This window comes from Bactrocera neohumeralis, chromosome 2 (genome assembly GCF_024586455.1).
Source record: "Bactrocera neohumeralis isolate Rockhampton chromosome 2, APGP_CSIRO_Bneo_wtdbg2-racon-allhic-juicebox.fasta_v2, whole genome shotgun sequence".
Lineage (NCBI taxonomy): Eukaryota > Metazoa > Arthropoda > Insecta > Diptera > Tephritidae > Bactrocera > Bactrocera neohumeralis.
The window spans coordinates 6,227,071-6,437,974 of NC_065919.1; the positions used below are offsets into that span (position 1 = coordinate 6,227,071).

Here is a 210,904-nt window from a genome sequence, read left to right on the forward strand (position 1 = left end):
AAATACTTGTGTCGCAAATTGTGCGTTAAAAATAACAAAAATCACAAAAATAGATAGTTTCATGATTTCAAAATCATTCGAATATACATATGTATGTATATATGTATTTCGTATAGCTTGATTTTTCATATAAATTATAAGTATTAAATAATTGCTTATTTAAGCTGCATTTGCATAAAAAAGTGGTTTTGAGATTTTTAAAATAATTTACAATTTGTTTCAAAAACACTTTTTGGAGCGGTAAACGGTTCAACAATTACAGTTTTATGGCATACATATCTGTTGTTGTAGGCGCATTTGGGTTGCAAAAAAAACTAGAATTTTTAATAATTTATTATTTTATTTTCAGTAAGTTTAAAATTTTAATTTTCAAAATTATCTTGTTTTTACTTGAAATCTATTGAATTCACAACCATGCACTATTTTTTGGTTAAAGCAAAAAAAAAATCATTTTAAGGTAATTTTCGGCGTTTTTCTGACATTTATATTTTTGGAATAAATATTGTTTTTGACACTTCTTACATAAGACTTTACTTGTTATTACTGTAAGTTATGTAATTTTATAGATTTGTTAGAATTTTAAAACACACTCGAATAAACCTGCTAAAACGTCATTACTAATTAAATAATCTGCATAAAAAGTTTTAATTGAAGTTTTTGCTATTGTTTATTGGATTTTATATTATTATTATTATTATTATTTTTTTATTATTATTATTATTATTATTATTATTATTATTATATTATTTTATTATTATTATTAATTAATTTTATTATTATTACTTATTTTTATCATTATAATTTTTGTTAAAATTTTTTAAGAGAAACAGAAAATTAAAATTTTACGTTTATCTTGATTTTAGTTGGATTAATTATTGATTCTTAATAAAAGTTAAGCCATTTTTTATTTATTTTATTATTTTTAATAATTCATTTATTTATTTATCTTTATTATTTATATTTTATAAACAGTACAAAACTTTTAATTTAAATGTTAAATTATTGTTGTATTTTTATTAATTATTTTTATTTTTTTCTTCTTTTTTTAATTTTTTTTTTTTTTCTATTAATTGTAACTATTTTCACACTGGCAATAAAGCAAGTAAGCAGTCCTTTAAAACGATTTTATATATTTGGGGTACTCACAATGTGTCATAAAGCATCGTAAAATCATAAAATCATAAATTTTTATACTAGTTTAAAAAATTTGTTTTTGGATTGCATACTAAAATAAGTTTACGCAAATACAACTCTGAACGCTATGTTTTCGGATCGTTATAACTTATAACTTTATAAGACTATGTGAAACCCCTAATTATATAAAGTTCATTCGGCAAGAAAAATGGTAATAGAAACGATATAAATTATTTTTAGAAATTTTAACACAAAAGATCTTTAATGTTTGTATTTTTGTATATAAGTAAGCTATAAATTTTTCTTATTTCAAATTTTCGGTACTCAAATTTATATTTTAATTTTAATTATTATTATTATTTTAATATTATAATTTCAAAAAAGACAAATTCCAGTATTTACAACCGATTTCACCAGCAATTTCATTCGAAAAATAAAAACTCTTAAATCAGTTTTCAAAAGTTTTTCACTTAAATTGCATGCTCCTAACGACAAAACTGAAATATGTTGTTATAAACAAAGTTTAGCTAAATAATTGCTTGTAAATAGGTTTGAAACTAACGGCAGTTGTATGGTTTAAGGTTAAGTTTGTGTTTTCGTATACTTGCATATGTTAAACGTACATATGTATGTGCTTAAGGTTACAAACAGGTTTTATTTATTAAAAAGTTTCATTTAAATTCGAAAAATGCAGAAACAAGAGGAATATTTAGTATTTCATAAAGAAATAACAGAAAATTAGAGGTTACTTTCGGTCAACGTTCACAGTAGTATTACTAAGAAAGTACAGTTATGCATTTAATATAATTTAATATAAAATAGAACACACTTTGGAAGGGTATTATCTTAATATTACTGAAACCAATTAATTTTTGTTGTTGTATTGGCTTAATTATGCTTGTTATACTTATTTTAGTGGCATGAGACTTTTAGCTATATACTGAACCGAAACTGGGTTGATGCTAATTTTCAAGCTTTACTTTATGAAGAAAATTAAACTTAAGGTCACAACTGTTGTTATTGTAATTATAGTTAAATTGTAAAATATTGCTTAAAAACGTAAACAAAGTCGCTTTACTTGCATGTTGCAAGTATGTTTATATAGATGTATGTATGTATGTACATTAGACTGGAATAAATATTATATTCTGTTTTGAGTTCTCTTATGACTGCAGTACATTGCCTTATCAATATAAATTTGTGTAACATAAAATCTGTCTAAACTGTATGTAGACGGTTTTTTATACAAATTCACCTGGAGGTACTACAAACAGGGAAAGTTTGCCATTGTCATGTTATCACAAAAACAAAATAAAAATAAATTTGCAAAAATTTTCTTTCCAACTTAATTAAAAAATAATTTAATGATAACCAATTTAACAAATTGATGACTAAAAATAAAGCATTGCATTTTAATTTCTTTTTATTTAACAAGTTCATATATACATATGTATGTACCTCTGTACATATGTACATATATACAAAATCAAATTTTCGAAAACAGTACTTACATATTTTATTTATTATTATTTATATTTCGGCAAGATCGTGTATATGAATTTTTTAATTATGTGAAAATAAATAGTCAATAATATATAAAACAATAAAATGTTTGAAAATAAAATTGAATGTTTATAATGCTGTATATTGAATAGTTGGCAAAAAAATTTTAACTTCTTTAGTTTTATTATAAACCAAAATATTTTGTTGTAAAGGTTTGAGATTCAAAAATCTAAAAGTAAAAAACAAATTGCCTCGACTTTTGTTGCTTTTATATATTGCTATATGTACAATATACAAAAAACCTTTTCTTAACCAAAATTAAGCGCAATGATTTTCTAATAATTAAATACACATACGAGCGTAATTGTTTAGCTATGAGGAATTTTCTGGTTAACATAATTTTCGTAGTGGCTTTTTGACTTTCTTACAACACTGCCAAATTTTAGTTTTAGTTGCAAGCATTGAGTAGCAATATTTTCGCCCAACATAAAGATTGATTTCGACTTTCAAAGCGAAGCTATTTTTGAGCAGCGTATTTTTCATATCTACAAAAGCATATTTGTGTGTATTTTTTTGTAAAAATGCCTATGTAATATTTATTGACTTAACTTTTACGTTTGCTTTGCGTAGGAATTTCAGTTTCGTTTTGCTTTCGTGCACGTCAGTTGCATATTTGTGCTATTTTACATATTTAGTAAAGTAATTATTTATTTTTAATTAACAATAGATAATTATTATTCTCCATGAATGTAGTTTATTTATTGCTTACTTTTTCATATGTCAATGTTGCTGTAATCCAAGCGCTATTTCTTATGTACACATATAATTTGTATCAATTTCGTTTTAAATTTGAATCTAATTTCAATTTAACAATGCATAATACATATATGTATGTATGTATGCATGACATTTTTGTCGATACGAATAACTAACTTACTGGCTAAATACTATGATATCAAGCTTCAAGCCACAAAAAATGAGATTTTATCGTGCTGTAATAGTGTGTAAAAAGCATTGCTTAGTCAGTGGTAATGTCCTAAAACTATAAAGGCTTTGCCTTAAGTGCTAGCATCGAATCGTACATACAAATTCAATTTTATTTATTTATATGCTATATAAAGAAAATATGTTAACACTAAATGTATATATGTATGAGTAGGTTCGTGTATGTTTCTGTAAATTTTGCAACCAAAATGAATCAAACAGTCTAATTTTTTTAATATTTAGTGTAATATTTAATGATTTTTCATTTAGAACAAGAGGAGTGCCCAGCAGGTCCATACTCTACTCTTTCCTGGGTGGGTCTAGTAACTTTTGGCGCCGTAGTGGTGTTTAGTGAATTATTAGTTAAAGTATTTTATATCTGGAAGTAGTTGCAGTATCATTTCGGTGTTTCAGGTGGTGCAGTGGCGGAGCCGAAAAGTTCTTCATAAGATGGTGCTGGAAAAATATTGGAAAATAATTTTCTATATTACATATAATATACTAATTAAGAAAATTTGAAATAGAATTCATATTTGCATTACATTGTGTTTCATCAGCTATAAAAACTGTAAATAAAATCAAGTCTAATCTCTGTACTTACGCAGTTCATGCGCTCCTGGTGGCTGCATTCCATGCAAAAACGACGAACGCGCTGCTGCCGTTGTGGCTGATGTAGAAGATTCCTGGCGCGCTAATGTGCCCACTGTCGACCCTGAGGGCGGTGTGATGGGCGGTGGAGGTAATACGTCTTCGGCTAAACGCATCAGCGAATAACCAGGTGATTCCGATAATGACGGATATGTTGGTACTTGTGCTGGCGGATAAGAGTTGATCATGAGTGGACTACTACTCGGTGGATACATAACATAGGGCACCGTTGAACTGCGCAGACTAGCACGCGCCGAAGGACTATTAAATTGTGGCGATGCGCAAGATTCATATGAAAGATCACCAGCCAAAGCCGGACTTAATGTCGTCGTAGAGGAGTTGGAGGATATGCCAGAGACATATGAAATATCTCCCGCTAAGGCGGGACTTGCCGCAGAAGAATCGGAATTAACTGAACGTAATGAACTGTATTCGCTATATTGTGAGGAGTGCGATGGCGAGCCGATGGATGAATCAAGTGAAGGATAAGTTGCAATACTCAATGGTGTAGCGCTATTCTCAAATGGATTGCCCGCACCGTTCATTGTGACATTCGCTACCATGCCAATGTTAACACTATTACGATTGCCATATCGAGGTGGCGGTCTTGGTGGACCACCAGATAAATTATTAAGTACAGCGGTCGCCCCACTCGAATACATCTTAAAGGGTAAATTAAGTATGAGATTCTTAAAAAAGCCACGTAGCACCGCTTCCACACGCAACTCATATGATATATTTATAACACCGCTTAGCTCATCATCGGACGGTTGGGTCGTAGGCGGTATCATTAGCTCATGTGCAAAGGAACGTTCACTCTTCTTATGCACTGCACCAGTCTCTTTATTGACTAGTGGTACGCATTCCATTTTTTGCACACGTAACGGTACATGACTGTAATACCAGATATACTGTAGCACACTGAATCGTAGTTTCTCCACATTTGTCGTACTGTTATTGGTGACAGTGACACAAATACGCAAAGGTTCACCACGTACCGCTGAATCTTCCGGCAACAATGCCAGCATTGTTATGGGACGTGTACCAAATAGACTAATTGTTTTGGTAATTTGTTTTTCCAATGAGGTGGGATTCGAACGATAACACGGTGAAAGCGGCATATGCTTCAGCACAGTTAGCGGTATAATGTGACGTTCGTCGAAAGTCCATGGCCTTTGGATGACTATACGCAATTTATACTTTATGGAACCGTAACTACCTTTAAAACTAGATGGTAGATTGTACTCGAGTGGTACAGTAAATTCGAAATTATGTTCACCGGGATTCAATTCAATGCCGCGCGGCTCAAAGACGGGCAGTGTGTGCTCATTGTGTGCGTAAATTTCTTTGCTGGAGTAGAAGAGACTTCGCGCTGATTCATTGTTGGAATTTTTACGTAATATTTCTATCCATTTGCATTTGCCTTTGCCAGTAATTTGCACTTTTATAGCTAAAAGTAAAGAAAAAATAAAGATACGCATGTACCATGTATGTACTATATATTTATTAAACAATTAACCGCAATTGTACTAAATATTTTCTCGATATGTAAAAAATAAATAAACAATGCTGATAAATACTTTTAATACAAATTCATAAAAGAAATAATAATACAGAAATTTATTAAGTTTAACTTATGTAGTTAGAACATAAAACAAATAAAAATCACATTTCACTTAAAGTATGTACATATATGACGTATTGATGATAAAATTAAATATACATATATTACTGTTAGTGCATTGCATTCGAAAATAACTTGCTCATCCAAAGTTATTTAAAAAATATGCTATTTTCTTCTGGCACTTCAAATTCAATTGAATTTTCATTGACTTCCAATGCGTCTGTAACAATATCCTCGTCGGGCATGGTTCCAAAGTAGACAAGTTCATTGTCGCAATGAATGTATTCGTTATCAAGTTGGCACCATTCATAGTTTTCACCTTCAATAGCCGCAATCTCATCTGTATCTCGAATTTTGTCAATGGCTACGTAAAATGAACAATTTTACTTTTAACTTGCAGCAACTTGAAATGAAATCTACCTTTTTGAAACAATTACTAATTTTTTGCTGCTTAATTGGAAAATTTGCTTAAACCCGATTAAAATTTGTGGGTAACGGTTTTAACTTTGTTGAAAATTGTTTGCATAAATGCGGTATTTGTCTATAAACGCCAGAATTTGCATAAAAAAATGTAAACACATTCATGTTATGTGTTTCAATATATTCATCACACATATTTTACAGCCATTGCAAATAATTTTCTGCGTGTGTTTGTTGTTGTGTCGGTGCACCAAGAGGAAATATATGCAATTCTTGCACCATGCAAGGGTTTCGCAAGAGCAAGAGAATACCCCTCCTATGTATATTTGCATGCAATGTCACGTAAAAATATAATTGCAACCCTGTTTTAGCTGTCATTTTACATAAAGACATATTACGTCGTTAAATTGTTGAGCAAGGTAAGTTTTAAATAGATTTTATTATTTCTATTTAAAATATAAAGATTTGTTACAGTTTTTTTTGTTAAAAATGTATGCATAAGGTGCGCCAATTCACAATAGCCATGCTTAATAGTCATTCATCACAAATTGACCAAATTAGCCATTCAAATGTCACTAGATTCTGGAATGGGTGCTCTCGTGCCCTTGTATATTTCGGTACAGTATTTTTGCAATCTGCAATCTTGCAAGAGCGAGCGAATACCCCTAATATTTACAAATGAATTTTACCCATCGTAACAGCTATGCGAGCGGTGAACGAAGAAAATCTAACCGAACAATGTTCACATGCACTTTATTCGTTCGCCATGAATCAGATTCATTACATTTTTCATTCACAATAACACACTACTGTGACGCATCGCTTTGCAAGCTGCTGTCATTTTTCTCACAGCCGCACCAAGTAAAAAATATTTCTTTCAATTTTTTGTGATAAACGAGGTTAAGATAGATTTTATAAACGTTCGGTGTATTGTAAGTAGATTCCGCTACTTAATAGAGCCTTTAATCAACCAATATTTATCCAAAAATTTCAATTTATTGTGGTATATACTGGCGAGGTAAAAACGATTGCCCACAGCTATACTCAAAGGAGTGGGCAGGCAAAAGTGGAAGAGAATAAATTAACCATTCGATTTTTTTCAACGCGTCATTTAACAAATAGGAACCGGCCAACCCCACATCGTTATTATTATAATTTTAATTTGATATTACAGTTACCGATATCCCTATCCCTATGTTAATTTAATGGATACTCTTTATCTGTACACTTGTACGTATAGAGGCCAAAATAAACCTTAACGCGTCTTTTCACTTCGTGCAATTTCAATTGTGGAATTTTTACTTGTTTAAAATAAGTTTTATTTAAAGTGAAGTATTGGATAATAAGAAAAATCGTGAACAAAATGAATACGAATTATATTATGCGTGCTTTGAGTTTCCACGGTCAACCCATGCAAAAAATTTGGGATGACGAACGCGGGGCAGGGGACATACAAAAGTGCGGTATACCTGCTTATCCCGACTACTCCATCTACCAGGAAAGGCAGAAATATTTTACATTTCAAGATCGTGCGAAGCGTTTAAAGCTGCATCAATTTTTTGCTCGTAAAGCGCTAGATTTATACGATTCGGAGCTGACTAGTACGGAGGTGGAACCAAATAAAATTATTGAAAGTAAGTTTACGCTTTATGTTGCAAAATAACTTAAATTATCTAGCAACTGCGTACAAAGTATTGATTGTCTTTCTAAATTTGCATTTTTCTTCCGATTCCTAAATTGAACAATTAAATTTATATATGTGTCTTGAGAAAATAGATACAACAATTAATATAAATATAAAATCGATCAACTTGTATCGATTTATTTATTACAGTTTTTAAAAACGTTAATTCACTCATCTTTTGATTTCATTTGCAGATGAACAATACATAGCATCGCTGCCACCATACGAACTCTTCGTCAATAGAAATAAGGATAAGCAAAAACGGTGCCGTTGTATAATGAAAAATATTAATCCAGGTGATATTATATATTGCATGGTAACAAAACCTAATATTACTATGGTCAAAACTCTGTGCATGGGCGAGCCTATGGTACGCTACTTGAATGACCTACCTATCAAGGTAAATCGCTTTCGTCTGTACATATATAGATAGATTTCCACTAAATAGATGGTTTTCATATATAATTTTTCAAACATCAAGGCTTATTTAACAAAAACCGAATTGGATGGTAATGATAAACCGCGTGTTTTCAATAAAAACGATTACCTTCGATGTGAAGTATTGGAAACATCTGTAGATGCTGAGCGCCTTTACTTGACTTTGGAAAGCATGAATGAAAAAAATAAAAATATCCCACTTGGTGTAATAACGTTTGCAGATTTGCCAAAATACTATCGGTATGTACAATATATATGTAAGTAGAAGTAAAAAAGGAATAGCAGATTATAGAACAAATTACAAAAATAATGAAAAAAAAACAATTCGCTTCAAAAAAAATTTGCTATTTCTATTGAACTTCTAAACGAAACGAAAACTAATTTTTAATAAGATTTTTCGCCATCTGATTAATGTTAAAGACATATTGATTATAATAACTTGGAAAAATTTGAGGATTACATGCTTAAATCTAAGGAATTTCTGAATCCGAACTATGATATGCTTTATGAAATCAATGGCTTAGATGTGAATGAAACTTACACATTCATGTCTTCATTGAAACATCCATTTCCGCGAGATGAATATGCCAAGGAATTGCGCCGCACACAAGCGAGCAAATGGGCTTTCCGGTGAGTGCTTTATGTTTACCACATTAATTAATATTTTCTTTTTCATTGTAGCCTTATGATACAAATTTAATACAAATAAAGCAAACATATTAATAACAATCTCATCAAACAAACATAACAGCTCGGTTGCCGAAGGTATTGAACATTTCAAGAATGGAAATCACGTTGAAGCTTTTCAGTGTCTTAACAAAGCTCTCACCATTGACCCGCGTAATGTAGAAGGCCTGGTCGCGCGTGGTGCACTCTACGCGAACAAGGGCTCATTTCTCAAAGCCGTAGATGATTTCGAGAAAGCTCTTAAACTTAATACTTATCATGTAAACGCGCGTAAATATATGGGCGAAACTCTTGTGGCGCTAGGTCGTCGCTATGAGGATGAAAATCGCATAAAAGATGCAACCAAAGCATACCAAGATTGTTTAAATATTATACCGAATCATGAACAAGCGCGTTTATCGCTCGAAGCAATTCAACAGCGCTCCGGTAGTCAATATTTTGAGAATTTAGCACATCTACAAGGTAGCGAAATCACTTTTAATTTTCTACTAATTCGGAAAATGTATATAATGTATAAGCGTGTTTGATTTGTTTGTTGTGTATGTAAAGGTGAAGAAGAAGACACTTTAGAAAAGGAAAAAATGTCAGTACGAAATTCTTCAAGTGACGATGGCTCAACGTCCAGTGATAGCGGTTCGGAAACTGAGCATACAGGTAGGATTATTAATTGGGCAAAATTTAAGTAACCGTTTTTTATTTCTCTTTTATTTAGCCGCTTATTTAATGTTGAAATATTTTTGGATGTATTCTAAAGGACAAAACTGTGTTAAAAAAAAAAATATTTAGCCATTTTATAAAAGTACGCTGCGCTCACTTTTCAGATAACGAGGATATTGGAAAGGAGGGATCATTGTCACCGCTTAGTAAACGCATGGCTTTGCATGTGGCCAGCCTACAAAAGGAGGAAGAGTCCAAGAAACAACTGAATCAACCATTTTACATGACAGCATATAATGTACCGTCCGCCACAACGCATATTAATGAATTTCGGGTAAGGCAACACATTTCGTCATCAATCGTAACGCTTTTTTACAAGGGCTTTCATATTTTCAGCTGGATGACGACGATACAGGCTCTCGTGTGCGGAAATTATTGCAGGAAGCATCGAAACACAAGAAGGAAAAAAAGAAAATAAAAAAGAAAAAGAATAAAAAGACGAAAAAAGTTAGTCGTAAAGAAAAAAATGCAGCCAATATATTGAGCAAAATTAATTTCCAGGAAGCTTACAAGTAAGTTTTATTATATTTCGTTAACTATGTCATTTATTTATCTGTGACACAAATAACCAGAGCAATCAGCAGCATGAACATCGAAAATAAACTCACCGAAAATTTGCAAAAATATGAAAAAACTATAGCCGATATTAAAAAGCGTCAGGAGGAGTTAGTGCAATCCATAGAAGCTGGCATGACCGACCGCAAACGTTCTGAAACGCCGCCGCATGTATCCTCAAAGCGTTCATCAAAGCACTCCGCATCCAACTATCCCGCTTCTTCATCCTATTATGCATCTTATCCAAGTACTTCGGCCGCCGCTGCAGCTGCTAGTGCAGCCTCATCTAACGAGCGCACAAAATTTTCATTTCAAATCAAACGGCCCGTTAAGGTGGATAAATTTGGATTGTTTCGCGTGGCTACACCATTGGCACATCGAAGTCCTTCATCGCGTTCTCGTTCACGTTCACTTACACCATCACGAGAACGTCGTCAATTTACTCGAACTCGCAGCCGCAGTCTTAGTCGCGGCCGTTACCGTTCACGTTCGGGTGGTCGTTGGAATCGTCGACGTTCACGTTCACACTCCATTACGTATGATGGGGGGCGCCGACGTGGTTCACGTAGCAGACGCTCATCACGCTCCTTGTCACCTCACCGTCGTTCTCGCTCATCACGCTCCTTGTCACCTTACCGCCGTTCCCGCTCTCGTACTCCAAGTCGCACACGTTCTCGTTCGCGTACGTTGCATAGCCGGCGTGAATCGTCTTACGGAAAACATACTTATGAGCGTACTATTAGTAGAGGTGTTAGACCTTCACCACCCCAACAGGTTAACTCCAAGCCAGCTAAGCCATGGCCAAGGCGTGGTGGAAGAGGAGCAGCACGCGGTGGTGGTTTTGGAAATCGTGTATGGCGTCGTGAAAACGCTGTCGAAGATCGAGATTCTAATGGACGTTGGCTACACGACAAATATGAAGGGGGAAGTCAAGCAAGCAAAGTGGATGATGGCCCGTCAATAGAGGAAATTGACGAGATTATCAATAAAGCGCAAAAGGAGCGAAAACAGGAAATCATACAACGCGATAAGGATATATTAAAGAAGCCCACAGCAGGCCACTTTTAATTAAGCATTCTTATAATATAAATGTAACATTTAATAAAGAAATATACACATATAATACATACATAAATACATAGGAACATATGTAAAATGCATGTTCGTAGTTTCCTATCATACAATTAGCTTAAATTTCACACGCGTTCCTTTCCTCTTCTTATTTCATACCATATTTCATTATAAAAAGTCTTTTCGAACTAACAAAAGCTGAATAAAATAAAGTTTAAAAAAATCTATAATCAATAAAGATATGGCGTATTCTTTATAATCTAGTTTATATTCCCTAATTGCTGTAAGAAAGTCTAGAGAGTATGGAATTTTGTCCTCCAAGCATTAAACGAGACTGCAAAAGTTGTTCCCACGACAGTCGGGTCCAAGTAACCGGAACGGGCCAAAGTTTTTTTTTATCCGGCCAAAGCCTACAACAACAACTGTAAATGTTCCCGCGACAGTTCGGTCGGAGTAACCGGTACGGAGCACGAATTTTTATCCGCCCAAGGACTGTCTACTTGGCACGACTCCTCGAAATTACTTCAGGAAAGTTTTCGTCATTAAACAACTGTAAATCTTTCATTTCCTACGAATTGGATCAAAGCATGGTTTGAATTCCCACCTGTGCCATCCACTCTAGGTTTGAAAAAGTACTTCAATCAGCAGGAGAATTATTCTAACTTTATAAAAATTTGTTTCGAGGATTTTGTTCCATTTCCTTCTAACGAGGCACTCGACGTGTAAAAGATTTGTTAACTAACGTAAAATTACATTTTTTTTATCGACCATATGGGAATTAAAAATAATAACAAAACCCAGTATGTTCCTTCCCTCGCAACTGTTAGAAAATTCACATTATAACATTCATATTTATAGAATGTGAATATTTACCTCAAATATTCAAATTTTTTTTTCCCGCGGAAAAAATGGCAAAATGTGCTAAAATTGCCACACTTCCCACAGTAAGTTTCTTATATATGTGTTAACTAATCTCAATAATCAGCTAATTAGTTCCAAAGCGTTATATATACACCAAGCGTGTCGATTTAACAAATAAATATTTTGTTTTTCATGCATTTCAATGTGAGTTACCCAAAAACCAATATTGTTTGTTGACGAAGACCTTTCGTTACTTTTGTTGTTGTTACAAGTTAAAAAATATTTGCTTAAATGGTTATTGTGGGATACAGCTGTAGCTTATTGGCAAGGATTGGCATTGGAGCAATCTCTATTTCTTCTTTGATCTGTATAAAATTTATTTTTCAATAAACCCTAATGTTCACAAAGAAAGAAACTGTGATTTCATTCAATACTTCCGAATTCGCTGTAAAAATATTTAGCAAGCTTTATCTTAAGAGTACTATGTCTCGTTCCATCCAAAAACCTTATTTGACTTTTTAATATCAAGCATAAAAAGAGATGACAAAAATATATTTAAACCGTTTTATAAGGATTTCTCCCATTCTACCCATATATCGGAACATTGCAGCTTTTGTCCACCGGCCGATTGTAGCCCAAATACAAACATCGAAATCACATACATATGTAAATATTTGGCCGAACTTCTGCTTTTTGTTTAGCCGCGAACTTTTAACGAAGAATCAGGGGTAGTAAGAATTTTAGGCCGCTTTTGGATGGACGATATATTTTTACGAATATCAATACCAATTAAACACTCAAAGTTCTTTAAATTAATATTTTTTGCATAACCAACCTTTATGCAATTGCAATTTTTGACAGTTGAGCTTCAAGCGGAAGTCGCCCATTAAGCTAACTGTCAATTAGGATTTTGTGTTAGCGGCGAAAAGTTTTCGAAGAAACAAGGGTTTAAAACTTTTAAGCAGCTTATAGATGAACGATACATATTTACGATAATTTTTTTAAGAAAATTAAGGACAACCGTTAAACTCACGAAAACAATGCTAATTAAATCCCATGATAGTCGAGTCTAAGCAACCGGAACGGTTCTGGATTTTTATCCAGCTAAGAGCTGTCAACTCGCCACCATTCCTGGAAATTACTTCAAAATATTCTTGCCGCTACAACAACAACAAACAGCACGATGTGTTTATGATGTAAAATAATTTTTGTAGAACCAAGTTAAAGTTCCTTAAATATTTTTTGCATAACTAACTTTTACTCAATGCCAATATTTCCAAGCGGAAGTCGTTCATTAAGCTAACTATCGATTACGAACCGGTAATGAAGACAGATTTTGCTTAAGGAAAAATGGACATAGCATAAATTTAAAAAAATCCATATATGTAAAAAAAATATACAAATTTGCGAAAACCATATGAATTGCCCTATGACCTCTGCTAATAAAATAACACCATGCGATAGCGAGATATTGACCAACTCTGTCGTTCACAATAAGCACCTGGAAAGAGGTGCATTAAGTGTACGAAGAGAGAAACCTACGCATTTGCGAGTAAACACAAGTTATCAAAGTACAATAACTATGTCAACAGAGAGACACGAGCCCCAATAATGCGGGTGACAAGCAACAAACTAACGTATGTACATACATACAAACACATCTATTGACAAATGCCAAATCCCTTACTAACTAGAGCAACCCAATTGCCTGGCTGCCTACAACGCTATAATCAGTCATTGCCCGGCCGCTGGATGTGCGAGGAAGCAAATCGACACGACGCTCTTGGTGGATTGGAAAAATAAGTTAGCGAGAAATTAAGGCGTGCAGAAAAAGGAATTGTACAACAAAGTGACAAAAGCGTAGAAGAGCGTGTAGCTAAAGTACGTGCATTTCAGAATGTAAATATGTAATTGTGAAGTTCATAAACAAACAATAGCTGTAATTAGTTTGTAGGAAATTCAAAACGAGCGGAGCTTTAAATATGAAGAAATCACGAAAACTAAGGAAATTGTTTGTATTCTTCAATATTATGAAATCTAAGAAGAATTCGTGTGTGTCTGTGAAAGTGCAGCAACTAAACAAAAATTGTGAATAATTGCGAAATTTATATAAGCGCAGTGTATATGAGCGCATCGCAACATTCCCCTGCTTGCATGTAAATTTGCACAGTGTGAGCGTTATAAATATAAATATAACAATTTAATTACGTGAAAGAACGTATGCCAATTGCGAACTATTAATATGAATTGATATTGAATGCGCAGTGGCGCTTATAAAGTTGTGGAGCACACATTTCCCATCACTACTAAACAGTACGACCAGTGGCTGTTGACGGTGGTTCTGGTTGTAGTGCCTTTGCCGTTCTGAATGCTTCAAGTTCAGGCTGAACTTGTTTTTACAAAGCCGTTTGGACTTTGAGCGTGTGGACGTGTGCGGTGTCAGCATTAATTTAGTTTATAATTTATGCAGATATAAGTACGCGCTTTGAGTTCTATACTACAATTCCGGTGGCTGAACACATTCAGTTGTGTGTATGTATATGCGCATTTTTTTTATTAAATTACATATGAATACAAAAATTTTAATTTATATACACTATGATGTACTCAACTTGTGTACCTGTGTAAAACTTTATGCTAAATGGAACAAATATAAAAAGTTATTTTATCAAAATCGCCAAAATGCTAGCAAAACGCGTTGATCAAAAAAAAAAAAAAAAAGAATGATAAGAGTGACAGCAAAGCTTGACTAGTAAACAATAAAAATTTACAGTGGTAAAATTGAACAACTATAGAGTTAAAATTTCGGGTTTTAACAGCTTAATGAATATTTTTATTTAATTTTTTTTTTTGGGAAATAGTATACAAACAAGGAATGATTTAAATCAGTGTCCCGAATTTCGAAAAATTAATTTGGGAAGTAAATCGCTTGCATGTTTGCTACCCTTTCATGAATGTATTCTGAGGATTAAATGAAATTGAATCCCAACAGATACGAAACGTTATGTATACATACATCATGAGTTCCACGATTTTTTAAGGACATTTTAAATTTAATTTCATATATTAGCTTTAACATGCTAAGATGGTTTTTACTCCATTAAATTTGGCAATTACCACACCTTAAAACTAAACTTTTAAAATATTTGTTGGACTTGTCAATCCAGAGTTTAGTATACAAATCCTTCTGGATTAAATATTTACATTAGTGTACATTCTAATACTTTATGTGTCAATAGTGCGTTATTCTCGATAATATGTTCGGAGGTTTATGAGTTAGGAGTTTTCTCAGGCCGTGAAGGCCACGAATGATTTAGCTTTACCCAGCACGCAACGCGTGGAGTCGAAATGCAAAAAGATTTAGAAGTTTTAGATTGAAGATACATACATATATGCTATAGTTCGAATCATTGCTGGAAAAGCTGAAATCCCAAAATCTTTCATAATATACATAGGTATTTAGTCTGTCTGTAACACACACTGTGCGAAAACGACTGCGCGTGGCAAGTGAATTTTTATAAATTGTTCTTACTATTTTATAAAAAAAAAAAGTATTTTATCTATGGAAGAAAGTTAAATCTTAAGATAGAAGCTATAATTTAAACCTACAATTGACTTTTCTTATTAGTTTAAGCTAAGTTGGAATAAGTGATAAATAAATAAATAATAAGGTTTACGACTAAAGATGAACATGCATGAGCACATATGTGTGCGCCTGTTCACCCACTTAGCGCTGCTCAAAACATTCAAATGTATTGGAACACACAGGAGTATAAATATACATTTACAAACATACCAACAAAGCTTAGAATATATTTTGCGAACCGCTTATCAGTTATAATTACTTTGGTATTTTCACTTCACTTTCAGTTGCTCTCGGTGCGGCAATCCAAACACAGTATCATTTGGACAGGCGATCGGCGTGGTCACGCACAAACTAACCAAATAAAACATTAACAAGCACAAATCAAATATGCTGACTAAAGTCTTCCGTATGGTGATGCTGGGTGCGCCCGCCTCAGGTAAGGGTACAATCTCGAAACGCATTGTCGAAAAGTTCGGTTTCGTACACATTTCACCCGGCGACATGTTGCGATTGAATGTGGTGCACAATACCGAGTTGGGCAAGAAGGCGAAAAAATTCATGAACGAGGGCAAACTGGTGCCAGATGATATTGTAATGAAATGTGTGCTCAGCCGCATTACCGAGGTGGGCAACAAATCGTGGATGCTCGATGGCTTTCCACGTACATTGGCACAAGCTGAACGTTTGAGCGCTAGTGAACCATTACATGCGGTTATTAATTTAGAAGTGCCACATGATGTGATCATTGAACGTGTGAAGGGACGTTGGATTCATTTGCCGTCCGGACGTGTTTATAATGTGGGCTTCAATGATCCCAAAGTGCCGGGTAAAGACGATGTGACCGGTGAGGATTTGGTGCAACGCGATGACGATAAGCCCGAAGTGGTGGCGCGTCGCTTGCAAGTGTACGAGGAGATGTTGCGACCAGTGTTTGACTATTATCAGAAACAAGAGCTGATCACTAACTTCAAGGGACGCACTACCGCTGAAATATGGCCGCAGGTGGAGAAATTCCTATTGGAGAAGACAAGGTCGGCAGTTGCCAAGAGGGTTTAAGGCTGTGAGACGTTACCAAAAAACGTTAAGGATATGTTTATGCGAGTATTGTAGTTGTGCGCTTGTGGGGAATACACAAAGCCCACTTTACTTCAACGTGTTGGAACCAAGAACAATAATTGTAAACGTTAATTAACGATATATACATTCATTAATACAAATGTACAATATACATATATAAGCATATGTATTTAATAGTTATGTGCTGCTCTTTAGGTCCCGATTACTAGTGTAGTTTTACATATTTACATATGTATTATTACAAATATATTGATTTAATTTGTATATAATTTTTTTATAAACTAATTTGTATGAGTATACCTTTTTCGTGTGAGTAGAAATTATAAATGCTAACGAAACAATAATTTGAAAAAAAAACGAATGTATCAGTAGTTTTAAAGAAAATAAATGTTTATATGCCATACAAATTGTATTTGCTTGAACAATTATCTGTCATGCTTTAACTGGCACATAACGGTTGTTAAAGAAATGAATTTTCTGGTTGTCAGCTGTTAACAGCTGTTACAATACACTTTTTAACTTACGAAGGTGGACCGATAAGTACCCAGCCTCACCAACCGATGCCGCAATAGTGCAACAGTACAGTGGAAGAAGTTGACTTTATCCTGCCACGGAGAAGGCGAATAGTACCCTATCGATCGGAAAGTTGATATACACCGCTTTTTGTAATATACAAGGGGAGATCATCGTCTACCTGGTGAAGCGCAATAGGTCATAGCACTCTACGAATTGGGATGATTCGACGCCGAATTAGAGAAAAAATGGTCAAAAATATTTGCAAAGAAAAACGTGCTCTTCCATAATGACATTACACTGGCCCACAGCTAGACTGTGGGTATGAACTGCTGTCCTATCCAGCGTATTCTCCAGTTTTGACCCTTTGCGACATCCTTTTGTTTCCAAACTATTCAGACTGCCCTCGTATATTAAAGCATTTCTTATAGCATAAAGCAACAAAAGGCATTGGCAGCAAAATTCCAATAACATCTGTTTGATAATTTTAGCTTAGACGTTGATAAGGCTTCAGCTGCTGCAATCACGACCGTTGTGTTTAACGCAAGTGGTGTTATTTGTTGTTTTTAGTTATTTTTTGCTATTTCGCACATATTATATTAACTAGGCATATTATAAATAATTTGTAGATTTTCTGATAACTAAATGCTATACATTTGTGTTGAAATGGGTTTATATACGATTTGGCTTAAAGGTGATAACAAAGTTAAAGCAATATATGACACAAAAAACAAATATGTACATATACCTATGTGTGTACTGTACATACATATGTATGTACATATCGTCACCTAAAATGCAAAATAACGAATCATCAAAAAACTCGAAATTGAGTATCTTATTGATTACGACTCACTACTTCAAATTATATACATAATATTACATATGTCCAAAATTTTTATATTCTGTGCTCACGTATAAACCAGTTTTAACCAATATTAAAAATGTTTTTCAATCTTGCTCCATTTTATTGCGTGTTTCATTCACGTCACTGTAAATTTTCGAAAATGTTGTTACGTTATTTTGCATTTTAGGTGACGATATGAATATGTATAGCACTGTAAACAGTTGATATCACCGGCTTTTGCTTCTATTAATGCAATTGCAAAAAGATCATAATGCCATATAAGCATACTAAGTACAGTGGTGGAAGAAATGATAGCAGCATAAGCTTAATGTTCACTTTCGTAACATAGATTCGTTTTGCGTAGGAGAAAATGCTGTTGAAATAATCTCATATTAAAAATAGTGTGTTTTTAGGCGCACTTACGTACATATGGGCATATAGACATCAACAAAAAATTAATGGTATTTTTATAAGACATATAAATAGTACTGGAAGCTAAATATCTTATATTTAAGTTATTTTATTTATTAAAAAATACAATATTTAAAATATTTGCCACTATTTCAGAAATTGCTTGCTTCATCGATTTTGCTTTTATTTATTTTATTTTATTTTTTAATTTTCCAAATTTTTTAAAAGTATACTAAGCATTAAAAATTTATTCTCTTATATGCATCTAATTACAGAAAAAAACTATGAAAAAGACACAAAACAAGAAAATATAAATATATGTATGTACATCTTATAGTTTTTATTATTTTTCCAACACTGCACATATAAACTGGCAAACATTAACTAACCTTCATACTGAATAAATATTTGAAGAGAAAACATCTTTGAAATTCCCAAAAAAAAAAAAAAATAACTGAATAATGTGGACAAACTTTTGTTGGTCCATGGGATAAATTTTTTATGTGCCCTTAGGCCAATTAGAAACAATCATATGTTATAACATACTATTTTGCGAGACTATAAACGATATAAGCGATGTCCGTAAAGAATAAGATCTTATTTATGCCGAAAAAGTAGGCTCATTCACCGCGACACTTTGCATTTTGTATCATTTTCGTAAAATAAAATATTTATATGTTAACATGAGTTTTTGAAGAGAGTATTGTACATACATATATAATAGTTGCTACACAATTTGTGTTATCTTCAGTAGATTAATTTTCAAGAGCAAACGAATATCATTGATAGAATGCGTGTATATTTATTTATAGTCAATTTCAATTAAATGCATAGTAGATTATTAAAGGACAAGAACAACTTATAAATAATTTATTATTACCTCAGCTAAACAAATTGACGTAAACTGATAACACATTGAAACAAAAAAAAAAAAACAATGCGAGTAGAGTGTTGGAATAGATTTGTCGCTCTAGTATATTAGAGATTTAGATTAGATATAATCTCGTTTTTATGTGAAATACTTTGAAATTATTAGACGCGTGATTAAGAGGGAATTTCCTAAGCATTAAAACATTTGATGAAGTGGTATTAAAACAATAAACTTTCGTTCATTATATCATATGAAATTTTAGACGAACACTTTCATTGTTCGTGCATATCACATGATATCAGCTGATAGAGAATTGCGATTTTTTAACCATCAGATTTTGGACAAATCAGAACTATGGTAGTGTAAATCACTATCAATGGGATAGATTAGCATTCGAATCGACAATTATAGGAAACCGAAGATAGATTCAGTAATAGATACAACAGCTGACAATCTACACATTATGTAGGTCTGAACTTTAACCGATCGTTGGTATTAATTATTATTGGAGCTACAATTCATATTTGCAAGTAAAAAATTATGAATAGCACGTTAAGCTGCATGAAGATTTAATAAAATATATTACTATATACATACATTAAAAATTCTAAAGTCAGCTCAGAAGAATTAATTATTATTATGTAGCTGTTAATCTGTTTATTATCGCCTATGCAGGAAAAAATACTTGAATATATACTTAACCCACATTTTTAGTTCCGTTTCCTGTTCGAAAAGTTCAAGAGTGCCTACATTACATATCTGACAAATGTAGGGTGTTGGTTGGCTATTGCAAAGCAACAAAAACAAACACCTGCTAAATGCTTCTTCTTAGCCGCAGCGCTCATTCACGGTGAAATCAAAACAAAAAATAGTAGTATACGAAGCTGAGAGAGTTATGAATGACGTTTCTAATGAGAACAAAACAAAAAAAATAACAAATCTAATAAATATATATATGTACATACATATGTGCAATACCAATAAATTCAAGCAGATTAGTTTAAAAAATAGGTTCAAATATCTTTTCATGTTTGTTTCTAAATTAAATAAGGAACTAAAAATGTAATTAAAAATTTCCAGTCATAATAGCTTCACTTGATAAGTAGGCAATTAACTCCAGAAAATACAAAGCATTCATGGCTTAAACAAAAGAATCTTTAAAGTAAATGTTTAAGTACTCTGAGTCAAATACATAATGGTATATAAATGCTGATGATTCAGGTTTTCGTAGAGAGCTTGGACCATTGCAGTAAAGTTCTTTTGTTTGAAAAACGTATGTGTTGATATTTATGCATATGCATGTGCGTATGTGTAGCGCTATGTAATTCTATGTGAAATGCAAAATAATCACAGAAATTAATTCAAAAACTTATTGGGGCTCTATAGAAAAATATGTGAATGCATACAAATGTACATAGGCATTTAGAAGTGTGGCATAATAAATAAATAATATTTTACAATCATCTACATACCACGTATTTTTGTGCGCTTGGTTAGATTTAAAGAGATTTCGCCTTTTATTGTTTCGCCCGCAGAATATACTTTTTCCGGGTTGTTTAATGTTATGCGTAACTTCTCCGTTGCCATTGCAGATTCACCACTTCCTTTTACACTTGAGAGAGCCTTATCTTTCTTTCAGAAAAATGCCAATTTATATATCACGAAACTCACTAAATTTCGATTGTGATATTTGTTGGTTGAGTTCACTTCATAAGTTCGTTGCCTTATGTTTCTCCTTTACTAGCTAAATTTCAGGCAAGGCTAAGTTAATGCTTTCGGTATTTGGCATTTTCGTTTCTTTTTTATATTTATATTTTATCCAAAAATAAACACTTTGACACTAACACTACACAAAAACAATGGTACGTGCACCCGCTCCACCGCCACTTTCTCCACATACGCACACTAGATTGAGTTCTCGTACCCCTTGACCATAGAAGATTTCATCTGCTTACAATCGGCAATCTTTATATTTCTTTTGTATTTTTATAAAGACTTGTTCGCATGCAATTTAACGATTAAACTTCCTTCTGCTACGCAAGCTACCGAATGCACTTTGTGCAATTTTTATTGTTCTTCCAGCGCAAGAGTTTTGAAAGCAAAATGCGAAAGTCTTTGCCAATGTAGGAATTTTTGCTCTGTTCTTTTCGGCGCTCATTCAATTCTGCTCCACACCTTTTTATCGCATCAATTACTCTTTCATGCTACCTTATTTCATACAATACTTTCAGTTTGCCAGGTATTGCACTGAGGCCGCCTGCTACAAGAACTTATCCACTCATCCACGAAAAGAAAAATTCCCGCATTCATAATTTTCTCTGCAAATATAAAACAATACCATTCCTCTTACTATGTGTTACCGCTATCCAAAGTGTGTGCATGAAAGAGATGAATAATATTTGGAAATTGCTAATTGGAACAGCTGTCGAACAGTGTTGCCGTGTCTCAGTGTATATTCCAACGAATGCGAAATATAAATGAGTGAAGAACATAGGCAAAATATATTTTCATATATATAATAATGAATATTGACATTTTTTATATGAATTATTTCTTATTCTTGTTCCACTTATATAAAAAGCTAACAAATTTATTGGAGTCAACGATCGTTTTAACATTTTGAGTGAATATTTTAAAGCAGACACTGCATATATTTAGAATACTATTGTGAACTGATTTACTAGCAACAGAAGTAAGTGCAGCGTTCCTAATAAATAATTGGGGTCTTCACCCAAAAATCATTTTGTCTTAACATCAAGCGTATCGTTAATAGACAAAGGAAAACGAAAGAGGACCAAACTATGTACAAACCGCTTTTTATAATTGTTTTCTGTTATTTAAAAAAAAATTTAAAGTTCGTTAAATTTTTCCGCTCGCTTGCCACTAAATTAATAACTACATATGTATATTGCTGCTTTCTCACGGATTATATTCTGTTAGCAGAACACTCAGCTGCAATTTGAGTTCCAATTATCGTTATAACCTTGAAAAAATACGTTATATTTGCCGTATGATTAACGGTTACATATAATCATCTGCTGCTCTAAATCAAATTCAAAAATATTTGGTGAAACCAGAAATATTGCCAGAGGATAGGAGTTGGTGTAATGATAATTTGGCATTTTAAATATGTACGACTCTCTAATTCACTCCATGTACTTCTACTATTTACTCATACATAGATACACATGTAACATATGTTAGTCTACTTTTGCCTTGAAGAAAAAAAAACATTTAAAAAGTATAATAGTAATAGTTACTCATAAAAAGCCTAAACTTTTATTATTTCACGTAGCAAACTTCAAAATTTGTGTTTGGTTTTAATTTTAAATATATCCACACATTTACATATAAAGCCAGAGACACATGGTGGGCTTAAATATTATTAATCACATTTGCAGCATTATGCAGATTGTTGTCTTCTATAAAACTGGATTTAGCGTGTGAGATCATTTACGATATACTCTCAAGAGCCGCAAACTACTTACTTTATGGCTATCACCGGTAATCCAACACTACTAACTACATAAACATATAAACTTTAAAAGCTGTTCAACAACAAAAAACCGTGTGCGTATTTGTCATTAAGACGTGAGTCTAGTCTTAAACGAAAACTTGTCTTCAAGCGTTTCTCAAATCTCCGACCCAAACGCAAATAATACTATTGAACGAACCCCTGTAGAAAAATTTTGTAAGAATGAACTATTTCTGAGAAATATTGTAAATACAACTGAAGAGAGACTTGAGACTGAAGAGAGAGAGAGAGAGATTTTGGCCCTCAATTCGTATATTTTTTTCTTGGAGATGCACCACGGACGATGTAATCCATTTAAAGAATCCACTACAAGTTGAAAGCAAGACTATGGAATGGAACAGAATATGCAGTACAGAAAACACTGATAATTTAGGTGTGTAAGTATTTTTGAGGCTCCACCTGTTCACTCTTTTTAGTTATAATTACAGTAAACTTAATTGAATTCAACTAAAAGAGATTAAAAGGTATGCATACGTCACCATATAGATGCGACCGCCTTAATTTACGCCGTTTTCCATCTTATGCAGAATGCCCAGCTATCTTCAAAAATGGTAGCTCTCGACAGGCATTGTGAAACCCTCAAGTGCTTTTCATTAAGCTTGTTAATCGTTCGGAAAACCACAGGAAACCTTCGTCAAACGAGAACGATCGTTAATTTGATGCAAGTAACAGAATGATTTTCCAGCAGGGTATACGAGGTACATTTATATACACACAAAAGTACATTGGTATCTTTGTTCAGTTCTTATGCGCAGGGCTCCACCGGCAACGCATATTTATGTAAGGAAAAGTTGAGTATTTCCGTTGAGTCTGTGAACGTCTGTGCGTCTTTGTTATATTTATTTATTTAATTCAGTTTGGAATTGAAGTTGCTAACGAATAGACGCGTTTAATGGAGCACAGTTCCACATACTCAGCCAAGGGATAGTTTCAAACGAGAGAAAATGTTGAACGAGCAATTCCATCATTAGCTGTGTGTATTTCTGTGTGAGGCCGCTTCCAATGATGATTTGTATCGCTTCCGCGTATAGCAATAAATAAGCGGGAATAGTTTAAAACGTTGTTGGGTGCTGGGTCGGTCGGTCGTTCGGTCGCGTGCGTGCAAAATTATGTCATACTGACTGAGAGCTATAAATATCTGCCAAAACAAAAAGAAATAATAGTAATTGTATGCGTTTATTTGAGCCAACAGGAACACAGTGTACTGTGGAGTGAGTTCGGACAAGAGACAAGTTTATAGATACATATACATATATGTATGTATGTTTGTGTATAGGTAGGCAAACTATAGCGCAACACAGAGACACACCGGTAAATGCCGGCATGTAACCTTGAAACACGCAACAACTAACAACGTTTGTACCACATTGCACCCAAAGTACGAGTGTCAACTTTGCATGCGAAACTGAATCGGCAGCGCAGTTGTTGGGGCGTGTGTTTGAAACTCCAATCGCCGTGTGGTCGTGATTCACGACACTTCAATTGATACATACTCCCGAGCGTAGCTGGAGCAACAATATTTGTGTCAGCATAATTTTTTGCGTCATTTCAAATTCGTTCAATACCTCACTGCCGCATTTTTGGTGGAGTGACACCGAGAGCAACAGTGTTGAATATTAAATACCCGTACACAACAAAACGCGAGCCGATCACTAAACAAAGCATTTGTGCGAATTGAAAACGACAACAATAAAATGGCTAGCAAGTGCACCATAACATTTGACAATAACCCGATGGGTGTTTACTATGCCGGCCAAACGGTTTCCGGCGTGGCGGAGTTAATAACAACAAGGCCGAAAACGATTAGATGTGCGTATAAATAATTTTTACGATTTAATTATATTTTGAATTTTTCAACCAAAAGAAATCTCAATTATAGTTGGTGTGAATAATTTGATTGATTGCATTATTATATATTTGTTGCAAAATATTAAATTAATTTTTTTTTCATCTGTTATATATGTATGTATGTACTTAGAATATACATACATACATATGTACTTAAAAAATAGTAATACTTGGTTCATAATTTTAAAATTCTTAATATGTTTTCTTCTTTATTGGCGTAGACGCCGCTTACGCGATTATAGCTGAGTTAACAACAGCACGCCAGTCGTTTCTTCTTTTCGCTACGTGGCGCCAATTGGATATTCCAAGCGAAGCCAGATCCTTCTCCACCTGGTCATTCCAACGGAGTGGAGGTCTTCCTCTTCCTCTGCTTCCCCCATTCTTAATATGTACATACTTCAAAATGTATGTCGTCCCCCTCAAAGTAAACCCCCTTGGCCCCAATACACTTGTGTCAACATTTTCTCCAATCCTTGAAACAGCTGTTAAAGTCAATTTCCTGTAGCAATTCCTGTAGTAATTCACGTTTAATGTCGTCAATTGACTCAAAACGTTTTCCCCGGAGCGGTCTTTTGAGTTTGCTGAATAGCCAGAAGTCATACGGAGCTAAATCAGGTGAATACGGTGGTTGCGACACAATATTGGTTGGAAATTTGGCGAAAAACTCACCAAGAATCAATGCAGTTTGCGATGGTGTATTATCGTTGTGCAAAAACCAAGAGTTGTCGGCCCATAATCCCGGTCTTACGAATAGCTTCGCGCACACGATGCATAACACTTAAGGTACTACCTTGTTGACAGTTTAGCTGATCGAAAGGAATTCGGATTACACCTCACCTCGATAATCGAAAAACATTGTCAAAATAAACTTTATTTTTGACCAGCTTTGAAGTGTTTTTTACGGCTCAAACGGTCTGTTTCCGGTCGTAAGTATAGCTCCAAGACTCATGGCCAGTAATAATACGTTTCCTAGTAGTCGGAGAGCATTGTTTTACATCCGTTAATCCAACGCTGTTTTCCGAAAAAAAATTTAGTGATTTTGTTACCAATCGTGCTTTCACTTATTTTAAGCCCAAATGATGTTTCTAAATGGTTTTCACTGATCTTTCTGATATTCCAACGATGTCAGTATGGTTTTTAGCTGTTAATCGCCGATTCTCAAGCACCATTTTCTTCATTTTACTGACGTGTTGCTCATCCGTTGATTTTGTTGGCCGTCCTGGACGTGGTTCGTCGTCAACACGTTCCCGACCCTCTTACAATAATTTGTACGAAGCAAAAACACTCACTCGCGACGAAGTTTAACGGGACTTCTTTGTTGAATAATTTCACTCATCGCAAAAATCGCCGAATGCACTTTATGTGTTTCAGAAAGACAAGCGTATGCTAAACATGTGACTTTTGGCACATATGCCGTTGATAGTAAGCACCAGCCAAGAAACAAAAAAATTTCGAGGTTTTCGCGAGAGATTTAAATTAAAAAGTTTTACTATTTTTTGCTCACAATAGTACATAGTTATAATTGTACAAAAGATTTCCGGATTTTCACTTGGCCCTTCCCATCTGAAAACGGTTTTTATTAACAACTAATGAAAACTACGAAAAAATTTAGTCCAATTTTCGGACCGCTAATTTTTTCCTGGTAAGAATGTTCAAAGCTTGGTTGGGTTATTCTTCTTGATGTTGAGTTATTTATTGGAAAGATAAATAAGCAAAATTCAAAATAAATTTATAAAGAGTTGTTAAATGAGAAATAGGCGTGATTGTGGTCCAATTTTCATCGGTTTTCAAGCTCTGTCCAGCGATTATTTTTTGTGCAAAATGTAGCAGAAATCGTTAGAGTTGTTTGTAAGAAATGAAATGTCACTTCATAGTTGCTCGAACCTTTAATCCGAATGGAGACCGATTATAAAGCATCTATTTCAAACGGATTGCAATACCGATCCAGCTGAGTACCAAAGTCTTAAGTAAGATATTTCAATTTATATTCCAGACCACTGACTAGGCAGAGAAAAACCTTCAAAACTGAATCACTGCAAAATCATTATTTTAGCGAGTTCAAAAGAAGAACGAATAAATTATTTTTTTAACCGAGTTATCCAAAAACTTTTTGCCTCTTATACAGGTCACTCTACTAAAATCAAAAGTTGCGCAACTCCAAGTCCATGCCCCGTACGTATTATTTTTAAAGTCAAAAGTGAAAAATTCTTTCCTTATGAAACCTTAAGTTTTCCAATACGCCGCGCTTAACACACCCTTAAAGCCAATCAACCGCATACCTATTTCCCTATGTAAAGATGTACTGATAAAAAAATTCATACGCACTGAAAAATAGTGGATAGAAGATTAAATGACCACCTCTATACAAACTTATGTATATTTAAACCATTATGCTTTCATCATTTAAACTCCCTGCTGAAATTACAAAATATTTTACCAATAATTTACGTGTGTATGTATACTTATACTTAAGTATGTATCTAGTAAAGTGAAGTCATTCTTCTTCAATACTGGGGTTATTATGTTATATGCTTTTACATTGTCATACACATACAAAAGTACATATGCCAAAGAATATCTATCTGTAATGCTGGATTACGTCACCGGAAACTCGTTGAAACACTACCAGAGGTGTACAACAGACATAGATATACATATGTATATATATATTATGTATTAGTTACTAATAATGAACTCAAAAACGATGAAGCCGGCATTATATAACACGCCGCTATTGAAACAATAGAGGTAACAACAAAGCGAAATAAATAATTGGCATACATACATACATTTAATTCAAATTTATATTGACCACGTTCACACACACATTAATATGGCAGATACATTAAACCTGTTTTGAAATTTTATAATTATTTCTGTTTTTCAACTCTCAAATTACACTTTGCCTCTGATAGCAGACAAGCCTTATGTGATTACTGACATATTGAATCACTGTAGGTTGTAATTTTTACATGAGATTACATGTTAATGTTTATATGTATGTAGATACATATACATATGGATACATATACAAATGTTAATAGCTGTACAATTGCTGATAATTGCACTATTTTTAAAACATTGATATTCATAACTAATAAAACCAAACATACATATGTACATTAGAGTGGGTTGATTTACAGGGATTCAAAAAAAAAACAGAAAAATCGCATAAGCGGGAAATATTATACCGACCATTCTGAATAATTTTGCCTAAGAGAATATGGATCTAAAACAGGTTCTAAGCCAGCGATTTTTAAGGCGAAGTTCATCGTTAGGGGATTATAAAAGTTTCTTCGACAGTTTTTGAGATATGCGAACGAGTTCAGAGAATCATCCAGATCGGACAACGTACAGAGTATTTCCGGAAAGTAATAGGACTGACTCGATTTAAAAATTTATTGAACCAATCGTTACAATTCTTTAAATACTTTCAAAATAGGCTCCTTCTGCATCGCTGCCAGCGCGATTTCCAAGCATTGAAGACATCACGGAAGGCATTCTCCGGAATAGCCTTGAGAGCCGATGTGCATGCTGCTTGGATCCCCTTCTGTTGTCTCAAAATGCTTGCCTTTCATCGGTCTTTTCAGGCAAGGAAACAAAAAAGTCCGGGGGGCTACATCTGGGCTGTAGGGCGGCTGCGGAAGCGTTGGGATGTCGGCTTTGATTAGGGAGCTGTTCACAAGAAAGGCGGTCGGACCCGATTGGCCATTCGTTTGAGTCTCTTGAGGACTTCTACGTAAAACTTGGCGTTGACGGTTCGTCCAGGAGGAACAAATTCATGGTGAACGAAGCCTTTGATGTCAAAAAAGACAATGATCATCGTTTTCACTTTGGATTTGCTCATTCTTCCGGTCTTCACCAGCGATCTCTTCCCGACCCTCCAAAAATGCCTCGTGTCACCGAAACACACCATTTCTTGTTAAAGCAATGTCTGGGTAAGCCTGCTTGATCATATCAAACTGACTCTTCAGGTGCTCGGAAACAACTGACAGGTAGAAGTGCCCTCTACCGAATCAAGTCGGTGCGCGCACGCTCCGAAATACAGTTGGCTACTTTCAGTACAGGGTTCCGGACAAACCCTGTATCTCCCATATCAAATATCTCACATTATTTAGATTTTCTGATATCCTGCTTTTAATTAAAAAGCTTACTGCTCGTAATTTTACAGAATTGTCCTCCAGTACATACTTAATACTGACAGTGCAAATAAAGAAGATCAAACGACTATAGCATATTCTATATTTAACCCTTTAATAAGGGATAATTAAATTCTGCAGACCTAAGACTTTACGTACCAAGACCAGGTCTTGCTAATTTATTTACTCATTTAAATAGTTAGTTGTTAGGACGGTGGTGAGAAGCGGGCGACTGAACGGTTTTTGTACTTAAACTGTTTAGTAGACCCAACTTCCAGCCCTACAGGGTCCAAGCATATACTGAATTATCATTAGAAAGCTCTCTTCAACAACAAAATTTTCAGTCGGCTGATGATGGATGGTCAATCTAAATTACTCACCTCAGCAAACAAACGCAACAATTTATCATAATATACCGCAAACTAAAAAGAAGAACTATCAATTACTACCATTTGACCTGTGAGGCAAACATTTCGTTACCCAACAATTTAGTATTTACAAAAAGAAACGCTATTCACCAGCCACAAAAGAATAACTCATGATCTAATAGGAAGACAAATTGCACGATACAATGTCGAAGTATAAATACGACACAAAAGACCTCATGGACAGATGCTCCATTAGTGACATACATCCACACATCCGACGTACAATAACAAATATGACTTATTAGGCAGCGGAGAATTAGAGCAAAGTAATTCAATTTAGACAATTAATTTGTGGATTAAGTAATGCTACACAGTTATATACTGTCATACATACATATGTACATAGTTTGAAGTTATTATTATTTTTTAATTCACAGCTATCTACATAAGCGTCTGTGGTCACGCCGAAACCCGCTGGACGGAGAATGTAACCAAACAAGACACTGAGGGTAAACCGCAGAAGACCATCGAAACGTTTTCCGGTTCCGAATTGTATTACAGCAGTGAGAATCATGTTTATGGACAAAGTGGTGGCGTGCAAATCGAATTGCCGCCCGGCAAGTATGCATTTCCCTTTCAGGCGACCATACCACCGAATGCACCTACATCGTTTAACGGTTCATGGGGTCAGGTACAGCATGAGGTCGCTTTGGTGATCGATCGAGTCATGCGTTATGACAATAAATTCAAGCAGGGCTATACGGTGATATCACCATATGATTTGAACCTGAATCCAGACCATATGGTGTGTGTTTGATATATGTATTTTGTTTACTAAATTGAATTTCTAATGATTGTTACCTTTTTGACTTGATTTAGAAACCATTTCAAAAGATCGAAGAGAAGACATTCTGTTGGAGTTTTTGTTGTGGCAACAAAGGACCAATGGTTATGCATGTAATGGTGCCGTTTTCCGCTTACGCACCTGGACAGAAGATACGCTTCAACGTTGTGCTGGACAATCAGTCAGATGTGCATTGCTCCGATGTAAAGGTGCGGTTAATGAAGAAGGTCAACTTCACCAGCCGCAATCCGGAAGCTAAACGGCAAGTTGTTGAAGTTAAAGTAGCAGATAATCACTGTGGTGAAGTGGTTAAAAACAACAAAGCGGAATTTAATGAATATTTGCAAATTCCCTCAACCACGCCCACTTCACTGGAGAACTGTAGTCTCATTAAAGTGAGTTATACTCTGAAGTTCATAGCCAAAGTTTCACGCATCCACGGAGATTTGATAATCGAATTTCCATTGACCATCGGCACTGTGCCGTTATATGCTAGCGCAAACGACCAAGGTCCGGTTACAACGCAACCTGGCTCAGGGCCGGTCTACAAGCCACTACGTATGTTTGCACTATTTCATAAATATACACCATATTTCTTAAATAAAAATAATTTTTAATTTGTGCCCCTAGCACCACCCATGTTCGAGGAGGATGTGCGTAGCGAACAATTTGAAGATAACACATTCCGCCCACGTTATCCCGTGTTTCTCAGCGATGCTGGGTTACCAGTTGGTAATGCTGGGCCAAATAATCAACCGTTACCACCATCAAATGGTATTTATCCTTCGAATATTGCTCCGGCGCCAGCACCTGCAGCGCCAATGCCTTCTACACCGCAACATAACAATTCTATACCAGCTCACAATTATACACCCTCACCAGCTGCTGCATCTTCGCCAGCACCACCTACACCATCTGCACCATCCCTTAATAATGCTACTGCGCGCCCCACAACAACCCCGGCTACTGGTGGTGGCAATGTAGAAGTTCTAGGATTCAGCTTGCCGCCGGACTATGAACCCACTCCGGCCCCAGCGCCAGGCTCCAAGCCTGGTATTGGTTGGAAATGAGTTTTGGAATTTATTTTGAAGAATAATTTTTTGGTATTACGTAAACAGACAGGCATATATGCATATGTACATACATATACGTATGTATAAAGACTCCTAATCGATTTTTAAAAGTTTTAAATGTTTATATTTATATAGATGCATGCGTATGCAGCAAAACTATTGCATTTTACAACAAATACATATTTATGTTTAAATATATTTACAAACATACATACACATATGAATATTTTTGTATAATTTTATATAAATTATTAAAAGACGGAAAAATAAAAAATAAACACTTTTTATTACTTCCTACTACTACCTTGCCTACAATGTACAATGTATGTATGTCAATATGTAGCTTACATTGAAAGTCGAAGGAACATCTGCTGCAAGTCTCGCGATTTTGATGCGCTCCCTATTATTAAATTTTGAAAGTATAAAAAGGTGGTAGATATGATCTACTTTCTAGTCGCTGCTGATTTTCATAACAATATTATTTGTTTAGTTAAAATTTTAAGAAGAATATTAGAATTACTGCTGCTCTGATCTAGCTGATCGTTTGTCTTGCAAACGTTGTCGCTTTTTCAGTTTCACGTAAACTTACGAACAATAATACTATTTCACTTTATCAGCTTAATAAATGTAAAGATCAAGTTTGAATAATACATATTTATCACAGACTTTTAATTTTTAAGTATATACTCACATATGTACTATGTACTTCCGTTGCATCTCCGCCGGATGCGCATATCTAGAAGACTGCTGTTGCATCGTTTCTTTTTATTACATCCATATCAATCATTAATAGGTGCTAATTTATACCGCTTCAACTTTGTTATTTCCACAATTTTAGGGGGTAAAAGTGCAATAAATAATTTGATGAACTTTATTTAGCGCATTTCTATGCTAAAACACTGTTAAAGATTTATCTAAATATAAGATCGTAACCAACCAAGGTTGCCGTATTTCTCAGGCACTTAAGCTGACAGCTTCACAAAAGTGCGCGTTACCGATTATAAGTTAAGTTTGGAACTACCAACACAGAGTAATATTATCAGCAGATTTTTAAATGCTTATTAAATTTTTTTAAATAAAAGTATTCTAAATACAATTTTGTAGTCCACATACTTTTATATTCTAAAATGGCAATATCATCCGTGTTAATTCCGAAGTGCTGCCAATTTATATTAAGTGAGTTAGTTTTGCCGAAGGATATCTATTTGAAACGAAATTGTTATAATTAAATATTTCTAATGCACACAATTTAGCTAATTATCTTACCTTTGTAGCTTATTTCTTCATAACATGAATACATTTATTTTTTTTTTCTCAAAAGTAATTTTATTCGAAAACCAAAACAGGCCCAACATTACAACTAAATTCAAAGCAACTCTGTCAACAGAGTGCGACCAAGTTTTAGTGCTCAGAATAGAAGAAAATTCATTTATTGAATAAAACTGAGTAATACAAGATGGACGTAATTTTGTCGTCGTCCAATTACAATTTTTACTTTATTTTTTGTTTGTGAAAGCTATCTGAAATCAATAACATACAACACAATACAAGTAAAAGTTCTAGTAAAAAATTTATAAGTTGAAAATTTGTTGGAAACATATACAGATATACAAAAGCGTGTTTTTCTTGATTAAATTTTTGCATTGCTACGCCTCTGCGGTTTTTTCCAATAGTGTGTACATAGGTGCGCGCGTGTGTGTATTGCAGAAAACGACAGTTTTTTGTTTGGTGAAAAATCGAAGTGTGTTACGCCGCTGCATCTGCATTGGTTCAACGGTTCGCGTTATATATTCCCGTTGTTGAAACGGTGAGTTAACATCCTGCTTTTTCTATATTTTTTTTATTTCAACAATCTTTCTGATAATAATTTTGTCTCATTTATATTATGCATCCTTTTGCATTCTTCAGTTCGTTCTAATTTTCCCCATATCGGTCCATTTTTTAAAGTTGTAACATGTTTTTTTTTTGCCTTAACCGAGCTACCTAGCTACAAAGTCGCAGATGTTTACTTTCTCACCGCCGCTCTCATAAAAAATGCAACAAAAACAATACCAATAAACAATAAATGGCAATAATAGCATGTTGAAATTTATAAATTATTCAATTGTAAGCTATATTAATAAAATTGTGCATGGAGTATAACACTCCTATTCAAAGTAATTAGTGTACTCGGGGGGGGGGTATGTTAAAGGTCAATCTCATACAGCAGTTTCTTCATGCACGGATTGAACTAAAGTTTCAACACCATAGCAGAAAATTTGTAAATCCCATTGCTTCATAAGATTTCTTCCCATTTCTTTCTGATTCCTCTATCTTTCCTTTTCAACACTCAAGTTATAATATTTTAGAAATATTACGAATCTTTTTGAATTCCTATTCCTTTCTTATTGTCCTCGGTATCTTAATTTGTTGTGCATAGGTAGCAGAATAGTGAATTCCCTTAGAGCGCTATGGTCGGCGCTCCTCTCATAAAAAAGAAAACAAAAACAATGCCAGCATTCCGTTAATTCGAAATATAAGAAAAATATTGTGAGAGCGAATTCAGAAAGGGAGCGCAAAATAAAGCCAGGGTTGTCTGCGTCACGGTTAAAAGTGCTGCCAAATTAACATTTGATTATATGCAAAAAAGTCTTGCGGTATTTTCGCTAGTTGGCGCTGAAAGCGCGTAGTTCTAGTTTTATTTGTCGCATCGGGTCATCTATATCTTTTTGGAAAGCTCATTTCATGCGCTAACACGTATTTGATTGATTGTCGTTTCTTTTACGTCGTTCGTGAGTTATAGCGTCGCAAACATGGAGCAAAATAAAGAGAAAATACGGCATATTTTACAGTACTACTACGATAAAGGCAAAAATGCATCTCAAGCCGCCAATGAAATTTATGCAGTTTATGGACCCGATACAGTTTCCATTTCCACCGTACAACGATGGTTTCAACGATTTCGTTCTGGTGTAGAGGTGGTCGAAGATGCGCCACGCTCCGGAAGGCCTGTCGTCGAAAATTGCGATAAAATCGCTGAATTGGTCGAAAGAGACCGGCATAGTAGCAGCCGTAGCATCGGTCAAGAGCTGGGCATGAGTCATCAAACCGTTTTAAACCATTTGAAGAAGCTTGGAGTCACTAAGAAGCTCGATGTATGGGTGCCACAAGAATTGACGCAAAAAAACATCTTTGACCGTATCGACGCATGCGAATCGCTTCTGAATCGCAACAAAATCGACCCGTTTTTGAAGCGTATGGTGATTGGCGATGAAAAGTGGATCACTTACGATAACGTAAGGCGCAAACGGTCGTGGTCGAAAAGCGGTGAAGCGGCCCAGACGGTGGCCAAGCCTGGATTGACGGCCAGGAAGGTTCTTCTGTGTGTTTGGTGGGATTGGCAGGGAATAATCCACTATGAGCTGCTCCCCTATGGCCAAACGCTCAATCCGGACCTGTACTGCCAACAACTGGACCGCTTGAAGGCAGCACTCATGCAGAAGAGGCCATCTTTGATCAACGGAGGCCGAATTGTCTTCCATCATGACAACGCCAGGCCACACACATCTTTAGTGACGCGCCAGAAGCTCCGGGAGCTCGGATGGGAGGTTCTTTTGCATCCACCGTATAGTCCGGATCTCGCACCAAGTGATTACCACCTGTTTCTGTCCATGGCGAACGCGCTTGGTAGTCTGAAGTTGGCCACAAGAGAGTCCTGTGAAAATTGGCTCCCCGAGTTTTTTGCCAATAGGGAAGCGAGCTTCTATGAGAAGGGCATTATGGAGTTGGCATCTCGTTGGGAACGCGTCATCGAACAAAACGGCGCATATTTGACTTGAATCGAATTATTGTAACCAATTTTATGAAAAATTGAAAATTCAATAAAAAAAACTGCAAGACTTTTTTGACAACCTATTGTATAAAAACATCCTTAATAATTTTAAAACATAACAGCATTATGATTAAAATTTACACTTCCGAATAATTTTGATTTTTAGCTAGGAAAGCGGGTATCCATTCCATACTTCTTTAACATTTAAGTTGCGTCAATTTCAATTAAATTTAATACTAAATATTTGTGCGCCCAATTTAAGACCCTCGTTTATTTATTAGTTCAAGGTGTATGAATACTAACCCATTCTTACATTTCCCTATTGCTTTCCGTGGGCTGAATGATTTCATTCAGCAAAATATAAATAAATATGAATAGAGGTCTACCTCTATAGGTACACACACCTTCATACATCATTAATGAGTCAAAGTTTATGTATTTATTATCATACATACGTCATCTTGTGGATTTTATCCGTTTGTATTCATGTTTGTAAACTGTGCTCTTTCTTATTATTTATTTACAGTTTGTGTCTCTTAGGTATGTTTAAAGTAGTCACATCATTTTATTATAGAAATACATTGTATGTATATTTAAATTTTGGTATGTGGCGTTCCTATGACATTTTTATGTGACAGTACGAGAATGGGCGAACTCGGTCCCAATCGGAAATCAATACTTCCTTTAGCCATAATATAATGATTATGAAACTGCCGGGTAACTTTATAGCTCATATTTCGTCCAATATATGTATGAGTTACCTTAATCAAATTGAGAGACAAAAAAATTCACATATTCTGCATCATATCAAATGTACATCTAACTTTTGAATAGTTAAGAGAACGAGAGGGAGAAATAAAATGCATGATCGCATGAAATCGTGCAAAAGGTAAATGACCAGACGAACAGCGCTATATTTACTGCAGACATTTTTATTATAGTGCTTTTTTTCTTTTAAAAGCTAATTTTTAATTGCTTTCGTTGTTTTTGTTTGCTGCCGTTGTTGTCGTAGTGATGGAAGTGGATTTAACCAAAAATTGATAAAACTGTATACAATATTAAATACATATGTATGAATGTTTAGGTATACATTTATGTATATGTAGAATACTAGTTCAGAGGGGAGCTCCATGTATATGAAAAATCGATTTGAACTAAGCATTTTTGGCTCTCGTGACAAAGCGGAAATCTATCAAAATTTACAAATAAATATCGTTGCTATTTTATTAATTTGCTACTGGCATTTTATGACTTATAAGGTAGCAATGACGTGTCAAGCGATGACCAAAGCAATAAACCTACGCCGTGTCATTATTCTATGTTTTACAAAAATCTCTTCGGCTCACTCTACTGCTGCAATATAAATCAATTTCGAAACAAACAAATGTACACTCATACTATTATATCGTAGTGGCCTAATCAGTTGAGTGCCCACATAAGGTAGGACGCCGCTCCCCATACCCTTTGCAGATGTATGTATATATGTATGTATAAGTAAAAAATAAAACAGTTAGTTGGAATATTGAACCTCATAGAGTAGTAGTTGCGGTTCTAATGGTTTTTTTTTTTTTTTTGTTTTTGTCTATCTGCTTGTTTGTTGACTTGTTTGTCGGGTGTGTTGTGGGTGTTGCTTTGAAATGGGACCTTTGGCACAAAATGATAATTATTTGTTTTGCTTTGCTTTGTAATTTCTCTACATTTTTTGATGCACTCGTGTGATTAAAAACATGTTCCCTACCCCTTCATTTCCCTTCTGCGCTTGTTCGCTTGTCAAAACCGCAAAAGACCATAGTATTGCATGCGCCAATCGATGACCATTATGAAGCCAGTAAACTTTCATAACATTTCAGAATGAGAGTAAACCGATTGCCAACGACATTTTTTCACTATTTTGCTGCACAGTTAACTATTTACTCTTATGTATTGGCATTTTTTGTACTCATTGTTGACTACTGTATGGTATCTTTGTATATTGGAAAGAAGTCATCAGAAACAGATTTCTTTTTGATTTTCTGTGTTATGTGAGCTTTATTTGACATAATCAGTAGGAATAATATTGTAATGAGCTCTGTTCTCCTGTCCTGTCCAAGTTTCTGTCTAGAGCTGGCTATTAGAAAAGCATTGTTCCACTGTCTAGTATTATAAATATTATTAATATATAGAATTTGGCACATGAATACTCGACTTATATTATTAAAAAAAAAATTTAATTAAATAAAACCTTATGTAATTCATGCAAAAAATTAAAAGCTGTTACTTTAGCTTTTATTTTTGCTATTTTTTTAATGAATTTTATTTAAGAAAACCTGTTGGTTTTATTATGTACTTGTCTCTTTAGTACTCGCCACTTGTTTGTTTATTGCAACACTCAAGTGTGCTTGCAACACAAAAATTCCACTCCATAAAATACGACACATTCATGTTTAGTTTAAACTATTTTAAAAGCGATTTCAGTGAACTGCTGCACCGGTGCGCTATTTGTGGTTTTTAGCGCTTGTAAAGCCTCAGAATTCCGATTTCTCATTTTGATATTTTAGTTATTTTTACGACACTGCATTCAAATTGAATTAAATTTGGATTCTTGGCAGTCGCAACTTCAGTAACGCGCTCATAGCCTCAGATACACATTTGTGCTGCTACCGTGCAGATACCTTGCAGGGAAAATCAATCTTTCCTATGTGAATTTAACGATTTTGAACTGGAGCATTTTAATTAAACGTACCGTTCGTCGTATAAGACAATTTGTGATTATTTTAGTGCTTCGTATTAACTTTTAATTATTGAAAATATAAATATATCGAGTTGGTTTTATTTTCGAGGATACCCAAGGGTTATGTTATACAGAGCTGAACCAGTTCCGAAGTAGCGCTCTTCTCTGCAGGGTGTGTTTGAAAATGTGTCTGCATTGGTGTTCCATTTACACTTCGCGAGCCTATTTTTTAGTGTTTTTTCTGCTTTTAGCCGATGCTATGGCTATACCTCTTTATGTATGCAACATATGTACATATATATGCTGTTGCAATTGCATTTTCCCAGATATTTGAAGTTGATGAGGCGTCGTCGTTCTATAATATCTTGAAATGCTTTTAAAAAGCCTGTAAGAAGCATAAATGCATAGAATTTCTGCAAAAACCTACATACATATATACATACATATACATATGTAAGTATATGTACTATATTAACATGTAAACAAATGCATAGGAAAGTTCTTTGACGCTGCTTAACGGAAAAACTGCAGTATTTGATTATTTTTATTTTTTCTCTTCATGTGAAGAAAATATGAATAGAGATAAAATTATTGGTAAACAACGTTGCCGATTGGATGTATGAAGTTAAAATATTTAATTCAAACGTTACATTTTGTATGTCTTGATTTTAAGTAAAATATGGAAGACAGTTAAAACAAGAAAATAAAAAGCAAGATTTTTACAAAGATATAAGTTTATTATAACACAATAAATAGGCTGACAAATTATCCGCTTTATTTTAGAATAACATCTTCGTAATTCGATGCCGTTATAATAGACGCCTCATTTTTGGAAAAGGAAGATTACTGAACTTTCTTCTGTATATTATAGCAAACTAAACTTAAATATATACACGCCAAACCCTGTTATTTTCAAAATATACTCAAGATAAAATTTAACCGGTTAGGTTCAAATAAACTATGCGCACAAACTGAATCGATAAAAAAGAAGATTGGTACAACTTTTTTTATGTTCGTGCAATGTTTGATCGCCATATGTAAAATATTGTGCGTTTGGACATGTTTGTTTACGACGTTAAAAGTTTTTCTGGCGATTTTATATATTGGATCAATGGACTCTTTGAAACGAAATTTTCAGTTTCGAAAGCAGAAAAAAGTCGATGCGACAAATCTTGGAAATAAGGTGGCCCGTTTCGTGTTAAGCAAAAAGTCGGCAAGTCAAACACAATAGACCAATATATTTTTTATTATTTCTCCAAAATATAATGGACAATTTGTACGGCGTAGTGCTAACGTTTTAACCAACATTTTTTATTTCCAAGGATGTTTGAAGCTTTACGGGTACGTAGACCGGAATTTCGTCTTAACCCGACAACTTTTAATCATTTAAGTTGGTTTAAACACAATTTCAGTACATTTCCCTTTATTCAAATTCTTTGACTCAAATAAACCATTGAATATTTTGCATTTGAAATGACCTTAAAATTTATTTATACGTGTAATTAAGCAACCATAACTATTTATATACTACATGCAACAAAAACATGCACGTATTTTTATTAAATACATATATTATATCATCAGATACCGCTTTGGGCAGCCGCTGCATTTATTTATTATAATGCTTCCTTCTTTTTCTACACCTTTACAATTTTCATTTCGTCATTTTCATGCCCGTAACTCCGCTGAACCATGAAGGTAATCAATTTCCCAGCGAGGCAGGCCGTTTGGCCGGTCGCAATAACACCCAAATTTGACAGACAACCAATTTAAACGGCAAATACAATGATTCGTGCTAAGATTGGCACATACTCATGCCACACGGTGCACTAAAAGGCAAGACAGCTATCATGCTTCAATGATTTTCAAGTCTTTATTTTGGATTACATTTTTCCTCACTTATTTTCTCATGCTTTTTTATTGGACACTCGACAACTACTCGTTCAATTGAAATTCAACTAGTAAAAAGTACGCAAAGTTTAATTTTCATCTTCGTTTTCTATTCCCAATTTTCAATGTACTTCAATTGATTTTTGATTTTTCCATTTAGCAGATTTCTACTAATTTGCTGCTCTCATTCGCATTTCAGACGTTGCAACCGAAGCTACAGCGACACTAACAGCGCAACAGAAGACGCTTGAAAACTGCAGAAGCATACACAACAACACAACAAGATTAAGTCACATATCTACTACGCCAACGAAATTCAAAAGAAAAAGTATAAGCTAAATAGCTAACGGCTGAAGTAAAACTACTGAGCCTTGCTCACATCCTTTCATCATTTTTCACCTACATACCTACAAATATATATCACACTTTCATTTCGATCGTGAATCAAATTATTTTCATTGAATAATTAGCAAAATGACTGAGGATACAGAATACAAGAAATTACCTGTGGATGAACGTTGTGTGCACAAATTGTGGAAGGCACGCGTGGATGGTTACGAGGAAGCGGCGAAAATTTTTCGTGAAATTGACGATGAGAAGTCACCGGAATGGATGAAATTTTTGGGTCTCATTAAGAAGATGGTCGTCGATTCAAATGTGGTCGCACAGGAGAAAGGTCTTGAAGCGGCGTTAATATTCGTTGAGAATTGCAGTCAAGCTGGTAAAACGGTGGGTGATGTCATGGCCGGCATTGTGCAAAAATGCATTGCCGCACCGAAAGCGAAAACCAAAGATTTGGCTGTGCAAGTGACGCTCATGTATATTGAGATTGAAAAACATGAGGCCGTCATTGAGGAACTCGTCAAGGGCATGGAACATAAAAATCCAAAAATTGTTGCCGCTTGTGTTGCGGCCACAACATTGGCGCTGCGCGATTTCGGCAACAAAGTAGTGAGCGTAAAGCCGCTAATTAAGAAACTAGCACCGCTAATGAGCGATCGTGACAAAACTGTCCGCGACGAGGGCAAACAACTGGCCGTCGAAATATATCGGTGAGTGTGGCAAGTCGCACACTTTTAATTTTGGCTTTTTCATTTAACTACGATTTTAAATTTTCAGCTGGATTGGCGCCGCAATGAAACCACAAATCACCACATTGCCGCAGGTCACGCTTAAAGAACTCGAAGATGAATTCGACAAACTCAAGGGAGAAAAGGCTGAACCGTCAAGGTATTATTACACGCGTTGGTATTTTTCTCTTGTAGTTATGTAATTTGTATTTATTTTCTTGCAGATATTTGAAGTCACAACAAGAGAAACAACAGCAAATATCTGCTGCTGCTGCCGAGCAGGAGGAAGCAGGAGATGGTAAATATTAATATTTTAGTTAGAAATTTGGGGCTATTCTCTTATTTATTCGAAATCGATGCCTCTTCCATACATTCATTAGGTTCAAGGGTGCAGAGAAGGGCATGTAGAGTTATTTATCACTTATATAGTATATGTTCTCCATTGTTATGGATAATATTCCAGGTGGAGTAAGATTAGTAAACAAAGTAGTGATATTCATATATCTCTCAGGGAACAAATCAAAGATAGATAGGTGACCAACGTGGTCTAGAGATTTTTCGTAAACGAATTAAAAAAATACATTAAACTTTTCTGAGGAAGATTCCTAATGTGGCAGTTCTTTGCCGGATAAAAATTCAGTCAGTCTCCGTTCAGTAGGCCAGGCCAACTTTTATTTTAACACCGACAGCAGTTATGTGCTGAATAAGGCAGTTTTATCTTCTCTAATATTAAATTGCCTATAGGGTTAACAGCATCAAGGTATTTTTTGTCAACCATCATGGTAATTAATTTTATCTTAATTTTATTTATTTTTTAATTTCTTATATAAAACAATAATAAAAAAAGTTTGTTTCCAACTGTTTCCATCTCCAAGTCTCTAATATATGTATAAAATATAAATGACAATCAAGAATGAAAATTTACAAATTTATTTCCATTTTCTAGTGTTATTTTGCTTTGGATTACATAGAATTTGGTATTTGAGAAAATGTAATACTTTTGCAGGAATATTTGTATATTCTTTTAGCCAAAAATTTGCATTTCCTTGATGTTATATTTTATAGAAGATAATGAAGAGAAAAACAAATTAATTTAATGATAATTCACACCATATATTTACATCTATAAATATTTCGAAAATACCCCTATAACTTTTCAGGTAATTACTTTTTTGTGTTACATACCAAAAATATAGTAATTGATGGAAATTTTTTTTCTGGATCATTAGCCCTCTATTCACACATACACCATTTCCCATAAGAAATTCTTGAGTCTTTATATTCTTCCGCTTTTCGCGCACCCACCCAAATGAGCTCAGCATTAAGAATAATATTAGGCAAAGTGATTTAGGAAATTCGATATTTGCGTTTATCGCAATTATTGAGATCTAACGTTGTTTTTGTTTTGATATTCCTATGCGATAAATATGCACCGCTTTTAATGCTTTTGGATTGTTTTAATTGCCACTTTGTCACGCCACATTGGGTATGACGGCGATTTCGTATGCTAAAGAAAATCATATACGTGCTCCAGACACACCCTCTAACCGTCATTTTCACACCTTTATTTATTGCTTTGCGTTTTTGACTAATTTCATAAGACATATTTTGCTAAACTTTGTTTTTGTTGTTTTTTTTTGTTTTATTTATAGATGAAGATGGTGAGGGTGAAGAATGCATTGATCCAATGGACCTCATCGATCCTGTTGATATACTCTCGAAGATGCCCAAAGATTTCTATGAAAAGTTGGAGGAGAAGAAATGGACTTTACGTAAGGAGTCATTGGAAGCGCTCGAAAAACTTTTGACCGAGAATCCCAAATTGGAGAGTGGCGAGTACGGAGTGTTAGTGAACACACTCAAAAAGGTCATCACCAAGGATAGCAATGTTGTCTTGGTGGCAATGGCCGGCAAGAGCTTAGCGATGTTAGCCAATGGATTGGGCAAACGTTTCGGAACCTATGCTATGGTAAGTCACGTTGTATAAAATATGTGTATGAATTCGGAGAATGTTAAATGTTAATTATATTTGAAACATTGCTTAGGCCTGCGTTCCGTCACTTTTGGAAAAGTTCAAAGAGAAGAAAGCCAACGTTGTCGCCGCACTACGTGAGTCCATGGATGCGATCTATCCCTCCACGAATCTGGAAGCGATGCAGGAATGCATTGTAGAATCGTTGGGAAATAAAAATCCCAGCGTTAAATCTGAAACGGCTTTCTTCCTAGCACGTGCCTTTGCACGCACGCAACCAACCGCAATCAACAAGAAACTACTAAAATTGCTTGTTACCACACTGATTAAGACACTAAATGAACCTGATCCTACAGTACGTGACGCCTCAGCCGAAGCACTGGGCACACTTCTTAAGCTGATGGGTGATAAGTCCGTTGGGCCCTTCTTAGTAGAGGTGGATGCGCTGAAGATGGCCAAAATCAAAGAATGTCAGGAGAAAGCTGAGATTAAAGTGAAGGTGGTGGGCGTCAAAAAGGAGCGCCCCGCTTCAGCGCCGGCATCGAAAACTTCAGTTGCAGCGGCATCGTCAGCTGGTAATGTGGCTTCCGGGGCATCTTCGCGTAGTGGCTCTACCGAACCGAAACCAGTGTCACGTCCCGCCACCGCAGGCAACAAAAAGCCAGTAGCTAAACGCGCTGCAGGAGGTGGCGGTGCAGGTGGTGGCGCACCTCTTGCCAAATCCGCCAGTAGCGCTAAAGTGCTGACCACTGAGCGTGAAATGTCACTAGAGGAAGTTCAAGCTAAGGCTGAGGAATTGTTACCGGCCGATGTGCTAGCCGGTTTGATTGACTCAAACTGGAAGAACCGTTTGGCAGCGTGCGAGAATGTATTGCAAATTATTGGAGATTTCGACGCTAAGCAATCGGGCGTATCACAGGTACTCGTGCGTACGATTAGCGCACGCAAACCGGGCTTGAAGGTAATATTGAAATTTTATAATCATTATTTTTACAGTTAGTAATGTCATCTGTTTGTCTTGCAGGAGATGAACTTCCAAGTGCTAAAGCATAAACTTGACATTATACGCATTGTGGCCGAAACCTATCCTCTAACAACAATCACAATCGATTTGGTTGTTAATGAAGTGACAGAGAAATTGGCTGACATTAAAAATGGCTCCACCGCGGCTGATGTGTTGACCGCCTTTGCTGAAGCTACCAAACTGGAGCATATAGTTGGACGTGTACTAACTTTCGCTTTCGAGCAGAAATCGCCGAAAGTGCAGTCCGAAGCATTGAATTGGGTGAGCAAAGCCATACTGGAGTTTGGTTTTCAAATACAACCCAAACTGCTGCTGGATGACGTACGTAAGGCGGTGCAAAGCACAAATCCTACAGTGCGCAGTGCCGCTATCGGTCTACTCGGCACGATGTCCATGTACATGGGTAGCACGCTAATGATGTTCTTCGAAAGTGAGAAACCTGCATTGAAGTCACAAATACAAACCGAGATGGACAAAAATGCTGGTGAAAAGCCACCGAAACCGGTGCGGGGCGTTAAGAAGGCGGCTGCCAGCGCCAGCAGTGCCGCTGGCTCCGGTTATGCGGACGATGACGCAGGCGAAGAAGATGAGCCGCAAGAGCAAATTAATTTGGCTGATATGTTACCACGCATCGACATTGCACCACAAATCACGGAGACACTGCTGAAAGAGATGTCCGACAAGGACTGGAAGACACGCAATGAGGGTCTCAATAAACTACAAACTATTATAAGCGAAGCCAGGTTGATTAAACCAACAATTGGTGATTTAGCGCCAGCACTGGCGTTACGCCTTGTCGACTCGAATGCAAAAATCGCACAAACCGCCATGTCCATCTGTGAACAGCTCGCTAATGCCATGGGTCCGAGTTGTAAGAGTCATGTGCGCACACTTTTCCCCGGTTTCTTACATGCACTCGGCGATAATAAGGCCGCCGTACGCGCTGCCGCTTTGAATTGCATCAACAGTTTTGGCGAAAAAGGTGGCTACAAAGAATTCTTCGAAAGTGAAATGATTGCCGATGCGCTGAAAACCGGCTCACCGGCTCTTAAATCCGAACTGTGGGGTTGGTTAGCCGAGCGTTTGCCACAAATGCCTCCCAAATCCATACCGAAAGAGGAGTTAACCTCGATGGTACCGCATTTGTATGCGCACATCTGTGATCGCAATGTGGATGTGCGCAAGAATGCCAATGAGGCGGTGTTGGGCATAATGATACATTTAGGTTTCGAGAATATGGTAAAAGCGTTGGATAAACAGAAACCGGCATCTAAAAAGGATATACAAGCAGCATTAGACAAAGCACGTCCAAATTTGCCGGTGAAACCGTTACCTAAGGGCAAACAGCAGGCACCGATTGAAGAGCCAGCAAAGAAGACAGTACGCGGCGGTGGCGCGCAGAAAAATGCTGCTACCAAGGGTGGCGCAGCAGGTGCGGGGGATAAGGCTGGCGGTTCGTCGCGTAAGAAAGACGAAGACGTCGACACGTCACCACTATTGGCGGTGAATAATTCTAAAAATCAACGTTTGATTGACGAGCAGAAAATGCGGGTATTGAAGTGGACATTCACAACACCACGAGAGGAATTTATTGAGCTGCTGCGCGAGCAAATGACCACGGCCAATGTTAACAAAGGACTAATGGCCAACATGTTTCACGACGACTTTAGGTGAGTATCCAAGCGATAGAAGACGATAAATGTTAAAGATAACGAAAATAAGATATTAAAAACTATATGTACATATAATTTTAAAAAATAATATTGAGGTTATGTTTATATACAAGTATCTAAAAATTCGAATTTTATTAATACTACCATTTCCTTAATATTTAATACGTTATTAACTTTGGTGTTGAATGTTCTCATTTCACTAATTCGTTGTTTCAATAAGATATTTTTAACCAGCAATTCATTTATTCAGGTACCATTTGAAAGTTATCGAGGCTTTGAACGAAGATTTGCCCAACAACAGCAAAGCATTAGTCTGTAATCTGGATTTAATACTGAAATGGCTGTCCTTGCGTTTTTACGATACAAATCCTTCAGTTTTGCTGAAGGGCCTCGAGTATCTTAACCAAGTTTTCCAGACATTGGTCGATATGGAGTATATACTGGCAGAGAATGAGGGCAGCGCATTCATACCACATTTGCTCCTGAAGGTAAACACTAAATTTTTAATATTAATTTTTCTTATAATTCTTATATAACATAATCTGTAGCTCGGCGATCCCAAAGACGCTGTACGCGTTGGTGTACGCTCCCTGCTACGCCAAATCCTGCTCGTCTATCCCTACACAAAAGTATTTGCCTACGTTATGGATGGTCTCAAGTCTAAGAATGCGCGTCAGCGTACCGAATGCTTGGATGAGCTCGGCTATTTGATTGAAAACTATGGGCTAACCGTATGCCAGCCATCGCAACAGGTGGCATTGAAAGAGATAGCACGACACATTTCCGATCGTGATAATTCGGTGCGTAATGCAGCATTGAATTCAGTTGTACAAGCATATTTCTTAGCTGGCGAAAAAGTATACAAACTGATTGGACAACTAAATGAGAAAGACCTGTCCATGTTGGATGAACGTATAAAGCGCGCCAAAAAGACGCGCAAGCCCACAACAGTTGCAGCAGATACGACGACAGCGGTGGGGGCCGGCGGTGCAGGTGGCGTCGGTGGTGGTGCTAAATCGAGCGCACACGTGGTGCAACAGGATAGCATTGAAATCGAGGAGCCCACAACAAATGGCGACTACGATGAGCTACCGCCACCCGACGAGCAGCCAATGCCGGCAGCAAGGTGAGTGCTGTGGCTGTGAAGTGTATTTAAATGACAGTACGTCTCTGCTACAATTTCGCCGAGAAGAGGTGTAGTGAACATAACCTAAAAAGTGAAAAACAAATTAATTAACGACCGTGCAAATGTGTATATTTGTGTGTGTAGTCTTACATGTAAATAGTAGCAACGTTGTTTGGCTTATGTGAACGTCTGAACAATGCAGACGCAGTCCAAATTAATGCATTGACATTGTTCGTTATTAATATTTTTCACTTTTGTACAAAATTCTACTTGAAAATTCGATATAATACTCGAAACGTTTGCCTATAATTTTATATTTGGACAATTAAATGCTTAATGTATAACTACTAAATCTAAACCGAATCATTGTACGAAAAACGAAATTGTTTACTAAATTGTATATTTCTCTTAATTATTGTAGTGCAGATCTTCTTCCTCGTTTTGCTAATCCCCATATGTTTTTTGAACATTTTTTAATTTCTTCACATTTTATTGCTCTGCTGCTCTCTAACATAACTGAGAAAACAAAACAAGCCAACTAAGAAAAGAAAGCATAACAATAGCAATAACAAGGATTAATCTTTTAATTTTCACCTCCTTAGTGTGCAATTGCAAACGAATGCGTATGAAGCAAATGCCAGTACGGATGAAAAAGACAAGCGCGCCTCTTCGCTCATAAGACAAGCGTAATTTCCCTTTTTAACATTTTCTACTTTTATTATTTATTTTTTAACTATTTTTATTTTAAGTTGCTTTTTTTATTCCTATCCGCTGCTTTTTATTTTCTTTGCATTTTCATACTAAAATGTTTGTGTGTGGCATTTAGTGGATTTTTATTTTCGGAATCTTATGCAAATTAACCGTCACCCATTACAGTAACAAAATTGTGTTTGTGTGTGTGTTATTAAATGTTTGACTCTCGAATACATGTACATATGTATGTATATATAATAAGCCATTCATAATTAAAAGAAAAAATATATTTTCATATTCTAATTTTTCATAGGCTTTATTTTAATAAAAATAATTGCAAAAGAGTGCGTAATGTGCGAGCCTATTGTATTAATTTGTTCCAAGCCTTATAATCTGTTGCCACCATTGTCCCAAATATTTGATGTTCATATTTAAATGTTGATTTTTTTTTATTAAATTATATAGTATATGTATATTAAAAAACATATTTAAATAAGTTTTAAATTTAAATTTCGCCAGTGTAACTACTGCAGCTGTTTTCTTTCACTTCTCTTTTAAAAGTACCTCGAGAAACATAATTCTTAAATAAAAACAAATTACAAAATCGTAAAATTTAAATTGTAAGGTTTTAATAACTTTTAACTTTTTATTATATTTATGTATGAGTATAAACAATTTACTAATCGACTCATTTAAAAGTTGAAATGTTGCAACAGCAATTAAGAACTTCTTTCATTATCCAAAAATATAAATGCTTTTGCAATGAATAGAAACTAAACTTGATTTTGCAGCTTCAAACCGTTTTTTTTTCGTCTTCTAAGGTCAATAATTTCGATCGCTGCACCTTAACTTGATTTAGGTTGCCATGGTTTGTGACTATATAATTTTATCGATTATAAAAATTCACTGTTATTTCCATTACAAAGTTAAGGTTATCGTCCTTATTGATGTACATACATTTATACAGATGCTTAAGCCTGCAAGTCGAAAAATTGTTTTTAGATTGAAAAACTTGGCTTTTTTATTTATGCATTTTTTCTTTTAATTTAATTTTTTTGTTTTTTAATTTTTTTTATTGTTTTTTAATTTTTTTTATTGTTTTTTAATTTTTTTTTATTGTTTTTTAATTTTTTTTTATTGTTTTAAGATTTTTTCTTAATATTTTTATTTTTTGATATTTTTAATTTTATTTATTTGTTTTGGATTTTATTTTATTTTTATTATAATATTTTTAGCTCCTTGTAATTTTTTTTATTGAACTCTCTTAATATAAATATTCAGTTGCTTCTTGTTATTGTCGCCATACCTCACCACGTATGTAGATATTGATATGACAGCTGCAATTTATTTAATATGTTTCGCTTATTATATTAATTTAGTCACACTTTAATTCATTTACATATATAGATAAGTGTTTTATTGATATTTCAGTAAAATCTTTTTATTAGTAATTGTTAATTTTTATGTCCAATTTCTTATCATTTATATTTTGTTTTTCTAATATTATTTTTATTTTTTTTTTCTAATATTATTTTTATTTTTTTTTCTAATATTATTTTTATTTTTTTTTTCTAATATTATTTTTATTTTTTTTTCTAATATTATTTTTATTTTTTTTTCTAATATTATTTTTATTTTTTTTTCTAATATTATTTTTATTTTTTTTTTTCTAATATTATTTCACGTTTTTAGTTGTTTTGCTTATTTAATTTATGTTTTCTTTTTTTCATCTTTTGCTTCATCATAAATCACATATTTGTATTTAGTTTCATTGTTTGTTACTGTCGATCGTTGTCCGCTTGTATTTTTGGCGTCTTTCGCGTTTTCGTTTGTTCCGCTTGCATTACACTCATCAAATATTTACTAAAAAAAAAAAAAATCATAACAGCAAAGTCTTGGCACTAAAAAATAAATATTGAAATTTGAAAGAAAATATTGAAATGTTTTTCAAAAGCTGTTTCATGTTTTCATTGTAAAGTAAGACGTAATCTAATTCCTTAAATGCATAAGAAAGCATTAATATAAAAATAAAATAGCACATAAACTGGTCGCATAACATATTTGCCATTATTGTAATAAAATACTTTCGTAAATAAAAATAATAATTTCTGCTCGATATTAGTTAGTTTGGTTAAAACTTAATAACAAAAAAGAATAGAAAAATAAAATGTTGCATTATTTAGCTAAACGGAATTTATAATCTGTTCAAAATTGAAAGCATGAAATAGTTGAACAATATTTTTCAGATATTAAGTTTTTGTGTGTTTTCAGAACTTCATTCGATTTTTCTCCACCGTTTTGTTAAGTCTTGCGAACAAAATGCTAATATTTAGTTATTCAAATTAATTTAAACCAGTTTTTCGTTTCATAGTTTTTCGAAAATATTATAAGAATTAAAAAACAAACAATCAAAAATCAAGCTTAATTAATCAACTATACATTTTTGAAAATCTGTGTCATACTACTTTCGAAAAACATTTCAATATCCGCATTAAATCACAATTCCACGTGTAAATATACATTTACATATGTACATATGCAACTGCATACACAATCAGCGGTCGTCTGTACACGCCCCTCCTTCGCTCTTCTGTCCGTCCAATGCATTACACCCAACAAAAATTGCATTTGCTGGTATTTAACGCACTTAGTTCTTAATGAATATATAAAATATTAAACAATTAACTGTAATTACATATTATCTTCTGTTTATCACCTCTTCAACAACGCCTGTAGGACATTCGATCAACCGCCATCAACCCAGTATCTATATCAACAGCCCAAAACGAGTGGTCCTTTTGGTTTGGATCCCGATGTAATAGCGGAAATCGAAAAAGGTTGGGTGCGCGTCGATCAAATGCAGCTGGTGGTGCTGCCACCAGTCGATGTGTCACTACTGCATGAGCCCATCAAAGTAATACCGACACGTGACAATGTAAAATATCCAGAGGAGAAATTCCAGCAATTAATTTCGCGTTCGCATTATATGCAACAGGGTGTCCTTAGTACACCGCCGCCAGCGTCAGCGATTGCAGCCAGTGGCGGTTGTGCATCGCCGTATATGAGCCCTCAGCAGCATATTCATCACCAACAGCAACTGAATGCAACTGGTTATGGTGGCGGTGGCCTCGGTTGTGGCAGTAGTGGCAGTATGCATCCAACGGCTAAGTAAGTGTTTTTTGCTCGGCAGAATTGCCAGCATCTCATGTTTAGTTTAGGGTTTGTATTTATTTCCTCTGAGCAGTGCATACTAAGTTTGCCACGATGGTTTTTACACCCAGAAGGAAACGTCGGATAGCTCTAATTGATCAGCATGAAGACCTGAGTCCGTTTGTTTGTCCGTCCGTCTATCCATCTGTTTTTCTGTACGTAAGCGAACTAGTCCCTCGGTTTTTGAGATATCGATCTGAAATTTGCACGCGTTCTGTTCTCTCCAAAGAAACTGCTCATTAGTCGGCACCGCCAATATCGGACCACTATAGCATATAGCTGTCATACAAACTCAACGAACGGAATCAAGTGCTTGTATGGAAAACATTTTATTTGAAATTTTTCGAGAAACTTTGCATGGGATATTTCCCAAGGTAAACTGTCCCATCCGATCATGTTCTTGTAAAGAATCTTTTGTATTTGTGAAGGGTATTATAGCTTCGGTGCAAACGAAGTTTTGAAGAAAAACTTAGTTATCTTTGTTTATTCATTATTTATCTAATTTTCGCAGCCTTGTTGATGTCCTCCCCAAGCATGATCCTCAACTAATCAAAATGATCAAGTCAATAAGCAGCGTGGATACCCTTAAAGCACGCGCTGCCATCAGTGAACTTGCCGAGATTATCGACTCACCAGAAAAGCAGGCTGTACTCCGCGACTATGAAGAAATTTTCATACAAAATGTATTGGCACAGTTCAAAGTATGTCGTAAATTTCATAATTCATATTCCATAAGCTAACCATTTCTGTTTTCCATGCAGAATCTTTCGCAGGTGCCGATCACCGAGTCTTTGGTTGTGTACCAACCGTTACTATCCATACTCTACTCGTTTTTCCACTCCAAAACGTTGGGTAAAACGCTGAGTGTTGCCTGCATCAAGAATTTAATGTCAGCGCTGCTAAATCTCATGGCCGATCAGAAGCTGAATACCGGCGATGATGGTCAATATAATAAAGTTATCAACGGCATTTGCTTGAAGGTGTTGGATAAAGCGAATTTCACGAATTTAAACTGGTATGTTAAAATGTTATTTGCTATGGAAAGTTTATCACTAATCTCTCAACTTTTTCAGCGCATTAATCCGTCTGTTGCGCGAAACCTGCCCGGTAGCTGGCTTGCCGAAATTCACCGATCTGCTGATGAAATGTATTTGGCGAAATGTGAAAATGTTACCCGAACGCACCAATGAACTGAATTATGATGCCGTTATATTGGAGGTGCACGAATTTATGTTGGCTTTGCCAAGCAGCTGGTGGCAAACTCGTCCATCCGACACACCGTTGCGCACGGTCAAGACGATCATTCACAATATGGCCAAAGTGAAAGGCAATGCCATATTGAATCATCTCAATCAGATACCTACCCACTCAGAGCTACATACCTATTTGATAAAAATATTGAAGGTGCCTAACGTTGAACAAATAAAGAAATTATCGTTTATTTGAATCGTCTGTTTTCTCTTTTAGAATTTGGCTAAGGAGGGTCACATACCGAGCGCCTCACCACAACGTTCCGCCTCGGCTAAGGATATGCATGGCAAACGCATCTCGAATCAAACGCATGAGACAATGTCACAGATTTTCAAACTAATCTCAGATAAGGAAACAAAACAACAAGGACTACTAAAGCTCTACGAGTTTAAGGTGGGTTTAAAAAGCTTTATCATATATTGTAGCTTATCTGCACTTAAGTATGTAGGCTTCTATTTGAGTAATTTTTTTGGGAATGAAAAAAAAGCTCAATTGTTTTTAAACAAATTATTATGAGGCTACCATCAGTTTGGAAAATTTTATTTATAAAAAGAAAAAAATTAACTTCGGCTGCACCGTAGCTAAATTATCCTTCACATGTGCATTTCTTATAACAACCTGAAAACGTCCGCCCAACGGTTTGCATCCAACAAAATCAGTTAGCGTTTTAGCCACATTATGTATTTTATGACGATCTTTGTTTGGGTTTTGATCGGCACTTGAAGTTTCTTGAGGAAAAAACCAAAAAAATCATATTTCATATTTAATTTTCTTGTAGGTACAAAATTCCGAAATTGACTTGACAACGTTCCTCAAAGGCGCCAGTCCCAGCTTTCAAAAGTACATTGAAGATGGTTTGGCCGACATCGAACGCGCTGTTGCACAGTCTGGTGGTGCGGGTGACGGCTTACAGCGTGCACAAAATGGGGATAATCGTGTAGGTAAGTAAAAAGCCGCAAAGATACGAAAATATTCGAATTACAGCTGAATTAAAAAAGTTGGGCAATGGTATTTGGCTGCTATTTTATGTTTAAAATTTGCCTTTCTTCTATAATTTAACTCTACTAACAACCTGGAGCTTCTATTATATTCAAATAAAGCGACAAAATTTGTTCACATAACACTTTTGTAATTTTTGCATATACCACACACAACCACAAAACCACCACGAAATAAAAATAAAAACGTATATAATGAAAAAAAAATTCCAACAATTATCACATGCGACACAATACTTTCCACCACCAACACATTCCACGCTAAAAAATTGTGTTGATTTGCGCAGCCTCATCACGTTATTCTTATCTGACAGATGCCAATTTCCAGTACCAAACAACAACGGCTAGCGGTTTGGGCAACAGTAGTGGTGGCAGCGCGGCCGGTGCCAGAACCGCGGATCCAGACTTTTGGATGGATCGCTTGAATCACCTCATCTCGAAGGCGAATCTCGGTCGCAACGCAGACGGCATGAGCGGCACGCACACAATGCTCATGGACAATAAAGAGGCAGATGAAAATCTCAATTTGAACTCTATGAATGCGCAGCAAAAGATGTCTTCACTCATACGAAGAGATGTGAGTGTAAGTGCAATTCCCTTTTTATAATTTTTCACTGGAAGGAATTCTGTATTTTATCTGACCAATTGTTTACTTTCATAGAAGCCAGAATTATCGCAGAATCGCCTGCAGCACCTACAAGCCAAACTAGCGGCGTTCAAGAAGGAAAACCACGCATAGATTAACATGACATCATGAATGTGGAACTCAACTGCAGGTATACGTGGGCTTTCATAGCTTAGTGTGATGGACGGAGGAACTAACTTAATTTTGATAGAGGTGAAAATATATACTAAATAATAATCGAACAACAACAAGCTTTGTAGTATTGTAGCGCCGAAAATATACAACAACAACAAAAAACAAACGCCGAAAGAAGTAGGCAACGCGTTGCCTGTGTAAAACTTAAAAACCGAAAGAAATGCGCTAAAACATATTTGAATGAACCAATAACTCACTACAAGCGTGGCAGCAACATATATACAAAAGCAAAAACAAAAAAGAAGGTATAAGTTAAATTTTCATAAGATTTAGCATTATATATGTATATCTATATATATACTTAACATAATCGTAAGTGAGTTTGGCTGCAAGGCGTAAATTACAACAAAATAGCAGTGTGAAACAACAAAAACAAGAAAGCAAGACAAATGAGCAAAAATTAAGTATGGCTGCAACAAAAGTACTAATAATTATATACTACTAACAAACCATTACCTTTAATTACAACACAGCCACACACACAAAGACACTCATACACATACATACATACATCAAAACACACTCATACACCTGGTATTTATGCTAAATATACATTTTACTATATATTCTTAAATTATTACCAAAACTGATATAAAAAACTAAAAAACAAAAACCAATGAAGTTGAAACTGCAAAATAAAATCAATTTTGAATCGGTTAATATATACATAAAATACCAATAAAAAGAATGAATTTATGCATGTCGATCGGATAATGTTAGTTTAATAACAGTAAAGCAAATGCAAAGAAATTGAATTTACATTTGAAACCGAAAGTAAACAGAAAAGTGCGTAAAGAAATTGAAAAGCATGTATTTGCTGTGTGTGAAGCCTCCCTAATGACTGCGGTTTTCCCTAAATTATGGAGTATTAATAAATAAGTTATTCAGATAGTGTTAGGCAAAGGACTTTAGACTGCAAGTTATTTGAAACAATACAACAACAAATGAAGTGAGGAAAGAGCAAATCAAATATTTGCGTGAGAGGTCATGTGAGCACAGCAAGTATGTGCACATGTGCTATGATTTTTTTTTGTTGTTTTAGTAAAAAGCAGTTGTTATTGTATTAAGCGGCCTAATTAACGTGTGCTAAGGAAATGCAATTAGTTTCAATATTTCACTTCATTACTGCAGTTACTTTTATTTTGCTGTTCTGAAAGTTTTCGCTACTCGCGCAAAGTGTGTTCTAGAACGCACTTATGTAATATTGCTAAAGTCTTTTGAATTCGTTTAGCGGATTTGTAAACCCAAATCGAATGTGCTAAAATTAAAAAGGTATGGATCTTCTGTAATTTCAATTGGAACCATGAGTCGTACAAAGCTAGATTTTGTTTGCATTGAAGTGCTGAAATCAATTATAAACCTTTGGCACGAACAACGATACGCAAGATGAAGAAAGCAATTTGTCAAGAGTTTAAAAACAATATTGGTTTACTTGAAAACGCACATAATTGCGAATGATAAAAACCTATAAAATCCTACTTCTGAAAAAATATTTAATAAAATGCAATCTCATAATGATTTTTGTAGATAAAATGTTTTATTTAAGTATAAATATAAAATACGTATATACTCTTTCGGCTTAATAACTAGTGTTGAAACATTAATTTCAAAAAAAAAAAATGTTAACACAATATGTACTTTTTTTAGTTCCTTAAGCAAGTTGACTTTCTGAACTAGAAAACTTACGGTTATAGCAGTATAAATAAATTACGATATGATATCTTTTGAATGGAGTTAAAAGAAATGGAAAAAAATATATTTATATTTTTTTTTAAAGTATCGTCATAGATCATTTTCCTTTTTATTGTTTATAAAATATGCAAAGTAATTTGTGAGTGTTTTTAGGCTTATAAATATCTATTGAAAAGAAAACTAATTTTCATTTTATGCCTAAACTGTAAGGTAAACCAAATTGCGCATACTCATAACTCCAAGAAAGCCAATCTAAAATGACATCTACAAAAAAATAAAATAAATACAAAAATTAAATAATTGGAAAATACTTTTCGGTGGCAAACCTACATAAGCGAGATTAAAACTAGTATTATAATTTTATATAGCATTTCTCCGCTTATATCTCCAACTAAATTTATATAACAGCAATTCATATTGTGCTTATGTTTAGAAAAACTAATTTTAAAGCTATTTTTGCTTAAATACATAGTTAGCAATTATAATTGTAAATATGTTATCGCCATTTCAGTCATCTCGAATTAACGTTCCGCTCATTCGCTCATTGTTCTACGCTAATTTTAAGTCATACTTTGTTGAAACTTACTTTTTGTTCACTAAAAAGCTGCGATTTCTGCAGAAAATTAAAACGAAATGGAAAAAACTATTTCTAATATACACATACATACATAATTCTTAGATATGTTTAATTGTTAAACTTATAAGCTACTAAGTTTCTATTTTAATATAAATATTTTCATGTTACCTTAATTTTTAATTTATTAATGATAAACGCATTAAAAATATTTAAATATACATATATAAAAGGAAATATATCAAATATTCGTTTAAGTTGAAGCACACAAACAAAACAAACACACATCTACACATAAATAACACGTTAATACAATGAAATGAAGCGCTTAGTCGTCTTCACCTAATGTTACTAAATTATTATTATTTTTTTATATTCATTGTTCTTTATATTGTTTTGTATTAAAGTCGGGTCTTTTTGTTGCACTGCAAAAAAAAAAACATCTAAAAAAATAAATTCTTATTTATTATTATATTTTTATTTTTCTAACGTTCGCAGCTAAAAATAGTGTTTAGCTATTTACAATTTTCTTTTCATTTGTCACTCAAATACTGCTCATTTGCTTCTTTCTTTTCATTTCTTTTATAAACTTCGTTCAGTTTCTAACATTTTTTCTAATAATAATTTTATTAATTAATATTAATACATTTATCATTAATTTTAAGTTAACCAGTTGGAGAGCATATTTTTATATATACATATATACATAAACGAAAAATAATTTTTAATTTCTTAACTATGCAAAAAGTATGAAAAATAAATGCGATCACATGTTTTAAATAACAAATATAAAAAGAAATTTCATTTGCTGTTAGAAAGGATTTTTTTTAACTTTTTTAACTCTTATTTTTATTTTTTCTTATAAACTTGAAATTTTATTTAATATATTTTTTTTTTAATTTTTTAATTTTTCTTTTCATTTTTGTAAATTTTTTTAATTTTTAATTTTATTAATTTTAATTTTTAATATTTTTAATTTTTATTTTTGGTTTACTATTTTTTTAAATATTTTTGTTTTTAATTTTTTTAATGTTTCGCCGTTATTGGTATCGTTGAAAAGTAGTAAAAAATTGTCCAAAACCAATTTGGCGATAGTTATTCGCCGCACAGTGTTGCGAAACCGGAATTTTTTGGAAATCATATTGCCTAAACTGTAATTTTAATTGTATCGATGAGAAACTTCTACAGATTGGTCAGAATGAAACCCAAACAGAATGAGTGAAAAAAAATTTACACCGAAAAAAATTGTTGGGTCAAATTTTCAACAAAAGTAAAAAAAAAAAGTTGTTCCAAAAATTTACAAAAAAAATGTATTTTAATTCTTCTTTTTTTCTGATAAATACCCCATGATTAGTTTTTTAAATAAAGTAAAGGGTGGTCCGAACAAGAATTATAAACGTCAAATTTTCATGATTTCTAAAATCGCTATAACTCCCAGGAGGGCAGGTATGGACAGCTGATTTTTTCACAGTTCGTTGAAAACAAATTATGTAACATTTCTGTAGTGGTTTGGAACTGGGACTCTCTGGGACTTTTTAGATATTGATTACCTAACCTAAATTTAAAGGAAAAATGGACCTTTAGTCGGGCTTTCGCTCTAAAAAAGGTGCATAAGAAAATGTCTCAAACAACATTCCTTTGTTTTACAGAAGATACTTGTCCGAAGGCAGATTTTTTTTCCGAATCAAAATATCTGTCACCAAAATCAAATGAGATCATTTTGAATACAGCCCTGAAATCCCCTCTTTTCGTGAAAATTTTGTATATTTGACTTCTAAAATCAATTAAAAATCAACGGGCCAACATAAAAATAAGCTTTATGTGTTTTTTGTTTACTTGGAATGTCTGTGACAAAATTGCATCATTAAAAACACTGAAAAAAACAATCGGAGAAAAGTTACTTTTCCACTAGCCGCAACACAGTACGCCGTTGTGGTTTCTGCTTTGAAAATTCAATAGTCTGGGAAACGATTTTGACCCTGTTTTATTCGACATTCAAAGTTGTAATGCTTTTCGTGCGATGGTACACGAATTTGGTAATGTTTTCTGGTTATGCAGATTTCTGTGTTAAAATTTGGTACAATTTTTAAGACACTGTGATCATTTCTTCAGGCTTTTGCGATAAACATTGAGGATAATACGGATTTAACAAAAATTGGTTTGACAGTCAATATGTTAAAGTAATAAATACGAAGTGTTCCAATAACAAAATCATTGCTATTTGAAATGGACCAATTCAATTAAGGTACTCGATGCAACATTCAATTGTATTCACAAGTCTTGCAGATATAGTCTGAACAAATCTTTCGGAAAAGATTGTAGTTGTTGTAACATCAATTGCCCAATAGTTTTGACAATATCATCATTGAATGGTTATCATTGTAACGCAACTCACACTTTTAACTAATATTAAGACAAGTTGTTGAGTGAACCATTTTTTAATATTGCCCACAACTACAAAACTACAAATGTTTCCAATAGTAAATAAATATATACACAGTTTTTTTAATTCATAGCAAGCTTTTTATTTACTTATATTTGTATATTTTTTCAACTTTCTTTTTTCGATAAATAATATCACTTCAGCTTTAACAAAACCACTTTGTACATTCCTTGCATATTGCCTATAAAGCGTTTAAAGCAGCTAACGCTATGTAATATATGTATATGTAGATGTAAATAAGTATGTTTTCTAGTAATACTACGACGAAAGCAAAACCTCCTTTAAACTACTCCCCAGCTGCAATCTCCACAGGATTACCCTCTTCATCCAATTCACCTGCTTCGCCATCGGCGCCTTGAGCGTTTTTATTGCTTTTATCGAAACGCGATGAAATCGTTGCCACACGTATGGCTGCCTTGAAGCCGACACGCGCCTTTTGCTTAGCCAATTTGGCCTTCCAGTTTTCATCGCGCGACGGCAATTGGTTCAAATACTCGAACATTTCCTCCTTTTGTGGATCGACAATGGCCAGCACGGACATACAGCCATCCACAGTGCCCAACACAATGCACCGACCATCCTTGCTGCTTTTAATCGCTGTCAACTCGGCTTGTAAGCGATAGTTGGCGATCATTTCGGTGTCTGACGAACGGAAGACGCGTATAGTTTTGCGGCCACTGTGATAATAGCAAACATATTCATCATTTTCGGTGAAAAGACAAATTACGGAGAATACACCTTCGGCCACTTTAGGTATGAATGTTTTGACTGTGGTGCCCTTACGTAGTTCGAGCATCTCAAGGCCACCTCTAATATGACGAAATGTTAAAACCATTATTTGTTGTTGCTTTGTTAGATGTATCAATTCTTACCTAGTGGGCGCATAGAGTCCACTTTTACCATCTTTTGTTATGGAACCACCCCATTTGGGTATGGAACGCACATGCTTCTTACTCTTTATATCCATTATGCTACCCTTTTCGCTGCTGATAACAGCCACTTGATTTGCCTTGTGTGGCATTGGCACTAATGAAATCACCTCCTGGAAAGAAAGACGTAAATGGTTCAAGTTAATATGTCTATACATATTACACATGCATAGAGCAACCGGCGTGGCACAGGATGTCGCCACAATTTCAAGAGTCATAGTTACAAATAACATCGAGGAAAAAGTTGAATTTTTTTTTCTTTTCGTAGAGACCATCCACATATATATATTTTTCATAAAAGTTATTAAGACATTTGGAGACGGTAGAACCACTGGAGTGACACAAAAATTGTATGCTTTCGATGTTTAAATTCAAGTGTTTTAGCGTTCAGAAGGTTTAAGTATGCCTTCTCTTGAAAAAAAGCGGCCGTAAAGATAGCTGACGTCCTGTATTTCCAATTTACGCACGTCGGTCGCTTACTTCATTCGCCCCATTATTGGCCGACAAATCTTTCATACTTATACTCACCTTAATTGCACAGCCCTTTAGTAGAATTTTCGAAACAAATGTCCCGTTAGTAGCGCTATAGACCGCCAAACAATCCTTGTTCGCCTTATCCACGGTACAAACGATTACATAAGCCAAATCAGCCGAAATGACCGATTGCCTAAATGGCAAGCCAGGCACCATGCGTATTGTATACTCAAAACGGAACAGTATATTGCCCTCTGTTTAACAAAGCAGAGTAAAGTTTTATATAATATTCAACACATTGCGATAGAACGTTTACCTGGCACGGAACGCACAGTTGTTATTGCCGTTAGACGATTAGTTTCCTCACCAGCTGCAGCAGCTGCCTCAGCTGCCGCCGCTGCTGCTTTGTTATTGATATTCGGGCATGATACCGTTAATACTTTATAACCGTAATCCATAAGCGTTATCTGCTGAATACCCGGTTGATCGTCACGATAGATCACCTGTTCAGAGATGCGATTCCATATTAGAAACTTGCCAGTCTCCGAAGAAATAATATAACGGCCGTCGGGTGTAATTTCAGCGTGTGTGACAATGGCGCCCAAAGGACTATCGGCCAGTTTGGCAAGCAGTCGTCCCGAACGTGTATCCCAAACCCCAACACAGCTGCGCGTAACTGTGACGCCCAAATCGACTTCGGATAAACTGTTCAAAAAAGCATACTTACGAGGCATAAATAGGAGATTACTATTTTCGAACTCACCTGATATTATCGATCTGTAGTTCATGTCGATCAATCACATGCACCTTCTCGAAAATGTTATTTATATTCCAAACTTTAACCGAACGATCTATGGACGACGTCACTAGATTATTCCAATTGCCGATAGTGAGCGCTTCCAGCTGAATAATGCGCCCAAAATGTGCGTCGAGCACCTTTGCCAGTTGGCGTGTGTGTAAACACCAGACGTAGAGATTTTTACGTACGCCCGCCACAGCATAATCCATTTTCGAGCTCACCATAATCGAATTGGATTGCATAATGCGTGTTGTGATGTTGCGCACACCATGAGGTAGCGCGAAGTACATAGCATCCTCGCTGAGACGTTCGCCATCCTTGCCAAAGTCCCATATAACGAAACCTTTGCCAGCAGTGCCGAGTAACATGCGATCATCTTGATCCAAACGCAGCTGCAACAACATTTCCTTTTCGTCATTCTCAAAGCGTGGCAACTGCTCCTCGAGTATCCAGCCGATGTACTTTGCAGAGTCACTCTCTTCGTAACGAAAGACACTAACCTACAGGGAGGTGCATATAAGGACATATTATTGTTTTTTAAATCAACATGATTAAACAGCTCTGCATTAGTGGGATATTTCTGTAAAATTTTTTACGCACCTGATAATTCTCTTCATTCGCGCATGCGTAAATCTTAGTACCGGATTTGTTCATCACCAGAGCGCTGAAAAGCAACAACGGCTCAGAGAAGACTTCATTGCGACATGAATCCAAGCGAAGCCGTGTCTCATTAATTGAACCGGACCAGAAAATTACATTGTAGTCAGTTGGACGTAGAAATTCCATACCTATGAAGAAGATACGAAAAGTACGTAAAAAAAATGCCAATAAATTTTGATGACCAGAAGTCTTACTCAAAATTTCCCAATTGGCAACATCGCCTTGAATATCATATACACCAACCAAATTTCCACGCATGTCAAACTGAGACCAACGCAACTTGCAAGTTAAGAAGAGGCTGCAATGAGTAGTAAGAGGAATGACTTAATCGCCACTAAAAAGCAAGAATCAGTACCTCTGATTTAGCAAATATAGACCACTGACTGGTCCATCATCTGCCTCAAACGGACTGTCGATGACAACGAATTCGCTCGACAGCATATTCAGCAAGACGGTCTGATTGTTATTGGAGTACGCCGCAGCCCATTTATTGTCTGGGCTCAATACTAGTTGTTGCATGATACCTTCAATACCGGGATTCACATCACGTGTAAGATCCGATGTTGAGAGATCGAACGTTATGAAATGTGTGGAGATTGAAACCATATAACGAAGATCGCTGGTAAGACAAAAAGCGAAAACGGCAAACTGATGACCCTCCAGTGAGTACTGTATGTAAATAAAGACTAAGTCAGACGAAAAAAATTTAAGGCAATAGCAGCAACTAACTTTCAGTGGACCACCTGGCGTATGTAGACAATGATTTACGGGTATGAGTGAGCAGTCTTTCGGTCCCGAGCGATCGCAGGCACGCAACAGCATTTTTATATTATTATTTCCACCGATTTCGGGCAACAAACGTCCTATCAACTGTGGCGCCAACATGTTCGGATAAACTGCGAGAATAGCGCCACCAAGACGCAGAGCATCGGCCACTAGCATCAGCTCACGTTTTGCTTCTTTATTATCTGTATTCGCTGAGGCGTCTTCGAAATCAGCCAGTACGGCTTGTAGTGGGCAACTTGAAAGTTTGGCATGTAACCAGTCGTAATTGAACAGCACGTGTTCGAAGAGATCCTTGAAGCGACGTGAGCGTACGAAATGGAAAGGTAGCTCGCCGAACTAGAAATGAGGATGTGTTTAGATAGAGTATAAATGTATAAGCAATAAAGCTTGTTTAAGTATTTAAGAGTTCAAGTGTCTTAAAGACATTGCTCGGAAAACTATATTTTATTTTTGATTCGTGAAAGAAACCCCTTCGATGAATAACTAACCTATCACAAGCTACGCTTCTACAACAAGCTTCACATATTATTTCTTACCTTTCGCAAATTATACCGTTTTGAACTACCGTCCTTGCTGGTAAAGACCAATGGTTGTATAGGCACTTTTCTGTCCGCCGAGCCCTCTTTCTCCGTCAAACCGAAACGATGTCTTTGTATCTCCGTATATCTAAAGGGTTTCGGCACACCACCACCCCAAATACCCAGATAATAATCAGCAATCATCGAATGAAAATACATCGCCATATTCATGTTCTTGAAGTAGCGCTCCTTAGCGGTATCCCTGAATTGCCTATGATACCAGTTCATCACATTCACACCGTCCGCTTCGCGTTCGCTCAGATAATTCGGCAAATCATTACGTATGCGTGTCCACAAAAGTGGTGGTATACGACGTACTGGCGGCATATGATACTGATACACATCGTCCAGCACTTTATCATCCAACGAAATGAGATCTTCCAATTCGCTCTCCGACAAACCCGACTTAGCGGCGGTGATATAAGCCAATGCATGAAAAACCAAAATGCGACCATGCTGTTTTTCTATACGTTCGAACAGCATCATAATCGAATCCATAACGGTATTGGCGAGATGCGTCTCTTGCGGTTTGGTGTAGCTACGCCAGCGACAGATCTCAGCAAAGACCAGCTTCACGAAGATCGGTAAGGAACATTTGCTTATGGCATTCGCAACCAAACGCCACTGATAATTATTCAAATCACGACAAGCCGTCTTCATCCACATTTTTATAACATTCATAGCAAGATCTTCTCCCAACGCGGTAACTTCAATGAAATTCTCCTCGATATCGATCATTTTGCGTAGCACGTAATACTCCTGCGAGACGGTCGGATTGGACTCTTCGTTGGCGCATGAAATAATGATCTACGGTGGTTGGGGGAGGAAGTTCAGGTTTAAGTGGGAGAAAATGAAAGATTTGATATTATTTTTTCCTTTGGCTCTGGGTATATAAAATGTGCGTGCTTACCATGCTTTAATAAAGGAGAAGTTTGAAGAGAGTGAGGGGCGGTTGTGGTACATACATATATGTAAATTCTTTTGTGCTTTATATTTACAAATTTTAGCATTTCGAATTTTTAATGAAATATTTTGTTGCACTTTGCTACATTGCTTTAGCAGCCCAGGTCAAGCAATTTGGAAAACTTATACAGTTAGAACCAATATCAGATGACCATGCATTTATAAACTACATATGTACATACATACATATATCTATATAAGGTATAGCTTTTTTCGTAAATTACTAAGCAATGTTATACTTAAGTGTCTACGTAGGTTGTATTATATAATAAATCTATAAATCTCATGCAAATTAGTAAACTATTTTTAAAGAGAGAGATAGAGGTAAATCACATGCTTTGGAGTTAAGTGAAGCGATTTAAACGGGAGCGACATGCCATTAGAATAGTCAACTTGTCGTAGCTCCCACTCACCTTACAGTGTGGTGGTAAACGTGTCGGTATCCACGACACTTTATTCGAATCTTGTGTACCTGTTAGCTGATCGACTGAGTCAAGATACAACGTTAGCGGTTGGTTCGTGCTTGCATAAGTTAGTAATTGCTTAAAATGTGCCGTTAAAGGTACCAAATCGTCGGGTATATTCTCGAACGGTAGCATATAGTTGTAGGAGATCTGCATCAGAGGCATATTAGTAAGTATATTTACAAAAGTAAAATAGAATATGAAATAAAACAACAATAAAAAATATACATTTTGTTTCAAAAACCACTGGTATTTGGATACGCGGGCAGTTTCGATGACAATTTTTATGTATAAAAGTAATGTGCGTAAACATTTAGCTAGATATATTTTCTAAAAGGTTCTGAAAATTAGGTTTCTACAATCAAGATTTCTGAAATGATTGCGCCTGGCCCACAGATGTATTATGGTGAATCCATGATTAGACTGAAGTTACTAAAACATATCCAAAATCTTGGAATCTACGAATCAACGAAATTTTGGTTTAGTCGAGTTTTCAAGCATTACTTAGGTTCCGACTTAAACTTTGCAGGTGCGTACAGTATGACCAACGTGTTCCAATACACCTTTGTTTAGGCACTGATATTGTGCTTGTTGCAGCGTGAAAAATTCTCAAATTATCTTCGAGCAATACTTCCGTCGCAATAATCCTTGGTCGCATATGAATCAGGTTCGTTACGAATACTTGCATAGATTCAATTGTCGTGAACATGCTGCTTAAAGACACTCGATTTTTATTCCACTCTTAGACTGAACAAACTGCCCACGTTTTTAATTTAGTTCAATAGATAATACGAATAATAATAATTACGCTTAGTTGGAACACAAGTTACCTGTTGACAAATCGAAATTAGAGTCGGTGTTAAAGCACTTGAATCGGGTGTGGTGCCGAGGAACCGTATAACATTAATTGGTCGCTGACTGGCAAACCATTCACCGGCCACCAGCGAAGCACTTTTCGCAAGCATCGATGTCTTTCCACAACCTCCTTCGCCATAAAGGACAAGTGGTTTATCTGAATCCCCCAGCATATAGCGCTTGATATGTTCTAAATTATCTTCACGTCCATAAAATACCTTTACCGAATTATTACAAGCGTGCAAATGCTGTAGGATTTCAGTCACTATCTGCCCCTGTGCACTGGAGTCTTCTTTGCGCATGGCGCGATCCACCAATTTCACAATATTTTTGTAAAAATGTGAGATGAAATGATTGAGATATTCTTCATGCGTTTCGATGTCCAAACCCTCGCGACCGATCCACTCGACTGTGTACCTTAATGTTGGAAAATAAAAATAGCAATAGTTTAATTTGAGAAATTTTAGACCTTCACTGCATGAGACCTACTTTTGCATATTACTCGATTCAATCTTGTTCGGTAAGCGCACATCACGCAAATCGCCTAGCAATTTAGCCGATTCTGTGTCCAAACTGCGATTTATAATATCCACAAAGAGTGATGCCTTCTTGAGATTTTGCAAATTTATATTATTGATGTAGCGCACATAAGCCAGACAATGATTTTTTGTATTCTTCACGTTCAATATGCCATTAATGACTTCGCGCTCAGTAACTGAATAATGAGTAGAGAGATCGTTTTAGAATATTGATGTATGATGTATGTATATGTATTTGTATGACTGGTTTCTAAAATTAACATAAAAAAGTTTGCTAGGTCATCATGTGGAATACCGAACTACAAGTACAACCCTGTTTTCCTCAGGCTTTGTCGTTTGGTGTGCCAGAACCATGGAAAAGCCTTTTTTAAATGCTAGACTTAGAAAATGCAAAGCGAAGGGTGTACAAACTCCACGCTTTAATAAAAAGTTCGAAGAAGATATATGTGACCTTGGTGTTTACCCAACTATGCTAAGGAGTTTTACATGAATATTGGCTCCACAACAAAATGTCTCAATTGATTCAAAAAGAATTTTAATTACGTTCAATTGCAATACCAATCTATTCTCAAATCCTTTTTCACGTTAATAAATATCCATAAAAATTCAACAGAAGCCAATATTTAGGCAAAATAGTTGATTGCAAAGACCTAAAAAGTGTTAACGTGGCTCAATCCATTAACAAGACCACAAAAAACATTTCGGAAGAAATCTAAAACGATCAATTGCGAATATAGTAGAATTGCGAGTATAGAATAAATTGCGAAATTAGTAGATTTGATTCCAAGAGGGAATGATTGAAATGAAGGGGATTTTAAAGAAAATCTTTAAAACGACTGGCCTTTCAAAGTGTTCTAGTATTATAGATATTTTTCGAATACAAACGCGAATTTTGAAGTTCCACTACAAAGAGCCAACTTACCGGACATAAAATAATTATGGACACACTCCTTGTCCATCTTTTCACTGGCACCCAAAGAAGCTGCAGCCTTTCGTAATAGTTTTTGCATTTTATTAAGGGTATCCCACCAAACAGCTTGATCCTCGGCCTGTAACTTGGGAACGCGCTGTAAAAGAAGTGGAAGAAATTTAAGCAAATCGCTATCGGTGGATATTATAAGCTAAGCAGTGTGATACATTTGCAATTTTTAGATTGCAATGCTTGGCAATTCCAAACAGACAATATTGAATATTTACCTTGTTATTAAAGTTAATCAAAATCGATGAGATGGGCTGCAGTACCGACATTGGTGGCACGGCATTACTATCCTTTTTGTACCACAAATCGAGCAAGGCACGATCCACACCCATTGATGTCAGTTCCTCACAGATAAGTTGCAATTCTGATGACACTATATATGTTGGTATAGGGCGGTAACCATATTTCTGACCCAAAAACACAATGAAATTCGGACCCATCGAAAGACGTTGGCAATTTTGAATTTCGCGCATACACAATTCTGTCGTCATGTGATCATCGGTGGCTTCGTCACGAACACCCCATCGCATATCTACTACCTGTAGAGGAGGCATAAATGAAATAAAAAAATTTAATATACTATATACATATGTACATATTTCTTGAAAACCAAATCTATTGTTCCGTTTTTAATCAGAAATATTTAGCTCACGTATACCCGATTTACGAATAAATTATTTTAAACTCATTAAATAGAGGCATATCTGACATGAGTTAAGCATACTACAATTTCGACCTATATGAAGATGTAACTTTTTGGATCCCCTCGTGATCTCGTCTACATTTAGTTTCAACAAGGCGGCGCCAATTCCCACATATCAAATGAATAAATGGATTTATTGAGAGAGCACTTCGGTGAGCAGATAATTTTACGTTTTGGGCCGGTCGATTGGTCACCAAGATCGTGTGATATCACACTGTTAGACTTATTCCTGTGAGGATATGTAAAATCTAAAGTATATGCGGACAATACCGCTACGATTCAGGCCTTGGAGTAAAACATCACGCGTGTCATTCGCCAGTTACCTGTCAAAATACTCGAACGCGTCATCAAAAATTAGACTCAACGGGTGGACCATCTGAGAAGTAGCCGCGACCAAAAATTAAAAGAGATGATCTTCAAAAAAAAAAAACATGCCAAAGAATGTTCTTTCGAATGAGAATAAACATTCCCGATTAAATTTGAAGTTTCTGGGTTTTTCGCTAAAAAAGTAGGGACCTCGAAATGGATCACTCTTTACAATTTCGACCTATATAAAGATGTAACATTTTGGATCCCCAACACCATTCGCTGGTTGAAGGTTGACAAAGGTATCTGTTAACTCCATGCGAACATGTACATGTGTTCGGATTGCATATTATTGGTTAAGACATGCAAATTTCTGGAGCGTTACGTCTCCGGACTTATAGATCATTTCGATACTCAAATCTAACATAGATTGATAAGAATCCAGAAGTTGCCTGAATTATCTATTCATAACTGGCTAAGCCGATTTAAAACACGCGCTACCATACACCAATGAAAGAAGTTTACGTAATATCTGTTAAAAAAATCATTATGTAAGCCTCTTCAGCCTCTTCAGTCCCATACATAACTAGAATAGGTTTTTGAGTTATTTATTTTCGGTTGTTACGTCGAACAACGAAAAAAATAAATAAAATGTAATTAAATTCGAATAAGTTCAACCTTTCATAAAGTCCACTTCTTCATATTTTCAGCGTGACGGAATTTTGTTTGAACAACGAAAAAAATAAATAAAATTTAATTAAATTCGAATAAGTTCAACCTTTCATAAAGTCCACTTCTTCATATTTTCAGCGTGACGGAATTTTGTTGCGAAAAACAATTTCGTAACAGTCGATCGATTTTATTATACCTAAAGAACTATTCCAGCAAGTTATTTTAAATAACTATGGAATCATGAATTATTATTTTCGAATTTACTAGTAATCGATTTTATTTTGAAACTTTTAGGAAATTGCCTACAGTATGCTCACCTGAAACTCCAGTCCATGTTTTTCGCGACAATAGTCCTTAATACGTGGATAACACTTGGCCATCAGCGTATTGCGCTCCATTGTGGTATCTAAACATAGTTTAAATTTCAAGGTCAACAAGCAAATTCAACAAACTTATGCAATCAATTGGCCAGCAATTTCAAAAAGCACACACCTGTGAAAGTGGAACTGGTGAAAATGCGCACAATTTTCGAACTAACTGGCGGCAGGGACTCCAGCGAGCCCGCGAAAATCGAGTCAATCGTGCGATCATCCATTTTTTGGAGTGTAAATATTCAACTTCTTAGCTTTTTAAATATTTCCTAATAAAAATTTCACCAGCACCAGGCGCTTGAGAGCCTGCAACTAGGCAAATTGAAGACGCGTTTTACTTTTAACTTGTTTTGCGACCACTTTTGCTGAAACTCAATACGCGACTGCGATGAAAATTTGTGCATGAAAACATTAAATCCCCATTGACAGCCCAATAAATTGGCCGAAAATATCACAAATGCGACTTTTGTTGTTTGATCGATAACGCTTTCTGATTGTAGCAGTCAATCACTGAGGCGCAAGAGCGCAGGCGAGCAGTGGCGGACCATATAGCTGGGTCAATATGGCAGCGGGAGAAAGTGTTTGCGGGGTGTAGTTGAGCGTATGGCAGCACCTGACAGGACGAGATTTTGTAGGGAAAATCTGCACATACATACATACATAATTGAGTTCAAATGGCAGTCGCGTTTCCTTTAAACGATTTGTGTCGCTTATGAGACCCATATTTACATATCAGCATAATATTGCCATTAAAGCGATGGCATGCAACATCACTTATGGTTGCCGTTAATTATATAAATTATGCTATTACATTTGTGTGAACTAAATATTATATGTATATATGTAAATATATTTATGTATGTTTGTAAGACTATGTAATGGCTTAACATGTATTTAACGGCATTGCGCTGCACATTAAATTAATGGTAGTGTTCCAAATAATTTATGAACTCCGTTGGTTCTTTTAATACTTGCTCATATGGGCATATATACATATGTATACTTATAAATATGTGTACATATTTTTGTATGAAGTGTAATATAGATAAAAGCAAAGAAGTTAATTTCCATTGATATTATTTTTTGTTTTTATTGCTCTTCGAATGAGACAAGAGAAATATTTATTTTTCTGTTTATTACTCTCATTAAAGGACCTGTTGCTTTTTGTCAATACACTCGTATATGTATGTATACGTACATATGTATTTATAGACACATATAAACAAATAAGTATGTCTGCTTTAACAATAACAACTGCAACAGGTGCGTGTTAAGTGGTTTTCTCTCTCCTCCTGTGTCTATATCTATATCTTTGCATTTGTTCGCTTTCTGTAGCACGTGACCTTTGTGGGCGTTTCTTACTTACGTTCATTGTCCTTGCGTGTTTGCGGTTGCTTTTGAGTTGCGTTGCACCTTTGATTGCTTCGCAAAATGGTTTTGTTGTTGCCTGTAATTTTCATTGCTATTTCAACGTCATGACGGCAAATTTTATTGGCGCGCGCACACTTTAATCAGTCATCTGCAAGCAAGACGGTCGTCCGATAAGTGGACGAGAAATTTTTCGATGAGAAGTTTTTCTTTCGCGATCGCAAAGTTCTATGAATTAAGATCTAATATATACAAAAAATACTCAAAAGTACTAATATACCGTCTGGGGGCACAATATACCCCAGGTCGCGGTGCAAACCTCATCTAATTTCTATACCGCCTAACTCGATCGAAAACTTTGTGCACAACGAACTTTTTGAAATTCTTCAAGAGAAAAGGATTGCGACGGATTTCGACGGTTTCTGGGATGAATGCGAAAGAATCTACAACATCATTTCTGGTTGCTGTTATTGTTGCACTCCCAAAATATTTGTAGGGACTCATACTATGTAAGGTTCACCAACTATGTCGACTCATTTAGATGAGACGTAAGCTCAGCAATAAACTATATCAAGAAGGATCTGTGCTCTGCGTCCCTTTAAAACTTGCTGATGTTTGACTGAGCAGCTGCTAAGTGTTCTCTGTGAAAAAAAAAATAATTCTTTCAGTTTTAACTCACTGGCGTGTGTGTGTTGGATTCATATTTCACACTGAACTATGTCGATTAATTTATCTAGGAAAATATTTCAGTCCAGCTATACTTTCAACATTGCCGTGAATTTCTGCTTAACCAGTGAATTAAAAAGCGCTAAAATCTTATTTGTTTCTAAAGCCTTATGCGTGACCGTCAAAAGTTCACACACTCATCAAGTAGTCCTCGTACTAAATACACCTATACATATGTACGATATTTAAAGGTAGTCTGTAACACATCATCCGTCATTCATGACTTCGACATGACTTTCATGAAATAACTTTGAATGGCAATAAGAAATTTTCAAAGTCGGCTTGTCGTAAGTGAAAGTTTTGCAATTCTTCGTTTTCAAAGTACGAGTACAGAAACACAAGCTTTCGTTTAGTTTCGTTTTGTAATCAAAGAAATTTATGTGAGTATTTATGCACTCGCAAAGTTCTCTAGTAAAAGTTGTGTCAAAGTTGTTGATTGCTTCTCAGCTGACAGCTAGCTGCTTACGGGACATGTGTATACAAGTAGGTATACGTACTTATAAAACTATGATAGGTAGAGCAACATTTACGAGGGTGTGAAATATCCCGTTATCCTTAGTGCGGTAATGTGATTTTTTTTTTTGAATTTGAATTGCAATTTTTTTAACTATTCTCAAGCAAAGTAGCTTTAGTCTTTTATCAGTGTGTATACCTTACCCGACACCGGGACTAAAGTGCCGACACTCTATTGGTTCCTCTCGATTCCTCTCTGAACCATCTTGTGAAGTTCATCAACGTAAAAAGTTTTATCTGAGCAAAGTCGGAGACGTTCTCAAAAAACCTTCGACCGATAGTTGCGATTCTTTTCCTATATAGTGCTTTACAATCACATCGGAAGATGTTTGATAGTCTCCTCTTCTACCTCCTGACACTTTCTACAATAGTCTTTATAATGCGTCCCTAATCTACTGACATGGCTGCCTTTTAGACAGTGACCTACTTGTATTAGTACTATTCCTTGTGTTTTTATATTCTTCTGCTTTACTGGCGTAGATACCGCTTATGCGGTTATAGCCGAGTTAACAATAGCGCACCAGTCGTTTCTTCTTTTCGCAATTTGGCGCCAATTCGAGATACCAAGTGCAGCCAGATCCTTCTCCATCTTTCCAACGGAGAGGAAGTCTTCCTCTGCTTCCCCCGGCGGGTACTTTGTCGAATACTTTCAGAGCTGGAGTGTTTTCGTCCATTCGGACGACATGACCTAGCCAGCGTAGCCGCTGTCTCTTAATTCGCTGAACAATGGCAATGTCATCATTTGCTCGTATAGCTCATTGTTCCATCGAATGCGATATTCATAGTTGTCAATGTGCAAGGGACCATAAATCTTGTGCAGATAATGAGTGACTTATAGAGTTTGGTTTTTGCTCGTCGAAAGGAGTTTACTTATCAATTGCCTACTTAGTCCGAAGTAGCACCTGTTGGCAAGAGTTATTCTGCGTTGGATTTCGAGGCTGACATTGTTGTTGGTGTTAATACTGGTTCCAAGATAGACGAAATTATCTACGACTTCGAAGTTATAACTGTCAACAGTGGCGTGGGAGTCAAGTCGCGAGTGCGACAACTGTTTGTTTAATGATCATATCATCGGCGTACGCCACTATAAGATCTTTCACAAACATAGAAGACACCATAAGAAACTTTAGTGATATCAAAGCCACCTGACTATCTGTATGTGGTATATAGATATATTTCTTGTTGTGAGTGCACTCCTTGTCAGAAAAAGAGGGCTTTGCTGTGATCGCCTCTTGGAAAACAGTACAGTGGTGGCGATTTTGGTATCTTGTTTAGCAGACACTCGGTTATGTAGATTAGAGCCATCTGTATTTATGCTTAATCTTACGCCCCTTTCCACTCTTCTATGGAAGGGAAGGCAATATAGGGAATCGGATTTATGTATATTCAACTCTGCAAGATTTCGAAAATCCGTGATAATGGAAAGAAACCGGAAATTTTAAAGATTAATAGAATAACCTTTGTTGCTGGTGTCTAAAAAGGAAAATTACCTCAGTCTAAGTAATCTGATTTCGCTGCCATTTGCTTACAAAACAAATCTATTGGCAGTAAGTGTAAAATTACGTTAAGTGCCTGATAAATAATGTTCCATATATAAGAATCCAAACCTTTTCGCTCTCGGAAAAGTATTTTTTATTTCGAATATCTATTGATGATGCTGATTCCTGTTCCTATTATGCTTTAAAAAAATAGCGTTTAATAAAAATAACAACTAACAAATTTTAGCTTTAAATAACAATATAATTCGCTTTATTAATTTTTGTATTAAATATTTTTATAATACTTGTATTATTACATTAAAGTATTTAATATAAGTACGCATTTTTGTTTGTTAGATTACATAAATATAAATATATATGGTCCCACATCATATGCATGGCATCAAGAGTGTGTTTGGTAGTTTAAGAGGGGAAATTAAAACCTTCCTTATCGAATAAAGTCATTAAATATAATGCTTAGTTAAGCTCACGAACCAACATGAGACTTGAGAGGGTTAAGGATAGAACATAACTGATGCAAGGTATTCAATAAATTATTGAAGTTAATAACTAGGTGTTTCAGGGAACTAATAACAAAGGGAAATAAAGAAATGTACCATAAGATCGATCACCAGAACCGGATTACTAGGATGGAGTCTAACGCACTCGTTGCACTAGGATCAAGAAGAAAAATGCGTTACGTGCACGCAGTGTACGAGTATGTGTGTATATATGTTTGTATAAGTGTGTGTGGGAAGGCCATATTAATTATTGAAGCTTTTACTGAGCTTTTATGCAAAGTTAATTTGGTTTTTATTTTCCAGCGGTTAGGTTAAAATTTTGGTTGGAAACTTGGTTTTGTTGACATTTACAGTGATGTTAAAACTTTTGACTGCAGGAAATTGGAATATATAGGGTTTTGCTATTTATTTTTTGCTTAAAAATTAGGTGTACATACATATGTATCATATTCACTATTAATTTTCTATGCATTAGAAAAGTTCTTTGAAATTCGACATCTTGTTCTAATATTTTCAAATATTAATTATAATATATGTGTCAGTGTTTCTGTTTAAAATTGTACTAAATAAGAATTTTTATTTTGTATTTTGTATTGAAATATTATTTTAGTTATATTTATATTTTAATAATTTAAAGAATCAGAAACAAAAAAAAGTATAAAATAAATAAATACATTCAAAAATAAAATAAATTCATTATTAAATTTAAAGCTAAGGTAAACATACTTTAATATAATAACAAATTATTTTCGAAGCACCTACAATTTCAATTTATCTACGTAATAATAAAAATAAAGGAGCATATAGGTAGGTCTAGATCTATGACCGCGGAAGAACGGTGAACTCGCTAGCAAATAATTGGGGAAAGTTTATGCCATAACAGAAACGGATTTGAGTATCAATTAAAGCAGACCTTTAACAAAATAATGAAAGCAAAAAATATTTCCTTTAGAATTAAACAAGAGGGCCGGCTATTGATGTTAGAAGTGAACATAAACGTGGATTAGACCATCTTTTAGACTGTTTGTTCGATTCACCACTCTCTTAATACTGACATATCGAAGACAACAGAGCAGTTTTCCTCATTTACCTTCCCGATTTACACGTAGAACTATATAAGGAAAATGTGAAGATGAAAATAAAACCGTTATTTCAATTGTATAATTTTCATATATTTTATTTAATTGTATATGTATGTAAATGGTATAGAAATTAATTACATACATTATTCATTCATAATTAAAAATTAAAAAAAACATGCCTAAATGTTATTTAAATAATATTTAAACATAATCAGAGGACAGCATAGAATAACGGTATATATAAGTGAATACAAACGTATAAACAATATATGTATGTATATATGTAGATATATAGAAAAGTATAAAATAAAAAATTGTGTAAGCAAAGAAACAGATGTGAAATATTAAAAAGAAAACTTAACATGAAGAAGTGTCCAAGCGCTGGCAACATTAGAACGGATATAACAATTACCTTTAAACTAACTAAAAAGCTTGGTGTATGATATGGGTAGCTAATTTGTTTTATCCAAATAGCTGCAGCTACTTCAACACCTCTAATTACTTAAATATATGCAATTAACATTTCGTTGTTTCTTTTAAAAATAAATTATTACATAAATACAAATTGTGCAAATACAACATATTTACTGTATTTGCAATGATTCTTTTTTTCACATATTGATTTTTATTTCTTTTAAACTTCATTTTTGTGATTTTGATTTGCAGTGTTGCTTTTGTAAAGAAATAATTGCGACGAAAAAGGCGAGTGCTTTGCTAAGTTGACTGAAAAGCATATGCCGTTATCTGGCTTTGGTCTAAAAGATCCGCAAAAGGATGACACTTTCAGCTGCACATAGCAAAGCCTCTAAATCATAGTTGGTTTTGTTTTCGTAATAGTAGTATGTATGTATGTAGTACCCTCCATCATTTGGCTAACTCAATATTGCTAATCAGCTATTATATGTATGTATGTAAATGTGTGTGTATGTATATTTGTTGGTATGCATTTAAAATGTGCTTGTTTTGCTTTGACTAAGAGTTTGTTGGACTAATAATTGTTATTAATTTAAATTTTCCATTAAATATTTGTAATATTTTTAGTAGCAATAGTAGTTGTTGTAGTTGTGTTTGTTTCGATTTTTACCACAAAATTTCTATGTATCAAAATATTAAAATATTTTTTTTTTTATAAAAATTTGCATTTTTTATAAATTTATGATTTATGCAATTTTGGTGTTTTTTCTTTGATGCTTCCCTTTGGAGACTTTTGTTTTAAATCTATTTTTATTTAGATTATATACCTTTTACAAAACAGAAATGTTGCTCAGACTCTGCGTGTCAATGGATTGCCATTTTAAAAGTTTCGCTTTCGCTCGCTCACTGCATTCACGTTTATACCGCTTGGTTACTATGCCTTTGTTGTTGCTCACTTCGCAATTTTGCATAAAATTCTTATTCTCAAATACACAATTGAAACGAATTTCTTCCCAAATTATTTGCTGACTAAGTAAGCTTTTGGATTATTTTGCAATTTTTGTTAAGTTTCTTAAAACCCTCTTTTTTAGTTTACTGTTATCTTTTACATTTTTCGCTTCCTTGCTATGTTTTTCTGCTAAACTAGTATTAAAATTAAGTGAAATTCAGCAACACACCAACTTGCACTCAGCAGCATACAGCGCACGTCCCTTCGCTCTCATGAATGTATGTGTGCCTTGAAGTTGCGCTTTCACTTACGTTTTTTCTTCTTCTTGCGTTATTGCTCAAGCCTATGGAGTTGCATCGCCATTCTTCAAGCCTTCGCTACTTCGCTCCGTGCTAATACTATTCGTTGCCGTCGTGGTTGTTGCCTTTTTGTCAACGTCATTCGACGTTACATCCGACGATGCTTTGGCATCCTCTGCCCTCGCCAGCCGCGCCATTTTATGTATATGCGGTGATGATGGTGAGGTCAATGTGATTCTACAATAAGAAAAAGCTTTTGTTTTTGTATACACACAAAACGTATATCGGAAAGCGGATCACGAAAAAAGTGGTGGGCAGGAAGAAGTGTGAGTTTTGCAAACGAATGTGTGAAACAAGATGAATGATGCAAATAAAATATGTGAAACAAAATCATGTTGCATATAAATAAAATAATATAGCAAAATTAAAGCGAAAGGGGAATATAGTAGAAGAAGTGTGCCAGGATGTGAATGAATGGGTGACAATTATATTTTAATTTTTTTTAATATACCAAAAGCCGATTAGTAGTGATGGAGTTGGTGTTGGTGATAGTGATGATAGTGAGGCAGTTGCAGGAATGTGGAGTATTTGGTTGTTTAGGTGTCGAGGTGATGGTGTATAAGTGGAATACTTGATTAGAATCAAATAATATATATAAAATCTAAAATATATATATATATATATAGATAGAAAAATGAATGCATTTACTTGCACCTAATATTATATTGTAAAGCTGTTCTTAATAAAAGTAATATTTATAGAGCTCTTTAAGTGTTAGTACGTACTTGGCATAACTGTTAATTATGTCTGTCACAAATCTCGTCTAAAGTTGCTAAAGTGCTTTAATTTTTGAGTTTATTATAGAGACAATAGAATATACCGTATTATAGTATATAGAGGGTTTCTCATATAAAATAAGTCAATAATGACCGGATTTTGAGACTACTTCGCCATTGTGTTCGAAAGTGGGCTGAAGTAGTCAAATCTGGCATATTATCGACTCGAAATGAACACAACATTTCGCTAATTTCGATTTGGATAATTATGACGTTGACCCAAACATATATGATACATGGTCTGCGCGGTTCGAACCACAATTTTATGCAAAACTATTTTACAGACAACGTAAATGATCAAATTGATACTCGTATGCAAATTCGTAGTTGTTAAAGGTTGAAAGGTTAAATGGACCAATTATGAAGCTTAAGCTACAATCACAACACTCTTCTATTCGTACTCCATTTCATCAAAAAAAAAAAATAAAAATAAAAACTTAAAGTAACTGGTTCGCGTAGCTTACAGTTATGTCAACTAAGCCTCTTCCTATCCAATAATTTATGGCTTAACTTATCATAAATATATTTTAACAATTAATATACATGACAATGAGACCGCTTACCTCGGACTATTGTCATCCTTTTCATGCACCAGCGTTTTAGTTGAGCTCGGGCTCATCAATTCGCCGTTTGTGGTGCGCTTCACTTTGATGGGGCGCAAACGCTCCTCTAAATCACTAAGCGAACCATCTGTGCTGTGTGAGTCCTCACTAAAAGTTTAAGTTAACAAAATATAAGACTTAAATATGCTTTGCCAACAATTGATTTACAAACCTGTCGCTCACGTCATCATCGCCCTCCTCCATAGCCTGCTGCAGATCGGCAATGCGTTGCAGCGCCAAACGCAAATCATTCTTTAGCGCCGACGACTCCGACTCCACTTGTTCCAGTTTCTTTTCGAGATCTTTGCGTTTCGTCATCGACTCTTGTTCGCGTGACGCCGCCACATGATACTCTTCGCGCATGTCACGCAAACTCTTTTGTGATTTCTTGAGCGCATCTTGCGCTTGCATTTCACGTGCCTTCGCTTGCGCTACATCGTTCTGTACCTTCTCGAGTGTCTCTTTGAGTCGCGACACTTGCACTTCGAGTCGTGTGCGTGTAGCTTGTTCGAGGTCTAAGCGGGATTCTAGCTCTTTGGTGCGCAATTCTAAGCTGTAATATGGAAATGACAAAAGCAAGCATATTCCACTTCAGAAACTATTTCGAATGTGACTTCTATCCTAGAACTTACCGTTTTGATAGCATCGCTGTAGAAGGATCAGCCATACTCTCCACATTTTCCAAGCGTTGCTGTAGCTCGCTCACCTGCTCCTTTAGATTATTGCGCTCTGCTTCCAATTCGGATAACTTGAACTCATACTCGGAAGCAGCGATCTGCTCGGTATTTAACTGCTTAACAGCTGCGCTGTATTTCTTCATTAACTCTGCGAGTTCCTCTTCGTTCTCTTCGATTTGCGCCTGCAATTCGGCGCGATCGCGATGCGCTGCATTAGCACGATCTTCGGCATCATTACGTCCCTTTTGTGACTCTTCGAACATGGCTTGCACTTCGGCGAGCTCAGCTTCGGCCGCTTGTCGCGCCTTCATCACGAGCGTACGCGCCGATTCGGCGTCTTCGAGCTGGTTGCGTAGCTGTCGTATGAGTGCCTTGCCTGGCGTTTCCGCCTTTGAACGCTCCAATTGCGCTTGCGCGTCCTTTAACAGCGCCTTATATTTGCGTAGATCACGTTTTAGTTTTTGTGTGGCTGCCTCCTCGGCCTGACGATCCATACGATCTTGATCCTCCATCGATGAGAGTCGTCGCTCTAGTTCGTGCTTTTCGCGTAATAACAAAGTGCGCTCTTCGTGTTCAGTCTCGAGTTGGCATTCCAAAGCTGTTTGATATTTATTTGAAAATTTGAAAACAGTACTGGTAAAAATAATTTCAAGTCATATATGTATACCTTTAATTTTTTTGTAAGAGTTGTTGCGCGCTTCCTCCAATTCGTCGTCGCGTTGTTGCGCCTCACGTCGCGCTTCTTTACGCATGGTTTCGAGCGACATTTCTAGTCGCAGTTTGGCCTGTTCCAATAATTGCACCTGCCCGGCCATCTCATCCAGTTCTTCTTCTTGTTCTTTGACACGCCGATCCAATTCATTCTTTGAACGACGTAGCTGTGCGATTTCCTCTTCGGTGCTGCCACCGAAAGTCATCTCCTCCAATTCACGTTGTAGCGACGCCAACTTCTCTTCCTTGAGTTCGAGCTCAAGACGAGTGTCCTGAAAAAAGGAAAGCATATGCCGTTAATACACCATAGAGTGTGAAAATAGTTTCGTGGTCCAAATTGGAAAATTCCAATGAAATAAATTCAGAAATCATACTTATAAGATGTGGAGAAGATAATATACACGGAATTACTAAGGTATGTAGTTAGGTCTAGAAAGTCGGCATAAGAGGAAAGGATCGGCATTTATATTCGGTCAAGATCTGTGACCATTAAGAAATGAAAAATATAGAACCGAGCTTCGATAGATATAGGTACAAGGAACAACTTATAGAACTATAGAGAAAAGTTCCGCAAGAGTTTCGATTATTTGTATGTCAATTACAAAGGACCAGGGCCTGTACCCCTTCGATCTGATGTCAATTTAATATTATATATAAAAACTCGAACTATACATAAAATCTCTACATTTTATTGCCGCCCTGTATCAACGTTCTCGGTTATGTTTTGTATGATGTAAATATGAATTATTTACCTAAGCGAGCACGTAATGAGCTCCATTAAATAAACCGTTATTATGCTTAGCAAAACATCGGCGAAACCGTAGCATGGAATAAGCATTTAACGCAACAATCCACGCCGGCGATTCAGCGAAAAATCTTGTGCAATAATTAGAACAAGAATTTTCCAAGTAAAAGAAAGAAAGAACTACTCTCATAAGTACATACAGACATAGGAAATGGTGGCATGTCGTTAGTCTACTTAAAAGAAGACATCAAAATGAACCGGTTGACCGGTTTCTAGCGGCAAACGCGTGCCCAACTTTATCACAGATGGATAAAAGCAATTACGGCGGAGGGCTGGCGGGAGCCGGGCTCTACAATGTTGCAATATCCAAAGTACTGCATTCAACGTGTCTGTCTGTCTAACAGTGCAATCGATCAGGCGGCCGACTACGGTCATGACTGCGACTGCTACTGGCGGCGCTTCGACTCACTGACTTACTGGCCCCACGGGCACAAGCGTGCATGAACTCTGTTTTGTTGTAATTTACGGTTTAAAATTGTATCGTTTTCCTCATTCTAATACATACAGACGCATATATGAATGTATGTATTGCGTGTATTGTGGGCCAGTGGGCCGCCTTAGAAGACAGCTAAAAAATTAACCTAACGGTCTGTCTAATTGTCGTCACAACGGCGTGTTGTTGCTTCGGGCGGTGTTGTCTTTATTGCTTTCTGCTCGGTTTGCTTTAAAATGCTTAGGTAATTAAGCGCGTTCAAGCGCAATCCAAATGTCAAAGTGCCACAAACACATTAGCGCCGCGCAGTGCAGAGCGTTTAATACTGATAGACTCTCCGCAGCCGGTTTCCGCTTTTTTCCGCTCGATCGCAACAAGCGTTTAATAGCTGAGAAATCTTTTACCGTAAAAAAAACGGTTAAACTAATTTCAATTGACCACGGAATATTTTTTAATCACTTTAATTAAATTATGAGAGCAGACAAACAGCAATTGAGAAAGCGACCTCAAGACAAAACGCACAAAGGAAGGCGGATTTAACAAGGACCAGTTGAGTGAAGAACGCCCACAATTGAACTCGATGATACTTCACTCATTACAGCTTTTATTACGACAAATATTCCACTAATTTATTAAAATTACTCTTAATCTTCTCAGTTCGATGTCATTAGTCAGAGAATTCTTATTTTTTTATGTACAAGGTGAGTTCCAAAGTAAACAGGACTTAAAAAAACAGAACAAATGGTTTTTCGGCAAAATCAATTTATTTTATTCAAAATAGTCTCCTTCGGCTTCAATACAGCTTTTTGCATGGTCCAAACGCATGTCGAACGAGTGTTTTAGCTCGTTGACCGGTACGGCCGCCAGTATGCCGGTGCAAGCCTTTTGAATGGCCTCTACGACTGCATAACGCTTTCCTTTTATGGGCAACTGCATTTTTCCGAAAAGGAAGAAGTCGCACGGTGGCATATCAGATGAATACGGGGAGTGATTAATGGTTAAAATGTGATTTTTGGTCAAATAACCGGTCCCAAGCGTCGAATCAAATGTTGGATTCTGAGCAATTTTTGGACGTCAGTCAATTTGTGTTGAACAAACCGTGGACGCACCTTTCGTAAGCCCAAATGTTTGATCTAAATGCGATAAATGGATATTTTGTAGATGTTCAATTCCATTTCCATGAATTTCAATGATCATTTCGGCTAATTTTTTATGAATTCACGCACAGTTTCGATGGAATTTCCGGTGATCACAGATTTTGATTGGCCCACATGTCGATCGTTATTTATGTCCTCACGATCACTTTGAAAACGTTGAAACCACTCGTGCATTCTGCTACGGGATAGGCAATCATCGCCATAAACTTGTTTCATCAATTGAAACGTTTCGGTAAAAGTTTTACCAATTTTAAAACAAAATTTAATGTTGGCTCTTTGTTCGAAGCTCATTTTCGCACCGATAATACAAACATACTGACACTTAAAACGCAATAACTTCACTTCCAATCAATGAAATGTCATGAAATTCATTATCACTAGACAATCGATAAAGATAGCAGATTCTAACGCATCAGTCGACATATAGATTCAAAAAGTTCTGTTCACTTTGGAACACACCTTGTATTCAAAGAATTATTTTGAGCTCGTCAATGAAAAATGTATTTCTTCAGTGCAGATCTCTTAATTCATCAAATCCATCCGGTTAATTATTACATTAATTATATCCGTGTCTGTTTTGTTTCAGTTTTGTCTACATAGGTCGAAGGCTTGAAGACTGTTCAGCCCTCCAATAACATAATAAACTTAAATTGTTAATTTTTAACACCCTATTCCCCGAGCAAAAGCCATCAAAAGTACAATACCAATACTATAAGAAAAAATTTGGTTTGCATAAAATAATGTTAAATTTCGGAATAAATACATACAAAACAATGATTCAAAAGTACTTTTAAGAAAGTGTAATGTTTGAGCTGCATACTACCAAACAAAGATGGACTTGGCACTTTGCGGCCCTGTGAGCTCGGACAACTACAAAAAGAAACTATTGAATGCCAATAGTTTCCTGGCAATTATCATCTTAATATAGCGAATAACACAAAACTTGATAACGATATTATTTGAGATCGAAACCAATTTGCAATATCTTCGCACGGAATTTCAAAATTAAATTTATTAATGAAAATTAAGTTTTAAATAAATAAATATAAAATATGTTCAATAATTATTTCGGGCATAGCACAAAATTATAAATACACAGTTCCATTTCATTTGAATTCCATTAGCCCTACACGGAAACCCTTTAGCTTAAACATACTATATAAACAAAAACTCAGTTTCTGTTCAACATTTTGTAAGTATTAAAAAATTTTCGAAAAGTGGTTATGTAATCTACATATGTTAGTGGTTATTTTTCTTTCTTCAGTTGCTTTTGATAAAAACAAATATTAAGAAGCCGGAAACCCAAATACTGATAACAACGTCGAGATAGTAGACGCGTATCGTTTCATACGAAGTTTCTTCGATAATTAGCATTCTTTGAAGCAATTTGCTTGCACTAAATTAATTTTGTTGGATAAATATAAAATAGAAGGAAGTATCAAAATTAATTAGCTGAGGCAAAATTAAATTGAATTTAGCGCGGTTTGGTTTCGAAGTCGTCAACTTCGTATGGGACAGCGATATTTTTTAAACATTCTCAATTATATTGTGGTTTATCCTGTACGGTTTCTCAAGAATGGTGAGTAATATCGTAGCTGTTTAGAGCTTTTGAAAGTGTTAGTTATATCGAATCCGACAAATACATTTTTTTATAAGAGCATACGACTGTTATGAATAAAGATGACATCGAAACAAGCGACCAGAAATCAATGACTTCAGACTCATCAGATCAGAAAACTAAACCAGGCCTTTTTGGAGGGCCGGGAAGAGGTCGCTGTTGAAGACCGTGATGGGAGACCTGCGACTTCGACAAACACTGACAATGTGACTCGTGTGCGCAAAGTTTTATAACTCAGACCGACGACTAAGTATTCGTTTAATTGCCCAGATGTTAAATTTATCAAAATCTGTGATTCATCACATTGTGACGGAGCACTTGAACATACGCAAGGTGTGCGAAAAATGGTCCCAAAAGTGCTCAATGACGATCAGAAATTGCGGCGAGTGAAAGTGTGCCAAGAAAATTTGAACATGTGTGAAAGTGGCCTCCAATTTTTGGATAACGTAATCACAAGTGACGAGTCATGGATCTTTGATTATGATCCCGAGACAAAGAGGCATTTGAGACCTCAGAGGGGATCCAAGCAGCATGAACCTCAGCTCTCAAGGCTATTCCGGATAATGTCTTCCGTCACGCATTCAATGCTTGAAAATCGCGCTGGCAGCAATGCATCGACGCAGAAGAAGCCTGAAAACAACTGATTACTTTCCGGACGAACCCTATCAGACCTTAAGAAAATAAAAATAAAAATAAAAAACAAGATTGTAGGACTTGGTAATATAAATTTGAAAACAATGAGCTACCCGAAAATCAGATTGTAGGTGGTATAACACTTCATTATTTTTTCATCAAACATTGAATATTTTACCCCTTCGAACGAATTCGAAACTATGGAAAAGCTATGTTGAGGAGCAAAGTTACGAACATTATAGTTTTAAATTCGGCTGTGGTTCATATGAAGCGCGATGTTGAGTAGATGAGTGTTGAATGAACCGAACCGGTTCGTAACCAGTGCGTTTTCCTACAGGGTAAGGTTTAACTATATTTTATGTGAGTATGTAAACATATAAACGGAAGTGCATATCTTGTACAATATTATGTATTCAGTCATAAACATATATCCCTACATATGTTTATAAATAGCACAATTATGCAGTTTTTGACAAAAATATTGGTAATGACTTAAGCAAAATGAATGTAACCTACTTGCAGCAGCGAAGTAAAACGCAGACGACTCATCCTTTATGGTGGTAATATGTGTTATCGTGTTTTATTTGTATGTATTGAATGCACAATTGTATGATTTCGTTTTAAGTGGCGGCATATATGCAAAACATACGTATATTTGTGTACATATGTATGTACGTATGTTTGAATATAACACTACACGAATTAAAGTAAAGCGCAAGAAATTTGGCAATAAAAATACTGTGCCTTAAAAAATATGTTACAACTTTGATAAAACTTGTAAAAACACCTAAAGTTCTCGTATTTTAAATCGCAGTGACGCCCATTAACTAGGAGTTGAAATTATTACGTTGGCGTTTTTTTAATTGTATAACGCATACTACATACATATGTATGTTGCAACTGCACGACAATAACAAGAGGCACAACAAACATGAACAGTTTCACTTGCACTTGTAGTAAATAATAGTGCTACAGACAAGACGCGTTTAAAAATTACAGTTAAATAATTATAATGCAACAAACACTAAAGTTGTAAAACTACCACAACAAAATTTAACAAAACAGTTTTTAGCACCACCTTTTAATTTTTTTGAATTTTTTAATTTTAAAGTTTTCGAGTTAAAAGTTGTTTTTTGTTATTGTGTGGCATTAATGATTGTTATTAGTGTTGTTGGCATAAAAAATAATCGTCGGAAAGTGAATTGTTTGCTGTATTTTTTTTTTATTTCGTCACCCTGTAAAGGCACAATATTTGTTTTGTTTTTTTTTTTGGTTGACAGCTGTGTTGAGTTAGCTGTAATTACTCAGGTGGCGCTACACATAATTTCATTTAAAGAAATATTTGTATTGTCATCAAAGTCTGTATTCTTTTATCGCGCTAATGAGTTATTTATATTTTAATGCTTTTTAACGCCACATAATTTGTACCAAATCAATTATCGCTTATCAATTTACTGTAGTTATTTTCACTTTTTCACACATGCATTTTCGTTATTTTCGTTAAGCAGACAAAAAAGGATTCAAATTACAAAATTAAATAATTCTTGTATAGCCACATTTTTCTAAATATTTGACAGTTTTTGCATCATATTATATGCACAAAAACAACAAATAACGAAACACAAATAAAGCGTTCCAATATATTGTGCAAAGAAAAAGAATAGACCGCGTCGAAAAAACGTGCGTGGAAATGAAGCGTACACAACCTACTGATAGCCGGTTAGTTGGACAGGCTGGTTGACTGCTTGATTGTCTGATAGTTTCCAACGCAGTTGTTTGTTTGTTTCACAATGCAGACAAAGTTAAGGCACAAACAAAGTGGAAATAAATAAAGAAGTCAGTAAAAAAAAAGAAACGAAAACCAGAAGAAGTGCAAGCGGAACACAGTGCTACGCTATCGCAAGGGAGTGGTGGTGAGAAGTTATCAAAGCGTAGCTAATAACTAAACGAACGGCATGGGAAAATATATGTTCATACTACACAGATACATACATATGTACATATGTAATTCTTTGAAAGAAATGCATTGCTCCAGAGTTTTGTGATTCCACTGACTACAGTCATACCACACTATAGGTATGAAATAGTTGCTCCAGCAGTAAAGAGAAGCAACAATGCCGCAAACAAAAAGATATACAGCAAGAGCACTACAATGTTTGCTACCTAAGCGATAGTGACTGACCGAATAATGAATGTTTCGGTTATCGAATTTGTATGGCAGAGTGCGAGGAACTTTTAATGCATGTTAGCTTAACCCGTTGTGCTTCTAAGTCCCATTATTTAAATTTTTTTGATGGTGTTTTCTGTAAGCTTACAGTGAATTGTTCTATTGTAAGCTATGCAAGGGTTCATTCAGTAGTGATTCCATTCCATAAAGTGAAATTGTCAAAATCGCGAACTGTCAAGATTGCGAAAAAAGGTGTTTACGCAAAAAGTGTTTGAAAGGATTAAAGTAGTTGTTTTATTGTAAAACCAAGGGAACAACATAAATAAATAAAGGTAAGATAGTTATTAAAAAAAAAATAAGTCATTGGAAAAGTGTTGTTGCCTATAGGCAACACCTGTGACTAACGAACCACGACACTAAGGACTTTGAAATTTTTATCACTTCATTCTTGAGTTAAAACTAACATATATATATCTGTCCTAAAAAATGTTTTAGCCCATTTTAATTCGGGCATGAGAGGGTTAAGCCTTCGAAAATCTCGAGCTGAAAAATGCACCAAAGCAAACGAACCCTGATTTAATTTTCCTAATTTGATCGTGGTATTTCACTTGCGATATCTTAAATCTTATCATATCGTATATTTTTATACGGGTATTTGAGCTTTTTTAGGTCTTCGATATTATAGTTTATACATACATACATATATCCAAATAAAATTCCCAGATTCAATTAAAATGTTAATATTGGTTTTATGATTTGTGAAAATAATAAAAATTATAAGGTTGCAAAACGATTTCAAAATTGTATTTTATTATTTATTTAATTCTATAACAACTTAAGAATATTGTCCTGAATTCTCAAGTTGATCCAAGTAATAGTTTTGGAGATACAGCTTTGAGAAGTTACGCGCTCGAGTTTCACTTAAAGCTTTCAACTCGTTTTTCTCGAAAATGTCTTTGCAAAGTCGGTTGAACTGCTCTGTAAGAAGTTTTGCTTTCAACGCGAAGACACTTTATTGTAAGGGCGAGTTTTTAATACTTTCCATTGAAAATTTTACATAATCTTTGGAAAGTATGTATTTTTGGAATAATGAAAATAAAAATTAAATATAAGCCTTTTTTGCGCGAGGAAGAATATGTAACCCCTTAAAATGAATCAATGTGTGTGTTTACACAACTTATACCATTTTGCCAAATTTGAAAAAATAAATATATAAAATAATAACTCAGATTCTTTGTTAATTCAACATAAACCATACACCATACATATATTTTATATTTCTAGAAATTAGTTTTTTATTAATTTATTTTTCAATAAACCTATGTATGTATATATTTTAATTCATTTAGCCACCACTGTAGCGCCGACAGTTGACGAACTGAACAAGTTTGAATGTTCGATACACTGGTTTGAAGCGAACCAATATCGAGTTAACATATGCTCCACGAATTTCAAATTAACAACAAAATACAACAATGGCAATATGTTAATGAAATGTTCAACAAGGGCATTTGTAGAAAAAAAATAAACAAATAGTGTACGACAGTGATTGACTATTTTATCAGCATTGAAATAAAGCATGTAAGCACAGTAGAGAGACACGTTGGGTAGTACACTGAAAAAAGGCCCTATTTGAAGCAAATGTTTGGTGAAGTATATACGAATTAATGTAAAATATGCATAACTCAATATATGTATATAAAATACGAGAATATCTAGATATTAAGAAAAGAATTCGAAGAAAATAAATATTTTATCAATAGATTCAATTTAAAAAGATAGTTAAAGCATTGCCGATATTTCCCTTACTTCATAAACTTCATTTTTGAATTAGAACTTCTTTTGGTTGGTAACATATTTTTTGAAATTTTGCAGGCATTAAGATGCTCTTTGTAGAAAGTGGATATGTGCAAGGGGATCAATATTTTCCAAAACAATAATTATTAGGAATTTAATACGTTTGAATTAACATAAAATATTTCCAAAAAAGTATTTAAAGGATACTAATTTCGCAAAGCATGGTCTGATGTAAATATCGGCACCAAGTTTCTCAACGAGCACATTTTCGAAGATTAAGATTTTTAAGTTAATATTTTCGCCGGTAAAGAAACGCAATGAATATAACGAGTTTTAAAAAATAAATATTTAAGAATTCAGATTCCTTAAAGATTCATCTCAAAACTATAATAATAATAACGAATGCTCAGATTGGTGTAAAAGAGAATGGGTTCTGATAAAAGATTTAATGCAACATATTATAAATGCTGGGACAATAATCAAAATCTCTCATGGCAATTCGATTCAATTTGTTTATTACAAGTGGAAGTGTAAATATTTAAAGGCTTTTTTGGTCAACTAACGTTTGGGGAACAATACAAACCAAGGAGTGATCACCAACACTATTAAAAAATACTTTTCGACAATTATGGGTATTACTTATGACATTAATTCTACGACTGTACATACTACACATATGTACATGACACATTATTGCCCCATTTTAATATTGTCAATTTTAAAAAAGTTGACTCACCGCTAAGTTTTGCTCCAATGTGAATTTCTCTGCGATGAGTACGTCCTTTTCGCGTGATAGCCTATCCTTGGTTACTCTTTCTTGACGAGCAGCATCCTATGAATATGCAAAATATGTTAATATATAACTATAAATGGCAAAGAGCATGCTGTCTACAACTAACCTGCAACGACTGACATTCCGCATCGAATTTACGTTGTTTCTTCTCCAACAAATTATTGCGACCATTCTGCTCTTCGAGCAACATGCGCAAATCATTCATTTCGTTGGTCATCTTTTGCGCTTTGCGCTTCCATTGACCGACAACTTGACGTTGCTCCTCGACTTCTTCGTAAGCATCGGAGAGCTAGAGATAAAAATAATAACAGTATATATTACATAATTAATTGAAATTGCAAGGATTTGGCATACGCACTTTCTTCTCCAGCTGTTTTTTCAGTCCCACTAACTGCTCCAAATCGTGTTCGTGTTGCGTCTGCAAACGTCGCTTAGTGAACTCGAGTTCGCGCGCCACACGTTCATACTTCAACTTGTAAACACCGTTGCCGCCTTCCTCATTCTCGGGATCCTCATCTTCAGATATGCCATTCAAATCGGATTTGGCGCAAATTAGCTCCATTTCCAGCTTCTCGCTGTTCTCTTGCAAATTTTTCACCTTATTTTGTTGCTCGCTGAGTTCCTTTTCGAGTTTCAAACGTTCGGCAGTTTCCGCTTCAAGACGTTCGGTGGCGATATTGGCAGTGGAACGCTCCTCGGCAAGATCCACTGTCATTTCGGATAACTGAAAGTTTGGAAAAATATAAATTTTATCAAAATAACGTTGTTTATCAATATTGAAGTTGAAAATGAGTAAATAAGACGGCGTAATATGTCAGCTTTTATAATGGAATAAAAACATATTTGTAGATTTTCTAAAAATATACAACCTATTAAGTTATTTTAGTTCTGCGAACAAATTTTTCAAACTTTATTGCAAACTAATTTTATTTTGTGTGGGCCGTAATATTGTCTTCGAAAAATTTAACACCTGCCCAATAAAAAATAATTTGAAAAAAAAATATGAAAAAATTAGTCACACATTGTTTTTGTTGCTCCGGTGTTTGAACAACCACTTATAAATGTATGGCAAATAAATATATATGTATATACATATAGATAAAGATATATGTATGTATATATAGATTATAGTACACTAAGATCCTAATGTGTCACAGTACTACTCATGGACGCATGGACACATTTAAACGCATACATTTGTACACTTTGACGCAACTTTGTTGACGCGGCTGTCAATGTCAAAAACCACTCATTAATATAAATAAAAACAACAAGAATTTTGTGCTCTCATATTGCTTTCGGGAAACCCAAAAAACATGAACAAATACAAAATAGTTTCATTTCCCACTTGATTTTTGATCTTAGAAAGAAAAGAAAAGAAGAGAAAAAAAACATTTTGGAAATTTTATGATTGGCATGGCAGCCGTCCAAAATTATTTGCTTTTTATTGTGATTTTCATGAAACATACCGAAAATTTGAACAATGGTGACAAAATAGCCCACAAAATTGGCAATGTATAGCCTTAGAATGTAAGATTTACTGTTAGGTACGCAGATATGTCTGTCCATTAGGGTGAGCAATATTTACTTCTTCCTACATGCAAAGAAATTTTGGAGGAATGAAAAGCATCTGTCCAGAGGAGATTTTCTTCTGATGCCTTAATATATTACTAAAGCACGCGAAATGTACGGTCTCACATGCGATATTGGAAGAGTGAGGAATTTGCAATAGATCAAAATGGTACACATGATAGAGCAATAACAAGATTCGAGAATGTATCCAGTTCATTAAGCACGTATCAAGATCACACTAAAGTTGCATCAACATTTTTTTTCCTATATTTGAAAGAAAAAAAAACCATTGCTTCTAATAGGAGGTCATAAGGCAATTTAACACCTTTTATGTACCCGAATACAAATGAATATAAAAGAAAAAAGTTTACAAATAAGAAACACCCAAAAACACACATATGTATGTAAGTACGTATACTCCATAAAAATTAAGCGCCCATTAAACATAGCAAAACAAAGAACGCTGAGTATATGTACATATGTACATACATATATACATATATATATATACTTATATCAATAAATAATTTGATGAGAAAAAATGTGGAAATTATGTTCAGCATTTTTTAATGACCTAGACCGATAAATAGGAAAAGAAAATATTTGCCTTGGTCTTAACAATAGACAATAAAGAATGTCTAAATTAAGACATTGACAATGAAAAATTCTTTCAAGTTTTTTAAAAATACAACAATTTTGTAAAATCGAATAATTTAATTTGGATTTGGTTTTTCCTTATTTCGAAAAGTCGGTTCCCCTAAGAAAGTACTACTCTCTAGCTCATAATTTCTATCAAGGGTATTGTTAAATCTTCGCCAAAAACTCGACTTACAGCCAATTGGAGTTTTTGAACATTAGTCATAAGCATGGATATTGTTCGTTATTTTGCTAGAATGTTAATTGATTCGACTCGTAGCTCGCATTTGAGGTATATCGTGGTCAGAAACAAACACTTAACATGTTTTTAATAGAGAAATTGTGTAGAAAGCTATAGTTCGGAGCACAGAACGATATACGCACATTAGCTATTGCCTAAAAGGTATTCTTTCTATTGAACGCACCCGCACACATTACGAATCAGAACTCTTTTCCTACCTCATCGAAATTGTTATCGTCTTCCTCTTGTATGGTGCGATCATCATCATCATCATCATCATCGGCGACCGATTGTTCACGTGCCACCGAATTTGAGCGCGAAGTCGGTGTGTGCGGCAATGTTTTGCTCAGTTGAAATGCTTTCGTGAGTATGTTTTGCGAGGAACGAGTACGTCCTACCGATGAGCTGCGCTCCATACTATTACGTTCACGTTGACGCTCAATCAAACTAATTGTATCGTAATCATCATAAACCGAATTGGTTGGTGTGGTGCGACCACTGTCCAAACTACCGGTCACACTGCCTGTAGGACCCACCGAGCCTACACGACGCGAGCGTCTGCCTAACGCAGTCCATTCTTCTTGCACATGATCGGTGCGACGCAAAAAATTCTGTATCTTCTCCGAAAGATATGCTGAGGTGGTGCGTGGATCCTCATATGAAGGTGATGGGCGAAGCGTTTGGTGCACCGGTTGCTTCTTGCAACCCAACACGAAAGAGAGATTTGCATCGAATACAACTGGCGATTGTTCGAGGTTGTGCATTTGATAGACATCAAGTGGATCGCCGCGTGTGTATGTTTGTGGGAAGACGCGTCTTGGCGGTGTCGTAAGACGTGATGGTGTAGAACGACCATTTGTCGCGCTAGTTGCACGCGATGTGCTGAGTGATGAACAACGTGAAGACGTCGACAAAGCCGGACTGGGTGAACGTTGCGACAGCGTGCGTAAACGCTCTGATCCGTTGCAGCGTAGAGCATTTCCACTCGAACCGGTTGTAGAGAGATAATCTGTTTTGGGAAGAGGTAGTTTCAATGATACCTCAACGGCTGTTTCGTTGGCAGAAGTCGAGATATTTTTATTACCACTAATCCTTGAAGAGAACGACGACGACGACGCCGACGAAACAGACGATGAAACACCGTTACTACCATAACCATTACTGAGGGAAGTGTTGCCGGAATAGGTGTTGCTGGTAGAGTTGAGAGAAGAGGCAGCGTTAGCTAAGGATTTGGCAAGTCGGTATTGGTAAGAGGATTGACTTTTAGCATCGTTCAATATGAGGCCATCTTCCGAATCGTAACTTTCTTGTGTACGCCGCGAGCTCCGTGTTATCGTGGTTGTGGAACTGGTGACGTTGCTGCTGCCGACGCGTTCGCGTTGCTTCGACAACAACTCCACTTGTTTGCGTGCACGTTGTTGCTGAGCTTGTGGCGGTACGGGTGGGCGTGAGGAAGCATTGGTACTAACCGAGGTGTTCGAGGACAGCGAAGACGTGCTGCCGCCGCCCTTACTTAGTGGATTGGGGTGATCGCCGCCATTGGTGGTTGGCGGTGGTGATAGTGGACCATTGGTGGCGCTTGTATTGGCTGTATTCGTGTTTGTTTTAGACGACAATACAAAGGTGCTAGGTTTTAGAAGACCGGTTGAACTTTGCGGTTTGGAACTGCGCATAGCTTCAAGGACACGCTCTAAAAATTTAGAATTATCTAAGGACTTCTCACTGGTATTTTGTGTAGTATTACATGTTGAGGTTTGCTTGGTTTTGACATTTACTATTGATGGTTCAGGTGTTTGGGTCTTAGACACGGACTCTGATTGTGTGGTAGTCGAAGTTGTTGTGTGTGTGACAGTGTTGGCATTTAACTGTTTCTTATGTGTGGTCGTTGATTTAGTATTTATTTTACTTTGTAATTGAGTTGTTAGAGTGGTTGTATGGGTTTTGGTCAGCTCTTCGGTAGTATGTGTATCTGTAATGGTAGGGACTTTCGTCGTCTTTTTTAATGGCGTAAGGCAGCCATTAGTTATGCTAGTATTCGTAGTGAGTTTGCTCTTGCTTATGGTTTTGGTAGCGGCAGTTTTGGTTGACTTAACAGCAATATCGCCGGATTGAGTTGATTGTTCTTCCTTAACAGTGGATACTTGCTGCGATTGAAGCTTTGCTGCTAAGCCAGTACGTCCGACGTTTCTCTTTATGGTATCACATTTAGTACCATTTGCATTCTTTTCGGCTGTAGTAACTTTGGAATTTGACGGTGTTTCTGCTGCGGATGAGCTGGTCGGTTCAGTGTGGTTATCTTCAGTCACTTTATTGCCGCTATTGCCATTGTTCGAGCTTTCCGCAACCAAATCAAGTGCGGGTTGTAATGGTGCCATTTTTTTGGGCGTTGGATTTGTGGGGGTCAGGTTTACTTGTGTATTAGTAACGTGTGGCATGCTGTGATTTGCTCATTACGAATTAACGATTCTGAGCTCGCAAACATACATAAGATTAAAAGAAAAATCACTTTAACAAAGGGTTAAGGCATTCACTCTGAATAGGTGGAATAAAGACGGCTTCGGCTTTTGGTGATGATGAATGATGAGGGATGTTCTGCCAATATTTGAGTATCATCAATAATCAGTTGATCAGGATTTTTTGACTACTTTTTTATCTGCTATGAGTATGCAATCTTCCGGTGTAGCTGGTATGTAAAGCTTCTGTCGTAAGCAAATGATTTGGTTCGTTGTGTGTTTTCAATTTCGTTGGTTTCGTTGAATTTTCTTGTAAGGCGTATCGATTAATTTAGTGTATTTTTATACATATTTATTATTAAAAAAATTGTTATATATTTTTTTTGCAAAATGTTTGCGCACCCAAAAAAGTGTTATTGTTTTTCGAAAATTTTGTAATCTGCAGTTTCCGAATATTTGAAACAAAAAATTTTGATTAACCACAATTTTAAATTTATTTTTGCATTATTTCTGTTTAAACAATTTATACGACTTTTTACAAAAATTTTTAAGCACGCTAAATATTTGTTGCCTTTTATTTTGTTCTATTTTTATTAATATTGAAATTAAGTGAGTTTATTTAAAGTTAAATGTTCATATTTTTTTATTACTGTCATGCTAAAATGTAATTCTGGATTATTTTAAATTATGTTTTACTCATTTATTTATCAAATCCGGGTAATATTCATACTTTTTATTAAACTTTTTTCAAAAAATATTTTTTTTTATTTTTTAGTTAAAACATAATTTCTTATTTATTTAGAATTAAATTCGACTATTTTATACACTAATTATATTTTGTTATTCCATTATATATGTATGAGTTCTCATTAAATAGTTATATTTGTATGTATGTATTTTTATTTTATTTTTTATGTGTATTAAGAATTTATATTATATTTTATTATATTAGTTAAATGACAATTATATAATTTATAGTCAATAAAAATATTTAAATAATTAATTTCTGTATCTTTTTAATATTAATTTTATTTTAAAGTTTTTAATTGATTTATTTTAAATATTTAAAAAAGGGTATTTACTATTTCATGTATATCTGTGCATATTTTATGCTATTTTACTCATTATTAGTTCATAATGTATTTTTTTTAATTTTTATTTTATTTTATGAGTGTCTTTTTTTTGTTTTTGCTTTTACATTACGTATTTTTTATTTTTATTTTATTTTGTTCAATTTTTATTTTTTTTTTTAATTTTTCTTTGCAAAATTTTTTTTATCTATATTATTTTATTTTTATTTTTTCATTTGTATTTTTAGAACTTATTTTATTATATTATTTCTTTCTTTCTTTGTATTTCATTTTATTTTTATTTTTTACTTTTTTTACTTAATTTACTTTGTTTTTTCTTACTTTTACTTTATTTTATTTTTATTTTTTACTTTTTTATTTAATTTACTGCTGTTTTTTCTTTCTCTCTGATGTTCATTTTTTTCAGTTATTTGAATGATTTTCAAATTATTTCCAATTTTATATCATATTATGTTGCATCATACTGTTATATACTACAAACACATTAAAAATTACATGTAGTGATCATGTATGTGACTATATATGTATATGAATGTATGTACTATATATAGACATATACATATATGAAACAAAAACAAATTATTTTGCAATAGATTTTGTAATTCCTCTTTGTCAACTTGGCCACTTTATTTTCCTTGGCAGGTGCTTAAATTTTACTTAATAGAAATGTCCATTTGTACAAAGAGAGTTTATCATTGTCTCAGTTAATGTTTAAACCTGTATGAAATTGCACTAAGAAATCTTCGCACTTTTTCCAATTTAACTTAATAAATATGTTCCACTTTTCCAAGGCTTTTTTTTCAAATTTTTATTCAATAAATATATCCGATTTTCGGGCACAGCGCTTTTTTCATTTATTTCCGAGTAACACGAGCCGCGCGACCGTTTTCTTGCGAACGGATGTTCTTAGTTCTCAGTTTAGCGCAACCCATTAGCTATTTTCGATAATTTCGGAAAGCGTCTGGCGAAATTTATGCAAAATTTCAAGCACTCAGCGGTTCACTGCGCGTTCGGTTCGCCACTGCTACTCGGTACTGACTGACTGCGGCGACTGGCTGATGGACGAACGCTGCTGATCGCTTTTCAGGCAGCGCGCTGGGAATAGCACAGTACACCAAAACGCTCAGTGATTATTTGGCAGGCAATTGGATTCTCGCTGCTCACTGGCCGGTACCTAGCCAATTGCTTACCAGAACATATCCGTCACTAATGTGGTATACGCAATAGACTAGAGATCGCCACCAAAAAGCAATAAAAAAACGCAACACAACTAACGGTTAGTGAGTGTGCCAAAGCGTTGCGAAAATAAATTCGACAAAAGTAAGGCAAACAATGAAAAAAAAACACAAAGAAATTAAGCATATTATGCAAATGCTGTGCTTTCCATAGCCTATTTCCTGCGTCTATCGCTGCTGTTGAGCGCTGACAACCGTAGCTCCCATCCAATTAGTTGTTTTGCCGGTGGCAACAATTGGACGCACAAAAGGCAGATGCCGCAAACTCATTCGGATTTTTGTGATCTATGATTCTCGCACTGAATTTTCAAATCATCGACTTGCTGGGTCGCTAGGCCAAGCTGTTAGCGTGCGCCTGCAGCGCTCATTTAACGGATTTTCGCACTAATTCGCTGCTATTCCGGGGGCTTTGGTTTACTTAGCGCGCAGTCATATTTCTTGCTATATGTATCTTCTGTACAGTTATGCTGCAAATTGTTCTCTTCAATTTTTTCGTCTGTCCAATCTGCCACTCAATTTGTTTATTTGGTTGTCCCAGTAGCACCGATTTTCGAAAACTTAAAATGTTGTGTCTATATGCATTTGCACACATCTACTAGCTTATTGTAATAATAAATTTTGATCTTCAAAACTTTTGCCAAATGCTCGACACATCGCGCCTGAGATTGAACAGAGCCGATGCGTGGCTACTTAGTTGAGCACTCATACATATATACGCTTGTATGTGACTATTTAATTGCAAAAGTGCGCCAAGCAAAAAGTTGTTTGAACTGCGAACAATTTTCATTAAGCGCTCTTTTTTCTTATTTTTTGTGTGTGGAATTGCTTGTTTATTTTGCAGAGTGCGTAAAATGTTTATTGCTTTAGCGGCAACAAAATCACAAGCAAGTGAGTGGATAAGGTGGAAAGTTGATTAAAGGAAATCGATTGAACATAATTATACGGTACAAGTATTCGGTAAGTGCAAAATTTAGGAATGATCATGGAAGTCACCTATAGATATGCTTGTTTAGACGCTGTCAAATCCAAACGAATTACATAAAAAAGAAAGTCATCATCAATCTCATCTTTTATAAGACGGTCGAAATTCTCTGGTTACTTGAACGAGCAATTATTTGCACTCGAATGCATTTTTGTAGGAATTTTCAAGAACACAATTCTGTCAAAATAGAGAGACAAGCTATCACATCAATGGAGATAAAGACAGTCTATATGTGTACACATAAGTCTTTCAAAACGTAATCAGAAGATATAAACCAAAATTATAGTTCCGATGCTAATATCAAGACACTCCGCGATGAAAAAGAGACACTAGGTACATAACCACAAATATTATGTGACATTGACCCGCAATATAGTTGCCAATGCATTATAATTCCACATAAAAGACAAACAATAAATATTTATTATACTTATGTAATGAAAAAAAAACAACGAACAGGAAAAAGAAATATGAAAATACGATTGAGTTTCGTAATTATTCATACCAACAAATACAGTAACTCATACAGGCAAGTACCTCTATCATAGACAACAAGAAAATAGTATATGTACACTTGTACACTAAGGCCGTGAAAAACCAAATCAGAAAACAGCTGTTTGCTGCTCTGCTTGGATCTGAAATAAAAAACACTCAAGGCAATACGATATGCCGTGTGTGGCCTATTTTTAGAATTGAAAAGGCAAATACATAAATTGTAAAATATTCTCATATTGTATAAGTGGCAGAAATACAGGGTGTCGCAAAATTATTTACATTTACAGCCATTTCAATTAATCTTCACAGTTCACGAAGTTAAAACACTGTTCCGATCATATTTTGTATGAAATTTTCGAACTGCGACCACCAAGCTTTAAGTGTTTTTATGAAAATTGTTTAATACTGAAGATACGTTGTTCTATCGTGTAACACTCCACATTTACTACGCTTAAACTGTCTGCTTTCGATTTGTTTTTGTTTTCGAAGGTTCTCAATACTTTACTGCATAAATGGCGGCAAATTTAAAACTGGCGTTGATTTTGGAACAACCTGTTTTTAATTCCAACATTGCGTTAATTTTAGAACATCCCTTATATAACTATTTGCATAGAAGAGTGCATAAACAAATATATATTTCATCGTATGCGAAATGTTACACAACACTGTATTAATTCAGTTGAGGACAAGCTGATCGTAAATATTTATTTGAAAAATAAAGACGGTATCTTAACTTATTTTCACCCCTGACAGGCTCAAATGGTTGGGCCAAAGCAATTTTTTCGGGACATTGAGTCATTAGCAGAAGTACAATTTCTGTTTTTTTTTTTAAGTTAGCGTCTATTTATTTCAAACATCATTATTAATTATAGTATTTGTAAGAAAGCACAAACTTGACTTAATCCACATTTTCTTCTTATTTTCATGGTGTTTAACATTTTACGATCAAGCTTATATGAGAGATGCTATAGTAGGCCAAAGTTGGATCTCTTCAAAAAATCCAAAAATCAAATATCCCCAATTCCCAGTTACTTTTGCCGTAAAGTGTTATATTTTTGTATATCTAAAAGTTTCTAGCAAAAATGTATTTATTTATTTATTAAAATATGACCTGTAAATAAATTTACTGACAGACTAGGAAACTAAGGGAACTCCTCTCGTCCCAAAATTTACATTTCTGATTACATACGAATTGCATTTAAAAGCATATTTACCTAATGTTTGCGAAAGGCGCAGGGCAGACACACAAAAACAGATTGTATTGGTCACCATGAAACGCACATAATTTTGAAATCGACGAAATGAAAGTGTAAACTTGTCGAAAGTAAAATGATTTTTTCTGGGTTCGTCTTGTAAATAGAAAATTACATTAATTTATGATATCCGTGCTAAGTGAAAAGCCAACAAATGTAAAAAAAAATAAAATAAATAAAAAAGCAAAAAACGAAAAGCACACATTGCAAACAATCAAATGCCTCTGCAAATTGCTTAGATAAACAGGAAGAGGTTTAATTAAGAAGAAATGCGAATGGGTGTAAATTTTGGATACAGGGTGATCAAAAATGTAACTTTATAGTTTATTATAATCAAGGGCGACATTATGTTAATGAAAGTACTTTCAGGAAGGATTCAATATCTTCTTCTTTATTTGCGTAGACAACGCTTACGAGACTATAGCCGAGATTAGAAAAGCACGCCAGTCGTTTTTCCTTTTCGCTGTTTGGCGCCAATTGGAGATTGCAATGTAGCCAGGTTCTTCTCCACTTGATCTTTCCAGCGGAGTGGAGGTTTTATTCTGTCGAATACTCCCTCATCCAAGGCTGTTTTCTTCTTTTCATTGGTAGTGTTTTTTTACGTGGCGGGTCCCAAACCCAGCGTACAAAGCTGGGGAGAGGTGACGGGTCTCGTCTTCAAACTCATGTTTTTTGGCAAAACCAGAGGATATTTGGTCTAAGACCGGAAGTCGTGAACTGCTTGAGCCGAAACGAAAAAAGCTTAAAGAGCCCAGTTAAAGAAAGCATTCCCAGTTTGCAACGCATTAGCGAGGTGTACTTTATCACTGGAGAATAAAGGTGCTCTCAACACTCGAACTTGCTTTGAGCGTCCACTCTCCGGGCATCTTAAGAGTCAAAGCAATGTAGGCATAAGAAATAAACCAAAGTAACAAGGAAATGTGTCTATCTACTGAAAGTATTGAGCTAAAGATAACACGAATAATCAACTATCAACTGAATGAGATTGAGAACATAAACACACATTGAAATAGTTTACAATTAATTTGTTTGTATTTTTCATTCATTAATTATCAATTGAAATGGATTCATATTTGTTTTGATAAAGTAGCAGCTGTAAAATTTCAAAACAAGGCAATATTGCAAAAATATATAGACGGTGATATGCTGAAATAGCTTAAGTCGCCTTCAGCCAAGGTAACTATTTACGAGGTTTTTATTTATTTATTCATGAATATCTATTTTATTGCCTTCAAAGTATTCGCCTCCAGATATATAAGGCACTTCTGTCAGAGCTTTTTCAATCTTCAAAGCGTTTAAAACATAAATTTTTTGTCATCGTGTTTCGCTTCAGCTTCGATGCAATTTTTATCTGTTCAATCATATCGTAACGTCGCCCTTTCATAGCCCTCTTCAGTTTTGGAAACGGAAAATTAAGTCTGGGGAATACGACGGCTGCGGTAACGTGAACATGTTGTTTTTGGCCACAAGCAGCGATGCTTAAGCAGGGGCTTTATCATGGTACAGAAACCAAAAAACGCACAACTTCTCGACCCTCTGAACCTGATTTTGTACCAGCAATAAACATTGCTTTTCCCCAAGGTAACTTCACCATTACCACAGTGAACATTTGGAATCCATCCGTTTAAGATCATCAATTACCCTCTTAATTAAAGCGGACTTAAGCTACTTTAATATGTTGCCGCAAATAAAATATATGTAAAAGAAAAACTAAACTTTTTTCAAACATTTAATTCACATTTTCTTAATCTATATTTAATTTTCGCTAATCTATTGTTTATTTTAAGGTTCTTAAGTTTTGTTAGATTTTTATACGCATACCACCGATTTCCCATTGTCTATCTTCCAACAAGTTGTTTGTGAATTCACGAGTACAATGACGCTTTGCGTCAATACGCGTCGTATACTCAGCGAACAGTTTGACTCATTCGATAAATACGAGCCATAAATACTTGCGCATCCTTTTTTTTAATTCTTCAACGGAATTGTATTTGAAATATGTACTGTCACTGTGGCATGTCGACGAATGCGTATTTTTAGTTGGCCTTTGTAATGCTGACCGATAGAGCATCGAACGAATGCGTACGAGCAAATGTGATTGAGTTATGTACCCGTTCGATTTTCGGCATATCATGTAAGTACGTAAAATTCTGTGATGATTGTCCTCAGCAGAACTTCGTATTTGGCAACTATTGGCAGTCGACGTCCAACTCATTTGATATATTTAATAGTCGACTGCTAAACATAATTAGATATTAGTTTGTCAAATATCTTCCTCCCGCTTTTTTGCTCTTTATTCAATGCTTTATTAAAAGTGTTACAGTGAGAGGGATTTAGTTCAAATATGCGGCGTTTCGTTTGATAATCTGTTTCCATCTAGATGGCAACTTCATAATACCCCTCTCCTTATTTGCGAAGAACTCGGACAGCCACTTTTCACAAGCCTCTTTTGAGTTCAACTTTACCGCCAGGCAGTCACCATCCGCTTTAAAAATGGGTCAGTTCGTTCCGTTTTAGTAGAATATCGCAGGCGTTGATTCGGTCCAGAAGGTTGTTTTGCGTCAAATTATGCGGCACCTAAACATCAAGCTCTTTTGTGTATCCAGCCTTCTGCAGATGGTTTAAAATCGATTGGTGACTAACTCCCATCATCAGGGCGATGTCACGAGATGCCATATTTCGGTCTACCTCGATGTTTTCCATGATTTGATCGGTCGTTTTCACACACTCTAAATCGTCGAAACCATTGATAGAGTATCATCCGGAAATACAGAAAGATTTCGCAATACTATTGATTTTTTTGTTTATTTCAAGGAATTGTTGGTTTGGTAGTGTTACTTAAGGAGTATTTAAGTGTTATGGAACTCTTCTAGCCGTTTTTATTTTCTCGAAAAATTTAATTAGATATGGTTTTTATTTCTTCAGCGAAAAGTGTATCAGTGCGGTTTGTCATCGTTCTATTTCAAAATCATTAAACCGCTGCTTTGAAATGTATAGTAGCATACCATAAAGTCGTTTTAGAAAGTTTAGAAAGCAAATCTCCACAGCAGTATTGCTTTATGAAAGTATGGACTTCCCAAGGGATCTTTATAAACAATCTTCATTTTACTCGTTTATGATGCAGAACTACGCTGATTATAGTTAAAATCCCTTACATTAGAGCATTGTGTTCTCATTTTCGGTTGTTTGTACCATATTTAAGATCTTTTACTACTGAATCCTACAATGTCGCTCTCTCTAGTAAGATCTAGTGTTAGATAAACATCTGAATGTGTAACTTAAGTAATATTAATTTGCAGTTAACATTTTAGTAGAAACCAAAAGTTGGTTTGGATGTCAAATACTTTCGGTTAATTGTATAAAAATATTCTATGGCATTTCTGTATGAAAAACCAAATAACGCCACTGTTTACTTAGAAATAATGCCAGAGCGGGAGATGAATAGAAAAATCGTGTGCTGTGCTATGCTATGCCAAGCTATGTTATGAAAAATATGTTTTTTTTGCATTTTCAAGCAAAAAATTTTAATTGTTTGCTTATTCGAAAAATGTACATTTCCACTTATTTATTAAGTAACAACATTTTCAAGTTTTAAATATACATAAACAAAAACCCAATACATACTACAAATATATATACATATATTAGTGCATTGTTATTCAGTATTTGTCTGAAATTAGTTCATGGTTGTTCGCACAATTTTTTTAAAGACCTTAAATGCAGAATCCGTGTATATTTGCAAAGTAATAATATTCAGTATACATTTTTTAAAGATTTGATTTATTGCGCTTTTTTGCCAAAAACACAACAACAAATAAAAAGTAAAAAAGTAAAATTTGTCTACCAAAAAAAATTATATTTCAATTTGAGCTTAATTGTTGATGGCGTTAGCAGGGAGCAGCTGTTATTGCATAATTGTTTTAAATTTTGAAAATTTAGAGTTTTTCGCAACTTAATTTTGTCACCGACGAAAATATAAATACTACAGTTATTAAAAAATAAAACTAATTATGTAACTTGCCAACGATTTTGTGACTAAACATTGCATAAATAAAAAGGTAAATATGGATTAAATGAAATAAGAACAATAATAAATTAAGAATAAAATTCTTGAAATATAAGAAAATAAAAAAATTGTGTTAGACATGCGCAGACAGACCACATTACATCAAAATAATATATTAAAATTATAAAGTAATATACATAAGTACTATGTATTTGTAAAATAGTTCAAATAAACGAAATAACAAAAATATGACATGTTAACCAAAAAATAAAATAATAAAATTTTTCTATTCACCGAACATTGAGCACATTGTAGCAGCTATTTATTAAACTTTTTCTGTTTTGGCTCTGCGTCTGGAATTTTTGAAACGCAAAAATGCATTATTTTTGCTTGCGAATTCATAAACCAAATATACTATTGCGTGTAACTGTAATCATAACAGAGTGGCAAATGCCCGCAAGTTCATTTCACACATTTCTCATTCGACAATTTATTTATTTCATTTTCACTTATTTTTGCACATATTTTATTCATTTTGATTAGCCGCCATAACAAACTGCGAACGGCATGGCATAAAGTGAAAGGCCCGCAAAAGAATTTGCATTGGCATAACAACAAAACCAACATCTTTAGCATAGTATTGCGTGAATTTTAACACATTCGCAATAAAACTGAAAGTGCGAAGATTTATAAAATCTAAAAATAAATGTTTTTATTATTGTAAAAAAAATTGTAACATTAAATTTTCGCACAAATTAAAAAAAAATTGCAAATAGCATTACACAAATATTCACATAAAAATACAAAAAAAAGTAACAAAAATATTTCAAAAGATTGCATAAAAAAAATATTAAATTCAGATAAAAATTTAAATGCAAAGAAATGCATAATATTTTTTTACTGCCACATTGTTCGATGAAGCTATGAAGCAAGCGCTCAGCAATATTTATGACTTCGTTATTATCGCGTGGCTTAACTGCATTCTTTTTGTTCTCGTATAAATATGTGTATATGTATTCTTCAATAATAGAATTTATAGCGACAACAATAACAATTAATTAAATTGTGGTATTATGTGCAAATTTATGCAACCGAGTAATCCATTTGGCGTTCTGAACATGCAATCTGCACACAAGTATGCAGAAATAAAATTATGTGCAATTAAAAAAAAAATATTGTCTTTTTACTGATATTTATCTCTTTTTGTTTATGATTTGCGAAAACAATTTAAATATTTTTAAAACAGGGTTTTCATCCAGAAAAAGCATTGTTTTTACTTCTTGGCGTTGATCCGATATCATTTCGATTACCGGTACTCATTAAATGTATCAAAGCGCGCTCCACAAAGAATTTACTGTAGCTTAATACACCCGATACCTATTTAGGATTTGCATATGGTCATAGAAGCATAACAGATTGTCCGTAAGATGTACTCGAGTATTTACTGCCAAATACAGACAACGAAACAGCACTACTCATTTGAGCAATAAAAACAATACAGACAGATAAAAGGTGTTAAGCAGTCTCCACCACAGAATATTGAGTTATCATACATGTACAAGGTGCTTTCCAAAGTAAACAGGACTTAAAAAAAACAGAACAAATGGTTTTTTCGGCAAAAACGATTTATTTTATTCAAAATAGTTTCCTTCCGCTTCAATGCAGCTTTTTGCACGGTCCAGAAGTCGCACGGTGCCGAATAAGGTGAATACAGGGAGTGGTTAATGGTTAAAATGTGATTTTTGGTCAAATATTCGGTCACAAGCGTCGATCGAATGTTGGAGTCTGAGTAATTTTTGGTCGTCAGACAATTTGTGCAGAACAAACCGTGCACACACCTTTCGTAAGCCCAAATGTTCGGTCAAAATGCGCTAAATCGATATTTTGGAGATGTTCAATTCCATTTGCATGAATATCTATGATGATTTCGGCCGATTTTTTATGAATTCACGCACAGTTTCGATGGAATTTCCGGTGATCACGGATTTTGATTGGCCCACATGTTGATCGTCATTTATGTCCTCACGTTTCGATAAAAGTTTTACCAATTTTAAAACAAAATTTAATGTTGGTTCTTTGTTCGAAGCTCATTTTCGCACCGATAACACAAACATACTGACACTTAAAACGCAATAACTTCACTTCCAATCCATGAAATGTCATGAAATTCTCACTGGACAATCGATAAAGATAGCAGATTCTAACGCACCAGTTGACATATAGATGGCGCCACCAGGGGGCGCTAGATTCAAAAAGTCCTGTTTACTTTGGAACGCAGCTTGTAGGTATAAAGGCGATTAAACAGACCTTAAGCTAATTATTTAACTAAATATGGTTATGAAATAACTTGGTAAGCCTGTCTAGCCTTGGAATTAATTTGATGCTTTTTAATTAGCTCGGTTATTTGAAATCAAGTTCAGCTATTTAGAAAAGCAGAAACTATTTTAAGACTTAGAATACTTGGCACACAGAATGGATACAAATTGAATCATTACAAAATCAGTTTGTATCAATTTTAGTATCTATATAAATCACATGTACTATATACAGATGTACATATGTATATATTTATTATCATCGCTTAATCGAAACCAATGAACACTCCTTTCACTCACCTTCGCTTCCAATTTCTGATTTTCAGTCTTCAATTCGTTGCGATCGTTTTCGATTTTCTCCAATTTGGCGCGCAGCATTGCCAATTCCTCGTTCGCCGATTTCAATTGCTCCTCGGTACGGTGGACATTTAGCAGAGGCGTAACACGCACCAAGAGGCGCCACCAAGGCCAATCACGAACGGCGAGAAACGCTTTGACGTTACGTTGTATGCAACGTACGGCCAACTCCTAGTAAAAAACAAAATGCCAACAACAATAATAACGTAAATGCATAAAAATTAATGTACTTAATGATAATGGAAATATTACAATAACAATAAAGTTGCAAGTGATTTCAAAAATATTTTAGATTGCAAAAATTGCTATAAAAATTCGCAAGCGTATGGAAAAGCGATTATAAAATGCATAACTATAAAAAATGTGGCAATGGACATAGTTTAAAACAGGAAATGTAAGTATGTATGCTTATTTACGTGCATATATGTATAGTAGGTATGCATTGATATGGCATGTACATCGCTAGATTTATGACAGAGTGTCAGCAATGTATTCGCCAAAGCTGACAACTAACAAACTGCCAAGTATCACTAACTAGTTTGATGACTGTTGTTTTTGTTGCACATTTTTTACCTATAACATACAGTATTTGTTACTGTTGTGCCATATTAACAAGTGGCTGTTGCATGCGCGCACGAGTATCGCCAACAAATCAATAAGCAGCAACATGCAACGCGGAATGCATTTTAATTAATATTAATGCCCAGCAACAACAATTACTTGGAGGAAGGGCCTAAACGATGTATAAAGTACATATGTACATTTGTGCCCGTGTTCATCTAATTCAAGATAACTCAATCGATAAAAGTGATATTAAGCTTATTATTTTTATTGAATTCGTTTTCGTCTGTAAAGGATTTAGCGATAAAAAGTGTTCTCTGCAGGATTATGTAAATTCTTAAATAAAAAGAGAATTATTGGCTGTCGGTTCTCTGTAAACAGAACGCAGATTTACATCCAGCCTTAGGTTGTTAACTCCACATCTTTCCCAAAAACGATTAGTTGAAAGATTTATACTCCCGAAATAACAACAACAAAATGAAGTTGACATTAATAAGAGGTCCAAATGGAAGGATAAAAATTACAAGAAATTGTGCATGTCCATTACTTACAGATTTATAAGGATATCACAAAGGCAAATAACAAGGCACTTTATTATATAACAAAATTTGGTTGCATAAAATGCGCAACATCCACATTTTGGTCATGCAATAGCGTCTCATAAATCTCAATTAGATTTTTGCTACCACAAACATGACATGCATGCTTATTAGCGCTAGAAGAGTAAAATATTAGTATCATTACACATCAAAATTTGATTCCTATTTCAGCATTTCACTGTAAAGCGTCACAGTTTCGACGCTTTACTTCGGATTGAGCAGCTTTATTTTTAGAATTGCACTGTATTAATATATTCAAAAGATGTTGCCTAGTAAATGTCAAAGTAGTTTCTGCTCACATTTGGAGAAGATAGCGCACCCGGTATTATGTAAAGGAAAATTGTACCAACAGTGTGAAAAAAATATTTTCTTTACAAAATACATTGTAAAATAGTTGAAAGCGCATATAAACTGAGAAAATAATTGCAACATACTCGTACAAACACCATACGAATGTGTTTGAGTGTAAACTGCAACAATTAAATTTCATCATAACGACCACACCCACCTGTACACGTCGGCGTGCCACCTGTTTACGTGCCAAATAGCCGCGGCAATAAGCCTGCAACTGTATGATGCGATCCGACAACAGTTCATCACGTTTCGCCTCCAATTCGCTCAAAACACCAGAACGGAATAAAATCTGCAACGAAGAAAAAAAAAGAAAAATTACAAATTTATACGAGGAATAATAAATAATATAGCATATGTGTAGATGTGAAAGGTGGAAACAAATTCAAAGCATGTAATTGCAAATGCACATCAGGAAAGTGTTTCATTCGAATTTCATTGGAAATGATCATAAAAACTATGCGATGATGCAATAAAAATGGGGCTGCAACATTTTCGCATGGACATTTTACGATTCGAATGACTTTATACGAATTATTCATTTTACACAATGTGAATTGTTAGTGTAAATATGTGAATGCGCTCAAAAATTTTCTTTCCGAAATTTGAAAAATTAAAAATTGATATTTGGATAGTATTTACCCTCGCCGAAAATTGTTATAAGGAAGAAAGGGGATAGAAATAAGAAACAAATAGAATATATGTGTATGTTTATTAAAACCTGTGTTGCCAATTTCATAAATTCACCGTTTCTTTTAAATGAACCATATGTAATAATAAACTCAGATATTCCCCATTAAGGTCTTTTGCATGCGTTTGAAACACTTTTCGAAGCACTTTTAACACTCCGATTGAAGTTATCTCCAAAGCATGCGTTCTGAACCCATCAACCACCTCTTGGAGGTGTCGAAAAACGTGGACCTGTTAGTTTATCTTTTACGCATGGGAATAAAAAGAAGTCATTCGGTCCCAAGTCAAGACTATGCGTTGGATGACTTATCAAAATGAAGGTTTGAGTGCTCAAAAACGCAATTGTTTCAGTCGATGTTTGAGAGCCCGCATTACCGTGATGAAGAGTGATGCGTCTTCGAAGGTTGGTTTTCCTAATTTCTTGAAAGAAAGTTGTTCCAAAAAATAGGCATACATTTGTTTGCAAGTGCTTCGTGCGTAAACAACTTTTGTTGGATGCGACTCATCGTGAAAACACCCATGCAGTCGTTTGCTCTTTACTTTCGGGCGCATACGCATAAATCCACGTTTCATCATGCGTCACGACTTCATAGACGTGTGTCTAATGCTGCTATTTTTTAACACCTCTTCCGAACAATCGACACGAGCACTTTTTTTTTTGGCGATCGACAAATTGTGTGGGCTCCACAATGAACAAATATTTTTTACACTCAAATCTCCAATTAATATTGAATTTATGCTGGTCTCCCTTATAGCTTTGCTTGTGTCTATATCATATATGTATATATAATATATATTTCATGAAATTCCATTTTCGAGCAAATGCAATTGGTTATTTTCAAACGGTTTTGAAAATAAAAATCTCACTCTCTTCGATTGGCCAAAACTGGGCGGTTGACGAAACGAACAAACGACTCCTATAACTTATACATACATATATACAGGCATAACCAATTAGAGATCGAGTAGAAAAGAACTAAATTCAACTGGTTAACTTTATTATTATTATTATTTTTTCGACAAGAGAGCAAAGCTTTAAGTGGATCGAAAAGAAGTGGCGGATCGTAGATGACTACATACTTTATGATTATACTCGTCTATATACTAATTATTTCAGGGTGTTTGATACATCAGACTTAGAACACACTTTACTAGAGACTAGAGCATTAAACAACTATTTAGAACTGTGTCAAAAACATTTTCCTTAAGTGCTCAAAACGATAACATACAGAATTAAGTAAATAAAAAGGCGATTTAAGAAAAGGTTTACTACCGGTAACAATTAGGGACAATAAATATATTCATTAACATAATTCAATGTTAACTTTACCCCAAATACGCTAAACCGCCATGTGATGCTCACTTATATGATCAGGTGCAAAGCCAATTGGCTTGTAATAGTGAAAAAAAAACACAACGAATTTCATGGCACAAAAGGTAAACAAACAAATATTTCATCCCAAGTTTTCACTGAATGCAGGGTATTCAGCGTAAACACTCGTATGCACCTAACAGAAGGTTCGTGCAGGTGTCGATCGCAGGGCGCCAATGATGTAACAGCTTACAACCGAAAACGAAGAGACAAAAAAAATGAAAATAAAACAAATAAACAACATAATTAAAAGTGTATACATATAATTTAAATAAATAACACACCCAATAATGGGTGATGTAATGTGGCAAGCATGAAAATATGCACACAAACATACATACATACATACATACATGTGCATAATATATGCTGGCGGGCATGCGTGTCTGCCGGCATGTTCGTATGTAAATATATGGTTGTTGGCAACGCTGCCAAAAGCGGCATGAGAAAGTTGGCCGGATTTGATCGATGGGTCGATCAAACGGTAAGACCAAAGTGGCCACAAATAAATATGTATCTGCGCTCATTATACGCGAAACACTCAAATGCCAATCAAAATTTATACGAAAGAGCAGGAAATTAAAACAACAAAAGCAACACATACAAATGGAAAGCCAAACAATCGTGTAATTAAAATACCTGCGAATTAATAAAAATTATAAGTGTCTATATATGCATATATAAGCATGTGTGTCGTATATTTGTATACATATATATGTGTGTGTTGCACGTGTGTACGCACATAGTTAACTAACAATAGATTTGAAGAAGCCCTAAACGACAAATCCGCATTTATCATCAAAGGCAGCGCGAAAGGCGCAAAGGCAGGCATTAAAACTCACAAACCCATATACATACACATACATACTAAGCATACTCGCATGTTTTATGTAAATAATTAAAAAATAAATTTATAGTGAAAATGCAACGAGTTATTAAGTAATAAACGCGTAGGGCATAAATACATGCAAGCACATAAACGAGTCAACCAACCCGCCAACCGGCTAAGCAATCGATCGCCCGATCGTCAGTGCAGTCAACGAGCCTTACTCGCCACATAACGACTTAAAGCGATGATTTTATGTTGATGCTGCGATAATAACAAATAAGGATGTGATGGCGAAGTTCAGCAACTTGCATACATATCTACATATGTATTTATTAACATTTTGTTGTAGTGTCTCAAAAGCCAATTGTATAATCTTAAGTGCAGCAATAACAAACAGTGCGGATTCAGTGGAAATTTAAGCTTTTACGAGGGTAGTATGATGGGTTTGAAACTCTAAATGCAACGCTGCAACTTCAAGTTCTCAGTTACTGTTTCTACACTCCATTATAAGTTATTGCAATCTCTGCTGCGCAAACGTCTAGTAAATAATAATGGCAGAAGGGAACAAAGAAGCGTAGTAAGGAGAGAGCTGACTTACATACGAAACCAACAGTGAAACTATTCACTTGAAATCGATAGAAAAAGAGAATTTGAATACCTAAATAAAGTTCTATAACCGCTTACATGCTATCTATATTGGACTATGCCGGGTATTTGTTCTATTCACCACTCTTCAATGTTTTGACAATAAAAAAAAACTTTTATTCGCTAATTTCCACTAGCCTCCGTTTTCTGACTTTATAGTTTTGCTCTTTGTGAGAGTAGAAAGTGCATTGCAAGATCAAGGCTTTTTCTTAAAGTGTGTGTTTTTGGATAGGCTGGTTTTACCGCCAGAACTTAAAAAACAAAAAAGGTTAATCGAAACCAGAGAAGGTAGAAATTATATGCTCCAAAAGTGTTTCCAACAACTTTTGTGTGTGATTGAATAACGATTTCCTCTAAAGCAGATCGGTACGTCAGAAATAACTGATCTATTAATCGAATGTGATACTATGTGTGGGAAAATCATAAGCAAACTGATATTGAGCCTCTCTTAGATAAATATATCGTATCTTGACGATAACTTGTAACCGGAAATATCCCTCTAGATACAGGGTTTGTACGGAAAGTACTAGGACTGAGTCCATTTAAAAAAATAGATTGAACCAATCGTTCCAATTCTTTAAAAACTTACAAAATGGCCTCCTTCTGCGTTGATGCAGCGCTGCCAGCGCGCCAAGCATTGAAGGCGTCACGGAAGACATTCTCCGGAATAGGCTTGAGAGTCGAGGTGTATGCCTCAAAATGTCAAAATGTATGCCTTTCATCGGCCTTTTCAGGCAAGGAAACAAAAAAAATCCGGGCGGGCCACATCTGGGCTGTAGGAAGCGTTGGGATGCCGGCCTTGGTTAGGTAGCTGTTCGCAAGAAAGGTGTTGTGAGCCGGGACGTTGTCGTGATGCAACTTCCCATCGGTTGCGATGTCTGGTCGGACCTGATTGACCCTTCCTTTGAGTCTCTTGAGGTATTCCAAGTAAAACTCGGCGTTGACGGTTTGTCCAGGAGGAACAAATTCATGGTCGACATCTGGTTAAGCCTGCTTGATCATATCAAACGTCTCTGTCGCAGATTTACCAAGTTTCACACAGAATTTAATCGCGTACCTCTGCTCTAACGAACGCTGTATTTTCGTTGTTTGTCCTGACTCTCCAGTTGCTCGGAGACAACTGACCAGCCGCTCGTTCATTAGCTAGGAACGTCTTTTCTACCGAATCCAGTGGTTGCGCGCACGGTCCGAAGTACAGTCGCAGCGGAAGAAAATCAGTCCTATTACTTTCGGGACAAACCCTGTCAGTGAATCTGAACACTTAAACTCTGTTCACTGTTTTGATTGTTGCTTTATCTCTACATAATAATGGATCCATATTTCATTCAGTGTTGTAAAAAACTATATTATCTTATTATTATATTAAAAGACGCTAAAAAATGGTTTAAAAGTTTAAAGTTTTTCGTAGAGATACGACGAAATATAGGATGCAAAAGAGCAACGGCCATATCTACTTAAAACCACTGCAGAATTTCAACATTGTTATAAAACAAAAAAGCAAGACAGATTTTCCCAGAAAAATCAATTAAAAAATTCTATGGTTTCGAGCACGGTATTTTGCCGAATCTGAAAGCATGCCTAGGCGGCAAGAGATTTGAGCTATTGTAAAAACAATACTAAGAGCAACGTCTATATTGATCTGAACGTCTGAAGGATCTTTCACAGATCTCGTAAAAAAGGGAGCATAAGCAGTTTTGGGACAAAAACAGCTCTCCAATCAAAATTTTATTATTTTTCAAAACATCACTGATTCAACCAACTTCCCTTGTCGTCACATACATATGTATGTCTGCAAGTAGAAGTATTTGCAATATGTATGGTATTACTGATAGATGGACTATTTTATTGTCAGCTAGTAAGCTATTATCGCTGATACCAGCAGGCATTACACATGTTTGACATAACTACGCACAACAACTACAGCAGAATAGTTAAAGGGAAAAGTGCAAATTTATAAGACAACTCCCTTGCGGCTCCTACGTGGATGCCACCACACTGCTCTGCTTTGTTTTGCATTAATTATCGCTTGTCTATCGTTGAATGTCATTACCCCGGCGGTGTAATCGGAAACCTGTTTATGGTTTAATAATAAAAGGGCGCATAAGCTGGCAGCGGTACACCATACATGCTCACGCCCTCTATGCACGAGTCTTGCTGCACTTTTTATTGCGGATGGATGGACATTTTATGAGAAACCTATAATATTTATTTCCACTTAAGCAGATTCATTTTCCTTTTCCTTTTCATTCGCCGTTTGATTTACAATCGCTTTGCTTGCTACGGGTCAAATCTGGCCATTTCAGAGACTTTATTATCATACAATTATTTATAATAGTCCAATTGGAATTGCAATGATGATAGCAGGCGGATTTCGTTAATTGCAAGTTGAATTCTTTGAAAGAAGAATCTGTTTAGTGAAGGCCAGACTTGCATATTTAGCTGCTGAGAGACTACAGTGTCATATCGTATGTACATATTTAGCTGAAAAAAAATAACAGATTACTTCATCTATGGTGCTTGTCTTCCATGAGCTTTTGCTGCAGCCGAGCACAGAATACCCCAAAAAATTTTAAAGAAATTTTGATTAAAAAAGAGTTCACGAGTTTATGAACTTTAAGGGCCCTCTGGTCTAACATCTATCATTATGGCTTTGGAACTGACTAGAGAACCACTAAATATTTACAGACAAATATCTAATGCAACTGTAACATAAGGTCTTTTGAGGATGAAAACGAACGAACACTTCATAGGATCCTTATTTATATACGATAAACTCGTTGGCTTTAAGAGCAAAGAACAAATACCAAATACACGAAAATAACCAAGCGAAGAATTGCATTAAGCATACAAGGTGGGATCTTCTTTTGTAGTTTTGTGCTATATCTCATTAATTATTATTTTTTAATTATTTTTTTCTCCCCAGTTCAAACATTCATGCACTACGTCCGGCTTAAATAAACTATTCACACGTTCCAGAGCCACCATTTGTCACGACAAAAATGGAAATTTTCTTACATTACTGCGAGCTACAAATTTACAAAGACAGTTTACCCTCATAACACGACACAATGTCGTCATAAGAAGCAAATTTTAAATACATGGAATAAAATATAGCAAAACGAAGCAAAAAGAGAAACTGCAACTAAAACCAATTTGAACACCTGTGGTGGGCAAACTTAAAGCAAGTCTTCACTCAGCATTACCAAAACAAATGCGGGTTCCAGAAAAGATCACAGGGCAGTAGCGATCACGAGGGTATGAAAAGTGAAAGAGAATGGAAACACGTTAAGGGTAGACGATGATGTTGGCCTAAGTAATCCAAATCCATATTTGTAAGCAAGTAAATTCGTCTCAAGATAATCAAAGCGGCGTAGAAGTAGAGCAAAAGGCGTAAACACCGATTGCACACATGTCACGTACCGTTGCGCTTTCAGGCAGAAAAAATACTGTGAATTAAAATATAGTTTTTTTCGATTTTTATTTGAGGCCATACGAGCAAGCGCGCACAGGTCTGAGCTTGAATGGTTATTTCGTAATCAGTTAGGGAAGGATTTCAAGTGCAACATCTATGGAGGAACGTGACAAGACAAAAGATGATAATAAGGAAGATACTATACACTCGTATCCATATACGTATATATGGATGTATGCAAGAATATGTAGAGCAAAATTGCAGGTGGCTGGGTGAGTAGTGTCAACTACGAGATCGCGTAGAGTGCGGCGCCTTTTGTGGATACACATTTACATATATATTATCATATATATTTATAGTGTACACTCACATATAAATTAAAAATAATATTATTATATATCAACGAAAAGTATGTATATATATATAATATATATATATGTATATTACAAATTTATTCAATTATTTTAATAAATTTATTTATAGCTATTTCCTGGGTTCGAAAAATCATTAAAAACAAATAATGGTAAATGAACCATTGCCTACATTTTGGCGCTCTGCCTTAAAGACTGGTATAGCAATTGGTCAGCTTCACTAAGTAATGAACAATATAACCATGTTTCTCCATCGGTTAGTTGAGGCTATACTTACATATGTATATTGGATTAAAAAACTCTCCTCTCAAGTAGAAGCGCCAAAAGATAAAAAAGTTCCAAAAACTTTAGTAGAAGACTGTATACGATCCCAAGACGCTAAGACGCACCAAGGTGTTATTATGGTAACAAGAAAAAAAAGGAGACAACGCTTTTCAAGACCTTTCATGATCTTAATTTTCTTGGAAAATATGTGAAGTTATTATTCTTACTTGACTAGAACGTTAAGCTACATACATCGTCTAATGATATAAGAAATTCTTCCGAATTATTTGCAGATGTTTTACTATAGAGAACAGTAGTGTATTAAAGGAGGTTTAAAACGTACAGCAACCAACATTTTCCCATGAACGTGATTAAAGCTCAAAATGCTTTAAATTTTTGAGATTTGAAACCCTTACATTCGCCTCAGTTTTTAAATCATAAAAATAAAATAAAAACAACACTCTGAAATACAACACTTTTCTAATGCTTTCACAGTCATCTACCTTCATGAGCGGATATACAAAATAATTAAAAGAAAGAAAATATTAATTTATCAGCAAATTAGAAACTAAATTGCGGCAATATGCTTAATACGCTCGATTTCAGGTCACAGCCACTTGTATTGTCGATATGCTAATTACAACAATGCATATCACGTACAATTATGCATACATATGCACATACATACACATATAGATACAACGCATTTACGAGTGTTATGCGGGCATATACAGCATTTTAATAAAGATATGAAGCGATATGAAATGAAAGTTACTTTGTTTTTGAGCAATTTTTTCCAGCGCTTTGCTAGTGAAAATTCAATTGCTTCACAAGTTGTCAGCGTAGAACAGCGAATACAATAAAAACACTAACAAAAAACATAAATAAGCAGCCGCCTCACTGACAATCGTGGCAAAAATCACACAACGCACAGCACACCTGTGTAAGCATACGCTGGCGTATCAACGCATGTCGCGCATGCGCATAGCGGCGCGTAATGAAAGTAGCTAGAAAACAACAAAGACACCATACAAACAGAGAAGTTAGCTAGTGTAGACAGTCTAAGCCAAGCTCAAACAATGTTGTGCTAAAACAATGCGGCTCAATAGCTGTAAAATGACAACAAAAACAACAGTTTTAGTGTTTTCGATTGCAGTGCACAACGTATGTTTGTCTAAGTATACTCACATACACATTGTAAGTTCATATGTACACACTATTGTCTGTTTTATTTTTCTACTCCACCCCACCCACATACCGACGGTTGCCGCTTTACGACAAATTCGGCGGTAAAAGTAAGCGATTAGGTCAAACAAATTCATTTTGGGTGCTGCAATGTGCATTTCAAGCGAGTGGCATGAGCCAACAACAGCAGCAACAATACAATTTGTCAAATTTGTCATTAACAATGCATTTACCGTAAACTTTTGGGTTGTTTTGATTTTATGATGAGCACTATGTAGCAATAGCTTGCGGAGTTAGGGTAGGTCCAAAGTCGTATGTGGATTTCTAATGCAAATCACGCTTTGTTTGGCGATGTGTGTGCAAGCTTTATGCTGTTCAGCGAGCCTTTTGCAATAGCGGGAAAAAAGTTGCCATTTTATTTTTGGTGCCAGTGGTCCGTTGTAGAACGGACTTCGTATTATGCTACTTTGCTTTTCAAATAAATACATACATATGTAAATGGAAACAGCTACAATTTAGAAGACACTTGTCGATTGATGGTCACTGTGGCACGGTTTTTTCCAGAAAACCCTCCGGTTGTTTGACATTACCTATCGAGGTCCGGCCACTATAGAAAACACTTATGCGTACCTCTAATCAGCATTCTGCGGTCTATGAACTGTAAACGGCACCTTTACTACCGCTTGGGATGAAAGAGACCCATTCTATATACTCGTACGTCCTCAGATTAAGCAACCCAACAAGTTTTATGTTTTTTTTTTTATTTTTGAGATCGAAGAATTCACAGAAGATCGAGGAAACACTCATTATTAATACTATAGATCTGAAAGCGACTTAGTATTCTTGAATTTTTTCCGAAAACCTTCAATTGGTTATTTTTCTTCAGAGAAGGCGAAATTTTCGATAAGAATCAAAATATGGTTGGAGAAACTATAAGATTCAAAGATTTTTAATTTTTCTGAAACTGCATTCCCAAAATTGAGGCAATTCTCATGATGGGTCTACGTTACCGAAACGAATTGAACATTTTTTATTTAGCAAATGATTGCCTACTTGACTTTCTGCCGCTCTAAGGACAACAAAACAAAAACAAATAAAAGCTTTCGCACGAAAACTTTTTGCATCGATTGCGCCTGGAACTATTCAGGATACTGGACCTTGGTAACCATATGTGATATAGGAGAGGGCACAATAGATCCAGACAAATAGAAATGTAATACAGATGCTCGGAAAGCGATCGGCCTTTAGACAAGATCATTTCTTTTATGTGTAAGCTAATTTTATGTATTTGTAGAGTTGTTTGTAATCTTTGTATAAAAAAAAAATAAATTTTTAGTTGAGTTACGACGAATTGTTTCTAGTTTATTGGGTATTTATAAAATAGGAAGAGAATTAAAGGGATTTGCGCTAGTTAAGGGAACCATAACGAGAACTTTGGTAGTTGGTTTTATAAAAATTTACTCTAAACTACCAATAGAATAACCAAAAGACTACCCATAAAACAAACCAGGTAAAAATTATATTAAAGAGATTTTTGTGAAACGAACAAATGGAATAAAAACAACAAAATTTTCAACTAATAACCAAGTAAATATTACAATATTGTACTACAAGTACTAATAATCCAGAAATAGGAGGGAAAACTGAGAGAAAGTACAACTAAGAGCAGCTACGTTGGAGGTGAAAGAAAACAATTTACGGTTTATTATTTATTACAGTATTTTATTAAAGCAAAAGAAATTAAAAAAAGAAACAATAATTTGTGACAGTTTACTTATAAAGTAAATACAAATATAAAATATTATATATCATATAGCGATTAACAAATGCTTTAGCAATAAAAATTTATGTAAGAAAGTTAAGAGTAATAAGAATGCAAAAACTACAGGATTCGGACCATTACTTAGCCAAAACCAAAAACGATATAGAAAAATATAAAAATATACTTATATTTAATATTTAAATGCACCAATTTTACCAGAAGAGTAGAGCTTAACTACTGTTGGGTTAAAGGATGTGACGGATGTTTGGTTGTTGGTTGGAATATTCGGTTATTACAAAATTTCGTTCGTTTGCTGCGCTTCATTGCAGGAATTTGCTTCACAGAATTCAATTGCTGCACTAAAGCAGGCGGATAGTTACCTCTTTGCTGTAGGTCGGATAAAACTCCACTTGAGTTTGTATGCATTGTACGGCCTCGAGTTGAGCGACGCGTGTAGCAGTGCACACCTTACTAGGGTTGCTGTTAGTCGCACGTACGACTGGCTTGCCGAAAGTCATATGCGCAGAAGCTTGTGATTGCTGTTCGAACTTCTGAAGGAGCTCCGAAACTTTGGTAGTTTTGGTTTGCATAGCGGTCGGAGTTGCAACGGAGTTGTATGCATTGTTGTCAGGCGACACTGCCTGGAATGTGGAACGCTCCTCCTCAATAATATCGGATTCACAGAGGCTCACGCTGGAGGTGGTGGAAGTGGATAAGGTGTGAATGGTTGTATCATTCTCATTCGAAATGTGTCCTGAGTCATCGGAGTCTGATTCGTTGTTGTGATGCGATGTATCTGCGTTGATTAGCTTTTCGATGGGCGCACTTGAAGGCAACGTTGGTTTGTAGGCGTCTGCTATTTCAAACGCTTGCTGTTCTCGCGTATTACTAGCCGCTGTCTGCTGTTGTTTCGACAGCTGTTGTGTGGCAGTAGGCGCATTCAACTTTGCCTGCACCACATTAACCAATAATTCGGTGTGCTTATCGGATGTCTCACCCAATACGGGTGGTATTATTTTGCAGAACTCCAGCTGCGGTTGCGGCACTTTCTCCTCATTCGCATATTTCAACTGTTTCGTGGAAGTCACCGCTGGAGGAGCGGTAGCGGTGTTGTTGGTAGTTGTGCGGCGCAAAGTGCCATCACACGCATCTTTCGTAATTTTACCTGTCAACGCTGCACTACCGCTGGCAGCTGTTTTCACTTTCGTACGTGCGCTAGCCAACGCGGCTGTCGCCGACGTTGTAGCAGCACGTTTGGTTTGCCCGGTTGTCGGCGCCTTCGCAGCCGTTGCTTTGCCGGCATTCGACTTGAGTGTCGTCGCAATTGGTGTCTTACGCACGCTAACTTTCGTGTTTATCGATTCCACTTTGCGCAAAATTTCATGACCCTTCTCCAGGCACTTGTCCAATAGCTCATCGCGACTACGCTGCATCTTGCGTGCCGCCGTTGTGCTACCGTTGGCGACACGCGACACACTTCCGCTGCTCTGACTGCTGTTCAAGCTGCTGCTGGAGGGTGTACGCCTTGGACTCGCGTTTGTGCCAAGTGTGCTGGAGTTAAAGCCAATTGAAGATTTGGTTCTCTCCATTTGTAGGCGTGAATTGCTGCGCGTCAACTTTTCTCCAGACAATGATTTGCGTTTGGTACGTTGACCAGATATCGGTTGGTTTTGCGTTGGCAATTGTGGTGTTGACTGCAACGGCTGCTGTGTACGATTTGTAGAAAGCGAGCGCGAACGTGATTTACTTGACAACGAAAGCGCGGATGCAGAACGGGCGTCCTTAGTCAGTTGACGTCTTTGGTTGGTTGACGTAACTGTGGAATCTTTACTTTTTTGAGTCACAACATGCTTCACAGCTGTTAAATTCTTGTTATCGACCAGCGTCTGCTTGCCAATCATTTCCGTTAAGGAAGCGCTGCAGAAGCTTTTACTACGTTTTTGTAACGGTAATGCTATAAAAACCGGAATTTTGCTATTGGTCGCAGCCGCTGCCGTGGTGGGTGTCAACTCCCACACGGATTTGGAGCGTACACGCGTAGCTAACGCATAACGTATATTGCGTAGCGTCGGAGTGTCTGGAGACTGATAGACATTGCGTCTGGGCAGAGCCAGGGATGACTTGGATTTTTCCAAGCGCTTGGGACGCACAGGCGGTTGTGGTGGTGTTATGGGATCCTCAGTAACTTGCGCAGCGACAGTGGTGCTGCAAACGCTGTTTCCATTGATGGATGTCGTTCTTAATGAGTTGTCGGCGCTGTTCGTAGCTGCGACTCTGCTCTCAGCTGTGGCATCCTTCATATCTTTAGCAGGATATAAATCTTTGGACTCCTGCCTTGTGGTCGAATATTGCATTAAGAGTGGGCTTTTGTTCACCTCAGACTGTTTAGTAGTTTCCAGCGTAGTCGACACTTCAACTGCGTCTACCTTAGTTTCAATAGAATCAGCGAATGTTTCATCAAGTTTTACATTTGGCTCAACTTCTTTCTTTTCAGCAACGGGCTCAAGCAGACCCACCTTGTCCACTAATACATTCGCTTCACTCCGCTTCTCGGCCCCATTATCGGCGAAAGCAACTGGCGGCTCTAGTGCCAAAAGCTCTAGTTGCGCTGCGGCTGCCGCCTCCACCACCGCTACATCGCATTCCACACGTGGCCCTGTCTCTGGCACTGCGCTTACAGTTGGATTCTCATTGTAGTCGATTATTAAACGATCAAAGTTCTTTAAAACCGCATTTAATTTTGTTTCATCGTGTGCGGCCTTCTCGAGCTCTTCGAAGATTTCATCTTCCAACGATTGTTTCGTCAAATTCAAGCTTAACTGCTGATATTCTTCATCGCTATCCACATAGCCAGCACTATCAGTGGGTGAACCAGCAAGCGTTCTAAGGTCCTGCGCGTGACCACCGTCCACCAAACCACCCTTTTCAAGTAGTGCTGGACAAATTATGCCCGAATTAGTCGTAACCTCACCGATCGGCGCTGAAATTTCACGCTTACTGAGCGTCTTCGTTGATTTTGTGATGCGTTGGCGTTGATGCTTCAACATGCCGGTGAGACGTCGGTGTGCAGAAGTGGTACCTGTTTGCTGTTGTTCCGTCCTTGGAGGAAGGGAAGGCAAAGTCGACTGTTTACTGATGTTCGTATACTTGCCGCTAGTTGAGTCCCCAATACTGAGCGAGCTCATCGATATGGAATGCTTCTGCGATTTGTAGAGTTTACCTGTCAGACGCGGCGCTATATTATCTTCGATTTTATGGCGGATTTTTGAACAGAACTTCTGCACACCATGCGTCTTGTGACCGCTGCCAATTGAAGCGACGGATGAAGCATGGGAAGCGGTAGGCGAGCCAGGTTTTGGAGGTATTGCCGTATCGGTATGTGGTTTATCCATATCTTGTTCTTTAAGTAGGGTTTACGGATAAGGGTCTTACAGTTCAAGTTATAGAAAATCGCACGACAAGAGTTCAAGCGTAAGGGGCGATTATTTGCACATTATTACTTGCTTTCAGTTGCAGTTCCTTGGTGTGCAGGCGCAACACTTTTTCACTTTTACTTTTACTATACTCTTTCACTTATTCGCTTGGAAAATGTCAAGCTGGCGCCTGTCGGCTATTGACATCTGAAAAAAGCGGCGTACTCGTGATATCAGTGACTGTCTGCCACTTCTGCGTTCATTGTATGCGTAGACATTAAAAGTCCATTTGCGCTAATCAACGCTTGCGCTTGTTGCATCTATAACTGTTTTGTTTTATAATTTTTATATTTTCTTTTTTTATTCACTTCGTTTCGTTTAGTTTTGCTTTCTTTTTTGTGTGTTATTTTTTTGTTTTTCCTAATTGAATCCGCGTCCGTTTAACCGTCGATCGTTTTCGTTCGCGTTCAGCGCGCAACTAAATTTCTTCACCGTGCCGCGTAACTGATGAGCCACCACCACTAAACGAGCGACCAACCAACAACGAAACGAACGAACATCAACCAATTACAACAACAATAAATAAATAAACAGAAGCTCCAACGCAAAGACGACTGCAATTAAGTTTGTCTTCGTCGTTGTTGGTAGCTAAATTGTCATTATCGTCAACACCATCAACGCAAGTCAGCGAGTTGGTGAGTCTTCAACACTTTCCTTCTTGAGCTTACTTACAACAGCAGCAACAACCGCTCGTTGAGTCACAACAATTGTGGAGTCGTCACAGCAAGTGCCAGCAATAAGTATGATTGTCGAACTATCGTTGCTAGTTTGGTATCGTTTTCAATGTTGCTCTGCCGTGTCTTCACATGTCCGGCGTCGTCCGTCTGTTAGCGCAAGCTCGACTTAAACATGCGCAACGCGCCGAACCGTGCCGTTGACGATGCGTAAAAGCGAGAAATGCTTATTGGCTGTGTATAAAATGAAAATGATATATCCGTGCTCACACTTAGCCACACACAAATGGAAAAAATACGAATTTTAGTTTATAAGCAACATGTTTTGCTGTTGCAGCTGGGTTTGATTCGAACCTGAAGCCAGCATGGCAGTGTTGTCGTCGCGCGAAACGAAAGTAAATGTAGGTTGCATTGCTGCAGTGATTGTGAGCTGTCAACACAGTGGACAATTATGCAGCACAACAAAGGAGGTGCAGACGACTTACTTAACCCTTGTTTTGTGCATAAAAAATAATTGTTTTTAAAGCTTTTTTTGGTTTTTTGACGTTCTTCTGCCCAGGAATTGCTCACCAAAACTTCATAAACTCTTTTTTAGACATATGTACGTAAAAAGTTTTGAGAACTTTGACAAGTCCATCGAAAATCTATATAAAATATTGGGTAGTCTTTTCGTATTTTGTCAATAGATGTCGTTGTAGTCGTATATCTCCGGTGCTACCAATCAGATTGTTTCAAACCATATAGTGTTGGAAAAGTGAGATTTCAAGCTTAATTTAACCAAAAAAAATTAAATTCGGAGAAGTTGAAAAAAAAGTTACAGCTGTTCAAAAATGACTGAAACTAATAAAGAAATTCGCTAAATTTTAACATTTTTGTATAAAAACGGGAAGAATGCCACGCAAGCCACCAACGAAATTTGTAAAGTTTACGGAGACGATCGTATCAGTTCGTGTAGCACATTAATGGTTCGCTCGCTTCCGTACTGGAAATTTCGATGTGAAAGATGCAACTCGCTCTGGTCGGCCTATCTTTGAAAAAGTATGGAAAAGATTGACCAGGACCGCCGCATAAGCAGCCATGACATCGCTAAGGAACTAACATTCATCATCAAACGTTTTTGAACCACTTAAAAAAGGCTGGCTACAAAAAGAAGCTCGATGTCCGGGTACCATATGAATTGTCTGTGAACAATTTTATGAACCGAATTAACATCTGCAATTCTTTGCTGAAACGAAATGAAATCGAACCATTTCTGAAGTGAGTGGTAACAGGAGACGAAAAGTAGATCAAATATCACAATAATGTGCGAAAAAGATCATGGTCCAAGCGTGGTGAAGCTCAACAAATGGTCGCAAAACCAGGATTAACGCCTCGAAAGGTTATGCTGAGTGTTTGGTGGAATTGGAAAGGAATCATCCATTAAGAGCTGCTCCAGCCTGGTCGAACGATTGATTCTACATTTTACTGTCAACAACTGATGAGCTTAAAGCAAGCAATCCAAAAAAAAAACGGCTATAACCGATCAACAGAACTGATCAACAGGGCAACGCTAGGCCACACACATCTTTGATGACTCGGCAAAATCTGGGAGAGTTTGGCTGGCAGTATTAATGCATCCACCATATAGCCCTGACCTTGCACCATCGGACTACCATTTGTTTCGGTCAATGCAGAACTCCCTTAATGGAGTAAAGTTGGCTTCAAGAGAAAGCCTGAGAAAATTACCTGTCGCCGTTTTTTGCCGAAAAACCAGAAAAGTTTTACGTTGATGGGATAATGTTTTTTTTTTTACTTTTGATGATCCTTTAGGAAGTTCTGCAGTCAACGTTGAGGCACCTTTTTTTAGGGACTGCCGGAAATGACGCCGGAAGGGCCAAGTTTTGAATATGTTGATTTGAAAATTCCACAAAAGTTTGATATATTATTAAAATAGATCGTTTTTTGCTCGAGTAAACGCATATGAACCCCTTAAGCCATGGCAAAAAAGCCATTCAAAAATTACCTTCATCACATGCTAACGTTCGATTGATTTAAACTCAAGTAAGCAAGAAGCAAAGGTCACTGTAATTGACACATTTCTAATTACTCCAAATATCGAAAATGAAAACAAATCTATTTCAAAAATGACAATAAAGACCCAGTAAAAGGCAGTAAAACTAATAGAAGAAAGATCAGAGCAATTTGTAGAAAACAAAAGCACTTATTAACTTCAATAAGAGTATAAATGGATGACGAGTATATATGTATGTATGTAAGTGCCATTCACATATTTACAACAAATCTGTGTAACACAAAATGAAAGAAAACCTGTAGCTAATAATAAGCGACAGGAAAAGTGTCATGTCATTGCACCTTTTTCACACTTTTTCTAGCCACCGATGAGCTGCACACATCCACTCTGTATGCATCTTTGAGTATGGCTAGTTGCATGCCACCTATGCATAACTATGTACTCGGTATAAGCAACAGCGAGTAAGTGGCTGCCACAAAGTGAAATTAAAAGCAAAAACATGCAATTAAATGCAACTCATGCGCCCATTTGGCGGCCGACGGATGGTGGAGCGCGGTAGCGACACACAAAAGTCCCACCGAAGATCCAACAAACGCGAAACAAACTAACAGACGCCCAAACAATAAACAATGCAAGTCCAGAGTCGCGTTGAGGCAAAGCCATGTTAAGTCGTCGAGTCAAGTTGAGGCGAGTCAAGTTAAGTGGTAAATTGCTTTGTCATCACATAAAATTGCCCGATGAGATTAATGGCGCATTTGAGGTAACCACGTTGCATGAACGTTAACTGCTCACATCAACGATGGTATATTTAATGCCCTGTAGAAAAAGGAGAGTGGTGCGAACTTACTATACTATGGGAAGTATCAATTATAATATAAAAGTTTGAGGGGATAACTAGAATACTGAGAATGAAAGTATACTAAGTACTTTCTGATATTGAGTATGAAATGCCACTTATTTTTTTTCCCAACTATTAGGATTGGAAAATCGAAATCTATTGTAAAACAAGAGAAAACGTTAACTTCGACTGCACCGGAGCTAAAATACTTTTCATAAATAAAGCAATTTTCATACAAGAACTTAATTATGATCGGTCAGTTTGTATGACAGCTAAATGTTATAGTGATCTGATCTTGAAAATATGTTCGGAGATTATCATAGAGTGAGGCCTTTACAAAAAACATGCCAAATTTCATGAAGATATCTCATCAAATAAAAAAGTTTTCTACACAAGGACGTGGATTTGATCGTTTAGTTTTTATAGCAGCAGTATCTTTGCCATAGTTGTACGATCTAAATAATGTGATGAGTTAGTCGTTTTTTAACTGGAAAAGCAACTGAAATAGAGTTAAACATCTTTCCGACTACGAACTCTTACCAATTTAGTTCCTACAGGGAATATATGTTTGCAACGATTACCGATTGAAGCTTCTACAAAACAAATACATACTTATGTAAGTATTTAGGTAGTAATTGCGGCAACAGCAAATTGTTGCAACAGACAATGTCACGATGACACCGGCGTGAACTGTGCACTCATTTTTGTTTTTGTATCGATTGACACCAGTTAACTTACAGATGTTTATATTGTTAGAAACATACCTAAATGTTTACCTTGATGTCTGTTTTGTTGACTGAAGGTAGTTATTTGTGTTTCCACTGTTTCTGTTGGTTAGGCTCCTAAGGATTGTAAACAATACTGCTAATTTGTTGTTACACAAAAGTTTACATGTATTTAATACATGGTGGTTAAATAACGTAAAATAATTAAGCCGATTTTTAAAAATAGCAAAGGCTTTTTTCTATAATTGGACCACATTGCATACTTGGTGCAAATCGTAATCGGTTCGTAATCGAAAGCGTTAGAATTTAATTAGTTCTAGGTGAAGGCAGTAATGATGGCTTGAGTGGGGACAGCTACGAATCCATTTAATCTCTTAGCCACACTAAAAACTTTTGTGTGATATTGGGAGATATTTCAGAACGTATAGAAAACCCCTTGATAGACCCTTTTTTTGAAAGTCAGACACTGAAAACATTTTCATTGGGAACATTAAACCAAATAGAAGGACCTAAAGTCTTTGAAGTAAAAGTGTAGTGGAGTCATACTCCTAGGTAAGCAGTTACAGTCGTAAGGCTATATCCAATTCTTATTCTTGCGCCCTTTCCGCACACCCTGAAAACGTGAGGAACCCTTGCGAAAGATGCGGTAGGTTGTCTACCTGTGGGTGGAGCCTGGGGTCGCGGCTAAAAGAGAGGAAGCTTCAGCGGAGACATTCTGACTTACATATAATGATAATTTTGCCTATCTAGGAAACAGCATCAACACCAATAACAACATTAACCTTAAAATCCATCGCAGAATCGCTCTTGCCAACAGGTGCTACTTTGGGCTGAGTAGGCAAACAAAGACCAAACTGTATAAGTCACTCTTTATTCTGATGAGTCGGCGTTACGAGTTTTGAGAGAAAGGTTCTGCGGACGATTTATGTTGCTTTGCGCTTTGGCAACGGCGAATACCATAGTCGATGGAACGATGAGCTGTACGAAATATACGACGACATAGTTCTTCCAGATGGAAGATAACACTCCAGCTTTGAAGGTTTTCGATTCAGTACCCGCCGGCGGAAGTAGAGGAAGAGGAAGACCTCCAATCCGTTGGAGAAATCAGGTGGAAAAAGACCTGGCTGCACTTGGTATCTCGAATTGGCGCCCAATAGTGAAAAGAAGAAACGACTGGCGTGCTATTGTAAACTATGGCTGTAACCGCTAGTAAATAATAATAACAAGAATAAAGTCTTTCATCACTATATGCATACACCCATCTCCTTCTTGGTTCCTACATGCATTTTTTAAATTTGTTCAAAATTATAAATGTTTTCTTTCCCATTTTTCTCTCGGACCTGCACTTTTCTTTGTCATTTAAGAGCACCCACAGCATGTGTGTACTGCTTTTGCCCTTTATACATACATATGTATGAAATTTTGTATGTGAGCAGGTCAGCCAACCCATTAAGCGTGAGTCCAAAGCTAATTATTATCATTGGTCAGAGTATACTTCAAAGTATCGTGTTGCAGTAGGCAACTACTCAAGTAATCGGAAATTTCATGCCGCCGGCTTGAGAAGCTCGAAACAAGCGCTTAACAATTACCAGAGGTAACCGACTGTAACTGCTGGTACAGAAGTGCATATTTATGTAGCAACAACAACAAGCAAGAAGGTACAATAATGTTGTACATAACGTGGCATTTAATGAAGGTTGCGTATACGTCACGGTGAACTTTTCATGTGACACCTTCAACCAAGCAAATTGTTTAAATACCAGTGAGCATAAAAAATACAAAAACAACATTAGTAACATTTTAAGCGTGTTAGCGTGTTAAAAGCACACGCAAACATAGTGGTATACAAAAAGTGGTAAAAAGAAATACTTATACACTTGCAACATACTTATATACAAGAAATATTTTTATATTGTACATTTTACATTTTTTACAAATACAACAATAAACATAATTAGTCAGTACAACAATCAATCACCGCTGACATTTAGTCCAAAAGTACATTTTTACATCCATTACATTTTTTATGCGCATAGGGTGAGCCCTACATGCCGCACAACGTGGCACCAATCATATTTTCAATTTTTAGAGAAAAGAAGCACCCTATTGTGGAATACAACACTGTTTAATAGTGAGATTTTTTATTTTTCGAAAACTAGTCACCGAGTTGAGGTAACAAGTTGTCCGCCACAAAACATTTCCAATCCCGGGCGGTTTGGAATATTAGTTTGTTCTGGTTAAATGAACAATTCTGCTGTGGAAACAAGCTGTATTCGCCTTTCGATAATTTTTCTAATAATATCTGTATCAATACAGATCTGATACACTGTGTCAGTAGAGTGCATTTTAATAAAAGTGACTGTGGCAGCGAGCCACTAAAAAGCAACAGAAAACGAACTAGAAGCAAAATGCAGGCAGCAAGCGGTCATCGCCAGCGAAGCCATCACAACATTTCCACTCTCAATTGCTTGGCTGTCGCGTCTGATGGCTAATTTCACACTTATGTATGCTGTTGCATGATATAATTGTTGTTGTTGTTGCTTTTGTGGTTTTTTCTCACACTCAGCTCAAGCCATTACTATATAATTATTGAGACTCGCTGCGTTAGTGCAAGTGTTGGCCGCTTGGCGCTTCAATTGTATACCTGTCAATTAAACGCTTTGTTATTACTGTTGTTGTATTTAATATTGCAGCTGCATCTGAACAACATAGTAAACGTGATATTTGTGTAGGCAAACACTGCTGAAGAAGCTAAGAAAATAATAGTATACGTGATATATAATAAGTTACCCAATGAGCTTTTACAGTGAGTATGAATAACTTCTAATAACGGTTGATACGAATGAGTGCTTCAGCAGCTCCATTTTAACTTCATTCCCCTTAAAAAAATCGGGAGACAGTTTCTTTAGTCTATACTTACTATTAGAATTTCCATTGCATAACTTTAGGCGGGACTGTGAATACGTGAAGATTATAGAGATAAAGTTCCAAGCCAAACTTGAAACTAAACTTTCTCATAACATACAAAAATAATTATGATGGAGTACTACAACAATTACAACATTTTAATCGACCAGTGCTTGACCCTAGAGACATCTATTTTAAAACAGCGGAAGCAAAGTTGTAGACCTAATAGTTAAAGAGCTGATTAAGCATCAGAAAATAAATTATAAGGAAATTGAGGTTAAACTCTAAGATTGAACTAGCGGTATAAACAAGCTAACCACAATCTGATGCAGCCTGAGAAAAGTTATAATAACAATAAGATCCCTTGAATACCTGATAGTGAGTTGGGTAAAATTTGCCTCCTTTCCAGGCAGAATCATATTTCTTGTGCACCAAGGCCAATAATTGCTCTTGATGTCTACTCCTTAGACTATCGCAAAGATTTTACAATTACCGTTAGAAAAAGGTTAAACTGATTAACCGCGAAGATTACTCTTACATTTTATTGAAATTATATTTGATGGATAGAAACCTTTAAACTTATTTTAGGGAGAGAGATACCCGCACTGCTCTCTCATATTTTTCTGCATTGGAGAAAATTTATTAAAATTTATGGAAATTTAGATTTCAGCCAGACAGCTCCCTGTAATCAGTTATGAACCTGATTGTCGCTCTATAACTAACAACACTAAGAATGCTACCCGACTTTGAAAACCCTAAAACTGAGAGACAAAACTACATAGTCACAGATTCTCATATAACTGAGCACATGAAATTAAAAGTCAAACCGAACACTCTTCAAATGCACACAAGCAACAACGAACAGCATGACATACACATTATCTATTGTCCACCCAATGCATTCCGTGTCCACCCACTTTACCGTTAACACTGAAGTGCGTGTAACTGTTAGCGATCCGGACTGTCATTATCAATTTCTATATTATTTATATTTTGCTTTCTTTTCACACTCACTACATATGTACATATAAATACTTTCTCATGTGTTGTTGTTTTTTTTTTTTGTGTAATTGCAACATTTGATTTTTGTGTAGTTTTATTGATGGGCAACAATTTTATGGTTTCACTGATGACGGTGTCGCAAAGCAACAAGTTGCTCGGTTGTTCTCGCGCTCTCCCTTCTCCTCACTAGTCGCTGTCAAGTTGGCTTGTCCGTCCGTCGCTTGGTGCGTGTTGTGTCTTCTGCGTTGGATCGAATGACATTTTCGGGTGAAAGTCACTGGCACATAACTCAAAACATCGATAATTGATATATATGTGCTTATATGTATGTTTGTATGTATATGTGTGTGTTTACAAAGCTTAATCACGCATTAAGGCATTACATACACACACATACTTATGGCTGACGTATGACAAATGTAAATGCAAGGGGCGGAGAATTTGTAAAAACTCTTGTCCGTTTATTTACTTATTTCTCTTGTAATTTTAAGTGCGTTCGAAAGTTAAAGAAAGTAGTACCCAATAATTAGTATATTTTGTGAAAAACTTGGTGAAAATTAATGAAGCGCATGAAATTGTTGAAGAAAGTATGTATAATTTAGATAACTTCACTTTGCAACATCGATCAATCGATCATCGATCGTGATTTATAAGAACTTGGAACTGGAACTTATCTGTCTTCAAAAGGAATACCACGAGACTTTCAAATTTGAACAAATCATTTAGATTGGGAAGAAAGTGTATGCGGATTGACCCTATCGGAACGTATGAGAACGCTTTAGAAGTTTTAAAGATCCTCTTAGAACGGATCGTTCTGCAAAGAGATCCCCTATTGGAACTTATAAAACACTTTAGAAATGTTTAAAGATCTTCTTGGAAATGATCGCTCTGCAAAGAGATCCTCCGGTGAGTTTTGACCAACTGTATTCGAAAAAGTATCACTTTTCGAGTAAAAAAAAGTTGTGACAAGCAGCTTCTTATGATTTCTTTCGAAGATTTTATTGCCTGGAATGTATTTCTAGAGGTTATATGTAATAACCATTAGTAGAATTAAAAAAGCATTGTCTTTCTTGTGCTACAAACTCTGAAGCTTGATTTTTTAATATTTTTCCTTTAGCAAAGATCTTCTAATCTGATCTTTATGTACAATTTAAGGCTCTAATAGATCAGTTAATGCGTATTTGCTCATACCAGGAATTTAATTAACAACGCGATCGAGAGGTCGGCTTCGCAAAGTCTTAAATGTGTTTTGTATAATTATGTTATTTGAAGATGTCTCCGTGTGAGTTCTTTGTGCCATAAAAAGGCTATAATAACTGAGATATCACGTATCTAAAAGTTAAGTAATAATGTGGACGCTGTTTCGAAATTGGATTCCAAGAAATTTACTGCCAGTGAACAAGGAACTTCAGAAAAGTTAATCATCATATCATTAGAATCAAAAATAGTGCAGCAGTCATATAGTCATTACGTCGGCTCAAGAATGTTAGAAATTGTCACCAGACAATCGCAGAAGCAATAAAAACCAGCCTAATCGGACTGAGTTCGTGTCCCCAAAATTTCCAAAAGTGGAAACAGAGCAATATTGGTAGGTGTTTCGGTTTTTATTTTTGGAAAGGAAAGCGCGCTGTGATGCTATGTACGACTGTATTCTCCGGAAAACGTATTTTTCAGGCATGTCAAAAAAGTGGGATATAATTTTCAAAAATTTGCGTATTTCTATTGCAGATTAAATAATTACACTACTCAACAAATCTGAACGAAAAATTTGCGACTGATGTGCTAAGAGATCTGTGGAGTAATTGAGGTGTCCTGATTACGAATTTGAGTTTAAAAATGTTCCATCACGTAGACTACTATTTGTGATTTTAGTAAGTGGTTACAACACAAAAAATCAGAAACCAGAAACCAGAATTAGCAAGATTCAACCTCTAACATCAAAATCGCAAAATGACCGTAAACTTGTGTTATTGGATTACCCTCGTACATTTATAATTAACACTTTTTCTGGAATTCAGCACACTGCATTCCAGAACATGCAACAACCACAATTGTTTCACTTTTATCTACAATTTAAAATAACATTTGCGTTGTTACCTACATGCTTACTCATCAGCAAGACGCTTATCAAGCCATAGAGCAATAGCAGCAAATGCCACACCTCGCGTGCCACATCACGGTGCGCGCACAATTGCAAGAAAATGTTGAAAAACTCTCGGCCCAACATGAAATCGAAATGTGTGTCATTCGTGTCGGCGGCACAAGTATGCGCGGCGGCAAAGATAAACTCATCATTGGCAATAACAGCTGCAGAGGCGCGTTCCAGTCCAACTCCATCACCGCCCAAACGTCCAGCAATCACACACACATCACTTGCTTGCGCCACAGTGTCACTGCGACGGCTATGCGCGCGCATTTCTAGTGCATATATTGCTGTACAACAACCATTGATAGCAGATGGAAGACATTTTTACACACAAAAAAAAGGGCGCAAAAGCTTGCGCCGAGATGGAAATTCAGTAAGGAGCACAACAGCTGCAATAGCAACATGTAAGCGGCTGACAAATGTTCGACGCCGTTTATCATTCAAGTGTCTCTTTTAATTAAATGGCAATTAATTTTTAATAATATTTAATTTACAACACAAATAATAGTTGCCAAGAGAAGACGACGGCGCGATAGCAAATCAATGCGGAATTTCTTTACTTTTTTGCTTTTTTTTTCAAAGTATATTGCACGTTTTGTTTTTGTAACCAAAAATACTGCAACTAATAAACGCACACGCAACAGGTGGCCTACACGTTGCCGCCCAGCTTGTTACACAGCGAAACATTTGTATTTGGCTCAATCAGCTAAAGCGCAAACGCGCGCACTCGCTTTATGTGCCGCCTATCAATAATTGGCTTTAACATAATCACTTTCAATTAAAACATCAACTTTTGCAAAGAAAGCTCGCAAAGCCATTGCGAAACGCGGCCAGAGGAAATAACGCTACAACAGTTTGAGCGCGCACGCTTCACAACGAAATGGAAAGCGGACTTAAGCGATTTACTTTCGTTGCGGCATCTGGTAATGTGAGTGCACAGGAAAACTCACGCCGGACGCTTGCTCAAGCACAGCACCGGCACGTTGGTTGTTGTTGAGCAGGAAAAGCAAGACTAAAGTTTAGTGGAACACTTGAGCTGGGTGGCCACGGTCACCGGCTAATTATGTTGTTCGACAATGGAAAATATATGGCTCAGCTTATGCTTTGTTGTTGCTTGCGTGCGAGCGCTGTTGCTGACGATGCTGGAGATCATGTTGCAAAAAACAACATCAGTGACGCATTTGTAGTTAAATATTTTTGTATGCAATTGCACAGGGTATTCGGGTTTTGTTTAATGGGAGTGTGTGTGTGCCGTCAATGCTGCAAAGTTACATCTAGCTCTACACAAAACTAGAGCAGATCATGTGGAAGATGCGATAAGCAACCCGTATGAAAGCCATGAAAGCCTAAGCAAGGGGGGACGACTTGTTTAGTTGAAGGTTGCTTTCGGAACATCGGAGCGGGGTTTTGTGTTCCTTTTCCATCGTTAAACTAAAGGGTGGGCCATATAAAATTTTAAATTTAAAAAGTCAATAAAAAAAACGGCTAGATATTTTTCAAAGGTCTAACATTTATTTAAAAGGTTGTTTTATGAAACTTATTTGTGGAAAACAATTTCGGACAAATGACCACCACGGCTGAGTTTACAGTAGCTTATCCGATCCACCCAATTTTGGAGTACTTTCTCGATGGTTTCAGGCCTTATGGCAGCTACAGCAGCTTGAATCTCGTACTTTAGATCTTGAATTGTTTCTGGATGGTTGGCGTAACATTTATCTTTAACAGCTCCCCACAGAAAATAGTCCAACGGAGTTAAATCGCAGCTTCTGGGAGGCCAATTCACATCACCTCTTTTGCCGATTATGCGATTATCGAAGATAGGGCGTAAAAGATTGAGTGTAGTGTTTGCTGTATGGCACGTAGCGCCGTCCTGCTGGAACCAAATGTTGTCCAAGTCTTCCTCTTCAATTTGCTTGAAGAAAAATTCGGTTAACATTGCACGATATCGCTCACCATTGATGGTTACGGCGGTTCCTTCTTCATTTTCGAAGAAAAATGGGCCGATGATTCCACCAGACCAAAATCCGCACCATACAGTGATTCGTGCTGGGTGCATTGGCTTCTCGACGATTACGTGCGGGTTTTCTGTGCCCCAAATGCGACAATTCTGCTTGTTAACGTAACCATCGAGGTGGAAATGAACCTCGTCCGAAAAGGTGATTTTTCGTTAAAATTGACCATCCTCGGTCAAACGATCTTCTGCCCAATCTGCGAACTGTAGACAGCTCGGTTGGTCAAGTGGTACGTAAAAGTCGTAAATTTAGACTTTTTACTGAATATCTGGCGTTTCCAATGTCGAAATATAGATAATTCAAATTTAAAACGTTAGATGTCCCCCCTGTAGATTATGGATGGCTCAAGAGTTAAATAAATGCAATAGAACCTGATGAAATGGAATATCCTGAGTATTTTCTGCTCACTTTCTGATGAATCCTAAAAATCAAATTCAAATTTGGACAGAACTTAACTTTAATATGCGCGATGAGAAATAATATGTACTTCAAATATAAAATAAAAATACTTCTACAACTTTTTCGATAAGCAGCGATCTTAGCAAGCAAATATAATGTTTCAAATTAATGTGTGTTTTGTTTTTCTTTTTCAATATCAACTTATTATATTTAATATCTACTCTTATTACCCAAAATATTGCATCAGTACTTTTATTACTTTAACGAACGTGATATCACATTTCCTTGTTTTATAACACGCTCCCAAAAATAATGCTGACATTGAATAAATTTGCACGTAATCTTATCAACAAGCTTAAACGAGCGAAAACGAAGTTGACATTAATGCTTAAAGCATTCGACCATATCAACCAATCTGAGTTTAAGATAAGTGATTTTGCTAAAAATAATGACCCACAAAATTTTATTTCTTTGTATAAGTATGCCCCAATTACGGGAAGTATATTTGATAACGAAAATACAACTCTGCTGCTGTCAAAGTTAGAGTGACTGTCTGTTGGTTACACAATATCACCATAGGTCACTTCAGATAATATTAATTATAGAAAAGAGAAGAAGTTAATAATAATAAAACTTCCTTTTGAAGAAACTAAGATCTTAAAAAGTGTTTCGTAATTACATCACATTGTGAACTTGGAATGAAACGAGGATTATGCATGCTTTTTCTCTAAGTTACAACAAGTTAGCTACAAAATCGGTTGAACCGAATTCAGTACTAATTTGGTTCACTAGAGCACAAGAGAAGCGCACCTTTGATCGCTGTTTATTGGGATTGAAAAATGAAGAAGTGATGATCTTAACCCTTCTGCAGTATTACTTATTTCTGCAAAATGGATCCTCTGTATAATCGATACAAACAAAGATTGCGAGCTTCTTTCAAGCGAATCGGTTGAATGGAATATTAAAGAGACACAAATGGTTCAGATTTCCCAAAAGAAGTCGTCGCAAGGAAAAGTTTCGCTACAATCATGGCTTGCGGCATACGACGACAACAATGTCAGCCTCGAAATCCAACGCAGAATAACTCGTGCCAACAGGTGCTACTTTGGACTGATTAATTGTTGTTAACTCGGCTATAATCGCGTAAGCGGTGTCTACGGCAGTAAAGAAAGAAAGGAAGGCATAAGGCGCTACGAAATTTAACCAATCTGAATGAACGTCAGAAAAATAAGAGAAGTACCACAAGCTGATATGGACAATTTTTTTTTCAAGAAACTCGCGAGACTTTCTTTAGAAACTTTCACGGAAAAAAGAGAAAGAAGATGCGCCTGAACTTAACTTAAAAAATTTTCTTAATAAATAATTTGAGTGTGAACGGAACCTTATTATTCACGAAGTCACCAGTACATAACTTAGGCTACTCATGGAATGGTTGCAACAAAAACAATTTTAATAACGTGCAAATTTGTTGCAATTAAAATCATTAAAAAACGCATATTTCCATGTTTCATGTTTGCGTTAAGTATTTTGATTATCTCCTGTACACTTTGTGGCAGCAACCAAATGTCGCACAGTGCAAAGTGAATGTCCACAAGTTTACCGAAGACACGAACAGTTTTGTATCCCCTTGGCAATGCTTGAATCGAATGAATCAAGCACAAGCGCTTCTTGTCTTGCCGCGGTGTCTTCAGCAATGGATGCTGATCAGTGAATGTGAAGTTGTAATCTCATATTCACAAGATGTAGTCAGTGATTTGCAGCGAATAATTGTTGGTATTGTTGTTACACGTATTGTGATTGTGAACTTGACCGTGAAAGTTGTTGGCAACGGGTTGTCTGTTTGTCTGTCCGACCGACTGAATGGTTGGCACACGCCGATCGTGCTCGGCCGAATGAAAACACAAAGCGAAGGAGTGAGAGTGGGGAAGAGAGAGATGAAGAACTGCGACATGTGCGGCATGCGAGTGTTCAACTAGTGGAACGGTAAATATGACGTCAAAAAGGTATTGTAAGTACAAAAACAAGAAATGCTTGGACGAGCTACTTACTTAGCAATGATCTCTTAAAACTTTTCAGACAGGAAGTGAACAGTTTCATTGCATTACTGAGCAACTCAATTATGGTGGTTGGTTCAGTTAATTATAGAATATTTTATGCGCTTAATTCAATAAGGATGAGTAAACCCCAAATGGGTAATGTCGGGAAAGGAAAACATACTTGACTTTATTATAGCGAAACAGGCTGAAAAAGTCAGCAACAAAATGCGAAATTGAACTCTTAGATTTCTCTTCCAAGTTAAGTTTATAAAATAAGTTTATTACATTAATTGTTAGCTTTGGTGAAAGTTGAAGTTTTACTTGTAAATCATACAAAAGCGTATAAGTCGATTAAATCAAATAAAGGAATACCTAAGAGACAAGAGAAAGATATAAATAAAACAAAAGGATTATAAATATGGTACAAAAGTACCTGAAGTGCTTATAATTCTACAATAAAGTAAGGTCTTTTTAATTCACACGTAACCGGAAAAGTTTTCCGGCGAAAGCGAAACCAAGTTACGACAAAATTCTCGACGATCATTTGTCGACGTTCTTAAAAGTTTGTGAAAGTCCTTAAAAGTGTTATAATTGAATTCACAAATTGAATTCACAAAGCATAAGTTGTTATAAATTTAATGCACTTCAGTGAGGAGAGCAATTATCCACAAAAAAAGGAGGGAACCTTTATTTGCGGCGACCGCTGTTTTCTCATGTTGAAAAAAAACTATTTGGACCGAATTTTTTTTCTCGTACGATTGAAGAAATAATATTTCATTGAAGATACCTATAACACGCTGAGCCGCGTATTTGCGACGGTTGTAAAAAGTAAATCCACTTTGTGCCTCCAGTAAGTAGATCGCCATCGTCATGGCACACCGTCAAATGTCACGAAAATAACACAGCTACTCAATGAGCAACTGCTCACCGCTAAACAGTAGCTACGTGTTAGATCTAAGATTCTGTTGTCCAGATGGGCAACTTTAACAGAAGTGTAACCAATGATGACAAATGAAGCAAAATCTAATGAAGCAAATAAGGCAAACACCTTCAATGGGGCATGCAAGGCCAAATTTTATGCGAGTCATGCCATTGTAACAAGAGTAAGCGGTGGTACACGCAAAAAAATCGCTTCGGTATAATATTTCGACAAACATTTATAATAAGATTCCTTAAACTCACAGAGTTCTGGTTTTTCATCAGGTACACATCTCTCGAACTGTTGAATGTTGAAGAGCTTCGTTTTGCTTGTGACATGGAAATCTTTCGCTCAAAATCCTATTCAGACATCAACTTCTACGCCAATGTTCATGGCCTCTGAACTTGTTCTCTTCTCTATATTCAACATTGTCCGATACGCAGTGTCAACATTTTTGGTTTTTCAATTATAACTTCACTTTTCCCTCGACGCGTGATCACTGTAGAAGTGTTTCTTTACTAGTATAACGAGAAAAAAAGGAATAGCAAGCATAGAGAACGAAAACTTAACCCCGAGTAAAGACGAATTAAATTGCGCGATAGTCTTAAAGCCAGTTATTCAAGGCTGCTAACATTGTTGGCGAACTGCAACCTGAAGCCATGCGAGGATCGTGGTTTGAAACTTGACTAAACATTAAACTTGCGAAGTATACTCGTAAATAATACTTTTGCAATATTAAGAATTTTCAGTATGTTGGAATTCAGTTATATAATCAATTATTTTCTCACGATGTTGGCCATTAATGGCGTCTCTGCATTGGCCAATAACGAAGTGGCTGTCAGTCAGCAATAAATGTAGCTGGTTGCCATAAATTGCTCGTTCAGCGACACTTCTTTGAAAAATTTTGCTGGCACAGATGGACAATGGCACAGACAAATAATGTATGGAATTTACAATGCTTAGATATGTGTACATAATAATTAGTTATGTGTATATGTGTGTATATACTATATGTTGGTGGACATGTAAATTGAAGACATGCAATAAAATCGATTGCAATTCTTAGCCATCCATTAAAAAAGAAATCTGCGATACAAGAAGGTTGTGGCTGGTCTTCGCTTTAACGATCAGTTAATAAAATAGCAATTCAAAACAAACGCTCGCATGCATACGTATGTACACGAAATAACAAGAAAAATGTTTACCGCAGTTGCAACGAAGTTATTATACCCTCCACAAATACACAAGATTCCTTAAAAGAACTTGATTTTGATGGACCAGTTTGCGTGACAGCTATAAGCTATATTACTAATTCGATCTGAACTGATTCTTCGGAGATTGTATCGTTGCTTTCGAAAAACAAATCTAAGCCAAATTTCATGAAGATATCTTGTCAAATACAAACGTTTGCCATACAAGGTCTGGATGCTGATCGATCAGCTTGAATGACAGCTATATGGTATAGTGGTCTGATCTGAACGATTTGTTTGGAAATTGTGCCGTTGTCTTGGAAAATAATCCATGCCAAATTTCATGAAGATATCTCGTCAAATACAAACGTTTATCACACAAGAACATGATTTTGATCAGACGAGCAGACGGACCTGATTAAATCGACTCGGCTCATCATGCTGGTCATTTATATAAATATTTTATTGCGTCTCTGAAGTTTCTTTCGTTGTTGCAAAATTCGTAGCAATTCCCTGTTCAGGGTATAAAAATGTTAAGATTATGTTTCGTAAAAAAGTGACGGGAACTGACTTAGAATGGTTAATTGTGATGCCAGATTTTATAATAATAAAATGAGAGCTCTAAAAAATCAGAATTTAGTCAGTTGCTCTTTAAACAGTTATTATTTGATTTGGAAAAAGTTTTGTATCCCAAACTATGTTTTTAATACTCTAATTTTTACTTTCGATTATTTTTTATTGTTATATTATCTTTTCAATTTTTAATTTGTTTTCTATTATTTATATTTTTTATTTATTCTTCTAATTATAAGTTATATTTTAAATTTTTAATTGATACTTCCATTACAAATTTTAATTAATTGTTTTTATTTTTTTTTATTTTTTATTATAATTTATTTTTCCGAATATTTAAATATTTTTTTTTGTAATTTTTTCATAAATTTTAAAAATTATTTCTTTAGTTTCTGGTTTACTATATTTTTTGTTTTACTATATTTTTATATTTTACTATTTTCTTTATTTCTTTATTAACATTTATTTTTAGTTTATTTTTTAATATTTAACTGTTTCAATAATTTATTACATTGTTTCGCTTATTTAGTATTTTTACTGTTATTTTTTTCAATTCATGTTTCATTTATACCTTTAGCCGTATTTATATAATTTAATTTTGATTTAATATATTTACAGAGAAATAGTAAACTGCAATCTTGAAGAGGGCATAATTTTTAAAAGCAATCGTGTTTAGCTATTTCAGAAATTTCCACGCTCGGTTTCAAGTACTCAAGAATTATGCACAGAATATTAAATGCTCAATAAATGATAGAGAATTGAAGTGGAGCCTTGAGGTGAATAATTCAAAAACAGTGCTTAAAAAAAAAATAAAAATAAATAAATAAAAAATAATATAAATAAAAATATAAGAGATTTGTTGAAAATATAGTGGGAAGTAGCAACGTCATCAAATTTTGGCACAAAATCACATTATACTCAAGAATATTTATTTTCATTAAAACTTGTTGCATTTGAAGAATATACATATGTAAATAGTATAGTCAATTGAAGATTCTCTTATTAAATTTCTTCATAATCGGATATTTTCCGCCTATTCGTGTCTTGGAACTAGAAGTAAAGCCACTCCGAAAGTCTGGTGAATTTTATGAGAAGCTTTTTCATGTCAACAATGCATTGGCGTTCCATAGTTTGTCGAGAAGCGACCTTTTTTGGAGAATTCAATATACTTGTATATGTACAGTATTTAGTATAGGTATTAATATTCGAAAATATTTGGAATGTTTTTGAAAGCTATGATAATTTGAATACCCTAGGGCAATTGAATGAATTCGATTATGAGCATATCTTAGTTCTGCTATAATGCATTAATTTATTTTTACAAATTAAAAATAATATATTAATAATTTAAAATTTTTATATTTGGCGAACGAAAGAAAGAACTCTAAACAACTCGTGATGGCAGCGAATGCTTATCATCGGATTGCATGCTAGAGAAAGTTATGGATCGATTTCACTCAATTTCGGCGGACAGTGACAACATAAACCTTTGTATCTAAAATGAATTAATAAAAAATAATAAATATAACATATAACATATGAATAAAAGAACTTCTAATTAGATGTGATGAATTTATCAAATTTCTTCCCGGTTACAATTTATTCAATTTTTGAAAAATTACTTTATAACAAAAACAAAAAAACTAGTTTAATGAAAACTGGAAAGAAACAAAATACAAGATTTTATGATTATCACAAGAAAAAAGAATAAACTTGATTGTGCCTAAACTCAAAAGATAGTTGCTGGAATTTATGCGGTGTCACAAGCAACAACAACATATCATCTGCTCATATCATCTCACAATTTTTATACAAAAATGCCAAATATTGCGAAACACTACATTTTAATGAGATCAAAGATGAATACAACACTGGTACAGTAACTTAATTATAAATTCAGTTAAGATATGTGAGGTACAGAAACTAGGTTATAAAATAAAGTAAACAAATGACATAGAAACAAACTTTGAAGTTCGTCAGATTTCGGGACAAAGGTAGGTAAGTTCTAAATTGCTTGCGACAAATGAAAAGAGACAATAAATATAGAAACAACATAGAACGCTAGGTATAAAGGCAATTTGAGCTTTGGAATTACTCTAAATATTTTTTCATATTTCATTTAGTATTTTCTCCTTAAAAGTTGGGGTTAATTTCAAAGATAATTTCTTCTTAAGGACCAAATAGAAGTATATAATTTTTTAGGCCGGCTTATTTAGTAACTGTACTACGCAAAGTACTTAAACGATATGAAACAATATACACACTAGGTAATCAATTATACCCAAAACACCACTAACTCTCATTGCGCTAAAAAAAATATCAAATGAGATGAGGCCTTCTACATATTTGTTGGATCTCAAGAAAGCAATCAGCTCTCTCTCGTCAATAGTTAACCGAAGAACATTGCCTGTTTCAGCCTTTCTACTTCCACTTCTACTCTTGAGTCTTGAGTAGCCGGAGCTACCCATTCAGCAACTCATCGTCACGAAAATACCCATATATCAGTAAGCGAAGAGGTTCTGGACGTTCAAAAATTGGTTTATATTAATATTATAATATAAAAAACAACTTCAGCAGAACCAAAAAGTTAACCAGGTGAATTGTTAGAAAAGCTGAAAATAAGTTATTCTGTTGAAATGTAGCGCTGTTCTTACGTTTAGGTATAAAAACTCGCGTGTCACTGCCTTTACGACCTCCAAAGCGTCGCAGCCGTCTTGTCACACACTACCAGTTTTTTGTGATTTTTCGCGCCAGCAAAACGAATTAATTGGCAATCTTACAGTCAGAAGAAAAATAAAAAAAACAATCGCCGAAATGAAACAACGTTCTGAAACGTGAAAAAGCAACATACTGAGTTGACGAAGTTGTAAGTCAGCCGAGCGCCAGCTGGCAGCAGTGTTCTTTAAACTGAGCCTGCGTCCGTTATCGCGCTGCATTTAGCGTCAGAACGTGTGACGAAGTGGTTGCCTGCTTTCGACTTTTGGCCGCTTGAATGGCTTGAACGCTGCTTTGCTAAACTCGTTGCTATAAATCGTAATAGCGCACAATCAATTAGCTCTTACGTAAATCAGGCAGGAACACAAGGGCCAGCCTGATGTGCTGACAAAAAGATTTATGTGGACTAACAGTGCATTTAGCTTTATGTGATGAGAGTTATTTAGTGCTTAAAAAGATAAACAAATAATTGTTGAAAGCAAAGTACTACACTGGCTTTCAAACTGTGTTAATTTTATTTATTTTTTTAATTAGAAAAAAAAAATAAACCAAAATGTCACCAAATTTAACAGTGTTTACATTTGTGTTCACGATCCTTTGCGGTGAGCATTAGAAATAGTAAAAAAGGAAGAGCAAATAATACATGGTTATTATAAATTTCACTTTCACATCTTTTCTACAGCACTGGCGAATTCGAAATTCTCCTATGAGCGCGGCAATTGTGATATTTTAGTATCGAGCGCTATACGCGAGATTTTAATGAATGAAATGCGCGCACAGCTGGATCCTTCGTGGCGAGCGTCGCGCATCAAACGCGTACGTTACGAGCTCTACACGCCACAGAATCCTTATAAGGCGCAAGTTTTGCAGCCAGGCGATGCTAATGTGCTGCGTGCGTCGTTCTTCAATGCAAAATTGCCGGTTAGGTAGGTAAATTGTGTTGATTTATTAATTTGGTTTTCAAAATCAATACTTTTTGAAAGTGTATAAAAAATAGTGTATAGAGCGAACATAAATAAGAAAAACTTAAGTGAGAACAAGTAAGGGCTAAGTGCGGGTGCGACCGAACATCTTATACATACTCCTCCAACTTGAAGGCATCAAAGTGGTTGTAAGCGTCAACCGGAGTATCGGAATCCAAGCAATTTTATATATACCTACATATACTATACATAACTCATAAACTGATCGACATAAGGTTTGCTAGAGAAACGAAAACCATTATTTGTAGTATTTGGAAGTTGGGTTAGTATCGACCACATACTAAGAACATGTTCCCTGTTCATTAAGGTACCCAACATACAATAAAGAATCATACATATATGGTAAAGTCAGCTGGATGTTCGAAAATACTGACATTTTTTTCTCATTTCCATTGTAATAACTCACATATTGGCCGATATATGCAGTATAAAGTCACTAGGAAGTTCGAAAATCGTTATATTAGTATCATCTTCTAAAAGTATTGACCTGATTCAACCCATTTTTTATACACAGATATACTATTATCAAGAAAAAATTATCTATACATTTTTATTGTATTGACCGATATTTTCAGTCAAAATTCAACTATAGGTACTGGGATCCATATATTCGGTACCTAGTGGCTTGAACGCTTTTTGTTGTATTTCGACAATTTTTGGTCATAAAGTGGCATACTCTAAAGGCATTATTCGTGCAAAGTTGTATTCCGTTAGAACTATCAAGAAACAGATTTGTAAACTAGAAAGTGAAAGAATCAAATGGAATTTAAATTCGCCCATTGTCACAGTGTGATATAGGAATGTAAGAAGAATGCCACAGACTAAATTTACTCTGAATCGGAATATATGTGATTTCACCTAGAAGAAGGCGCTGCCACGCCCATCGTCCAATTTTTACCCCGGTTCCCATAAGCCCTCTCATATCATCTCGGTTGCAAAATTGTATGTCCCTGGAATATTTTGCTATTGATTTACCGCACTTTTAGAAGTTTTTAACAGTACCGTTATATGGGGAGTGGACGATGCTTAAGATTCGTTCTGAGCAAATTTGGTTACTGTGGTGGTAGTGGTTCAGGATATATATATTAAACCAATTTGAGGCAGCGGTCACACCAACTTCTTCAAAATTGTTAGCTGGCAGGTACCCCTTGCTACTGCGATCCTCTGTGCCGAAGTGCAGTTTTATATCTTAATTTGATGCTTAGCTATGGCTCTTTATAAGTTTTCTTTTAATGCCGTTGGTGGGCGTGGTAGTGGTACGATTTCGTCTATTTGCGAACTCATTTTCCATTTTTTGTTCCAAGGAGTACGTGTACTATTCATTACGATCTCTCAATTTTTACCCAAGTTACAAGTCGAACAGACAAACGGACGGACGAACAGTCACATGGATCATAGTGATCATTTATAATCCATAACCTTATATCTATCTCGATTAGTTTTAGATGATACAAACAACCGTTGGGTGAACAAAATTATTATACCCTGTAGCAACAAGTTGCAAGAGTATAAAAACGTTGTAATACTCTATACAAATAAAAACATTTAAATTTATACATTATAGGATTAACGATATGGATTAATTATATGGATTATATAAAAAAGCCTGTAGTTTGGATAAATAAAAAACAGCGTGGCAAACTTTTTCAAAAAGCTCTCCTACAGAAATTGTTCATATACCACTTAGTTTAGTTTGATACCCAAATTGTTATATATCATTTAGTTAATAAATTTAATTTTATTAAAAAGTTAAGCAGAAGGCAGCCATTCTCAAAAGTATATTCCACTCAATTATTTTTGCCTGTTAGTGGTTAGCTCTCTTAATTATTCCTATTAGATATGTAATTTTATAAGCAAATGTATGTACATGCTTATATAATTTCTAAAATAGACACACTGTGCATAGATACATGCTACCTTCCGTCTAATTAAGTGCCTCAATATAACCAAATAGTTTTCCTTTCAGAATCTCCATACACGGTTGGACCGGCAAGAGCACCTCCTGTTCGAATGCAGCCATCAAGGATGCCTACTTAGCGGCGGGCAAGTTCAATGTAATAATGCTGGATTGGAGTGCCATATCGATGGATATTAGCTATGGACGCATTAGTCGTCAATTGTATGAAATCGCCACAAATTTGCTAGAATTCACACAATTTTTGCATCTAGTAAGTGGCGTCCCCTACGAAAGCATTTATTTGGTGGGTCATAGCGCCGGCGCGCATATAGCTGGCCTAGCGGGTAAACAATTGCGACCGCAACGTTACGGTGCCATCTATGCGCTCGACCCGGCCGGCCTTGTGCAGTTGCCGCTCGGCGAAGATAAACGTTTGGCACCGAACGATGCCATCTACACGGAATCCATACACACGGACATCGCGCTGCTGGGCAATCCGAGCACGAAACTAACACAGGCGGCATTCTTTGTCAATTGGGGTCTAGGCCAGCCACACTGTCCGAATGCGACGGCGGCTGAATTTGATTTCGCATGCGATCATTTTGCGGCCTTGTATTACTTTGCGGAATCGTTGCGACAGCCACGCGCCTTCGGTGCCACACAGTGCAGACGATGCAATGGCTGCAGTCTGTTCAGCAATAGTCGTATTCTGCTGGACGAATGGGATTGTGGCTGCACAAATGCCGCCAAGACAGGTGAATGCCCGATGACCGTATTTATGGGAGGTGAACCGGCTGTGCCAAAAAACGGCACCTTCTATCTGAGCACGCGTTCTAAGCCGCAGCCATTTGGCTACGGCGAAACGGTGCGCATTAAACGCGCTGGCCCGGCCAAATACTTGCACAGCAGCTTTTTGAGTAATAAATTCGTCGGCAATCTGTTGACGAAATGGCACAACTGAGCGTAACGGCGGGCAATTAGTAAGCAAAATCAGCGGCAGGCAATAGATTGCTAGTGATATGAATGCAAAAGGTGTTTGTGTGTTAGTGTGAAGTTGTCAGTTAATGGAGTTAAGATTGCGTGCAAAAGAATCATAGGTACACATATATTAAGTTGTTTACAAGAATAAAAACAAATAACTGTAAAAATTGCTTTTGTGAATGGCACTTAATATACCGAATTAAATTGTTTATTTATAAATGATAACAGATTTTAATTGCTACCACTTTTAATTTGGTATAATTATGTAAGTTGCATTTCCATATAATTGAGGTTAGGCGCATACATATATACGTATTTTATAAACCTTTTGCCGCATGAGTTCAGGAATAACTTTCAATATATAAAACGCTTTCAAAGCGAAATATCTGGCATACAGATGTTGTTGTAAATATGTATAAAAATGTTGCAATACATATGTATGTAACTTGCTCCATAAATAATATATTAATAGATTTTAGGAATATAATATTGTGTATTGTTAAGAAAGACAATAAATTTAAATAATATAACTAAACATTTATAAACAATTGTTTCTGGTCTTAGTTCGCATTGGGTCTAAACAATCGGGCTTACTAGCTGCGTTAGCGTTCTTGGGAGCTTTGTGAGATTGTTCAGATAGTAATAATGAATGCGAATAATACAAATTTCAAAATACGGGTGTAAAAAAATCGATTTTTTACTGTCTTATTAAGAACTACAATATCTTTAGAATATTGCCCAAAAATTTCAAGTTGATCCGAGTAATAGTTTCGGAGATACAGCCTTGAAAGATTGTGCGCTCGAGACTAGCTAGGCTAAGTGCGCCGTCTTAAAACGCGTTATTCTTGAAAATGTTTTTTTTTGAAGTCGGTAAACAAGATTTTTGGAGAACTACTCAACCGATTTTCATGAAATTTTACACAGGTCTTTAGGATACAATTCTTAAAGACTTGAACGAAGGAAAAAATGTTCACTTCATTTTAATTTTTTGGGTAAAAATGTCTGCCAAAAATACAATTTTCAGTTTTTTTCCTTCGTCCAAGTTCTAAGTTAAGGTTTTAACTAAATTTTTTTCATTTTAGATGATCCTGTAAGGAGTTATCTTGCCAACGCGGGCGCACTTTTTTTCTCCGAGGGCTAGTGGCCGAATTTAAAATATTTTTTTCCGAAAATTGCAGCATTTCTTTGTTAATGGTGTATGTTTGTAACAATAAAAAATTCTAATAAAATATTTAATTTTTTATACGAGAAAAAAAATGTTGAAAAAGGCTGTTTTTTACCCGAGAAAACCCAAGTAACCCCTTAAATATTTAGGAAGAAAAAACTTTTAATTTAAAAAGATAAAAGTTTTGATTCAAGTTTTCTACCCACATTTATCTCGTTTTTGATAAAAATATTTTTAAATTTTCAAATATATTTAACTAAACAAACTTTATGAAGATGGTTAATGAAAACTAAAACAACTTCTATTTGTATTATGTGCATTATTCACTTCTATCCGAATTTTAAATTAACCTTGTTGATTACATGCAAAAATAGTTTTCATATCACGACTACATACTCAACGCCTAAAAGCATGCTAAAGTTATATATCGTCAAGGGTTTCTGAATGTGAAACATTTTTAGGAGCCTTAGCAGATAATAATAATAAAACAATACAAAATTATGTAAAGACTTCAGCACATGGTTGAAAAGAGAAAGGTAAATAAGGCTAAGACAGTGAGATGGAATAATACATATCAAAAAATAAAAAATATCGATCAATCGATGCAAAAGAAACTAACGGCATGGTATTATAAATTGTAGCATATTATTCTATCTCAAAAAAATGCTTTCCATCAACCGTTTCCTTATGTAACTCAATGAAAACATAAAAAAATATGGACTTACTTGACTAGGTCCGATACGGTATGTAGCTGTATCTACTTCATTAGCGGCTAAAATTTGTTCGACCGTTATGTCCTTGGCATTGGCAGAATCAACGGCAGCCAGTAAACCAAAACGACGTACAAACTCGACCAAAGGAACTGATTCCGGGAAGCCCAAACGATGTAAGCGTGCCGCCTCAAGCACTTGCGAACCACGCAACTGCAGCAAAGCAAATAAATTTAAGCAAAAGTAAAACAACAAACGGACATACGCGCACACTCACCTGACTACGTAACAAAGGAATATTCACCATGTCCTCGCAGCTCGACTGCAATGCAGCGGCGTTTGGCGAACCGCTCGACGAGTAGCTACTATGTTGACCGGCATTGTGCTGCAACATGTAACAGTGTACGAAGTGAGTGCCTGTGCGGCGCAACGTATCGATGATGCCATCGACAGTGAATTTCACTTGTAACATTATGGAATTACGTTTTACACCGGCAGAGGTGAACGAACGGCGTATGCTCGAGACGCGACGTAGCGATTGTGTGCCTTCGAGGCCGGCAATAGAGCCGCAAAATACAATACCACCCGCGCCACGTGTTAGCGAACCAATATACAGACGACTTATCTCGTCACGTGAGCTATCCTGCAGCAGTGTGACAGCATTGCGTATGGCAGGGTGCTCACGGCTATGCCGCACCCAACCGTCGACAGTGTACAACACCGGATTGGTGCCCTGCAGATGTTGCAACACAAACTGTTTGGGGCCGGCACATTTGCGCAACAAAGTCTGATGTTCACGATCGCCATAATGCGTAAATAGGCGTTCCAGGAATGTATCATCATTGCAGTTGGGGTACATGGACTCCTCATCGAGCAGCCAGAGCAGACCGCGACGATCATGCTCACGCAAATCACGTTGTGAGGAACGCACAACATGATTTTGTGGCGACTTATCGATGAGCGATACTAACGGACCCGGATTTGTTTCCGACATGCCTTCCGTATCGATCTCGACTAGCTCCTGCGCATAGCGGTCACGCGGCGCCACCAACGTGGTATGATGAAAAAGCAACTGTAAACGCTCTTGTAGGTAATTGTGACGTAAATCAGAGAGAGTGGCACCCGTTTGCAAACCACAACTGGCGGGATTCTGAAAGCCCGGTGTGTCCACGAGCATTATGGAAGCTATAGTATGCGCCGAAGTGCAGATTGCTTTATTTATAAGCGCCACCACAGCGGCCAATGCCTCGGAATAGAGACCGACGGCAAGCGCTTCAAGTGATTCCCAAGCCTGCTCACTACTATCATTAGGCGATTTAGAAGGGCTTGTGCCACCACCACCACCAGATGATGTTGCATTGAAAGCAGCAGCTGTTAAATCCTCCATAGAAACGCCGAGTAGGCTAGCAGTTCTACGTGCGGCTGAAGGATTTGCAAACTGTACGCGTGAAGCTGGTCCAGCGTTGACTGCAAGTAAAAAGGTGTTATATCACTTGCATAAAATGTAGCAGTTTAAATTCCACACTTACGCCTTGTGACGCCTGCCAATCCTAAATGATAAATAGCCGCCAATATGCTCCAAATGCCACGTACCGCTTTCGCTTCGATATTTAACGTTTCCAACGCTTGCGTCGTGCGCATGAATTCAGCGGCGGCGCGGTGACGCTCTTCCAATTTTTGCGAGAGCGAAACGAAGGGATGATTATCCGCTGCTGAAATGTTGTCCAGATGTAGCTCCTTCTGCAGCAATCCTTCGGCGCCAGCAAGCAGACGCCCCATTATGTGGAAACTATGATCGTTGGGTTGACGTCGGCCAGCGCGTTGTCGCTCAGGCAGCAGCACCTGTTTGGGGAAAAAGCGAATTAGTTTATAATGGAGCTTCGATTATTTATTCAACAATATATTTCTTACCTGCACCGAAGCGGAGGCGATTTGCCCACTTTGATCGAAATCTAAACTCAACAGCTGTGTAAAACGCGTTGCATTCGCATTGAGGCAGGTCTTTGTATTGCCAAATGCTTCCAATATGATGTTGATAGAGTTGACTTTCTCGGCATTGAGAAAGTTATTATAGGAGCCTAGAAGAAGATATGAATACCATATGTATATAAATAAAATACAATTTTCATCGATCTCAGCATTCAATTATATATTAATGGTCAACTGGCCTGTAGTTTAAAAATAAGTAATTTTATATATACATATACTCTATATAACTCATACACTGACCGACATATTTGGCATACGATTTGTCAGAAAAACCAAAATTATTATATATAGTGTATCGCAGTACACCATACTAAAAAATGTTCCCCGGAAATCACATGAAGTAAAGTCATAGATATTAGTTATATGGCAGGGAGGTAAAGTTTTCGTCCAATTGTTATTTATTTTAGACACAATGATACACTGTTATAAGTAAAACACGTATTGTAATTTTCATTGAGATAACTCAAATATTGGACGATGTATGCTGTATAAAGTCACCCGGAAGTTCGAAAATCTTTATATTAGGTATATGGGGCTCATTGAAGTATTGACCGGATTCAACACATTTTGGATACACTTAGTTACTAATGTATGGAAAGGATTATCTCTGAATATCAATCGGGTATCACATACATTGACCGATATTTTCGGTAAAAAGTCAACTATAAATATTGGGTCTACATACTCGGTACCTAGGGGTTTGACCAGTTTTGATTGGATTTAGCAATTTTTGGTCTTAACTCTAAAGGAATTATTAGTGCAATGTTTTATCCTGTTATTTCAACTGCTTCCTTATTTGTGTACTGGAAAGTGAAAGAATCAAAAGGAATTTAAAACTGTATTATATGGAAAGTAGTCCGATTTCGCCCATTTTCACACATATGTGACATAGGAATATGAGAAGAATGCCACGTACTAAATTTAGTCGAAACCGATCTTTCCGATCCCATTTTGTAAATAATTTTTTTTGGTTATAGCTTTAGCCATTTATAAAATAGATATAAGCATTAAATTTTTTAGAGGACGGGGCCATGACAACTTTTTCAAAAAATTTTCCCTACAGGTGCCTCTTACTGTTGCCACCCCCTGTGCCTAATAACAGTTGTATATTTTAATTTAGTGCTTACTTATGCCACTTTATAGGTTATCGGTTAAGTCTGAACTGACGCATTAGAAAATAATTTCCTGAACCTACAAATATCCGGCTAATAAAATCTTGTGTTTTTGTGGGCGTGGCAATGGTCTGATTATCAAGTTTCATCAAGATTACTCAATTCTTTCTCAAGTTACAGCTGGCACGGATGGACAGACAGACAGACAGTCACCCGGATTTCAACTTTTCTCGTCATCCTAATCATTTATATATAAACAAAAAACCCTATATACAATATATATTTTCTCGTCATCCTAATCATTTATATATAAACAAAAAACCCTATATACAATATGTTTCGCTTAGTTTTAGGTGATACGTACAACCGTTAGGTGATCCAAACTCTAATATTCTGCAGCAACTAGTTGCAAGAGTATAAAATAACAATTGAAAATTGAATTATAGATTCAAAAATGGCATTCCAATTATTTTCCTATCTTTAATCAAACTCAAACTGAACTCGAAGTTCTTAACGAAATCAAAACAAGTTACATATGTACATATATGTATATGTATTTCAGCATTCGACATATATTTACTTCTTTTTTTTTTGCTTCAATACTACTCTCAGTCTTTATTTTGTATGAAAATATTGAAACAATAAGTGTTTAGCCTCCTGCCTCAAGCTTCGAAACGATTATTGTTGCTGAGCTGAAGTAGCATGAACAGTTTTCGTGTGTGGCACAATTGTGGGTGCAGTGCATGTACAGTAATTAAAGCTGACCTCAAATGCAAGAAATGACTAACGGTATATAATAACAAAGTAATATTGATAAGCTTTTTATGGTGGAATGTTCGTGCGCATGCGCCCACACACAATAAAATGTCATAACAGACGCAGTAAAATAACTTTTTATATATTTGTTTTCAGAACAACATAGCAACCGATCCGAAGTAAGGGCGATAGAAATGTTGGGGTAAACGCCACTTTAGTCAACTATAAGCGCTACAGAAAATTAATAAGCTATATTTCGAAAATATAGTATTTTGGACTTTGAAAAGCTTGGGTTTCAGCAGTAAGACGGATCATGTTACAAATTGTCACTCACTCATATGTCACAAAATCCGGTATTCTACTAGAAATTTTAACCGTTACACATTATATTAAATTTTATGTGATCGAGCCATAAATCGTCTCCAGGATATCTGAGTTAATATCATGTGTCAGCAAAGATAGCCAGTGTTAGAATTGTTTAAATAAATCTCTAAATGGATCACCCTGTACAGAGAAAACCTCCATAAAACTAAATAAAAAAATTAAATTGGCATGCAAATTGGCGTTAGGTAAACAGAATTAATTACCACACCAAAAGTGTATAAAAAAACAACAAAAATATTTAAACTAAAATTCACTGTCGCGCTTTGAGGCAATAATGCAGTTACTCTGCCAGGCAGCCTGCCAGTCAGCTAGTCTGCACTGCAAGAGCGCAACAAATGCAATGCGTTCCGATTGGTAGGCGGCCCACATCGGGCAAACATCCAACAACGCAATAAACCAGCTCGCCAACCACGCGTTTGCACATCCCCCTCCCATGCGCCAGCGCAAGCGCGCAATGTTGCCACTAAAAAGGCAACAATTGCTGTCAAGACGCATAAACACAACCATACACATGCACACACAACCAAGGTGAATAAAAGCGCTACATACCGGCGGCCAACGCCAAATAGTATAAGGCGTGCTTGAAGCTTGTCGTCTTGCCAGAACCAGAACGTCCCATGAATATTAGACTTTGATCGCGACGCGTTTCCAACATGGCCCTGTAGGCGGTCTGCGCCAGCGAATAAATGTGCGGAGGCATATCCTCCGTCTTGCAGCCGCGAAACATGGAAACAACCTGCAATAAACAGCAAAGGCGAATATTAGTACGAAAATCAACAACAATAATTGCAATAAACGCAAAATATAATTCAATTGCAGATATGCAAAGCTGGCAACAAATAGCAAAAGTATAACACAAATATGTTATCTCTTACGCCAACTGCTACAGCAACAGCGCGGCTGGTCAAAACAAGCTCCAACCAGCCGTAGCCACTCAACAGCGTGCATCAGCGCGCGCTTAAGCCACAAGCCTAGCAGATCGGGCGTTCGTATGACGTCAATAAATGCAAAAGGCATACGTACCTTTTCCGAGTAGAGCGATAGCGGTGCCATTGGATTGACAACGAGCAGCGTGGGGCCCGCCTTCGTGTGTATCAAATTACTGGCGAAACGTTGACGCAAGCAATGCAACACAGACGCCTCATTCAATTGCTTCAGGTCGCAAATGTCCTCGACCAGATCGAGCGCTGTTGAGTTCTGCTTCTCGATGTCATCCTCGTCGACCATCATTTCGATGCCATTGTGCAGCAGGCGAATGGTCACTTTGTGATTTTCACGTTGCACACTTGACTGGGGTAGACGTAGGGCCGCGCAGAAGCCACCACGATGGACCAGCCAAACGCGTTCGCCATCGGCATGCGCAGTGTTGGCGGCATCACCATCTGCATTGTCATTGCCGGCGCCATTGTCGAGGCCTGTGTGTGCGGAGTCGTTGCTGGTGTTGTTGCTATGGCGTGGCTGCAATGAAAAGGTTTGATAAAAACTTATTAAAAATGTTTTTTAATGGTAAAAACGCTTAATAAAAACTAGAAAATCTAAATCGCCAAAAACAAATTTTTACAATTTCATAAAATACATGTAGTTACATTTCGCATTCTTCGAATTTCGTGAACAGTGCCTAAAAGTATACAACAGTTTATGCACAGAATAGGTTAGTTTTGTTATGTGCCGAAATATGTCCTAGAAATTATAACCTGTTATGATCTAAGGCATACATCTTCTTCGACAGATATTCAGATGTTGTGAACTTGCGTCACTATGAAATACAACTTGCACGTCTACTAGACTTTTGGGTCTTTCACTAAAGCAATTTCGTTTTTTTAGTGCAATTTAAAGACGACATTTTATTGTGTAAAATATTGTGCCGAGTTAGACAAATTTAATTTTCCAGCTATCTCTCGAGTTGTTATTCAACGATTTGCATCAACCAACGACTTTATTTTATTCACATCAGTTTCAAGAGTCCTTCTTGGACATGGCCCATTCTCAAGTTCGAAATTACTGGGACGAAATTTTGCAAACCAATTTTCGCAAAAGGTCAACACATCTTCACCGTACACATCACATAATTTTCGCCTTGCGTGAAGTGCTTTTTTATCCTTTTGATAGTGAAACAGTTTGCCATGGTCGTCATCAAAAGGGGGGTAACTCATCCGAGGCTTGTTGTTTCTTTTCATTGGGTGCGTTTTTTACGTGGCGAGCCCCAAACCCAGCGCACAACACTGCGGAGGGAATGTTTCGCCTACTCACTTTAGCTCACCTTCAAACGGATGTTCTTAGGCTACCCAGAGGATACTTGGTCAAAGACCGGAAGTCGTGACCTGCTTGAGCCATATGTAAAAGAATCGTTTCTGGCCACTCCCAAGTGAATGGCGATCAGAGAACTTTCCTAATTTGCGTGATCTTCTACACATGACTCCATCCTCCTCTCTTGCCTTAACTCTTAATCTTGCCAACAGGTGCTACTTCGGACTGAGTAGGCAGATGAGAAGTAAAGTCCTCTCCCGACGAACAAAAACCAAACTCTATAAGTCACTCATAATTCCCGTCCTGCTAAATGGTGCAGAGGCTTGGACGATGACAACATCTGATGAGTCGATGTTACGAGTTTTCGAGAGAAAAGTTCTGCGAAAGATTTATGGTCCTTTGCGCGTTGCCCACGGCGAATATCGCATTCGATGGAACGATGAGCTGTATGAGATATATGACGATATTGACATAGTTCAGCGAATGACTAGGTCATGTTGTCCGAATGGATGAAAACACTCCAGCTCTAAGAGTATTCGACGCAGTACCCGCCGGGGAAGCAGAGGAAGAGGAAGACCTCCACTCTGTTGGAAAGACCAGGTTCCGCTTGGAGTCTCCAATTGGGCCACGTAAAGAAGAAATGACTTGCGCGCTATTGTTAACGCGGCTATAATCGCGTAAGCGTGTCTACGCCAATAAAGAAGAAGAAGATAGTGCAACAGTAAAATATGCCGGAAGTGCACCAAACAAAAACTGTTCTAAAAAATTTAAGAACTGTTTTTACAAACAAGCTTTACTATTTCAGCTGTTCAAATATATAACGGTAAAGCCGTTAAGTGTGAAATTGGCTGTGAAAAAAGACATCAACATTTTTCTCATCAAACGAAATGAACGACCCAATAGAACCCTTTTTTGATAGAAGAAAATCAGCTTTTTCTTGATTAGTGTTCTGGCTGTATAATTTGTATCGTATATACAAACGTAAATTTGTACAAACTGTATTTCAAATTGTCATCGGAACACAAGATCCCAAATTTCCGAGCATTTGGTTGATACATTTGGAAAATATGTAGATCTACAGTTCCTTCACTTTAGAGGCAATTCGTTACACTGAAAACAAGTTTATACTACATCCGATTTTGAAGAGCTCCACATATAGTAGAATCTTTAAAGACACTTGGTCTTCTCACATTTTCTCCAATAAGACAAAACCATGTTTATTGGATTATTTCTTCATATATGACTTAAAGTTCGGAAACTGCAGAACTGAAGTGATCACATGCACACAGGTATTACTGAAAATTCGAAAAATCTGTGATACAAAAGGAAATAGTCGTGAACCCATTGAGTTCCTCAAGTAAGTTTCGAGTTAACGGAGAATAAAATGCCCCAAAATCAAACTAAGTTTTGGTAGAAGCGGAAAAAGCTAAAAATATGAAAATTTAATGCTCTTTTTTATGGAAAAACATCTTATTATTTCAGCTAGTAAAAAGAATTATTTACTGCACGAGGCTGCCTTGGATAGAGTAAATAAACGCTTGCGGCACCCAAACACATAAATCTGGTCGCTTTTCGCCGGTACGCATTCGTCTTCTTAATTGCTCTTGCAACATACATACATATATATATAATTTCATGTCTATATGTCTGCTTATGCCTCTTCGTGATTTCGGGTGCTTCAATGTTTATTCTTGGTCTCACGTGTGCGATTGCAACAAACGTTACAAGCACAACAAAGATCTAAAAATGGCACAGTACGACCAAGCAATCAAGACGTCATCAACAGAACCGCAAAAGCAAAGAGCTCAACACAGTGGTATGGATCACCAAAAATGACTCACTTAGAATAAAAATTTATTATCCTTAGTTTCGATACTGTTTACGGAGCAAATTGATGAAATATTTTATCAAGCAGAGAAACTAGTTAACGGGTGCTGATCAAAATGGGAATATTATTGGAAAATGTTAAGTATTTAATTTTATACTTTTTGAATACTTCCACTATTATTCGGCAAGAGATGCTTAGGAATACCTTCTTCCATAAATATACGATTTCAGTTACTTATTCTAATAGTACGTTGACAAAGAAATTGATCTTCTATTTTCAATGGGAATGGCAGACAAAATTTCTAGATCGGAAGCACATTTCTTCGTTCTGGTCCAATCGACAGACTATAGTACTTCCAACAATTTCATGTTTTCAGAATATTCCTAAAGAATTTATAGCTAATTTTGTTCAATCAAGCATTGCCTTGTTATGTGTTTACAATAGGCCAAGGAAGTAAGCTAATTGCTCTTTACGTAAACTTTCAGGTTCACCCTAATATAAATCTAATTATTTAAAGTTTTATGCACACTATTTCCAGTTGCTTAACGGTCGCAAAACATCCATAACGCTGCCAATTCATAGCGACCAAAACATCACACAAACGTATACTGACTACCACAAAACACTACACAAGCATTACTCTACCACAGCGACCACATAAGTCCACCTCTCCGCCCAAATCAGCGACGGTCTGACCACACATTCACCTTTTTATACTATTTACACCCAAAAATTGACTTTACTTTGCCGACGCACTTCTGTTTACATTTCATGTCTGCAACTAATTGGGAAAACATTTGAGAAATGAAATCAAATTTAGAAATGTCTAAAAATAAAGCATATAAACTCGCCGGCGTGTAATGATGTTGAAATGCAGTGAGCGCAACGCGTCCGCAGCAGCTGCAACGCTAAAGAGTAGAGCAACTGTGACGAAGTTGGTGGCATTTGCATGGCGAAAGACGCCGTCAGGCGTCATCTCAGCTTCAACAACACACACAAACGCACGATATAGGGGTATTGCTCTGTGGAAGGTAACACGGCGTCTGCATCTATTCACCTCACAGTCCTTTGCTGCCGGCATTCCATCATAACAAATGACGCCCTGACGTTGGTATCCTCCCGAACGTCTCTCAAACGAGCGCAGGCGGCCTGTCGCAAGCTCTTACCACCACACTGTCTGACTGACTTGGCCGGGAGCTCACCTAAAGTAAGCGAAGTCTATGCAAACCAACAACATGCCGAATTATTAGACAAAAATAGAAAAATCTATGCAAGAAGCTGCAGTTGTTTGTTATTGTTGTTGCCAATGTTGCTATTCGGGATATGTAAATAATTCAAGTGATTGCCGCAACGCAATGGTAAATGAATGTACTCGCACTTACATATGTATGTGTGGTGTTGCCTCGAATGAATTGCTCGAGTGCGCGTTGCTTGTTCGTATTGAACAAGGCAGCCACGAGAGGCCCTCAGTAAGTTGTTGGGTGTTGTATATACATAGTACATATCTATGTATCTTTTGAACTTATTTAAAGTTCATAGTTCAGCGGCGTACCTACCTTAATACAGCTATGATTGTATTTTAATCACTAGTGTTGAGGGCGCCTGGCGTAATAAATTACAGTTCCTATTTATCAGACTATTTTGGTGTGTTATTGTTTCGTGTAAGATCGTACGTGCCTCGGCTTTGAACAGAAATATGTAGAAAGAATGTTGTTAAATTGTTCATTTGAAATTCTGTAGAAACAATAATTTATTGCATTCTTAAAAGTTTTGGAACTGAATATATCAGTAAATTATGTTTTCCTTTCCTTTTTAAACTCGAGTTTCGATTGCCTGAACCATTTGTCAGTGATGTTTGATAGGCAATGAAAAATACTCTCTTAGAGAGAAAAAGCTGTTTCATCACTCGTTTAGTTTCAGTTAGTGTTATTGGTAGTATCTTGCGTATAATAGGGTTTCTAAACGCCATAAATAACTTCTCTTTCGATGCAAAATTCTTTCAATCTATCTTTATTCTTCAAGTAGATCTTGGATGAGATTATCAATTAGACGGTCTAAGAAATGCCTATTTCTGAAAAAACCCAGGCGTGGTCATTTCAGCAATATTTCCTAAAATTATTTGTGGAGTGATTTAAATTGCTAAAATAACAACAAAATACTAACACATACTGAATACTGATTCAGTCAGTAAAAGATAAGCTCTGGAAATTGATGGAAAATTTCAAATATATTACAGTGAGCAAAAAATTGTAGGACTTTCTAATTTAAATTTATTAATTACTATGCCAAATAAATTATAAATTATTCAACAAAGAAGTTCCATTAAATTTTGTGTGCAGAATCAAATTTCCGGTGCCGAAATGTTCAGAATTTTGGAAAAAGCTTTCGATTATAATTGTTTGTCGCGAGCAAGTGTTCTTGATTGGTATAAATCATTCAAAGACGGTCGAGTACGCGTTGAGGACGAACAACGTTCAGGACGGCCATCAATATCAACTGATCAATAAAATAAAGGGATTGGTGCTTGAGAATCGATGGTTAACAGTCAAAGATCTTACCGCCATCGTTGGAATATCGGAAGAATCAGTGAGAACCATTTTGAAAGATTACTTAGGTCTAAGAAAAATGAAAGCACGATTGGTTCCAAAATCACTCAATTTTTTTGAAAAAACAGCATCGCGTTAACGCCTGCGAAACGATGCCTTCCGACTACCAGGATATCATGAAACATATTATTACTGGCGAAGAGTTTTGTATATATGATTACGACCCGGAAATGGACGATTAATCGGTCGAATATCATGGTAAAGATGAGCTGAAGCCAAAAAATCGCGTCAAAGCAGGACAAAAATCAAAGTTATGTTGACAGTTTTCTTCGATTATCGAGATGTGGTGCACTCCGAATGCCTTCTGACCGGTTAAACTGTCACATAGAAGACATTAAACGTGAATCGCTACGCGCTTTAAAGGCTATTCCGGAAATTGACTTTAACAACTGTTTCGAGGATTGGAAAAAACACTGGCACAATATATTAACAATTTTAAAATTATGAACTATGGCTTACTATTTTTTGCTCATAGTAGTACATCTAACTAAAATTTTAAAGTAAACAGTAATATCCTAATTAATTTTTAATAATTTTTTAAATTAATATCTTTTATGTTTTGAAAAGTGTTGTGTAATATTTCAAATAACTTGAGAAACTTAGAAAGAGCATTTTCCTTAGTAATTTATTAATAGAAAAACCCAAATAATTTTTAAAACACTATGACTTTAACTGTATTCCTCAATTGTAGCACTAAGTATTGCACCATCTACTTGCACTATGTATATTATACAAGTGACAAAGAAATGATGAATGACACGAGTACTTCGGCTGACATCGGCACTAACTTTCAGCAGACAGGTGATGACAAACACTTTGTGCTGATGAAAGGGTGTTTCTCAGTGTTAAGAAAAAAGATCTAAAGAAAATTTTCAAACAAATAATTAAAACTGTTACGGGAAGACGCTAAGATTACTTTTCATACATTGGGACAGAAAAGCACCATGAAATTGGGTAAATGATAAAAAATTAATTTTGCTAAGTTGGTAGGACTATATTTAATTACTATGCCAAATATGAGCGCGATCTGTCCACCAGTTTCTTTACAGCAGCTGCTTAAGTCGGTACTCCTCAGTAGTGCGTTGCGTTTTTATAATGGATAAAAATATCGATCAAAGGATTTATCTCACATTTTGTATTTATAACCAAATTTCGTATGCGGAATCATTGCGAAGGTTGGAAAGGCTTATGGTGATTCAGTTTTACGAAAAACACAATCCTACGAGTGGTACAAAGCCTTCAAAGACGTTCGAGAGATCGTTGATGACATGCCTCGTTCTGGACAACCTTCGACCTCTTCAACTGATAAAAATATTAAAAAAGTGAAGGATAGGGTGTTTGAAAATCGCCAAAAAAGCCTTAGAGAGATGGTAAGAGATCTTTACATTTCTCGCGAGTCCGTTCGATTGATTTTGGTGGATATTTTAGGTATGAAACGCGTTCTTACTCGCACTGTTCCGAAAAATCTGAATTTTTTTCGAAAAGAGGTCAACTGTGACCAAATTTAAAGCCAAAAATGCAATCGATCAACCACCGTATTCACCAGGTTTGGCTCCGCGTGATTTTTTCTTGTTTCCCAAACTAGAATTGCCGCTCCGTGAAACTAGTTTTCAGTCGACAGGAGAAATAAAACAAAATTTGTAGAAGCTTCCGCTTCATCGCAAAAAGTGTATATGAGGACTGGAATCTCAACTGGATCGTTGGATTAAGTATATTACATCCGGCAGGCGCGGATCCACGGGGGGGTTAAGTTAAAAGTTATACATTATTTCCATCATAATTGACACTTCGCGAAGGAAAAGACTTTAGGTTGCAAGTACAATTATTACATAGTTCCCAAAAAATTCTACTCTGTATCCGCCCCTGACATCTGGTGGCGATTACTTTGCAGGCGACAAAATATTGAGGTACTTTTTACAACTTTTTCGCTCCAAGTTCAGTTGAAAAATCCATGGAATCTTAACTAAAGCTTGCAAGATTATATTATTTTCGTGTCATATTTTTTGAGGGATTACGAAACCACTAATAGAAGCCTGTAACTCAAAAACTATGTTAGATATAGATGTAAATAGTCCTTAATATATTATTTTGAAAGTTATAACCTATCGAAAAATCTTCATACTGACGCCTCTCAATGGTTTTTTAAAGCTGCATTATACAGAAAGAACGTTATATCTCGAGATTTTTTTATTATAAAAATAAAAAAAGAACTGATATTGAGATTGAGGTTAAGTTTTCAAAGCAAAAGTCACTAAAGTATAGTTAGCTGTTTACCGTCCCACCCCATTTGCATATGAATACTTCTAATAATTTTATGTATTTCATTGAAAAAATAACCAAATTTTGAAATGAAACAGTTGAGAAGGTCATAAAACTAACACTTAAACAAAAAACATGCAATTCATATTAAAGTCATTTGACAGACATTAAGCGCCAGGCTTTATGAAACCTGAGCACTTTCGCTTTTGAGGTTAATTACTCCGAATGGAGAGAAAATGCAAACTTTGATAATTCATAATTCGTGTTTGTGGTTTATTTTAACTCAATTAATTTGGATAATAAAACATAATAAAAACAACAAATCATTTGAAAATGCCGAAAAAATTGGTTTGCAGGTGCAAAGTGCAAGTCAAAATGATTTATTTGTTAAAATAAAAAAATACGCATTTGTCACTTGAAATCGCAAGCGCGATGAACTAAGCAAAATGATGAATTAAGTCGAAGGGAGAAAGTGTAAAGATATGTATAGTAAATAAAAACAAAGGCAACAACGGTGCAACGAAGGCGCCTATGCGATGGTGGAGGAGTTTTTGTTGTTTTTAATATGTTTTTATTTTATTTTTATTATAGTTAACGATAATGCGCTCAAGGCAGACCAGCACTGCTGGAAGTAGTATTCAAAGGTGCTTAGGCACACGACCGCCCGAAGGGAGCTGAACACACCAAAGCGCTTGTTTGTGTGTGTGAATGCGTAAACTGGAATAAAAAAGCACACGATAGTCTGGCAAAGCCATTAGCGGCACGTATGCGCACAAACGCACTTGTGCACCGAGACCCTAATAAATATTGCAACCATGTATATATGTTATGCGTGCTTAAATACGAACATACACACATGAAAGCACCTACAACTGCCACGAGCGAGGCAGCGCGACAACGCGGCAGTGTGCTTTGTGCGAGTTGTGCAGTTATAAACGCGACGCAGGTCAATGACTCAAGCCAAAGACAACAGCAATAAAAGCAGAAGCAATGCATAGGTAAAAAGGTGGAGCAGGGCGTGCGGAGTAGTGGCAAATAGTTGTTGTGAGCGTTGGCGCAATACCGATAATTAATCGCACGTACTTACAAAAAGAATAATAACAACAAATACAACACCCCACAAGCCTCAGCCTCAAACGCTTGCACCCTCTGCGCGTCATTAGCAGCACAACGACGTCCACGTCAACGGCAGCGTCAGCAATCAACAACAACTCCGCGAAAGGCGAGTGCGATCAACATGCGACACCGACGCCGCTGTCGTCGCTAGCAGCTCTTGGCATGGTTTTACTCACTTCGCACCAACTTGACGCACAATTCACGTTGAGTACATGTCAACAACATGTTGTATTTATTACAATAACAAGCGAATGACAACAACAACAACAACAGCAGTCACGTCAAATGGCAAGGCGCGTCGACTACAGAGAAACGCCGCAACAAGCAAAGAAGTATTTTCATTCAAAGTAATTTTTTTATTTGTTTGTGCACAACAACCACATAAAGCTTAACTTTTTTCATTGTTTGCTTAGCTATTATAGTATTGTTGGGTACTTGTTGGAGTCAAACTATTCTTGTGTGAGTATGTGCATATTCATAATTCCGAAGGAAGAACTTATGGCCATAAAGTAAATGAAAACTTCCGCAACAAACAATTTGGACAGACACAGCGACCGAACACGAGTAGGGTGTCATGCCGCAAAGGAAGTAAAAAAACAACAACAGCAAGTTTGCACCGAGTGCTATTTAGGCAAATCATATTAACACACGAGGGCGACTTGATAAATAAGTGAATTTTTTAGTTTGCGCTTGGTCTTTGAAGAGCTCAGCTTGGAAGATCCAACAATATCAAATAAAATAATAAATTTTATTCAGGCACCATACTCCTTCGTGGAGTTTATGCAAGGCTATTTTTTCTTAACTGTTATCTAGTTTACAATTGCTGTGAAACGCTTGCTCAAAAAAGTACACAGGTTCATTGATATTATAGTATATGCCTTTCGGATGCGTGAGGATAGATTACGACGCTGGCGTACTCATAAATTGCTCCACAATCCAGGCAAACAGGTAGCTAAAAATCTTTAAGGATCCACTAACGAGATATTATATAAAAAGCTAACTCTGTGTATACCTTAACTTTTACTTTATCTTCCTCAGTTGAAATGTGAAAGAAGAGAAGAGATTTGTCGAGCTCCCTGACAAAACCTTAACATTTGACTCCTATTCTATTATTGCGGAGTAAATTTTCTGCAAATACTTCGCCACTCTCTCCATGCAGCCGTCGTCACTACTAGAAGGTTAGAAGTTGACAATTTTAAGAAATAATTGACCCTTAGGCCTAAGTAAGCAGACAATGAGTTCAACGCAAATGTTCTGTTCCGACCAAAATCAACGCCAAGTGACCCAACAGTCAACTGTAGCCAAGTCTGTTGCTTGTAATATGTATTAAGATGGAAATACAAAACTTTAGCTTACACTTGAGAGCAAAAGTGTGAGCACAGGTAAACGTGGGCCTTAGAAAAGTCCGAACTCCATAACGGTCTAACTACTCGAACCGAACCGAAAGTATTGAGATAAAGAAACTTTTTACTCAAAAACTCAGCTGAATCTAACGACCCTTGTTTGTTAAAAGTGTCTGATTTAATACATTAGTATATGTGCAGCACCCACACAAGCATAAATCATAAATAAATATGCGCTTAAATGAAACGCACTTAATGTGCGATTTGAGTGACATACCGAGAATTGCTAGCAACGGCGCGGCCCCACCGACGCCCTGCCAAACACACATAACTAAGTACACACCCAGAGCGTTGTTCTTCCCTGGTAGAGTTGCCAGCGGTTGGCACTTAAGTTCACTGCAGCAAATTAAAATTACGATTTTAATCTCAATGCCACGCCAAAGAGATTTTTATTTAATTCCATTAAACGTTATTGCTTGTAGAGACAACGCTGATTGAGTCATTGCTGAATTAAAAAATCATTTTCAAGTTGAATAAATAGTGCGGCACGATCGCCGCCATCGTTCTTTTACTGCTTATGCCAAATTTGGTGAAAATCTTAATTCCTCAGACAAGCAGTCTGCTGATATTGATCGCGTTCGATGTTATTAATGAGTTTTCAAGCATTATTACATTACACCGAAGCCATGTCAATCCGATCGAAAGACAGGATCGATGATTGAAGTAAGAATGGTAAATTTTACTCAAGCCTTAAAGAGTTATTTATGTATAATTAAATTTGTTTAATTATTAATAGGAATATTTTAAGAGTTTCATGAATACAATTTGACATTGACATTTACAATCAAAGGTAGAGTGCGATGGCAGCGGCGCGTAATTGACCGATCGAACAAATTGATATGTGGAAATAAACCATTACGAATAATAATATGATAGTTTTTTAAACAATAAATATAATAATATATATAATATATGTATATGTGACCTGGAAAAGGGGGCTTAGGTGTCAAAAAAAAGGAGAACAATTAATGAGATAACGAGAAACTGACGATTATTTTTAACAGCTTTTCCCAGAAAACTAGTTTTCGCACGTTAGCCCCCTTTTCGTAGACCAGGTCACATATATAGACATAAGGAGATTTAAAGTTAAAAGAACGCAAATAACGCTCATAAAAGCGGCCTTACAAAGATGTCAACTTTTTATGGAGCTAAGTTTGCCGGAAAGCTAGCAGACATAACCTTAAAACTCAAAGAACTCCGATTTCACTTACATACTAAAATTTGCTATAGAAATACTTAACGTTGGTGACACCGCTTTCATCGGCTCCATACCTAAAACTTTTACAGCCTACCTTTTTAGACAGACCGATCGTTTCAGTCGTTCAATGCTTTAAGAGGTATATTAAGAGCCTAAGACTGATTCTCCAGTGCAATATCAGGACATAAACAACAATTCAGCTGTCCTGGGTATGATGTATGGTAAACTAAAACTCACTAAATCTAGGGTTTACGACTTTACAGTTCAATAATTGAAATGAAACCTCAATTTGGAATTGTCGAAGAAAAATTCAATAAACTCCTAAAGCGTAACTGTTAATAATCCTACCCAAGATGCTACAGTACTTTTATAATCAAATGTAGCAGACCGTGAAATCATTTGCAAAAAATTCCTAAACTGACTTAATCTTACAGGATTTGTCCGGAAAGTAATAGAACTGATTTTCTTCCGCCGCGACTGTACTTTGCACTGGAGTCGGTAGAGGGCATTCCTAGCTAAAAAGTTCAACAAACATTTTCAAATGTGTTTCTGTGCGTGGTGCAAGAGAAGAAACTTATTAAATTTGTGATCGGTTCTGCGACATTACTTATAATGTTGCTTTAGAAGATGCTGGCACCAGGTACACACGCCGGCGTCTCTTCGCTCAAAAAAGTGAAAAATGAGCAAATTCAAAGTGAAAACGATGAAACGATCAAAGGCAACGTCCACCACGAATTTGTTCCTCCTGGACAAACCGTCAACGCCAAGTTTTACGTGGGTCCGACAAGACATAGCCTTTCTTGTGAACAGCTACCTAACCAAGGCCGGCATCCCAATGCTTCCGCAGCCGCCCTACAGCCCAGATGTGGTCCCCCGGACTTTTTTTGTTTCCTTGCCTGAAGAGGCCAATGAAAGGGGATCCAAGCAGCATGCACTTCGGCTCTCAAAGCTATTCCGGAGAATGCCTTCGTGACGCCTTCAATGCTTGGAAATCGCGCTGGCAGCGCTGCATCGTCGCAGAAGGAGCCTATTTTGAAAGGTTTAAACAATTCTAACGATTGGTTCAGTAAATTTTTTAAAATCGACTCAGTTCTATTACTTTCCGGACAAACCCTGTATGATGGTGTCCTCGCTATAATATTCTTATGGACTTCTGAGTCTATTCAAACATAATTTTTAACGACTTGGAATCGAAGAATGAAATGTGGTTAGCAAAGCTATGAAAACCCTGATACATTAGAAACAGGAAATATGAACAGACCATAGCTTAAAAAAAAGACTTTCGACAATACACATTGATGAAGGATGATCGAATATACATACTACCAAAAGAATTTGAGTATGTGGCTGCATTTTCTAGAGATTTAGAAAATGATTGCGGATCGTGGCGAAAGCTTTCTCCTTCGATTTTCATGATCTTTCTTCGGCTTCTCTTAGCTATACACATATACCTTCCATATGCTCATATATGTACATATGTATGTTGCATGCAACTATTTAATAACTCTTTTATGAGCCTATTAAAAACAAATCTAGCATTGTTACTACACAGCAACAACAACAATAAAAAATTATATGGTGCTCTACAGAACGAGCGCATACATTCACTGAATATACAATGCGTTTACTAAGTAAATATTGATAGGCTTGATGGCACATGTGACCAATAGAACCCAGCGCAAGGCATGCGTCTTCAGTTTCCTGCTCCACGCACTGTAGCGACGGGGCCACCTACGCAATGCAATATACGATCATGTACAACGCATAAAGAACGACAATCATACATATGTATGTGTGTTTACAGCAATAAAACTATATGAATAGTTAAGCGAATGACAGGGGAACAACTACGAAAGAATGATTGAAGAGTAAAGAGTTATTACATGGAATTGTTGGTATGTGTTCGCGCCACAATTGATCGCCACAAGGGTCTGCAAGCATGCGTACAAATGCAGCATTGTCTATCTAACTTTGCAGTGTTGCATTCGAGTTGACGAGTACGCGCGCCGCTGCCCGTCTAACGTTACAAGGCAAAAAAGGCAATTAAATAAATTGAAACAACTATAAAAGACGAATTGTGCGCATAATTTCTGACGTTTAACTCAACTTAACGGTTGGACAGTTAGTTGCACTCAGCGGGAGTATCCGATTGCTTGCCGCGAGCAACGCGAAAATTCCATTGACAAACGTAACAAAGCGCGCTGTTAGAGACACATGTTTATTTTTTTACTTTTTTTTTTTTGGTAAAAAGAGGTCAACTGACATGTAACGGTAATATTAGATGTGCTAATATGGTATTTACAACTATTTAGGTTAGTTTGGTTGCAACGGTTCATAATTATCTATGTAAATAGTTGACCGGATATGCGTTAGTAATAAGTCAAACCTGCTGTTTTATAGCCTCATCGTAGTTCTTGAAGACTCCACTATTGGCGCCGTAACCGCGCAACGCCAACGAACGTTCCCAAATCGTCTGCCAGTTGAGCACTTCGCGTGTATTACGACGCAACGAGCTGCGAAAGCTGCGATTGCTCAACGACGACGCTGCATTGCAGCCGCTGCCACTGGCGCTGCCGTTATTACCGCTGTGACTTGCGTAGATCGATATGTTGTTATTGTTACGCATGCCAGCGCCGCTATTCCACGGCGGACGCGCATTCATGTTTGCATTAGCAGTTGCAGTGTTCTTACGCCCCGCTACACGAAAGCTACGATATTTCTGCGTGCGTTCAAACGTGCTCTGCTGCGCGCTGTTAATAGCCGTCATTGAAGTATTTGCGCTGCTCACTAGACTATTCTCGGCCGAGTGATCGCCATCGCTGTGCAAACGCATGCGTCGGCTAACGCTGCTCGGCGTAGCGGACGCTGGTGATGCAGTGCGCGCTGCTGTGTTGCGCTGTTGACTTTGTGCACGCTTAACGCTTAGCATAGGAGAGCGCGGTGTATCGACAGCTTTGAGCGCTTTGGCCATGGCGACCGCATATTCCTTGGAGTGTGCGCTGAGCATGGGTTTTTTAGCGAGCGCTGGTTTGGCGCCGCCAACTTTTTGCGTGATTGGCGTTGACGCGCCATCCATCGTTGTGCGTCCATTCGGCGTTACCATTGAATCATTTGAGTGCCAAGATGCTGAATTCTCAGAACCACTATCACTAATCGTTTCCGAACTGATGCTGTTCTTACGCGGATTAGACTTTGCAGCAAGCGTTGCATTAGTTTGATGTTGTGTATGTAGCCCATTTTTGTGGGTGCTGGTGTTGTTGTTGGCAGCTAAACGCGATTTCAGCGTGCCACAGGCGTGCGCCTTGCCGGTGCAGCCTCGATGAAATTCCGGATTCAAGCCAGAGCCAGGCTGTGCCGGCGTCGCTGGCTGTATGGGCGAAGCGCGGAGCGTTTGTTCGAATTTTTTCGGTATCAGAAACATTTTCGTCTATATTGTGGACTCAATCGGGTTGTCACTTAGTTGAAAGGTGCGTTAAATTGCGCTTACTAATAATTTTCATACTAGCATTGTTCGATTTTATTTAATCGCCGTTTTATATTCAGTTTTTTTGTTGTTAACTTTTTTTTAGTTTTACTACGCGGTGATTTGATTTTTTGTTCTTGGTTTTCACTTTCAAAAAATACTTTCTGTTTTCCTTTGCAAATGTTATGTTTATATTTTATTTTCTTTTCATTTACTAAAATTCATACACAAACGTTATTTATCACTTAATTTGTTATTAATAAATGATTTAATTTGTTATATTATTTATAAATACACGATTAAAAAAGTTACAATTCAATTTGTTCTAAATTATTTATTCATAGAATGGACATTTAGCACCCTCTAGCGGCTTCTTTTTAATAATCTCTCCATATATTTTCCCACACAATTTGCTGAAATCATGTCAACTATGGTTCTTTCGCTTAAAGCGTGACAAAAAGCTTCCTCCTGGCACATATTAATCTCTCTTTGAACCTAGAATTACCACATTCGAATCTTCGAATTTTTAAATTCAATATTTACACACTAAAAAACGAAAAAGCTTCCGCTACAAGGCTAAGACCACTTAGCTAATAATCACCCAAGCCTTTCATGAGATAATAAAAATAAAATTTTTTAGAATATTTGACCAGACGGTATACCTTTCTGGGTCTTGGCAACCTTATAAACAAAATCGCGACAGAAAATATCATTATTTGAAAGATGCTACAATGAAAATGTGTAATTATCTTTCGAAACCTATGATCTATCGATATGGATAACAGTTTTTTATGTTTTTCAAACGAACGATGTAAAGTAAATGACGTTGCAATAGTTTTAAAAGCAAAACGTAATTTCATCAAATTCATTTTTTGTGTTTTGAGTAACCATAGGGATGAGATCTGGATCAATAATATAACAGGTGATCCAAGCAGAGGTACTTTTTATAGCCTTTTTTTTACAAGATCACGCGTGAGTCATGTCAAGCTGTCATGTTAATTTTTTTCAGAAAGGCTTACGCTAGACCTTCCCTAGCGAAATCGATTTGCTCTATGAGCTCTTGAAAAGTTCCAAGAAGATCAAACGTTTCCGAGCCAAATTTTGTTCAACGATGATGCCCATTTCAGGCTCAATGGGTATGACAACAAACAAAATTGGACCTGAACAGATTCAAGCGCTGCCATTTCATCCAGAAAAAACAAGCAGTTTGGTGTGGTTTGTGGGCCGGTGGAATCATCGGTCTATATTTCTTTAAAAATGATGCCGATGAGAACGTAAACGTCAATAGCGATCGTTGTCACGCCATGATAACCGACTATTGGATGCCTGAAATTGAAGCTCCTGATCTCGGCGACATTTGGTTTCAACAAGACGGCACCACTTCCCAGACATCGCATCAATCAATGGATTTATTGAGAGAACACTTCGCGTGAACAGATAATTTCACGTTTTGGGCCGGTCGATTGGCCACCAAGATCGTATGATATCACACCGTTAGAGTTTTTCCTGTGGGAATATGTAAAGTCTAAAGTCAATGCGGACAATCACGCTTCGATTCAGTCCTTGGGGCAAAACATCATGCGTATCATTCGCCATTTACCGGTCGAAATGCTCGAACGAGTCATCGAAAATTGGACTCAAAGGATCGACCACCTGAGACGTAGCCGCGGCCAACATTTGAAAGCGATAAAGATAATATTTAAAAAATAAATGCCAAAGAATGTTTCTCCGAGTGATAATAAACATTCCCCTGTTAAATTTGAAGTTTCTCTTTTTTTTCTTTGAAAACAGTTGAGAACCACGAAATGGATCAACCTTTAGATAAAAATGCGGTCAAAGGAGTTAACTTTATTTCAGAGAGATATAAATGAATTTACTGGGTATTGATATCCGCTGCAAAAACAAATTACGAAAAATAACGGAACATTTTTTTTAATATTTTTACTTTTTTTTTGCTCCACTGCGCGAGTTCCTTACAGTTGATCGATTTTACTATTATGTCTAAATAAGTTTTGACTTCTAAAGGCAATTTTAAAAAATTCTACGCTCAACTAAGCCAACGCAAGCCACAGCATTTCATTCATAAAATTCGTGTCTAACAAATGCGCCCACGCGCGCATTCGATACGCGCTTGATTCATTCACGCTGATTTTGGCATATTCCTACACGTTTTGTTTACTTCAACTACATTTGCATGTTGTTGTTCTCTAATTAGTTAAACTTTTATTTTCGCACTTGAAAACAGGCAAAATATACCAAAAGTACTAGTTAGTGTTACTGTTACTGTTGTTGTTGCTGTGTCATTGTTGCGCCGAATTGAATTCGCATTTGTTTGCATTGTTGTAATAGTAATTTAGCAAATTCCATGGTTAGAGCAACAATAGACGACTCTAATGTGGTTTTGGGCCAACAGCTCAAGCATAACAGCGCATGGCTAGCGGCAACAGTGAATGACAACAACAGCAATAATCTTAACAACAACAGTAACTACTGTAAGAATAGCGCTTTTGCTTTCCGCACTGCGTCGAAGGCGAACGCGCATGCTTAGCACTTATGATAATACAATAAGACAATAATACATAAAAATCGCCAAGCAAAAAGGTAAATAGCCAGCAGCTAACAGCCAACAGCTCAAAGCAAACGCGCTGTGCGGAGCTACATAAGAGCCAAGAGCAAGTGGCAAAAGCCGCTTGCAATGATCATAACCTTGACTAACGGCCGACACCGCACCGAATAAGCGCGAACGCACAACGCGCCCAAGCGAATCGATGTTTCGGTGCTTGCACTAGGGTGATTTAAAAAAAAATAAATAAATTTTTGATGAAACATAAACTGACTCCTTAAGGGACTAATTTTTATAAGTGACACCATTGTTATTAATATCAAAATCCCCGAAGGTTTAATACACCAGATCTAAAAAGAATTAATTTAAGGAACACCCTAATATACACATACATACATGCGCCTGCAACAATAAAAACCGCCTAGGCACTGCCGCTACGCCATACACGCGACACAGCATCACAAATGCACCGATCAAATTACGAGCACAACAACAACAAATCGGTGTATAACAAGTAAAAATGCTGTCAGAAACGTAAAATAAAGTTCTAAGCATTAGTTACACCTCAAGCAGGCGTACACAAGCAGTCAGTTTTGTCATTTGTGGGTTTTGCGGAAATTCTATTAAGTTTGGGCGGCATGAAAGCAACGCGCAGAGCGAATTCGCAAACGATCGTCATATAATGTCATACCCACCACGCTTGCCCCACTGTCCATAAACGTGTAACAACTCATTTAAATGTGTTTGCCTATATATTTATTCACTCTTTGTTACTCTAATGAAAGCTTTGTATGATATAAGTGAGTTATATAAACATTTGGGTTGACAGCGCGCAATGTAGTTGGCAACGATCGGCCCGGTCAGTCCAAGTATTTGTTGCCAAATACATACAGCGTTTAATTAAAACAAACGGAAATTGAACACTTTTAAGGCATTCGCGGAAAGAATGTTGACATTTCTTTGTATTACTATTGGAATTTAATTGTAACTTGGGGCAAATAAAAAAAAAGCGAAATGATCGACAATGATCGGCAGTGATCAGGTGCATAACAAATTGGAAAAACCGTATTTTTTAATAGAAAAATCCAACTGAACATGGCGTATCTTTAAATGTCGTCCAAATATACATTTTATATACCCTTGTAACGGCAACTGCAGCCTTCAAACTATTGCATAAACTAGAGTTAACCGATACCCGTATTAGCAATAATAATAGCTAAGTTAGTGTTACATAAAAATGAAACGTGAGAAACCCTACAAAGTATATAAAATTGATCCGATAGCAGACCACCATAGCATATAGCTGTGATACAAACTGAACGATCGGAATCAAGCCCTTGCGTAGAAAGCTTTGTCTTTTGATACATTGAGAGAAAAGAGTACCCTGAAATTGTAAATAAAACACTTATCCATCAGCGAATCTTGCTTTATCTCTTTGATCGACCGAGAAAACGGGTACCACAGAGCGGCAATTTCAGTTTGGGGAACAGAATAAAATCACAAGGAAATCTGGTGAATACGGTGGTTGATTCATGGTATTCATTGCGTTTAAATTCGGCCACAACCGGGACTCTCGCAATTCCGGCTGTTGTCTACAAGGATGTTCCATACAAACGCCTCAATACGGCCAAATAGAACTTTCATGATGCACCAAACCACGAATATCGAAAAAAGCAATGAGCACCACCCTGATTATAAAGCGGCTCTGGGGAGGTTTTTTTTTTTGGTTTCTGCTCGTTTTCCACTCTTTTACTTGTTTTCATATCACCCATGTCTCATCAGCAGTTATAATGCTCACAATGAATGTGGGATCGGAATTCGTACGATAAAGCATGACCAAGAGACTTGTTTACGGTACTCTTTTTGAACAAAATTCAGCTTTATATACACCAAAATCATTCGAACGGAGTCGGAAGAGATATCGAGCTCTCTTACCATCTCTCTAAGACTTGCCTGACGGTTTTTAAGCACCATAACCTTCACTTTTTTTAATATTTTCATGAGTTGAAGAGTTCAAAGATCGTCCAGAACGAGCAAACGATCTCTCGGCCGTCTTTGAAGGTACTACTAGGGTTGTTTTTTTGATAAAACTGAATCACCGTAAGCCTTTTCTAGCCTTCGCAATGATTCTGCACACGAAATTTGGTTAGAAATACAAAATTTGAGACAAATCCTTTATTCGATATTTTTATGCATTGTAAAAATCACATCGCACTACTTGGGTGTACCGACTTAAGCAGCTTACAGCAGCTAAAAAAACTTGTTTGTACATCGGAATCAAGTACATCGGAATTAAATTCTTGTAAGAAATCTTTTGTATTTGTGAAGGGTATTAAAGCTTCGGTGCAACTGAAGTTAAAGTTTTTCTTTTTTGTTTTTTTTTTTTAACTTCTACCTTCTTTAGACCAAAGCTGCCCTGCAGTTAAGCAGTTCGGTGGAAGTATTGGATTGGATGACCAGTAATTGTAAATATTGAAAATCAATAATTTCTTAACTATACTTATCACGTCATTAACTCGTTTTCAGCTTTTACTTTTAGCGAAATGCAAATATATAATATAAAAAGCTTCTGCAATATTATAATCTAATAACTTAAGATTTCTCAACTCAAAATACTATAAGCAACACATGGATCATCACAACATCATTTTGCCATTGATTTATTCAAGCTGATTGATAGACCAATTGGCTAACAAGCAACTTTCAAATCTTATTAACATAGCCATCTTAATAGTCCGTCCATAATAAACACCGACCTACGCTAAAATAGCGATCACAGTGATAAGACTGCTATGCAACGAAGTCTTCATAAGTGTAAAAGGCCATTGATTTTTGTTAGAAGCATTGACCTTTCGCCAAGTTGAAAATAAAACAAATTTTGTCTTCGAAGTTTTTTTCAACTCACATTCGTTAATAAATAGAGTTAACGGAATTTCAAAAATTCCACCACAAGATGCCAACAATTTGTGATTTTTTAATTAACATAACCATGTGGGCTGTTAGATGCATGATTGCAACAAAATAAAATGCAGTAGACGCTAAAAAGAGCACAGATTTACTTCTCGACACATGCTCTTGCTCTCTGCGACAAATCAAAGTTCATTAGTAGGGTCATGGCTTTTTCGATGCCGTCGAAGAAGTAATTGTACATCATGAAAGTTAAAAGATCTTCTGAGCTATGCATAGACAATTTTTATTGCCGCGATTTCTTGATAACAATAATTATTTCAAATTGGTATTTAAACTATACTCTGTCGAATTTCTAAGAAAGCGGTGCTTTATTTATGTTTTTTTTCGAAGGTTCCTTGGTATTTAAAGAAAAAACTTCACTTTTCATTAAATTAATGGAACTTATGGTTCGCTCTGGAACAACATTTTTAAGGACGGTATTTGCATTTTTGTCGTTGTGAACGTAAGGAATGTAGGAAAAATCATGTCGGGTATTACAACCTCAACAAAGAAACTAAGAGTAAAGCTAAACCGCAATTTTAAGTATTTAAACCAAGTTTACTTTTTATATGAAATCTTACATTTTCGTCGCGTTGAACACGAAAATAAATGAAAAGCTGAATGAGCCTTGTAGTGAAAGAATGTTCGATTTCGAAAGGTTGGACGTTTCTGACAACTGTAGTTTCCTGCTTTAATTCTGCAAGATTTCGACGCGAAAAAAGCTCAGAAAGTTTAGTAAAGAACACTAATATGGATTTGCGGTATTAGCCGATCGTAGCCTTGATTTGGGTCGAGAAACAATATAATGGGCTAACATAACTTGAAACATTATACGCCTAACAACAAACTAAGAAAACAATAGCAGATATGTTCATAAGTAGCCGCAAATAATATCAAACAATGATAAAGCAACATTTAAAAGAGAAAACAATTAGATGTCATGATTAGAATCACGTTTTATCTTTCACCCGTTTTTGCTCTGCTTTACTTTCGTAGCGCAGTAGACACGCACGCGCCACAATTTCATGCCGAATCAATCGAAATTACATTCGTGCCATATTATATAACACAGGATTACTGGGCAATTGTCGGCAAACCGTTAATTCTATTGGAAAACAAGATTATTATTACAGTTATTCTATTTTTGTTATTAAAATTGATAACTTGTACCAACAAATACATTGAAAGCATCGTCCAAATCAACCACCACGCAACAATAAGCGTGCAACTGACAAGCTACGAGCATTCTCACACAAAGCTGCATTCAGGGGTCTGCCAGTTGTGCACAACAAGCGCTGAATACTAAATGAAATTTCAACACACAAACGACGAAAAAAATGAAAACATTTAATGGGAACAGAAAATAATAACGTAACAGCGAATTCGTACGATCCAACAGCAGTGAAGATCACAAAAATATCAAATGCAATAATAACTAAGGAAAACATTTGCCATGAGACCGGCCGACACACGAGTAGCCACCGAGTGGAGCGGCGTACAGTGGAGAGGTAATTGTGGGCAATTGTTGGGAAGTGGTGTTAAAAACTTAGCCATTGGCGAATTATAGCCAAGTTGTTGTTGTTGCGTTTGCTATTGATTGATTCACGATCTATTGTCATGCAGTGCTGACTGACTGACTGATCAGCGACTTGGACGATCAGTAAATAGCAAAAGGCAAATACAATATTTTTCAAGACTTCAACTAAGTAAGTTGTATTTGTTGCTAAATGCACAATATAAAGCGGCAATTGTTGTTGCTTTTATATTTTTGTATTATTTATTTATTTTGCTGTGCGATCAGTACATCATCATGTGATTATCATTTGATCGTTTTTTTTTTTTTGTGTTGCTATATCAAAGGGATTGTGGATAGACAACGGCGTGAATAATATTTACAACGATTATTTATTACGTTACGTTAATGTATGAAGTTATTACGCCTGCCGGGCGTTGCTAGCAAAATTAGCTCCATTTATGATCACACATTCATTCACATATACATATGTACATATGTATGTACATAGCTTGATAATAGCCATAGAAGGAAAATACATGTGTTTAACAGATATTTTTTTATATATGTATATATGGTATTATATTTTAGTTTTTGTACATGGACACACACTCGGATGCGCTCGTCACTCGTACGCGCGACTGTTGTGTCCCCACATGCGTTGCCGTTTAATCAAAAGTAGGTAAGGTCGTGCAACTTAAACTCCGATTTAATTGCACTAATGAGTAGAATGGCGATTTAATGGAACTAATTTTTACTTATGTTTATTTATTATTATATTTTTAGCTCATTAGTGTTGTGTACAGAAGTGTTGTGTATAATGAATTGGAATGGATGAATTGTTTCGGAAATGTGACTGCAAGTGTATTTGAGCGCTTAATTAGCAATTGCGAAGTGAAAGGTGGAGGGAAAAAATAATCTATTTTATGCAACTATGAATCGATTAGAAGTGGAGGCAGAAAATAGCTGTGGAAAATTTGATCTAATGATTCTAATTGAATAGCAAATTGTATCATATACGTGGGTATGTTTTTAAGTACGTGAAGTGAGGAAATATATAGTATGTAAATGGTAATGAGGCAAATTGTTAAGTCTCAAACAATTAGGCGTCAGTGCTATGCATGTGATTGGGCTTTGAACTATTGCCGACTAAACAAGGCAATAAGGAGTAATATGTCAAATATGATGAATATGATGTATATGTATAAGTAAGAAAAAAAATTGATCAACCTACATCCCTAAGGTATGAAATTTCTTTATTTCAACTCCAACCATTGCAAGGTAACGATTAACAAGAATATAGCTTGATAACCAAGACAGTCATTTACAATTTCACTTACGAGGCATGGCTGATAGCGCAAAATACTTCGGCTGTTGTTCTACAAAGTGCGTTCCAAAGTAAACAGGACTTTAAAAAAAACGGAACAAATGGTTTTTTCGGCAAAATCAATTTATTTTATTCAAAATAGTCTCCTTCTGCTTCAATACAGCTTTTTGCACGTTCCAAAAGCATGTCGAACGAGTGTTTTAGCTCGTTGACCGGTACGGCCGCCATTATGCCGGTGCAAGGCTTTTGAATGGCCTCTACGTCTGCATAACGCTTTCCTTTCATGGGCAAATGCATTTTTCCGAAAAGGAAAAAGTCGCACGGTGCCATATCAGGTGAATACAGGGAGTGGTTAATGGTTAAAATGTGATTTTTGGTCAAATAATCGCGCTTCGAATATTGGATTCTAGCAATTTTTGCTCGTCAGTCAATTTGTGCGGAACAACCTGTGCACACACCTTTCGTAAGCCCAAATGTTCGGTCAAAATACGATACATCGATGTTTTGGAGATGTTCAATTCCATTTCCATGAATTTCAATGATGTTTTCGGCAGATTTTTGATAAATTCACGCACAGTTTCGATGGAATTTCCGGTGATCACGGTTGATCGCCATTTATGTCCTCACGACTACTTTGAAAACGTTGAAACCACTCGTGCGCTCTGCTACGTGATAGATCATCATCGTCATAAACTTGTTTCATCAATTGAAACGTTTCGGTAAAAGTTTTACCATTTTAAAACAAAATTTAATGTTGGTTCTTTTTCGAAGCTCATTTTCGCACCGATGACACAAACATACTGACACTTAAAACGCAATAACTTCACTTCCCATCGATGAAATGTCATGAAATTCTCACTGGACAATCGATAAAGATAGCAGATTCTAACGCATCAGTCGACATATAGATGGCGCCAACAGGGGGCACTAGATTAAAAAAGTCCTGTTTACTTTGGAACGCACCTGATATTGAAAATCTGAAAAAGACGTCGTTTCAATGAGTAAACATGGTATAATTTTTATCCAGGATATGCAAATAATGCTCTTAAGTGCTCTATTGAAGTCAAAACCAATGTGTTTATTAAAAAACAAAAATGTTCCTAAACAAAATGCATAAATAAATAATTGTATTAGAACTTTGTGTCATGTGTAAAAACAAATATTTTGCTCTCTGTTCAGTGCACACACAATGTGGATTACATATTCTAATTGCAGATCTGTTGAAATGGATATGTCGCAAACGTCTCTCGTCAACGGGTTCTTATAGTATTGAAATAAATCATTTCGAGCAAAAGACGGCTAAAGATGAAAAGACAAATGTTGAAATTCTTCTGGCATTTTTGTTTTCGTTTTTTTTTTTTTTGAGAAACCGAACAAGAAAAACTCATTATGAACTTTCACTAATCGCCTGGACTGACAGGCGCAGGTTAGGTTGGGTTAGGTCGACTAGGGCGTTTGGAGAAATCTACGCAATATTTACAATACGTATGTAATTCTAAAAAAATTCAACAAAGCAGCTTTAGTAAAACAAACTTTGCAGTCCATTTGTTTATGTTATGTTGGTGTGCAAGATTTGCTTGTTGAAAATTTGTGTTTTGAAATAAGTAAATATGAATATGTACATATTTTTACAAATACAGCCATTTAGACAGTTTTTCGACACTTTGCTCAGAATTCGACCCAAATTCTTAAAAGAGCTGATCATGTTTGTTAGTGATTTTTAGTTTTCTAGCCACAGAGTAAACGATCCATAATAAATCAATGCCTCAAATTTTCCATTCCTACTTGGAATAAAAATGTCAATTATCGACGAATTATTAGGCTCAGCAGAAACTGGAGTATGCTCTGAAATCATAACAGATGATTTATATTTCGTTATTTCCAGACTATGGTTTGCATGTCAAGTTTCGTAATGAACTGGATTTTATTTTTTTGTATAGCAGCTGCAGCCTAGTAGTCCGATATCGGCGGTTCCGACAACTGAGCAGCTTCTTGGGGAGAAAAGCCCGTGTGTACGATTTCAGATCGATATCTCAAAAACTGAGGGACTATTTAACGTACATACAGATAGCGGACAGACAGACAGATGGACATGGCTAAATCAACCCCGCTCGTCGCGCTGATCATTTAGACGCACATATACTTTATAGGGGTTTCAACGTCTCCTATAATATACCCTGTAAATTTTCGATAGGGCTGACAGACATATCAGAGAGAGATGGAATTCCTTAAGTGCCTGCAGGGTCGCCAAGATCATGTGTAATAACCTCATAAGAAAATTCGTATGCTTTTTACTCACACGGTCTCGAAAGAACACCCGCACGGTTGTTGGTCTCTTGACAGGTCACAACCTACTGACATCACATGCGAGCCGGATGGGCATAAATAACAATGATACATGCGGAAAGCGCATAGAAGTAGGCAAGCGAGACACGCTGGAACAGCTATTTGCCTCTATCCAGCATTAACTAGTACTCATCTTAAATATCTTCGCAGTTTAACGGACTAGACGGAGTACCGCTGATAGTGTTGGCGTCTTGTATAACGAATACTTCATCTCCAATTTAACTGAACCGCCATCTGGCAATACTAAGGTACCAGTAGGTATGGTGTGACAATCGGTCCATATAAGCTAATATACCCTGTTAAAGGTATAACAAAAAACAACAACCAATGCATATCGACAATTAAAATGCAATAAAATGCCACAAACGAAAAATCAGTTAGAAAACTAATACATATTTAATTAATGAATTACATACACACATACATATGTATGTAACACGAGTATGGATTGGCAATAAAAATTGAAGATTTGGCTGCAACACACGAAAATACCAAACAATAAAAGGAAAAAATCCAAATAAATTTTCTATTAGCATAAATAATAGCCTTTAACGAGTAATACCTGCAGAAAAATTAATTTATTGAATAAAGTTGAAAAGGCAGTTACAGTAGGTGATGTATGTATTCATACATTTGTATGTAAATATATACTAAACTTATGGCAAATGACCGCAAGCCTGGCCGATTTGAGCAATTACGCTGCTCGCTTGGGTTGATCGCTATCGTGTAAGCGCAGATAGATCAAACGATCGTGGCGACGTTCACGTACTTAAAAATGCAAGTTTGACATTTAAATATTGATTTGATTTTCATTAGAGTTTTTTTTCGTGTGTTTACGGTATTTTGTTTACATATCGAATAATATGATTAATTTAATTTCGTTTGCGTTGCCAACTTTGTTTGTGATTTTATGCATATGTTATCGATAAATTTGTATATCGATGAATTTTTTCTTAATATTTGCAAAAACACAAGACTATAATAGAGCGACAACACAAAAATTATTGGGCGGATATTTAAGATGGATTTTTTAGACAAGTAAATGTACATATGTTTGTAGGTTCAGGAAATGATTTCCTAATGCGTCAGTTCTGACTTTTTAGATTGCTTTCTCTTTCAAAGTATTTAGCAGCTGTTTCAAGATTATCGAAATCATAAATGTTGGGAATCCATCCCATTACCATCGGCAGATGATGAGAACTTGTAAACTAAAATATAAATAAGCGGATGCAACACATTTCTCACTCATATTTGGATTCAAAACGAACTATTTTGGATATGATTCTCGACCACAAGTTTAACTTTAATGCAGTCGGGGAGATGCAGGCAAATGGCTTTCACGTCAGTAAAACTATTTCTGAATGTTTTATGATCCAACAACAACTAACTACAAACGACTGCTATAAAAGAATGTAAATAATTTTTTCAGTTTGCTCTAGTCCATTTATATCATTATTATTTTAATATTTAATTTAATAGCCCCGCAAAAAATAGTCTAAAGGCGTTAAATCGGATCTTGGTGGCCAACTCATGCATCCCGTTAACGGAAGCTCGAACCTCCAAACGTCAGATTATTTTGAACATGTTTCTTTTTTACTCCACTTTCACAAGACCTCAGGACTGCAATGGAAGTTTATACATACTTTTTTGTTGTGCTATGTTATGTAATGGTTTTATGTTAATATTAAGTTATGTTATATAAGCTATGTTATGTCACGTTGTGTTATCTTATGTATATACTTGCAATTAGATGTTGAATTTTATAGTGTAATTTATGTTGTTGTTTTACTTTTACTTTTTTTAAATATATTTTTGCATATACGAATTATAATGGATGAAATCAATAGCTTCTTCAACTGACAGCTCATAAATCAGTTAAATGTGTAATCTATTATAGTGATTATTATTTTAGTGTTAGAAATATTTGAAAGGGAAAATCTCATTAAACACTGTTCGTTGATCACTGCGCCACCAACTAACTGCTTTAATTGTAATGTTCTGAGTATATACGAAAGTAACAACAAACACTTTGAAAGTACCGATTACAACACAAACACAAAGGCCGACAAATGTGAATAGTTAATCAATAACGACAATTAAAGGGCCATCAAATCGAAGAGGCAACCGAGGAAAAATTTAACACCGGCCATTGGTGATGATTGCACGCTGATGACATCGATGTTATAAAAACAAAAACAACAATATTGAATGCAACACTATTACACATACGAATGTACACACGATGTAACACAAAGGGGGGAATACCATAAATAAAAAAATTTGTTAACGGAACAACACAACGCGACAAAGGGCTCAGATTTCTCACGCACGCCCCTTAATTGTCGAACAGAGTTAAAGTTATGCTGAAGTTTAGGAATTTACTTCAAAACAAATTGAATCGGATTGCAGTGTAGCTATGGTAGTTCAAGACGATCGGTTTGAGCTTGTGACACGACCGCGCATAACAAAGTTAACAAACAAACTAATTGACGGTGTTGAGCTGCTGCCAGTTGAATGTGGCAAAGTTGCTCGCTGTTTGCTGGCGGCGCACCGGCTTGGTAGTGGTGCTGCGGCTCCCCAACAAAACACATACATACATATACATGTACATATGTATGGTAAACTATCGTCGGCAGATTTGGAGTGGCGATCGCTTACTTTAACACAGTGTACCCGTGAGTAGGTTTGTGCGCGTGTATTTGTGAGAGCGCTGGTTATCTGAAGTCATACCGCTAAAAATATAAAAAGCAGGGAGTTGGGAGTTGCGAGCAAAACAATGCAATTGCAGCAGAAGAGAAGCAACAACAACAATAAACAACCAAAACTCGGAGCAAAAAAGCAGCGAGACATTGTTTCAATTAGCATTGCTGCAATTATCGCCTACTGTGCGCCGCGTAATGCGTAGGAAACGGCAGCAGCAAGCAGCACCACTATTTACACCAATAATTGCAGCTGAGCGTGGAACGAAATGCGTTTGCGTTGGTGGAGCAGAGGTTGCGCTGGCGTTGCCATATCGTTAGTATTAAAGAAAGTTTTGACAAATAAAATATATTGAAGTAATATACATACTTGTATGATTGTATATATGTATGTATGTATATCGAATTAAGGTAAATTTAATTTACTTATTTTTTCTTTCTTTTTTATTATAATTAAACTAAATACTTAAAGAAATATATTTTTTTTAAATAAAAGTATGTAAAATAAAATAAATTTTATAAAGAAAACGAACAAAAAAATTATTTTTCTACCTTTAATTTATTTAAATAAAACAAAATTTGTAAATGAATGTTAAATTGCTAAATTTACCATAAATTAACTGTTTTACAAAAAACAAAGAATAAGTACAAAATAAAATAAATTAAATAATTATATATTATTTAGTAAAGAAAATTGAAATAGCATAACTAAAGATCTAAATTTTATATATGTACATATGTATGTATAAAGAATTAAATAGATTTGTATCTCAAATCAATATCAAAGAAAAATCGAAATTAAAAAAATAATAATAATTTTTAAAGGAAATCAATATACATATCACAATGAAGGCTAATTTATTAAAAGAAAAATAAAAACTATAAAAATTTTTAAGAGTTATGAAAATATTAAATTTAAAATCGATAGTTAATTTAAATAAGTTTTAAGTGGTCTTTAGAATACTCTGCTCAATAAGTAATGATAAATGTTAATAATTAGACTTTTATTTTTTTTTTTTTTCATTCAATGTTTTTAAAAAAATTCCACAATAAATTGAATATAACCAAAAACTTCAAAGCATACGCCCACGAATTTATAGGCTTGGCTTCAAAAATTTTTGCCATACTTCCTTTTCAAACATATCATTATACATACAAATGAGTTATTGATATGCTGATGAGTAGAACAATATCAAAGTGTGGTGTAGTCATCAATACTGTCAAAACAAAATGAGTAATTGCATAATAAATTGCAGCTGGCAGAGACCAGTACATTTTTTATTTTATTGTTTTTTTATTAATTTTTTCAATTATTGCGCATTTTGCACAATTCCTAAGCCATTACAGTTAACTGTAATAAGATTGGTAGTGTTACTGATAGAAATAAACAACAACAAACACTTCAAATTTTTAAACAAATTGCTACTTCTTTGCAATGTTATAGCCATATCTGTGAAAAAATCCAAAAAAAAAGTAAATTTGCAAGCATCAACGCACAGCGCCTTCGCTCGTGGAACTCTATTCAACTCAGCATAGATTATACGATTTATAGCTAAGGAGTTATTGGTTGCTCACATCACCTTCTTGCCGCTTTAAGTTTTCAATTTTTGTTGTATTCATTTGTGTTTAACACTCCTGTCTCCAACACCTTTTTATTACGATCTATACAAATATACACACGCACGCATACACATACATACATATATCCATGTTCACAAATGGGTAAATATTTGTCTAAGGTTCATTCTTAATTCGCTTTGAAGGCACACATATTAACGAATATTTTATACCCTTTTTTTGCATTAAATGATCAGTTGTTAAGAGGTGTGTACGAACTGTTTTTCTTTTATTTTTGTCAAATTCGCAATTTCTATACCCTGAACAGGGTATATTAAATTTGCCACGTAGTTGTAGCAATCTGAAGGAAACGTCGGACACCAATGGTATGGGAAACTTTTTTCATTTGACGAGGTATCTTTCACAAATTTGGCACGGCTTATTGTCAAAAGCAACGATACAATTTTCGTACTTGCATATAGTTGCCTAATAAACTGACCGCTCAAAATCAAGTTCTTGTATGAAGTATGTATATGTACATGTAAATACATATTTTTTTTTGTGAAGGGTATAATAGTTTCGGTGCAAATTTTAAAATTTTTTGTTGTTCCTATTCTTGTTGTCACTGTCAGCAGTCAGCCGTTATTTATGTGCCACAATATTATTTTTTAATGCATGCGTGCGAACTCCTGCAGTGCATTTCGTGTTAATACTCGTCGTTTCGCACATTTTTCCAAGCATTAGCCAAAGCATACAAGCCGTTATAACACTTTTTATTACAGCTTAAAATGTCATAGCATATTTATTTGACAATTTATGCAAGCGAATGTAGATATACATATAGACAAGTTCGCTTTCATTGGTTTGAGAACAACAGTATATATACGTAAGTTTTGTATATACATATGTACAACTGTGTTCGAAATAAAAGCAGTGGTTTGTGAATAAAAACAGTGGCTTGAAGAGCACCAGCATTGGTCAGTCGAAAAATGGCGCAACATATTGTGATCCGATGAAACAAAAATTATTTTATTTGGTTCCCGAGGACGCCGACAGTATGTACGAAAGCCAGTAAGCACTTCATTTGACCCTAAATATGTTTCACGGACGGTAAAACATTGAGGTGCCAAAATCAATGTATGGGGGTGCTTGTCTTACTATAGTATATGTCCGTTATTTTAGATTAAAGATAACATGGATGCCAAATTGTACGTTGAAATAATGGAGTCGGCTATGCTACCACACGCTGAATGGAAAATGGCGTTGAAATGGGTCTATCAACAAGATAACGGCCGAAAACATACCAGCAGATTGGCCAAGAATTGGCTTGCTCTAAACGGAGTTGAGGTTATGAGTTGGCCGGCTCAGTCACCGGGCCTTAACCCAATTGAGAATCTTTGGGCAGAGGTCAAAAAAGTTGTAGGGAAAAAGAATCCATCAAATACGAAGCAATTATGGAGTGCTGTGAAGAAGGCGTGAAAGGCCGTTCCTCTCGAGAAATACATACGTTTGGTGGACTTCATGCCTAGGAGATGCGCAGCTGTGTTATCCAACAACGGTCATTCGACGAAATACTAATTGTTTAAACTTTATTTTATATTATTATAATGAATTAATTGATTTTTAATGAAAAATTCCCAATACTGCTATTATTAATCACAGCTGAAATTTTCATTTACAAACTTTTTTATTTATTTAAAGAAAAACTTTATCTTATTCTTTAAAGAAATCATATTTCTTTTAAGCTTGAATATGAGTGCATTAAATACAATAATAATAACTCATACATAATAAAAATCAATTACACGATTTTTTTTTGCTTCATTTGAATTCTTGGTTATGCCACTGCTATTATTTCGAACACAGTTCGAATTAGTAGTCGTGAGGACATAAATGACGATCAACATGTGGACCAATCCGTGATCACCGGAAACTCCATCGAAACTGTGCGTGAATTCATTAAAAATCGGCCGAAATCATCATTGAAATTCATGGAAATGGAATTGAACATCTCCAAAATATCGATTTATCGCATTTTGACCGAACATTCGACGTGTTCGGCCCGAATATTGCGAAGATGAAAGTTGGCGTTTGTTGCACGATAATGTGCCGTCTCATTTATCGACGCTTGTGACAGATTATTTGACCAAAAATCACATTTTAACCATTAACCAGTATTCACCTGTTATGGCACCGTGCGACTTCTTCCTTTTCGGAAAAATGCATTTGCCCATAAAAGGAAAGCGTTATGCAGACGTAGAGGCCATGCAAAAGGCTTGCAGCGGCATACTGGCGGCCATACCGGCCAACGAGCTAAAACACTCGTTCGACATGCTTTTGGACCGTGCAAAAAGCTGTATTGAAGCAGAAGGAGACTATTTTGAATGAAATAAATTGATTTTGCCGAAAAACCCATTTGTTCTGTTTTTTTAAGTCCTGTTTACTTTGGAACGCTCTTTGTATTCACTCCAAATAATAATTATATAAATTGAAGCATCACTTCTACATTTTTTCCTGCAGGGACTCTAACACAATGGTCGTTATAGTTGTAGATAGTTAGAATACCATACAATACATAATGCTGTAAAATGATTTGTCTGATATACATACATACATACATTCGACGCCTTACAGTATGTTAAGTAAGTATTGGAAATTTTAATAAACTCTCAGCGATGAGCATTAAAGATAAAATATTCGTTTTAAATAATTTTTATACATTTGGTGAGGGAGGATTTGAACCCACAATTTCTCAGATGTATTTGACGACCCGAGATTTCATGCTTTAAGTGTAATACAAAATCACTTACCTGCTGTTTAAACCGCTTGCTAGCACTCCTCTTAAGCGTATTGCAATTCGCATTCCTTGCGGCGCGATCCACTTCATCATCAGCATTGGCGACAACGCCAATACCTTGTGGTGGCATGCAGCGTTTACTCAGCTCCACTAATTCCGAAACGGGTTGTACCTGCGCATATTTGACAAATGTGAGCACATATAGTCTGACTTAAATTTTTTACACTCACCTCCACCGTAACCGAATCGCCACTGTTACGTATCATCTCAATGATCACCTCACGGGACAACTCACTTACCGGCGTGCCGTTCACTTTAAGCAAACGATCACCCGGCAGCAGTCCGGTTGCGCCACCACCCGCACCCGGTTCAGCAAATATGACCGGTTTGAATGTAGGCGAGGTCAGCGATTCGGCGCGATCCAGGCAAATCGCTTTGCGTAAACTGAAACCGAAGTCATTGCGTGGCGATTTTTGCCGCCTAATGACTAATTCACGCGCCGGCGGCAATTGCACCAATTTAATCGGTGGCAATGGTAATTCCACATCCTCGAATGCATGAACACGCGACCACCGATCGATACCCTGCGATTCACCGACGGGACTCAAGGAAAATGGCGGCGTGGCAAAGGAAGAATTTGTCGTATCTGTGAGACTGTCAGCGCTCGGTGAGGGTGAGGTCATCACACGTAGATTGGCACTGTGATGCTGTGGCAGTTGTGGTGCGTAGCGTGCCGTCGTCGGCAGTGTCATGGCGCGTTGTATACACGCATTACCACCTTCATCGCTACGCAAACTCTCCACCGAGGTGAAGGCGGTCCCGCTGCTCGTGTGAGGATTAACGCCTGTACTGCCGGCGCCACCGACTGCACCCATGCTGCTGCGTCCAGTAGCTGCACCACTTATACTATTGCTGCGACTACCATCGAAGGGCAACTCGTTTTGCATTGTGTTGCGCATTACGAGTAGCTGTGCTTCGGGCGATGTGATTGTTATCTCTTCATGTACATTGGATATGTTGCTGCGAGAACCCTTCAGTATGCCACGCTTCGGAGGTTTCGGTGGCACAGGCGGCAGTGAGCGATGCTGCAATATTGAAGAAAATATTGAAGTTAGTTCAAACTGGTTTTGGATTTAGAGAGAACAAAGGTAAATAATTTAGAGTTAAGAGTAATCCAATGTTGTTTTTAATTAAACAATTTAAGGTGTTTTCAACTAGTCTGGATATTTTGGCCTATTTTGCTAGAATATTACATATGTATACCCTTATGGGTCGTACTTAACAAACTAACTTCCTATATCCAGAAGAATTTTCCATCGAAATATCAATTACGATTTTGATATAGTGACAAACTATAGAATGTGGAACCGACGGTCGAAGCCTCCCGATAAGATTAACATTCATAAATTAAAAACTTGTGACTTGGAAAGTGTTCATATTATGCAAGAATGTTCGGTTTCGAATAGTCTTTTAACTTCTTTCTTTATATAATCCTTCTGATGGTTGGTTCGTTGGTCTAATACATTTTTGGGGATATAATAGTGTTTGATCTCTATATTGGTTAGTCTCTTATTTCTTCTCTTAAAGCCGATCTATATTTTTCGCGTAAATTTCAGCGATGTGGTTTCTCTAAGCTTTAACGGTCAAGAGCTGTCAAGCTAGCTATTGATGAGGTAGATCCACAAATATTACTATGGTGTAAATTATCTATGTAAATGTTCCTTTTTATGATTTAAAGAAGGCAAATTCCCTAAAAAAAATAATTTGTATGTTTGGAAAACTTTTCGTACTTCTTTAAATTAATAACATAAAAACTTCGCCTATAATTAAAATAGCTTCTCTCACTAAACATATCATCCATAAGTATCCATTTTACCTTTCCATTGCCACTCGCCGCAGCGGCCGCTAGCATGGAATGTATACTCATGGCACCAGTAGCTCCGCCAGCACCAGCAGCACCCACACCAGCGCCATTATAACGACTCTCAATTGTTGTCGTCACAGATGCCTCAATTTCTTCATTGCCGCGATCCAATTCATAAATGCTATCACCTTCGCCGCTCAATTCGGCGCTCAACGCTGCACGGTCTATATCTAATTGGGCGAAAAACTCTGCACTATAATCAGCTGTTATGCCGCTGGGCAATTTCTCCTTCTCTTTGCGCCGACCGCGTATTTTCAGCGAACGACGAACCTTTTGAAACAAAGAAAAACGTAAAGTTATAATTTTTTATGAAAAATTTAAAGTATTTGGAAGCGCACCTCATCCAGTCGGAGCAGCTCCTCAGTGCTCATACTGCCCGATAGTACGCCAGCATTTTTAGCCTCTTTACGCAATTTCTTCTCACGTTTGCGACGTTCCTTTTCGTCGTCGCCACCACCGCCACTGCCACCGCTCACCGAGGATACGCCCTTTTTCATGAAATTGAACATCTTGTGGTTGTTGTTGTTGGTGTTGCACTAGCTATATGCTCTATTAATGTATTTTAGTTATTGCTACTTATTATGTATTTGCTATTGAGGAAGTAAGACTGTGAAACTATGGATACAGATGCATTTATACACATACATATGTATGTATGTATGTAGTGTGTGGCACTCGATTTGCTGCCTGCTGGTCGGTGTTGACGTCGCTTGTGCCGCTTAGTTGGGCACAACCGGCAAGCTGCACTGAACGCGACACATGCGAAGGGCAATCAATAGAGTGCCCTTGCAGCAGACCGGTGCGAAATCACGCGAACACGAAGGTCAGCTGCTTTCGTTTGGCGTTTATCCTCTATTTTATTGTGTATATGTGGGGGTGGTACGTGCTCGCTGATTGCTCCTATTTTCATGCGATTGTAGAATCCGCTTCCTTTTTCGGGTATTTACACAGTTTTAGCACCAACTGTAAATTGAACAAAAGAAGAACAAAAGTTAACAATTGCAAATTAAAGGCGTGGCAATTATATTGTATATTAAAGAGTACTTTTAATCACAAATTTTATCAACAACTCTTTATCACTAATCAGTTGAGGCGCCGCGAAGCAGCTGTCTGAGCGACTAGACAGTGAAATTGCATCTGTGCTGAGGCAACTCTTGCTGTCGCCGGGCGACTAGCTGCTTCCATTACACATAGCAACAATACAAGACACCAGCACTGTTTGCTGGCAAAGAAACGGTGAAATGTTGCACATAAATATGTATGTATGTATGTACGCGATGTAACTGATACAATTTCACTTTTGCATTAATTTTGCATTTGCAATGCAATTTTCCCCATTAAACCATCTAAGGTCTATGAATGAATTACGATTATTATTTTCATTTAATGTTATTGTTGCTTTTATACGCGCAACTGTCATATTTTTCGCGCACACACCGCTAAGGCTTGACTTTTTGCCGACATCCAGACATTCACGCCACCAACGATACTGCAGAACAAGCACACAACTAATTCGATTTGTGCAGTGCAATTTTCCCGGCAGAGCAAAGTGAAAAGAAAATTGAATGAAGAGGAAAAAATAGTAAGAAACAACTTACAAACAACACGAAGCGTTGGCAAAATACGAACAAGCTGACAAGTAGAGTGTAAGGGGTGGCTTGTCAACCTATGTATGTGTATACATATCTAAGTGGCGCTTTTCCACCCACGAGCATGCCTGCCTGCAACTGTATCAATAACAACAGCAATAACAATAACCAAAATAACCACAACGCCGTTAAGTATGAGTCCATCAGATGTGTACAAAGGTGTGTTCGTGTATAATGAGGATGACAAAACAATAGCTGGAAAATATTTAACAGAGTATATACCACTGCTTGCAGCCACTCGGCTCACGAATGAACACAATGTAGATCTGTCTATATATGTACACATATGTAGCTAATAAAAAGTGTGCGCAAATCTCTAATACATATATACATAAGTATGGCGTGTTGCAGGTCGGTCGATGGGTCGGTGGGCCAAAGTGAGCGACTATCCCAGAGCAAGCGCATGAAAATTTGTAACAAGACGCAAGAATGTAAGAGAAAAGAAGGCAAGACCGTGTTTAATGCGACCGGAAGTAGTTATATACAGAAATATGTATCTTACGAGCGAAAGATACGCGCTTGTTTTTAAAAGGGCCCATTGTCGGGCCTACATATTTATTAAAAAATACTGTTATCCTATAAATGTAGTATTAAAAACAAATAACAGAGTGATATGAACACACATCAACATGTCAAAATTTTATAGTAGAGCTAGATTTGGATTTCTGCTGCAAATTGTCGGGAATATAAAAAACCGACCACCCAACTGTTCGCAGGAATTACCTCGGTCAGAAGCTGGGCCTACCGTTAGATGACTTTGATGACAAACAACCCGAACCTCACCACCCAAGCTGGGATAAGATAACCGCTGTCTCATCAATCTGAATAATTCTGTATTGTCCTTGACTGCTTACAACAGACAACCATTTTCCAATATGTTACTCTTGGTTATGAATTCCAATAACCATGAAACGCATGCAAGAAAAGACTAAACACGCAGACGAACACGACGACATCAATGAGAAGAGCGAAAATCGAAAGGAGCAACAACATCAAAGCCAATATAAAAACATGAACCTTAGTGGAAAATGGATGTGCGTGAAGCACTCGAAGATATTGCATGAAAACGGGCTTTCAATAACATGTGGGGACGAGGAAGGCGGAAAGAAATGGAGTGTGGCAAACTTTTCAGCATCACGTCATTTTCCTTTCGTTTAAGACTAAATAGATTTGACTAAATACCTACCATTTAATTATCATCCAAAAGTACCTGAAGAAAATAATCTCAGTGCAATCAAATCAATAGATTTTAAGGAGAACCGAAGCTTTTGAACGAAAAATTTCAACTACTAATTTGCAACATTCTAGAAGTCAAGGAGTAAAAAAGGCCTTTTTCAGTTCGGAAACTCTAGTACTTTTCGGTCAAGCTTGTTTTCAATTTGGTAACTAAAAATCTGAAGGAAAAATTTGCAACTGATTTAAAAGGTCTATGGGTATTTGAAGTTGAAAATTTTCTACCATGAACGACAATTAAAAAAGCACATACGAGCAAACTTAAGGTCAGCAGCTTCTGTTAAAAAAAGACTCTTTGCAACCCTCTAAATAATATTGTACAGTATTTACCTCTTGCTTATTTATTATTAAACTGACATCAAATTGTTCATTAATTCTACCAACACCATTCACTAACACCAACTACCAACTACTGCAATCACCGTTAAACCCATAAACGTGTGCTGAAAATCCATCCCTGCCCGTACAAGCTTTCTTTCGTCATTACTTTTCAAATAAATTCTAGTAGATTTACCAATCAACGGAAAGTGTGCACAACTTTTCCTCAACCAATTAAGTTTACTTTTAGCTACGACTATTGGTTTGAAGCGTAATTGCTGCTCAACTCATTGTGTGGTTTGACCCCTTCAAAATTGTCAGAAACCACATCTTCGACAGGCAATTGCATCTGAGAAAGAAAAATGTGTTGAAGACAGGAGAACAATGGAATCATATGCAAGTGCATATGTATATATAGTATGTATGTACATACATTATGTATGTTAGTGGAAGTAAGAGCAATGCAAGGAATTTTTACAACGGTAATGATAGTAAAGTGCTGAACACATAGAGCGCGACAGACTGCGAGCGACATCTGTCAAATATTAAAATACACACGTTCTAATGGACACAGTTATTTAGACAGCTGCACGACTTCACGACTGCAGGCGGACAGTTGTCGCTCTCGCTAACTTCAAAATATTCTTATATTTGCCAACGACAGTAGGACGACAGTAGAGTTGACAGTAGAGAGGAGTGATGCCACTAATAAGTAAAATTATTCAAACTTCTAACAAACCTGATGTTATTTTTACAAATAAAGCATACAATAGCTCTGTTATATCTTTTGTAATAACAATTGATAATTAAAAACAAATAAATTTACCTATTTACTTATTTTTGCATAAAAAATTGCACTTTGAACAAAATAATAAAATTTCATTGAAGTGTAAATTATTAGTATGGCCACAACGAAATTGTGTACATGCAAAATGGAAAGCTGTGTTGTCTTGTCTACATGCCGGCCATTGTTATATCGCTGTCTTCTTACAAATGTTCATGTAGAAGAATTCACGACGCCATTTACAGTTCACTGTCGTGCTGCTATGTCGTGTCGCGCTTGTGGAAAAATATTTTGAGCTGCAGAACTAAATAGAGAACGTACCATCCATCTTCTTTAAGAGTGTACAGCTGCTGATGTATGCCGAGGATATTGATATCAGTGGACGCAACAACCGCGCCGTCAGTTCTGCTTTCTCCAGAATGGATAAGCAAACGAAGCAAATGGGTCTGGTTGTGAACGAGGGCAAGACGAAATATCTATTGTCATCAAACTAATAGTCGTCGAATTCGCGACTAGGCTCCCACGTCACTGTTGACAGTCATAACACGAAGTCGTAGATAATTTCATTTATCTTGGAACCAGTACTAACAGCAACAGCAGCAGCCTCGAAATCCAACGAAGGATAACCCTTGCCAACAGGTGCCACTTCGGATTGAGTAGGCAATTGAGTTCGATGGAACGATGAGCTGCATAAGATATACGACGACATTGACATACATAGTTCAGCAAATTAAAAGACAGCACGCAAACACTCCAGCTCCGAAAGTATTCGACGCAGTACCCGCCGGGGATGCAGAGTAAGAAGAAGACCTCCACTCCGTTGGAGGGACCAGGCGGAGAAGGACCTGGCTTCGCTTGGAATCTCCAATTGGCGCCACCTTGCGAAAAGAAGAAACGACTGGCACGCAGTTGTTAACTCGACTATAACCGTGTAAGCTTTTTCTACGCAATTAAAGAAGAAGAAGTACTAGAGTTTATGGACTGCCAATGGTCTTTCCGAAAAGTACAATCAATACAAAGAAATTTTCCGATATTAAATTATATGAGTTCGAAAAATATTTTTTTTTTTACATTTAGAGTTTGCAAAACTAAAATTAACTTGCCTGAACAAATAAGTTTCGAACTGAAAATGTACCGTTTAAAAAAATACTGATTTACAAATGTAGCTGCCGTACTATAATAGCCCGAAAATTTTTTTCTAAATTACAGTTTCTGAACTGAAAACTGATAAATTCAAAAAATATTCGGTAAACTAGTGCAAAAATATCAGACTTATACATATATAATAAGAAGTTCAAAACATTTTATTATATTTGAATCAGAATATAAAAAGATTTGTATGGTATAACTTACATGCTAACAGAAAAGATTAGAATAAAGTTTCTTGGTTGACTAGTTCCGTTTGAAAATCTAACTTGTTTTATAATATCAACATATTTCACTCAAGAGTTATGATGATGCATATAAAATGTACATATGTAAATATTATAATTGTAATGTCCACATTTTTGTATAATTTTACAATATCGCATATTTCCACGCTTTCTCGACTGGCCATGTGAACAACACAGTCAACGAAATCATCATCGCAGACGCTTAGTTTTTATATTCAGCATTTTCTGTTTTTACTTTTATTACTTTTTTTACATTATGACAAATAAAATGTTGCTACATACTTATATAAATGAACTTGACCTTTAATTATTGCCATGAAAAAGAAATTATAGATATAATGCACCGCTTGCAAAAATTCAAAGCGAACGAGTGAGGGAGAGTATTATTTATTTTATTTTATATTTACATACATATATACCTAAATACATACATATGCACTGTACATCATTTGGATAATAATAACGGCGCATTCTGCGAGTTATGTCACCGCCGCATGCGATTCACACTTCTGCTGATCTCACGCAATTAATGTTTTGTAATCCACACATGTGTGATGGCTTACTGACTGACTAAACTGATGGCATAAATGATGGCGTGAAGTGTTGCATGAGTGGCAGTGACTGTCGTGCAGAGGCACTGCTGATAGGCGCCACCTGTAAAAAGATTACAACCCTGCTCAGGAGCTAATTGACTTGTGGTAATTCATACATAATAATATAATGATGAAACGAACATAACTGTAATGGGTATAGAAATGGTTTTAACTTTTTAAAGAAACTTGGAGCAATATTTAAGTTATTCCAGCAGCAGTCTGTCGAATCCAGTAACTTGTAGAGTACTACCATCTGATCAAATTGACCCGAACTAACAAAAAACTACATTCTCACGTACATATTTTACCCGCCCGGCTAAGAGATCAGTTGGTAGCTACCAGCAACTGTGCAGTCGCAAGATCCTTCTGGCCTAAGGTAAATCGCAAGAGGTCTAGGGAACTCCTCGCTCGCAGCAAGGCTCACCTTTCCATGCTGGAGTCCTAATTGTGCATTGCCCAATTGAGATTCAATTCATACAGTAAGATTAAAGATATTATTGCATCAACGGTTTGAAAGAAGATGAGATATAATAATGTCAACACTTCCTCCTTGAATGTCTAGCTTTTGCCAGAACAAAGTAAAAACACCTCGGATATGGTACTGTATGTTGCACATTAATAATATATAATATTACCAAAATTAGATAAAATCATTTCAAATACATCCCTTAGACGCCACATACCTAATACACAATTTTAAACTTCCGGTTGGCCTTTTATCGTATATACGAATTACCCCCACTCCCATATACTACATATCGTCACCTAAAATTCAAAATAACGTAATAACATTTTCGGAAATTTACAGGGAAAAGAATGAAACTCGATATAAAATGGAACATGAGTGAAACAAAATTTAAATATTGGTTAAAACTGGGTTATATCCGAAAGCAGAACCTTAAAATGTTGGCATTATGTACTTACATATATAGTATATGTAATTTGAAGTAGTGGATCGTAATCAATAAAACATTCAGTTTCAATTTTTTTGATTACAGGTGGCGCAAAAATTACCTTCCGTTGTTTTCGGAAAATGAAAAACTTTGATTCTGCTTGTGAATTATTTTTATTTGGTCTTTTAAATTTTTTTACATCAAGTCGAGAATATGATATCATGTAAATGGCCGTCGCCACAGTTGATTGTCATTTGAGCTCTTTTTATGACATTTTCCATCACTTTGCCCAGAACTTCCGGCGATAGGTCCTCACATTCTTGACGAATATTGTCTTTAAGAGCTGCAAGAGTCTGAGGCATAAACCCGCGACTTCAAAAAGCCCCACAAAAAGAAGTCTGGAGTGGTCAAATTAGGCGATCTTGCTGGCCAGCACAAATCGCCAAAACGGGAGATTAGGCGCCCGGGATATCGGTTGCGGCGCTACACAAATGTCAAAACAGAACTGACATTAGAGGTCAGTTGCAAAGTTTATAGTATCTTCTGATAGGAGGATTAGTTTTCAGCCACCCTGTAGGTTGTTTTGCATTTTAGGTGACGATATAATAATTATCGTTTTTCCAACAAGCCTTATGACGAATAATAATAATAAGTTAGGTTACACCCTTTCGACAATAATAGATTCTATAATAGGTTGTTCGATTTGAGGACGAAAATGCAGCTCGATATGTTCACTTAGGTCGTTTCCGAAAAGTCGAGTTATGGTTTGATACATTTGAGTCCATTTATCAGTGTGACCCTCTGTATACAGAATAAATCGTATAAAGATTTGCTGATTTTAAATATTAGTATATTACCTATAGTATACAAAGTCCTAAAATATCGTCTGTCTAAACATGGCATTACATGTCACATACTTTCACTTGGGCAAGCAATCAGATTACGAATTCTCACCATGAATTTTCGTGAAAAGAAAAAAGCTAAATCACTTCAAAAGTGTGGTGAACCGCCGCCTCAGCAACCTGTTAAATGATATGAAGAGTGTGTGGGTTTTCGAAAACGTACCTTTTTCTAGCGAAGAAATTCTTCAAAGAATTTAAATGATTAGTCATTGAAAATCACAGAAACTTTCGCTATTTCTGTTTCGAATTGTGAACGTGCGCAGACACTTTAATAACACTTAAATATAAACAATAACGCCTCCGCCCCGCCAGCTAATGGGTCATACAACTCCAGCTGGTACTGTGCGCTTGGATCCGGTTTCGCCGCACATTTGACATATTAGAATTTCATATCACCACACCATCGCAGATTGTAATTACAAACAAATTGTAAAAACTTGCAGGCACATACATAAGTGCTTAGTAATAGCAAATGCTACACAGAGAGAGAGAGAGAGAGAGAGGTGAGAAGCACAGCGATCACTGGGTGTAGTAAAAAAAGAATAAATAAAATTAATCAAAATTCAATTATGTTAAGTAAATATCGTATGACGGTATTAGGGTGGTATAACAAGTTTCTGAATTTTCATAGAAAGAAATGTATACTTTTAATATTAGCAAAAAATGTAAAACCAATGTGAAGACTGCTCCCATAATAGTCGGTTCGCCGTAATGGGAACGGACCCGAAATTCTACTTGGCTAAGGACTGTCAATAGGTTAGGTTAGGTAAGATGGCTGATCAGAGATCGCACATGGACTAGAAGTAGTCCTTTGTGAAGCCATTGAAAATCGAACTCCCGTGTTCGGACTTAGAGATCGGCAAACCGTTTAGTATCCAATACAAGTTTGCAGAGGCGCTTAATTTCTATGCCCGCCGGATCGGTGGGATGTCTGAAGGTATGTGCCAACAAGTGCGTAAGTCTTGATCTCCCAAAAGCAGGGCAGTCAAGAAGGAAGTGCTGGCTAGTTTCTACTGCATCTTCTTCCAAGCAGCTTCTGCATGCGGCGTCCGGTAAGATTCCCAGTCTTACAGCGTGTATGCCAACAGGGCAGTGGCCCGTCAAGAGCCCCATCATTAATGAGAGCCTAGCCTTGCTGAGGGCAAACATATCACTAGATCTCCTTCGATCTATCTTTGGCCAAAAGGCTTTTGCGACCGCGCAGGTACCAATGCTGGCCCATCGCTGGCCGAGCAGCCACGAGGCCCAGCTTTCTAGTAGTAGAACACAAGAGGATGGCGGAGCATCTACCCGTTCCCATTCTACCGATAGCGATTCTAGGGTGCCTTTCCTTGCTAGCTCATCAGCTTTGCAGTTACCTGCGATTCCGCTGTGGCCCATACAAGTCTTATAATAAAAGTTCTCGCCGCCAGAGACAGTGACGCCAGACACTCTTCGACCAACCCTGAACGCACTGTGAATGAGTTCAAGGCTAGTATCGCCGCTCTGCTATCCGAGTGAATGGTCACCTCTCTGAAGGTAGACACTCTATTGAGCAGCATATCTGCTGCTACCTTGATGGCTGCAACCTCAGCCTGGAAAACACTGCAATAGTCGGGAAGTCTGAAGCTGCATTTTTTGGAGAGCTCCCGACAGTAGACACCAACCTTCCCCCCAAGCTTTGACCCATGTCAATACGACAGCATTCCTCAAAATTATTTGAGGAATGTTTTCTATCGCTACAATTACAAAAAAAAAACTTTAAACTCGGAATCATGCAGTAAAGTTGAATATTTTTTCTCGAAGATCAGAAGCTATCAGAACTGTCCCCTTAGTAGATTACGTCCTACAAGAATCAAGAAACCACCAGCGCCGACTGTCCGTTTATCGATATTGCTGGAAATCTATAAAAAGCTTTGTAGAGATCGGTAAGAGTTTTATATTTTAATAGTGGAGGCTAAAAACAGTATAATTCGTCTAGGATTCAATGTTTTTGTTACGGCGTCATCATTCCTGCAGGTAAAACAAAACAACTGATAAACAAATTAATTTGATGATTTTAGAGTGAAGACGTTGTAGTTGAACACCATATCTTTTTCGATATAACTACCGAAGTTTGACCTGTTGTTGTTTTTGTATAGAATACTTAAGTCTTGTCAACTGTCATCGGGTAGGTCGAGGAACGGACTGCTACGACGGGGTCGGACCATAGGGAAAGGTATGCTAAGTAAATGAATTAAGCGGAGCTTGCTAAGAGGTCGTGCGAAGACTCAATGAATGTTGAGCATATATATGTTTTATTGCAAGTTCTATTTGAATAAGTAGGAGTTAAATCTATATCAGTATCCAGAATGAAGTTGTGCAAACCAATGTTTGAGCCTTTGAGTTAGGCTATCTTTAAAATCGGTATCTGCGAAATCCTTGGACTAATTGCAAATTGAACGGGATGGAAATCTGAAGTTTATTGCTATACCCTCATAAGAAAAACCAGCAACAACAAAACCATAAACAAGAACACATAGCAACTGCACGCAAGCAAATAAGACTGCATATAGCGACAGACAAAACCCATTTCGCGCCACAAGCACATACATATGCACATATATGCGAGCTGCTCGCTTGGAGCACATACCAAGAACGAGCTCCAGCTAAAGCTAAAGTTAAAGCTTAAGTCAAACATAACGCGTTAACGGCCAACAACTATTTACAACAACAATGTGCGCACGTTCCATATATAGGCGAAGCAACAGAAGCAACACAAATTATTTGTGTCAATACCAAAACGAGCAAAAAGAAAAGAGAAATTACTAAAAAAAATAAAACACAAATACAAAAATAAAAATAAAATAAATAAATAACAAACAAGAAATGAGACCAAAAGTAATCAAAGCAAATAAGATTAAAAAAAAATTCTATAAGGTGCAGAGACACAAAAAATATAGCAATAACAAAGAATTTTCAACGAGTGTATATATGTATATACATGTGTATGTAGGTAAGCTTAAGCCTCGAGTAGCGAGGGAACACATTCTTTTCTTTGTTGTTGGTGACATTTGTGTGTTTACGTTTACGTTCATTTGTGGGTTAAAAGTTATAAAAATAAGTCAGAATTAAACGTCTGGCGTGCGTTGGAATTTGCGCGTTCAGCATAAAAATTCACAATTAAACTAAAATAAGTGTATAAATATTTTCTTATTTATTATTTACCTACATACATATGTATATAACTGGAGGAACGCGTACACAAAGCTAAATTATATATCAGCGATTATTTGTTTGTATTTTATGTTTAGATTTTTTAATTTTCATATGTGTATATACATTAGGGTGATCATTATTTCGCAAGTTGATTTTTTTTCAATTTTTTCAGTTTTTGTCCCAAAAAAATGGATTTGACGTAAACAAGCTCTTTAATTTCAGTTTAAACTGTTTAAACTCATTACATCAATTACTGTTCTCATATATTTAACAAGTAACCTTTCCAATAATTTTTTTTATCTCCAAAGAAAACAAATCTCTATACTGAAAAAATTATATAATTTTATATTTAACTGTGTATGGCATTTAAAGGAATGGTTTTATGGGAAATATCATTAAGTCCTTTTTGTAGAGCGCAAATTTTTGTACTAGAATAACACTTTTTGAATGACACTTACTTGTTTAATGCAAAATATTAAAAATCCGATTTATGCATGCGGGGACAAATATTTTTTAGGCACGGTTTAAATTGAAACTAATTAGCATGTTTGCGTTGTATTCATTTTTTAGGGCGAAAATTACAACTTTATGGGGCCTTTGCAAAACAAAATCGAATTGGGAAATAACGAACACCCTAATACACATTATATATAAGTACATATGTATACACATTGTTTAAATAAATTTTTCCTCGCGTACCTACAACAACTTCGGCAACTCAGCTTTTGCCTTAAGCTCTTGTTTTGGAATTTTCACTACTTGTTTTGGCCTTTCGGCGACATAGAGCGTAACATGGAAAGTGCATTTACATTTAGCCTTACGCGTAAAATTCAGAGCATACCTTCACCCGCACTTTCGAGTAAGCACTTACATATAAGCATATGTATATACATATGTATATGTTATGCATACACTCGCTAAAAAAAATTAGAAGCTCTATAAAAATTATTTTTAAAATCACGGGGAAGTTCCAAAATCTTTATATTAGGTACATACATATGTATGTATGTACATATGTATATGGGGGCTCAGGGAAGTATTGATCCGATTAAGCCCATTTTTGATACACAAAGAAACTATTATCAAGAAATGATTCTATCTGAATTTCAATTGTAATTGTATATAAAGTCAGCTATAAATACTGGGATCCACATATTTTGTACCGACACTTAAGCAGTTTGGGTTGAATTTGAACAATTTTTGGTCATAAGTTGGCTTACTTTGGAGGAATTATTATTGCAAAATTACATTCCGTTATATTTGGTTCTTGATTTGGGTACTGGAAAGGGAAAGAGTCATATTGAATTTAAAATTGTGCCTTTTATAAAGCTTACTACTGTTAGGGCTTCTTATATGATTTCTTTTGAGTGAATTTGGTTTTTTTTTGGCTTATATTGTTTAGGAAATATGTACATTAAACCTATTAGAGAGCAGGGCGACACCCATTTTTGTTCAAAATTTTGATCACAGGTACCCTTTGCGAACATGTGTACCAAGTTTCATCAAGATATCTTAGTTTTTTCTCAAGTTACAATTTGCACGGACGGACAGACAGACAGTCACACCGACTTCAACTCATCCCGTCATCCTGATCATTTATATATGTAAATAACCCTATATACATACATATGAATATCTCGATTATTTTTATGTAAAACATACAACCGTTAGGTAATCAAAACTCTAATAGTACTCCGTAGCAACATGTTGCAAGAGTTTACAAAAATCATAACACATATGTATATGTTTTATTAAGGTAAAATAATTATTTCTAGCATAGAAAGAAGCATAAACCAAGAGAGGTAATTAAAAAGAGCATTTTAAATCATTGAAAATATGCATAAACTAGAAAGTAAAATTAACGCAGATACTAATAGCTAAAATTAGTACAGGTTTTACGAGCTTTACTCGCTTGGTTCACGGTTGAAGGATTTCCAGTACTGGCTTAAGAAATTATTATAGTGCTGTACATGTGCATATACAGTGCTTGCTTTTAGCATTACTTGGCGTATATACATATGTATATGTATATACATACATATGTATGTGGATTCAAAAGAATACTTATTTTCATACTTATGCCATTCCTTTTTAATTCATACCCATAGAAATATATTTTTTTACTAAGTCTGCTTGGTATTATATAGTGAAGCAACACAATTTGCTTCTATATCGGATACTACTTTAAGGGTAAACGCTGTTTCTGTTACATCTTTTGCAAGTAATGTCGAAATGTTGTTATAATTTCATAACAGGAAATTTCATAGAGGAAATAAATGAGTGTCCTTACCCGGATATGCTCATGAACATATGCAATTGGGTGTCATAACGGTTACAATGGTAATGCGTACGTTATACAAACTTTGTAATAAAATCAATAAAACATTATTATTTTCACTTAACATTTTTTATCACTTTTGACCAAAAATATTTGTTTATTTCTAAATTATTTACAATTTATATAAAAAGCGCGGTTTAAATTCAGCGTATACTAAATAATTGGCGGAAGCTGTCAAATTAGAACACTCATACACTCCGCGATTTTCTAAACATCAGCTAAAATATATTAACGTAACATTAACGAGGTAAAAAGCAAAATGATTAAGGAGATTCGTTTTTTACAATAATATTGCATTATTCAATCAAGCTAAGATTTTTATAACGTTTTCACAAACAACAACTACTAACTCAAGAAATAAAAAAACAATAAAAAGTTAAAATTTATTCATTGCCAATACATACAAATTATAAATTTGGAATAGTGCAATAATAAGTGTTAAAATACTTTTGTTTATCAAAACCCCCGAAAAGAAAAACAATATACAGAAGAAAAATAAACACAAAATATTTTTCACCATGCTTTCCTGCTGTCACCACAGTTTTATATGTACATACAAACATACACGTAGAGAATGTGAGCGAGCGGAAGATCACAAATGTCAAAAAACTGAGGGAAGAAGAGGGCACAAGGAAAAAGGTAGAAATTGACAGCATACAGGAATGATATTTTTTTGGTTTTTTGCATCAACAGGATGATAAAAGTTACTTTTCTCGCTGATAAGACAGCGACAGTATATAAATAACTCATATCACTTTTCGTTTCAATTGGCTCTAGAATTAAAGATTTATTTTTGTCAACACAACTTGCGACGCTTGTTGTCTTTATTATCTTTTGCAGCGACGCAGCTTTGCGCGCACAAACAAAACATTCGTCGACGCAGTCGAACGACCTCAATGACGCACCCCCCACCCACTTCTTAGTTGCTTTATCTGTTCCATTCCTTGCATAAAGTTTTCAGCATATTTACGTATTTTCGGACGAGAATGGAATAAACACTTTTTTACACACTTTAACGTTGCCGAAAATGTTGGTAGGTACTCCGTAAAGAAACGACTTGCAAAGTCTGGTCGATGTTGAACGGGCGTGCGCGTAACAATACTGAAAACAGAAACACACATGCAAACATGTACAAGCCCACCGGAGGTGAGCCGATTTAGCGGGTGAATTTACCGCAAGGCGCTGTCAGCAAATTTTTCGATTTTTTTTATGTAAATATTTCGTAAAGGAATACATTACTTTTATTTAGTGACTCACAGCTATGTATAAATTCTACTTAAAGCTACTTCTAGATATTGAGCTCTCGAACTGAAGTGATTGCTATAAACAGGCACTCTGAGTAGACAGAAAATTGATTTTCATTTCGATTTTTCCTGATTGCTTCAACTTCAATATGTTTCACTGCACACGAATGACGTTTTATGTTATTGCTAAATGCAAATATTTCAGGTTTTTGGCACTTTTTATCACTTTTTCTCATACATATAAATGCAAACTCCTTTACATTTTTCAATAGCACAATTTTTTACTTTTTTAGTATTAGAGCCTTAAACACATTTTCACTTACATTTCGTTTTGTGCATAATCTCCTATTGATTTGTTTTCTAATAATTCACAATAATATCCATTTACACACAAGTTTTTCACAAAATTTCACCAATTCGAAGCGATCAAAACTCGAATTTAACTCCGTCTACGAGACGAACACACAAATGAAACGAACTAACTGAAGAAGAAACAGAAAAACCATTTAACAGCAGCGATTGGTGAGCGAAAGGTGCGAAAATGGCAACAAAAGCAAATTGGAGATCCATGGAAGTGTATATATGTGATTTTGGCTGTGTTGGTAGGTTTGTTTTGGTGTGCACCGCCCAGCGTTGTATTCAAGTGGTGAATTTGAAGTAAAGTGTTATATTCTGAGCAGCTGATTCGAAAAGTTGACACAAGGAAATACTTTAGGCGGTAATAACCGTAGTTTGATTCCTTTCTTTTTAAATAAGACTTACTAGTGAGTGATAAAAGCAAATTTGTAAAATTTAATTAATGTATATTATATGGTGTAAAATTTGAAATGTATTATTGATATTATCCTCAAATGGAAAATGCTTAAATAGTGTAAACAGAAAGTAGTGTATACAATGTTCCAAAAATGTTTCCTGAGTTAAAATCGTGAAGAATTCACTGACCAGTTTACAGCTTTCAGTCTTTATACAGAGCGAAGGTACGTGGTATTTTGATTAAAAAATTGCAATTAGGAAAAGTAGACAACTACATACAAAGAGCCACATCTGGTTTAATTACAAATTATACATTGTTAGATTCGCGGAACATAACCTCTTACTAGTATATAGCCAATCAGCTTGGTGATAGCGTCTGAGTCTACTCTAACTCTATATGCCTGTATACATACGGATGTATGTATATCTGTACATGCAGCGCAAAAGTATGATAGTACTAAAAAAGCTTAAATACACATAGTTTTATCTGATCATGCATAAAATTTACATACACATCAGTCAAAGCTCTATATATACATACATACACAAATACACACACGTAAATGCAAAATGCAATAATCTATGTTATAATATAAAAATTTTCAGCAACATGTTGGTTGAAATTTTAACGTTATTACAATTAACCGTTGATACTAAAATATAAAGTATTCCTTAACTTTCCATTTATTAACGTTCCTCGTAATCTGCACAGTCAGCCTTTAAACAAAAATTTTTAGGTTATGAGAAAAACCAGAAAGCAAAACTGTTAGTCACGTTTTAATATTTTATAAAACATCTTGTATCCGTTGCAAAAATGTATGAATAAAACATTTTACATACATATGTATTTATATAGGTACAAACATATATATTTTATATTTCTTTAATTTATACACTTATAAATAACTACACATAATAAATTCAAAAATAACTCAATTTAACGTTCTCACTCACATTCTTATAGTAAAATCTGCAGAAGCTTTATTAAATATTTAAAGCAAAATACCCAGCTATTGTTTTTTAGCTGCATTCTTACTTTAGTGCGCCACGGTTTCAAGAACTCAGGAATATTGAATCGAAAGGTATCTCCTCAAATAACTTATTCGATATATCACGGAAAATTTTACCAAAACTACCCGCATAGCCAACTTTTAGCTCATTGAATACCGTCTCCCAATTATCGTTCAAAAAACGATTCATTGTTTGTGAGAGTAAACGATCATTGAAGAGATTATCAAATTGCATATAAACACGTTTTGGATTCAAATCGACACGATACTCTTTCAAACGCATATATTTGACGCCATCGCGCATGAAGGGTTCACCAATGAGACGATGTTCGATGCGAGTGTTGATCAATGTCAAATTCGCTTTGCCATTACCCGTTATAGGTAATAGTAGTATGCGGCCTGACATTTCATAATCGCCCACCATTTCAATACGATCGGTTTTACTGTCGCAAATAATCAGATGATTATTTAGATCAGTGCTTTATATGTAAAAGACAAAAAATTAGTTGAAAAGATGTTTGATTTTAATTGCAATTTAAGCATACCGATAGCGTTGTACTTTGCTGGTAGAGATCATGTCATGCACTAGCAAATTTTTCATCGTTTGCTTTAGCGTAATTGGTGCATTGCCGGAGTCGATGACCAGCGATTTAACAGCGAGTGGTTCTAGTGGTGGTATGCCGAACTCCTTGTTGCCTGAAAGTCGTGTAAACATCAATAGTTTCTTAAGGAAATTGAATTTAAAGAAAAATATAATATTTTACCATCCTTGAGCAGCAAGATCGCATTGTTCACAGCATCTACAAGGCATTTGTCAAAGTTCGCATCGCGTTTGCACTTGTCAAAAGTTGACGCTAAAATAAAAAAAAAAAATAGAAAATAAAAATAAAAGACTTTAGAAAATGTTTGAGTTTTCAGAAGAATTTAAATTATTATCCAAGTGTGTGAAGCATACTAAGCACGTACTTAAGACATTTTTCAAATTCTTTTTTATAAAAATATCGAATAATTAAGAGTTCTAAAGCTATAAGCTTTTATAATAATAGTCCTTGAACCCAACAAATGGGTTTAAATAAGAAGATATGTGTATGTAACCCAGCTTGCTGCTATAATTATGATTTAAAGAACAAATTATGTAAATTCTTTGTGCATATTTTCCTTATTCAATTGCTTTTTAGCTTTTAAGAGCTGATCGCGCACGCGTACAATAGTACACGTAAATAAGTCGGCAACTCCTTTGCATACAAACTACGGAAGTGCGACACTCAGAAAGAATAATGAGCTATTCTTTTTGTGGACTATATATTATATATATATGTATAAAAAATGTATACGAATTTATATGGTTTTTAGCATCTGCTAAAAGCACAATGCCGCGAACGTGTTTAAAATACGTGTACACACCTATTTTTTGTAAGAAATGCCAACGTTGAGAAGATTGCTAATCGTGCGCAACGTTAAATTAAGTTTTATAAAAATTGATTTATTAAGGAAGTCCAGCCTGTCTCCATCATAATTATTTAACATACGTATGGATATTTAGTGTCATTTACGAGTGCATGTTTAGCCATTATTTTTATTCTATTTGGTAGAAATTAAATCCTTTCAAAACTATACATTACAGAAAAATTAAAGTTTTATCTTTAAGAAATCCAAATGTAGGTTCAGTCAGCCCTATAGCAAGAGTTAAGAGGTCTCACTCAAATGTTCCCACATACATATTCTGGAAATTTGCAATCGGTATGGACCTACACCGATTTTATTCATTAATCGATTTTGAAATGATAAATTCAGACATTTAATTCAGAAAAGTGAGCTTCTAAGTTTAAGGTCGATTTATTTATCGCTTCACATCAAATCGTCTACTATACTTTAACCGATAAACCAAAATGCGTAGAATATATCTAATATAATATATGTATTGATATGTCTTGGTAAAAATAATTGGGAATTCACAAGAAGGTAAACAAATTAATTTGATATTTGATGATTTTCTCATACGTTTTTGTTTTTATAAAAACTTCGCGATATACTTTAAAATATAAACGCATAGTAACTGACAGAACTCAGATGCCACGGAAGTAGTCTCACGCTACCGTTGCCAACAATAAATTGTATTTATTACTTCCAATTTGACACACTCAAACAGTGCAAACTACAGGAAATAAATTTCGGTCAAACTTGAGCACATAAACAGGTTGCCGCTCAAGGCCTACAAAAGACATGATACTCCTAAATGCTTGGCGCCAATGAAAAAATGCCCAACTCACGGCACAACCTCAGTAATGGTATGCGCTTCTATGAGATTACGAAAAAATGCGAACAATTCGGAAAGTTCATTAACACCGTCGCAATCAACACAACAACAACAACGTAATGCCGATAAGTAATCAAAAAAGATGCGTTTTAAGCTGATGACAACAACAAAACTGTAATGAAGCGAGTATTCGCAGCATTCAAACAAATAGAGCGGCGTGCTAATAACACAGAGATTAAAACTAGTTTGACACAGTGAACGCAAAGTCGAAAATGCACGGCTTAGCAGCTTTTGGTTCAATGTCAAGTTGAAGTACGGTTCGCAACAACAAAACAACGGTATTAAGCTTTTATAGCAACAATTTGTAGAAGAAAAATTGAAGGAGTAATAAACTTAGTGGTATTCGTTAAATTTAAATAATTAATATTTTTTGATAAAAATTCATATTTCTAATACATTTTTTTGGTGCGTGTGTGTTTAGCGTGTACGTAAAAATATTTAATAAATGGTTACAATTTTTAATTATTCCTAAATAATAATGAAATAATCACAAATTTTTGCCATCATTCTTTTTTCACACCAGAAAATATTTTTTTCATCTCAATTTCGAATATTTTAAATATATTTCACAAACTATTTTACAAACAAAAGCTTATAAAAAATATTATTTCTTGTTAGAAGTCACTTGCAAGCAACTTTAAAGAATTTCAGTGGCATAAATATTTGACAAAATATTAAGAAGCTTCAAAGTCTTGAGCGAACCTAAAGCTACTAACTGTAAGAGGAAATTTTTTAGATTCGCTGCTGCGACCCAGCCATTTGCTAATAACTCAATCACGCAGAAATTGTGCTCTTCTTTTGGCTTACAAAAATAGGCAACAAAGTTTTTAAATTTTAAGAGTAGTAGACATGAGATGAACTGATACGGCATTCATATCAGAGTCCAAATGATGGTCAAATCCTGTGTAGTACTTCTAAACAATTGGTTTTACAATAGAATGGCCGCAGAACGAGAGAGTTTTTTGCCAAGGCAATGGAATAATTGTTTCCTACAGCAATAATTTCTATAGCCTCATTCTCTGGCAGCCACATCTTGCTTTTAAGCTCGATTCAGTAACTTTGGATCGGATTGAAAGGCAATCACTGAAAGAACTACAACTACATCGATATATTAAATATATTCACATATCAATATTAAGCAAGTACTAGTCATTGCCTGCCACGACCTAAGGTAATATGCTAACGAATAACTCGTTTATTTTATACCATTTTAATGATTGGTCTTACTTTGTTATCTCTTTTATCTTATTTCTCGCCATATAACTTCAGCGAACTGTGTCATCGCCAATTAACGTAAACATTAAGGCGGATGAAGCCATTAACCAAAACCTGAGGACAACACCAGGAAGTAATTTTACACAAATACACACACACACACAGTCACAAAAAATTCGCGCAAATTGTTCCATTTAACGCTCTGCTGAAGGCCTGCTCGCTTGATTAGCAACGTTCCACTCTCGTTTCAGTAACACGTGTTGTTGGTGGTGGAGCCATAAAAAAAATCAAAATCAAAATAACAACAAGCCAGATAGCCGGCTTCTTCAACTTCATTGAAAATAAAGTCTGCTGTCAGCGTTGTAGACTGACGGCAGCGACTCAGTTGTCAGACAGACGAACTTGCTGACCGTATATGTATAATACATACATACATACATACAAATATTTATGAGCGACGACCGGTTGGAGATGCCCAAACTAGTGTTTATGTTTTTGTTGGCTCTTATCCAATATAATGCTCGGATAGAAGGCAGTCACCATTACCCATACACATACATATGTATTTATATATGTAGGAGTATGTATGCTTTCGCCTTTTGGCGGTCTCTAGTACATAGTGAATACACTCCGATAAGACATTTGTAGGTACGGCTCTTATCTAGCTTTGCTTTTGTTATGTTGTCTAAAAGTGGAATAACCTTGTTGGTTCGTTTATGTCTCTTTTTCGACTGCCCAGTCAACCAGTTCAGTGACTGAAAAAGCTCATTAAATGACATAATGTTGTAATATGGTTGTTGTTTTGTTGTTGTGCATCGGTTGCATTCATCGATTTTCTCTGAGGCGGCGACAAAAGAGGTTTGAGTACATATGTATCTACCAAATATTTGCTAAAAACTGCATACTTAAGTACATATATTGAAGCACACTATATCTAATTACTATTTTCAAAGTATAGTAATAGTATGTATGCAAAAAATAAAAGAAGACCCAACATTATGTTATATAAATATGTAATCAGCGCAGGTTAGAGCAAATTAATTAGTTAGGGGGCTCACAACTTGTCATAACGAGTGCGCGCATCGACTGGATTCAGTAGAGGGCGTTCCTAGCTAACTAACAAGCGGTTGGTCAGTTGTCTTCGAGCACCTGGAGAGTCAGGACAAACAGCCCACAGCCTACAGCCCAGATGTGCTCCCGGATTGTTTTTGTTTCCTTGCCTGAAAAGGCTGATGAAAGGAGATCCAAGCAGTATGCACCTCGCCTCTCAAGGCTATTCCCGAAAATGCCTTCCGTGACGCCTTCCATGCTTGGAAATCGCTTTGAACGTTTTTAAAGAATTGTAACAATTGGTTCAATAATTTTTTTTAAATCGATAATTGTCCTATTACTTTCGGACAAACCCTATATATGAAACCCCTAGTTGTAAAATATTTGAAGTTGGCTTTAAGTTCAGTACATTGCTCTCATGGATACGTTCGATAACGTCGCGATCAGGTTTTGCTTGTTATATCACCATAAAATATTTCCAAAAATTAATTACTGGGAATTAGAAATTACGAACCTTATAGATTCTATACGAATATAACCAGTTTCGTTTGTCGCAAATTAAACGATATTCTAAATCCTTGCATTTTCTTTGGTATTTTTATAAGCTTCCTACCCAAAGTCAAGTTATTGTTGTTGCTCAAAGTCAGGATTATATATATATACATTATCTTCACATTTATTAATATCTTTAAGAAATCGACATTTTACTCTTAAATTCAGTAATTAGTTATTTTGCCGTTGTCATTATTTATTTCAAGTTATGTTCCCTATTTAAGAGATTCTTGATTTTATCATTAATGTTTCTACGAAGCATAGCCTTCTATTTCTTAAACTTTAAACTGTTTTCGAACATTACAACACTTCATCATTTTTTACTTAATTATTCATTTCAAAAACTCTCTACTCTCGAGTAATCGAACAATTTACTTAATTACTTCCATTATTAACGCTTTATTAAGCGATCTAAACTTTTATAAGAAAATTTTTTAATTGCCCTTTTATAAGCGAAGTGTAAGCACAATTTAATGCCAAGGTCATCTGGAACATCAGTTTATAGGCACTTTTTCCAAAATTTTCCTAAATGAGTTGGACGAAGATTCGATACCAAATTTGAATAATAATTATTACAGATCCAGTAAAGGTATTGAAATGGCTTCGCAATTGCATTTTTTGTCTTCACACTCGCGAAAATTACAAGCAATTTGCATGCGAAGACGCAAGTAAAACATAAATATAGACTGAAATGAAATATTCAGAGGTGTCGAGTTCGAACAGAAGGCTAAATAAAAATGCAATAAATATTAGTGTGGACAGCGAAACCAAATGATCGTTTGATAAATTGCCAACTATCAAGTCCGTATAAGTAGGGACCACCCATAATTGTTATGAGTTCGCAGTGGAATTCGAAATTGACTCGTTTTTTCTTTAATTGAAGGTCATTGAAGAAATCTTTGGCAAAATTTTTCAATTCATATATTTAGTAGAGAAACAACTATTTTGTTCAATATTTCATTGGAGTAAATTTTCAGCAACCGTGTGGTTGCTTGATTTATATCCTTCAGTGACTACCTTCAATGCACATTTTTCATAACGATCCATTAGTCCCTCGCAATTGTATTTGAATATATGCCTTAATGAGCCTGGGAAACTAACAAATACGTTCCACTAGCGACGTATAAAGCTAAGTGTACCAAGGATCACAGCTAACATTGGGCGATCTTTATTTTAATCATTAATTCTAATTTGTCTCATAGACCACCCATCTTAAAACCCTTTTAAGCGCTAAAAACCCAGGCTTAAATTCGAACATCTAACAGTAATCTATTAAAAAATTCTCAGAAATTACTTAACTCAATTTTATATGTATTTTGCATAATTTTTTCGCTTAACTTATTAATTTAGCTGTAATCATAGCTATTAGCCACTTCTGCAGTTCGTTTTCTGGTTTTGGAGCATGTGTACTGCTTGTAAATTACGAAATTTATCATTTGTAGACGTTCGAAAAATATGCAACACCAACGAAAAAACGCTAAGAAACTTACGCAAATCTTTGGCAGCAACTGTATTAGCCAATTGTACTGCGAGTTGTACAAACAGCAACAGCCACACTGACGGTAGCAATGTTAACTTGAAGCCAAAGTCACTATGTAACTTGTTGCGCATGCGTGCCGACATTTTACTACTATTAAGTTATTTCACTTTTCTTAAGGTTTTTTTTTATACTTTTTTCTGTTAATCACACGAACGTATTACGTTTTAATTTACGATTGCCTTGCATGGAAATTTTTACTATTATTGAAATATATTTTTTTTCAACTGAATTTCGATTAAAACACTTTATCGCTTGCAAGTGATTAAAAAGCTATTTCGTAATTTTCTTTTTGAATTTGCCGGATAGGCACGCCATCAACGCCACTGTTCTGTCTACAGCGAGTTATCAACACAAATTGAACGGGATGCTAGACGCATGCGCGGCTTTTATAGTAAGCTTCAGCTTTGCTGACTACCTAACTAGTCGCCGCTACAAAAGCAAACAGACCATCCGTCAGCTTCATAGTGCCACTACGCACTCTCACACATGCTCAGGCACATACAAACAGTTTTATGTGCATATGAACGCCTGCAGAGTGAACTTTTTAAGCCGTCCACCGCATGCAGTCATCTACAGGGTTTTCATATAAGAGTGATATGATTTCTTAAAAGAAACACACTAATGGTTAAGAAAATTCAAATGTTTTATGTTTAATGTGAAGTAAAATTTATACAAATAAGTTTTGAATGTAACATTATTTAGGTAGCCTCCACGACTTCTTTTGCAGGAACGAGTTCGATGAACCCAATTTTCGTGTACTTTTTCCACTAAACGAAGCCGTATGTCACGAATAGCACGTTCAATATTGACTTCTAAAACTTAAAGAAAGTCTGGTTTATTCCTAAAAAGCAATGACAAGAAGTATGTAGTCTAAATCACATCTTCGTGAAGGCCTTTCAATGTCACAATTTCTTGAAATAATGAATGCTACATACTTTTCTCGCAATAAATCGGTTTTTGCACGTAATGTGTGGCACATAGCTCCGTCTTGTTGGAACCAGATGTTGAGGCCATAAAAAGTTGGTTATCATCGATCTATACCCCTCTTGTACATTGTTCTTCCATGATGAAATTGTAAGCATCACTGGATACAATGAAAAAAAATTATAGATCATGGCATATTAAGGGGGTATTCTGGTCTAGACGCATGAATTTTAGGCATTTTTTAAACTAAGATAAAAAAAAATGAAAAACATTTTTACTATCCATTTTTTTTATATGTTTTTTATTGACATTTTAATAATATAAAAAAAATTGCAAGAAAAAAAACCAAAATTCGTCGAGATACGGGCCGGTGGAGTGGGGGCTTCAAAAAAAACGGTGCGTCCTGGTTGACGTGATTTCAACCCTTGTAGAGATCTAAAACACAAAGAACAAGAAGATTCTTCATTAGTAAGGATGTCGCTATCGGGTTGATTATTTTCAAACAAAAAAAAATGGCGTCGACTTGAAAAAAAAAATTTTTACGCGATTTTTTCGACCTTTCGAATTTTTTAAAAATACTTCAAATCAAAATTTTTGGAAATCCAACACAGACACGTTAGAGCATTGTATAAAGAAGATATGTACCAAATTTCAAAGGAATCGGTTCAGTAGAACTTGAGATATCATGTCAACCACCTCAAAAAAAGTAGTTTCGAGAAAAACGCTTTAAAGTTTAGGAGACAATTCTAGTAAGCACGGACGCCACGTCTTAAAATCGGCTGTATGTCCGAAAATAAGTCGAATTTTGAAAAATTCTTCCAAGGTCATATTTGTAAAAGTCTAAACTTTCAAAATATGCAAAAAAAAAATCGATTTTTTCAAAATCCTAGACCAGAA

General features: G+C 36.0%; 9 protein-coding genes and 1 long non-coding RNA gene across 28 annotated transcripts; 6 read left to right on the forward strand and 4 right to left on the reverse strand.

Moving 5' to 3' along the window:
* Positions 1-3,866: 3,866 nt before the first annotated feature.
* On the reverse strand, positions 3,867-21,979 carry LOC126768059 (arrestin domain-containing protein 3). Its single transcript, XM_050485943.1, has 3 exons — positions 21,104-21,979; positions 4,223-5,719; positions 3,867-4,077 (listed from the first exon to the last, which is right to left on the reverse strand). The coding sequence occupies exons 1-3, from the start codon at positions 21,216-21,218 to the stop codon at positions 4,019-4,021; spliced, it is 1,671 nt and encodes a 556-aa protein (XP_050341900.1). The 5' UTR covers positions 21,219-21,979; the 3' UTR covers positions 3,867-4,018.
* On the forward strand, positions 7,156-17,414 carry LOC126768074 (GTP:AMP phosphotransferase AK3, mitochondrial). 6 transcript variants are annotated; one of them, XM_050485969.1, is made up of 2 exons: positions 7,156-7,245; positions 16,197-17,414. In XM_050485969.1, the coding sequence occupies exon 2, from the start codon at positions 16,300-16,302 to the stop codon at positions 16,966-16,968; it is 669 nt and encodes a 222-aa protein (XP_050341926.1). In that variant the 5' UTR covers positions 7,156-7,245; positions 16,197-16,299; the 3' UTR covers positions 16,969-17,414. The 6 variants fall into 6 exon arrangements, with proteins under 6 accessions (XP_050341926.1, XP_050341922.1, XP_050341920.1 ...); XM_050485965.1 differs by lacking the exon at positions 7,156-7,245 and adding an exon at positions 14,009-14,225; XM_050485963.1 differs by lacking the exon at positions 7,156-7,245 and adding an exon at positions 14,010-14,207.
* On the forward strand, positions 7,252-11,529 carry LOC126768051 (tetratricopeptide repeat protein 14 homolog). Of its 2 annotated transcripts, none has more exons than XM_050485931.1 (9): positions 7,252-7,947; positions 8,192-8,397; positions 8,479-8,675; positions 8,856-9,065; positions 9,187-9,584; positions 9,672-9,776; positions 9,944-10,113; positions 10,176-10,351; positions 10,412-11,529. In XM_050485931.1, the coding sequence occupies exons 1-9, from the start codon at positions 7,677-7,679 to the stop codon at positions 11,460-11,462; spliced, it is 2,784 nt and encodes a 927-aa protein (XP_050341888.1). In that variant the 5' UTR covers positions 7,252-7,676; the 3' UTR covers positions 11,463-11,529. The 2 variants fall into 2 exon arrangements, with proteins under 2 accessions (XP_050341888.1, XP_050341889.1); XM_050485932.1 differs by having other exon boundaries at positions 10,424-11,529.
* A 2,010-nt stretch (positions 21,980-23,989) lies between the features above and the next one.
* Positions 23,990-32,092, forward strand: LOC126768064 (arrestin domain-containing protein 3). The gene is made up of 4 exons (XM_050485948.1): positions 23,990-24,975; positions 29,959-30,326; positions 30,401-30,923; positions 30,996-32,092. Exons 1-4 carry the CDS (start codon positions 24,861-24,863, stop codon positions 31,433-31,435), a joined length of 1,446 nt encoding a protein of 481 aa, XP_050341905.1. The 5' UTR covers positions 23,990-24,860; the 3' UTR covers positions 31,436-32,092.
* Positions 32,093-32,882: 790 nt separating this feature from the next.
* Positions 32,883-55,670, forward strand: LOC126768045 (protein mini spindles). 4 transcript variants are annotated; one of them, XM_050485920.1, is made up of 18 exons: positions 32,883-33,245; positions 40,049-40,901; positions 40,969-41,079; positions 41,144-41,217; positions 42,572-42,888; positions 42,965-43,852; positions 43,916-45,585; positions 45,839-46,076; positions 46,137-46,714; positions 47,317-47,400; positions 50,144-50,575; positions 51,129-51,318; positions 51,379-51,632; positions 51,691-52,021; positions 52,085-52,261; positions 52,647-52,809; positions 53,154-53,443; positions 53,528-55,670. In XM_050485920.1, exons 2-18 carry the CDS (start codon positions 40,324-40,326, stop codon positions 53,603-53,605), a joined length of 6,453 nt encoding a protein of 2,150 aa, XP_050341877.1. In that variant the 5' UTR covers positions 32,883-33,245; positions 40,049-40,323; the 3' UTR covers positions 53,606-55,670. The 4 variants fall into 4 exon arrangements, with proteins under 4 accessions (XP_050341877.1, XP_050341876.1, XP_050341878.1 ...); XM_050485919.1 differs by having other exon boundaries at positions 32,884-33,245; positions 53,154-53,449; XM_050485921.1 differs by having other exon boundaries at positions 32,884-33,245; positions 53,181-53,449.
* Positions 55,671-58,475: 2,805 nt separating this feature from the next.
* LOC126768046 (NACHT and WD repeat domain-containing protein 2) lies at positions 58,476-68,847 on the reverse strand. The gene is made up of 17 exons (XM_050485923.1): positions 68,595-68,847; positions 68,420-68,508; positions 66,640-66,960; positions 66,365-66,509; positions 65,393-65,618; positions 64,879-65,320; positions 63,998-64,198; positions 62,580-63,428; positions 61,987-62,379; positions 61,613-61,926; positions 61,452-61,555; positions 61,198-61,385; positions 60,562-61,097; positions 60,115-60,503; positions 59,853-60,052; positions 59,268-59,437; positions 58,476-59,204 (listed from the first exon to the last, which is right to left on the reverse strand). The coding sequence occupies exons 1-17, from the start codon at positions 68,695-68,697 to the stop codon at positions 58,682-58,684; spliced, it is 5,193 nt and encodes a 1,730-aa protein (XP_050341880.1). The 5' UTR covers positions 68,698-68,847; the 3' UTR covers positions 58,476-58,681.
* Positions 64,131-69,460, forward strand: LOC126768083 (uncharacterized). Its single transcript, XR_007669205.1, has 3 exons — positions 64,131-64,217; positions 68,397-68,707; positions 68,762-69,460. It is a non-coding gene; the product is annotated as an uncharacterized LOC126768083 (long non-coding RNA).
* Positions 69,461-74,840: 5,380 nt separating this feature from the next.
* On the reverse strand, positions 74,841-201,129 carry LOC126768044 (unconventional myosin-XVIIIa). Of its 9 annotated transcripts, none has more exons than XM_050485909.1 (21): positions 200,970-201,129; positions 186,460-187,084; positions 186,074-186,391; positions 184,428-185,282; positions 184,211-184,369; positions 151,350-151,784; positions 150,876-151,062; positions 147,997-148,163; positions 147,615-147,927; positions 146,363-147,552; positions 146,101-146,298; positions 106,357-106,491; positions 104,632-104,859; positions 88,411-88,776; positions 88,159-88,341; positions 87,996-88,091; positions 78,606-78,921; positions 77,894-78,536; positions 77,434-77,814; positions 77,223-77,369; positions 74,841-76,060 (listed from the first exon to the last, which is right to left on the reverse strand). In XM_050485909.1, the coding sequence occupies exons 2-21, from the start codon at positions 186,628-186,630 to the stop codon at positions 75,868-75,870; spliced, it is 6,681 nt and encodes a 2,226-aa protein (XP_050341866.1). In that variant the 5' UTR covers positions 186,631-187,084; positions 200,970-201,129; the 3' UTR covers positions 74,841-75,867. The 9 variants fall into 9 exon arrangements, with proteins under 9 accessions (XP_050341866.1, XP_050341867.1, XP_050341868.1 ...); XM_050485910.1 differs by lacking the exon at positions 200,970-201,129 and adding an exon at positions 187,559-187,605; XM_050485911.1 differs by lacking the exon at positions 200,970-201,129 and adding an exon at positions 187,490-187,507.
* Positions 140,558-144,842, forward strand: LOC126768065 (phospholipase A1 VesT1.02). The gene is made up of 3 exons (XM_050485949.1): positions 140,558-140,951; positions 141,032-141,275; positions 143,299-144,842. Exons 1-3 carry the CDS (start codon positions 140,903-140,905, stop codon positions 144,188-144,190), a joined length of 1,185 nt encoding a protein of 394 aa, XP_050341906.1. The 5' UTR covers positions 140,558-140,902; the 3' UTR covers positions 144,191-144,842.
* Positions 201,130-202,163: 1,034 nt separating the features above from the next.
* LOC126768073 (protein takeout) lies at positions 202,164-209,446 on the reverse strand. Of its 2 annotated transcripts, none has more exons than XM_050485961.1 (4): positions 209,034-209,446; positions 203,174-203,263; positions 202,955-203,105; positions 202,164-202,888 (listed from the first exon to the last, which is right to left on the reverse strand). In XM_050485961.1, the coding sequence occupies exons 1-4, from the start codon at positions 209,164-209,166 to the stop codon at positions 202,453-202,455; spliced, it is 810 nt and encodes a 269-aa protein (XP_050341918.1). In that variant the 5' UTR covers positions 209,167-209,446; the 3' UTR covers positions 202,164-202,452. The 2 variants fall into 2 exon arrangements, with proteins under 2 accessions (XP_050341918.1, XP_050341919.1); XM_050485962.1 differs by lacking the exon at positions 209,034-209,446 and adding an exon at positions 207,605-208,221.
* Between the last annotated feature and the right edge of the window lie 1,458 nt (positions 209,447-210,904).

Coding starts and splice junctions, on each gene's coding strand:
- LOC126768046 (XM_050485923.1), bottom strand. CDS start 68,697: ATGGATGATCGCACGATTGACTCGATTTTCGCGGGCTCGCTGGAGTCC. Junction 66,961..68,419: donor AACATGGACTGGAGTTTCAG/GTGAGCATACTG, acceptor CCTCCTCTACAG/GTAGTAGATATGCGATGGGG. Junction 61,386..61,451: donor TGCCAATTGGGAAATTTTGA/GTAAGACTTCTG, acceptor TCTTCTTCATAG/GTATGGAATTTCTACGTCCA.
- LOC126768065 (XM_050485949.1), top strand. CDS start 140,903: ATGTCACCAAATTTAACAGTGTTTACATTTGTGTTCACGATCCTTTGC. Junction 140,952..141,031: donor TGTGTTCACGATCCTTTGCG/GTGAGCATTAGA, acceptor TCTTTTCTACAG/CACTGGCGAATTCGAAATTC. Junction 141,276..143,298: donor AATGCAAAATTGCCGGTTAG/GTAGGTAAATTG, acceptor TTTTCCTTTCAG/AATCTCCATACACGGTTGGA.
- LOC126768059 (XM_050485943.1), bottom strand. CDS start 21,218: ATGGCAACGGAGAAGTTACGCATAACATTAAACAACCCGGAAAAAGTA. Junction 5,720..21,103: donor CAAGCGCACAAAAATACGTG/GTATGTAGATGA, acceptor CTTTACTTTTAG/CTATAAAAGTGCAAATTACT. Junction 4,078..4,222: donor ACCAGGAGCGCATGAACTGC/GTAAGTACAGAG, acceptor ATATTTTTCCAG/CACCATCTTATGAAGAACTT.
- LOC126768045 (XM_050485919.1), top strand. CDS start 40,324: ATGACTGAGGATACAGAATACAAGAAATTACCTGTGGATGAACGTTGT. Junction 47,401..50,143: donor TCTTCGCTCATAAGACAAGC/GTAATTTCCCTT, acceptor CAACGCCTGTAG/GACATTCGATCAACCGCCAT. Junction 52,810..53,153: donor AAATGGGGATAATCGTGTAG/GTAAGTAAAAAG, acceptor TGATTTGCGCAG/CCTCATCACGTTATTCTTAT.
- LOC126768073 (XM_050485961.1), bottom strand. CDS start 209,166: ATGTCGGCACGCATGCGCAACAAGTTACATAGTGACTTTGGCTTCAAG. Junction 203,106..203,173: donor GATCTTGCTGCTCAAGGATG/GTAAAATATTAT, acceptor CACGACTTTCAG/GCAACAAGGAGTTCGGCATA. Junction 202,889..202,954: donor AGCAAAGTACAACGCTATCG/GTATGCTTAAAT, acceptor TTACATATAAAG/CACTGATCTAAATAATCATC.
- LOC126768074 (XM_050485969.1), top strand. CDS start 16,300: ATGCTGACTAAAGTCTTCCGTATGGTGATGCTGGGTGCGCCCGCCTCA.
- LOC126768064 (XM_050485948.1), top strand. CDS start 24,861: ATGGCTAGCAAGTGCACCATAACATTTGACAATAACCCGATGGGTGTT. Junction 30,327..30,400: donor ACCTGAATCCAGACCATATG/GTGTGTGTTTGA, acceptor GACTTGATTTAG/AAACCATTTCAAAAGATCGA. Junction 30,924..30,995: donor GCCGGTCTACAAGCCACTAC/GTATGTTTGCAC, acceptor TTGTGCCCCTAG/CACCACCCATGTTCGAGGAG.
- LOC126768044 (XM_050485909.1), bottom strand. CDS start 186,630: ATGTTCAATTTCATGAAAAAGGGCGTATCCTCGGTGAGCGGTGGCAGT. Junction 88,342..88,410: donor AAAAACAGCTGGAGAAGAAA/GTGCGTATGCCA, acceptor TTTTATCTCTAG/CTCTCCGATGCTTACGAAGA. Junction 76,061..77,222: donor AAGGATGACAATAGTCCGAG/GTAAGCGGTCTC, acceptor TTCTTATTGTAG/AATCACATTGACCTCACCAT.
- LOC126768051 (XM_050485931.1), top strand. CDS start 7,677: ATGAATACGAATTATATTATGCGTGCTTTGAGTTTCCACGGTCAACCC. Junction 7,948..8,191: donor ACCAAATAAAATTATTGAAA/GTAAGTTTACGC, acceptor TTTCATTTGCAG/ATGAACAATACATAGCATCG. Junction 8,676..8,855: donor GATTTGCCAAAATACTATCG/GTATGTACAATA, acceptor TTAATGTTAAAG/ACATATTGATTATAATAACT.